This window comes from Haematobia irritans, chromosome 4 (genome assembly GCF_050003625.1).
Source record: "Haematobia irritans isolate KBUSLIRL chromosome 4, ASM5000362v1, whole genome shotgun sequence".
Lineage (NCBI taxonomy): Eukaryota > Metazoa > Arthropoda > Insecta > Diptera > Muscidae > Haematobia > Haematobia irritans.
In genome coordinates this window covers 76,554,718-76,806,396 of record NC_134400.1, presented here as the reverse complement: position 1 = coordinate 76,806,396, position 251,679 = coordinate 76,554,718, and the positions used below count along the sequence as shown (strand labels likewise).

The 251,679-nt window shown below is 36.4% G+C and overlaps 6 protein-coding genes and 7 long non-coding RNA genes across 18 annotated transcripts in view; 7 read left to right on the top strand and 6 right to left on the bottom strand.

The window, feature by feature from the left end:
- Nucleotides 1-13,517: 13,517 nt before the first annotated feature.
- On the bottom strand, nucleotides 13,518-14,412 carry LOC142233403 (uncharacterized). Its single transcript, XR_012721401.1, has 2 exons — nucleotides 13,784-14,412; nucleotides 13,518-13,716 (listed from the first exon to the last, which is right to left on the bottom strand). It is a non-coding gene; the product is annotated as an uncharacterized LOC142233403 (long non-coding RNA).
- Nucleotides 14,413-15,486: 1,074 nt separating this feature from the next.
- Nucleotides 15,487-17,701, bottom strand: LOC142233402 (dnaJ homolog subfamily C member 2). Its single transcript, XM_075304301.1, has 3 exons — nucleotides 17,384-17,701; nucleotides 17,182-17,327; nucleotides 15,487-17,002 (listed from the first exon to the last, which is right to left on the bottom strand). The coding sequence occupies exons 1-3, from the start codon at nucleotides 17,617-17,619 to the stop codon at nucleotides 15,546-15,548; spliced, it is 1,839 nt and encodes a 612-aa protein (XP_075160416.1). The 5' UTR covers nucleotides 17,620-17,701; the 3' UTR covers nucleotides 15,487-15,545.
- Nucleotides 17,702-20,550: 2,849 nt separating this feature from the next.
- On the top strand, nucleotides 20,551-21,925 carry LOC142234532 (uncharacterized). Its single transcript, XR_012721639.1, has 3 exons — nucleotides 20,551-20,702; nucleotides 20,762-20,855; nucleotides 20,923-21,925. It is a non-coding gene; the product is annotated as an uncharacterized LOC142234532 (long non-coding RNA).
- Nucleotides 21,926-33,269: 11,344 nt separating this feature from the next.
- LOC142236978 (uncharacterized) lies at nucleotides 33,270-33,763 on the top strand. The gene is made up of 2 exons (XR_012722288.1): nucleotides 33,270-33,492; nucleotides 33,550-33,763. It is a non-coding gene; the product is annotated as an uncharacterized LOC142236978 (long non-coding RNA).
- A 6,528-nt stretch (nucleotides 33,764-40,291) lies between these two features.
- ICA69 (islet cell autoantigen 1-like protein) lies at nucleotides 40,292-134,209 on the top strand. The gene is made up of 4 exons (XM_075304189.1): nucleotides 40,292-40,930; nucleotides 68,490-68,729; nucleotides 133,169-133,591; nucleotides 133,665-134,209. Exons 1-3 carry the CDS (start codon nucleotides 40,367-40,369, stop codon nucleotides 133,586-133,588), a joined length of 1,224 nt encoding a protein of 407 aa, XP_075160304.1. The 5' UTR covers nucleotides 40,292-40,366; the 3' UTR covers nucleotides 133,589-133,591; nucleotides 133,665-134,209.
- On the bottom strand, nucleotides 95,920-97,585 carry LOC142233309 (uncharacterized). Its single transcript, XR_012721385.1, has 3 exons — nucleotides 97,478-97,585; nucleotides 96,299-96,406; nucleotides 95,920-96,244 (listed from the first exon to the last, which is right to left on the bottom strand). It is a non-coding gene; the product is annotated as an uncharacterized LOC142233309 (long non-coding RNA).
- On the top strand, nucleotides 110,774-115,773 carry LOC142233307 (uncharacterized). The gene is made up of 2 exons (XM_075304188.1): nucleotides 110,774-111,208; nucleotides 111,274-115,773. Exon 2 carries the CDS (start codon nucleotides 114,234-114,236, stop codon nucleotides 115,767-115,769), a length of 1,536 nt encoding a protein of 511 aa, XP_075160303.1. The 5' UTR covers nucleotides 110,774-111,208; nucleotides 111,274-114,233; the 3' UTR covers nucleotides 115,770-115,773.
- A 9,337-nt stretch (nucleotides 134,210-143,546) lies between the features above and the next one.
- LOC142236665 (uncharacterized) lies at nucleotides 143,547-144,085 on the bottom strand. The gene is made up of 2 exons (XR_012722144.1): nucleotides 144,022-144,085; nucleotides 143,547-143,921 (listed from the first exon to the last, which is right to left on the bottom strand). It is a non-coding gene; the product is annotated as an uncharacterized LOC142236665 (long non-coding RNA).
- Nucleotides 144,086-145,679: 1,594 nt separating this feature from the next.
- Nucleotides 145,680-146,250, bottom strand: LOC142236614 (uncharacterized). The gene is made up of 2 exons (XR_012722115.1): nucleotides 146,155-146,250; nucleotides 145,680-146,054 (listed from the first exon to the last, which is right to left on the bottom strand). It is a non-coding gene; the product is annotated as an uncharacterized LOC142236614 (long non-coding RNA).
- Nucleotides 146,251-200,350: 54,100 nt separating this feature from the next.
- On the top strand, nucleotides 200,351-200,869 carry LOC142236175 (uncharacterized). Its single transcript, XR_012721925.1, has 2 exons — nucleotides 200,351-200,598; nucleotides 200,656-200,869. It is a non-coding gene; the product is annotated as an uncharacterized LOC142236175 (long non-coding RNA).
- A 3,663-nt stretch (nucleotides 200,870-204,532) lies between these two features.
- LOC142235613 (uncharacterized) lies at nucleotides 204,533-207,032 on the top strand. The gene is made up of 3 exons (XM_075306875.1): nucleotides 204,533-204,646; nucleotides 205,007-206,545; nucleotides 206,616-207,032. Exons 1-3 carry the CDS (start codon nucleotides 204,533-204,535, stop codon nucleotides 207,030-207,032), a joined length of 2,070 nt encoding a protein of 689 aa, XP_075162990.1.
- Nucleotides 207,033-215,783: 8,751 nt separating this feature from the next.
- The window catches only part of E(bx) (nucleosome-remodeling factor subunit NURF301 E(bx)), a 154,798-nt gene continuing 118,902 nt past the window's right edge, over nucleotides 215,784-251,679 (top strand). For 3 of the 6 annotated variants that reach the window (XM_075304065.1, XM_075304063.1, XM_075304064.1), the window contains exons 1-9: nucleotides 215,784-216,053; nucleotides 216,112-216,474; nucleotides 219,388-223,290; nucleotides 223,349-223,717; nucleotides 223,775-224,194; nucleotides 225,615-225,739; nucleotides 225,792-226,754; nucleotides 226,817-227,057; nucleotides 243,881-244,002. In XM_075304065.1, the coding sequence (XP_075160180.1) occupies nucleotides 216,216-216,474; nucleotides 219,388-223,290; nucleotides 223,349-223,717; nucleotides 223,775-224,194; nucleotides 225,615-225,739; nucleotides 225,792-226,754; nucleotides 226,817-227,057; nucleotides 243,881-244,002 (6,402 nt within the window). In that variant the 5' untranslated portion in view covers nucleotides 215,784-216,053; nucleotides 216,112-216,215. Of the gene's footprint in view, nucleotides 216,054-216,111; nucleotides 216,475-219,387; nucleotides 223,291-223,348; nucleotides 223,718-223,774; nucleotides 224,195-225,614; nucleotides 225,740-225,791; nucleotides 226,755-226,816; nucleotides 227,058-243,880; nucleotides 244,003-245,183; nucleotides 245,228-251,679 lie in introns of all 6 variants that reach the window. The other 3 variants (XM_075304068.1, XM_075304067.1, XM_075304066.1) reach the window with 2 other exon arrangements.
- On the bottom strand, nucleotides 233,667-239,871 carry LOC142233219 (uncharacterized). The gene is made up of 2 exons (XM_075304069.1): nucleotides 239,393-239,871; nucleotides 233,667-234,536 (listed from the first exon to the last, which is right to left on the bottom strand). Exon 2 carries the CDS (start codon nucleotides 234,516-234,518, stop codon nucleotides 234,204-234,206), a length of 315 nt encoding a protein of 104 aa, XP_075160184.1. The 5' UTR covers nucleotides 234,519-234,536; nucleotides 239,393-239,871; the 3' UTR covers nucleotides 233,667-234,203.

Genomic DNA, 251,679 nt, shown 5'->3' with positions numbered 1-251,679 from the left:
AACACCATCGCGGGAAAATTTGGTGATGTATACCACAAAGAAAACCCCAAAGCTGCCCTATCCTCTCCATCTTGTAGCTATTTACTTTTCCACCTAATCTGTACCTATAGTATATAGACCTAATTATTAGTGATTGCCCCAGAAAAATTATGACTAAGTTTTAATGTCTGTCAACCTCCTTAGAAAAAATTTAATTTTTTCCCCAACCCCAATAACGAGCTCGTCATTAGGCACAACAATGCCTAATGTATATATATATATATATAATATATATATATATATATATATATATATATATATATATATATATATATATATATATATATATATATATATATATATATATATATATATATATATATATATATATATATATATATATATATATATATATATATATATATATATATATATATTATATATATATATATATATATATATATATATATTATATATATATATATATATATATATATATATATATATATATATATATATATATATATATATATATATATATAATATATATATATATATATATATATATATATATATATATATATACATTAGGCATTGTTGTGCCTAATGACGAGCTCGTTATTGGGGTTGGGGAAAAAATTAAATTTTTTCTAAGGAGGTTGACAGACATTAAAACTTAGTCATAATTTTTCTGGGCCAATCACTAATAATTAGGTCTATATACTATAGGTACAGATTAGGTGGAAAAGTAAATAGCTACAAGATGGAGAGGATAGGGCAGCTTTGGGGTTTTCTTTGTGGTATACATCACCAAATTTTCCCGCGATGGTGTTGTCTCTGCTTCTTCTTTGTAGGGGAATTGCGAAATGGGTATTCTTGTTGAATAACTCTGAGCTAATCACTTATTGCAGTGGGGTTTAAGCTAGTGGGCATATGTTGTCAGGGATGCCGTTGGAACACATGATCTACCGAAACGTTGACGTTCTGCCACCACGATCACGAATTGCCACTTTAATAATAAGCTGTTACCAGGGGTGCCGCTGGAACTCGAGTTTGACGTTCTGCCACAACGATCAGGAATTGCAAATTTGATAATAAACTGTTACCAGGGTGCCTCTGGAACTCGCGGTGCATCAAACAAAATTGAAGTTCTGCAACCACGCTTCTGAACTTGGCTCAAGTGCACAGTTTCAAGCACACATCAAAATGATTTGCCGGTTTTTTTTGAAGCTTTTAGGGTTACTTGAAAGTTCAATTAAATTTTTTTCAGGTGGAATTAACACGATCTTTCTTTTAACTAGTCTTGTACACATTTGTCAAGCACCATGTTCTATTGGGATAACACTGTCTTAGTTTGTTGCAATAAATTGTATATATATTCAGAATCACATCATTTGTATAAGTATTCAGAATCACTTCAATATGCTTAGTTCAATTTCTCAAAAGAATTGTGTGCATGTCACAGGTTTTTTATTTTTAATATTGCTTTAATACTTCTGGATTAGAGGTGTGCACGTGACACGAAATTGTCGTGACTCACGCGTGAGTCGTGAATCACGCTAGCGGCAACGGAGTGAGTGTGCGTGAGCGTGACCAACCAAATGTCGTGCGTGAGCGTGAGTCACGAAAATAATATCTTCGTGAGTGTGCGTGAGTAACGAATTTCGGAAAAACACGCTCACGAAAATAATCCCGCTGACGAACATAAAATGCTTACGATTTGAATTCATTTATAATTTTAGTGACATCCTAGGTGTAAGATTTTTATAACGCAAACGATTTTAACCATACTATGTTTTCAGTCAGGTTCTAAAGGTAAATCACTCATAAAATTTTTCGTGAGTCACGAGGTTTTTCGTGAGTTTTTCCACACGTGAATGTGCGTTTCTTAAATTTTTCTCGTTTTTACTGTCCTCGAGACAGAGTATCGTTTTTCCAGCAAGAAGAAAAAATCTCGAACATTCTTTCTAGGGTTCTCTGCTGTTACCAATGCAATTGCCATATTAATTTTTTCTGCCGTTTTCTTTTTCAAAATGTGTGTGACAACAATGTATGTGTGTGTTGGTTGACATTTTCAGATGCGTTGCCATGTCGTTTCGACTGATCGGATAATCACGACGCATAACTAAATGCGCCCAGTTCGACTAATGCGGTGTCACTGACCATTGTGTAACTCCGTTACAATTGCGAAATCAATTTGTTTACGGGCTTGCTGACCAAAAAGTGCAAAGCAGACTTCTGGACAAGTAAGTACATATGAAATAGCGGAGAAAGGTTATGCGGAGATGAATAAAGATCATGAACGATACGTTAATAAAATGCAGGAGAGAAAGAAAGACAATTATAGGAAAAGTACAATAACAACGAAAGTCACGGAAACCAATGTCTAATGTTTTCGTTGTGGCAGCACAGACCATTTAGCATCTAGTTGCAAACATTGTGAAACCATTTGTCATTATTGCAGAAGAAAAGGTCACATTCGACGAATGTGTTTGAAAGCAAAAAAACATTGGGGATGATAACGCAGTGTGACGCTAGTGTTAGTGGAGGATCGTGTGAAGATTTGTTACAATTAGAAAATTGTACAACTAATTCTAACAAAAGAGATAAAATTATATGTAAACTAGAAGTAAATGGCAAAAACATTACTTTCGAAGTCGATACTGGTGCGCAAGTGACCATTATGAACATTGGGGAAGCACGAAGATACTTCGGAAAGGGGATGAAATTGTGTAAAACCGACCTTAAATTGTATAGCTACACCCAGAAAAAAGTGCCTTCGAAACTAAAGGAAAAAATTTTCATCAATATAGTTTATCCATTTTATTTCCATTAAGGTAAATTTTTGTGAAAAATAATAAAATTTACTCGTTTCAGTAAAAAAATCCTAAACTGTAAGCAGTTAGGAATAGTTCATTAACTAGAATAAGGCATGGAATTTTACTCATACTATTTTCTTCGCTGGGTATAAGAATTTACTACTGAAAAAGAAAATTTTATTCACCGATAACAAAGCATTCGTAAAAATAAATAAAAACCGAACTAAAACCAAGTTTCCTTCAAATTAGTAAAATTTCTTATAAAATGATAATTGCGACTTCCTTTATAATAGAAAGTTTTTCATACATACGAACAACACTTGGCATAGAAAAATATTTTAGTTCATTCGTACTAAGAAGTATGCAATCCTTTCAAAACTTAAGGAAACACACTTGTTAGAATATAGGAAATTTTCCTAAATTTCTATTGTCTACCTGTAATCGATACCTGTCATCGTAATCGATGTGTTTGCGCGTGGGTGTAATCGATATATTTGCGCGTCGGTTGTTTTTTTAGTTGGAATCGCGTTGTTTTGGTATACGGAGAGATTGTTAAAAAATAATATGGTAAAATAATATAATAAATAACAAATAAAATATATAAAATATTTGTTATTTTAAATTAGTGAGAAAAATTTTCGTTTTTTTAAATAAATCTATCAATGTTCGTGATAGTGTATAAAGAAAACACCAGCAGAATAACAACCCTTTCATTTGTCTTCATTTTGGAATCTGCAATTATCAGGTAATATTCAGTGATGCTAACCTTTTGCAACAAAAATGTTTTATGATTTTTTATATTTGTAGGTATTGAAATTGTAAAAGGAGGACAAAATCGTTAGGCAGCAACTTATTAAAAGTGAAAAGTACAAGAAGAAGAAAAAGTGCGTTTTACAGTTGATAATATCACACGGAAATTGGAAATAGTGGAATAATAAACTAATATTTCAAAGAGATTCGATGCTGTTGATTCTTAATAAATATATTCAATATATTAATAAAACATGTCTTTTATTGAAGATAAAATTGTTTATAGAAATAAATAAAATTGTATTTAAAAACGAAGGTAAGCAGTTCTAATTATGAAGTAAAAGTTTTACCACAAATGTGTAAGATTTGTCGAAATGAATGAAAAAATTTCAATAAAATCATTCCATATATGAATTCAAATTAGTTAAATTTTTTCATTCTGTAGTATAGTGGTATATAAATATAGGAAAATGTTAACTAATATATGGAATGCATTATTCCTAATTTCTACGAAAATCACATCGTTCAAACAAATAAAAATGTCTCTGGCGCTATACGAAGTTCAACTTTCTTCACAATGAGTTCATTTTAACTTAAAGAAGGGGTCACTTTTTTCTGGGTGTACTGCAAAACATGTATAGATTGTCTGGGCTGCTGGGGTTGAACTCAAAACTACTAATAAGGTAAGAGCAAAAATCTACGTTGTTAATTCTGACCGCAAACCACTTCTGGGCCGAGAATGGTTACGTTCGATACAACTGGATTGGGCAAAAATTCTACGGGAGAAGTTTAAATCGGAGGCAAGAGTACTCCAGATACGACAGTCGATGGAACTAGATGACAAACTAGAATACGTTTTAAGCAAGTATCCAACATTATTTTCCGAAACATCAGGAAAAATTAAAGGGTTTCAGGCGCGAAATTAAATCCAGTGCTTTATATATATATATATATATATATATATATATATATATATAGAATGCGTTTTAAGTAAGTACTTGAAAAAGAAATTTAATTTGATTTTTTAAATAAATGATTTCACCGATTTACACGCGTTTACTCTTTACCAAATTTTGACCGTATCACCCTTTAGTTCCCTTGGAATATGTAAGGTAGTTCCTAGCCTTGCTAGCTCATCTACTTCGCAGTTCCCTGGTATGTTCCTATGGCCAGGCACCCATATTAGGTGAATATTGTGCTGCTCAGCCATCTCATTGAGAGATTTGCGGCAGTCGATGGCCGTTTTCGAGTTGAGGAACACAGAGTCCAAGGATTTTATTGCAGGTTGACTGTCTGAGTATATATTAATGCCAATATGCTTGGAGCATTACTTCTCAGCCAATTCACCACTTCTCTTATTGCTAATATTTCAGCCTGAAAAACACTACAGTGATCAGGTAATCTTTTCGCTATTCGAAGTTCCAGATCTTTTCCCAAGGACAAGAAACCTGGATATCCCTCATTTTGAAGGTGTGTGTGTGTAGAATGTTGCTCCTATTTTGATTTTGGAATTCACTCTTCAGTTGTCAAAATGCCGTCCAAGCAAGAAGAGCAGCGTATCAAAATTTTGCTCGCGCATCGCGAAAATCCGAGCTACTCATACGCAAAGCTGGCAAAATCGCTAAAAGTTGCCAAATCAACCGTTACAAATGTAATTAAAGTGTTTGGGGAACGTTTGTCGACAGCCAGGAAGTCTGGATCGGGGGAAAATCGAAAACCGGAAGCCGCTGAGACGACAAAGAGAGTTGCCGGTAGTTTCAAGCGAAACCCTAACCTCTCTCTCTCCGTGGTGCCGCAAATAAGCTGGGTGTATCGTCTACAACCGTGCATCGAACCAAAAAACGAGCCGGACTATCGACATACAAGAAGGTAGTGACTCCAAATCGCGATGATAAACAAAATACGACGGCCAAAGCGCGATCCCGGAGGCTGTACACGACGATGCTGACGAAGTTTGACTGCGTGGTAATGGACGACGAAACCTACGTCAAAGCCGACTACAAGCAGCTTCCGGGACAGGAAGGGGAAAGGTAGCAGATATTTTCAAGCACATAAAACTGTCAAAGTTCGCAAAGAAATATCTGGTTTGGCAAGCCATCTGTACCTGTGGCTTGAAAAGCAGCATTTTCATAGCTTCCGGGACTGTCAACCAAGAAAGAGTGTTTGAATAAACGTCTGCTGCCTTTCCTGAAGAAACACGGTTGTTCCGTACTGTTTTGGCCGGATTTGGTATCTTGCCATTACGGTAAAAAGGCCATGGAGTGGTACGTCGCCAACAACGTGCAGGTGGTTCCCAAGGACAAGAACCCTCCCAACACGCCAGAGCTCCGCCCAATTGCGAAATACTGGGCTATTGTCAAGCGGAACCTAAAGAAGACCAAAAAACTGCTAAGGACGAGCAGCAATTCAAGGCAAACTGGCTTTCTGCGGCGAAGAAGGTGGACAAGGTGGCTGTACAAAATCTGATGGCAGGTGTCAAGCGTGAGGCCCGGCAATTTGGATTTGGAAAAGCGAAAGCCTAACTGAATATTTTTCCTGAATTTTATACTAATTGAACTTGAAAAAGAAATTTAATTTGATTTTTTAAATAAATGACTTCACCGATTTACACGCGTTTGCTCTTGACCAAATTTTGACCGTATCACCCTTTAGTTCCCTTGGAATATGTAAGGTAGTTCCTAGCCTTGCTAGCTCATCTGCTTCGCAGTTCCCTGGTATGTTCCTATGGACAGGCACCCATATTAGGTGAATGTTGTGCTGCTCAGCCATCTCATTGAGAGATTTGCGGCAGTCGATGGCCGTTTTCGAGTTGAGGAACACAGAGTCCAAGGATTTTATTGTAGGCTGACTGTCTGAGTATATATTAATGCCAATATGCTTGGAGCATTACTTCTCAGCCAGTTCACCACTTCTCTTATTGCTAATATTTCAGCCTGAAAAACACTACAGTGATCAGGTAATCTTTTCGCTATTCGAAGTTCCAGATCTTTAGAATATACTCCGAAACCCACTTGGCCATCCAATTTGGAGCCATCAGTGTAGAAATCTATATATCTTTTATTCCCCGGGGACCGTGTACACCACGCCACTCTGTTGGGAATTAGAGTCTCAAACTTTTTGTCGAAAAGTGGACTCGCCAAAGTATAATCCACTACGTTAGGCACATCTGGCATTATTTTGAGGACCGAACTGTGACCGTAACTTTTTTCCGACCACAGCGATAGCTCGCGCAACCGCACAGCCGTTGTTGCAGCTGACTGTTTGGCCAAAATGTCTAAAGTCAATAGATGCAGTATGACATTAAGGGACTTTGTTCCTGTCTTGCTGAATGCACCTGAGATACACAAGCACGCCATACGCTGAACTTTTGGCTAAACTTGTCGGCTGGTGAAGTGCCGGTCACCAGACTACAACACCATATAGCATTATAGGTCTAACGACTGCCGTGTATAGCCAATGTACAATTTTTGGTTTTAGTCCCCACTTTTTCCTTATTGCCTTTTTGCACGAGTATAAAGCTACCGTTACTTTCCACGCCCTTTCTTCAATATTAAGCTTAAAGTTCAGCTTCCTGTCCAAAATAACGCCAAGGTATTTTGCACACTCCCTAAAGGGAATTTCAATACCCCCTAAGGAAATGGGTCTAACCGTGGGAGTTTTGCGATCTTTGCAGTACATGACTAGTTCTGTCTTTGCAGGATTTACCGCAAGACCATTATCTTTCGCCCATTTCTCAGTCATCCGGGCTCTCTGTATAATATCTCTAACTGTTGATGGGAATTTTCCCCTGACTGCTAGCGCCACATCATCTGCATATGCCACCACTTGTATCCTTTCTTTTTCTAGGCAAACCAGAAGGTCGTTTATAGCAACATTCCAAAGAAGAGGTGGTAGAACTCCCCCTTGAGGAGTGCCTCTGTTCACATACCTTTGTATGTTTGCTTGTCCTAGTGTGGCTGAAATGCGTGTATTCCTTAGAAGTTCCTCTAACACTCTAAGTATACCTGCATCAACATTCAGAGTTGCCAGTCCATTTAATATCGAGCTCGGATGGACGTTATTGAACGCCCCTTCGATGTCTAGAAACGCCACGATTGTGTATTCTTTGACAGATAGTGAGCTTTCAATAAAGCTGACTAGTTCATGTAATGCGGTCTCAGTAGACCTGCCCTTCGAGTATGCATGTTGTCGTTTCGAGAGCAAACTTGAATCGACGCTAGTTCTAAGATAAATATCTATCATCCTCTCCAGAGTCTTAAGTAGGAATGATGATAAGCTGATTGGTCGGAAATCCTTCGCATTCGAGTGAGAGGCTTTTCCCGCTTTAGGTATGAAAACGACTTTTGATTCCCTCCACTTTCGTGGAATATATGCTAAGTTGATACATCCTATATATATCGCCGACAACCAGGGATAATTCTGTCAGCCACCGCTTTTAACTCCGCCGGAGTAATTCCGGGGGATTTGAATGATCCAAAGCTATTTAACGCCCATTTTATTCTAGATTCTGATACAATTTCCTCGATAGGAAACGACCGCTGACCCACTGTGGCACCGCCAGTGTATGGTTCAACCGTCTGATTTCCGGGAAAATGTGTGTTCAATAGTACCTCCAACGTCTCCTCACTGGACGTTGTCCAATTGCCCACCGATGTTTTAATGAAACCTGGAGCGGAGCTCGTGGATGCTAGCACCTTCCGTAGTCTGGAAGCCTCGGACCAGCGTTACCGTTGGGAATTTTCAAAAAGTGGCACAAGAAGTGGCAAACGTCGAAAAAAGGGGCACAATTATTTTTGAAAAGTGGCACGAAAAGTGGCACATTCTTTTTATTAACTTATACAAAAAAAACTTAAGAAATAAATACTGCTAAGAGGTCAAGTTAAAATATATTTTGCGAATTCATACAAATTGGTGAACAAATCCTATTTAAAATTATTTTTTAAGCGTCTATAAAATAATCAGGCCTTTCAATTATATCTTTAAATTTATTTACGATATCAAAATAATTTATATCATCATTGGTTTTTAAGTAATGCGGAACCCCCTTTTCTTCAGTTTTTTGTCATTTATGTCAATTCATGGTAAAATTTGTCCACAACTTTCGGATTGTGATGTCGTTTTGTGACCTATCTATATTGTTTTAATGTTTTTAATATACAAAGAATTTTTATAGTCGATATCTGCTAAATCACGTTTTTACAAAATTTCTTACAAAATTTATGTATATTTGTAATAGAATATTTTTGTTAAATATAATTAATAAACAATTTAAGGTAAGCACTATGTTCGATTTTCGAGTTGAAATTTTCGCGGTTACTTTACTAAAACAGTTCAATATAAAGCAGATAAATTAACTCAATAACTCAATCATTTATAATTTTGATTATTTCAGGAAAAGTAATTTTCAACTCGAAAACCGAACATAGTACTCACGTTTAGGAGGATTCGCTTTGGAATGTTTTTTAAGATAAATCTTTGGTATTTGAAAGTGCATTTTGGATCTTTAACATATAGTTTCTCTAATTTCTTAGGACACTTTTCTTCCAATTTTTCTCTAATGAGGTAATGCTTCAATACTGTCCACTGTTCCAGCATTCATTTTGAGGAATATAGTAGAATTGGAACAATCTGTCTCAAAGGGCGATTGCAATTTTTTCTAACTGGGTCCTTATGGGATCCATCATCAATTATTTCCTGCGGTCGTAATACAAACCTTAAACATTTTCATATTTATCCTGATATTTCATGCCACAATAAATTTGGCATATTCAAAGTACGGTTTACCAAATAAGTTGAATCGTAACTGTTCACGTAATAAGAATTAATGAGCGAAGGCTGTTGGTGCACAATATTAAATTTTCTTAATAACACATCTATGGTGATAACTACCCATAATATTTAAACTTTTGAAAAAGTGGCACGAATTATTGGAAAAGTGGCACAAAATCGTAAAAAGTATCACATTTAGTGGCACAAACAAAAAGTGGCGCAAAAGTGGCACCGCCCAAGAAAAGTGGCAAATTTGCCACTAAAGTGGCGCAACGGTAACGCTGCCTCGGACGTATTCTCAATGCTGCTGCAGTAATCATTCCAAGAGTTATGCTGAGCCTTTCTCAGTTCTCGCTTGTATCCTCTCAGATTCTTCTTGTAAGCGTCCCAAATCCACTGGTGGACTTTGCTTTGCTAAAGAGCTTCCTGCACGATTTCCTCATATTACCTAACTCCGTAGACCACCATGGTGTTGAAGGCCTTAGTAATCCTCTCCACTGCGTGATCGATAATTTGCACAGTGCTCATATTTGTCTCTGGTATTTCCAGTATCATCATATTAACCGATTCCCTATACCTATTCCAGTCTGCTTTCCTAACATTTGGCGGAAATATGGTCTTGGTGGTATGAACATCAAATTTGAAACTGATGTAACGATGATCTGAGAAGCTGTGTTCACTTAAAACCTGCCACTCAGATATCATTTCATTCAGTTCTTGCGAGGCCAAGGTGATGTCCAAAACCTCTTGCGTGTTTTTAGTGACAAAGGTTGGGACATCTCCCTTGTTGCAAACTACCAGATTAGTACGCAAAATAAACTCTATTAGCGACTCTCCCCTTGCATTAGTATCACTACTTCCCCATATACTATGGTGCGCATTCGCATCGCATCCCATAATGAGTTTCGTCTTTGTTTTCAGTGACTCCTCAACTAAGGTCTTAACGGCACATGGAGGCATCTCCCTGTCATGTCCCATATAGACCGAAGATACCCAATATTTGCATTTGGCTATTTCTAAATTGGCAACGACAGTGTCTGCATTGCACATTGAAGGAAGCAGAAACAAGTTAAGCTCGTTTTTAGCAATTATACAGGCTCGAATTACATCATTACCAGTATACTGCAGTAGTTTGAACCCCGGAGTACTTAATTCACATATTTTGTTTCTATAAACATATGGTTCTTGAATAAGAACTATGTCTATGTGCCTTACAATGATGAAGATTTATCTGGAGGATCCGTAGGACCATCGAGATTTCCAACAACCGTCACATCAGCCGCTTCAATCGAGTTATCAAGAATATCCTCTTCAGAGATCTCGGTGACTCTCGCAATAACCATAGGTTCAACTTTGGTGAGTTCTGAGGCAGTAGAAGCCTCCTCACGCATACGGTATCTATCCATGTCTTCAACTTTGGTATCTCCCTCGACTTCGCAAGAGGATCCGCTTTCTTCTGATTCAGACAGAGGCTTGTCCATTTCTGAATCTTTTAGCTGATCGCTTTTATACATCTTCATTTGGATATAATGAAAGCCATAACATACACGGCCCTGAGACTTTGCTAGATGTGGCAAAGACTGAGTGTTCAATATAAACACTGCATGACGTCTTGGTCCATCCACTTCATCCAAACGGCCAACCTTCCAATCAGCTGTTGGAAGATCTGGATTGCATTATTTCAGTCTATTTAAAATAGATTCAGGGTCAGGAGGGTTTGCAGGTATCCACGCATGTGCTCTAGGTCTAGCCGGTATGTCTTTCTTCTCGACTAACTCTAGAGAGCTCCTCCCCAAACTTCACCAATTAGTATCAGAGCAGCTTTAAAACATTCTATAGACCTCTGGTCCTCAAATGCGACTAGCTTAAATCGTCGTTAATACCAACCAGCCTCTTGGTATCGAGGATCTGGGCCGGGAAACTTTTCCAGCACCTGTGAGTAGACGCCAGACAAAGCATTCTCAATTTCCCCCCATTTTTGCTTTGGAACCATACCGTCCAATGCTCCTTTATTTATGATAGCCATCACAAGGCTGTCTTTAGCAACTGAGGCAAACGAGGAGGATGGCAGCTCATCCGGTGATCGTTCCCTTTTTCCAGCCTCAAGAATTCCTTGAGCCCATTTTAAGGAATCGGTTTGTTTAGCCGACAACGTGCTTGGGTCGACTGATCCTAATTTCTTTAGGACCAGTGATGCCATGTGTAGGGAAAAATCCTTTTTTGTAGGGATTTTTTCCTAAAATTACATCTGTAGGGAAAAAAGGACAGATTTTTATTTTTTTCTACAAATGTAGGGAATTTTTCCAATTTCCAGAGTTTACTACATTTTGCAACAAGAAGAGTACTTTTCCTTAATATTCCAGATATTTGAATATCCAAAATATATGGTAGTCAAAGCTTCAACGAATGGAATACGCAATTCACCGTTAACGAAGTTATTGTAATGATTTTATTTAGAAAAGTTCAGCGGTAACGTTAAAAGATGTATTTAATTACAAATGCGTAAATAGATTTCATTTGCAGGAATGAACGCTTCCATTAAGGTTCATAAACAGGTGATGGCTTCCTCAACTTGGTGCCTCTCAATATTTTCTAATACAAAGATCACTTGCAGTGCATACGCGGATTCGTGTTCATAAATGTAGGATTAAATATTATTACAATACTTATTCGAGCCTATTGGACAAGAAGATTAAGGGAATTAGTACTATTACTGAAAAGAACTTGTCCAATAAGCTCGAATAAGTATTGTAATAATATGTAGTTTGAATGACTTGGACATTATACCGGCCTGCATTTGTATGAGGCTAACATAAAAAAAGTAAATGTAGGATTTTTATTCCGGAATATCTTCAAAAACTGTTTTACAACTGTTACATTCACAACAGATTTTAATGTCTTAGAAAAATGTCGTCTATTGAAGAAAATAAAACCATTCCAACAAAATTTAGAAAATAGCCTTTTTGACCAAATTGGCTCATTGTGGAATTAAAGCGTTGGCTAGAGGCGGTCGAAAATTACGATTTTAAATACCAATGCGTTGCTTGTGGAAAGTTCGTAAATTGATCTGAAATGGAGAAACACTGCCGCAAATCTCTCAATGAGATGGCTGAACAGTACAATATTCACCTAATATGGGTGCCTGGCCATAGGAACATACCAGGGAACTGCGAAGCGGATGAGTTGGCAAGGCTAGGGACTACCTTACATATTCCAGGGGAACTAGAATCTGTTGGTATGCCCCTGGCTACCTGCAAGCTCATGCTGCGTGAGAAGGCTGTTATGATGGCAAATATTCGATGGGATAATTGCAAGGGCTGTAACGACACCAAGCAAATATGGCCCCATTTAAACTTAAACCGCACACTAGATATGCTAGTGTTCTCGAGACGTCCGATATCAATCCTGATATCTGCTATAACGGGTCGCTGCCTGATAGCCGATAGCCATTAAAGTCCACAAGAAAAACGTCGTCCGAATAAAAATGGCAATATTCATATTATTGAACATTTGGTCATTTATTGAAGGATATAATCCCTGACTATTAATTTTAAAGAAATTGAATTCAATATAAAATATTTGTCATTTTCTTGCCAAATTTGTTTGAATTTAGTATCGTAGGGAAAAAAATTTTAGGCGTAGGGAAAAAAAGGGATTTTTTAGGAGCCGCGTAGGGAATTTTCAAAAAACTTGCTGGCATCACTGTTTAGGACTAATTGGGCCTAACTCTTGATCATTGCCCAAATTTATAACTCCAGTCGATACCCGTCCACTGGGCCCTGAAGTTAGCAACCCAGTGGATGTCTTTGAATTTCTCTGCATGGTGGCCTAATATCCCACCACACTTGAAATTCGTAGTAGGTACTTATTACGATGATTTTATCCGCTATTAAAAAACACGTCCGTTCCGTTCGACGGTTGAATAGAGAGTCTACCCTACCAACATTTTTTGAATTTGGGGGCGCTTCTGAGAATCCCCACTACGTCGAAAACAATCATATACGACATCAAAAACTCGTCGGAAAAGCGCCGTTACTATTGAGAAGTTGTACCACGCCAAGTTACTACGAAAAAGTTTCTCATCAGTGCAATTATTAGGTGCCTATTTAGATCAATTTCGAAGGACGCCAATAAGAACCCCTGCAAACTATCAGAAAAAGTGCATTTTAAGGTAATTGTAGAAGAATCATTGTGGTCAAGTAAAACACGATTGTGTAGATGTTTATTGATTTGATTAAACATTTATAATTTCTTATAAATATAACATTTTTCGGTTTATCTAATCACATTTAACATAATTTTTTGCATTAATAAAAGAATGATGTTGAGTTTTAAGTAGCAAGTTACATATTGCAGCGTCTATCAGCCAGTTTGTTTATTTTCGATGGAGACAGCGTGCCTGGAAAAATATTTGAAAAACGATCACTTTATTCTATTTGGAAAGTCGAAAATTGTTCACCATATACCTTTCACAATTTTAAGCGTAATATCTATGTTTTCAGAACTTTATTTTCGTTTTTATTTAAATAAAATATAACAAGCTGGTTGCGCTTGGCGTTTCACAAAAAATAAAATGGCTCTTCTAACAGTAGTGATGGCAAAATACGTTCATGTACATTTTGTACTTTTTGATATGCTTCCCCCATCACAGTTCGCGATGGTTGTGGTGACATTTACGAGTCTGTGGTAGCGATGAGGATGAAATGGAACTTTGAAATGCTGGCAGGGTATATATGATACATGGTGTTGTAGTCTGGTGGCAGGCACTTCACCAGCCAACAAGTTTAGACAAAGTTCAGCGTATGGCGTGTTTGTGTATCTCAGGCGCATTCAGCAAGACAGGAACAAATTCCCTTAATGTCATGCTGCATCTATTGCCTTTAGACATTTTGGCCAAACTGTCAGCTGCAACAACGGCTGTGCGGTTGCGCGATCTATCGCTGTGGTCGGAAAAAAGTTACGATCACAGTTTGGTCCTAAAAATAATGCCAGATGTGCCTAACGTAGTGGATTACACTTTGGCGAGTCCACTTTTCGACAAAAAGTTTGAGACTCTAATCTCCAACAGTGAGGCGTGGTGCACACAGACCCCGGGGAATAAAGAATATATAGATTTCTACACTGATGGTTCCAAATTGGATGGACAATTGGGTTTCGGAGTATATTATAATGATCTGGAACTTCGAATAGCGAAAAGATTACCTAATCACTGTAGTGTTTTTCAGGCTGAAATATTAGCAATAAGAGAGGTGGCGAATTGGATGAGAAGTAATGTTCCAAAAAATATGGGCATTAATATATACTCAGACAGTCAACCTGCAATAAAATCCTTGGACTCTGTGTTCCTCAACTCGAAAACGGCCATCGACTCCCGCAAATCTCTCAATGAGATGGCTGAACAGTACAATATTCACCTAATATGGGTGCCTGGCCATAGGAACATACCAGGGAACTGCGAAGCGGATGAGTTGGCAAGGCTAGGGACTACCTTACATATTCCAGGGGAACTAGAATCTGTTGGTATGCCCCTGGCTACCTGCAAGCTCATGCTGCGTGAGAAGGCTGTTATGATGGCAAATGTTCGATGGGATAATTGCAAGGGCTGTAACGACACTAAGCAAATATGGCCCCATTTAAACTTAAACCGCACACTAGATATGCTAGTGTTCTCGAGACGTCCGATATCAATCCTGATATCTGCTATAACGGGTCGCTGCCTGATAGCCGATTTTGCTATAGGCGCGATGTATAATGACTATTGTATGAGCTGTCATGATGCGGAGGAAAAGGAATCAATTAAACACCTCTTGTGTGAGTACCCTGCATTTTGTGTAAAGCGCAAGCAACTTTTAGGAGCATATAGCTTCAGATTACTGGCGGATCCGGAAAACGATAACTTAAGCAGTTTGCTAATGTTTTTGGAACAATCCGGTTGGTTCAACAAAGAAAAATAATCAAGAAGGTTCAGCGGTTAAAACTAGAAGTGCCAGAAGTAATAGGTACTTTTAGTTAATGTGGCATCACAATGGACTGAATAGTCTAAGTGAGCCTGAATCTTAATCGGGCTGCAAATTTAACCTAACCTACCTTACCACCAGATGACAGCTGGTCAAGTGGTGAAATGAATATGTTTGTTTCAATACAGATTCCCAAAGTGTCAACGAACAAATTCAATTGCATTAATCGTTTATTTAAGTAAATTTAAAATAATGTTTCAACAAATTCAAATCATTTCAAACTTTGCTTGGCTTCTTTCTTTGAATTTACTAATTCAACCAACTCTTTTACTCTGCGCAAACAATCTTTCTTAGACCTATTAGGAATACATTCAGCAATGCGGTCCCAACGATCTGGAGTTGATATAGGATACGTTTTAATAGCCTGTTCCAACAATGCTTGTTCCTCTTTAGACCAGGATTTTGTAACTGGAGCGGAGGCCTTTGATTGTTTTACATTAGTACCATTTGTCTGATTCTCTTTGGATTCACCATTCAAACTTATTTCGTGAGATGTTTCCGTGTTCAGAGTAATATCTGAAGATGTTAGTACTTCTTTTTTTGATTTTTCAAAGCTCTCAAATGCAGCATCGTTTGCTTGAGTTTTAAGCGTGTTTTTTGAAAAATCACTGTTCTGCAGAGCTTTCGCTTTATTAAGAACGTCGCGAGCTGTAATAGTCGTATTTCCTGATGAATGCTGATTTATAAACGATGCGATAACATCCCAACGTTGGGATGTTCCTGCAGGGAATAAATTTACAGCTTTTATAAGAAGTTGTACATTTTCATTGGACCAAATTTCCGTCCTTTTCACCTCCCTAATGGCGCCATCGGTTTTGGTATTTGTCCTATTCTTCATCTGGGTTTGACTTATACCTTCCAATTCAGCTTTAATTTTTGAATCGGCTAACTTAAGAGCAGCGAAAAAATTGTCTTTGGGAGACTTTTCCATTTTTTTATTTAGCTCTTGGAGTTCACTAAGAGAAAATGTCTCACAAATTTTCTCAACACCTTCCATATTTTTCAAATTTTCTTTGTCATTGCTTCCAAAGTATTTATGGTCTTTACATTTATCACGCAGCAGTTTTCTTTCCTTTTTTATGGCCTTTTTTACTTGTTCCCTTTCAATCCTTATTTGTTCTATTCTCTTCTGCTCCGCCTTTTCCGCTCGTTCCTTCGCCATTTGAGCCTCCCGCAGCGCCCTTTCTTGTTCTGCTTTTTGTGCCTGCGCTGCATCCATTTTGGCCCGTTTTGCAGCAAGCTTTTTCTCCTTTTCTTCATTTTTAAACTTTTGTATACGCTTGTCGTTGTTGTATGCCAGATCAACTAGGCCTCGAATGCGCATCATTTCTTCTTTCTTTCTCTTTATCCTTGCAGCTTTATTTTCCTTTTCAATCCAACGGCGCTCATCTCTGTCCTGACCCTTCTCTTTGTCCTCCTCATCCAAATAGCTAAACTCGCGCCAAGATTTAAAATCGTACCAAAAGCTGTAAAATCTCTCTACCTCTTCCCTAGGAGAATTCATATCGCCAAAGGATGGAACTCCTTTCCGTTCGCTCCATCTGGCGTTTAACTCAAAATATTTTTGGAACGACTCGTAATATTTATTATCAATATCAGTTTGTGTAGGAAAGGAATCATCAAACTCGGGATCAACTGAATCATAGGATCGTCTTGTTTTAGGAGTACCTATTAGACACAGACATATGAATCAATGTTTTCATAAGCGTTGCATACCGTACATTCCGAAACAATAAAATTTGCTAATATTTTTTTCTATAACTTTTTACTAATTTATCATAAATCGTGCAAATCATACCAAATCGGAATGTTAAGGAAGGAATAACTTCGTTTACTGATTATCTTACCCAAAGTTTCATACGCTTTCGTAATGCATGTGAAATAATCGTCATCAGTTTTCACTTCTTCGCCTTTCGCTTTACGTTTGTCAGGATGGTGTTGTAGTACCATCTTCCTGTACGCTCTTCGTATATCCTCATCAGTGGCATTAAACCTATGAATTAAAGAATTTTTGTGGTGTTCTCTACATAATAAAAATGTCAAGCTCACCGTAAATTTGCAAGGCCCAAAACTGCATAGTGGTCCTGGTCTTTCCATTCTTTTGGGTCTAGGGACTTTAAGTAATTAACATCCACTTCGAAACCATCGACCAATTTTTCCACAGATTCACTGCGAACAACATTTTCGGTTTGTCTTCTTTTTGAGTTTAAATAAGCCGGACCAATTCTTTCAACCTTTCTACGAAAAGTAGCAAATGAACACACTACTTCCTCAAAATCCGACATTTCTTATCCGATTAATTAATTTACAGCAAAATACATAACACAAAATGTGCACAGACAGAGTAGCCAACGTTTTGTAATGCTATTTTACCATTATTACCATTACTGGGAAATCACATTGTAATGGGTTGTTCATATATCAATACATCTATAATGTGGCCAATATATGGGATATGTTGGACACGACCACTGTCGTCCGGATAAACTTATACTCTGCACGGCGCATAACAAGCAGCAGTATCGATTATTGCGCTTTATGAGCTTTACAGACTATAAGTTATTCTGGACGACAGTGCTCGTGTCGAACATATCCCATATATTATGCATATTGTAAGTTAAGTCCGAAGGCATAATCGATACTGCTGCATGTTTATGGGATCGATAACACATTTACCGATTATTTAGTCAACGCCCACAAGTCGTATCGATCCGACACACTGTAAGATTCTTTACAAATCTCCGGAATAACTGATAGTCTGTAAAGCGCATATAAGCCTGTTTCTATATGTCAATCGAGGTAAACCGATCGAACGAAATGGGGAAAACAGCTGAATTTATAACCAAAACTCAGCTGTTTCTATGAAATTCAGCCGATCGATAAAGCTCGTTCGACATACAGAAACAGGCTGTATGTCTTCGAGCATAACTTATTGTGTGACCACTATATGGGATTGGTTATGCGCCTTGCAGACTATAAGTTTATCCGAACGACAGTGCTCGTGTCGAACATATCCCATATATTGGCCACACTATATGTTAAGTCTGAAGGCATAATCGTTACTGCTGCATGTTTATAGGATCGATAACACATTTACCGATTATTTAGTCATTGCCGAGAATTCGTATCGATTTGGCACACTGGATAGCTCATACAATTGTTGCATCCAGTACTAAAAGAAAACAGCCCTATTATCGAAGGGATAAACTTAAAATATGAACGGTGTATTAAAGAATGTCACCTTATTACCTCACAATACATGCCAAATTTTATGGTAGACATGTCAACGATGTTCATTTTAGACATCTTCATACACATCTTTGGCAAAGACGTTCATTTTCTTTGGCAAAGACATTCATTTTAAAGATGATGCAAATTCATTTTTCCAGTAGGGATATTTTTGCCCACACAGAACAAAATATGTAGGAAATATGTCCGTGCAACCTGGTTGTATAGCATTGTTGAAACGTAACGCATATTTTTTCAAGTTGTATTGACTTCTTCGTAACGTATATCACAATGATACATAAATAAATTTAAATGATTGTGAATAAAAAACTAAATTTGTATATAATTAAAAAATACTTTTAAATGTGTATTTATTTCAAATAAATTCTACAGGTGTACGACTTTGAATAGGAAACTATATTTTTATGTAGAGTGGTTGGTATGTTCACTTGTCACATAATGTATGCTTGTTTAACTAAATTACTTGCTGTTTCATATATAGTGAAAAAAGGGAAATCAATCACACAAAGAAATTTGTTAGTAGGGACAGCAGAAAAGTCTGCTAAAACAGCAGAAAGTCTGCTAAAAAAGGGGCAGCAGTCACTGTTTGCTGGAATAACAAACATTTCCTGCTATTTTTTAAGCTCGATTACACTAAAACATGTTTTATTTTGGCTGAAACGAATAAAAATGTGAACGTAGGAGCTACCCTAATATAATTAAAACAGTATTTTAAGAATATCTATAGTATTTGACCAAAAATCTTAATATAGGCATAACAGCAAACAAAATGTTTGCTGATCGTACTTATGAGCTCGTAAGTATATTAAAGTGAAAACTATACCAAAAACTACTTTTGTTTCTTAAATATGCCTTGGGGAAAATTTATAACCTAAAAAAGTTTATAATTTGTTTATTAGGCCATGAAGTACAAAAATATAACAGCAGACATCGACTGCTGGGTTTAGCAAACATTTTTCTATGAGTGATTGCTACACTATACCATAAACGTTGTGGATATTGGCTTCAAAATGATTTTTTCACCGATGGAGCAAGTAATCTTGCATTGGTTAGTTGATTCTACGTTGACTGTTATGCCTGCAATATTTTTTTGATTGCTGATAAGTGTATGGACACTTTTAGTTTTTGTTCCACTTTGGTTAACCGTTATATCGAAATTCGAAATAAAGGTACATTGAAAGGGAATGAAAAGACGCTAAAAGTTCACCAGTATAAAGTTTAACAATATAAAGTTTAACGATGTTTTCTAAAAAGTGTTATTTTAAATGCAACAATTTTGTACATTTATATAAATTTCCAACGATGGGAACGTGCTCAAGAACTGGTGTGAAAAGTTGAAGTGTAAGGTTGATGACATATCCGATAAAGACAGGATATTGTAGAGGCGCTTGTAGATGTGTTGGTATTTTTTTCCGTATCCGTTTTTCAATGGCATATTAATATGAGTATTTGTATATTATATTGTTTTTCTCATTGCTGTATTTGACCGTAAGACAACAAAACTAATTATGAAGTGTGAGAGAGATATTATGAGGTGTAAGAGAGGGATATTCACATTTGCCTATATCTGCTTGTGGAAGTCATTGGTCGACAGCACAATGGTATGACATCCGGCTGCGAATCCGAATGTCCAGGTTCGAAACCCGTCACAAACCAATTTCATTTTTTTTATTTATTTAATTTTTTCTTGTGTTCATTATTGCAGTAACAGTGATTTTATTTTTTTTTTCCGTGGATTTGAACTTTAGTACAGGGCGAAGAAGTGCATAAAGCGTCAGGGTAATAAATACATTTTCATTTTGCTGTGAGATTATACTCAATTTTGGCAGCCATGTTTGGATTGGAATTTTGTAGTGTTGGTGTAATTCTGGAAAGTTTAGGGGGTTTAAAAGCGTAGAGGAATGCTGCGACATGTTTTTTTCTACCCTGAGTTTCCTCCAAGTAACACCGTGTTATATAGTGAAGCCTGAATTTGACCGTTTTTTTATTTTATTATTTTGTTTTTTGGAATTTTGTGGTAAAATTATTATTTAGGTTCGCATAAAATTACGTGAACAAATTTATAAGTCCGTAAATATTTCCTATTATTTTGCTATTACATCAATCTATAATATTTGGAGTAAGTTTAAATGCGCATTCACAAGTGTTCGCTTTATTCTTACAATATTCAGTTTATAGGCGGTAAATCATTTTTTCACGCACGGGGTGGAGAGAATCTTCCAAACTTATTGCATTCTACAAAATTATCTACCAATCTCATAGAGAATTCATGGTAAGATTGATCCACGACTCTCTTATAAATTTTGGGTTGTGACATTGTTTTTCTTATTTGTCCTCAGCTTTGGAGACTGCCCAACCAGATTTGACTCTCGCCAACGTAGCCTTCTATGTTTCAATTTAGTCATTCCGTAAAGTTCACTCGCCGGTGGAGTTTGGTCGGCGGAGATATCGTGCCTGAGAATTGGAAAAGGGGAGATTTCGGAGGTGTATTTTGCCAGGGCCTGTGTTTTCTAAGTGATCTCCTCTAACACTTAAACAATTTTTCTCCGGAGGAATAAGTTGATCTGTACTCCGTTGAATTTGTCCAGTGTTGGCTCGAGTAGAGATCACCAGATGCATTTGATTGTTCCCGCAAATTAATTGGTGGAAATTCCGAGAATTGTATATATTTGAATTTCGTCATGGTTCGCTATAACTAGTGTTGTACTAAATAGAAAATAATTTTCCTTAACATTATCGAACATAAAGGCATAAAAGTGAAGTGTTTTTTTTTATTTCAAAAAAAAAAAAAAAAAAAAAAAGCGATTTTTGCTCTGAGTGGAATATAATTAGATAATTTAATGCAATTTGATATAAACATTACTGACAAAGAACATTGGTTTCGTTGTGGCAATGCATATGAAAGATAATTAAGTGAATTTGAATATACACACACACGTAAATATCATACAAATCAACATCATGACATGTGCATACATAAATATGTTAAACCCTCACTAGCAACATCAAAATCCATTCGTCTTGAAAGGCCTTTCATCGATGGACCTGAGCTAACAAGTAAGTGGTTTATTTTAATTTCTCACTATTGCATATGAGACATGCTCTCACTGAATATAACAGAGAACCGTTATAGTTCGGAGAGACGTTTGTCCAAAATATAATTAAATTCATTTTAATTTAATTTCTGAAATTGAAATGCATATTTCCTGTCTGTAATTTAAATTTAATATCAATCTTATATATTGATTTCCGTTTTAATGACAGGATTGCTTTCAATCTCAGAAAAACGAGATAGATGGCTCTTTGGTTAGAGTGCATACGAAATAGTTGTAGTTAGCCTAGTTTGGAAATGATGGCATGAGTGGTCAAATCCCCAATTTTGTTTATACAGTTTTAAAGCCATTGTTGAAATGTGCATTTGTGCTAACAGTACCCATGCCAACATATAGAGTCTACAACTGTGTCGTATGTCACCATAGAACTTTGAAACACCATTGGAAAACATTGTCGCGATTTTGAAGATTACTTTTGGTATTGCAAACAACATATCTGTTCACATGTATAAAGATTAAATTTGAAAATTCATGTCACTTGAACTCAATTAACTTCTCCAATTCAATTGCGGGAGACTGTTGCCCAAATATCATTTATGCGTTTAATGAGATCAATGATCTACAGTGAATCAGCTGATGTTTTTTTTTTGTCCACATGTATGAGACATTCCATTTTCGTTTAACCAAAAGCCAATTGTAAATTTCTAACTTAAACTCTTCATTGAACGTAATTCGATTTCTCTTTTATGCCTAATGTCGATTAATTATATGATCAATTACAACTGAATTCTATTACTAGGGCAATTGCTAGTAACTCATTTAATTATTTACATGAACTATCACTTTATCTAATCAAGTATTGAAGGCGAAATTAATAGCCGACTAATTTATTTTTTTTTCTACTTTATTCATTGCTGTTTTCGGATATTAGTATATATAAGATTTTTAGACAGTAAATTCTGAATTTTATTTCTATGTTAATTTAGAATAAGACGTTGAACTGTATTTGCGCTGAAAATGAAAATAATTATGAATCATTGAATCTAAGCCATCGTAATGAAAATTCATTGTGGGTTTTTGTTTAATAAAAGTGGATTCATTGTCACAATGCACTAGATCCAGAACTTAGTTTGATTTCTTCCAGCCGGAATGTAGAAGAGGGGTGGTATCGTGGGTCTATCAATTGAATTTCGTTTGGATACTAGGTAGACAGGATGGGTGGGCAATTGGTGGCTAAATATCATCTCAGCCGCATAGCAATCTGTTCCTGAGTATCTGTTTCAATTATACTTTCTTTCTTCTGTTACTGTTTTTTTTTGGAAAACAATCGTTTTCGTCTTTATGAGCACGCAGCAATTATTCATTAAAATTTTATGGTAGCGATTCAGGCGAGTGAAATGGCAAGATCCCACACCACCGACGAGCAAGTAGGCCGGATAGACATGCGTGCTACGCTATTATCACTTTCCACAGAAATGTAGGATCCTTTTCCTATTTATTTTGAACCGTTGTATGCTACAATTATAAAAGTTTTGGCGCCCAGAACGTGGGGCCCGAGTGTTATGAACAAATTCAATTATATTTTTTTTTCATGGGAAAACACTTCTTGATATTGTTATATCGTAGTAAATACACTCAGCTCCTACTAATTTTCAGGTTTTTCACTTTATATTCTGTTAGTTTTTTCCCTGTTGGTGAAATTTTTTATCATTGGAATTTATGATCTGTTAGAAGCAGTGGTGCTTGCAGACATAACCGGATATAGATTTTATCAAATCATCTATTTTTTTTTCTATTCTGTCGTGTTAAGTATTTATTTTGTCGATATTTTAATAGAATTCAGCCTTTGGAATGTATTTCCGATTCTGACTTTGAAAATCGATTCTATAAATGGTTTACACTTTTTTTTTTTCACTCTTGGAATATGATTATGTTAACGATGACATGATTAGCCAAAGTGAAAACTCAAATGTAATTCTTTTCTATATTTCTATGTATATTCAGGTGTGGATAAATTGTATTTTAATCTAGTTTTACACCCCAATCTTATTCCGGCAGTGGTTTAGAAATCAAACTAATTTTTTTTTATGAAGATTAGCTTGGGATATTTTTTTTATTGATATTTTGCATTATTTTTGTTTTTGGGAACGGTCTTGAGGGCGATTTGTTTTAGGCATTTTTTTTGGGTTGCTTATTTTGATTTTGTATTTCGGTTGCGGGTTATTCTTTTTTCGTAAGGATGCCTGTGCACAAAAGTCCTGAGGCTGCTAGTGCAGGTGCTATGAATGTGTCTGATGATAGTGTTTGCACAATTTGCGCTCAGGTCTTTTCTGATAAGACCACTATTGCTGAAACTGTTTGTAGACATCGATTTCATAGAGTATGTGTTTCTAATTATGTTCGTACTAACCAGAATTGTCCGAATTGTGGTGTTAAGATTACTAAGGATGATGGGGCTTCTAGTTCTAGAAATCATGGAGTTCATACGAGGTCTGCGGCAAAGGCGAAGAATTTTGATTCAATTAGGGAAACAGGTAGTCCTTTGTCGGATCGGATTCAATCTGAGAATGTGCCTGTAAATACTGTTGTGGGCGATCCTAACATTTCGAACACCGCTTTGAAGGAAATTATTTCTTCGATGGTCTCGGAACAGCATACTCAATTATTATCAGCTTTGACCTCGCAAATTTCTACTTTGGTTGAGAGAAGTGTTGAAGCTAGTATATCGCGTTTGAATTCTGTCAATCCTGTAAATATTTCTCATTCATCTTCACCTAATTTGAGGGAAAATCCTCCGATGCGCACATTGCCTGATGTAGAGCAACGTACATTGGAGCAACTTTTGGGAATACAGCCTCAGGATTCGAATCGAGTTAACAATGTTAACGTCGTCCCGGTTGTGGGTGAAAATCATTCTAGCCACAATGACACTGTGACTGATTTGTTGTTTCGGCCCGACCGGGTGAGTCAAATTCTGCATAATTGGAGACTTAAATTCAATGGTGGTTCGAATTGTTTGCCAGTAGATAATTTCATTTATAGGGCTGAGGCTTTGACCAGACAAACATTAAATGGGAATTTTGACATTTTGTGTGGGAATGCTAGTATGTTATTCGAAGGGAAGGCAAGTGATTGGTTCTGGCGTTTTCATAAGTCAGCTGGCAGTTTCCGTTGGTCTGATTTGTGTAAGGCTTTACGTGAGCAATATCGTGATTCTCGTACTGATATGGATTTTCGGGTGATGATTCGTGATCGTAAACAGAGACCTAATGAGCCTTTTGATGTGTTTTATGAGTCGGTGATTGATTTAGTAGATCGCCTTAATCAACCTTTATCTGATCGGACTCTTGTCGAAATTTTGAGAAGGAATTTACTTCCGGAGATACAGCATGAAATACTGAATATGTCTATTGATTCTGTGGGTCAGTTGCGAGAGATATGCCGTCGTCGTGAATTTTTCATTCAGGATATAAAAGCCAGACATGGTGTATTAAACACTAGGTCCAATAATTTTTCGAAACGGATTTCTGAAATTGAAAGTGACGGTATTGATTCTCCACAATTGCTGGAACTGGAGGAAATCTCTGAGGTGAACTTAATTTGTTGGAATTGCCGCCAGTCAGGTCACCGGTATCAGGATTGTGTGGCTGAAAGGACAATTTTTTGTTATGGTTGTGGTATGCCTGATATGTATAAACCAAATTGTCAGAAATGTGCTTCCAATTCAAAAAAACTTCCGTGCGAACCCACCGAAGGGTGCACTCAAATCAAACCTGAAGGAATCAAACTAAAATTGTTAACTAATTCTTGTGACGAGATACCCAAATGTGACACTGCGATACTGGATACTTTTAGGGAAAATAAATATATGACTTTCAATCGAACCACAAGGGTTCAGCCATTGGCTAATTCTAATAGTGGTCCTAGACCTTTAAAACCTCTACACGAGCGTTTAAGACTGTATTATGAGGCTAGAGCTAGAATTTTTGGTGATGATAAGGGACCTACACGTTCTGCGATTCGAATGGGGAAATTCTGGAAGAGGGCTAAAACAGTTAGGAAACTTTTTGCTATTTCAGTTATCGATAGTCCTGGTGATGTCCGTCCGTATGCCGAAGTTTGTCTATTGAACAAAAACCTGCTTGGGTTGTTGGATACCGGGGCATCTGTTTCCTGTCTGGGTGCTGAGGCTGCAAGGGATGTTCTTAATTCAAACGAAAGATTTCGTAAACTTGCTACCTCAGTTACCACAGCTGATGGTAGGCGGCAGGATGTGAAGGGTGTTTTGGAAACGAAAATAGTTTTTAGAGGAAGAGAGTCGCCCATAACTTTATTTATTGTCCCGAGCTTGTCTCAAAATTTGATTTTGGGGATGGATTTTTGGAAATCTTTTGATTTGTTGCCAGCATCGTTGCTGCCAGGTGTAGTTCGTGATACCCCGTCTGTTAGTGATGTTTTAGATAGGCGTTTTTTGACTGATGACCAGGAAGTGGAACTTCGGTGTGTGATTGAGAAGTTTCCGTCATTTTCGAAGGAGGGTCTTGGCAGGACAAACGTGTTGTGCCATATTATTGACACTGGTGATGCCAAGCCTATAAAACAAAGGCATTTTCCCGTTTCTCCCGCTATTGAGAAACTTATTTATGAAGAGCTCGATCGTATGATTGCGATGGGTGTAATAGAAGAGTCGAATAGCGCTTGGTCATCTCCAGTTGTTCTTCACAGAAAACCTGGCAAGAACCGATTGTGCCTGGACAGTAGAAAAATTAATTCTGTGACCATCGGCGATGCTTACCCGCTTCCTCACATAGACGGCATATTGAGTCGTTTGCCAAAGGCAGAATTTATTAGTAGCATTGACCTTAAGGACGCGTTTTGGCAAATACCCCTGGAGCAATCATCGAAAGAAAAAACAGCTTTCACTGTACCTGGGAGACCGTTGTATCACTTTAAAGTTATGCCTTTCGGATTGTGCAATGCACCTCAGACAATGTCTAGGCTAATGGATAAAGTGATACCAGCGACTCTCAGGACAGAGGTTTTTGTTTATCTGGATGATCTCTTGGTGGTATCTGCTACATTTGGGCGTCATTTGCAAGTTTTAGAGGAAGTGGCTAAGTCTTTACGTGCCTCCGGACTGACAATTAATGTTGAGAAAAGCAAATTTTGTATGACAGAAGTCCGCTATTTAGGTCATGTGGTTGGGGACGGGGTGATTCGTACAGACCCAGAAAAGATTTCCGCTATAACCGATTTTCCGACACCTAGGTCTGTGAAGCAGGTCAGACGATTTTTAGGGATGTCAGGTTGGTATAGGAAATTTATTCGGAATTATGCTGCTATATCAGCTCCTTTAACTGATTTGTTAAAGGCTAATCGAAAATTTGTTTGGAATGACGAAGCTCAACGGTCTTTTGAAGAATTGAAATCCATCTTGAGCTCAGCCCCTGTTTTGCATAGCCCCGATTTCTCACAGCCATTCTACATACACTGTGACGCTAGCAAAACAGGTATAGGAAGCGTACTGGTGCAAAAAAATGCGGAGGGTGATGAGATTCCTATTGCCTTTATGTCTAAGAAACTCAACAAAGCCCAACGTAATTACAGTGTCACCGAACAGGAATGCTTAGCAGCTCTGGTAAGCATTAAGAAGTTTAGAGCTTATGTCGAGGGGCATGAGTTCACGGTGATCACGGATCACGCCTCCTTAAAATGGCTCATGTCCCAAACCGACTTAAGTACAAGGCTAGCTCGATGGGCTTTAAAGCTTCAGGGATATCGTTTTAAAATTGAACACCGCAAAGGCTCTCAGAACATAGTTCCGGATACACTTTCTCGTGCCAACACTGATGATCTGTCCGAAGTCCGTTGTCTGTCTGAATTAGGGATCGACAAAGGGGTTTTCGTGGATCTAAATTCCACTCACTTTTCCTCAAATGAATATAAGGACTTAGTAAAGAAAATTGATGAAAATAATAACTCTACTCCAGACTTAAAAGTAATTGATGGATACTTGTACCGTAGGACTGAGCATTCGGTGGGTGAACAGACGACTGATGACTTGACTTGGAAACTGTGGATACCAAAAGGATTAATTCCTGATATTTTACGCCGTCACCATGATGATCCCATGTCAGCCCATTGTGGCATAAATAAAACTTTGGAGCGGATTCGTCGTTACTATTATTGGCCCAATCTGGTGAATGACGTGAAGAATTATATAAATGCATGTGAGATATGTAAGACCACGAAACATCCTAATTATGTCATGCGTCCACCCATGGGTAGGACAAGTGACACGAATAGATTCTTCCAGAAACTCTTTGTTGATTTTTTAGGTCCATATCCAAGATCTAAATCTGGTAGCATAGGGATATTTTTCGTCCTAGATCATTTTTCGAAATTTCCTTTCATTCACCCTGTTAAGAAATTCACTGCAGATGTGGTGGTGAAATTTTTGGAGGAAGACCTGTTTCATGTTTTTGGAGTGCCAGAAACAATTGTTTCTGATAATGGTACCCAATTCAAAGCACATAAATTTAATAATCTTCTTCAAAGCTATGGCATTGCTCATGTTTATACTGCCGTTCACTCCCCTCAGGCCAATGCTTCTGAGAGGGTGAATCGGTCTGTAATTTCAGCTATAAGATCGTATATAAAAACTGACCAACAGGGTTGGGATGAGGAATTGAGTAGAATTTCTTGCGCTTTGCGATCCACCATTCATTCCTCGGTAGGTACATCTCCATATTTCATGGCTTTCGGTCAACATATGGTTACCAATGGATCTACTTACAAACTGCTTAGAACTTTAGGGATGCTCGATGATAGGTCGCTGTATTTTGACCGATCAGATTCCTTTGATATTGTGCGGTCTAAGGCAACGGAATGTATGCGGAGGCAATTTGAGCGCAATGAGAGGGCTTACAACACGAGATCGCGTGAGGTGTCATACGATGATGGCCAGGAGGTTTTCCGTAGGAATTTTCGACAGAGTAATTTCGAACAGGGATTCAATTCTAAATTGGCACCTACTTTTGTTAAGGCCAGGATAAGGAAACGACTTGGGAACGCATATTATGAGTTGGAGGATTTGCAGGGCAGGTTTATTGGTAAATATCATGCGAAGGACATTCGTCAGTAGTATTATCTACAAGCGTGATCATCTTTCGGTTCATGTGATTCCCCGAAATCTGATTTTTGTGGGGGGTAAATGTAGAGGCGCTTGTAGATGTGTTGGTATTTTTTTCCGTATCCGTTTTTCAATGGCATATTAATATGAGTATTTGTATATTATATTGTTTTTCTCATTGCTGTATTTGACCGTAAGACAACAAAACTAATTATGAAGTGTGAGAGAGATATTATGAGGTGTAAGAGAGGGATATTCACATTTGCCTATATCTGCTTGTGGAAGTCATTGGTCGACAGCACAATGGTATGACATCCGGCTGCGAATCCGAATGTCCAGGTTCGAAACCCGTCACAAACCAATTTCATTTTTTTTATTTATTTAATTTTTTCTTGTGTTCATTATTGCAGTAACAGTGATTTTATTTTTTTTTTCCGTGGATTTGAACTTTAGTACAGGGCGAAGAAGTGCATAAAGCGTCAGGGTAATAAATACATTTTCATTTTGCTGTGAGATTATACTCAATTTTGGCAGCCATGTTTGGATTGGAATTTTGTAGTGTTGGTGTAATTCTGGAAAGTTTAGGGGGTTTAAAAGCGTAGAGGAATGCTGCGACATGTTTTTTTCTACCCTGAGTTTCCTCCAAGTAACACCGTGTTATATAGTGAAGCCTGAATTTGACCGTTTTTTTATTTTATTATTTTGTTTTTTGGAATTTTGTGGTAAAATTATTATTTAGGTTCGCATAAAATTACGTGAACAAATTTATAAGTCCGTAAATATTTCCTATTATTTTGCTATTACATCAATCTATAATATTTGGAGTAAGTTTAAATGCGCATTCACAAGTGTTCGCTTTATTCTTACAATATTCAGTTTATAGGCGGTAAATCATTTTTTCACGCACGGGGTGGAGAGAATCTTCCAAACTTATTGCATTCTACAAAATTATCTACCAATCTCATAGAGAATTCATGGTAAGATTGATCCACGACTCTCTTATAAATTTTGGGTTGTGACATTGTTTTTCTTATTTGTCCTCAGCTTTGGAGACTGCCCAACCAGATTTGACTCTCGCCAACGTAGCCTTCTATGTTTCAATTTAGTCATTCCGTAAAGTTCACTCGCCGGTGGAGTTTGGTCGGCGGAGATATCGTGCCTGAGAATTGGAAAAGGGGAGATTTCGGAGGTGTATTTTGCCAGGGCCTGTGTTTTCTAAGTGATCTCCTCTAACACTTAAACAATTTTTCTCCGGAGGAATAAGTTGATCTGTACTCCGTTGAATTTGTCCAGTGTTGGCTCGAGTAGAGATCACCAGATGCATTTGATTGTTCCCGCAAATTAATTGGTGGAAATTCCGAGAATTGTATATATTTGAATTTCGTCATGGTTCGCTATAACTAGTGTTGTACTAAATAGAAAATAATTTTCCTTAACATTATCGAACATAAAGGCATAAAAGTGAAGTGTTTTTTTTTTATTTCAAAAAAAAAAAAAAAAAAAAAAAAAGCGATTTTTGCTCTGAGTGGAATATAATTAGATAATTTAATGCAATTTGATATAAACATTACTGACAAAGAACATTGGTTTCGTTGTGGCAATGCATATGAAAGATAATTAAGTGAATTTGAATATACACACACACGTAAATATCATACAAATCAACATCATGACATGTGCATACATAAATATGTTAAACCCTCACTAGCAACATCAAAATCCATTCGTCTTGAAAGGCCTTTCATCGATGGACCTGAGCTAACAAGTAAGTGGTTTATTTTAATTTCTCACTATTGCATATGAGACATGCTCTCACTGAATATAACAGAGAACCGTTATAGTTCGGAGAGACGTTTGTCCAAAATATAATTAAATTCATTTTAATTTAATTTCTGAAATTGAAATGCATATTTCCTGTCTGTAATTTAAATTTAATATCAATCTTATATATTGATTTCCGTTTTAATGACAGGATTGCTTTCAATCTCAGAAAAACGAGATAGATGGCTCTTTGGTTAGAGTGCATACGAAATAGTTGTAGTTAGCCTAGTTTGGAAATGATGGCATGAGTGGTCAAATCCCCAATTTTGTTTATACAGTTTTAAAGCCATTGTTGAAATGTGCATTTGTGCTAACAGTACCCATGCCAACATATAGAGTCTACAACTGTGTCGTATGTCACCATAGAACTTTGAAACACCATTGGAAAACATTGTCGCGATTTTGAAGATTACTTTTGGTATTGCAAACAACATATCTGTTCACATGTATAAAGATTAAATTTGAAAATTCATGTCACTTGAACTCAATTAACTTCTCCAATTCAATTGCGGGAGACTGTTGCCCAAATATCATTTATGCGTTTAATGAGATCAATGATCTACAGTGAATCAGCTGATGTTTTTTTTTTGTCCACATGTATGAGACATTCCATTTTCGTTTAACCAAAAGCCAATTGTAAATTTCTAACTTAAACTCTTCATTGAACGTAATTCGATTTCTCTTTTATGCCTAATGTCGATTAATTATATGATCAATTACAACTGAATTCTATTACTAGGGCAATTGCTAGTAACTCATTTAATTATTTACATGAACTATCACTTTATCTAATCAAGTATTGAAGGCGAAATTAATAGCCGACTAATTTATTTTTTTTTCTACTTTATTCATTGCTGTTTTCGGATATTAGTATATATAAGATTTTTAGACAGTAAATTCTGAATTTTATTTCTATGTTAATTTAGAATAAGACGTTGAACTGTATTTGCGCTGAAAATGAAAATAATTATGAATCATTGAATCTAAGCCATCGTAATGAAAATTCATTGTGGGTTTTTGTTTAATAAAAGTGGATTCATTGTCACAATGCACTAGATCCAGAACTTAGTTTGATTTCTTCCAGCCGGAATGTAGAAGAGGGGTGGTATCGTGGGTCTATCAATTGAATTTCGTTTGGATACTAGGTAGACAGGATGGGTGGGCAATTGGTGGCTAAATATCATCTCAGCCGCATAGCAATCTGTTCCTGAGTATCTGTTTCAATTATACTTTCTTTCTTCTGTTACTGTTTTTTTTTGGAAAACAATCGTTTTCGTCTTTATGAGCACGCAGCAATTATTCATTAAAATTTTATGGTAGCGATTCAGGCGAGTGAAATGGCAAGATCCCACACCACCGACGAGCAAGTAGGCCGGATAGACATGCGTGCTACGCTATTATCACTTTCCACAGAAATGTAGGATCCTTTTCCTATTTATTTTGAACCGTTGTATGCTACAATATGTAATTTGCACTTTCTGCCTGAACATATAGGAAAAATTATTATTGGCAGCTATACCAAGTTAGTATTTGTTTTAGATATCGTTCAACGAAGACCAGATTTGAAATTCTATGCAAATAGGATTAAATATTTATATTCTTACGTAGTTATATATGATTTCATTAAAACAGTACTAACAAACTAACTAAAAATATATTTTAACGAATTCTCAAAGTGATTAATTATCAAAAACTCATGCACCAGATATGTTCTATTTAAATATTTTTCTAATTAAGTTCCTTGTCCATAAGAATAGTGTCTCAAAATATTGTATTGCAGTTCATGGTAGTTTTGATTGCCCACAGATGAAAATGATGCGATTTCGTAACATTGAAATCCTATATATTCCAACGGAATAGGATAGCAGATGTAATTGCTACTTTGACATATGGAATTCGTATATAGTGTATATATTAATATTTTGTATGTGATAGTATCCCATTATATGAAAAACCGGAGGAAGAGACCTCCCACCGCAGATCAGGGTAGTTTTGGCCCAACTAATTGATTGATAGCAGCGTAGCTGACGTGTGTCCTATCTGTAATCAAGGGCCCCATGACACTCGTCACTTTTTTGCTTGCCCAGCTAAGTCTAACCGTCTCACCACTAGATCACTCTGGAACACCCCATCCTTGCCGCAGAGTTCCTTGATCTGGACACTAGTTGAACTACACAAGCATAGAACAAAATAGATGAAACTATATTAAAAACTATTACAACAACAACATCATCATACAACTTTTTCCGGAAGGTTGAAGTGCGGTTCACGCTGGGTTTAACCTTTTGAGGAAGGTTCAAATGTGGTTCACTTTGAGTTTAGTAAACTTCCCGAATTTAGTCTGATAATTGGTTGATAGTTTTGCTGCAAGTAGGTGATGCTGATGAGGAACGTAGTAATTCCGAAACAACAGTACATCCAACCATCTTCCAGTCTATAGGGCTTTGCCCAAATAAATTTGACAAACATTATTTTCCTCTGTTGGTTAAGCTACTCTTGTAGTTTAGTCAACACAATGGAAGCCGAAATCAAAACAACATTATATTATACCCCATTCACATCAGGCTCGAAATCTACGGCAGGTCTACCATATATTGCGAGGCTAATAATCATAACTGCAGAATTTGATATACACACATTGATGCAATAAAATAAAGGAAATCATCCCTGCCAGCATTTCAAAGTTCCATTTCAACCTCATCGTTATCACAGACTCGTAAATGTCACTTCAACCATCATGAAAAGGTACATCAAAAAGTACATGCAAGTAATTTGCCATCCCTACTGTTAAAAAAGCCATTTTTTTGTGAAACGCCAAGCGCAACCAGCTTGTTATATTTTAAGTAAATAAAAACGAAAATAAAGTTCTGAAAACATAGATTATACGCTTAAAATTGTTAAAGGTATATTGGTGAACAATTTGGTGATTTTCCAAATGGAATAAAGTGATTGATTTTCAGATATTTTACAGACACGCTGCCTCCATGGAATAAAAACACTGGTTGATAGACGCAGCAACATGTAACTCGCTACTTGTAACTCAACATCATCATTAATGCCAAAAATTATGTTAAATGTAATGTGATAGTGGTATAAATGTTATATTTTTAAGAATTTGTAAATGTTTAATCAAATTAATAAATATCTAAACAAACGTGTTTTACTCGACCACAATGATTCTTTTACAACTATCTTAAAATGCACTTTTTCTGATTGTTTGGAGGGTCCCTTATTGGCGTCGTTCTAAATTGATCTATAAAGGCACCTAATAATTGCACTCATGCGAAACATTTTTTTAGTAACTTGGCGTGGTACAACTTCTCAATAGTGACGGCGCTTTTCCGACGAGTTTTTGATGTCGTATATGATTGTTTTCGACGTAGTGGGGATTCTCAAAAGAGTCCCCAAATTCAAAAAATGTTGGCAGGGATATTACAAATATAAAAGTATATATCTTTTTTATGTTTCCTAAACTCATATAATTTAAGTTGTTAATATTTGCGTTGATCGTTTCCATCTTAATTATTGTATTCTATTGGGGCTGATTGCTTCTAGCATATTAAATTCTATAAAAATTAAATAAAATTAAGGTCTGTATTCTCATTATCGTTTTCTTTAATGGTTCCATTAAAAAAGAAATTGAAAAAGTATCAATATTTGTTTGAAATATTCAATTTATAATAAAATTTTTCAAATAAATTATAATTCTGCTTTTACAAATTTAGTTTTGGTTTTAGCGGCTACTATAAGTGATAAATATTTCGCGTTTTAGTTCATGTAACTAAAGTATAGGAATTGTTGAAGTGCATGTAAATATTTATTTAATTTGTATCTTCACTTGTGTGCCTTTTGGCAAGGTCACTGCTGTTATATTTGGTTGCTATAATGTTTTATTCTCTGCTGCTGTTAAGGCAAAGTTGTTGTTGTAGGCTTAACAGTGCCCTATAAGTTTGGTAGCCTAGTGGTGACTGCATTTGCCCAGCGCGTCGGAAGACTGGGTTCGACTCCCAATGAAGGAAGTTTCATGAAATTATTTTTTTTATTTTGTTATTACTTATTTTTTATTGGTATTATTATTATTATTTTGTTCGGCTGAGGTTATAATGTTTTGGACGTGTTTGGACATTGAAATGTTGAAATTGTCTAGATATAGTCTTTCACTAATCTTTCTCTGTGACGCTGGGTGGTGAATTTTCTTTCATTCTATTTGTCCGTTTCTCTATGAGAAGTATGGTACATTGGAGTTTTGATTGAATATTTATTGGGGGGCGAAAATAGGAGACATTTTGATTATTGGAATTTTTTCCTTTTGTTTTTGCGAGACGTTGGGAAGTCGCCGAGGGTACAAAAGGAGGAACGGTGAGGCCATTTTGATCATTTGAACCTGTGTTTTGTGAGAGAGCGAATCCCGTGTTGCTAGATATGACTTTGAGGAATATAGCATTTGGAAAAGAAAACGAACTTATTGTGAGTAATTCTTAGGATACGGACACTTTTAGGTTTATTTGCTGTGAATTGAGAATTTTCATGATTTTTTTGGGATATTGTTGGTTTTCCCCTAGTGGACTTTGTTATTGATGCATCATGTGTTGGACGTATCCTTACACACTTGTCACCCTTCACTGGAATTTTGACTTAAACTGCAATAATTTTATCGTGGTTTAGAAGAGGTGTCGAATATACTTTTGTCAGGACAGAATTGAACCAAAGGTAATGTGTTAATATTCGGGAACAAAGAAAAGAAAAATCTCATTTGCGCCATTTCATAACGGAATTCCTATTCCTCGTCAGGTCTGTTGTTGGAAACCGCCCCTGTTGTCCAGAAGCTTGCTTTGCTCACTTTAAATTTATACTAACTGGCTGCTATCAGTGTGTTTTGTGCGCGAGTCAAAGCGGTTCTTCTTTGAATTGGCGGACGACGGAAAAATTTAAAGGAACATTGGGCTTTAGTCCTTGATACGACTAGTTTTCCCAGGGATGCATTTACGGAGGTGCTAGACAATTGGAATTTTTCTGCCCAGGTGTTGAGAAATCCAAGTGATCGTCATATGATAAACATTTTTAATCGTTTTCGGTTACACAAACAGCTTGTAGTTTTGTTAAAAAAAGAGACTCCAAATGTTAAGAAAATTGAAACGAAGGGAGTGCTAAACGGAGTTATTAATTTTTTTCCTAAGATTTCTTAAATTTCAACGGGCGGAAAATATTAAAATAATTAAACAGGAGTGTTTATAAACATTTCAACCTCCTATGGACGTAAAAATTTATTATCACGTAAAAGAGAAAAAGAAAAGAAAGAACTAAATACAATATAGAAAACCCCCTCTCAACCCTCTCGGAAGGTCTTTCGTCATGGGATTACAGATATACCAAGTAAGTGCATTCTCACTTAAAAAGAGAAAAAATATAAATAGAGTGACCATTTGTTCCGTTAACCCTTTAACGGTGAAGAATTAAACGCTCGATAAAATAAATATTTCTTGCGAATTTATATTCTAAATACACCAATTTACAAAGTAAAGTGTCATCAAATTATTAAAAAAAAAAAAAAAATAGGTGGGTTCCTTTACGTACTACTAGTTACTACTTTTGTGTGTAAATATAACCATAGCGATAGGCGGTAGGCGAACACTTATTTACGTGTATTTCTTATGGGAAGCCCAAAATCCGCGACGGAATACCGTGACGGCTAGCGGCGTGTCGCTAAATTAAAACTTATTCTAACTCCTTGGCGAAAACTGGTATAGTGTTGCCATCGCTTATCAAGTTTTTCAACTCACCACTAGGAATTGCTGTTGCCTGGACACGTGTAGATTATTTTTTCTTGAAATAACTCAACAAATAACAAGCCATTATATGTTTTTATTCAACTTCATTGTTTAATATTGTCAAAGCATGCTGTATTGACAACAAAAACGCTAGGAAACGTGAAAAAGGGAACTATTCGCCGTCAAGCTTATTGTATTTGCCGTTGCGGCAAAAATGTTTCGCCTACCGCCTATCGCTATGGTTATATTTACACACTTTACTAGATTTTACTAGAAACCGTTCCCTCAACCCCAAACAATTGTAAAAGTAGTAAACAATTTTAAGAGAACAATGTCAAAATGCATGTCTCTTTCAATTTTTTTTTTACTACAAGTTACTCAACAATTTTTTTTTTTTTTTGAGTAAAAGTAGTAGATATGTCATGGCAAAAATAATTATTCCTTTTTAAATTTTGCAAACCAAAGTAGTTCCAAATAAAGAGAATAATCGCACAATCAGTGTAAGTGTGTAAATATAACCATAGCGATAGGCGGTAGGCGAAACATTTTTGCCGCAACGGCAAATACAATAAGCTTGACGGCGAATAATTCCCTTTTTCACGTTTCCTAGCGTTTTTGTTGTCAATACAGCACGCTTTGACAATATTAAACAATGAAGTTGAATAAAAACATACAATGGCTTGTTATTTGTTGAGTTATTTCAAGAAAAAATAATCTACACGTGTCCAGGCAACAGCAATTCCTAGTGGTGAGTTAAAAAAAATTGATAAGCGATGGCAACACTATACCAGTTTTCGCCAAGGAGTTAGAATAAGTTTTAATTTAGCGACACGCCGCTAGCCGTCACGGTATTCCGTCGCGGATTTTGGGCTTCCCATAAGAAATACACGTAAATAAGTGTTTGCCTACCGCCTATCGCTATGGTTATATATACTCACTAAGCGTCAGTTTGATTGGCTAAGGAAACAAGCGAAAAACTAAGAATTATGTGTGCGAAAAGGAGATGGTTGATATTTTTTCAAATTCTAATATAAAGTGAAAAAGAGACACATAGAGTAATGCTGGATTCGAACATGCTCAAAAGAAATGAACTTTTGAATGAACAGTGTTGTCGTAGTACAATTTATAAATACGTAAATATAAAAAATCACACATCAGAAAAATAAGGTAAAGGTTTTGTCTAATTTTTTATTTATAATCAAGGCCAATTGAAAATCAAATACATCAAAAGATTTTCGGATATAATTCAATGAAACTAATTATATTTTAGTTATTCAAATCTGGAGATAGTTTTATTCACATTATATGACTTTTTCTTCACAAGTCGTTGATTGTTCACTAATATACTGTTACGTTTTTATATTTAGGCGTTTTTAATTACCCGACAATTAAAACACAGTTCTTTTAAATAACGACAATCTACAATTTATTTACTATGACTTCACACTTTAAGGCCGGTACTATGTTCATTCTTGCGAAAAATTTTTATGGAAACCATTATTTCGCACATAGAAAGCGGCGTTTTTTTAGGTAGCTTGGAGCGCTATTTTACAGGGAGCGATATTGAATTAAGTTGGTGGTTGTTGCTTGTTTTTACAAAATAACATTTTATTTTTCCTTGGGCAATTGATCTGCTATTCCTTTGATCCTTTGTATAGTTTCGGAACAAAAATATGGTCCGTGTTTGATTTATAAACACGCACAAATAGTTTTTAATAAATAAATTATTTCTTAATTCACATTGCAAATGGCGCCGTGCTATAAACGTCAGTTTTTCAACACGAAAAAACAAAGTATCATAAATGGAAAAGATTTCGCAAATTTTTCGCATTTTTTGGTTTTGTATGGAGTTTCAACGCGAAAACCGAACAGAGTACCGGCCTTTACAATTCGTTCACACTGAAGTTATTCGTTTGACGCTTTAATTAAGACTGACTCGTTAGCAGCATGCGAGCGCTTTTATATATGACGGTGTGGCAATACGAGAACATTCTGGTAGCACTACAATATTCTGGCAACGCCAGAACATTCTTAGACAATGCTAGAAGGATCTACGACCATTAAGTTATTCGTCTGGTGGCTGCCAACCACACACACACTCATATAGATATATGCTCGCATTACTACAACAACAATGACAATGAGATGAAATGAGAATGCAGAATAAAAAAGCAAAGGGGTTGCTATTCTATGAGAGAGTAAGAACTAACATTTCGGTAAGCAAACAAAAGAACATAAAAGAAATTCAGGAAAATACTAGAAAATGAATAGATGATTCCAACAAGTGATAGCGAAATTTTATCGTTACAATTTGAAATTTTAAATTAACGGAAACTAATTTAAATAAACTTATATCTATAATTATCAAATTCGTAACAATACGTAAGAAGTACATGATAATAATAATGACAGATAAAAGAATGCAGAATTATAAATGATTTCCTACATAGCCAGCCTTTGCCTTTCAAAGCAAATTTTATCTTACAAAATCATTATCATACCGCAGTTTATTAAAACTCCAATATGTAAGAGGAAGTTATACTTTGTAGTAAATTTTGCATTCCTTGACAATTTTTAATATTCTTTTAGCTTATTGGTTAGCAGTTTGTGCTAATAATTTTGTTTTGTCATTTGCAGAAATCAATTTTACAAAATTTCATAAAATTGCTATCTCGCTTTACAAATATGTTTGCCCAATTTTGTAAAGAAATTCTTAAAACGGCAACACTGCCATTGAGTGCAAGATTAGAAATGAACTTTTCCAATGAGTGAAAGATTGGACCAATATGCAACGACGACATCTATTGGATATTGCCAAATATGTAAGTGCGACATCTTGTTATATACGTCTTCCCTGCCAACATTTTTTGAATTTGGGGGCGCTTCAGAGAATCCCCACTACGTCGAAAACAGTCGTATACGATATCCAAAACTACTCGGAAAAGCGCCGTCACTATTGAGAAGTTGTACCACGCCAAGTTACTACAAAAAAGTATCGCATGAGTGCAATTATTAGGAGCCCTTCTGGATACATTTAGAAGGACGCCAATAAGAGCCCCTTCAAACAATCAGACAAAGTGCATTTTAAGATAGTTGTAAAAGAATCATTGTGGTCAAGTAAAACACGATTGTTTAGATGTTTATTAATTTTATGAAACATTTATAAATTCTCATAAATATAACATTTATACGGCTATCACATCACATTTAACACATTTTTATGCATTAATAAGAGATTGATGTTGAGTTACAAGTAGTAAGTTAAATGTTGTAGCGTCTATCAGCCAATACTTTTATTCCCAATGGAGGCAGCGTGTGTGGAAAAATATTTGAAAAACTATCACTTTATTCCATTTGGAAAGTCAAAAACTGTTCACCAATTTACTTTTCACAATTTTAAGCGTAATAACTATGTTTTCAGCACTTTATTTTCGTTTTCATTGAAATAAATTATAATTAGCCAGTTGCGCTTGGTGTTTCACAAAATATAAAATGGCTCTTGTAACAATAGTGAAATACTTTCATACGAAAAGTGATGGCAAAATACTATCACAGTTGGCGATTGTTGCAGTGTCACTTACGAGTCTGTGGTAGCGATGAGGATGAAATGGAACATTGAAATGCTGGCAGGGTTTGTATACGTTACGAAAAAGTCAATACAACTTGAAAAAATATGCGTTACGTTTCAACAATGCTATACAACCAGGTTGCACGGACATATTTCCTACATATTTTGTTCAACTAGTTGTCGAAAATCAAGAATACAACCATTCATTAATATTTCACTCAATTGTATATATTGGAACGAAATAAACCTGGTTCATCCAATTGTGAGCGACATCTGTGTGGCCAAAAATATCCCTACTGGAAAAATGAATTTGCATCATCTTTAAAATGAACGTCTTTGACTGACATAGGTAACACTGGTACTTAGTGTTGAAATACATTTTATAATTGAAGCATATTGTTAGGCAGTGCAGTATAGAGATATTTGCTGAAGAAAATAAATATGCAGCATTTTTGGATAACTAAAAAAACTATGCAGAGAAAACTTGGAACAAAAGAAGACGAATACATTATATCTTCCGATGCAGAGCTAGATTCAAAAATTGAAATATTTAAGTCTATAACTGATACTAACGCAGAACTCAGTAGAATTATAGAACAGTACCAAGACCGTCTGTGCATATTGTCTCAGGAAGAATGTGGGTTTGGAAGATTTTTGAAAGAAGCTGGAAAAAGAAGCAAGACTACAGGACAAAGCATTTCGAATACAGGAAAAACCGTAACTTATTGTGGACAGCAACGAATGTGTGTACGAGTTCCTTTGTTGAGGCTGCAACATGAAGTTGATATATTCCGGAATCGTGCAATTGTTGACACTCAAAATACTTTGTCAGCAATGGAGAAGGAGCGAACGGAATACAGAGCAGCTCTTGAATGGATGAAATCGTCGAGTTCAGAATTGGATCCTGATACAGGCCGCGGAGTTGATAAGTTCAGGACATCACAAAGTAAAGTACGAGCTTCCAAGCAAATTTTCGATACATTGTCAATGGATTCTATACAAAAGGTTTGTGAATAATATATACAATAAGCATTTGCAATCAATTTAATATCATTCACATTACACTTCAAAATCCACTTTAACTAGATTTCAACAGTCATATGCCTTATAAATAAGGGATTTCAATTCCACTTTTTATATATTTCGAGCCTAATGTGAATGAGGTATAAATAATAAGTAAAGTCTAAAGTCGGGCGGGGCAGACTATATTATACCCTTCACCACTATGTAAACCATCATTTGTGTTACCATCTCAGCTACTTTAAATTTGCTGGGAGCTATATAAAGGTTTGCATTTTCAGATACAAATACTTATAATGGAGACAATTTTTTGTACTTCTACAAATCTCCAGAATTAAAATTTAAATTGGCTAACGCTATCCAGTTAATTGGAGGAAATGAAACAGTCTACCATATTTCCCCAACTCTGGTGTAAGTATATATGGGAGCTATATATAATCTGAACCGATTTTGACTAAATTTGACATGCATAGTTAGAACAATAATTCTGCTATCTCTGCAAAATTTCACGTAAATGGGAGTATAACCCGTGGTCATATGAGTCTAAATCGGGCGAAAGATATATATGGGAGCTATATCTAAATCTGAACCGATTTCAACCAAATTTGGCAAACTTACCGATACTATTAAACGTACTCCTTGTGTAAAATTTGAAGCAATTCAGGGCAAAACTCGGGCTTTTGAGGCCATATAAATTCAAATCGGACGAAAGATATATATAGGAGCTATATGTAAATATGAACCGATTTTAACTAAATTTAGCACACATAACAGTATCATTAAACGTACCCTTTGTGCAAAATTTGAAGCAAATCACGGCAAAACTCTGGCTTTTGAGGCCATATAAGTCTAAATCGGGCGAAAGATATATATGGGAACTATATCTAAATCTCAACCGATTTCAATTTTGGTACGCTTACCGATACTATTAAACGTACTCCTTGTGCAAAATTTGAAGCAAATCACTGCAAAACTATGGCTTCTGAGGCCATATAAGTTCAAATCGGACGAAAGGTATATATTGGAGCTATATCTAAATCTGAACCGATTTCAATCACATTTACCAAGCATTGGTATAATGTCAATTCTACTCTCTGTGCAAAATTTCACGCAAATCGGTAGTAAACTTTGCCCTCTGTGGTCATATAAGTCTAAATCGGACGAAAGATATATATGGGAGCTATATCTAAATCTGAACCGATTTGGCTGATATTTTACAAGTTTTGCGAGACTAATAAAATATTTGGATGTAGGGAATTTGAAGAACATAGGTTGATAAACACGCCAATTGTGATCAGATCGGTGATAAATATTGGTTGGCAACACTATGTTCAGATAGACCATCGTAATAATTTCCTCTGAGTTGAGATAGAATTAAACTAAATAAGTGAGAGTAATATTGTAAAATAACTGTTAAAACGTGTTGAATACAGAGTTAGTGACATCTGTCATATGAAGTTTTGTTCAAACTCGATCCATTTAATTAATTTGATATAAATAAACTGGACTGTATCATCATCTGCGAGATTGCCATATTTCATTCTACCTTGTTGTTGCTTAGCTGTTGTTTCTGCTGTTGTGGATTGCTGGTGTATTGGTGATTTCTCTGCATTTTTAACAATAACAGCTGTGTTGTCTTTTTCTGTGGTTATATATTTTGAATAATCATTACTGTGACCAAACAAAATGTTCTATCCTTGTGGAATATGTAATGAGGAAACCGAGGGTGCCACTACTTTGTAGATTGTGCAACATGTGGTTCCATGCGGATTGCGAAAATGTTTCGGAAACCCTTTTTACAACACTAGATCAAAATCGCAATTTAGCATATACTTGCGTACGCTGTATGGAGAAACCACCAGACAATTCCATTGATTCGTTTAAAATTGAAATGCGGAAAGAGTTTGCATCAATGAAAGCATCTTTTATTGAACTTTCGGATAGAATGAAAAGAGAAAATTGCGAAATGAAATCTGCTTTTGAATCTATGATGGAAGATATTAGAATGAAATTGACTAATGGTTTAAAAGAAATCCAAACAGACTTGAACAACGTTAAAGAAACTATGGCTTCCGAGCCCTTGGGGAATAAATGTGAAATTCTTGAGCCAAAGTTGGAGAATCATGCGCTTCAGCATCAGTTGAAGAGGAATGATGTTGTTATTACCGGCCTATCGGACAATTTGGAAAACGTGAAAGATGTTATTGTTTCGCTGTGCAACCTTTTGAAAGTGGAAATATCTCCTGCTGATATCACTAATACAATGTATATTAGGCAACATCGCGCAATACTAACCCAATTTGCTAGTGTTAAGAAACGAGATAATCTAATGGCAGCTTATTATAAAATTAAGAATGTTAAAGTATCTGATGTATTAGAAGGCAATGATGAAAGTCGTGTATTTTTAAATGATAATTATTCTAAACTAGCCAGTAAATTACAAAGATCATACCAAAATTCTAAAATTCGCCCCAATGACGTCATCCCGGCTACCAAGATACGCAGCATTTTTAACAGGTTATAACTACGAAATAGTGCAAAAGAACCGTGATGAAAATACTAATGTTGACTGTTTATCGAAAGCTCCTCTCCGTTCCCCGGCAGCGCTTCTATAAATCATATTAGTTCAAGGACTTTAAATTTTAAAATATTCAAAAAGAAAGTAGAACATATGGGAATTTGACAATATTGTTATCGAGCCTACTAAACAATAACGTTTTGGATTCGGATTATACTACTGACGAAAACATTGTGTTGTTTTCAATTTCAATTTATTGAGACAATACAATAGCCAAACGAGGAAAATAATAGTGTACTGCCATTTTAGAAAATCCTAATTCTATACATCACTAGAAAAATACTAAATTTATTGGCCGTCAATAGATAAAGACATTGAGGATAAGATATATCATCCATGGAGGAGCCCGAAAGTAATTGGCAGCGAGTACACATATATTTTGCTGGCCCCTACGAGGGTTACTTTTTTTAGTTGTAATGGACGCAAAATCAAAATGGGCCGAATTAAGCATATGTACCTCAGCTCCTTCCTCAGAATCAATCATCTAAATGTTGAATTACATATCTTCCAGAAACGTATATCCTGACGTAATTTACGTTAACTTTTATGAATATGGGGGTTAAAAGACACACAATTCCAGTGGCTGAAAAAAGTGTCATATCACCATCTCAGCCCCCGATAGGCAAAGATTTACAGCCTGCAACTGATGCTGCGAAAGACACAACGGTAGAAGAGCGACCTCATTCCTCAATATGAACCTCCTTTAACAAGAGAACCTATTCCTCCACGTGAAGACTCATCTAGACCACATCCCAGTGGCGCAACCCAAGCCGATGCTAGGTACATCCCCTCCTCGATTTTCCAGACGCATACGCAAGCCGACGCTATATTTAGATAATAATATATTAGAATAAAATGTATCGATGTTCTCATTCCAGTGTACGCTAAGTCGACTTAGCATTTTTTGACTGAGTTCGTTGTTTTTTATTCGGATTGATGTGAATTACATCCTGTCAAAAGTTCTAATTTATTGGACATTTCTATCAAAATTTATGGTTAATATTGTACGTAGCCTGTGACTAAAGTTTTAAAAATTTCCAATCAAAAAGGGCAAAAAGCTTTGTTCGAACTAAAGTGGTCTAATTTATTTTTAGCCATGTTCTATTATCACTATTTTGAATCCGTATATACTTAAAAATCTACATAAACATGTTTTTAAGACCGAAAAAAGTGAATTTATATCTTATAAGGTTTTTGAGATATTCCAAAACAAAAAACATTGAACTTGTTTCCTGTAAAATTCACTTTTTAGACTTAGCGTACTTTGGAATGGAGACATCGATATGATAGTACATTTTCCTAAAGTGTGGGAGGATTATTACAACCATGAATTACATATGTAATTATCGATCTTAACACTTATTTATCGAATGTACAATGTACTTATATTGTATTTGTTAGCAGAGTTAAATTAAAAGGAACGATTTGTTTCAGTAGAACAATACGGAGTAATGAAAAATTTTATTTTTTATTTCATGTATACCAACGGAAAGTCAAGGCATGCTACGTTTCAAAAATATTTAAAACAACAAGTAGAATATTGAAGAGTGAATAATGGTTAATAAACTGATTCTCAACGCTTCCACTTTTATTACCCATATTATTTATTCTTTTAAAATTATTTAATATTTCTTTAAATGAATAAATTGATGCTTCAAAATTGGCTTCCTTAAAATATCAGCTAGTTGCTCAGACGATGGATCATAGTTAAGCTTGAATTCTTTTTCCTCATGATTTTCACGAACAAAGTGATATTTTACTTCAATATGTTTAATTCTTTTGTGAAATGGGGGATTTTTGATAAGCTTTATAGCACTCTGATTATCCAAAGTTAAAATTGGAACTTCTTGACATTCTGGATATAGCTCGTGGAATAACCGTTTAACCCACATGGGTTCCTTCACACCTTCACTTGAGAGTTATTGTAAACGGTCTTTTATAAGACCAAGATGTTGGATCACCGGATACCATAATTACATATCCACTTGTAGAATGTCTGCTTTCAACATCCCCAGCATAATCTGAATCTGTATAGCAGTCTAATTGGATTTTGGTTTTGATGTATTCTATTCCTTTTTCTTCCGCTCCTCGTAAATATTTAAATATTCTTTTGACAGCGTTTATATTTTCGTTATTAAAGCAGTCGACAAATCGACTGGAATGAGACACTGCAAAGCTAACGTCAAATTCAGTTTTCAAGTACCCAGTAATTGAATCAGACACCATTTTCTACTCTGCAGCTATTATATCACCATCAATGTAAATTGCCAACACAACACATTTTCCATTAACTTGTGCAATGAAAACGCACGGATCTGCAGTACTAACTTTCATATTAAACTCGCTCAACATATCAGTAAACCTTTTATTCCAGCACCTGAATGCTTGTTTAAGTCCGTAGAAGCTCTTGTTTAACTGTTTGTGCCATCACTTTATCTAGTTGTTTGCTGCATAAACATTTCTTCACCTCGATGTCCATGTAGGAATGTTGTTTTTATGTCGAATTGAGCAAGGAAATCCAGACGATACACTCAAAGTCAACAACATTCTTATTGATGTGAATTTGGCCACCGGACTATAAGATTCTTCATAGTCAATCCCATACGTTTGTGTGAACCCTCTGGCAACTAATCTTGCCTTATAACGTTCAATTTGGCCTTCTTGGTTCCGTTTAATTTTAAAGACCCATTTGTTAGAAATCGCCATTTTACCTTGCTGAAAGCTCCATGTTTGATTTTCTAACAGTGAAGATATCTCGTCGTCCATCGCATTCTTCCACTTTTCCTTATTCCAGATTTAATAGCATCTTCATAACTTTTTGGGTCACCCGAATCAGCTATATAGACAAAACAATTAACAGGCTCAATCTGATATCTTGAACGCAGCATGTATCTATTTCCACGATTTTGAATATCAGTAGTATTGTTATTAGTATTTGGCTCTGAAATAGATTCCACCGAACTTGTACCGTTCTGGATATTATCAACATTATTTATGTTTTCAGCATCTTCAAATTTATCATTAGATTCGGAACCCTGATGTGAAAGTTCTCCGCTGGACTTATTTTGCACACCTATGTTTTCCCGAATAACAATATCATGCATATATTCATTTATTTGAACATTCCGGCTGATTTAAATTTTTCTTTTTTGTGGTATGCAGACAGATAGTCTTTTGTGTTTGCTTGATACCCAACAAAAATTCCTTTCTTTGATTTAGAATCCCACTTTCTACGTTTTTCGTCTGGAATGTGCCCACAAGCATCAGAGCCAAACACTCGTAGATTAGATATGTCTGGTATTTTTCCAAATGGACTCTTTCCTTTTTGAGGACTTTTTCCAGTTCTATTCAAAGTGTACACGACATTGTTCACGGCTTCTCCCCAGTAGTTTGGACTCAATTCGGCCGTGTATGGGGTAGACTTTTGATGGATTATCTTATGTTTTCTTAAAATAGCACATAACTCTTTATTGTAATACTCCAAACCATTATCAGATTTTAAAGTCTTAACCTTTTTACCAGTTTCAGCTTTTACTTGATCAATATACTGGTTAATGATATCTGGTACATCTGATTTTGCTTTGCACATAAAACATGTCGATAATTGGAATAATCGTCTGTGAATAAAACCATAAAGCGCGAACCCTCAAAAGATGCGTCTTGTATTGAACCACACAAATCAGTATGGACAAGCCTTCCAATACCTTCCGCTCTCTCTCTCTCTTTCTGAACTTTCTGTAAATGGAATTTTGTGTTGTTTACCCATCGTGCAGTCCTAAGAAGAAATCGTGTTTTGAATACGTTTTAACGGCCACATTTACTTCTCCTAATGTGTGTTTCGGTAACTTTCAGAAGTAATTTGAAAAGCTGGGAACACCTCTAACACCTTTGAGAAAAATCTCACAATTTCTCTTAAACACACATGCGTCTGCTTCGGTCCCCATGGCAAAACCTTTGTCCAAACACGCATTGAGAATAAATTAAGTTTAATATCAGGCACGAACAAAATATTTGATAAGTATTTAGATCTCCTAATCTTTCCATCAAATGCTTGTACAGGAATATCGCCTTTACCAATAGCTGGAATAATGGCACCATCACCAACCATTCTATTCCTCGGTTTCTCAAATTGAACATAATTCCAGAACCAATCTTTCCTATTGCTCATGTGGTCATTTGCTCCTGAATCCACGTTCCATCTATCATCGCAATATGTAGAACAATTCACAAATAATTGTCCAATGAAGGCATCCCCTTCCTTTTTTATATATTGACCACAATTCTTTGGACAATCCCGCTTCCAATGTCCATGCTCACCACATTTGTAGCATTCGCTTTTATGAAATTGTTTACACTAGGATTTTCTATGCTTACTATTTAAGAAACATGAAGAGATCAACAAATGTCGGGTTGATCCCTTCATATTTCTTAAATAGAAAATAATTATTCAAGCTTGAGATCGTTTTTTTGTATGTATTAGTTCCTTTTATTCTTCAATATTTCACAATTATGTTACGTTGATTTGCTTCATCAGGTGTAGATCTACAATAAAATTGATTGATATGTTTAATCACGACATATAAATTATTTATCAAAAAATTGTTTATCAAATTATAAATAATTCTAGTGGATTATGCTAATTAAGACTATTGATTTTATTTTACAAAAATTTTCCAAATAAAGATTTTAACAAATGTATATCAACAAGTATCAGGAGAACAGGATATACAAAAGGATGTTCATTATACACTTACGTATAAATAACATTCAAGTGGAAAAACAATAACAACAAAAAGCTTAAACTAGAGTAGTATCACTACGTTCGTCAGTTACTTTTATTTTTCAGCCAATTTTTGGGCTGCTTGGTTGTCGATATAAATTATAACCGTTATATCATTCAGGAGATGCAGTTCCGTCAAAAGTCGTTTCAATTAAACAGCTTCCTTTGCAGCCTCAGAAACCGCCATATACTCGGCTTCTGTGCTACTCAAAGCGACCGATTTCTGCTTCCTACAGTCCCACGTTATGGGAGTATTGCCATGGAAAAATACAACGCCCGTGTAAGACTTCCTGTCAACGGAGTTTCCACCCCAGTCAGCGTCTACGAAACCACTCAATGTTCTTCCATCATCGTCAAAAATTAACTTGAAATCTATGGTTCCTGATAACTATCTCAAGATGTGCAAAAGCCTTATTCTGTGTTCCAGCCGAGGATCAAAGTTCCTTTGAGCCAATTTTGATACCGAGTGTAGAATATCGGGTCGTGTGGAAATCGCAAGGTACATCAGAATACCTACGAGGGACTGGTATTCCTTCGGATCCACTTTCTCACTGCTCTCATCAAACCCTACCTGTTATCCTACTTCCAGTGGAACCTTTAATGGTTTACATGAGCTCATGTCATATGCCTTTAATGTGTCTCGAATCTATTGACTTTGACTCAACTTTATTTTACCAGTCTCGCCTTCCACCTCCATTCCGAGAAAGTATTTGAGTTGACCCTTATTTGTCACTTCAAAAACTCCAGCTATATCATCTATTATGCTCAGAACAACAGGGTTTTCTTTACAACCGATTATGATGTCGTCGACATATATTGCTATAATTACAAATTTGTCGTCCTTGGTTCCTTTATAGAGGCACGGTTCATTTTCGCATGGATTATATTTCATTAAACGTAGTGTCTCATCATGTTTCATTCGCGGCCACTTTGTTTTAAACCATAAATGGCTTTATGGAGTCTCAGTACTTTTTCAGGGAATTCTTTATTCTCGAAACTAGGTGGCTGCTGCATATAAATTTCATAAGAATGATTACTATTCAAGTAGGCAGTACTCACATCAATCTGGTGCAGGTACATTTTTTCTTTAACCGCTATAGATAGAAGGAAACGAACTGTGGAATATCGCACAACCGGCGAAAATGTCTCATTAAAATCTACGCCCATGCGTTGGTTACATTCTTTGGCCACTAGTTTTGCTTTATACCCTTCAATGTTGCCATTTGCATCTCGCTTCAAAGTGTAAACCCACTTGCATGATATTGTCTTTTTACCAGCTGGCAAGTCCACCAGTGTCCAAGTATTATTTTTGCAAACAGCCCTGTATTCCATGTTCATTGCTTTTAGCCAATGCTTCTTGCTGCTACTGGAGAGTATTTCATCAATCGTCTGTGGGATATCTTCCCCAATCATATGATAATTGCCTCATTGTGACCACTTCTTGTTCGTCTAGGTCTTTCCTGTCTATTTGTGTTTGGTGGTTCCTTCTATGCTGCCCTCATTATTTTCTTCTCCCATGGCATCTTCGAATTCCTCCAAGTCAATCACTTCATCGTCATAACTAATCTCTGATTGTTCGGTGGAGTTTCTTTTGCCTGTGGAACCAGCATTCAATCCATTTTCTTCAAAATCTTTAAAGAATAAAGTTAGAACATCGTTAGACGGGTTTCGGGCCTCTGCTTCATGGTCATTTCCCATTCCAGTAGAAGATTCGTCAAAAATCACATCTCGATGTTCAACGATTCTTTTATTGATCACATCATAGAGTCTATATGCCTTCGCCGTTGTACAATATCCAACCATTATAAACTGATTACCCTTGGGATCAAATTTCGATTTTCTTTTCGATTTCTCTAGAGCAACAGCAACTGAGTCGAATGTCTTAAAATGTTGCACGCTAGGCTTTCTACCATGCCAAGCTTCATATGGAGTTTTATCAACAAGTTGTTTAGTCGGGCACCTATTTCGCATGTAAACCGCATCCGCCCACAAATTTGGTATAGAATTAGCAAAGACCATCATGCACTTGGCCATCTCGACGAGAGTGCGATTGGCTCGTTCCGCAACACCGTTTTGTTGAGGAGTGTCTGGAAATACCTTCCTTTTTTAATATGAGTTAAAAGTGGAATTCACATATTCGGTACCGTTATCTGTACGAATCACCTTTATCTTGCGACCAGTTTGCCGTTCTACATTTGCCTTGAATGTTTTGAATTTCTCAAATACTTCCGTTTTTGACTTTATAAAATAGACGAAAATCCGCCTCGATTTATCATCTATAAAAGGTACAAAGTATTTTGATCTCCCAACGGAACAAACTCTGAACGGACCGCACACGTCGGAATGGATAAGATCCAATAATTCAGTTGATCTCGTATGCGACTCCTGTGGAAAGGGTAATCTATGCACTTTAACTTAACATACAAGTCCTGCAATTTTTCTCAGTGTCAGGATTTAATTTCATTTCACTCACCATATCTTTGTTGCAAATTTCGTTTAAAGTCTTGAAGTTAAGGTGGTCATATCTATTATGCAAAACGGCGTCATTGCTGACTAACGAAAATAATTCTTCTTTTGCCTTATCTTCAAGTAAAAACATATTGCTCTTTCTTACAGCATGCAGAACAACATCACCATCAGGTAATTATTGAATATTACAGACAGACCCTTTCAACAGATTTTCCCACAGAAATAAAATTCGTTCGCAATTCTGGCGAGTATAATGTGTTCTCAAGTGTAATTTGAAATTCACCATCAAAAATTCGAACATCACTTTTTCCTACAGCGTTTATGCATTTGTCTCCAGCAAGAGAAATTGTGTTTTATTTCCATCTTTTCTTTCACACTTGTTCGCATAATGCCCCGTTATGCCGCATTAAAAACATTTACCTTTGAAATTTTTCTTCTAGTTGTTGTTGTTGTTGGATGTTTTCTTATCTCCTTTTGGGCTTGTAGTTTTTGCTGTAAATGCCTGTTGTACCAATGCTTCTTCATCTTTTTCATTTTGCCTTTTACCTTCCTCCAGAAGCTTCTGATTTAATATTGACGGTGTAGGCAATTGATCACGGGTTTCCATGGCAATTACACACAAAAAAATTTTTTTCTGATTCAATCACGAAATTAATTGATCCAATTAATTTTTTAATTGAAATGTCTTCAATCACAGAAATGATAGTATCAATTAAAAAATTAATTGACAGTCAATTAAAAATTAATTGATTCAATTAAAAAATTAATTGATACTATTAATTTGTGTGATTGATTTTTATTTCAATTACACAAATTGTTGAACCAATTAAATTTTTAATTGAACATTTTTCAAAACTCAATTAAGATTTTAATTGGAACAATTTTCGTGAAATTTTTTTCTGTGTACACAGCTATCGTATTCTTTGGACAAACTAGACATCAGTCTCCCTTAATTTTTCACACACCTCACAGAATTCAATTAAGTGCTGAACAATAGTTCCACCTTCAGGCATTTTCAAATTAATTAACCTCTTGTAGAGAGAAACTTTTTGTAGAGGTCCTCTTGGCATATAAACTTCTACCAGTTTTACCCATGCCTCATGCGACGTCTTACAGTTCCGTATGTAGCCCAACTGTGTCGGCTTAACGCTTAAAAAGATAGATGCAAGTGCTTCGCTATCGCGGCAGCGTCACCTTCTTTCCTAGATGAACCATTTGCGATCTTCCAGAATCCACTATGAATTAGAACTCTCCTCATTTGATTCCACCAGCTATCGTAATTACTGTCGTCCAATTTCTCAATTCGAACTACCGGGGCACTCACCCTTAAGTATATATTTGTATCATTTTATTAAAAAAAATATACTTCAATTCACCGTGTGGGTTCTGGGTCCATAACCTGATAAAAACTATTCTCTCAACTGTGGTAATTTGTAAAGTTTTTATTCAAAGAAGTGAGAACAAGTGACATCGTACGAGATACTTAATGCGTCGCGTATGTGTGTTATCTAATTTGAGAAGAGTACCGCATGTTCAAGTAACTAGTTATTGACTATCAAATTCACCTATCACCAATAAGTACCACTAGTTACTCCCAAACCTACTCGACATGTATTTAACTGGTGAATTTAACATGGGGATGTCATTGGAGGGAGCCAATTGGATATCGTTAGCATTACGTTTAGCACAAGAAATAAGTAGTAACTGTGGGATACATATATAAATAGCTCAATTTCCGTATTGTAATAATTAGACCACAAATCGATTAAACTATAATTTAATTATTTTAATTTATTTATTAACATGAATTATATTAAATTAAAATTAATATATTTCACAAACATATTTAAAGGTAAAATTAAAAAATACAAAACAAAAAACATAATTTAAATACATAATAGAAAGGTGTCTTTACGGGAACGTATCGCAAAGCATATACATCTGAATGATATAGTGGTACCAGCAAATAAAGAATATAATTAACAAAATAAATTTTCCCCTGACTGCTAGCGCCACATCATCTGCGTATGCCACCACTTGTATCCTTTCTTTTTCTAGGGAGACCAGAAGGTCGTTTATAGCAACATTCCAAAGAAGAGGTGATAGAACTCCTCCTTGAGGAGTGCCTCTGTTCACATACCTTTGTATGTTTGCTTGTCCTAGTGTGGCTGAAATGCGTCTCTTCCTTAGAAGTTCGTCTAACAGCCTAAGTATACCTGGATCAACATTCAGAGTTGTCAGTCCATTTAATATCGAGCTCGGATGGACGTTATTGAACGCCCCTTCGATGTCTAGAAACGCCACGATTGTGTATTCTTTGACAGATAGTGAGCTTTCAATAAAGCTGACTAGTTCATGTAATGCGGTCTCAGTAGACCTGCCCTTCGAGTATGCATGTTGTCGTTTCGAGAGCAAACTTGATCCGACGCTAGTTCTAAGATAAATATCTATCATCCTCTCCAGAGTCTTAAGTAGGAATGATGATAAGCTGATTGGTCGGAAATCCTTCGCATTCGAGTGAGAGGCTTTTCCCGCTTAGGTATGAAAACGACTTTTGATTCCCTCCACTTTCGTGGAATATATGCTAAGTTGATACATCCTATATATATCGCCGACAACCAGTGGATAATTCTGTCAACCACCGCTTGTAACTCCGCCGGAGTAATTCCATCAGGTCCGGGGGATTTGAATGATCCAAAGCTATTTAACGCCCATTTTATTCTAGATTCTGATACAATTTCCTCGATAGGAAACGACCGCTGAGCCACTGTGGCACCGCCAGTGCATGGTTCAACCGTCTGATTTCCGGGAAAATGTGTGTCCAATAGTACCTCCAGCGTCTCCTCACTGGACGTTGTCCAATTGCCCTCCGATGTTTTAATGAAACCTGGAGCGGAGCTCGTGGATGCTAGCACCTTCCGTAGTCTGGAAGCCTCGGACGTATTCTCAATGCTGCTGCAGTAATCATTCCAAGAGTTATGCTGAGCCTTTCTCAGTTCTCGCTTGTATCCTCTCAGATTCTTCTTGTAAGCGTCCCAATCCACAGGAGCTCTGGTGGACTTTGCTTTGTTAAAGAGCTTCCTTCACGATTGCCTCATATTACCTAACTCCGTAGACCACCATGGTGGTGGATTTTCCCCCCTTGGCTTCCCTTTAGGGCATGCAGCTTTCAGTGAAATGTTGAAGGCCTAGTAATCCTCTCCACTGCGTGTTCGATAACTTGCACAGTGCTCATATTTGTCTCTGGTATTTCCGGTATCATCATATTGAACGATTCCCTATACCTATTCCAGCCAGCTTTCCTAACATTTGGCGGAAATATGGTCTTGGTGGTATGAATATCAAATTTGAAACCGATTTTTTTTTTTTTAAGCAAATTTTACAATACATGCTATGCTTATATAATACTACAACTAGTCTCTTAATTAAGTAGTGACTAACTAGTAGTTAGTCACTACTAGTAGTTTAGGCAGATAATCTTATGATACTATATTAGTAATAAATTATTAGGAAAAAGAAAAACAATGTCTATGGACGTTAATTCGTAGTAAAACGAGTAATAAGGTCATGAGGCTTTACTCTGCGCAGTCTTCTTCTCATGTTTCTATTTTGTGAAAGCTCCGCTGCTTCAAAATTAATATGATTTTGCAGTCTTTCGTTGTGCTTCTTTGCGCGATTTGTGATCTCTTCTTTCACGGTTGTTACTTGAAGATCTCGATGTAAGTCGCTGTTTCTGATATGAAATTTGAAACTGATGTAGCGATGATCTGAGAAGCTGTGTTCACTTAAAACCTGCCACTCAGATATCATTTCATTCAGTTCTTGCGAGGCCAAGGTTATATCCAAAACCTCTTGCCTGTTTTTAGTGACAAAAGTTGGGGCATCTCCCTTGTTGCAAACTACCAGATTAGTACGCAAAATATACTCTATTAGCGACTTTCCCCTTGCATTAGTATCACTACTTCCCCATATAATATGATGCGCATTCGCATCGCATCCCATAATGAGTTTCGTCTTTGTTTTCAGTGACTCCTCAACTAAGTTCTTAACGGCATATGGAGGCATCTCCCTATCATGTCCCATATAGACCGAAGATACCCAATATTTGCATTTGGCTATTTCTAAATTGGCAACGACAGTGTCTGCATTGCACATTGAAGGAAGCAGAAACAAGTTAAGCTCGTTTTTAGCAATTATACAGGCTCGAATTACATCATTACCTGTATACTGCAATAGTTTGAATCCCGGAGTACTTAATTCACATATTTTGTTTCTATAAACATATGGTTCTTGAATAAGAAGAATGTCTATGTCCCCTTTCATCAGGAGAACTTTTAAGGCAGCACATGCAGCCTTACAATGATGAAGATTTATCTGGAGGATCCGTAGGACCATCGAGATTTTCAACAACCGTCACATCAGCCGCTTCAATCGAGTCATCAAGAATGTCCTCTTCAGAGATCTCGGTGACTCTCGCAATAACCATAGGTTCAACTTTGCTGAGTTCTGAGGCAGTAGAAGCCTCCTCACGCGTACGGTATCTATCCATGTCTTCAACTTTGGTATCTCCCTCGACTTCACAAGAGGATCCGCTTACTTCTGATTCAGACAGAGGCTTGTCCATTTCTGAATCCTTTAGCCGATCGTTTTTATTCACCTTCATTTGGATATAATGAAAGCCATAACATATACGGCCCTGAGACTTTGCTAGATGTGGCAAAGACTGAGTATTCAATATAAACACTGCATGCCGTCTTGGTCCATCCACTTCATCCAAACGGCCAACCTTCCAATCAGCTGTTGGAAGATCTGGATTGCATTGTTTCAGTCTATTTAAAATAGATTCAGGGTCAGGAGGGTTTGCAGGTATCCACGCATGTGCTCTAGGTGTAGCCGGTATGTCTTTCTTCTCGACTAACTCTAGAGCAGCTCCTTCCCAAACTTCACCAATTAGTATCAGAGCAGCTTTAAAACATTCTATAGACCTCTGGTCCTCAAATGCGACTAACTTAAATCGTCCTTGATACCAACCAGCCTCTTGGTGTCGAGGATCTGGGCCGGGAAACTTTTCCAGCACCTGTGAGTAGACGCCAGACAAAGCATTCTCAATTTTCCCCCATTTTTGCTTTGGAACCATACCGTCCAATGCTCCTTTATTAATAATAGCCATCACAAGGAGAGTCTATATACCAATACCATGTACCAAATTTCAGCCGGATCGAATGAAATTTGCTTCTCTTAGAGGCTCCGCAAGCCAAATCGGGGGATCGGTTTATATGGGGGCTATATATAATTATGCACCGATGTGGACCAATTTTCGCATGGTTGTTAGATATCATATGCGGACACCATGTATCCAATTTCAACCGGATCGGATGAAATTTGCTTCTTTTAGAGTCTCCGAAAGCCAAATCTGGGGATCGGTTTATATGGAGGCTATATATACTTATGGACCGATGTGGACCAATTTTTGCATGGTTGTTAGAGACCATATACTAACACCATGTACCAAATTTCAGCCGGATCGGATGAAATTTGCTTCTCTTAGAGGCCTCGCAAGCCAAATTTGGGGGTCCGTTTATATGGGGGCTATACGTAAAAGTGGACCGATATGGCCCATTTGCAATACCATCCGACCTACATCAATTACAACTACTTGTGCCAAGTTTCAAGTCGATAGCTTGTTTCGTTCGGAAGTTAGCGTGATTTCAACAGACGGACGGACGCACATGCTCAGAACGACTCAGAATTTCACCACGGCCCAGAATATATATATACTTTATGGGGTATTAGAGCAATATTTCGATGTGTTACAAACGGAATGACAAAGTTAATATACCCCCATCCTATGGTGGAGGGTATGAAAATATATATCAAAATCCAAAAATATTGATAATTACTTTTAGAAGTAAAGAACAATGAACTTATTCGCAAACGAGTAAATTTACAATTAAGTCTAATTTGATTTTCTATATTTTTGTACAATATTTCTATAAATATGTGCACAATGGTCTGTATCAGTCTTACAATTCATCCGTCTTTCTGTAGGTACATTTATAATACACTGAAAAAACAGTGAACCCTTTTCCATTGCAAAATGAACTAAACTGTAGTAATATTGACCATGATTTAGCCCTTAAGATTTTTTTCAACTTGTCTAGTTTATAATTCTCTTAAATTTTAGTTCATCTATAACATTGTATTTTAGTTCATTTTTACAACACCATAAGATTTATATACCCCTACCAAGTTAAAAAGTCAGTATTATTTTGGTTTACTTGCTTATATTTTGTGAAACCCGACAATAAAAATTGGTTAACAGTATCTTTAAAATGTCGACGACTAAACTATTTTTTAATCAATCATTCCACAGTACAGAGAAATTAAATAATTAAAGGAACAACAAACCGTTTTACTATTAGAAAATATTCATACATTGAAATTAAACTTTCTTTAAGCAAAAGTACTTTATTATAAAAACTTATGATGAAAATTCTTAATACAATGTTTTTGTGAATAAAAATTATGACCACGTTGAACAAGAAAGTAGTTTATTTTAACTCGCTTTTTGGACATTTTGACTTTTCCTTAGTATAAGTATATTTTTCACATATCTTGCTGAAAAAATGGAAGGAATAATGAAAATAGTTAAAAATTAAAATGTAATAAAATATAATTTTTTAGCTCTTTATGTTAAATTAGCTTGTAACTTACCATATTTGGGGGAATTTTATTAAATGGTGTAAGGAATTCATCTTCTCTTAAATAAACGTACCTCATAAAGTTTGTTCCTTTTTATTAGAGAAATAATGAATTAAGTAATATATTAACTCATAAAACTGTTGTTATCGATGTGAAGGACATAATACAATAAATATTCTTGTTAAAAGAAAGCCAAAGTTTTAATATAAAACTTACCAATTCTCTATTAAATTGTACGCTGAGGTTAAAAGTTATCGAAATTCATTTGGGGTTACTCTGAAATTAAATATTTATTTTTTACATTAACCCCCATTTTCATAAAGCTCCGTTAGTGTTCCGTTAACTAACCAACTTTTAAACCGTATTATAGACTAAGCTGTCATCTTGTCTTTATATTCAATAGGCCAGTTAGGAACTTAACTGACGAAAATTTTTCAGTTAAAGTTAACCGGAGAGAAAATATTTGCAATTTACTTTCTGTTAACTGGCAGTTAAAGCCTAACGGAGCTACATGAAACCGGCCGTAAATAAAAAACATTAAATTGGTTTCCAAAAACTCGAATTAAAGAAATAATATACATAAAAAAAAAAACTAAATATTCTGGTTAAAAGAATGTTAAAGAAAGCTTACCAATTCATAAAAATGTTTCCAAATTGTTATTCTGAAATTAAATAGTTGTTTTTTCATTAAAAATATTATATTGGTTTCCAAAAATATTTGATTAAAGTAATACTAACATAAGGTATTAAAAACCTGTAATTTTGATAATAAAAAAGTCATAAAAATGAAAATATTCTAGTGAAAAGAAAGCCAATATTTGTTTACAACGAAGAAAAATATGAAACTGGTTAAAAAAAAAAATAAAAATTAGCAAATAATAATATACATAAAGAATATTATTTTTTAAAAGAATACCACATTGAAAAAAGGACACTTACCTATTTATAATTAAACTATACGCTGAGGTGTAACAAACAATTTTCCAAATTCATCTCGAGTTACTCTGAAATTGAATATTTATTTTTTACATTCAATAATAAAAATTAAACTAGATAAAACAATTTCAATTTACTTTCCATTTCAGCATTTTTTCCTAAATATTGAACATTCTTAATAATTTTTTTCTAAGCTACCGATCATCACTTCGCCATCGTACTCATCTCATCGCTAAAATATTAATAACTTTCATTTAAAAGATTTAATAAACAAACACCAATATATGTCTCAAAAATCCAAAATATTCCATGCCTTTATATTTCCTTGTTGCATAACTGCTTAAAAGATGCAACAGCCCACGCCAACGCCAACTATACAACTGAAGCATGCCAAACAAAACCAAGCAAAACCAAAACATTCCTACAACAACAAAAACACATTTGACTTCTTTTGAAAACAACACCTCATCCAGACAAATAGACCATTCGCGAATAATAAAAACACACACAAACCACTGAAAGAACACAAATAAAAACAACCCCACGCTCAGATATACACAACATCCCCATCACTCGCTACCATTTCTCATTATTGCATTACATGCTCTCACTCTCAAAAAAATTTCAATTAACATCATCTTTACATTAAACATATTCCACTTTGACGAGAAAGATAACTGTACTATGCATTAGTTCATCGCATCTGTCCACAATTTACTCTAAAAACAATACTCTTAAATGCATATCAGTATAAGAACGATGAAACGTTTAACTTAGAATTAGCAAAAACTTCATGAAATTATATCTACCCATTTTTGACGAAAATGTATATAAATTTTATTACATGTGAGCTAAAAATATTTCATTGAGAAATGTTGTACCAACTATTATTAACTATAGGAATTGCCAGTAAGAAATTGCTATCCGCTTTCAAGTTCAATTTTCGTAAAAAAATATTTTCTCATACAATAACTCTTTATAGTAAATTACACTTATTATTTAGAAAGTATTTTACATTTCATAGGTAGTTTTATAGTATGACGAAAGAATTTTTAGCTACCAGTTAAGAAAATTTTTAAGGAAATTTCCATCCTATTTTGTAGGCTATGAACTAAACGATTACTACTTAAAATTTGTAAAATTTCCTTTCGAGTAGTTAATTTTCGTTAAAGATACGAAAAATGAACTAAAATTCTGGAAAATTCTTGTAATAAATTATTGTAAAAATCTGCTTAAATTTACCAGACACTTTTTTCTGTGTATGTAACATCTCTCTATTCAACCGTCGAACGGAACGGACGTGTTTTTTAATAGCGGATAAAATCATCGTAATAAGTACCTACTACGAATTTCAAGTGTGGTGGGATATTAGGCCACCATGCAGAGAAATTCAAAGACATCCACTGGGTTGCTAACTTCAGGGCCCAGTGGACGGGTATCGACTGGAGTTATAAATTTGGGCAATGACCAAGAGATAGGCCCAATTAGTCGACCTGTAGACGGGTCGACAGGTGGCGACAATTTGACAAGTCGAACCTTTTCCAAGGTAACGGCATCAAAAGGAGGTAATCCCTCACGAAAGAGATTCAAGGAACGCAGAAATGCTTTGTTTATCCTAAAGAAATAAGGATCAGTCGACCCAAACACGTTGTCGGCTAAACAAAGCGATTCCTTAAAATTAAAAGGGAACGATCACCGGATGAGCTGCCATCCTCCAAAAGGGATCAACGATCGTTTGCCTCAGTTGCTAAAGACAGCCTTGTGATGGCTATCATAAATAAAGGAGCATTGGACGGTATGGTACCAAAGCAAAAATGGGGGGAAATTGAGAATGCTTTGTCTGGCGTCTACTCACAGGTGCTGGAAAAGTTTCCCAGCCCAGATCCTCGACAGCAAGAGGCTGGTTGGTATCAAGGACGATTTAAGCTAGTCGCATTTGAGGACCAGAGGTCTATAGAATGTTTTAAAGCTGCTCTGATACTAATTGGTGAAGTTTGGGAAGGAGCTGCTCTAGAGTTAGTCGAGAAGAAAGACATACCGGCTAGACCAAGAGCACATGCGTGGATACCTGCAAACCCTCCTGACCCTGAATCTATTTTAAATAGACTGAAACAATGCAATCCAGATCTTCCAACAGCTGATTGGAAGGTTGGGCGTTTGGATGAAGTGGATGGGCCAAGACGGCATGCAGTGTTTATATTGAACACTCAGTCTTTGCCACATCTAGCAAAGTCTCAGGGCCGTGTATGATATGGCTTTCATTATATCCAAATGAAGGTGTATAAAAACGATCAGCTAAAGGATTCAGAAATGGACAAGCCTCTATCTGAATCAGAAATAAGCGGATCCTCTTGCGAAGTCGAGGGAGATACCAAAGATGCAGACTTGGATAGTCACCATACGCAAGAGGAGGTTTCTACTGCCTCAAAACTCACCAAACTTGAACCTATGGATATTGCGAGAGGCACCGAGATCTCTGAAGAGGATATTCTTGATAACTCGATTGAAACGGCTGATGTGACGGTTGTTGAAAATCTCGATGGTCCTACGGATCCTCCAGATAAATCTTCACCATTGTAAGGCTGCATGTGCTGCCTTAAAAGTTCTCCTGATGAAAGGGGACATAGATATAGTTCTTATTCAAGAACCATATGTTTATAGAAACAAAATATGCGAATTAAGTACTCCGGGGTTCAAACTATTGCAGTATACTGGTAATGATGTAAATCGAGCCTGTATAATTGCTAAAAACGAGCTCAACTTGTTTCTGCTTCCTTCAATGTGCAATACAGACACTGTCGTTGCCAGTTTAGAAATAGCCAAATGCAAATATTGGGTATCTTCGGTCTATATGGGACATGATGGGGAGATGCCTCCATGTGCTGGTAACACCTTAGTTGAATAGTCATTGAAAACAAAGACAAACCTCATTAAGTGATGCGATGCAAATGCACATCATAGTATATGGGGAAGTGGAGACATTAATACAAGAGGAGAGTCACTCCTGGAGTTTATTTTGCGTACTAATTTGGTAGTTTGCAACAAGGGAGATGCCCCAACCTTTGTCACTAAAAACAGGCAAGAGGTTTTGGTTATAACCTTGGCCTCGCAAGAACTGAATGAAATGATATCTGATTGGCAGGTTTTAAGTGAACATAGCTTCTCAGATCATCGCTACATCAGTTTCAAATTTGATGTTCATACCACAAAGACTATATTTCCGCCAAATGTAGGAAAGCTGACTGGAATAGGTATATGGAATCGTTCAATATGATGATACCGGAAATACCAGAGACAAATATGAGCACTGTGCAAGTTATCGAACACGCAGTGGAGAGGATTACTAAGGCCTTCAACATTTCACTGAAAGCTGCATGCCCTAGAGGGAAGCCAAGGGGGAAAATCGACAACCATGGTGGTCTACGGAGTTACGTAATATGAGGAAATCGTGCAGGAAGCTCTTTAACAAAGCAAAGTCCACCAGAGCTCATGTGGATTGGGACGCTTACAAGAAGAATCTGAGAGGATACAAGCGAGAACTGAGAAAGGCTCAGCATAACTCTTGGAATGATTACTGCAGCAGCAGTAATTATTCAACCGTCGAACTGAACGGACGTGTTTTCTAATAGCGGAGGATTTCATCGTAATAAGTACTTATTACGAATTTCACGTGTGGTGGAAATAATAAACCACCATGCAGCGAAATTCAAAGTGGACGGGTAACGACTGAAGTTATAAATTTGGGCAGCGACCAAGAGTCAGGCCCAATTAGTCGACCTGTAGACGGGTCGACTGGCGTTGACACTTTGGCAAGTCGAACCTTTTCTAAGGTGACGACATCAAAAGGAGGCAATCCCTCTCGAAAGAGATTCAAGGAACGAAGAAATGCTTTGTTTATCCTAAAGAAATTAGGATCAGTCGACCCAAGCACGTTGTCGGCTAAGCAAAGCGATTCCTTAAAATGGGCTCAAGGAATTCTTGAAGCTGGAAAAAGGGAACGATCACCGGATGAGCTACCATCCTCTAAACGGGATCAAAGCTCGTTTGCCTCAGTTGCAAAAGACAGCCTTGTGATGGCTATTATTAATAAAGGAGCATTGGACGGTATGATTCCAAGGCAAAAATGGGGGGAAATTGAGAACGTGATGTCTGGTGTCTACTCAGAGGTGCGAAAAAAGTTTCCCGGACCAAGTCCTCGACGGCAAGATGCTGGATGGTATCAAGGACGATATAAGTTAATAGCTTTTGCGGACCAGAGGTCTATGGATTGCTTTAAAGCTGCATTGATGCTAATTGGTGAAGTTTGGGAAGGAGCCGCTTTGGAGTTAGTCGATAAAAAAGGCATACCGGCTAAACCTAGAGCACATGCATGGATACCGGCAAACCCTCCTGATCCTGAGTCAATACTAGAGAGACTAAAAGAATGTAACCCAGATCTTCCAACCGCCGATTGGAAGGTTGGTCGTTTGGATGAGGTGGACGGACCAAGACGACATGCGGTGTTTATATTAAACATAGAGTCGCTGCCACATCTAGCCCAGACCCAAGGACGCGTAAGTTATGGCTTTCATGATATCCATATGAAGGTATACAAAAGCGATCAGCCAAAGGATACCGAAACGGACAAGCCTCCGGTAGAGTCAGCAGTGAAAAAATCTCCTAGCGAAGCCGAAGAAGACATAAAACCTGCAGACTATGGCGAAAATCATATGCGGGAAGTTTCTACAGGCTCAAGCCTCACCAAAGCTGAACCGCGGATTGTTGCGAGAGTCACCGAGATCTGTGAAGAGGAAGCCCTTGATGACTCAATTGAAGCGGCTGATGTGACGGTGGTTGAAAATTTGGATGGTTCTACGGTTCCTCCAGATAAATCTTCACCATTGTAAGGCCGCTTGTGCTGCCTTAAAAGTTCTCCTGATGAAAGGAGACATAGATATAGTTCTTATTCAAGAACCATACATATATAAGAACAAGATCTGTGAATTAAGCACTCCGGGTTTCAAACTTTTGCATAATACCGGTAACGATATAAATCGAGCATGTATAATTGCTAAAAACGAACTAAACTTGTTTCTGCTTCCTTCATTGAGCAATGCAGACACTGTCGTAGCCAGTCTAGAGATATCCACATGCAAATATTGGGTATTTTCGGTCTACATGGGACATGATAGGGATATGCCACCCTGTGCCGTTAAGACCTTAGTTGAGGAGTCACTAAAACAAAGACAAAACTCATTATGGGATGCGATGCAAATGCACATCATAGTATTTGGGGAAGTAGTGATACTAATGCAAGGGGAGAGTCGCTAATAGAGTTCATTTTGCGTACTAACCTGGTAGTTTGCAATAAGGGAGATGCACCAACCTTCGTCACCAGGAACAGACAAGAGGTTTTGGATGTAACGTTGACCTCTCCGGAACTGAATGATAACATATCTGAGTGGCAAGTTTTGAGGGAACATAGCTTCTCAGATCATCGCTACATCAGTTTCAGATTGGCTGTTCGTACTTCAAAGACCATATTTCCGCCAAATGTTAGGAAAGCTGATTGGAATAGGTATAGGGAATCGTTCAATTTGATGATACCGGAAGTGCCGGAGACAAATATGAGCACTGTGCAAGATATCGAACACGCAGTGGAGCGGATTACTAAGGCCTTCAACATTTCACTGAAAGCTGCATGCCCTAGAGGAAAGTCAAGGGGAAAAAATCGGCCGCCATGGTGGACTACGGAGTTAAGTAATATGAGGAAATCCTGCAGGAAGCTCTTTAACAAAGCAAAGTCCACAAGAGCGCCGGAGGATTGGGACACTTACAAGATGAATCTGAGAGAATATAAACGAGAACTGAGAAGGTCTCAACAAAACTCTTGGGATGATTACTGTAGCAGTATTGAGAATACGTCAGAGGCTTCCAGACTACGGAAGGTACTAGCATCCACTAACACCGCTCCAGGTTTCATTAAAACATCGGAGGGAAATTGGACAACGTCCAGTGAGGAGACGTTGGAGGTACTTTTGGACACACACTTCCCTGGAAATCAGACGGTTGAACCATGTTCCGGCGGTGTAACAGAGGCTCAGCGATCATTTCCTATCGAGGAAATTGTGTCGGAATCTAGAATAAAATGGGCTTTAAATAGCTTTGGACCATTCAAATCCCCCGGACCTGATGGAATTACAGGCAGTGGCTGAAAGAATTATCCCCTGGTTGACGGTGATATATAAACAATGTGTAAACTTAGCATATATTCCAGAAAAGTGGAGGGAAATCAGACGGTGGGCTTTAAATAGCTTTGGACCATTCAAATCCCTCGGACCTGATGGAATTACAGGCAGTGGCTGAAAGAATTATCCCCTGGTTGACGGTGATATATAAACAATGTGTAAACTTAGCATATATTCCAGAAAAGTGGAGGGAAATCAGACGGTTGAACCATGTTCCGGCGGTGTAACAGAGGCTCAGCGATCATTTCCTATCGAGGAAATTGTGTCGGAATCTAGAATAAAATGGGCTTTAAATAGCTTTGGACCATTCAAATCCCCCGGACCTGATGGAATTACAGGCAGTGGCTGAAAGAATTATCCCCTGGTTGACGGTGATATATAAACAATGTGTAAACTTAGCATATATTCCAGAAAAGTGGAGGGAAACAAAAGTCGTCTAGAATAAAATGGGCTTTAAATAGCTTTGGACCATTCAAATCCCCCGGACCTGATGGAATTACAGGCAGTGGCTGAAAGAATTATCCCCTGGTTGACGGTGATATATAAACAATGTGTAAACTTAGCATATATTCCAGAAAAGTGGAGGGAAACAAAAGTCGTCTTCATACCTATAGCAGGAAAAGCCTCTCACTCGAGTGCGAAGGATTTCCGACCAATCAGCTTATCCTCATTCCTACTTAAGACCCTGGAGAGGATGATAGACATGTATCTTAGAACTAGCGTGAATTCAGGTTTGCTCTCGAAACGACAGCATGCATACTCGAAGGGCAGGTCTACTGAGACCGCATTGCATGAACTGGTCAGCTTTATTGAAAGCTCACTATCTGTCAAAGAATACACAATCGTGGCGTTTCTAGACATCGAAGGGGCGTTCAATAATGTCCATCCGAGCTCGATATTAAATGGACTAACAACTCTGAATGTTGATCCAGGTATACTTAGGCTGTTAGACGAACTTCTAACAAAGAGACGCATTTCAGCCACACTAGGACAAGCAAACATACAAAGGTATGTGAACAGAGGCACTTTTCAAGGAGGAGTTCTATCACCCCTTCTTTGGAATGTTGCTATAAACGACCTTCTGGTTTCCCTAGAAAAAGAAAGGATACAAGTGGTGGCATACGCAGATGATGTGGTGCTAGCAGTCAGGGGAAAATTCCCATCAACAGTTAGAGATATTATACAGAGAGCCCTCCGGATGACTGAGAAATGGGCGAAAGATAATGGTCTTGGGGTAAATCCTGCAAAGACAGAACTAGTCATGTACTGCAAAGATCGCAAAACTCCCACGGTTAGGCCCATTTCCTTAGGGGGTATTGAAATTCCCTTTAGTGAGTGTGCAAAATACCTTGGCGTTATTTTGGACAGGAAGCTGAACTTTAAGCTTAATATTGAAGAAAGGGCGAGGAAAGCAACGGTAGCTTTATACTCGTGCAAAAAGGCAATAGGGGAAAAGTGGGGACTAAAACCAAAAATTGTGCATTGGCTATACACGGTAGTGGTTAGACCTATAATGCTATATGGTGTTGTAGTCTGGTGGCCGGCACTTCACCAGCCAACAAGTTTAGACAAAGTTCAGCGTATGGCGTGCTTGTGTATATCAGGTGCATTCAGCAAGACAGTAACAAACTCCCTTAATGTCATACTGCATCTATTGCCTTTAGACATTTTGGCCAAACAGTCAGCTGCAACAACGGCTGTGCGGTTGCGCGAGCTATCGCTGTGGTCGGAAAAAAGTTACGGTCACAGTTCGGTCCTCAAAATAATGCCAGATGTGCCTAACGTAGTGGATTACACTTTGGCGAGACCACTTTTCGACAAAAAGTTTGAGACTCTAATTCCCAACAGTGAGGCGTGGTGTACACGTACCCCGGGGTATAAAAGATATATAGATTTCTACACCGATGGCCCCAAATTGGATGGCCAAGTGGGTTTCGGAGTATATTCTAAAGATCTCGAACTTCGAATAGCGAAAATATTACCTAATCACTGTAGTGTTTTTCAGGCTGAAATATTGGCAATAAGAGAAGTGGTGAATTGGCTGAGAAGTAATGCTCCAAGCAATATTGGCATTAATATATACTCAGACAGTCAACCTGCAATAAAATCCTTGGACTCTGTGTTCCTCAACTCGAAAACGGCCATCGACTGCCGCAAATCTCTCAATGAGATGGCTGAGCAGCACAATATTCACCTAATATGGGTGCCTGGTCATAGGAACATACCGGGGTACTGCGAAGCAGATGAGCTAGCAAGGCTAGGAACTACCTTACATATTCCAGGGGAACTAGAATCTGTTGGTATGCCTCTGGCTACCTGCAAGCTCTTACTGCGTGAGAAGGCTGTCATGATGGCAAACGTTCGATGGGAGAATTGTAAGGGTTGTAACGACACCAAGCAAATATGGCCCCATTTAAACTTAAACCGCACACTAGATATGCTAGTGTTCTCGAGACGCCAGATATCACTCCTGATATCTGCTATAACGGGTCGCTGCCTGATAGGCGATTTTGCAAAAACTATTGGTGCGAAGTATAATGACTATTGTATGAGCTGTCATGATGCGGAGGAAAAGGAATCAATAAAACACCTCTTGTGTGAGTGTCCTGCATTTTGTGTAAGGCGTAAGCAAATTTTAGGGGCATATAGCTTCAGATTACTGGCGGACCTGGAAAACGTTAACTTAAGCAGTCTGCTAATGTTTTTGGAACAATCTGGTTGGTTCAACAGAAGAAAATAATCGAGAAGGTTCAACGGTTAAAACTAGAAGTGCCAATATGTAATAGGTACTTTTAGTTAATGTGGTATCACAATGGACTGAATAGTCTAAGTGAGCCTGAATCTTAATCGGGCTGCCACTTTAACCTAACATCTCCAGTGTAAATCTCCTCTTATAGTTGGTTTCTTGCGTCAAAATATCTACGTCCTTAAGATTTGGCTTATGTCCTGTTTTTATTCATATGACCTCAAACCGAACTAAACAAATATAATTTAAGTTTATAACTTAAAAATTTTTTTTCCAGCAAAATCTCTATGAATTCAAGAAAAAAATCAATAACAAAGAGTTGCCACTTTGACGGCCTGAAACCGCCAAACGGGTTGTCATATTGTTTTACCACTTTGGATTTGTTTTTGGTAATGTGTTGTTAACTTTTTCGTACCACCAAATATTTAATTTTCACAAGTTCAAAAATTGATTTTATGCGTGAGATTTAGGTCATTTGGCCCAACGTGCACTGGAGAAAATGTTCGTTATCGAATCCATATATTTGAGGGTATTCAGGAATATGGTTAAGTTTAACATAGCTGTGCACCATATAAAATATATTGAAATGTTTGCAATTCAATAATTTCTTTTATTTAGTTTTATTTTTTAGCAAAACTGATATTCATCGTACCTTGCATTTTCCACTTTTGTGTGTGCGCACCTTGATTTGATGCATGACACATGCATGGCTTTGAAGTTCTTGGTGACCTACTTACAGTATCTGTGAGTACGATTACTTTATATGTTGGCGTTCGATTCCTGCATTCTAAAATATTGTCGAATCGCCAATCATTTGGATATTACTCATTATTAGGGACATGTGAGTCTATTTTACATGAATTCATAAAAGTACCAAGGATTAAGGATTCTTTTAGGAATATCATAACACTCAAATAGCCGACCAACGCAGAAAAATTGTGACGAATGGATTTTTACTTGTTTGCTTACAGTAGCACAATGTTAAAAAGAATGTAGTAAAGTAATAAATAAAACACACTTCATTAGGTGATACAATAAGAATGAACTAATATGACAATAGTTGGATCACTGCTCTTAAAATATATTAATAAATGCTTTTATTTTAGATTGATCTCCTTGCCGCAGCACGGTGTAACATGTTTTCCCATGTGCTACTTTCGTATATGACAGAATTAAAGCAATTTGCACAAAAAACTAGTTCTACCTTCAATACTATTTCAAAGGCACTTGATCAAAAGCCCAAATACGACTTCTGTGTACTTAAGGAATTAACACAGCATGAAGGCGCTCAAGAAGATATTACTAACAATACCTCTTTTGACAACGACCAAGCGTTGTTTTTCGCAGTGAGTACATACTACACCTACACATATTAACCCTAGACAGCTTATCTACTTCTGAGCGGCATATACAATTTTTAGTTTTTCGTTCTTCCTCACTGAAAATTTGATTTTTTTTGTTACACAATAAATAAAAGTTTATCCAAAAATGTGTTTAAATGATAAGGATTTGTATAAAGAATCTTTGTAAGTATAAAACATGATGATAAACTATGATACGTCCCACAGACGTATTTTATCTTACACGTAACTTTCAGTAGGTTAAGCTATCTAGGGTTAATTATACAAACAATTTTTTTACCAGACGTGCTAGATAAAAAACAACTAATTACTCTTCCCTGCTGTATAAAATATATATAAATGTCAATTAAAATTTCTATAGCCGGTTTAACTTTATTCTACTCGATCAGAGATAGGTGATTTTAGTTAATTTTTACCAAATGCGAAGCATTTTTATTATTTTATTTATTTTTTGCATGACATTAACTAAATTTGAAAAACAAGTTGTTTTATAGATGTTTATGAGAAACTATAGTAATATCAACATTTATAAAACAACTTATATCGACGCTATCTACAATCGGACGGCATCGGTTGACGTTGGTGAAGTGTTGTATACACTTGTATTAATGTAATTTGTGTATTGCATAGTAGTTAGCTTAAAATTGCTCTATACAAACGATCTTAAAGTTAGTGTTTTTTGTCGGCAGGTCGCATACATGAAAACAATTATAAATAGCAAAGAAAGGGAATAAATATGGCAGAATAAAAAATTGCTGAATAAAGATAACACCAAACACCATTCGCAATATCTCCGCCCCGTAAATAGACTCCATATGATTCACTTCACCACTCTTGAACATCCAAGACCGCAAACTCCAATCAGGAGGTTATAATCAAACATTCTGCTGATTTTGCGACATCATCCTTGCCCATAAATAGCTTTACCACTCGTCCTCTATTCCATTTCGACCTTGGTCCGTTTTACATATTAATACTAAAGAACCCTCTGACAACGGGTTTGAAGGGAGACACAATAGCTCTGTTCGAGAACCCGATAATTTTTGATAATTACATATCACAAATTTTTACTGGAAGTCGTTCACACCAAAAAGCCAACAAAAGAAAGCCGGAGAGAGCCTACATTTGACAGTTACACTGTGACGCAAAATTCAACTTTTTGACTCCAAACAGTAAATCACTTATTCCAGCCTAAAGTATCGCCGATTTTTTCCGTTTTTCGACTACAGCTCTTGAACTATTGAAAGTTTTACCAAATAGTCGACGGAATTTTAATTTGAATTTTTTTTAATTTTTCATTTTTTTTTATACGGAACAAATTTTTTATGTACTTCTTTATTAATGCGATCTATCTTACATTGATATTTGATATTATTTGCACTCTTAGAAAAATATGTTTTTCATATGTTCCGATATAAAAAAATGTGTTTCGGGCACAATTTTAAAACACAATATATTTAAGTGCAAACATGTAATGTTCCTAAACTAACACTAAATGTTTGGGACATCTATGTTAATATGTTAGAATATATTATGTTTGGGGTATGAATGTTTCATAAAAATCATATGTGTGAATGCAAACATATATAAATTTACAAATTTCGACTAAACATACATATGTTGTGATATTTTATTCAAAGCGACAGAGAGAGTATAGGGAAAGAAATAGAGATGGAAACCGGGAGAGTTGACGAAAGATATCAACATAACACAGCAAAAGAATCAAAAGAGAACAATTTCTGTGAAACCGCTTGTATGTTGTTTCGAAAAACTGTTTTATGATAAGGTCAAAAATTTGATATGCTTAAGTCTAAATATTATTTAATTTGAATAAAGAGTATGGACATTCGGAACCAAGAGAGTAGACATTTGAAAAACAAACAGCATATGTTATGTATGTGTGGACATGTGTTTTATTTATCATTTTGGCATTATGGTCACAATTTTTTTCTTGGTTCGTTAAAAGAAATCAGGGGTCTTCATAAAAATGACGAAAGGGCACTATACTATTTTTAGAGTTGGGACAGTAAAATGAAATAAGGAGGAAATAGTGAAAAATTACACAGTAAAATGTATAAAAACAAAGTTTAGTTCCTCTTTATTAATAAGTAGTCCACGAGGAGTTGACGGACACCTTCAAATATAAAAGCGGGCATTAATTTCGAGTTTTGCAGTTAAAACAATTTAAAAAGTTTATTTTCTTTAAAATGAATTATTAAAGAAAAATAAAAGGAATTTTAGAGCGATGGTGTTAAATCCTAGTAAAAAACTGTTGACGCCTAAATAAATTTATGTTTATATTATAAAATTATTTATGTATGTTTTTACTCGACTCCACGTTCTTCTTTTGTTAGAGTTTTTGAATTCCTTCCAAATTTTAAAGTTTTGTACCAAAAACAGTTTTTTGTTACAACATTGTTATTTTTGCAATAAAAAATAATATTTTCCAAAAATCAGTCAATTTCGTTTATATTAAGCACTGTACTGACTATAAATCTTTAATAACCCACATTTTGAAATTTCATTATAAAAATTTAATATAGTATAAATATAAATGTGCAAACTAAAAACAAAAAAGTGTTCGGTCGGAGCAGGGATTGAACCCACGACCCTTTGCACGCAAGGCAGACATGCTAACCACTGCTCCACGTGGCAAACAAATGTATGTTTCTGTTAACTAATGTGATGTTTGCATGGGCTCGTGGGCGCTGCAAACTATGCTATATAAATGTAACTTATAACGATAATTATCTACTGGTGACTATAACAGCTACGTAGCCCAGTGGATAGTGTGTTGGCTTACAAACTCGGTCCTCAGTTCGATTCTCCGTGCAGGCGAAAGGTAAAATTTAAAAAATTTATAAAAGTGAATAATTTCTTCAACATTATTTGTATTACAGAAAAAGGTGCCAAGAACTAAAATATTTCGTGGAAGTGAAAATTACGAGTATGTTAGGGAATGACCACAATCGTCTTTGGGAAAAATTCTTCCAAGCATATAATATTTTTGGGCTCAAAATGCTTCCAAACATATAATATGTTCACATAAAACAAACATATTAATGTTTCGGCAGTATCCAATAATATATGTGCTTCCTGCAAAATGCGTTTGGAACGTATGTTAAAGAAGCGATTTTTTGGAGGGTTTAGGATAAAAGTTGCGATACAATTTCTTCTTTTACTGTCTTTATATTCAATTCTTCATGGAGGCGTTGATTGGTTATGTACACGCTCACAAAAAATCGATTCTGTAACATATACTCCCAAACATATTTTGCTTCAAGCATATACATTTTTGGGTATTGCCCAAACATTTATATGTTTGATCTCTTCCAATATATAATATGTTTGAAAGCATATTGGTCTAAACAATATATGTTTGGGTAGTCTAAGTTCCAAACATTTTGTATTTTTGCATCCAAATTCAATAATGTTGTCTTCCAAAAAACAATATGTTATTATGTGAACATAAAATATGTTTGGAAGCATTTTGCACCCAAAAATATTATATGCTTAAAAAAAATTCTCCCAAACAATATTGTGCTCAAAATTTTATTTATTTATTTATATATTTACAATCATAATGAATTATGAAAATAAACAGGTAATATAGGTGCTAACAACATAGGTTTTCGACCTGAATGCTCAAAATTTTGTTTCTGCCCAATTGTATATTCCCCCACATCTTTCTCACTTCCACGAGATTTTTTAGTTCTTAGCACCTTTTTCTGTAATACAAACATTGTAGAAGAAATTATTCAATTGTATGATTTTTTTATTTTAATTTTACCTTTTGCCGGACGGGGATTCGAACAGCGGACCACACAGTTTGTAAGGATCAAAGAAGTTGCTGATCAATTGCCCAAGGAAAAATAAAATGTTAATTTTGTAATAACAAGCAACAACCACCAACTTAATTCAATATCGCTGCCTGTTAAATAGCGCTCCAAGCTACTAAACACATATATGTTTATAGGCTATTTCTAAATTAATATATGTTTGCATCCAAGCATATTATATTTACAAACATTTTATGTCCCAAACATAATATGTTCTAACATATTAACATATATGTCCCAAACATGTTATGCTAGTTTATGAACATTATATGCTTGCACTCAAAAATATTGTGTTTAAAAATTTGTGTTCCAAACATATAATGTTTATAGCCAAACATATGAAAAACAGTCTTTTTCATCCGTGTACACCCTCAAAAAAAATTGCTTCTTTAACATATGTTCCAAACATATTTTGCAGGAAGCACATATATTATGGGATACTGCCGAAACATTAATATGTTTGTTTTATGTGAACATATTATATGTTTGGAAGCATTTTAAGCCCAAAAAATAACATTTGTATTTATACTTAAATTTTTATAATGAAACTTCGAAATGTGGGTTATTAAAGATTTATAGTCAATAACAGTGCTTGATATAAACGAAATTGACTGATTTTTGGATAAAATATTATTTTTTTTTCTTTTTGCAAAAATAATAATTTTGTAACAAAAAACTGGCGTGAACAGTTTTTTACTAGCATTTAACACCATCGCTCTAAAATGCCTTTTATTTTCCTTTAATAATTAATTTTAAAGAAAATAAACTTTTTAAATTGTTTTAGCTGCAAAACTCGAACTTAATGCCCGCTTTTATATTTGATGGTGTCCGTCAACTCCTCGTGGACTACTTATTAATAAAGAGGAACTAAACTTTGTTTTTATACATTTTACTGTGTAATTTTTCACTATTTCCTCCTTATTTCATTTTACTGTCCCAACTCTAAAAAGAGTATAGTGCCCTTACGTTATTTTTATGAAGACCCCTGATTTATTTTAACGAACCAAGAAAAAAATTGTGTCTATAATGCCAAAATGATAAACAAAACACATGTCCACACATACATAAAATGCTGCTCTCAAGGCGAAAACATATGCTGTTTGTTTTTCAAATGTCTATTCTCTTGGTTCCGAATGTCTATTCTCTTTATTCAAATTAAATAATATTTAGACTTAAGCATATCAAATTTTTGGCCTTATCATAAAACAGTTTTCCAAAACAACATACAAGCGGTTTCACAGAAATTGTTCTCTTTTTATTCTTTCACTGTGTTATGTTGATATCTTTCGTCAACTCTCCCGGTTTCCATATCTATTTCTTTCTCTATACTCTCTCTGTCGCTTTGAATAAAATATCACAACATATGTATGTTTAATTGAAATTTGTAAATTTATATATGTTTGCATTCACACATATGATTTTTATGAAACATTCATGCCCCAAACATAATATATTCTAACATATTAATATAGATGTCCCAAACATTTATTGTTAGTTTAGGAACATTATATGTTTGCACTTAAATATATTGTGTTTTAAAATTGTGCGCGAAACACATTTTGTTTATATCGGAACATATGAAAAACATATTTTTCTAACAGTGTAGGTGGGAGCATTTGTTATTGTTCTTTATACTTCGAAACTGTTGCAGCACTTTTATATTTGTATTTGAAGCATTTCCCCATAATTGAATGCCGTAAGTCCACACAGGTTTTATTATGCATTTGTAGATAAGAATCTTATTTTTCAATGAAAACTTAGATCGGTAACCAATTAGGTATTTCATTTTATTGAATTGGATATCAATAGCTTTTCTTTTAGTCTCTATATGTTTTTTTCAGTTTTGGAGTACTTGGAGTATATTCATTTCGTTGAGGTATCTGTATTTGGTTTAGGTATACAGGTGGGCATATTTTTTGTTTTAAAGTAAATGTTACCTGAGTTGATTTAGATTCATTTGGTTTTATACGCCATTTGCTGAGCCATATGGATAATGTATTCAAATAGTCCTGGAGAGTATTGCCTGCATTTTTGTCCACAGCCAGTATCGCTGTATTATCAGCAAATGTTCTAATAATAGCTTTCGAGGATTTCGGAAGGTCCAATGTGAATAAAAGATAGAGTAGGGGACCGAGTACACTGCCTTGAGGTACGCCGGCTCGAATATCTTTAATGGGGCTCATTTCACCAGCTTGTTGATATCGGATGATCTAAATATATATGTAGTAATATATTGGTAGCATTTTCTTGATCTTTTAAAGAAGACCTTCGTGTCAGACTTTATCAAATGCTTAGGATATATCGAGCTATACAAAACATTTTAGACTCGAATGCATTGTTAATTGTCTCAACTAGTCTGTGAATTTGCTCAATTGTACCATGTTTCTTTCTAAATCCGAACTGATGGTTTGGAATTAGATTTAGTTGGGAGACGATTGGCATTGGTCGCTGTAGAAAGAGTATTTCGAGCACTTTGAAAAAAATTGGCAAAAGACTAATAGGATGGTACGATATCACTTGGTCAGCGGGTTTACCAGGCTTCTGAATCATAGTTATCTGTGCAACTTTCCATTTCAATGTGTCGGTTATATTTGGGGTAACAACCTCACTCAAATAGTTTACAAATGTGACTGCTTTTTCAAAATTGTTTCTTGTCCAAGAGTTATTTGGTTTCCTAATAGGGTGGTTTAGGGTATCTTTGTAACGATTTTGTTATTTTCCAAAGAGAATAGTCAGTACACACAAAAAAGTATTTCTTTCCTCCCAAACGAAATTTTAGACAAACAAAGTTCGTTTCTCATTTGCTTTTCGCTGTAAGGAAGTTTATTTGGAAGAAAAGTATATTCTTTTTTGTGATAAACGTTTATTCTTTTCCAGGATGTAAAAACAATTTTATAAAGACTAACTCAAAAAAAAAACAATCTTTTGTGACTAATTGCATTTTGTTTAGTTCTTAGAACCTTTTGTGTAATACAAACAATGTAGAAGAAATTATTCGATATTATAATTTTTTAAATTTTACCTTTCGCCTGGACGGAGAATTGAACCGCGGACCAAGCAATTGGTAAGCCAACACACTATCCACTGAGCTATGTTGTTTTTTTTGTCATCAATAGACAATTATCCATATAAGTTATATTTATATAGCATAGCTTGCGGCGTCCACGAGCCGATTAAACAAACTTTATTTAACAGAAACCTACATTTAGTTGGGCACCGTGGATCAGTGGTAGCTACGTCCGCCTTGCATACCAAGGATCGTGGGTTCGATCTCTGCTTCCACCAAAAAGTTTTTTTGTTTTTTTACATATATTTATAGATATGTTCGGAAGATTCCGAAAATATGTTCAACATTACATACTACTATATTAAATTTTTACTACACCCAGAAAAAAGTGACCCTTTCTTTAAGTTAAAATGAACTCATTGTGAAGAAAGTTGAACTTCGTATAGCGCCAAAGACATTTTTATTTGTTTGAACGATGTGATTTTCGTAGAAATTAGGTAGAATGTATTTCATATATTAGTTAACATTTTCCTATATTTATGTACCACTATACTACAGAATGAAAAAATTTAACTGAATTGAATTCATATATGGAATGATTTTATTGAACTTTTTTCATTCATTTTGACAAATCTTACATATTTGTGGTAAACCTTTTACTTCAAATTTAGAATTGCTTACCTTCGTTTTTAAATACAATTTTATGTATTTATATACGCAATTTTTTCTTCAATAAAAGACTTGTTTTATTAATATATTAAATATATTTATTTAGAATCAACAGCATCGACTGGCCTTGAAATATTAAAACACATTTTTTTCTTCTTCTAGTACCTTTCACTTTGAAAAAGTTGCTGCCTAGCAATTTGGTCCACCTTTTACAATTTCAATACCTACAAATATAAACAAAAAAATCCTAAACCAATTTTTTCACAAAAGGTTAGCGTCACTGAATATTACCTGATAATTGAAGATTCCAAAATGAAGTCGAACGAAGGGGTTGTTATACTGCTGGTATTTTCTTTTTTTATAAACCAATTTTTAAAAAACGAAAATTTTTCTCACTAATTTAACCCTAGCTTATTTTTAACTTCATAACCGTTTTTTTTTATGTTTGTTTTGCATTTTGATATTCGCTACAGAAAAAATATTGTTGTTTTTGAACATTATCTGTTCGACATTATTGAAATCGGTTCAGAGTTAGATATAGCTCCCACATATATATCTTTCAGATTTAGATATAGCTCCCACATATATATCTTTCGCCCCATTTATACAGATATGGCCAGAGAAGCTTAAATTTTACTCCGATTTACGTGAAATTTTGCACAAGGTGTAGACTTAACATTCTTACTATGCATATCAAATTTGGTTTAAATCGGTTCAGATGTAGATATATCTCCTATGTATATCTTTAGTCCGACTTGTACACATATGACCACAGAAGCCAAATTTTACCCCGATTTACATGAGAATGAAGTGGGGAATATCATATGAAAAACGACGGTGCACTATCTGAATTAGACAGGTAGCAATTTTTAGTAAAAACGGATTTAAATTGGATAAAAATCCTTAATGGAGCGAAAACATGAAATTTTTCGAAATTTTTTTTTGTTTTAACGGCTCTAAACCAATTACAAAAAAAAAACAAATTGAGCATTGTAGACACATTATCGGTGAACCTATACAATCGTTGGCTATTTCTTTTATGCCTGATGAAGGTGATAGAGGATATTCAAAAGTAAAAACCACTTGCTATATATATATACCATGGGGGAAAAAAGGGAAGCGTCCTACAAGGCAAAATTGTGGGCAATGAAAAAAACCAGTCTGTGTGGAGCACAGCTGCACGGATGAAAAATACTGTTTTTTATATGTTTGGCTATAAACATTATATGTTTGGAACACAAATTTTTAAACACAATATTTTTGAGTGCAAGCATATAATGTTCATAAACTAGCATAACATGTTTGGGACATATATGTTAATATGTTAGAACATATTATGTTTGGGACATAAAATGTTTGTAAATATAATATGCTTGGATGCAAACATATATTAATTTAGAAATAGCCTATAAACATATATGTGTTTAGTAGCTTGGAGCGCTATTTAACAGGCAGCGATATTGAATTAAGTTGGTGGTTGTTGCTTGTTATTACAAAATTAACATTTTATTTTTCCTTGGGCAATTGATCAGCAACTTCTTTGATCCTTACAAACTGTGTGGTCCGCTGTTCGAATCCCCGTCCGGCAAAAGGTAAAATTAAAATAAAAAAAATCATACAATTGAATAATTTCTTCTACAATGTTTGTATTACAGAAAAAGGTGCTAAGAACTAAAAAATCTCGTGGAAGTGAGAAAGATGTGGGGGAATATACAATTGGGCAGAAACAAAATTTTGAGCATTCAGGTCGAAAACCTATGTTGTTAGCACCTATATTACCTGTTTATTTTCATAATTCATTATGATTGTAAATATATAAATAAATAAATAAAATTTTGAGCACAATATTGTTTGGGAGAATTTTTTTTAAGCATATAATATTTTTGGGTGCAAAATGCTTCCAAACATATTATATGTTCACATAATAACATATTGTTTTTTGGAAGACAACATTATTGAATTTGGATGCAAAAATACAAAATGTTTGGAACTTAGACTACCCAAACATATATTGTTTAGACCAATATGCTTTCAAACATATTATATATTGGAAGAGATCAAACATATAAATGTTTGGGAGTATATGTTACAGAAGCGATTTTTTGTGAGCGTGTGGGTGCAAACCAAATGCTACAGTTGCTCAAAATATATATATATATATATATATATATATATATATATATATATATATATATATATATATATATATATATATATATATATATATATATATATATATATATATATATATATATATATATATATATATATATATATATATATATATATATATATATATATATATATATATATATATATATATATATATATATATATATATATATATATATATATATATATATATATATATATATATATATATATATATATATATATATATATATATATATATATATATATATATATATATATATATATATATATATATATATATATATATATATATATATATATATATATATATATATATATATATATATATATATATATATATATATAGTCAGAATTATCATTTTATAAGAAATCTTACTAAATTTGAGGAAACTTGGTTTTAGTTCGGTTTTTGTTTATTTTTACGAATGCTTTGTTATCAGTGAATAAAATTTTCTTTTTCAGTAGTAAATTCTTATACCCAGCGAAGAAAACAGTATTAGTAAAATGCCATGCCTTATTCTAGTTAATGAACTATTCCTAACTGCTTTCAGTTTAGGATTTTTTTACTGAAACAAGTAAATTTTATTATTTTACACAAAAATTTAACTGAATGGAAATAAAATGGCTAAACTAAATTGATGAACATTTTTTCCTTTAGTTTCGAAGGCACTTTTTTCTGGGTGTATGAACTGTAAAATGTGCCTTATTAAAGACTTAAAGTCAGAAAAGAACAGTGCTTGATATAAACGTAATGGACTGTGTTGTTGGTTCAAAAAAAATACAAAAAAATACAAACTTTACAACAAACGATTTTTTGGTGATAAAAGTATTTGGCCCTAAGTTTTGCATATCTCTTTCAAAATTTCCATTTTGAATATTTTGTAAGAGGTTTCGAAGCTCCCTTGTTGCTTTAGTTAGCCTTTTCTTATCTTCAGGAGATTTCGTTCTTTGTCATTCTTTTTTACTTCTCGTTTCTCTGCAAGCTTGATTTGAACTTTCCTAGGGGTGTTTGTATACATTTTGCAAATTATTTGAGGAGTTGCATTACATGATGCCCCTTGTATAAGCTTGACCAGATATTCTACTGTTTCCGATATTTCATTGTCTGTTTTCAATGAAATATTAGTGTTGACGTGTGAAAATCGCAATCGATCGATCGACAAAGCAGGCAGACACATATGACTATCGGCTTTGTTACTCCAAAAGATTCCCAGCGCAGGTTGTTCCCAGTGAACAATTAGGAAAAAATATAAAAGAAAAGAAACACCAGGGTTAAGATTGCTTTGGAAGATTTGGATTTATTTTCGCTGATAGTTCTTACCAGTGTAAAATCGAAAGTTGAATGAGACAGAAGGTCTCAGCTAGTTGCGGAAATAGCCAATTTGATGGTACTCATATCACATAATTCAGTATATATAAGAAATTCAATTTTAAATAAGATATTAAACTTATGGATAAGTAAGTTTGCATTTGAAATTTGTCCAAGTTTGCTTTTACACGGTTGAAAAAGACTGTTTTTCATATGTTTGGCTATAAACATTATATGTTTGGAACACAAATTTTTAAACACAATATTTTTGAGTGCAAGCATATAATGTTCATAAACTAGCATAACATGTTTGGGACATATATGTTAATATGTTAGAACATATTATGTTTGGGATATAAAATGTTTGTAAATATAATATGCTTGAATGCAAACATTTATTAATTTAGAAATAGCCTATAAACATATATGTGTTTAGTAGCTTGGAGCGCTATTTAACAGGGAGCGATATTGAATTAAGTTGGTGGTTGTTGCTTGTTATTACAAAATTAACATTTTATTTTTCCTTGGGCAATTGATCAGCTACTTCTTTGATCCTTACAAACTGTGTGGTCCGCTGTTCGAATCCCCGTCCGGCAAAAGGTAAAATTAAAATAAAAAAAATCATAAAATTGAATAATTTCTTCTACAATGTTTGTATTACAGAAAAAGGTGCTAAGAACTAAAAAATCTCGTGGAAGTGAGAAAGATGTCGGGGAATATACAATTGGGCAGAAACAAAATTTTGAGCATGCAGGTAGAAAACCTTTGTTGTTAGCACCTATATTACCTGTTTATTTTCATAATTCATTATGATTGTAAATATATAAATAAATAAATAAAATTTTGAGCACAACAAAAAATCGCTTCTGTAACATATACTCCCAAACATATTTTGCTTCAAGCATTTACATTTTTGGGTATTGCCCAAACATTTATATGTTTGATCTCTTCCAATATATAATATGTTTGAAAGCATATTAGTCTAAACAATATATGTCTGGGTACTCTAAGTTCCAAACATTTTGTATTTTTGCATCCAAATTCAATAATGTTGTCTTCCAAAAAACAATATGTTATTATGTGAACATATAATATGTTTGGAAGCATTTTGCACCCAAAAATATTATATGCTTAAAAAAATTCTCCCAAACAATATTGTGCTCAAAATTTTATTTATTTATTTATATATTTACAATCATAATGAATTATGAAAATAAACAGGTAATATAGGTGCTAACAACATAGGTTTTCGACCTGAATGCTCAAAATTTTGTTTCTGCCCAATTGTATATTCCCCCACATCTTTCTCACTTCCACGAGATTTTTTAGTTCTTAGCACCTTTTTCTGTAATACAAACATTGTAGAAGAAATTATTCAATTGTATGATTTTTTTATTTTAATTTTACCTTTTGCCGGATGGGGATTCGAACAGCGGACCACACAGTTTGTAAGGATCAAAGAAGTAGCTGATCAATTGACCAAGGAAAAATAAAATGTTAATTTTGTAATAACAAGCAACAACCACCAACTTAATTCAATATCGCTCCCTGTTAAATAGCGCTCCAAGCTACTAAACACATATATGTTTATAGGCTATTTCTAAATTAATATATGTTTGCATCCAAGCATATTATATTTACAAACATTTTATGTCCCAAACATAATATGTTCTAACATATTAACATATATGTCCCAAACATGTTATGCTAGTTTATGAACATTATATGCTTGCACTCAAAAATATTGTGTTTAAAAATTTGTGTTCCAAACATATAATGTTTATAGCCAAACATATGAAAAACAGTATTTTTCATCCGTGTATGCACCCAGAGGTCGTGAAGCAAGTTCCTTGTGAGTGAGAATGTGCAAGGCAATTCTTGCAATAACCATATTTGTTCACCAATTGAAGACGTTTCGTTGCGCTCAATTTAAGGAATCGTTTGCATTTACGGAGAGGGTGTTGGATTCTACACAACCTGCAAGCATACGTCTTGGTTTGATTGTAGGTTTTGGATGTTGACGTTTTAACGGAACCCATTTTGCTAGGAAAGAACGGAGTTTCATGTAGAACTTTGGACATGGTATCGGGTAATCGAGTTATTCGGAGGATGTACTAGAAGGAGGAGTCACGTGGAAGTAAAACCAATTTAGTGATGGGTCTCGTTGTCGTTCCCTTTTCGGTGATAATTTCAACAACACGCACTAGGCCATATGAACCCGGGAGTACTTTAGAAACTCTACCTAATCGCCAGCAGTTTGGAGGTAAGTTTTCTTCCCGAATTACAACCAAGGCATTCTCTTTAATATTCTCGGTGAGATTCTTCCACTTATGTCGCTTATGAAGTTCCTTCAGGTATTCGTCTTTCCAACGAATACAAAACTGCTGGTGGACTACGTTCAGTCGTTGCCAACGATTGACAAGAGCGATTGAAGTTTCTTTCATATTTGGATCGAGCGGACTTCGAAGGGGCGCTCCAACCAGAAAATGTCCCGGAGTCAATGCCGCTAAATCAGATGGTTCTTGGGATAGAGGACACAGTGGTAGGGAGTTTAAACAAGCTTCAATCTTTGCCAGTAGGGTTTGGAATTCTTCGAATGTATGTTTTAGATTTCCCGCCGCCTTACGAAAATGCGACTTAAAACTTTTTACCCCAGCCTCCCAAAGCCCACCCATATGTGGAGCGCCTGGTGGGATAAAATGCCAGGATATGTTTTGAAGGGCATAATTGGATTCGATAGCTTGGTGTGAAGTCTCAATAAAAGTTTTGGCTAGGGTTTTGGACGCACCAACGAATTTTGTGCCGTTGTCGAAATGGAGATTCGTGAAACGAATCGGTTAAAAGCAGCTAGGAATGTGCTTGTCGATAAGTCGGAGGTGGCCTCCAAATGGATAGCTTTGGTAGCGAAACGTATAAATAGGCAGACATAGCCTTTGGTAATGCGACAGCATCTACCGGAATAACTTTTTATATCGAAAGGCCCAGTGAAGTCCAGACCTGTATGGGTAAAGGGTCTGGATAATTCGCACCTTTCTGGTGGTAAAGCGGACATAATTTGTGTTCGACAGTGCTTCTTGTAAAGGACACATAATTTACAATTGTTTATTGTTGTTTTAATTAAATTCTTTGCCTTGATTATCCAAAATCGCGACCGTAGCAACCTAAGAAAATTGGCAATTATACGGAAGTATAACCGGATGTCTTTCATTATAGGAGAGAGCAGATGGCGACGTCAGCCTCCCGCAAATCCTCATGATGCCTTCTGCATCTAGAAATGGATTAAGGCTGAGTATAGGGCTTGTAGAAGAAATGAGTTTCTTAGTGGAAAGAGCTAAGTACTCCTCCGGGAAATGTGCCTTTTGGGTCATAGAGATTAAACGATCCTGGACCATTACTATCTCGGACGAAGATACACTAGTCGAGTCCCTCTGAAAACACGACCGAAACTTCGGATGGGTGGCGTAAAGGAATCTATAGACATATGCCCGCGGAAAGTCAGAGAACCTTTCAAGTACATCCTCAAATTTTCTAAAATAAGAGAAGTTTACCTTTACGGGTTTTCTTTCCAATTCTAACGTCTCCAGACTCGTGCTTGTACTTTCCTGGCAAGGATAAGAAGAATCAACAAGCCATTGTGGACCACACCACCATAATTGGTCGTCCTTGAGATCATTAGGGTAAACACCGCGGCTGGCTAGGTGAGCAGGGTTGAATTCTGACCTGACATGATACCACCGACAAGGACTCACAACTTCAATAATTTGAGATACCCTGTTAGCAACAAACGTAGACCAAAAACTAGGAGGCTTAGCTAACCAGGAGAGAACGATGGTGGAATCTGTCCAGCAGAAAATGGTGTAATTGGGAATTTGTAATTGTGGAATTAAATGGTCTATCATGTCACCCAGTAAAGTCGCACCACAAAGCTCCAATCTAGGAATAGAAAGGGTTTTCAGGGGTGCCACTTTCGTCTTAGAGCTAAGTAAGTGGACAGATATCGATTCCATATTCTTTATGCGAACATACAGGACTGCTGCATATGCCTTCTTTGAGGCATCACAAAACCCGTGAAATGAACCTCACAGTTTGGAGTATATCCAAACCATCTCGGAATGGAATGCTTTCCAACTGGACAAAGAATGATACGAAATTTCCTCATCCCATTCGGTGCCTTCTGTCCAAATGGTTTGCATTATCAGCTTGGCTATTACAATACCGGGAGCTAACCATCCTGCGGGAAAAGTCTCGATATCTCAGAAAGGATTGCCCTTTTCGTATAGATCCCCTCATTGGACAGTGGAGCAACGGAAAAATAAAACGAATCGGGTGATGCGTTCCAGCGAATGCCAAGGGTCTTAGCGGTGCTGCGGTCATCGAATTCCAAGAAATCTGCTGAAAGCAAGTGATGGCTTGGAAGATCGGAAAGTATTTGCTTGGAATTCGATGTCCATTTTCTCATCGAAAATCCTGCTGAATCAAGGGCAAGAATCAATTGATTCCTAGACTCGATGACATTGGAAATAGTGTGGGCACCAGCTAGCGCATCATCAAATGGCCAGAAAGGGGGCGCAATTAACACCAAAGGTGACGGTGTCCAATTGGTAGTCCCGGATTGGCTCATTTGGATGACCACGATATAGTAATCTTTGAAAACGTCGGTGTTCAGGGGTCATTAAAATTTGACGATACATCTTCGTGATGTCCCCATTTAGGACATATCTATAAAATCGCCACATTAGGATCAGCACAATGAGGTCCTTTTGAAGCGCCGGGCCCGTATGCAAAACTTCGTTTAGACTTATTCCACTTGATGAATACTACCCTAACTTTAGTCGTGGTGCTTTCGGGTATGACCACTGCGTGGTGCGGAAGATAATAGTCGTTCGGATGATCTGACACCTCCGGTGGACGTACCTCCGACATATGATTCAATCTTATGTATTCTCCTATTACTTCATCATACTCAAGTTTGAATTCTGGAGTTCGAAGGATGAGGGCCTCATTTTTGATAAATTGGGCCATAGCATTATTTCTGGAATTACCAATGGACATGTCCGTATGGAATTCTTTCTTGAAGGGAAGGTGTACAATATATCTTCCATCCTTGCTTCTGGTCGTCGTTGTAACATAAAGCCGTTCGCAAAATTGATCAGAGGGAGATAAAAACGTCTTCCTTGGAAGACTTTCTACTTCCCGAAATTTCGCAATGGTCCTGTCCACCGAAATTCCACAAAAGTAAGAAACAACCTTTGGCATTGTTGCATTTGGCTTGGGATCTGTTAAACCCGATTCATGTATAGGCCCCGTCAGAACCCAACCGAACACGGTTTTCTGAGCCAATAATGACCCACAAATACGTTGTCTCACACCAGATAACATTATGGATGGAAGAATATCGGCTCCAATGAGAATGTCAATTTTTGAGCTTTGGAAGAATCGAGGGTCCGCCAAAGGAATGTCTGGAATATCGTTAAGTAAACCCGTATTTACTGTTCTCGATGGAAGGTTACCAGACAGATGAGGGGCCACAAGAGAGGAGGTAGAAATCTCAAAGTCATTACAAACGATTGACCCAAGGACTATGGAACACTTTTTGTGAACGGATGCAGAAATAGTTTCATTTAAACCAGAAATGTCCGCACTTATGCGCCTATATGGCAGCTTAAGTTTATTGAATAACCGTTCTGAAATAAAAGTGCCCTCAGAGCTGGAATCGATTAAGGCCCTCGCCATGTACGCCAAACCATTGTGACGTACCTCTACAACTGCTGTACCCAAGAGAACATTATCGGAATGACGTGTAAAGAATGTTCTCAGGGAGCTGCTTCCAGCGTTAGTGGACTGTACACCGAGAAAAGTGGAAGCAACAGCAGGTACAGTGGAGCTTGAAATTGAAGCAACATTGCCCGTTGATTGGTTTTGGGTAGCGGACTCTTGCTCCCTGTGAAGCAAAGTATTATGGCGCCTGTTGCACCTGCGACATGAAAATTTGCTTTTGCAATTTTTAACTGAATGTACCTTAGAAAAGCAATTGAGGCACATCCAAATTTCTTAACCACACTCAACTTTTGGTTTATGGACATTTCCATAAATTTTGGACATTCCCGAATGGCATGACCCTCATTGGAGCATAGACGATCAGATATTTTATTCTGAAATGCCTTTAAGCCCCTCTGACTTGACTTAGAATCTGATTCCTTGTTCGAAGTGTGTCTAATAGCAGTCCCTGTCTGACTTGGAGCCTTTCGTCGTATTTCCGATACAGACTCAAGTGTTCGGTGACGGTTCGTCAAGAATGAATCCAAGGATGACCACTTTGGAATTATGGACTTGTCATCCAAGGTCTGTTCCCACAACGTAGGAGTGACATCGGGAAGTCGACTGCTACAAACATAAACGAATAGGGGATCCCAACTGTCAACATCAATGCCATAGACCCTGAGCATGGATATAAAAGCATTAATGTCCCTTTGAAGAGATTTGAGGGAATTCCCCGATTCAATTTGAATCGTAGGGATGCAGAACAAGGCCTTCAATTGGGTATTAATGAGAACCCTTTTGTTCTCATACCGGGTACAAAGGCTTTCCCATGCTAAGAGAAAGTTCTCATGAGTCAGAGGAAACCTTTTGACAATTTCATTAGGCTCACCCTTTGTCTTCGGATTCAAATGGAACAATTTCTCGACAGCGCTGAGTCTGGGATTATTCGAACAGACTGCCATAAACATGTCCCGAAATGTGGGCCAGGAGGCATAATGCCCACTAAAAACTGTGATATCACAAGGAGGCAGTTTAATACCTTGGGGTTGACTCGAGATCGGTTGAGGACATAAGGGAGAAACACACATCAGTAGAACCCCAAGCCGATCAATACATCGGCAATATGTCGCAAATGCTCTTTTGTATTTAGACTTCACGACCTCAATACCGGAAGGCTTTCCATCGCCCTTGGACTCGCCTTTACCATCCTTGTTACCATGACCGCTCTCATCGACCTCTTCCTCAATATCACAAAGGCATTGTTCATATACAGGCCGTAGTCTCTCCCACAGATTTCGAACCTCCTCTTTGTACGTCTCAATGATATAGGAAGAGGATAGGACAGTTCTTTTGTCGTTGAGGTTGGCCTCAAACTCGACGATAGTATCAGATAAACGGATAAACCTTTCGAGCGACATTTCTGAAAAGACGATGGCTTCTATAATCACCCAGCAAAAAAAAGAGCTTCCAAAAAAGTAGTTTGGATCCCCAATCTGTGATCCGGAAGTAGTGCAAACTTGGATCATCTCAAATGAATTTTACATGGGCTTGTCATAGGACGGAAGTACTCCCTTTTTGGATCCTTTGCATTGCTTTAGAAGTTGTGCCCTGGAAGTTAATTTGAATGAAGAAACTTAAAAAGCGAAAAAAATTTTTTTTTTCAACCAATTTTATTATCAATTATTTTCCTATTATCTAATTTTTACAAATTGAAAAACTTTTTCGATCCGACCAGGGGTTGAACCTGGGTTTGCTGGCACCATAACAGAACGCCTTAGCACACTCACCCACAAACGCCATTGAACATAAAGCGTCGAAAGGTCAATTCAAATGTTTGTGATATGATCGTAATACGACACCAAGGAATAACATTATAACTGCTTCTCGAGATGTTCTTTATTAGTATGATCGTAATACGACACCAAGGAATAACAATCTAATCGCTTCTCGAGATGTTCTTTATTAGTATGAACGAAAAAATAAGAAACGCAGGTTCAAATCTCACCAGCAGCAATTTTTTGATCAAATATTTTTCTAAAATCGTTTTTATTTTTTATTTTCGGCATATATTTTCGTATAAATATATTTTTTACATTAAAAATCAACAAAAAAAAATTAAAAATTCTCGTAATTTGCAAAACCTTCTCAAAAGAACTTCCATGGAAGCAAACAAGTCAAACGGCACAGGTTCAAATCCCAGCGGGGATAGAATTTATTTTTTTATTATTATTTTTTTACTTTTTATTAATTTTCTATTTTTTTTATTAGTTTTCTACTATTTTGTAAACTTTAATTGTCCAAAATTTGCACTTAAAATAGCCTGATTGCTTTCTTTCAAATACTTGTCCAAAAGGACAGCATCGGAAGTAGAAAAAAATCATTGGGGGATCCCAAGATGCGCTTTAGAAGAAATGTTTGTGTACTTGTCCAAAAGGACTACATCGGAAGTGGAAAAAAATCATTGGGGGATCCCACGATGCTCTTTAGAAGAAATGTTTGTGGACTTGTCCAAAAGAACTGCATCGGAAGTTGGAAAAACTCGATGGGGGATTCTGGGATGGGCTTTGAAAGAAATGATTGTGGAACAACTTCCAATTTTTTTGCTGGGTTTATGAAGGATAGTAGAACAAAAAAATAAAGTTTTATCATGAAATATCAAGGTTTATAGTGTGCTCTTAATTGTACCCCAATGATACAATTATACCGAAAGTTCCATCACTGGTCACCAGAATAATGAAACAGTATCACAAGTGGGGAGAGAACTATTGAGAGCATGTGAAACTTATGTTCAAGAAAGGCAGTTAACATTAAAGGGGAGCAGGAGGAATCGTGTCAACAATAATGAGGGTGTGGATTTCTATTAATGGAACTAAGAGAGTTAATTGAGTAGTATCATTCTTGAGTAGATATGTAGAGATTCAACCTACGTATTCAACCATCGAACTGAACGGACGTGTTTTCTAATAGCGAAGTATTTCATCGTAATAAGTACTTATTACGAATTTCACGTGCGGTGGAAATAATAAACCACCATGCAGCGAAATTCAAAGTCATCCACTGGGTTGCTAACTTCAGGGCCCAGTGGACGGGTAACGACTGAAGTTATAAATTTGGGCAGCGACCAAGAGTCAGGCCAATTAGTCGACCTGTAGACGGGTCGACTGGCGGTGACACTTTGGCAAGTCGAACCTTTTCTAAGGTGACGACATCAAAAGGAGGCAATCCCTCTTGAAAGAGATTCAAGGAACGAAGAAATGCTTTGTTTATCCTAAAGAAATTAGGATCAGTCGACACAAGCATGTTGTCGGCTAAGCAAAGCGATTCCTTAAAATGGGCTCAAGGAATTCTTGAAGCTGGAAAAAGGGAACGATCACCGGATGAGTTGCCATCCTCTAAGCGGGATCAAAGATCGTTTGCCTCAGTTGCAAACGACAGCCTTGTGATGGCTATTATTAATAAAGGAGCATTGGACGGTATGATTCCAAGGCAAAAATGGGGGGAAATTGATAACGCGATGTCTGGTGTCTACTCAGAGGTGCGAAAAAAGTTTCCCGGACCAAGTCCTCGACGGCAAGATGCTGGATGGTATCAAGGACGATATAAGTTAATAGCTTTTGCGGACCAGAGGTCTATGGATTGCTTTAAAGCTGCATTGATGCTAATTGGTGAAGTTTGGGAAGGAGCCGCTTTGGAGTTAGTCGATAAAAAAGATATACCGGCTAAACCTAGAGCACATGCATGGATACCGGCAAACCCTCCTGATCCTGAGTCAATACTAGAGAGACTAAAAGAACGAAACCCAGATCTTCCAACCGCCAATTGGAAGGTTGGTCGTTTGGATGAGGTGGATGGACCAAGACGACATGCGGTGTTTATATTAAACATAGAGTCGCTGCCACATCTAGCCCAGACCCAAGGACGCGTAAGTTATGGCTTTCATGATATCCATATGAAGGTATACAAAAGCGATCAGCCAAAGGATTCCGAAACGGACAAGCCTCCGGTAGAGTCAGCAGTGAAAAAATCTCCTAGCGAAGCCGAAGGAGACATAAAACCTGCAGACTATGGCGAAAATCATATGCGGGAAGTTTCTACAGGCTCAAGCCTCACCAAAGCTGAACCGCGGATTGTTGCGAGAGTCACCGAGATCTGTGAAGAGGAAGCCCTTGATGACTCAATTGAAGCGGCTGATGTGACGGTGGCTGAAAATTTGGATGGTTCTACGGTTCCTCCAGATAAATCTTCACCATTGTAAGACCGCTTGTGCTGCCTTAAAAGTTCTCCTGATGAAAGGAGACATAGATATAGTTCTTATTCAAGAACCATACATATATAAGAACAAGATCTGTGAATTAAGCACTCCGGGTTTCAAACTTTTGCATAATACCGGTAACGATATAAATCGAGCATGTATAATTGCTAAAAACGAACTAAACTTGTTTCTGCTTCCTTCATTGAGCAATGCAGACACTGTCGTAGCCAGTCTAGAGATATCCACATGCAAATATTGGGTATCTTCGGTCTACATGGGACATGAGAGGGAGATGCCACCCTGTGCCGTTAAAACCTTAGTTGAGGAGTCACTAAAAACAAAGACAAAACTCATTATGGGATGCGATGCAAATGCACATCATAGTATTTGGGGAAGTAGTGATACTAATGCAAGGGGAGAGTCGCTAATAGAGTTTATTTTGCATACTAACCTGGTAGTTTGCAATAAGGGAGATACACCAACCTTCGTCACCAGGAACAGACAAGAGGTTTTGGACGTCACGTTGACCTCTCCGGAACTGAATGATAAGATATCTGAGTGGCAAGTTTTGAGGGAACATAGCTTCTGAGATCATCGCTACATCAGTTTCAGATTGGCTGTTCGTACTTCAAAGACCATATTTCCGCCAAATGTTAGGAAAGCTGATTGGAATAGGTATAGGGAATCGTTCAATTTGATGATACCGGAAATGCCGGAGACAAATATGAGCACTGTGCAAGATATCGAACACGCAGTGGAGCGGATTACTAAGGCCTTCAACATTTCACTAAAAGCTGCTTGCCCTAGAGGAAAGCCAAGGGGAAAAAATCGGCCGCCATGGTGGACTACGGAGTTAAGTAATATGAGGAAATCCTGCAGGAAGCTGTTTAACAAAGCAAAGTCCACAAGAGCTCCGCAGGATTGGGACACTTACAAGATGAATCTGAGAGCATATAAACGAGAACTGAGAAGGTCGCAACAAAACTCTTGGGATGATTACTGTAGCAGTATTGATAATACGCCAGAGGCTTCCAGACTACGGAAGGTACTAGCATCCACTAACACCGCTCCAGGTTTCATTAAAACATGGGAGGGAAATTGGACAACGTCCAATGAGGAGACGTTGGAGGTACTTTTGGACACACACTTCCCTGGAAATCAGACGGTTGAACCATGTTCTGGCGGTATAACAGAGGCTCAGCGGTCATTTCCTATCGAGGAAATTGTGTCGGAATCTAGAATAAAATGGGCTTTAAATAGCTTTGGACCATTCAAATCCCCCGGACCTGATGGAATTACTCCGGCGGAATTACAAGCAGTGACTGAAAGAATTATCCCATGGTTGACGGTGATATATAAACGATGTGTAAACTTAGCATATATTCCAGAAAAGTGGAGAGAAACAAAAGTCGTCTTCATACCTAAAGCGGGAAAAGCTTCTCAAGCTTATCCTCATTCCTACTTAAGACCCTGGAGAGGATGATAGATATGTATCTTAGAACTAGCGTGGATTCAAGTTTGCTCTCGAAACGACAGCATGCATACTCGAAGGGCAGGTCTACTGAGACCGCATTGCATGAACTAGTCAGCTTTATTGAAAGCCCACTATCTGTCAAAGAATACACAATCGTGGCGTTTCTAGACATCGAAGGGGCGTTCAATAATGTCCATCCGAGCTCGATATTAAATGGACTGACAACTCTGAATGTTGAACCAGGTATACTTAGGCTGTTAGACGAACTTCTGAAATTCCCTTTGGTGAGTGTGCAAAATACCTTGGCGTTATTTTGGACAGGAAGCTGAATTTTAGACTTAATATTGAAGAGAGGGCGAGAAAACCCACGGTAGCTTTGTACTCGTGCAAAAAGGCAATAGGGAAAAAGTGGGGACTGAGACCAAAAATTGTGCATTGGCTATACACGGCAGTAGTTAGACCTATAATGCTATATGGTGTTGTAGTCTGGTGGCCGGCACTTAAGAAACCGACTGTTTAGATAAAGTTCAGCGTATGGCGAGCTTATGTATCTCAGGCGCATTTAGTAAGACAGGAACAGACTCCCTTAATGCCATGCTACATCTATTGCCTTTAGACATTTTGGCTAAACAGTCAGCTGCAACAACGGCTGTGCGGTTGCGCGAGCTATCGCTGTGGTCGGAAAAAAGTTACGGTCATAGTTCGGTCCTCAAAGTAATGCCAGATGTGCCTAACGTAGTGGATTACACCCTGGCAAAACCACTTTTCGACAAAACGTTTGAAACTCTAATTCCCAACAGTGAGGCGTGGTGTACACAGACCCCGGGGAATAAAAGATATATAGATTTCTATACTGATGGCTCTAAATTGAATGGACAAGTGGGGTTCGGAGTATATTCTAAAGATCTGGAAATTCGAATAGCGAAAAGATTACCTAATCACTGTAGTGTTTTTCAGGCTTAAATATTGGCAATAAGAGAGGTGGTGAATTGGCTGAGAAGTAATGTTCCAACAAATATTGGCATTAATATATACTCAGACAGTCAACCTGCAATAAAATCCTTGGACTCTGTGTTCCTTAACTCGAAAACGGCCATAGACTGCCGCAAATCTCTCAACGAGATGGCTGAGCAGTACAATATTCACCTAATATGGGTGCCTGGCCATAGGAACATACCGGGGAACTGCGAAGCAGATGTGTTAGCAAAGCTAGGAACTACCTTACATATTCCAGGGGAACTAGAATCTGTTGGTATGCCTCTGGTCACCTGCAAGCTCTTACTGCGTGAGAAGGCTGTTATGATGGCCAATATTCGATGGGAAAATTGCAAGGGTTGTAACGACACCAAGCAAATATGGCCCCATTTAAACATAAACCGCACACTAGATATGCTAGTGTTCTCAAGGCGTCAGATAGCACTCCTGATATCTGCTATAACGGGTCGCTGCCTGATAGGCGAATTTGCAAAAACTATAGGTGCGAAGTATAATGACTATTGTATAAGCTGTCATGATGTGGTGGAAAAGGGATCAATTAAACACCTCTTGTGTGAGTGTCCTGCTTTTTGTGTAAGGCGTAAGCGAATTTTAGGAGCATATATCTGTAGATTACTGGCTGACCTGGAAAACGTTAACTTAAGCAGTTTGTTAATGTTTTTGGAGCAATCTGGTTGGTTCCACAAAAGTAAATAATAGAGTAGGTTCAGTGGTTAAGACTAGATGTGCCCATATGTAATAGGTACTTTTAGTTAAATGTGGTATCACAATGGACTGAATAGTCTAAGTGAGCCTGAAATTTAATCGGGCTGCCACTTTAACCTAACCTAACCTAACCTAGAGACAGAAGAAATGGTGGGGGAAATGAACTGTAACTGAAAACCATTCATACATACATGCTGTAAAAAAAATGGTCTCAGAGCAATGTATCAGAACTTAAATCATTGGCATATATGGGCAGCCGAATGCAAGAAGATATGTGATGATTGTCAATTTCAAGATATCCCTGTAAACGTTTACTAATCTTGCATTCACGTATCTAGCCAAGTATCAAACCATAGATTTCTTTCTTTCTGACTCACCGATGATATGGCCTATATTGTAAAGATTTTGCACAAAGTTCTTTCCTCCAATAATCTCCACACTTTTATCTTACTTTCGAGTTTTCAACACGTCCAAGGCAATATTGATTATATATCCAACATGTGCATATTTTTGGTATATTTTTTAGGTATAACACTCAAAATAAACTAAAATTTCGTAGAGTGTTTTTCTATCCGACGGCAAAAATAATCCGGTCTCACTCTTTAGCACATTCCTCACGAATAACTATGGACACAAAGACAAAATGCAAACTCACCTCTTGTTCTCCGAGCAATGGTCTGGAACTTATGGAATTGAAATTCTGAAAATAATTCTTTGAACAGTACTCTGGAATCTGGTTCGAACTGAGCCAAATGTTGACGTGTGGAAATCGCAATCGATCTAGAAGAGAGCACAGCAGGTGAATATGGAACAAAGCAGGCAGACACATATGACTATCGGCTTTGTTACTCCAAAAGATTCCCAGTGCAGGTTGTTCCCAGTGAACAATTAGAAAAAAATATAAAAGAAAAGAAACACCAGGGTTAAGATTGCTTTGGAAGATTTGGATTTATTTTCGCTGATAGTTCTTACCAGTGTAAAATCGAAAGTTGAATGAGACAGAAGGTCTCAGCTAGTTGCGGAAATAGCCAATTTGATGATCTCGTATAAAGTGACAATCTATTTAAACGTCAATTAAAATTAATTTCAATTTTCGACGATTATCGAATTTGGCGATAAAAGCTTAAAAGCTCATAAAAACCAAAGGCAACCAATGTAGCAAAATCCAGAAATTACTTTTCTCCTTTCATCGAGTAGTTTCGGCTGGGATATTAAGTGATTTTTTGTGTTGCACTGTGTTAGTAAATTTCAATTTTTTAATTGAATGACATTAATTGTGTTTTTTTTTTAATTTTTCATTAAAAAGGTAACTATTTTCAATTACTTTCTTAACTGACTTACGGCCATTTTTATGTAGCTCCGTTAGGCTTTAACTGCCAGTTAACAGAAAATAAATTGCAAATATCTTTTCTCCAGTTAACTTTAACTGAAACAATTTCAGCAGTTAAGTTCTTAACTGACATAGGGAATATATAGGCAAGGTGACAGATATGTAGATAGATCGGTTTAAAAGTTCGTTAGCTAACGTAGCAGTAAGGAACTGCATGGAAATGGGGGTTAGTGTTTTTAGTTTGAATAAAAATTGATTGTTGAAATAATTTTTTAGTTAAAAATTAAAAAAACATACTACAAAATTGAATTTCGTTTGACTAAAATTTCGTTACGGAGGAAAATATTTTTTTGGTGGAAGACACAGTTTTCAGTTTTACAAAAAATTCGAAATCGCAGATAAGGTATTATTTTGTGCAACATAGTGAAAACGTGTTGTAAGTACATAGTTATTTTTCATCTTCAGTACTTCTTTACAAAATGTTCAATTTTCGGAAGAAACATATAAGAAGTAGATAGAAATTTTATTTAAATTAAGAAAACCCGGTTTTTGTGATTAACAGAAAGGGCAATTTTTTTCATTATCCGGTTTCGGTTTGTGTAATTGAATTCGATTAACCGGGTAACCACAGGGTCGTCTTTAACCTTTTAGACGCCCTGGGCATATTAGTATAATGGGGCCCCTATGACTTTGACAGAACAATATTTTGTTATAATAAACAAGAAAAAATATACACAGAAAAAAGTGAATATTTGAATCAAATACAAAAATTGTGAATTCAATTATTTTTCTATTTGATTTTCAGCTTATGACGAAAATTGTAAATCCAATTACCCAAATAGTAATTTCGTTGTAAAATTATTTTCAAATGATGGGGTATTTGTATTGAGTAGAAACGTAATTGGAATTTGGCATGACATTCAAATGATATAGTAATCAATCTAAATACATTTGTACTTGAATCATATGCTGCTTTTCAATTACGGTCGTAATTGAACTGAGTTAAATGTTTATTAAATTTTGTGCGGTAAATCAATTAATATCGTAATTAAGTTTAATAAGATGGTAATCAATTTAGTACTGTAAGCCAATTACTTCTGTATTGAGTTCAAGTGACAAAGTAATTGGTGTTCCCATTTCATTCAAATACTATGATATTTGATTTAAGTATATAGAATAAAAATATAAATAAAATATAAATATATATAAATAAAAATTTTTTATAAATATATATACACTGAGATTTTTTTTTGTTTTTATTAAGATTAAGTTTTATTTAACAAACATATATAAGTGAAATGGATAATATAAAATAATACAAATTTATGTAAAATATGGACGAGTTTGAGAAAAAAGCAATATGAATAATTGTGTTAAATCTATAACACTAAAAATATAAAAAAAAACTTATAAATGATAATTCAGAATAAAACAATAAACATAGTTTTTTGTAACAATTTTTGTATAGATATGAAATACGTATAATTCATATACACATGTTTAGTGGCAGTTAAATATTGAAATGGTTTCAGATAATGTGTTGGTAAACGAAACAATTTAAGTTAAACAATTATAAGTCAAATGTTAAAATTTCATTTTTTATAACGGAAACTTTTTCGTATTTTTTCTTTTTAGGCATGTCATAAAAAAAGTCTTGAATGAAGTTATTAGAAATATCTGATTCTTCGGGATATTGTAAAATATTTTAAATAAAATATCTACAGCATCAAGAATTGTTAAAAACGGATATTCAATACCATCGAAATATAGAACAATGGACTTGATATTAGTTCGCCGACAGCTAGTAACTTTGGTTGTATACACCGTTTAATTTTGCTGATGTTTCTTCCTTCGTACTTCCTATAAATGCAAAAGATTCTTGCGGATCTAAAATACTAAATTTTTTCTTTATTTTGGACCCATTTTCATCAGAGTTTACCCTTTGTGTGGGAGGAAGTCCAGAATATTGCAAATTGTTTCGATTCTGAAATCATAAGATTGCTTATTTACATAAGTATCGACTATAAAAAATACAAACCTTGATTTGAAGATGTATACCCGTCATCGAATTGCTTAAGTAAAGTAGAGTTCGGCAATTTGGTTTTTAAAAATTTATTTTCCAAAAATGTCCATCCAATTTTAATATCTTTTGCCAAAGTAAATTTTAAAGCAAAATCAATATAAACCAGAAAATAAAAAGGAAACTATTAAATGCACTCCTTGTGCAACATTTGAAGCGAATCAGGTCAAAACTCTGGCTTTTGAGGTCATATAAGTGCAAATCGGACGAAAGATATATATGGGAACTATATTTAAATCTGAACCGATTTAATATTTTGCATATTTTACGAGAGTCCCAAAACACGTGGCTGTCCGAAATTTTTAGAAAATAAGTTGATAAATACGTCAATTATGACCACATCGGTGATACGTCAATTATGACAACATCGGATGTTTTCCAAAATCAATAGCGATTGTCTTTGAGCCAAAGTACAACTCTGTGCCAAATTTGAGGATGATCGAAATTAAACTGCGTGCTGTACTTTGCACACAAAATGACATATACAGGCAGACAGACGGACATCGCTAAATCGACTCAGAATTTAATTCTAAGACTATCGGTATACTAAACGATGGGTCTCAGACTTTTCCTTCTTGGCGTTACATACACAGACAGACTTATTATACCCTGTACCACAGTAGTGATGAAGGGTATAAATAGAAAGAATGTAATTATATGTATATTCCAAAGCTTTCTCGTAAGTTTTAGAATGGTCCAACTCAGGATGTGTGTAAGTTTATACAACGAAAGAATTCATTTACATATTTTATTAAAGTTTACTGCGAATTTTGCAAATTTTACGAACGATTTTTTACGAATATATGAAATATATACTAAATATATTATATTAACTTGCCATCGTAAAAAGTTAGTGCTGTGAAATATTCGTGATTCGTCGTGATCCCGACTAATAATCGAAGTCACGAGAATTCTCGTGAGTCTAAAAATTGTTGTGAATCGTTAACCGTCTTCAAAAGTTCTGTTTGCGTGAACGTACATCAGTATTTCGTAAATATGCTTGAGAGAGAAAGAGTTCCTCCAACACGTCAGACTCACAATGAAAATGTTCATTTTTACTAAGAGAATTCTTTGAGTGTAGTTTCCACAAAAAATGCGTTTGACCAAAAACACTAGTATTTAGATAAAGGTACTTACCTGCGAGAAAAATACAATACGATGCGCCAAAAATGTTGTTAATGTAATCATTTCAACTCGCGGTACCGATACCACGGTTTATTTGCGGGTAATTTCGACTATGTACTTACGAAGTTTCTTAATACTAAACATAAATGACATATTATTGTTTCTATGTATTTATTTTTCGTTACGTAGCAACGTCATAAACAGTTTTATCAGGTAATTATACGTTATACTCAAATCAATAACATTTACACTTGGTCCAATTGAACATAGTATTTGATGTGTTTTGAATTCAATTACCAGGGAATTTTGATATTTTTGCCAGTTTTTCATTCAATCAATTATTTTCATATTTGACTTAATAAAAATCGTATTTGATATAATTTTTTCAGTCAATTATGCCAATAATTGATTTTTATTTTGCTTCAGTTTTTTCTGTGTATAAACAAGGGTTTTATTGATACTCGTACTCGCATTAAGCGAATAGATAAATGTAATATTTGCCATAAACGTAACTCCCTTAGCATTCACAGGTTTGTGATTAAAAATCTATGTAAGGATTCAATTTTATTAGAATTCAAGCTTATTCAGTTTATTAATTCTTTTGTAAGAAATACGAAAAATTAGGAGCAAAGGTAGAATTAAAATTTTTAAATAATAATCGATCGATGGTTGATGGTACTTTAAACGATAAAACAAAATCGATTAGAATACGCGACAGAGCAGAGCAACTTTAAACGACTTACCTCTTTTACAACTTTTTACGACTCAATCATCTTTACTCTTGGACATTAGAGGTTGGCGTTAGGGAGACTGGCGTCAGGGTTGCCGCCTAATTTATGTCGTTTGAAGAGGAACACTTCTAGATTTGAGACAGGCAAAATCGTTAGGTTAGGTTAAAGTGGCAACCCGATTAAGTTTCAGATTCACTTAGACTATTCACTCCATTGTGATAAGGCAAAATCGTTAATTTCTTCTTCAAATTCTATGCTTTTTAGCACATCACATCCCAGCACAACTTTAAAACCCCTTCCAAAAAATGTCGTCATAAGATGTCTTTATTTTAACTACACAGGAAGTTCTTTTAATTAAATTTTTTATAACTCGCTTTTTTCATATTTTCAAAGGTTCATTTTAACTTTTTTGTTTCAAATATGTTAAAAATAGAGTAAGGATTAATAAAATTGTACAAATTATTTAAATTTTGTAAAAAAAAATGCTAAATCCAAATAAATGTGAATTTTTGGAAATATTTGAAGTCAAAAGTTTCGAATGCATTAAAAATCATAAAAAATTATAACATCATGATATAGATTGTTTTCCAGTTCTTACGGAGGAAATGTAAACAGTGGGAATGTAAGATATAGTATCTGTTTTGGGGATCTTAACAGTATGGAAAAACGGGCTCACAAGATCAAAGCAGGGAAGGGTTGAGAGGGCTTAGGTCCAATAACATCGGTAGATCTATTTTTTGTTTGTTTTGTTTTACTGGCACTTGTAACTAATACTTTTAAACATTTTATTCTTACCTGACAATTAGGGGCATCTTTTTTTTTTGGATTGCGGGATCAAGGCCACTAAAGTAGTTTCTGTACTTTCATTTTTTTTCTTTTTCTTTTTTTTTGGTCAATGTATTTTTACTCGGGAGTCTTAAGTAATTTTAATTATGTTTTGGGTTGTGCCAATCGTGATCAAGGGGACCCGAACTTCCCACCCGACTGCAGCTGGAACTTAAAAGGCTCCCACTGTCTTCTTTGGTCACATTAGGAAAAAATATATTTGCTTTACCATCTTGGTTACATCCGAGCTATACGAAGGCTACAGTCCTGTTTGTTTTAAGTGGCTGTTGCTTCGATATGAACAAATGTTAGCTAACGTACATTACATATTTTTGCCTTGGAATCATACCGTCCAATGCTCCTTTATTAATGATAGCCATCACAAGGCTGTCTTTTGCAACTGAGGCAAACGATCTTTGATCCCGTTTAGAGGATGGCAGCTCATCCGGTGATCGTTCCCTTTTTCCAGCTTCAAAAATTCCTTGAGCCCATTTTAAGGAATCGCTTTGCTTAGCCGACAACGTGCTTGGGTCGACTGATCCTAATTTCTTTAGGATAAACAAAGCATTTCTTCGTTCCTTGAATCTCTTTCGAGAGGGATTGCCTCCTTTTGATGTCGTTACTTTAGAAAAGGTTCGACTTGCCAAAGTGTCACCGCCAGTCGACCCGTCTACAGGTCGACTAATTGGACCTGACTCTTGTTCGCTGCCCAAATTTATAACTTCAGTCGTTACCCGTCCACTGGGCCCTGAAGTTAGCAACCCAGTGGATGACTTTGAATTTCGCTGCATAGTGGCTTATTATTTCCACCACACGTGAAATTCGTAATAAGTACTTATTACGATGAAATACTCCGCTGTTAGAAAACACGTCCGTTCAGTTCGACGGTTGAATAATTATATAAGGTAAAAGGTTTACCACAAATATAAAAGTTCAATAAAATCAATCCATATATGAATTCAATTCAGTTAATTTTTTATACCCTCCACCATAGGATGGGGGGTATATTAACTTTGTCATTCCGTTTGTAACACATCGAAATATTGCTCTAAGACCCCATAAAGTATATATATTCTGGGTCGTGGTGAAATTCTGAGTCGATCTGAGTAGAGGTGTGCGCGTGAGGGAGTTTTCACGCACGCTCACAAATTCAAAATGTCATTCACGCACGATCACGCACGCCTGTTTTAGAATTGCTCACACTCACGCACGCTCACGAATGAATTCATAACATTCACGCACGATCACGCACGCCCGTTTTTGAATTGCTCACACTCACGCACGCTCACGAATGAATTCGTAACATTCACGCACGATCACGCACGCCCGTTTTGGAATTGCTCACACTCACGCACGCTCACGAATGAATTCGTAACATTCACGCACGAAGGTTTTTATTGATTCACGCTCACTTACGTTCACGAACCAAAATCCTGCAAAGATAAACACTCACGATTGCAGAATAGTGACTACCGCACGCTCACGACGGGATATATCAACTCACGCACGTTCACGAACAACAAACTTATTCACGCACACTCACTATTCGAAAAAAAACTACTCACGCGCGTTCACGAACAATGAAACGTACTTCCACACACTCACGATTCATAAAAAAACTATTCACGCACGCTCACGATGTAAAATGCAACTCACGCACGTTCACGACTATTATACTTACAAAACAAACGAAAAAATGTAATTCATGAATGAGTACGAACTTAAAAACTTACTCACTCTCGCTCGTGATACAAATGAGCTACCCACACAAATTCGCCAAAATATTTCTAATTAAAAATCTGAAGTTGAAAACGTACTCAATTAAAAAATTAACAGATACAATTAACATTTTAATCAAATCAAAATATAAATTCAATTAAAATTTGAATTGATTTTGACCGAAAAACTTAATTAATTTTTAATTGAGGCAATCAATGATTTATAGTGTTATTGTTTACTTATTTTATTTTTTATTATATTATAATTACATATAATTATGTATATTATACTATATAGAATAATTATACTATATAGAATATAATTATACTATATAGAATTATTTTTTTTACATCTAAGCCAAAATTTAATGAACCAATGAAGAAACCAATTATTTCCGAAAATTATTAATTTTTTATTTGGAAGTATGTTTTCAATTTAAAAATGTAAAAATGTTCAATCATTATTATACCCTTCACCACTACTGTGGTACAGGGTATAATAAGTTTGTGCATTTGTATGTAACGCCAAGAAGGAAAAGTCTGAGACCCATCGTTTAGTATACCGATCGTCTTAGAATTAAATTCTGAGTCGATTTAGCGATGTCCGTCTGTCTGTCTGTTGGTGTATTTTTGTGTGCAAAGTACAGCTCGCAGTTTTAGTCCGATTGTCCTAAAATTTGGTATAGGGTCCTGTTTCGGCTCAAAGACGATCCCTACTGATTTTGGAAAAAATCGGTTCAGATTTAGATATAGCTGCCATATGTATTTTTCACCGATCTGGTCATAATTGGCGTGTATATCAACCGATCTTCCTCAAATTCCGTACATCCGAATATTTTATGAGTCTCGAAAAACTTGCCAAATATCAGCCAAATCGGTTCAGATTTAGATATAGCTCCCATATATAGCTTTCGCCCGATTTACACTTATTTTCCCACAGAGGCCAATTTTTTGCTCCGATTTAGTTGAAATTTTGCATAGGGAGTAGAATTGGTTCAGATTTAGATATAGCTCCCATATATAGCTTTCGCCCGATATGAACTTATATGGCCCCAGAAGCCAGAGTTTTACCCCACTTTGCTTAACATTTTGCACAAGAAGAACGTGAATTTCATCGTGAGCGTGAATTTTTCGTGAATGTGAGTTTCTTCGTGAGCGTGAATTTTCTCGTGAGCGTGAATTTTTCGTGAACGTGAATGTCATCGTGAGTGTGAAGTTTTCGTGAATGTGAATTTCTTCGTGAACGTGAATTTCTTCGTGAGCGTGAATTTTGTCGTGAGCGTGATTTTGAAAAAAATTTACTCACGCACATTCACGAACAGAATTTGATGTTCACGCACGATCACGCACGACACATTTTTGTTCAGTCCCATTCACGCACATTCACGTGATTTGGTCAAAATTTCATTCACGAATCACGTGACTCACGCGTGAATCACGCGTGTCACGAAAATTTCGTGTCACGCGCACACCTCTAGATCTGAGCATGTCCGTCCGTCCGTCCGTCCGTCCGTCCGTCCGTCTGTTGAAATCACGCTAACTTCCGAACGAAACAAGCTATCGACTTGAAACTTGGCACAAGTAGTTATTGATGTAGGTCGGATGGTATTGCAAATGGGCCATATCGGTCCACTTTTACGTATAGCCCCCATATAAACGGACCCCCAAATTTGGCTTGCGAGGCCTCTAAGAGAAGCAAATTTCATCCGATCCGGCTGAAATTTGGTACATGGTGTTAGTATATGGTCTCTAACAACCATGCAAAAATTGGTCCACATCGGTCCATAATTATATATAGCCCCCATATAAACGGGCCCCCAAATTTGGCTTGCGAGGCCTCTAAGAGAAGCAAATTTCATCCGATCCGGCTGAAATTTGGTACATGGTGTTAGTATATGGTCTCTAACAACCATGCAAAAATTGGCCCACATCGGTCCATAATCATATATAGCCCCCATATAAACCGATCCCCCGATTTGGCTTGCGAGGCCTCTAAGAGAAGCAAATTTCATCCGATCCGGTTGAAATTTGGTACATGGTGTTAGTATATGGTCTCTAATAACCATGCAAAAATTGGTCCACATCGGTCCATAATTATATATAGCCCCCATATAAACCGATCCCCCGATTTGGCGTGCGAGGCCTCTAATAGAAGCAAATTTCATCCGATTCGGCTGAAATTTGGTACATGGTGGTAGTATATAGCCTCAAACTCCCATGCAAAAATTGGTCGAAATCGGTCCATAATTATATATAGCCCCATATAAACCGATCCCCCGATTTGACCTCCGGAGCCCCTTGGAAGAGCAAAATTCATCCGATTCGGTTGAAATTTGGTACGTGATGTTAGTATATGGTATCCAACAACCATGCAGGAATTGGTTCATGTCAGTCCATAATTATATATAGCACCCATATAAACCGATCCCCAGATTTGACCTCCGGTGCCTTTTGGAGAAGCAAAATTCATCCGATCTGGTTGAAATTTTGTACGTGGTGGTAGTATATGATATTTAACAACCATGCCAAAAGTGGTCCATATCAGTCCACAATTATATATAGCCCCCATATAAACCGATCCCGAGATTTGGTTTTGGAGCCTCTTGGAGAAGCAAATTTCTTCCGAGTCAGTTGAAATTGTGCTAGTATATGGCCGTTGACAACCATGCCTAACTAGGTCCATATCGGTCTATAGTTATATATAGCCCTCAGATAAATCGATCCCCAATCACACAAAAATTGGTCCATATCAATAATTGTATATAGCCCCAATATAAGCGACCCCCATATTTCAATTCTGGCTCCCTACGTACCGTGCAAAAGTCCATATCGATTCGTAATTATTTGTAGACTTACTTACACATATTTTTTTTGTCTAATGTATGGACTAACTCACAATTTAGAAAACGATTTAAGATACCACAACCCAAGTAATTCGATTGTGGATGACAGTCTTTCGTAGAAGTTTCTACGCAATCCATGGTGGAGGGTACATAAGATTCGGCCTGGCCGAACTTACGGCCGTTTATACTTGTTTCATACTGTAGTATAGTGGTACATAAATATAGTAAAATGTTAACTAATATATGGAACGCATTCTACCTAATTTTTACGAAAATCACATCGTTCAAACAAATAAAAATGTCTTTGGCGCTATACGAAGTTCAACTTTCTTCACAATGAGTTCATATTAACTTAAAGAAGGCGTCACTTTTTTCTGGGTGTACGTGCATAGAAAATCAAGTTGAATTCTTAGTTCCAGGTTCCACAGTTCTAATCTTCTTTTGCCGTTGTTGTCTTTTAGCATAAAAAGGCGTATGGAGGTAAATCTTCCAACGCTCTTGCTTTTTAGAAAATTAGGCGTGAAAATGCTACAATTTTAAAACATTAATACGGTACTCACCTTTTGATTGCACAAATATTCTGTATACTACATGATTTTTGATTAAAATGGTGGAGGTAATTGGTTGACCAATTTGACGAAATAAAAATGCTCACTAAAAGAAATTAGTTTTATATTTTCATAAAAAATATATATTATTTTTGTCCGTTAGTATAATTGCTTACCTTCAATAAATTTAGATTGTGTTCCATTTTAACAATACCGCAAAACACAAACTCAGGTAATTCCAAATGCATTCTGTCATATATTTTTTCAGTCCTTGTTATTGTATTCAAAATATCTATGCACACATTTCGAACGCAGCAGACAGAATGTCGCAACTCATGTTTTTCAATTTACGCGAAAAACAAAAACCCAACCGTTCGTTACAAGTTACTTCCACAGACTGATCTCTCAATCACGTGTTGTTGAATATATACACATTCTCTTGTTCTCTTTTCGCTCTTTCTCTCCATTGCTCAAAACTATTCAATTTCAATCACAAAGGTGATTGAATCAATCACATGTATAATTGGGGACGGAAATTTTTTCAATCATGTGTGTAATTGAAGATTATTTCCGAAATGACTAACAAATTAATTGAATATTTTAATTGGAAGCGTAACAAATATCAATCATTTTTTTAATTGGTTTGTGTTCGAATTTGATTAAATAATTAATTGAATCAATTCGATGACAATTTTTTGTATGTAGGATTGGTTTATGGTCCATCTGGATCATAAGGAAGCGAGGACAAATTACCGCGGTGGAATATTAAGTTGGAGTGGACAGGTCATTTCCTGATTACTTCTTCAGCTTTAACCCATTATCGCCCTCTGGCCCAATAAAGGGACACCTGTTTAAAGTCAAATAAGTATGACCTACTTGGCACTTGGTCGCATTTGATAAGCAAGTGTCATATTCAGTGCGTTAAATTCTTGTTATTATTCGGATAATTTTCGTAAAGTACTTTCAATAGTTTTATTTGGTGCACATAAAACTATTGAAAGTACTTTACGAAAATGATCTAAAATCTATACTTCTTCGCATATAATATCTCGATTGCGTGTAGATAAAACTGTTAAGCTTATTGCAATAAATAGTTTAAAATTGTACTACCAGGTAATGGAGATTTTTGAAGAATTTCATACTTAATCGGCCCAATAATGTCCCCTCATGGGGACACCCTTTTTCTAAATAAATAGTATTTCCTTTTGTCGGCGGAACTAACAGGTGCAAATGTGAAGGAATAACGGCATTGGTTTAGTAAAAGAACAATTTATGTCGGCATCGCAAAATTACTACATATATTGTGTTATATAATTTACAGGACGATTAAAATTTTTACTTATTATCGTTTTCTTTTCAGGATTTTGTTGATATTTTCCAATGAAATTAAATTTTGAATTTTATTATTTTCGCAATTGATTAAAAAGAGACATATCCATCATAAAAAGAAAATCAAAACTAATTATGTGAGGCTATGGAAGCCTATCATAGAAAAATGTCGAAATGTACCATAAAGAAGTATGAAAAGTCGATAGTTGGGCGGGCCGACTGTATTATACCCTTCACCATTGTGTTGACCCACATTTTTGGTACCATCTCAAATCCATCAAATTTTTTGGGTCCATATAAAGGGTTATATTGTCATATACACCCAGAAAAAAGTGACCCCTTCATTAAGTTAAAATGAATGAACTTGGTACACTCAAAAAAAGTGAACTCTCTATTTCACTAAAGCCAATTTAACTTTATCATAGTTCATGGAATTATTATGTTTGGAGAAAGTTGCCTTTACTTTAATAATTTTTTGTTTACGTTAGTTAAATTAACTAAAATCGAGGAAAAAATATACTCAAATGAAGCATAAAGATTAACTAAATTCGTGTATTCCACAAAATAGTTCAGAATTTCTTTAAATTTGTAAATTTTACCAAAAAGGCGTCCATCATGAACTTCGTATGTCACTAAAGACATTCTTGCAATTTTGAACTCCAAGTTTTTCCTTCAAACTACAAAATTTTCTTTAACAAGTGAAAAAACTTAGTTATGTCTAATAAATTTTCTTGAATTTGTCGAAAAATATTTACTTATTTTTATGACATCGGCGTGATGCCAACGTTTGTAATACTGTTTAGTTAAAATTTTCTACAAATATTCAAAATTTTCTAAAATTAACCGAAAGTTATCTTCCTGGTGGGTTCACTGTTTTTTCAGTGTATAGCGCCAAATACATTTCTATTTGATTTTCGTAGAAATTACGAAGAATTTCAATTAAGAAAATGATTGAATCAGGAATTTTCGTGATTGAAATAAAAAAAAAAATTGTGTGTAAGTAAATATTGGATAATGTTAACTAATATAAGAATATTAGTTAACATTTTCCAATATTTACGTACACACAAAAAAAATTTTGATTTCAATCACGAAAATTCCTGATTCAATCATTTTCTTAATTGAAATGTCTTCAATCACGAAAATTATAGTATCAATCACCCAGTTTGTTTGAAAACACAGGGGAACAAAATTGAAAATTTTTTGTGTTGATTTGAAATTTATAGCAAATTCTTAGTAATTCAAGGTCGCTGAATCCAAATCTGCACTTGGTTTTTTTTCTATCAGCTCGACTTTTCGAGATATACCGTTATGTTCAAAATTAAGGCACTATCGCTACATATATTGGAATAACTTGAAAATGGTTCACCATATTAAATTTAAAAACAAGCCGAAACTAGAAAACAATATTCTCTTTAAGCCGTACTTACATTGCTTTTCATTTTTTCAAGTAGTTTTGGATATATCGTCATTTGGATCATACCTTAAAAACGATATTTAGTTCTTAATCAAAAGAACCACTGTTCCCCTGTTAAACCAACACGATTTTCAATTAAAAATGTAATTGAATATTGTCACGAATCAATTAATTGTGTGATTGAATCAATTAAAATAGTGATTGGGTTTTGACATAAAATTGAATCACAGTTTTAATTGAATCAATTAAAATTTTAATTAATTTCGCGACAAAAGTCAATCAACTATTTGATTGATTCAATTAAATTATTAATTGATATTGGCAATAATGTTCAATAAAAAATGTATATATTGCGCCACAAAAATATTATTTAGTTTTATTTGAAATAAAAGAAAATATGAGTTTCTTATAAACATATTTTATTTTTCTGAATTATGCTACAGACTAAAGAATTTGGTTTGTGTTATTTGTGTGTTTTGTTCTAACATAACTTTTGTACAGCAATTATGATCAATAACAACTAAAGGTGTTAAACTGTGTTTAACAAATTTTTAAATAAAATGAATTTAATATCCATTTATTAAATGAATTCCTAATTATTCAAGCCTAGCTTAAGTCCATAATCCTTTCCATCATTACTAGGTGGCAACTAATTATTCATCCATATATTGGAATAACTTGAAAACGGTTCACCATATTAAATTAAAAAAAATCCGAAACTGAAAAACAATGTTCTCTTTAAGCCGTACTTACATTGTTTTTCAATTTTTCAAGTAGTTTTGGAGATATCGTCATTTGGATCATACCTTAAAAACGATATTCAGTTCTTAATCAACAGAACCACTGTTCCCCTGTTAAACCAACACGATTTTCAATTAAAAATTTAATTGAATATTGTCACGAATCAATTAATTATGTGATTGAATCAATTAAAAAAGTGATTGGTTTTTGACATAAAATTGAATCACAGTTTTAATTGAATCAATTAAAATTTTAATTAATTTCGCGACAAAAATCAATCAACTATTTGATCGATTCTATTAAATTATTAATTGATATTGGCAATAATTTTCAATCAAAAAATGTATATATTGTGCCACCAAAATTTTATTTAGTTTTATTTGAAAAGAAAATATGCGTTTCTTATAAAAAAAAACAAGTATAAACGGCCGTAAGTTCGGCCAGGCCGAATCTTATGTACCCTCCACCATGGATTGCGTAGAAACTTCTACGAAAGACTGTCATCCACAATCGAATTACTTGGGTTGTGGTATCTTAAATCGTTTTCTAAATTGTGAGTTAGTCCATACATTAGACAAAAAAAAATATGTGTAAGTAAGTCTACAAATAATTACGAATCGATATGGACTTTTGCACGGTACGTAGGGAGCCAGAATTGAAATATACAATTATTGATATGGACCAATTTTTGTGTGATTGGGGATCGATTTATCTGAGGGCTATATATAACTATAGACCGATATGGACCTAGTTAGGCATGGTTGTTAACGGCCATATACTAGACAATTTCAACTGACTCGGAAGAAATTTGCTCCTCCAAGAGGCTCCAAAACCAAATCTCGGGATCGGTTTATATGGGGGCTATATATAATTGTGGACTGATATGGACCACTTTTGGCATGGTTGTTAAATATCATATACTACCACCACGTACAAAATTTCAACCAGATCGGATGAATTTTGCTTCTCCAAAAGGCACCGGAGGTCAAATCTGGGGATCGGTTTATATGGGTGCTATATATAATTATGGACTGACATGAACCAATTCCTGCATGGTTGTTGGATACCATATACTAACATCACGTACCAAATTTCAACCGAATCGGATGAATTTTGCTCTTCCAAGGGGCTCCGGAGGTCAAATCGGGGGATCGGTTTATATGGGGCTATATATAATTATGGACCGATTTCGACCAATTTTTGCATGGGAGTTTGAGGCTATATACTACCACCATGTACCAAATTTCAGCCGAATCGGATGAAATTTGCTTCTATTAGAGGCCTCGCACGCCAAATCGGGGGATCGGTTTATATGGGGGCTATATATAATTATGGACCGATGTGGACCAATTTTTGCATGGTTATTAGAGACCATATACTAACACCATGTACCAAATTTCAACCGGATCGGATGAAATTTGCTTCTCTTAGAGGCCTCGCAAGCCAAATCGGGGGATCGGTTTATATGGGGGCTATATATGATTATGGACCGATGTGGGCCAATTTTTGCATGCTTGTTAGAGACCATATACTAACACCATGTACCAAATTTCAGCCGGATCGGATGAAATTTGCTTCTCTTAGAGGCCTCGCAAGCCAAATCGGGGGATCGGTTTATATGGGGGCTATATATAATTATGGACCGATGTGGACCAATTTTTGCATGGTTGTTAGAGACCATATACTAACACCATGTACCAAATGTCAGCTGGATCGGATGAAATTTGCTTCTCTTAGAGGCCTCGCAAACCAAATTTGGGGGTCCGTTTATATGGGGGCTATATATAATTATGGACCGATGTGGACCAATTTTTGCATGGTTGTTAGAGACCATATACTAACACCATGTACCAAATTTCAGCCGGATCGGATGAAATTTGCTTCTCTTAGAGGCCTCGCAAGCCAAATTTGGGGGTCCGTTTATATGGGGGCTATACGTAAAAGTGGACCGATATGGCCCATTTGCAATACCATCCGACCTACATCAATAACAACTACTTGTGCCAAGTTTCAAGTCGATAGCTTGTTTCGTTCGGAAGTTAGCGTGATTTCAACAGACGGACGGACGGACGGACATGCTCAGATCGACTCAGAATTTCACCACGACCCAGAATATATATACTTTATGGGGTCTTAGAGCAATATTTCGATGTGTTACAAACGGAATGACAAAGTTAATATACCCCCCATCCTATGGTGGAGGGTATAAAAATATTTTTCTGAATTATGCTATAAGGCCGGTATGCACCTCTAGCGAAATTTTCGGTAGCAAAAATTTATTTAAGTCTACAACAAAAAAACAGGGCTGTGTACACAAATTTTAACCCGCTTTTAAAAATTGTTAATATATGTTCCAAATATTCCTCAAATAAATTGTTTATTATTTACAGACCTTTTAAAACTTTTACGCACACAATGATTGTAATAAATTAAATGTTTGCTGCCAAAATATGCTTTTGACAACCCTGTTATTTTTATTATAGGTGAGTATCAACTTACGAAATTGAACGCTACCGAAAATTTCGTTAGCATAAATAGCAATGCATTTCTTATGGGAATGAAATTTTTCGCTAGAGGTGCATACCGGCCAATAGACTAAAGAATTTGGTTTGTGTTATTTGTGTGTTTTGTTCTAACATATCTTTTGTACAACAATTATGATCAATAACAACTAAAGGTGTTAAACTGTGTTTAACAAATTTCTAAATAAAATGTATTTAATATTATTAGGCGGCAACTATTTATTCATCCAGCAAGAACAAGAGCTCTCATCCAATGGATAAATAGTTTCCATTGAGAATTAATATTATTGTTGCAACCTTTTATTGCTGAATTTAAAATATGATGGCTTCCTTCACTTTTTTCTCCTTAACATTACTTACTTAGCAACCTGAAGTCGAAGCGGTAAGGGTGAAAGAAGTTTATTCACAACAAAATCCTAAAACGAAACATTTATTGTTTTCTTTTCTTTCCATGTTGGGAACTTTATGCTTTTCTTTCACAATCTGCGAAATTAATACAGACCATTTCTAGCACTCTGTCATAAGATTGTACATGGTCCTTACGAACCTTTACGAGGAATCAAACGAACCTTTACGAGGAATTTTATAAATAAAAGGCGTTGTAACGGATCGCTTTCATTGTGTTTCATAAAAACGTAAAGATCCCACGCATCGTATCGCGCAGACATATTAATTCGCAAACGCATTTGATAACTTCTTAGATATGGCAACTTGCTCATGTCTACACATACAAGGACACACGATACCGAAAGCAATCTAGAAAATTCCGAGAAAGCTTGGCGCAAAATTGATTTTTTTACCTTTGGGTTTCTTTCGACGTCAATCGCCATACAATCGTCCTCAGTGAGGTGTAGATAGGCATTTGCCTCGTGCTTAATTTACATTACAACTCACGGGTATTGCTTTAAAAATATTAGTAATCTTTTTTTTTTTTTTTGACAAACCTGCTTATAAGTGAATTATTTTAAGAAAGTGCCGATATTTAGCAATATAATCTGTTCGACATCACAGCCTGAGTTGAGCTTATTTTGTTTTAAAATCTACTTTCCCCTTCGGGGACGTCACGTAGGTAAGCAAGTGTTTTCAGAAATTTATTGCAGGCGTGCATTACAATTATTTCCAAATTTCGCTTAGGAAACTGCAAACACGTTGCACCAATAGACGGAGGAACAGAGTCTACACCGGCAAAGTAACCGTAGATCGTTGTCGCTCAAGCGAGGACTCCCACGCTGACTCCACAAAATTGGTGATATTTGAGGTTAACTACGCATGTCACAGGTCAATTCTTCGACATTGTATAGGCATTTCAAAATCTTAAGTGGCCCTGGAAGAGGTGAACATTTCTGCTTGCGATTCCGGTTGAATGCAGATCACCACCATAGTGTAGATTCACGCAAGGAAAAGTCATCAAAGTCATCGTATCAACCAATCCAGCCCTAAGTCGCCATTGGCGCAAATTGTGTTTTTTATTTTTAAATCGTGTGGATAGTTGCGGCTACCACACGTCCCAGCGTCCGGAGTCCCAACCTCCGTTGCAAATTGGAAATAACTATATCAACTCGGGTGATGTATAAATGAAGTACCAAAGCATGAAACAGTGAAAAGTCATAAAATTAGTTAAGAAATTATGCACACGCATATATACGTACATGTATGTAGGTGCATTTAGATATAACATATTTCGTCTGTTTTTGTTTACACATAAGTAAAACTAACTACTCATGTGTATTATGATCTAGCTTTGCTTAACATTCATATATTTAATTTTGATTACACAAGTAAGGCATAACTTATGTATTTTAGAATCTAGCGCTCTCGTACATGCACATACATACGTACACATTGAAGTAAATTTAACCAACAAAAAAAGAGAACTTAACGAAAAAATGAATAACATACGTATGTGAGTGCATATATGAGACAGCATACTCTACACAATTTTATTGTCGATAAAGAGAAAAGTACATTCTGATTTGTCCGCGAGACAGCATTAATATTGCTAAACGTTGTTCTTTTCTCAAATTTTCTTTAACTCAACTAAACAGAAATGTGTATGTGTCCCTATGGAGTAATAGTAGAGAGAATTTGGTCCCAGCAACAACGAGCTCGTTAGGCAGGTTTGACATAATCTTAAACCCAACATTAGGGTAACCATATGACTTTATTTCTCTGTTTTGATGGGTTAAGTGCAGACAGTAATTTTTCTTACACTTTTATACCATGAATTATATACGTTTCGACTACTCATATTACTGCTTAAGCATTTTCACAATATTCTAAGGTTATTTCAGAAATTTTCAATTATACTATTTGGAATTACCTAACTATTATACTATTTGAATTATTTAAATAAGTATATAGTTATGTACTGAGTATATTAAACCAAAAATAGTATTATAATTAAATTCATGCTCTCTTCAGAACTTTTGTATAATTATTTAAAATTGTTTAAAGGCGTATTAAAGCATTTAGAGGTTTTATTTGATTCAAAATCGATCTCAAACATTTACGACATAGATTTATTCCATATTCATAATTATCCTATCTATACGTAAGAATTTAACCATGTACTTATTATTTTCCGAAATATATCAAAACGAATTTTTGTAAGTCTACAATGAAATTCTAAAACCTTTTTTCTTTTGAGGGATGCTGAGTGTAATAGTCATGTGAGTTTGTAGTGTGGTCATAATAGGGACAGCTTTTAAAATTAGGTACTTGGCTGTCATAGGCGTTAAGGGAGGGTTAGATGTACCTCAATATGGCACACCACCTAGCCATATCACACAATGTAATAAGTGGGATAATTATTGTACAACCAAACAACATGATCGGATTTTTTTTTTTGGAAATATATATATTTAGACGGCATGGATATTTCTTTATATGCTACGCACTTAGAGCTCCGGGTCAAGAACCATCTATACCACCTGAGCTGGTCGGGAGATTTTTTCAGCTTGCCATGCCAAATTGACTCACAGGATGTAGTTCTAGAAAAATTTTGTTTTTAATGCGATTTTTGGCTGAGCCAATGTATCCAGTGCGTAACATATATGGCGCCCAACGAAAAGCCAAGGTTTGTCCTTAAACCTTGCCCTTATTCCGATTCTAACGACCACCACAACTCAACTTATTGTACTGTACCTCTATATAATCGAATGTTCACATATGCGAAGGTAAAACCATGGGATCTAATTTTTTGAGTTTCTTTAGTTTTATAACTGAAATTTATTGCAATGGCTATTGCTTTCGCATCATGTAAATATTTTAAAAGCTGCAAATTCATTTTAACATCTTCAACTTGTACTCTTTTTGCGTTGAAAATTTTTTAGTCCAACCTGATCGCCACCAGCAGATCAACGTTGTTGCAACAAATGTTCAATTCAAAGGATTGCTTGGGATATTCAGTCATATTGGCACAAGTCAATGCTCGTATTGTTTTAAATCGTGCATTAGGGGTGTAAATTTGTTTTGGATATAGGTAGAATGTTTTATAACATTAATAAAATGCAGCTTTGCTCATATTAATTTCATTTTCATATTATTTGCTTGAGACAGGGCATGGAATCTCTCAATTAGCAGAGACTGCACTTGCCAAGTGAAAAAGGGAGAAGTCAGTGTATGTTGATACCTTGCACTCCGTTATTTTGACCATGCCCAGATTCATTTTGACTATAATGCTTAGCATCCCTCTAGGAACACATGATTTTATTGTTTTTTTTTTCTTTTTTTTATTTTTATTATTTTTGTTTTTTTTTTTCTGCGAATTTACACAGGAAAAATAGATTTGCTAAAGATTTTAAAAGTATTTGAATTACAACATCCAGAATTGGAAATCTAATTGATTCGATATTTTGTTTTAATGTATGGGTCAATCACGAATACGAAAGAATCAATACAATCCTTTTATTGACATTGGTGTTTAATGCTGTTATTTCGGAGATCGAAATTAAGAAAAAAATAATACCGCTTCTCCTGTGTACTCTTATTGGTTTTAATTGCTGTGCGTTTATTTTGAACTCTTATACATTTTGCTTATGGACTTTGGAACATATGGCATAATTGTGAAAGATCTATTTTGGTTATTTTGAGGAATGGAAACCCGTTCCAAAACACGATCTATTTCATACCCACCAGTTGCAAAACAAGACCAACGTAATTCTACTACTGCAGATCTAATTAAGAAAGGAGATACAGAGAGTTTATCTTCTGCAGTTTCTTCGAGCAGTATTATCGGTAGAGGTAAACCTATCAAAGTGACAGAACGTTCGGTTACATCATCTGACTTGAATATTTCGATTACGCGAGGAAGAGGTAGAGGTGTTACTCCTCGTGGCAACAAATTAGATTTTTCATCATCCATAGAGGCACTGAAAGGGTCTCTACTTAATTTTTCTTTGAACAGTTCCGGAGATTCCGCCAAAACTATTATTGACGTACCCGTTGTTGACAACGATTCATTTTCTGATACGTCACATTTGGGTGTTTCTGACAGCGTTGAAGAACCTTATTCGGTTGACCAAGCTATTGTATTTAGAATCGACAGTCAAATGGAGGGGCAGAGTGATTTGAACGATCCTCCCCCATTAACTTCCAGACCACCTGGTGATAACCCAGATATGAATTCATTGCATTCTTTAGTCCTATGCTTACAGCAATCATTATCGAATACTCAGGCAGAGATCAGGTCTATCAGGGATACTATCAGTCAACAGCGTGATAATCAATTTTCATCCTCAAGTATAGATAATGGTCGATCTCCTTCCAATCAAATGAGCACTTCAAGTAGCGTGCCTCATCAGGCAATAAAACTTAAGGATTGGAATGTTTCTTTTAGCGGGGAAGGTAGTGTTTCCGATTTTATTTTCAAGATTGACACTTTATCAAAAAGGTCTCATTGTTCCGTAGATTATTTGATGGACAATTTTCAAATCTTCTTGACTAATAAGGCAGAGACGTGGTATTGGCGATATATCAGACAGCATCCCAGATCCACTTTTGACCAACTCAAGAATGCATTGAACAAGGAATTTGGCAGTCTGGAGAGTGATAATGAAGTAAAGCTTCGCATTTCGACTCGTCGCCAGCATAATAAGGAATCGTATGATGATTATCATACAGCTATTATGCAAATGAATCAGAGATTGAGGTGTCCATTATCCGATAGTACACTGATAGAAATTATGAGGGAGAATGTTAACAGTGAACTTAGGCTTATGCTTTTTGGGCTGGATTTTGGAGATGTTGACGAACTTCGTGAAATTGCAAGGAGAGCCGAGAGGATCATTAAAGAGAATAAATCTCCATCCAATCAAATCACAACTCGACAACGCCACATTAATGAACTTCGTTTCGAAGATCCAACTGACGAATCAGAGGGCGAAAACGATCCACAAATTGAGGTATTGAAAATTAATAAGCCCAATAACAAGAATGATTATTCTAGAATAAAATGTTGGAATTGCCTCAACATGGGACATAGTTTTATATATTGTCCTGAGACTGTTAGACACGTTTTTTGTTATAAGTGCGGTGAGAGAAATGTTACTACACTTCAGTGTAGCAATGCTCACAAGGGAAACCTTCGCAGGAGCGAGATGGCCACCGGGGACTCTCGTTCCTCAAATTAAACCCCGAGTCGCACTCGAGGACAGAGGAAGGTCTTCCACAGGAAGGTTTTCCTCCAATTCCGACACAATTGACCAGAGATGAATTTAATGACCAGTTTGCGGAGAAATACAGACCTTCATCGCGGATATTGAAATGTAGGGCTCGTTATAAGAAAAGGCTATATTTTAGGAAAGCTATCGAATCGACACATTTGTCCAATGCGGATGATGGTAGGCCATATGCCAAAATTAAAATATACGATCATGAGTTTATGTGTCTTTTAGATTCGGGTGCCAATGTCTCGGTCTTGGGGAAAGGTAGCCTGGATTTTGTCAACGAAAATAATGTCGAACTTAAGAATTTCAAGAGCAAGGTGTCAACTGCAGATGGTTCGGAAAATGTGATAGTAGGATATTGTTCTTTGCCTGTAGCATTCAGGGGTGTAACGAGAGTTGTGACATTTTATATAGTGCCAACTTTGACGCAACAGGGGTATTTAGGTGTAGATTTTTGGAGGCTGTATGGTATAGCTCCTCAAGTTATACCTCAGGTTGCAAGTATAGAGAAGACGTCGTCTTCTGATACACCTTTCCACAACCTAAGCCCAGAAGAGAAACTCCGTTTGGATATGACTGTTTCGAAATTTCCTTCATACGAAAAGTTGGGCCTCGGATGCACCCAACTAATTGAACACCGAATCGATACTGGAGTCTCTACTCCAGTGAAATCACGACACTACCCACTGTCTCCACCCAGACAGGCAGAGGTATACGAGGAATTGGATCGTTTGCTGGCTCTAGGAGTCATAGAGGAATCCAACTCCCCGTGGTGCAGCCCAATAGTCACCATTCGCAAACCCGGAAAGATTAGGCTGTGCCTGGACTGCCGTAAGATTAATGCCTTGACCAAGAAAGATTCTTATCCGTTGCCCCACATCAACGGACTCTTAAGCCGACTGAAAGACACCCATTTCATCACGGGCATTGATCTGAAGGATGCCTTTTTCCAGATAAAACTGTCAGATGACTCAAAAGAAAAGACGGCTTTTGCCGTACCAGGCAGACCCCTATACCAATACAGAGTCATGCCTTTCGGGGTCTGCAATGGTCCCCAGACCATGAGTCGTTTGATGGATAAGGCCATTCCTTCACGACTAAGAGACTCTGTTTTCATTTATCTGGACGATTTACTCGTTTGCAGCCATGATTTCGATAGCCACATAAAACTTCTCGAGGAGGTTGCCCAATGCCTCAAGTCCGCCGGACTCACCATTAATGTCGGCAAAAGCCGCTTTTGCCAGAAGGAAATACCCTATTTGGGATACATTATAGGGGGGGGTACACTACGGGTTAATCCTGAGAAAGTTGCCGCCATTGTACAATTTCCCACACCGAAGACCCCTAGGCAAGTTAGGCGTTTTGTTGGCATGGCCAACTGGTACAGGACTTTTATACCTAACTTTTCCAATTTATCTGGCCCTCTTACCGATTGTCTCAGCAAGTCGAACAAACCTTTTAAGTTGTCTAATGAAGCCGTAGAATCCTTTTCTGCTTTAAAAGATGCACTGTCGCGTGCACCGGTTCTTGCGGAACCAGATTTTGAACGGCCATTCGTGATTCAGTGTGACGCATCGCGCGTTGGGGTAGGTGGCGTTCTGTATCAGTTAGACGACTCGGGAAGGGAACGCCCAATAGCTTACGTTTCACAGAAGCTCAACAAGGCCCAGCGCAATTATACGGTAACTGAGCTAGAGTGCCTTGCAGCGATTGTAAGTGTAGAGCGTTTTCGGCAATACGTGGACGGGGTTCCCTTCACGATAGTCACGGACCACTCCAGCCTACGCTGGCTAATGAGCCTTAAGGGTCTTTCCGGAAGACTGGCTCGATGGAGTCTAAAACTCCAAGCCTATGACTTCGTCATGGAGCACAGAAAGGGTTCATTGAACGTAGTACCGGATGCTCTTTCTAGATTCGATGTTGACGAGTTGCAAGTGACCCCTGCCTTACCTGAAGTTGATCTTTCCTCAAACGCTTTTAGTGAACCTGAATACATTGATTTGATAAATAGGGTCAAACGGAATAATGAGGCTTTACCTGATTTGAGTGTTGTTAATGATATTGTTTATAAAAGAGTCAAATTTCGTAATGGTATCGATAATGAAGACGAGCTATGGAAAATATGGTTACCTAGATCTCTTGTGGATGAGGTGATTGCAAAGTATCATGCAATTGGTTGCCATGGCGGTTGCCATAAGACATTGTGTCGAATAAGACAAAAATATTTTTGGCCCATGATGGCGAACGATGTTAGGAATTACATTAAGAGCTGCGATGATTGTAAAACCATTAAGCCTCAGAATCAAATGTCACGCCCACCCATGGGTAATCAGTTTCGCACAGTAAGACCATTTCAAAGATTATACTGCGACTTTTTGGGCCCATACCCATTAAGTAAGTCAAAGAATACGCAATTACTTATCGTTGTCGACCATATGACCAAATTTGTTTTTCTGAAACCGCTTCGGGCAGCTACTTCTGTAAGCGTAATTGATTTCTTGCGGAATGAAATTTTCTCCACTTTTGGGGTTCCCCAGTTTGTCCATACGGACAACGCCAAACAATTTGTTTCGAAGGAGATTGAGGAGTTTTTCCTCGTTTATGGGATCTCCCATATCACCACGGGATTTTATTCTCCCCAAGCCAACTGCTCCGAAAGGGTGAACCGTGAAATTGTCTCAAAGATAAGATATTATTTGAAGGATGACGCAGATCATACCAACTGGGATAGAGATTTGACAAATATACTTACGATATTGCGAAGCGATTTTCACTCCGCAATTCATTGTTCTCCCTACTACGCCGCCTTCGGGCAGAACATGATTTTGCATGCCACAACTTATGACATACTCGACAAACTTAACATCTTGACAGACGATACTGTTGTAGAGCATACTGACAGGCTTCAGAATATTCGCGAGAAGATATCTCGTAATTTGGAAATGGCACACCGAAAGTCAGAAAAAACCTACAATACCAGATCAAGACCCGTGTCATTTATAGTGGGACAAGAGGTATTTAGGAAAAATCGCTCACAGAGCGATTTTAAAAAAGCGATCAACGCAAAATTCAACCCAAAATTTATCAAGTGCAGAATTCGGAACAAAAAAGGCAATAATCTCTATGATATAGAGGATATGCGTGGAAATTATGTCGGAAAGTATCACGCGTCGGATCTTCGCCCATAATGTTGATCGGCATTCGTTAATTGGCCCGGCTTCGTGGGTCGAGCCACACGCTAAGATGTTTAGGCAAATCACACCTTTTGCCCGGCTTCGAGGGTCGAGCCCCACCTGAGCTATCCTGCCTGTCCGTTCTTCAGTCGAGGACCTCGATACGGAGCAGGTTTGTAACGGATCGCTTTCATTGTGTTTCATAAAAACGTAAAGATCCCACGCATCGTATCGCGCAGACATATTAATTCGCAAACGCATTTGATAACTTCTTAGATATGGCAACTTGCTCATGTCTACACATACAAGGACACACGATACCGAAAGCAATCTAGAAAATTCCGAGAAAGCTTGGCGCAAAATTGATTTTTTTACCTTTGGGTTTCTTTCGACGTCAATCGCCATACAATCGTCCTCAGTGAGGTGTAGATAGGCATTTGCCTCGTGCTTAATTTACATTACAACTCACGGGTATTGCTTTAAAAATATTAGTAATCTTTTTTTTTTTTTGACAAACCTGCTTATAAGTGAATTATTTTAAGAAAGTGCCGATATTTAGCAATATAATCTGTTCGACATCACAGCCTGAGTTGAGCTTATTTTGTTTTAAAATCTACTTTCCCCTTCGGGGACGTCACGTAGGTAAGCAAGTGTTTTCAGAAATTTATTGCAGGCGTGCATTACAATTATTTCCAAATTTCGCTTAGGAAACTGCAAACACGTTGCACCAATAGACGGAGGAACAGAGTCTACACCGGCAAAGTAACCGTAGATCGTTGTCGCTCAAGCGAGGACTCCCACGCTGACTCCACAAAATTTGTGATATTTGAGGTTAACTACGCATGTCACAGGTCAATTCTTCGACATTGTATAGGCATTTCAAAATCTTAAGTGGCCCTGGAAGAGGTGAACATTTCTGCTTGCGATTCCGGTTGAATGCAGATCACCACCATAGTGTAGATTCACGCAAGGAAAAGTCATCAAAGTCATCGTATCAACCAATCCAGCCCTAAGTCGCCATTGGCGCAAATTGTGTTTTTTATTTTTAAATCGTGTGGATAGTTGCGGCTACCACACGTCCCAGCGTCCGGAGTCCCAACCTCCGTTGCAAATTGGAAATAACTATATCAACTCGGGTGATGTATAAATGAAGTACCAAAGCATGAAACAGTGAAAAGTCATAAAATTAGTTAAGAAATTATGCACACGCATATATACGTACATGTATGTAGGTGCATTTAGATATAACATATTTCGTCTGTTTTTGTTTACACATAAGTAAAACTAACTACTCATGTGTATTATGATCTAGCTTTGCTTAACATTCATATATTTAATTTTGATTACACAAGTAAGGCATAACTTATGTATTTTAGAATCTAGCGCTCTCGTACATGCACATACATACGTACACATTGAAGTAAATTTAACCAACAAAAAAAGAGAACTTAACGAAAAAATGAATAACATACGTATGTGAGTGCATATATGAGACAGCATACTCTACACAATTTTATTGTCGATAAAGAGAAAAGTACATTCTGATTTGTCCGCGAGACAGCATTAATATTGCTAAACGTTGTTCTTTTCTCAAATTTTCTTTAACTCAACTAAACAGAAATGTGTATGTGTCCCTATGGAGTAATAGTAGAGAGAATTTGGTCCCAGCAACAACGAGCTCGTTAGGCAGGTTTGACATAATCTTAAACCCAACATTAGGGTAACCATATGACTTTATTTCTCTGTTTTGATGGGTTAAGTGCAGACAGTAATTTTTCTTACACTTTTATACCATGAATTATATACGTTTCGACTACTCATATTACTGCTTAAGCATTTTCACAATATTCTAAGGTTATTTCAGAAATTTTCAATTATACTATTTGGAATTACCTAACTATTATACTATTTGAATTATTTAAATAAGTATATAGTTATGTACTGAGTATATTAAACCAAAAATAGTATTATAATTAAATTCATGCTCTCTTCAGAACTTTTGTATAATTATTTAAAATTGTTTAAAGGCGTATTAAAGCATTTAGAGGTTTTATTTGATTCAAAATCGATCTCAAACATTTACGACATAGATTTATTCCATATTCATAATTATCCTATCTATACGTAAGAATTTAACCATGTACTTATTATTTTCCGAAATATATCAAAACGAATTTTTGTAAGTCTACAATGAAATTCTAAAACCTTTTTTCTTTTGAGGGATGCTGAGTGTAATAGTCATGTGAGTTTGTAGTGTGGTCATAATAGGGACAGCTTTTAAAATTAGGTACTTGGCTGTCATAGGCGTTAAGGGAGGGTTAGATGTACCTCAATATGGCACACCACCTAGCCATATCACACAATGTAATAAGTGGGATAATTATTGTACAACCAAACAACATGATCGGATTTTTTTTTTGGAAATATATATATTTAGACGGCATGGATATTTCTTTATATGCTACGCACTTAGAGCTCCGGGTCAAGAACCATCTATACCACCTGAGCTGGTCGGGAGATTTTTTCAGCTTGCCATGCCAAATTGACTCACAGGATGTAGTTCTAGAAAAATTTTGTTTTTAATGCGATTTTTGGCTGAGCCAATGTATCCAGTGCGTAACAGCGTATTAAATCTTTACGAGATTTGCTTGCATATAAACTTTGAATTCAAGTACAATGAGTAACCAAGAAAGGTAGGTTAATTTAGGTTAGGTTAAAGTGGCAGCCCGATTAAATTTTCAGGCTCACTTAGAATATTCAGTCCATTGTGCTACCACATTGAACTAAAAGTCTTAACCACTGAACCTTCTCTATTATTTGCTTTTGTTGAACCAACCAGATTGCTCCAAAAACATTAAAACTGCTTAAGTTAACGTTTTCCAGGTCCGCCAGTAATCTAAAGCTATATTCTCCTAAAATTCGCTTACGCCTTACACAAAAAGCAGGACACTCACACAAGAGGTGTTTAATTGATTCCTTTTCCTCCACATCATGACAGCTTATACAATAGGCATTTTACTTCGCACCTATAGTTTTTGCAAATTCGCCTATCAGACAGCGACCCGTTATAGCAGATATCAGGAGTGCTATCTGACGCCTTGAGAACACTAGCATATCTAGTGTGCGGTTTAAGTTTAAATGGGGCCATATGTGCTTGGTGTCGTTACAACCCTTGCAATTCTCCCATCGAATATTGACCATCATAACAGCCTTCTCACGCAGTAAGAGCTTGCAGGTGGCCAGAGGCATATCAACAGATTCTAGTTCCCCTGGAATATTTAAGGTAGTTCCTAGCCTTGCTAACACATCTGCTTCGCAGTTCCCCGGTATGTTCCTATGGCCAGGCACCCATATTAGGTGAGTATTGTACTGCTCAGCCTTCTCGTTGAGAGATTTGCGGCAGTCTATGGCCGTTTTCGAGTTATGAAACACAGGGTCCAGGTTGCAGGTTGACTGTCTGAGTATATATTAATGTCAATATTTGTTGGAACATTACTTCTCAGCCAATTCACCACCTCTCTTATTGCCAATATTCCAGCCTGAAAAACACCACAGTGATTAGGTAATCTTTTCGCTATTCGAATTTCCAGATCTTTAGAATATACTCCGAACCCCACTTGTCCATTCAATTTGGAGCCATCAGTATAGAAATCTATATATCTTTTATTCCCCGGGGTCTGTGTACACCACGCCTCACTGTTGGGGATTAGAGTTTCAAACTTTTTGTCGAAAAGTGGTTTTGCCAGGGTGTAATCCACTACGTTAGGCACATCTGGCATTACTTTGAGAACCGAACTGTGAACGTACATTTGTTCCGACCACAGCGATATCTCGCGCAACCGCACAGTCGTTGTTGCAGCTGACTGTTTGGCCAAAATGTCTAAAGGCAATAGATGCAGCATGACATTAAGGGAGTCTGTTTCTGTCTTACTAAATGCGCCTGAGATACATAAGCACGCCCTACGCTGAACTTTATCTAAACCAGTCGGTTTCTGAAGTGCCGGCCACCAGACTACAACACCATATAGCATTGTAGGTCTAACCAGGGATCCGGAGCGGTCCAGTTTTTTCGCTCCGCTCCGCTCCCGCTCCGGAGAAAAAAAAACGCTCCGCTCCACGCTCCGCTCCGAGACAAAAAATTCGCTCCGCTCTTCTTCGAGAAAATTATAGTACAAACATTGTATTATTTGTTCAATTGAGTTTTATTTTATTTAGAAAAATCGGGCGGTACATATATGGGAGCTATAGCTAAATCTGAACCGATTTCGATGATTTTTCGCACATATAGTTAGTGCTATAGAAGATTACATTTCGCCAACTTTGAGTAAGATCGGTTGATAAATAAGGGTTTTATGACCTAATTTGGCAAAATCGGGCGATACATATATATGGGACCTATATCTAAATCTGAACCGATTTCGATGAAATTTTCAGACTTAAAGGGTGATACAGAAGATTATTTTGTGCTAAATTTGACGACGATCGGTTAGTAAAAAAGTGCAACGTGACCCCATTTGTCAAAATCGGGCAACACATATATATGGGAGCTATATCTAAATTTGATCCGATTTCTTCCAAATTCAATAACGTTCGTCCTTGTGCCCAAAAAACTCCCTGTACCAAATTTCATCAAAATCGGTTAATAATTGCGACCGAAATCCTGTGAACAACAAATACATGGATAGACGGACGGATGGACGGACGGACACCAAGCGCTAGATCGACTCAGGAGGTGATTCTGAGTCGATCGGTATATATTTTATGGGGTCTAAAATCAATATTTCTTGTAGGCACATTTTTTGGCAGATCAAACTCATTATACCCTAACCACTATGAGGTTTAGGGTATAATGACTTTAAAACAATGTGTTAAAACATTTTATTAATTTTGAAGATTTTTTCAGAAATATTAAATCCATTTTGACTTCATTAAAACGAAATTTGCATTCATGTTAGGATACACATTTTTATGTCGAATCACTTAGCTATAAGGATAAACAGACTTCATTGAAAAGTTTAGAGACTTTTAGACAAGGAAAAACTTTTTTCAGAGAAATACGTCTTCTAAGCAAAATTCGTATTTTAAGCAGGTGAAATATTTGGCCTCCCGACAATATTCTTTGCGGCGCACCATCTACTATTTAATATGTGATAGAAACCAAATTTATGAAAATGGACCAAATTCTGTTTGGTCTGACCATCGGACCAAATTTAAAAATTAGAAATCTTTTGGACCAATTTTGGTCCGATCGGACCAAAACGGCAACGCTGATTGGAATTGAAAGTCTATACACAGAGTAGAAGTAACTACTCTCCGAAAGTTTTTTTTTGTTTTGCAACAGACGTAGAGAAGAGGTTTTGTTATATTTGTAATGTGTGTGTGTGTGTATGTTTATGTTTGCAACAACCTCCATCGACATCAGTCCGTGGTATACCTACGAATATTCTTACTCAGATCTAGTGTTACCTAATTTCGCTTTTTCCCCTTTATTGTATAATAAATGTATATGCGCACATTTTTCAACCAAAATTGAAACTATCCATAATTTTAATTAAATTTTCGAGAACTAATATCAGAAATAAGAGAATGCTAGGATATAGTACAATAGTAAAGCAAATATGAATGTCCTTACACTGAAATAAAGCATGCCCGGTTCCAAAGATTTTGTCTTTATTTTAACAGTTTGGGTATTAATTCCGAGCCAAAGAAGCGGAGAATACAAGTAAGGATACTTTAAAGACGTAATTCTCTTTTAAATTTTGGGGTTATGTACTTGCTTCTAGGAAGCAAATGTTAATTTTTTTAGATTTTTTTTCGTCAGTTGTTATCAAAATCCTTTAAAAATGAGTTAACGAGTTATTTTTTTTTTCATATTAAGACTCGACTTCCAGTAGAAATTATGCTATGTTTCAAGTAAAATGCGTCTTTAAAATAAAGTGTTGAAAAACATGTCTTATTTTTTAACGATTTTTTTCTTTGTAGGCAAGATGCAAAAAGGAAACAAATTTAAAGACAATTTTATTAATTTTAAAGAATTTTTCTTAATTATTAAAGTCACGTTGACCTTACCTCAAAAATTGTATCTTTCATGTTATGATACACATTTTTAAGTAAAATCACTTAATTATAAGGACATTACAACTTCATTCAAAAGTTTATTGCCTTTTGGACAAGAAAAAAACTTTATTTTAGAGAAATGCGTCTTCCATGTTAAGCAAAATTTGCATTCTTATTCTAAGGACATGGAATCTTTGACTTCACGACAATATTTTTTTCAGTGTAGAAAACTAAAAAATTAAATATAAATAAGATCGTTTAATTGCATTTATTTGACGTTCATTACAAACATCTTTGTAGTAATACGGGATGAAATTGATCGAAAGTACTGCTGTTACTTTTACAACACATACTAGAGATATATTTTGACATTTGCCGTTTTTGAAAACAATTACTAAAAAAACACGTTGTGTTTTCCCCAATGTACGTACGTACAAAAATACATATCGTACATTTTAAACGTTTGCTCACACTACGCTAAGTTCTAGCTAAATTTGAAATTACCTACACAGTGTAATTTCAAAGTTACACATTTCATTCAAGTAATATTTTATTCGGAGCGGAGCGGTTTTTCATTTGGAAACCGCTCCGCTCCCGCTCCGGCTAAAAAAGGGCTTGCTCCGCTCCGCTCCACGCTCCGGATCCCTGGGTCTAACCACTGCCGTTTATAGCCAATGCACAATTTTTGGTTTTAGTCCCCACTTTTTCCCTATTGCCTTTTTGCACGAGTGCAAAGCTACCGTGGCTTTTCTCGCCCTTTCTTCAATATTAAGGCTAAAATTCAGCTTCCTGTCCAAAAGAACACCAAAGTATTTTGCACACTCACCAAAGGGAATTTCAATACCCCCTAAGGAAATGGGCCTAACCGTGGGAGTTTTGCGATCTTTGCAGTACATGACTAGTTCAGTCTTTGCTGGATTTACCCTAAAACCATTATCTTTCGCCCATTTCTCAGTCACCCGGAGAGCTCTCTGTATAATATATCTGACTATGGATGAGAATTTTCCCCTGACTGCTAGCGCCACATCATCTGCGTATGCCACCACTTTTATCCTTTCTTTTTCTAGGGAAACCAGAAGGTTGTTTATAGCAACATTTCAAAGAAGAGGTGATAGAACTCTTCCTTGGGGGGTGCCTCTGTTCACATACCTTTGTATGTTTGCTTGTCGTAGCTGAAATACGTCTCTTTATTAGAAGTTCGTCTAACAGCCTAAGTATACCTGGATCAACATTCAAGAGTTGTCAGTCCATATAATATCGAGCTCGGATGGACATTATTGAACGCCCCTTCGATGTCTAGAAACACCACGATTGTGTATTCTTTGGCATATAGTGAGCTTTCGATAAAGCTGACTAGTTCATGCTATGCGGTCTAGGTAGACCTGCCCTTCGAGTATGCATGCTGTCATTTCGAGAGCAAACTTGAATCCACGCTAGTTCTAAGATACATGTCTATCATCCTCTCCAGGGTCTTAAGTAGGAATGAGGATAAGCTTGAGAAGCTTTTCCCGCTTTAGGTATGAATACGACTTTTGTTTCCCTCCACTTTTCTGGAATATATGCTAAGTTTACACATCGTTTATATATCACCGTCAACCATGGGATAATTCTTTCAGTCACTGCTTGTAATTCCGCCGGAGTAATTCCATCAGGTCCGGGGGATTTGAATGGTCCAAAGCTATTTAAAGCCCATTTTATTCTAGATTCCGACACAATTTCCTCGATAGGAAATGACCGCTGAGCCTCTGTTATACCGCCAGAACATGGTTCAACCGTCTGATTTCCAGGGAAGTGTGTGTCCAAAAGTACCTCCAACGTCTCCTCATTGGACGTTGTCCAATTTCCCTCCCATGTTTTAATGAAACCTGGAGCGGTGTTAGTGGATGCTAGTACCTTCCGTAGTCTGGAAGCCTCTGGCGTATTCTCAATACTGCTACAGTAATCATCCCAAGAGTTTTGTTGCGACCTTCTCAGTTCTCGTTTATATGCTCTCAGATTCATCTTGTAAGTGTCCCAATCCTGCGGAGCTCTTGTGGACTTTGCTTTGTTAAACAGCTTCCTGCAGGATTTCCTCATATTACTTAACTCCGTAGTCCACCATGGCGGCCGATTTTTTCCCCTTGGCTTTCCTCTAGGGCAAGCAGCTTTTAGTGAAATGTTGAAGGCCTTAGTAATCCGCTCCACTGCGTGTTCGATATCTTGCACAGTGCTCATATTTGTCTCCGGCATTTCCGGTATCATCAAATTGAACGATTCCCTATACCTATTCCAATCAGCTTTCCTAACATTTGGCGGAGATATGGTCTTTGAAGTACGAACAGCCAATCTGAAACTGATGTAGCGATGATCTCAGAAGCTATGTTCCCTCAAAACTTGCCACTCAGATATCTTATCATTCAGTTCCGGAGAGGTCAACGTGACGTCCAAAACCTCTTGCCTGTTTCTGGTGACGAAGGTTGGTGCATCTCCCTTATTGCAAACTACCAGGTTAGTACGCAAAATAAACTCTATTAGCGACCCTTGCATTGGTATCACTACTTCCCCAAATACTATGATGTGCATTTGCATCGCATCCCATAATGAGTTTTGTCTTTGTTTTTGGTGACTCCTCAACTAAGGTCTTAACTGCACATGGTGGCATCTCTCTATCATGTCCCATATAGACCAAAGTTACCCAATATTTGATTTGGATATCTCTAGACTGGCTACGACAGTGTCTGCATTGCTCAATGAAGGAAGCAGAAACAAGTTTAGTTCGTTTTTAGCAATTATACATGCTCGATTTATATCGTTACCGGTATTATGCAAAAGTTTGAAACCCGGAGTGCTTAATTTACAGATCTTGTTCTTATATATGTATGGTTCTTGAATAAGAACTATATCTATGTCTCCTTTCATCAGGAGAACTTTTAAGGCAGCTCAAGCGGCCTTACAATGGTGAAGATTTATTTGGAGGAACCGTAGAACCATCCAAATTTTCAACCACCGTCCCATCAGCCGCTTCAATTGAGTCATCAAGGGCTTCCTCTTCACAGATCTCGGTGACTCTCGCAACAATCCGTGGTTCAGCTTTGGTGAGGTTTGAGCCTGTAGAAACTTCCCGCATATGATTTTCGCCAATGTCTGCAGTTTTTATGTCTCCTTCGGCTTCGCTAGGAGATTTTTTCACTGCTGACTCTACCGGAGGCTTGTCCGCTTCGGAATCCTTTGGCTGATCGCTTTTGTATACCTTCATATGGATATCATGAAAGCCATAACTTACACGTCCTTGGGTCTGGGCTAGATGTGACAGCGACTCTATGTTTAATATAACATAAACACCGCATGTCGTCTTGGTCCATCCACCTCATCCAAACGACCAACCTTCCAATCTTCCAATCCTTGATACCATCCAGCATCTTGCCGTCGAGGACTTGGTCCGGGAAACTTTTTTCGCACCTCTGAGTAGAGACCAGACATCGCGTTCTCAATTTCCCCCATTTTTGCGTTGGAATCATACCGTCCAATGCTCCTTTATTAATGATAGTCATCACAAGGCTGTCTTTTGAAACTGAGGCAAACGATCTTTGATCCCGTTTAGAGGATGGCAGCTCATCCGGTGATCGTTCCCTTTTTCCAGCTTCAAGAATTCCTTGAGCCCATTTTAAGGATTCGCTTTGCTTAGCCGACAACGTGCTTGGGTCGACTGATCCTAATTTCTTAGGATTTTCTAAAGAAAATATTTTGGGCGGAAAGCACAGAACATTGCATAATAAGTTTAATGGAAAATCACCCGAGGAAATATGGTATGGCCATGAAATTAATTTATCACATCTACGAGTTTTTGGATGCATTACAACGGTGATGATACCCAATCAACACAGGAAGAAATAGGATGCAAGATCCAGAAAGTGTGTTATGCTGGGATATTGTGAAACCTCTAAAGCTTATAGAAAATATGAATCCGAATTGGATAAGATGTATATAAGCAGGAATGTTACATTCATAGAGGACAAACTGTAGTTTTTTGAAAACAATCACCGACGAAGTGGTGACATTTTACCTGCAAATCTTGAGAATAAGAGTGATGAGAATTTAGTGAGGATTTTTCTAGATGCAAATTCACATCAATCTGATGAAAGTAATCGAAATCAACAAGAGGAGTCTAATGCTGAAAATAATGAAGAGACAAATGAGCAAAATGATGAGATAAATATACAAGTCGATGAACAGGAAGAACTTGAAGGTGAAGATGAAGATGAATCCGCAGATAGTGAGGAGATTTGTGATGACGATGAGGAGTACACAGCTGGCGTGAGAATTAATCAGAATCAAATAGTCCGAAAGTCCACAAGAATATCGCGTCCACCTGATATGAGCGACTATGTGACATTTGCTGTTTCTGGAATAACACATGAGCCAGGTAATTATTTAGAAGCTATTAATTGCAAAGAATACATTTTGTGGAAGAAAGCTATTGAAGCGGAATTTAATACTTTAAGGCCGGTACTCTGTTCGGTTTTCGCGTTGAAACTCCATACAAAACCAAAAAATGCGAAAAACTAGCGAAATTTTTTCCATTTGTGATACTTTTTTCGAGTTGAAAAACTGACGTAAATAGATCAGTCAGTATTTCCATAACATGGTGCTATTTGCAATGTGTATTAAGAAATAATTTATTTATTAAACTGGTTTTTGTGAATTTATAATGCAAAAGTGGATCGGATTATTATTTAAGAATGTAATCTGATCGATTGATAAAGCAAAGTATAACCTGGAGTTGTATTTCCGTAATAAACTAGAGACCAACATCTAGCCGCTCGCTACTATTTTGTAGAACATAAATAATGTATAAAACACGAAATTTAAACACAAATGTTAACAAAATAAAAGCTTTATTTGGTGAATTATAAACAAAATGTTAACAAAAGGAGCACAACAATTCTTTATTATTCATAATAATATTCTTTATTCATAATAAATTCATATACAATTCAAGAATTAAATGTCCCCGCGAAGTTTATAAACTTGTATGCAAGGGAAAAGAAAACTAAATATTATTACATATACAAATAATTACAAATGATTATTCTGAATAATATTGGATTCCAATCAAAATGTAATAATTATTAAATAGTAGAATATCACAAAAAAAAACTTTTGATTATGGTATATATAATAAGCCATCTTTAATAATATGCCTTCATTGTGAGAGTAATAACTGCCGCTTTACTAATTTTTTTCGCTTATGCCTGTTTCCAGTGTTTAGGGCTTCTAGTGGCATCGAGTTGAATATCATAGGAAGCTGTACGTTTAACGACCTTTTTCCGTATTTGTTGTTGTGTTGCGGTACATAAAATCGTCCTTCAACACGTCTTCTTGTGTTATGTATGTGACTAATTGGTTTTAAGATCGAATCTCCATGGAATTCATTTAGTATTGTGTTTTTGTATAAGTTCGAGACGCTTAAAATACTGTGTTGCTGTGCAAAGATTGTTACATTTTGTCGAGGATTTCTAATTTGCTGTGATATATAATCGTTGTTATTGGTTATTAGATTATGATCATTGATTCTATTTTTCATCAACATCTTTAAAAGCCTGTTCTGTGTTAATTGTAGTATTTTGAAATGTGATGATGATCCGAATGATGTTATTCCATGCCGCAGTTGTGATTCCACAAGTGCAAAGTAAGCCTGTTTAGTTACTGCCATAGGTGCAGAGTTGTTGAGGTGATAAAGTATATACAATACTTTACGCAGTTTCTTGTTCAGTTCCTGTATATGGGACTTCCAGTTAAAATATTTGTCAACTACCACACCAAGATATTTTATTTCATCCACTACTTCAATAGATGTTTCGCAAGAATCATTAACAGCCGAATTTGAGTTAAGACATTGAGTACTATGAAATTTTATCTTAATGCTCGTATTACTTAAACTCGGCAGTCTTATGTGTAGCAGTTTGGTCTTATCGGCATTTATAATGCCGATAAGTTGCAAAACAAGCATTAGCACTTCAACCAACATGTATAGTACCGGGGTAGCAATGAATGGAATCACAAGAATTAATTGCTATGTTCCAAAAAATAAAATGCAGCATTGTGAAATTAGATTTTTAAATCCAAAGTTATTTGTAAAATAACTTCTGCTTCTGCTATGTATATGTAATCATTTCGTGACATTTTGCGATGTTGTCAATACATTTCTATGAAATAAACGCGAAAAAGTTCCAAAATGGCTGTTTTTTTTCCTTCAAAATATATTGTCAACACTATAATTTTTCAACGCGAAACAATGATTGAAGGGAACTTTTTTCGCACCAACAAACAGAGTACCGGCCTTTAATGGAAAATGATACGTGAAAATTGTTGAAATGCCAAAAGGAGTAAAATTACTCACCACAAAATGGATTTTTATGAAAATGGCAATATAGCTCGTCACAAAGCGCGCCTCGCAGCAAGAAGATATGTTCAAAGAAATGATCTTGATTATAACGAGACTCTCCTGTTATGCGGTATGGATCACTAAGGTATTTATTTTCAGTAGCAGTTGAGTTAGATCTTCAGATGAACCACATAGATGTGTGCACAGCTTCTTTACAAGGCGATTTAAAAGAAGATATCTACATAGCAACACCGGATAGTCTAGAAATTACACAGGGAAAAGTTTTAAAATTACAAAGGCCGATATATGGACTAAAGCATTCGTCCAGAATGTGGAATCAAAAATTAAGCAAAACATTGAAAGATTTAGGTTTGAGTCAAATGAAAAGCGATCAATGCATTTATAAAAGAATGATTGATGGAAAAATCCTGATACTTGCAGTCTACGTGGATGATATGATCATATTTTGGAATAATGAGACCCAGAAAGATTAGTTATTGAAAAAATTGAAAGAGAAGTTGATCTTGGGAAGTTGAAATGGTTTTTAGTTATACGGGTGACTCATAATGCAGATAAAAATTTAACTCTGGATCAAACAAATTATTTACAACAGGTATTGGAACATTTTTCGATGTCTTCATGCAACCCAGTTACAACTCCAATGGAAGGCAAAACTGAGCAAGTGGGAAAACCCAAAAACTGAAAAGGAGAAGGAGGATATGAAAAAATATCCATACCAAGAATTAATTTGCAGCCTTTTATTTGCAGCTCAAGTTACTAGGCCGGATATTTGCTATGCAGTACATTTTCTTAGTCGGTTTAATGGTAACTACGGCATGCAACATTGGCAGGCAGTGAAACGAATTTTGAGTTACCTTAAGGGCACAATCAAATTGAAGTCAACAATTAAGAGAAATTCGAAGAATATGATTTATGGATATTCCGATTCTGACTATGCGAGCGAAGCCCTTCACACAGAAAATTTCATTAAAATTCAGCCAACGAAAAATTTTCATTGATATAAGGAAACAATTTCATTAATAGAATGAAATATTCGTTAATAGTACGTTACGTTGATTTACAGAAAATTTGTTATAATAACGAAAAATTTCGTTGTATTAACGAATTTGTTTCATTGGCTGACTTTTAACGACACATTTCGTTAATATAACGAAACTTTTTCTATTAGTGTTGAACAGAGTCAAATTCCAAGGTTTTGTAAAAAAAACATGGGACTCACATAATTTTATTTTAAATATTATTTTTTAGCGAGGATGCTGAAGATAAGAAAAAATAAATGTATCACTGTAGCAACTCTGTAAATATATAAGTATATGGTAACTCTGTATTACATTCATTTTCTATCAATTAATTAAAGCGTCCAGAAGTAAATTACCCGTGTTTTATTTGGTTCTGGGAATACAGGCAATGTTGGTAATTTCCCCGCTTATCATCATCAATATATCATAATATGACGGAAGAGTAAAACTCTTTTTTTCAAATAGAAGATCTCTTTTTATTGTTGAATTATTTATGTTTTTATTGCTAAAATAAAAATGTACCGGTTTTTTGCAAATGTACTGGTTTTTTTTTCTTGAATGTACTGGTTTTGCCAATTTGAAATTTGGCAAGCCTAGTTGTATGGTACATTTTTCTAAAGTATGTTCGAGTCGAACATGTTTTTTCTATGCGTGTATATATGCTTTTTGCATTTTCAACTATTACTAATATATATTATAACGTTTTATATTAACGTTTTATTTAACTAGACTGATTATGCTGATAATACTGAAGAAAATACGCCCCAAAATTTGGAACACACAAATAAAGAATGCAAACATGTCACATCAACTCAATGGTCTGATAATGTCAACAATTCCTGTATACCCAAAGTCGAAAATGGCGATATAGAGCAGAAACATGATTTTATCGATATTTGGCAAAATACTCATTTATTGAGTGCTAGTATAATGGATACAAATGTATCAGCAGAGCGGAATTTACCGAAAATTTCAAAGGAACTTAAAAATTGGAAGGTAAATTCTTCTCGTGGGAAGACTTCCTGTTCCACAAAAAATTTCAGTGCTAATCCATGGATAGAGTTGTTCTCGGAGCTCGACCCTCTTGCGAACTTGGAAGCATTTGATTTAAAGCTAAATGGCAATGGCACTAGTTCAGAACAAACGTAAAATGTATGTATTTCCGCCTCCTGTTTAAACATTTATCACTAAAAAAATAAATAATCTTTTTTTATTTCTATTAAAGGATTCACAATTCATCATTTGAATTTTAACAGTAAAAAATACAAATGCGGACCGCAAATGAACAAAATTATACTTTCAATACCTTTGTAATTTTGATGCTATATATAATATTATATATTTGACTACAAAAACAACAAAATGGTTCTACTTAAAATCATTTCAAAACTAGATGTAAAATTTAATCTCATACACCCAGAAAACAAATTCGTTGCCCCAACCGAATTATTTGCCAACCAAAAGCTGGTGGTTCCATCAACTATCAATGATATCTGTCAGCACAACTAACATTTCGCAATTGTAACTGCATGGTAGTATGTTCGACCAACTTTGCATTGGTTGTCGTAATCTCATATTAATTGTTTGTACACCAATGGTAGATGGTTATTATGTGACCAAACTACAAAACCTAATTCAATATATACTTACCAGAGATTTCCTCCCTAAGCCTCTAGATATAAATGCAGATCGACTTAGAACCGCCTTTGACTCGTTCTATAATTTTATGTGCTTGATTCAATAAAAAAAACTCGCTTGCCGTAAAAAGTATTTGAGTTTGTTACTGTATAAAGCCTGCAAAATTTATGGAAAGTTTTATAATATTCTGTTTTTACTAAATCGGTACGATACTCACCTTAAGCCAAATTCTAATCTACACTTATTAATGCGAATTTTTTTTTTTCAATTTGTGTTTGCCTCAGCGCCAAGGCATTTTTGAGGCTATCTAATAACGTATTTAAAGAAAAACATACATCTGACAGAAAGACTTCGCCTGTTTTGATTTGCAAATCTAAATTACATTCCATTTTTTTAAATTTCTTATTGGTATAGTTGTTAATTACTCCGAGAAACTAGTAGAAACCGTATTAGTTGAAACTAGAAAAGATATGATTAATGCTGTGCACTGGGTTCTTTCAAGGCTGGTGGAAGAAATATGAATAAATATGTGATGGATATATGGAAAAAAAATCAAATATATATAAGTATTGAAATTGTTTTTTATAAATATCAATGCAGTTATTTTTAATTATATACTGACGAAGAAATGCGTGTTTTTTTAACAACAAGATCAAGCTTGGAACAAAGAATACATTGAGCTAGGAACAAAGAATACATTGAGTAAAACAACTTCGATATCTTTAAGCAAATAATTACTCAGCTTCAGTTCGAGAGTGGAGTGTAAAATACCGCCAAATATTACTGAATCATTGCCCAAACGTCTGTAATGTCTACTGTTTTGATATTTTCAACCTAATAGCATATGCCAAAGCATTACCAAATTGACCCCATACAGCAAACGGTCATATAGACAAGATTGAAAAATTACGTCATATGCATCAAAATACAATATTTGCAGTGCATCATAAAATGAAAGTAGTCGCCAAGATGTGGACAGATGCACTCTCTGTAGCAAAGACTTGGGGAGAATTTAAACGAATCCTCCCATGCCGAGTGAATATCGCTGACATTCATCGTGAATTGATGACACGAGTACGGAGTCCAGGTGAATCACTGGTTGAATATTACTATTCGATGCTGGTTTGACAAGAATATTGGCCAAAAGTATTCAAAAATTCCATTAAATAGCTTAGATCACTCGAAAATGGTCATGAAGCATTGCACTGTAGTGTGGAGTTCTGAAGCCGCAACAACGACAAGGTTTGATATTGGCGAGGACAACAGTAACGAGGAAATGAAATTTTTGAATGATCGGCTTTTGAAGCATAGCGAGTGTTTTGCAGAAAGTTTGGAAAAATTGGGACGTGGTATAATCTGTATCCGACAGTTGGTAAGAGGTATCAACTTCCATTTAGTCAACGAAAAACGCTGTCAGACATCTTAGAACGGCTTCTACGGTGCGGAATTATTCGTCAAAATAACCCCCCATATGTTGCTTCAAGAAATCAAATGGTGAAAGTCGTTAGTCGTGGGCAAAATGGTTGATCGTAGTGATTCCTTTCCCTATGTAGAGAGAAAGTAGTTTCTTTAAATCGTTCCATCTCGTTCTAATAATTCGTACCGTTTTAATATTTTCCATCACCGTCGTCTACACCATCATAGGAACTAGAGTCTTTATATCGTTACTTTGAATAAATTCAATCATTTAACTGTACACTCTCTTTGACCAGATAACAGCACTTATTAATAAGCGACGAGTGGAAAAAGAAGAAGCTCGTTTGTATGAAGAAATATAAAAGATCGGATTAATATCCAGTATTCGAGGTATTTTTAAACCGAATTAGTTTTTTTTTAATAAATACAGCTTAAATGACCCGTTTTGTTAACATCTATTAAATACAATCTTAACATTTGTTTTCTCTCTAACCATCTCTCAGAGAGTGTATTTGCACATGTTGGCTGGCCAAACTGGAAAAAGATATTGTCTAACATTAATCGTTTGAAAATGAGAAGACGAGGTTTTATTTTCACAGGCTTATCTTGGGAATTACGAAGGGTTTTCCAATGGTAAGTATTTAGGATCAATTATATTTACAGGTAAGTGTAGGCAAAAAATAGGTAAGTGTTTAATGTCGAACGACATTAAACCAAAAATAAATCATTGTTATTTTGGCTTTTTTATTTCATATTGTAATTTTTCAGTTCATTAATTATTTTAATTTGTTGCCTAGTGTAAATTCTATTTTTTCATACATTTACATTCTCAACATTTCATATTATTCATTTCATATCAATTTAGGGTTGACCTTTGTTTTTATTTTCATTCCTTATTAGAATAACTGTTATAAACAACAACAATAACAACACTCAACTTCACCTACAGCCAGTGTAGAGAGTGAGTGTTGCAATTATTCTTGTTGCAAAAGATCATTTCTTCTTTGATTTGCCCTTGCCCAACATAAAGGGAAGCAAGAAGCCAATAGTCTTCAACTCTTCATATTGGTCGCGTCACTGTAATCGAAAATAAATCAAAGGTCAAACATAAACAAAATGAAAATACATAGACATTAGCTTACAACAAAATATAATATTGTTACGAATTTGATATTTCTAGATTTTAGAATATTCAAATTAGTTTCCGTAAATTTAAAATTTCAAATTGTAACGGTCAAATTACGTCATCATATTCATTTCTTTATTTTCTAGTACATTCGTCAAATCACGGTATATAAGCCCCTGGCGGAGGGAGCTGTAAAGTCAGTCGTATGCTAAAAGTCATACCATAGACCAAGAAAATATAGAGACATACTGTGATAATTCACCATGGTTTTGTTCATTTGCAGTGCGCAGTCATTCCACTCAATAGCGCAGTCAAGTGACTCAAAAATCAGTCAATTTGCATTACAAAAAGGTGTGGATGTATAGAATTTTATATGCTTTTACAATATTTCATCAAGAAAACAAAGGAAAGAAAACAAATTAAAGCCAAATTAAAAAATCACTCAATTGCAGACGAAAAAGAGCCATCTACGGTGGGCAGACAAACTACAGCGCTGTGAATTCACTTTCGTTGTCTATACCTTCCTTGGTCTATGGTCACACAGTACAGAGCAAATAAGTGAAACCGTTAAGCAAATATATTGTAGATTGTCGTTATTTGAAAAGAACTGTGTTTTAATTATTGGCATCGGAAGTGAAATAACGAAAAAAAAATCTACAATGAAGTTTAATGAGCTTCGAGTAGAAGACTTGAAGAAGAAATTGAGCAAACTGGAGCAGCCGATTACAGGAAACAAGGTTCAATTGCAAAAGCGACTACTAGAAGAGTTCGAATGGCGAAAAATGAATATCGAGACGCATGAGATTGATTATAAGGAAGACATTGATGAATCAATTCTTGTCAATACCAGCAGTGTAGAAACTCCATCTGTGGCTTCGAGTGTTGTAGATTACACATCAATGCTCAATGTTTTGAGCAAAATGATGGAAGAGAATTCTAGAAAACTAGAAGAAATTTCTCTAAAAATTGAAGCTAATTCTAGAAAAAATGCTTTAAAAATAGAAATGAATTCTAGAAAATTGGAAGAAAAATTCGACGAAAATTCAAAAAAGATGGACGAAAATTCTAGAATTCTCAATGAAAAACTTCAAGAAATTTCTGAAAGCATGGAGAAACGTGTGGACCATATAGAAGGTCAAATTATAGAATTGGATAAGAAAGTTCTTTCCGTGGATGAGAAAATTGTGGTTCACGATGAGAAACTTCTACACCTGGAGAAAAAATGGCTGACCTGTTTTTGATGGCTCATATTCATTTGATGTTTTCAAATTCCAATTTGAGACAGTGGCATCCAGAAACATGTGGAATGACAACGACAGAGCCATTGAATTTCTATTGACATTGACTAACTTCTTCCAGAAATAACTATTACGAAATAATAGCTGCACTACAACGCAAGTACGGTGGAGAGCATAAGCAAGACATCTTTAGAATGAAATTAAGAGGTAGAGTCCAGAAATCAAACGAGACTCTACAAGACTTTGCAACAGAAGTTGATCGGTTGGTGCTATTGCCATACCCAGGAGAGAGTCACCCACTTGTGGATCGCATCAAAATTGAGACTTTTGTGAATGGCATTCGAGACCTAGACATAAAATGTGCAACATATGCGTCACAAAAGGCTACGATCGCAGAAACAGTAACATTTGCACTTGTGCAAGAAATTGCGAGATTGCTGGCACGGCCTCAAATTCACAAAGTACGCGGAGTATAGACCGAGTGTGAAGAATCGAAATCTGTCATTGAATCGATGTAAGAGGCAATGAAGCAGGTAATGCATGAATTGAAACAGGATGCAACTAAATCCCGAATCAAATGCTATAACTGTGATAAGCCGGGACGATCAAGATCCACATCTCCATCAAACAATAGCTATAAAAAGGTGACACCACAGTCAAGTGAGTCACCTTTAAACTAAATCGAGCTAGTTCAGCGGGGCAAGAGCTGGCTCCCACAGATGATAGCCGCACAATCTCCATAGCAATAGTACAACAGCAACATAATAATTTAACTGTCGCGGGGTTTATTAACGGCGGCAAAAGTACATTGACGTTGGATACGGGTGCGTCGAAGTCTATCATTAGATCAGACATAGTAAAAGAAAAAGTTACACCATTGATTGGAGTCAAACTACGCACGGCCACAGGGGAAGCCGCAACAGTATATGGGAAGGTCGCCATTAAGCTGACTATTGCCAACATATCCGTTAAGTATGAGTTTATTGTGGCCGATATAGTATATGAAGTTATAATAGGTGCGGATTTCATGATTGCCTTTGGTCCGATACCGAAATACCGGTTAATGTGGGATACGACAAGAATACCCCTATCAGACGGTTGACTACGAGCAAGCCAGAGTTAATACCACCGCATTCTGAAGCGATATTATGGGTGCCAATGAATGGAGATTGTGAAGTCGGCAAATTGTGGGTTGTTGAACCAGCAGATAACAAAAACAACAATATCTTGATAGCAAATGCTCTGGTAACAGCGAATAAAGAGAGACTAATACCAATTCGTGTTTTGAACTTGTCCGACAATCAAGCGCATATTGGAAAATGTTCTAACATTGGCAAATGTACACCAGCCGAGGCAATAGTCAATTTAAAAAGCAACTCATCTAAGGCACATGGCACAGCGAAGAAACATCTTGAAGGTTATGTCGAAGCACCCGATTTTGAGTGGACTACAGAAAGTTAAATGATGTCACCAAGAAAGACAGTTATCCACTTCCACGCATTGATGACACGTTGGACACACTAGCCGGAACAACAGATCGCCGAGAAAGACAAAGAAAAGACAGCTTTTGGCGTTAATGGCGGTCTTTGGCAGTTCAATGTAATGCTCTGCAATGCTCCGGCTACGTTCGAGCGATTGATGGAGCGGGTGCTAAAGGGGTTGCATTGGAAGTCCTGCTTGATATACCTAGACGATATCATAGTTATGAGCAAGACATTTGACGAGCACCTTAAGAACTTGAAGGATGTTATCCAACAACTGTCAGCCGCTGATCTACGACTTAACGCTAAGAATTGCTCGCTTTTCCAGCGAGAAGTTAAGTACCTGGGTCATCATGTTACAGCAGAGGGCATATCCACCTTGTAATGCCGAAAGCTGAACATAAGGAAGAAACCTGTTGCACGTCGAATCTGGAGTGGACTGGCCAGCAGAACAGCGTAATGATCCCATTTTGAGCAAAATTATTTCGGCGAAGGAAGAAGATAAGAAACCCAGCAAAAAAGACATCGCAGCCGAAAGTCCCCTAATGAAATCATACTGGGCTCAATGGGACAGTCTATGTCTGGTCAATGGAACCCTTCAACGTAAATGGGAAAGCGAAGATGGTAAGAGCAGCCGAAATTTATTCATCGTACCGGATTCTAAAATAAGAGATGTTTTGACGGAATTCCACAATGGACCTAGTGGAGGTCACTTGGGAATAACCAAAACAGCCGAGAAAGTGAAGCAACGATTCTACTGGGTTGGATGCCAGAAATCAATTGCTGAATGGGTGACAAATTGCGAAAAGTGCATAAAGGCGGAAGGGCCAAGACGAAAAAGTAGAGGTCTTATGCAAGGAGCGCCATTTGAAAGAATAGCAATGGACGTTGCAGGGCCTTTCCCAGTAAGTGATTCTGGAAACCGATATGTCATTGTGGTCATGGATTACTTCAGCAAGTGGCCAGAAGTTCATGCCATTCCAAACCAAGAGGCGAAGACGATTGTAGACGTAGTCGACAAGAACTGGATATGTCGCTACACTCAGACCAAGGAAGAAATTTTGAATCGGCCATATTCCAAGAGATGTGTGACTCCCTTGGTATCAAAAAAACAATGACTACGCCATTGCATCCACAGTCTGATGGCATGGTAGAAAGGTTTAATCGCACTCTGGAAGAACATCTTCGAAAGGCGGTGGATAACGGCCAACGAGACTGGGACGATCATATACCAAGGTTTTTGCTGTATTTTTGAATCAGCCATACATGATTCTACGTCACGAACACCGGCCAAGGCCTATTCGGAACGGAATTGAAGTTGCCCGGAAATTTGATATTCGGTGCTACACCCAATGAGCTCGCCATGGAAGACACCAGTAACGACATACCAAACACATTTGGTAAAGTTCACGAATCAGTGCGAAACAAAATAAAAATGGTCAACAGGATGAAGGCGAGATATGATCGTGCAGCGACCATTGAGAGCTTTAAAGAAAGACAACTGCTTCTGCTATTCAACCCGCAACGAAAGAAAGGATTATGTCCTAAACTACAAACACAGTGGGAAGGTCCATACAAAGTCATCAAGAAGATCAATGATGTTGTATACCACATTTTTTCACCTGGAATGTTTAGCTCCATACGGAACGGGTTCTGTGTCTGTTCGGGACGGACAGGCTTAAGCGGGAGGCAGTGCCATATATTTCTAGATTTAAGTTTATTCAAATTAGTTTCCATTAATTTAAAAATTCAAATTGTAATGGTCAAATTAATTTCTTTATTTTCTAGTACTTTCCTAAACATCTTTTGTGTTCTTAGTTTCACAATAATTGTAGTAACCCCTTTTGTTATTGTTGTAGTAATATGAATATAACCCTCTGTCAGCTAAATTACGAAATAGGCAGAAACGACAAAGTGATTATTCTAGATAATTGTAGGCAAGACTATGAACAGAAACGACAAAATGATTAGATAATTGTAGGCAAGTCTCTGAACATAATAAGCTATTCATGTGCGACATCTGCCGGACACTAGTAGTACATTCCAGATGGCTGTAGGCAATGAAGATAACCAGTTGAATATGTGCTGTTACATAAATTGTATCTAGATAGTTCCAGATGGTTGTAGGCCAGACTATCCAGAATTTTCAAATCACGGTATATATGATCATAATAAGCTATCCATGTGCGACATCTGCCGGACACTAGTAGTACATTCCAGATGGCTGTAGGCAATGAAGATAACCAGTTGAATATGTGTGGTTAGATAAATTGTATCTAGATAGTTCCAGATGGTTGTAGGCCAGACTATCCAGAATTTTCAAATCACGGTATATAAGCCCCTTGCGGAGGGAGCTGTAAAGTCAGTCGTAAGCTAGAAGTCATACAGTACATATCGTAGAGCAAATAAGTGAAACCTATCGTTAAGCAAATAAATTGTAGATTGTCGTTATTTGAAAAGAACTGTGTTTTTATTATCGGGTTATTAAAAACGCCTCAATTTAAAAACGTAACAATATTGTGAACAAAATATTGTAAAGTGAACTAAACTAAAATCAAACACAATATCTACATTGTACATATATAGTGGAATTATAAATAAAATGTTTTAAATCCAAAACATACATAAAAGTGTTATAAACTTGATAAGGCAAAGAGTGGCAAAAATCGGACGGACATAATGACATTTCTAGAGGTCAAAGTCGACCTCAAATCTACAGTGAAAAATTATAATTCACCACTAATTCGATCTAAGAATTCACCCCCATCAAACCCCCATTATAAATTTTGTGGGAATTCACTCCCCCACTAAACATTTGGTTAGCTTCGAACCGAATAAGTGTGTTTTTAATATAAAATAAATTTTATTAAAAATGTTCAATGACCTTTTTGACATCAAAAATAAAGAAGAAAGAAAAAAACAAACAGTGACCTATCTAAAGATTAAAAAATTAAATTTTTCTCGTTCATCTCGATTAAAAACTATAATTTGTTATGTGCGTGTTTGATCCACTGTTCAACATGGTCGTCCGACTAGCTACGCGGTCTCCTTGGGCGAAGTCCTCAACCCGCCAATATTGAACACACAGCACATACATCGAATGAATTTGATATAGAGATCTTGATGTCCTGACCCCTCGCTCGCCCGCCCAACCTGGGCCCAAAAATGTCCTCATTAGCTTTATTGGAGCCCCGCATACCACACACCGAACTCACACACTTACCTCATTCCTCCGCCCCCCCCCCCCCTTTACTACACCAATTACCAACACATATTAATTCGATTCACAAATTACAACATACTTGATTTAAAGATAATTATATACTTTGTTTAAAGATAATTATACTAAACAACGCTAATTTTCTTTTCGTTTCTTATCCTATTCTCAAAATTTATAATCTTGTAACACCAATGAATTAAAAACAAAAAAAACGAGTGAAGAACAATTCCCTTTTAAAAAATTAAATTTCCAGCTCAATATTTAGGACCCACAAAATGATTCCTAAGACCCTTGCTCACAGCGCTAATCCACGCGCAAATACTTTACTCTATCCACTGTTGCGGGTCAAGTCCAAGGGGAACCAAATGCCGGTCCACGGAGCAGTTGTATTGGTCCAGGTGGCAGGCAGGGACCATGTAGAAGTGGGGCCACAAATTTGAGTGCCGCAGAAGACTTCACCTCTGCCACCAACAGCAGAGTATATTGTCGCGTTTAGTTTTTATTTGTAAATGATTTAATTTATCATTAAAACATTTTATTTATAATTTTGATGTATTCCTCTGAGAGGGTTGGAGGTATGCGTTGGGCCGAACAGGAAATGAAATGTGGCCGTGGACATATGTTCGGCCGTCAAAGGTTTGTGGAAAGTGGTGCCAATTCACAGAGTTGTATACCTGTGACATGGATACAACCCTGTAATGGCAAATGAATCTGGTTGGAAGAAAAGATGGAGGTAAACACGAAAATTGTTGGTAGCTATTAATACATAGAATAGTAAATAAAAATAAACATGACGCGAACGAAAATGGGGGAAATGGCTGGAGCGTCATGTTGGGCCATATAAAAGGGCTGGACGCCATATAGACGATCATTCTCGCCAGTAAACTTAGTCAGTATCGGTGACAATTTTTGGAGAAGTATCAACTCTGGTTCATTGGTGCCAGAGTTGAACATATACCAAAAAAAGTTAAATTATAAAAACTCAAGATTTTGAAGTGCTTGTTTTGTTTATTTATTTTTACGTGTGGCGTAATTAATAGAAGTGAGTGTGGAAAAAGGGTTATAGTATGCTAACTAGATTACATGTTAATGTTCTTGTGTGTTTTTCGCATTTCTATTTTATTGTGTGTAGTACGCCAAGTCAAAGGAAGCATTCATAAACCGCTGGCCTCCACTGAAGTAAATATAACCTGTGGGTCAGCGACGTTTTTGGTTGATTGGTGTTGTTTGGCGTTATTATCTGCATCGAACTCGTCCAGAAAATTGTTTGAAGCGAGGCTTCTCCGTCGGCATCAGGCCATGATCTATGGTCTAGCAGATCGGACTCCGCCATGGCCGCAGATATTATCTCTCATCAATGGATCTTTGAGTAACCAGCAAAGATAACCAGACATTTGGGAGAAATTTTCTAATATTAAAAAACACTGGAAAAATCAGGTAAAAGAAACATTTTTATTACTTACCGAAAAGCGAGATTTTGCCAAGTGCCAAGCCGGCGCGATTTATGCCACAAATGGCAGCAGTTTGATACTGGAAAATAAGAAAGTTAACAATTAATTACTGGCGTAAAAACTTATATGAAATTTTAAATAACAAAAAAAAATGATTTTACTACCTTAAACAGAAAAGAAAACATATAATCTACAAAATTTAACATTTTTGCTGAAGTGTATATATATATATATTAACACGACTGATCAACCAGGTTCAAGCGGAGCGGTTAATCAGCCCGATGAAGTAGATAGTATGATTCAAGGTTTGGTAAATGAAAGCATACATGACACTCAGCTTCAATTGAGATCTCTAGTTGAAGCCAATGTAAGTAAGGAGATGGAAAAGGTTTATTCGGCGATTGGGAAGTTGACAGAGACAGTGACCGCTTTGGCAAACAATAGAGGAAATATTGATTCTGGGCAAACAGAATCGAACCAAATGTTGCCAAATCCTCGTCGTCCGTCGACATCTCCATCGGGCACAACTACGGGTAATTCATATAATCAAGTTGTGCCGAATATATACCAAAATGGATCAAATAAGGGAATAAAAGTCGAACGTTTTGGAATCAATTTTAATAAAAGTGATCCTATATGGCCCATTTGATTTCATATACCGCCTTGAATATTTCCATAAACATTACAAATTACAATGGGAAGAGATAATGGACGAAATACATATTTTATTGTCAGGGTCTGCTCTGGAGTGGTTTTGGTTGCAACAGCGCAACGGAACAGTAACCGATTGGCCGTCGATGAAATATGCTCTCTCAGAAAGATATAAAACTCGGCGATCATGTTTCGAAGAGATGAGGGATTTGTTGGAGAGGAGGCAAATGCCTGGGGAAAGTATTAACGCCTATTTTCACGATCTGAACATAATGAGGTCCAAACTCGAACGGCCAGTCTCAGAGTATGAGATGATTGGTTTAACAAAGAGGAACTTGAGAAAATCGTTGTCAAGTATCGTCTACTCTATGAACGTCTCATCTTTGGAGCAACTTAGGATAGAGTGTTTGGAAGTCGAAAAGTAATTTTTTCAAAAGGGAACAGCCGTCAATTCCGGCTAATTCACACCGACCAATGAGGGTTAATGCTTTAGTGGAACAAAGTGAGTCCTATGAAGTTTTAGATGAGGATATCGTAAAAAATGTAGAGGCAATAGGAGGTATGGTGGCTTGTTGGAATTGTCAAGTTCCAGGCCACTTCTTTAGGGACTGCCCTTCGACCCAACGTAACCTGTTTTGTTTCAAATGTCGTAAACCAAATACGACTACGCCGAAATGTCCCAATTGCAAAGCGGGAAACTCGAGGAAGAACATGGTAGTAGCGGGGAACCATCGTTCGGAGCCACCCGCATCGAAACCAACACAGTAGAAACAACAGAAAACGAATATAGACCCAAATACACTGCGATACGGCATTATCTGCCACTACGAACGAAAATGGGGGAAATGGCTGGAGCGTCATGTTGGGCCATATAAAAGGGCTCGACGCCATATAGACGATCATTCTCGCCAGTAAACTTAGTCAGTATCGGTGACAATTTTTGGAGAAGTATCAACTCTGGTTCATTGGTGCCAGAGTTGAACATATACCAAAAAAAGTTAAATTATAAAAACTCAAGATTTTGAAGTGCTTGTTTTGTTTATTTATTTTTACGTGTGGCGTAATTAATAGAAGTGAGTGTGGAAAAAGGGTTATAGTATGCTAACTAGATTACATGTTAATGTTCTTGTGTGTTTTTCGCATTTCTATTTTATTGTGTGTAGTACGCCAAGTCAAAGGAAGCATTCATAAACCGCTGGCCTCCACTGAAGTAAATATAACCTGTGGGTCAGCGACGTTTTTGGTTGATTGGTGTTGTTTGGCGTTATTATCTGCATCGAACTCGTCCAGAAAATTGTTTGAAGCGAGGCTTCTCCGTCGGCATCAGGCCATGATCTATGGTCTAGCAGATCGGACTCCGCCATGGCCGCAGATATTATCTCTCATCAATGGATCTTTGAGTAACCAGCAAAGATAACCAGACATTTGGGAGAAATTTTCTAATATTAAAAAACACTGGAAAAATCAGGTAAAAGAAACATTTTTATTACTTACCGAAAAGCGAGATTTTGCCAAGTGCCAAGCCGGCGCGATTTATGCCACAAATGGCAGCAGTTTGATACTGGAAAATAAGAAAGTTAACAATTAATTACTGGCGTAAAAACTTATATGAAATTTTAAATAACAAAAAAAAAATGATTTTACTACCTTAAACAGAAAAGAAAACATATAATCTACAAAATTTAACATTTTTGCTGAAGTGTATATATATATATTAACACGACTGATCAACCAGGTTCAAGCGGAGCGGTTAATCAGCCCGATGAAGTAGATAGTATGATTCAAGGTTTGGTAAATGAAAGCATACATGACACTCAGCTTCAATTGAGATCTCTAGTTGAAGCCAATGTAAGTAAGGAGATGGAAAAGGTTTATTCGGCGATTGGGAAGTTGACAGAGACAGTGACCGCTTTGGCAAACAATAGAGGAAATATTGATTCTGGGCAAACAGAATCGAACCAAATGTTGCCAAATCCTCGTCGTCCGTCGACATCTCCATCGGGCACAACTACGGGTAATTCATATAATCAAGTTGTGCCGAATATATACCAAAATGGATCAAATAAGGGAATAAAAGTCGAACGTTTTGGAATCAATTTTAATAAAAGTGATCCCATATGGCCCATTTGATTTCATATACCGCCTTGAATATTTCCATAAACATTACAAATTACAATGGGAAGAGATAATGGACGAAATACATATTTTATTGTCAGGGTCTGCTCTGGAGTGGTTTTGGTTGCAACAGCGCAACGGAACAGTAACCGATTGGCCGTCGATGAAATATGCTCTCTCAGAAAGATATAAAACTCGGCGATCATGTTTCGAAGAGATGAGGGATTTGTTGGAGAGGAGGCAAATGCCTGGGGAAAGTATTAACGCCTATTTTCACGATCTGAACATAATGAGGTCCAAACTCGAACGGCCAGTCTCAGAGTATGAGATGATTGGTTTAACAAAGAGGAACTTGAGAAAATCGTTGTCAAGTATCGTCTACTCTATGAACGTCTCATCTTTGGAGCAACTTAGGATAGAGTGTTTGGAAGTCGAAAAGTAATTTTTTCAAAAGGGAACAGCCGTCAATTCCGGCTAATTCACACCGACCAATGAGGGTTAATGCTTTAGTGGAACAAAGTGAGTCCTATGAAGTTTTAGATGAGGATATCGTAAAAAATGTAGAGGCAATAGGAGGTATGGTGGCTTGTTGGAATTGTCAAGTTCCAGGCCACTTCTTTAGGGACTGCCCTTCGACCCAACGTAACCTGTTTTGTTTCAAATGTGGTAAACCAAATACGACTACGCCGAAATGTCCCAATTGCAAAGCGGGAAACTCGAGGAAGAACATGGTAGTAGCGGGGAACCATCGTTCGGAGCCACCCGCATCGAAACCAACACAGTAGAAACAACAGAAAACGAATATAGACCCAAATACACTGCGATACGGCATTATCTGCCACTACAGACCAGAAAGGCAATTTATGAAAAGACCAGGAACAAAATTTTAGAAATGACAGGAGAGAAGGTACAGCAGGAACCCATTGAAATATATATATATATATATATATATATATATATATATATATATATATATATATATATATATATATATATATATATATATATATATATATATTAGGCTAAGATGTGTTTAGTTTCATATATATATATATTTTTTGTGTTAGTTATTAGGAAATTCTAAATTAATGTCATATTCGTTGTAAGGATAATTAATACCAAGTAGGGAAACTTGTGAGCGTAGGATTTGTCCCCAAAGCGTCTAGACAGTAGTGTCAAATTTATTTTATTCCGTCATTTTTGGGATCATTAAATGATTAGATCCCCACAAACTTAATTAAGAAAGCTCTTTTAGTTAGGAATTCGTGATACAAATCATTTTTGCGAGCCGTTAAATGGCTACAAAAACAAATACGTCTGGAGGTTTAAGATAGGCAAATCTGAGCCAATGGCTCACTTTAATAATTAAAAATTGGTGTTAGTTGTTCAATATTTTGTTTTTTTTTTTGCTAGTGTCAATATTTTGTTTAAGAAAACGAGAATTTTTTAAGTTGTTGTTTTATGTCAATAGTGATAAGTTTTTGAATTTTTTTGATAATGATGTGGTAGTCTTGTTATTATGAGGAGGTGAACTGAGTGGTATAGGCATGTGAGGTGAGTGTGTGGGATACGGGGTTCTTGCAAAAGGAGGAAATTAGGACAACAAGAACCATAGCAGGGAGGCCAAAGTGCGGGAGCAAAAGATCAAGCTCCCACCGTCAAATAGTGTGTTACGTGTTGATAATCGTTTTGTTTTGTTCTGTTTGATATGTCAATGTTTTCAATTAGTGTTCGTCCCTCTGGGCTAAGGTTGGCGGGTTGGAACCGTCTGAGATTTGCGCAGCGAGCTGTCGGAAGCCACCTTAGCGCCATTATAGGGGGCACGCAACAGTATGGCGCCCAATGATATGTCTGAAACCCAAGCAAAAAAAATGGCGACAGGATTTGGCTTGGGTAAGAATGTATATAGTTCAGTGCAATAACATCTACGTACTAAGCAATAGAATGTAGGGAAAAATAGTTTAAAAGGGAAAAATCGCATTTTCAAAAATCTTTCTACTATTGCTGCCACAATTTTGAAGGAATTGGGATTTGCGCAATATTAGTTATAGTTTTATTTGAAAATTAGGATTTTTCTCTACATGTATATGAGGTCTGTGCAATAGCTTGTTTCGTTTATTGTATAACAAAGATTGTATTGTCAATGACCTGTTATTTTGTTTGTTTCAATAGTGTAAAGTAACGTCCATAGTGTTAGAGTTTTGGAAAGGGGAAGTGCAATAACTGACGGAATGCCCGAAAGTGGAATGCGTCTGGATTGCCGGAGTACCCGGAGTCAGGAGATCTTTTTCTTGAAATATATACATTCGAGAAAATGCCTTGGCGACGTTAACTCTTGTCTAATGTTTGTTCAATTTTTGTTAATGTCCAGTCTTTCGACACACTATTTGCGGTCCCAAATGGGTCACTTATTTTTTTAATAAACATAGAAATATTAGAAAAATTCCACACTCGTCACATCACATAGCCTTGAAAGTTAACACTCAGTAAACCTCCTCTAAGTAAATGTCTGTTTGTCAAGTTTAAAATCGCAGTCAATTTATTCATTTTTCAAAACAATTTTTCTTTATGTTATAGTTTTCGTTTATTATTCTTTTTTTGTCATTTTTGTTTTATTTTATTTTACATTTTATTTTGTGGTGAAGGTTTCTTTTTGTTTGTTTTTATTTATTTTGATTTTTTGTTTATTGTTTTAGTCATAAGTTTTATTTATTTATATTTTTTTACATTTATTTTATTTTTTGTCTTCTTATTGAGTTTTTTTTTGTCAATTTTTTTTATTTTGATTACTCTTTTTGCTCATTTTTTTATTATTTTTTTATATTATTTTATAATTTCATTATTTGGTGTCATTGAGCCAGATTTTTGAGTTTCTGTACGCACTAAGTTTCTGGCATTTTTTTGTGATTTTAAATGAGTTTTGTTTCTGACGGGAAGAGACGTAGCAAGCGAAATCGATTATCTGCCTTTGACGTTAGTCGCATTTCTGCTCAAAAGGAACCTAAATACGGGAAGGACATTAGCGGTTTGAGGATGAATAATTTTCCTAACATGACAGATCCGGCTATAATCGACATGTCGCGAACTATCAACAACCAACAATTTCCGGGTGCAAGACCCAATATTAACACGACTGATCAACCAGGTCCAAGCGGAGCGGTTAATCAGCCCGATGAAGTAGATAGTATGATTCAAGGTTTGGTAAATGAAAGCATACATGACACTCAGCTTCAATTGAGATCTCTAGTTGAAGCCAATGTAAGTAAGGAGATGGAAAAGGTTTATTCGGCGATTGGGAAGTTGACAGAGACAGTGACCGCTTTGGCAAACAATAGAGGAAATATTGATTCTGGGCAAACAGAATCGAACCAAATGTTGCCAAATCCTCGTCGTCCGTCGACATCTCCATCGGGCACAACTACGGGTAATTCATATAATCAAGTTGTGCCGAATATATACCAAAATGGATCAATTAAGGGAATAAAAGTCGAACGTTTTGGAATCAATTTTAATATAGTCTGAGATGATTTCATATACCGCCTTGAATATTTCCATAAACATTACAAATTACAATGGGAAGAGATAATGGACGAAATACATATTTTATTGTCAGGGTCTGCTCTGGAGTGGTTTTGGTTGCAACAGCGCAACGGAACAGTAACCGATTGGCCGTCGTTGAAATATGCTCTCTCAGAAAGATATAAAACTCGGCGATCATGTTTCGAAGAGATGAGGGATTTGTTGGAGAGGAGGCAAATGCCTGGGGAAAGTATTAACGCCTATTTTCACGATCTGAACATAATGAGGTCCAAACTCGAACGGCCAGTCTCAGAGTATGAGATGATTGGTTTAACAAAGAGGAACTTGAGAAAATCGTTGTCAAGTATCGTCTACTCTATGAACGTCTCATCTTTGGAGCAACTTAGGATAGAGTGTTTGGAAGTCGAAAAGTCACTTTTTCAAAAGGGAACAGCCGTCAATTCCGGCTAATTCACACCGACCAATGAGGGTTAATGCTTTAGTGCACAGAAAAAAAAGTGTCTCGTAAAATTAAGAAGATTTTTACAATAATTTATTACAAGAATTTTCCAGAATTTTAGTTCATTTTTCGTATCTTGAACGAAAATTAACTACTCGAAAGGAAATTTTACAAATTCTAAGTAGCAATCGTTTAGTTCATGGCCTACAAAATACGATGGAAATTTCCTTAAAAAATTTCTTAACTGGTAGTTAAAAATTCGTTTGTCATGCTATAAAACTACTTGTGAAATGTAAAGTATTTTGTAAATAATAAGTGCAATTTACTATAAGATTTTTTTGTATGAGAAAATATTTTTTTACGAAAAATGAACTTGAAAGTGTATAGCAATTTCTTACTGACTATTCCTATAGTTAATAATTGTTGGTAAAAAATTACACAATGAAATATTTTTAGTTCACATGTAATTAAATTTATAGACATTTTCGTCAAAAATTGTAGATAACATTTCATGAAAATTTTGCAAATTTTAAGTTAAACGTTTCATCGCTCATAAACTGGTGTGCCTTTACGAATATTATTCTTAGAGTAAATTGTCAGCAGATGCGATGAACTAATGCATAGTACAGAGATCTTTATCGGAATAGTGGAATGTGATTAATGTAAAGATGATGTTACTTGAGTTTTGTTGTGTATACATGAGCGTGGGGTTGTTTTTATTTTTGTTCATTTAGTGGTTTGTGTGTGTGTGTGTTTGTTATTCGTTGATGGTTTTTGGCTTGATGAGGTGTTGTTTTCAATAAAGGCACATGTGTTTTTGTTGTTGTAGGAATGTTTTGGCTTTGCTTGGTTTTGTTTGGCATGCTTCAGTTGTATAGTTGGCGTTGGCGTGGGCTGTTGCATCTTTTAAGTAGGTATGCTACAAGGGAATATAAAGGCATGGAATATTTTGGATTTTTGAGTCATATATTGCTGTTAGTTTATTAAACCTTTTAAATGAAAGTTATTAATATTTTATCGGTAGTTTAGAAAAAAAGTTATTAAGAATATTTATGAAAATATGTTGAAATTGAAAGTGTATTGAAATTTGTATTATTCTATGTAAAAAATTAATATTCAATTCCAGATGAATTTGGAAAATTTTTGTTATATCTCAGCGTATAGTTTATTCATAAATTGGTAAGTATTTTTTTTTTAATATGACTTTCTTTTAAAAAGAATATTTTTTATGTATATTATTATTTGTTAATTAATTTTTTTTGGAAACCAGTTTAATGTTTTTCTTTGATGTAAAAGCAATATTTAATTTCAGAGCAACTCCAGATGGATTCGAACAAATTTAAAAAAATAGAGAATTGGTAAGTTTTCTTTTAAAAATTGGCTTTCTTTCAACTAGAATATTAACGTTTTTATTACCTTTTTATAATCAAAATTACAGGTTTTTAATACCTTATTTTAGTATTTTTTGGAAACTAATGTAATATTTTTAATGTAAAAATAAATATTTAATTTCAGAATAACCCCTTAAAATTTGGACAAATTTTTAGTACTCCTTTGCCTGTAATTTAATAGTGAATTGGTAAGGATTCTTTAACTTTCTTTTAACCCTGGACAGCCATCCTTATTTTTTGTACATTAACGTCATCCTTCGTCATTTTGACTACGGCTGATTTCAAGACGATATAATTTTCATCGTGAGCGAAAAAGTGAACCAAACTTGAATTTATTTTCTTATTCAATTTGCTTTTAAGTAGTATAAAACAAAAATTCATAAAACGGTCGGATTAGTATAACTTAAATTTACCATTTCCCAATAGACTAAAATGCATTTTAAATCGAAAATGAAATTACGTGTCGTCATTTTGATGACTGTCTAGGAATATCAAGAATATTTGGTTTTTTATGCATATTATTATTTTTTTTACTAGATTTTTTGAAAACTTATTTAATAATTTTATTTAATATTTAATTTCAGAGTAACCCAAATAAATTTGGACAACTTTTTATATTTCCCCTCAGCGTACAATTTAATAGAGAATTGGTAAGTTTTATATTAAAACTTTGGCTTTCTTTCAACTAGAATATTTATTTTATTATATCTTTCACATCGATAACAACACAGTTTTATGAGTTTATTTAGAATACTTCATTATTTCTCTAATTGTTTCAGGTACAAATTTTATGAGATACGTTTTCCAAAGAAAAGTTGAATTCCTTACACCATTTGATAAAATGCCCCAAATATGGTAAGTTACAAGCTAAAATGAAGAATTAAAAATTATATTTCATTACATGGTGTTAATTTTTAACAATGTTCATTAATGTTTCCATTTTTTCCAGCAAGATATGTGAAAAAATTACCTACGATGAATAAAACAAGGATAAGTCAAAATGTCCAAACAGCGAGTTCAAATGAACTACTCTCTGTTCCACGTGGTCATAATTTTTATTCACAAAAAACATTGTATTAAGAACTTTCATCATAAGTTTTTATAATAAAGATAGTTTAATTTTAATGTATGAAAATTCTCATAATAGTAAAACGGTTTGTTGTTCCTTTAATTATTTAATTTCTCTATACTGTGGAATGATTGATTTAAAAATAGTCTAGTCGTCGACATTTTAAAGAGACTGTTAACCAATTTTTATTATCGGGTTTCCCACAAAATAAGCAAGTAAACCAAAATAATACTGACTTTTTAACTTGGTAGGGGTATATAAATCTTATGGTGTTGTAAAAATGAACTAAACAAAATGTTATAGATGAACTAAAATTTAAGAAAATTATAAACTAGACAAGTTGAAAAAAATCTTAAGGGCTAAATCATGGTCAATATTACTACAGTTTAGTTCATTTTGCAATGGAAAAGGGTTCACTGTTTTTTCAGTGTGGAACAAAGTGAGTGCTATGAAGATTTAGATGAGGATATCGTAGAAAATGTAGAGGCAATAGGAGGTATGGTGGCTTGTTGGAATTGTCAAGTTCCAGGCCACTTCTTTAGGGACTGCCCTTCGACCCAACGTAACCTGTTTTGTTTCAAATGTGGTAAACCAAATACGACTACGCCGAAATGTCCTAATTGCAAAGCGGGAAACTCGAGGAAGAACATGGTAGTAGCGGGGAACCATCGTTCGGAGCCACCCGCATCGAAACCAACACAGTAGAAACAACAGAAAACGAATATAGACCCAAATACACTGCGATACGACATTATCTGCCACTACAGACCAGAAAGGAAATTTATGAAAAGACCAGGAACAAAATTTTAGAAATGACAGGAGAGAAGGTACAGCAGGAACCCATTGAAATATTAAAGATACACAATCCTGAAAAGGCAAGGAAGATATCCGAAAGGATTTTGAAGCTCAGAGAGAGGCAAAAAGAAAACAAAATTTTGAAAAGAAACATTTGTGAGGCAATTGGAAAATTTAACGACAAAAGAGATACAAGGCCTTATGCGAATGTTAGAATTGGAGACATGGAAATTTGTGGGCTTCTAGACTCTGGGGCTTCAGTAAGTTTGCTAGGCAAGGATTGTAGGGAGTTAGTGGAGAAGTTAGGGGTGGAAGTAAAAACTTTTTATTCAAACGTTACAATCGCATCAGGTCAACCACACCGTATTCTGGGGAAAATAAGTGTTTCCATTCATTACAAGGATCAGCAAAATGAAATATGTCTGTATTTATGCCCTGATTTGGAGCAGAAATTGTATCTAGGTGTAGATTTTTGGAGAGCTTTCGATTTAGCTCCAGACATATTCTCAACACAGGAAATTAATTTGGATCTTCAGAAAGAGATACATGGTCATTCGGCACAAAGAGATATGAAAATGCACATTCTATCCCCAGAACAGGAAGCTGAATTGAAGGAAGTGGTTAGGATGTTTCCAACGTTTGAGGAAAAAGGTTTAGGGCACAGAAAAAAAAGTGTCTCGTAAATTTAAGAAGATTTTTACAATAATTTATTACAAGAATTTTCCAGAATTTTAGTTCATTTTTCGTATCTTCAACGAAAATTAACTACTCGGAAGGAAATTTTACAAATTCTAAGTAGCAATCGTTTAGTTCATGGCCTACAAAATACGATGGAAATTTCCTTAAAAAATTTCTTAACTGGTAGTTAAAAATTCGTTTGTCATGCTATAAAACTACTTGTGAAATGTAAAGTATTTTGTAAATAATAAGTGCAATTTACTATAAGATTTTTTTGTATGAGAAAATATTTTTTTACGAAATATGAACTTGAAAGTGGATAGCATTTTCTTACTGACAATTCCTATAGTTAATATTTGTTGGTAAAAAATTACACAATGAAATATTTTTAGTTCACATGTAATTAAATTTATAGACATTTTCGTCAAAAATGGTAGATAACATTTCTTGAAAATTTTGCAAATTTTAAGTTAAACGTTTCATTGTTCATAAACTGGTGTGCCTTTACGAATATTATTCTTAGAGTAAATTGTCAGCTGATGCGATGAACTAATGCATAGTACAGAGATCTTTATCGGCATAGTGGAATGTGATTAATGTAAAGATGATGTTACTTGAGTTTTGTTGTGTATACATGAGCGTGGGGTTGTTTTTATTTTTGTTCATTTAGTGGTTTGTGTGTGTGTTATTCGCGGATGGTTTATTTGGCTGGATGAGGTGTTGTTTTCAATAAAGGCACATGTGTTTTTGTTGTTGTAGGAATGTTTTGGCTTTGCTTGGTTTTGTTTGGCATGCTTCAGTTGTATAGTTGGCGTTGGCGTGGGCTGTTGCATCTTTTAAGTAGGTATGCAACAAGGGAGTATAAAGGCATGGAATATTTTGGATTTTTGAGACATATATTGGTGTTTGTTTATTAAACCTTTTAAATGAAAGTTATTAATATTTTATCGGTAGTTTAGAAAAAAGTTATTACAAATATTTAGGAAAATATGTTGAAATTGAAAGTGTATTGAAATTTGTATTATTCTATGTAAAAAATTAATATTCAATTCCAGATGAAATTGGAAAATTTTTGTTATATCTCAGCATATAGTTTATTCATAAATTGGTAAGTATTTTTTTAATATGACTTTCTTTTAAAAAGAATATTTTTCATGTATATTATTATTTGTTAATTAATTTTTTTGGAAACCAGTTTAATGCTTTTCTTTGTTGTAAAAACAATATTTAATTTCAGAGCAGATGGGTTCGAACAAATAAAAAATAGAGAATTGGTAAGTTTTCTTTTAAAAATTGGCTTTATTTCAACTAGAATATTTACGTTTTTGTGACCTTTTTATCATCAAAATTACAGGTTTTTAATACCTTATTTTAGTATTTCTTTAATCAAATTTTTTGGAAACCATTGTAATATTTTTAATGTAAAAACAAAGATTTAATTTCAGAATAACCCCTTACAAATTTGGACAAATTTTTAGTACTCCTTTGCCTGTAATTTAATAGTGAATTGGTAAGGATTCTTTAACTTTCTTTTAGCCCTGGACAGTCATCCTTATTTTTTGTACATTAACGTCAGCCTTCGTCATTTTGACTACGGCTCATGTCAAGACGCTGAAATTTTCATCGTGAGCGAAAAAGTGAACCAAACTTGAGTTTATTTTCTTATTCAATTTGGTTTTAAGTAGTATAAAACAAAAATTCATAAAACGGTCGAATTAGTATAACTTAAATTCACCATTTCCCAATAGACTAAAATGCATTTTAAATCGAAAATGAAATTACGTGTCGTCATTTTGACGAATGATGACTGTCTAGGGTTATCAAGAATATTTGGTTTTTTATGCATATTATTATTTTTTTCATTAGATTTTTTGAAACCCTATTTAATAATTTTATTTAATATTTAATTTCAGAGTAACCGAAATAAATTTGGACAACTTTTTATATTTCCCCTCAGCGTACAATTTAATAGAGAATTGGTAAGTTTTATATTAAAACTTTGGCTTTCATTCAACTAGAATATTTATTTTATTATATCCTTCACATCGATAACAACACAGTTTTATGAGTTTATTTAGAATACTTCATTATTTCTCTAATTGTTTCAGGTACAAATTTTATGAGATACGTTTTCCAAAGAAAAGTTGAATTCCTTACACCATTTGATAAAATGCCCCAAATATGGTAAGTTACAAGCTAAAATGAAGAATTAAAAATTATATTTCATTACATGGTGTTAATTTTTAACAATTTTCATTATTGTTTCCATTTTTTCCAGCAAGATATGTGAAAAAAACTACCTACGATGAATAAAAAAGGATAAGTAAAAATGTCCAAACAGCAGGTTCAAATGAACTACTCTCTGTTCCACGTGGTCATAATTTTTATTGGCAAAAACATTGTATTAAGAACTTTCATCATAAGTGTTTATAATAAAGTACTTTTGCTTAAAGAAAGTTTAATTTTAATGTATGAAAATTTTCATAATAGTAAAACGGTTTGTTGTTCCTTTAATTATTTAATTTCTCTGTACTGTGGAATGATTGATTTAAAAGCAGTTTAGTCGTCGACATTTTAAAGAGACTGATAACCACTTTTTATTATCAGGTTTCCCTAAAAATAAGCAAGTAAACCAAAATAATACTGACTTCTTAACTTGGTAGGGGTATATAAATCTTATGGTGTTGTAAAAAATGAACTAAAATACAATGTTATAGATGAACTACAATTTAAGAGAATTATAAACTGGACAAGTTGAAAAAAATCTTAAGGGCTAAATCATGGTCAATATTACTACAGTTTAGTTCATTTTGCAATGGAAAAGGGTTCACTGTTTTTTCAGTGGGTGTACTTCAATAAAAAACATGAAATAAAGCTCATAGATGGGGCAACCCCTGTGAAGGATAAACATTATCCTCTCTCTCCTGCGGTTCAGGACATAGTGTATAAGGAAATAGACAACATGCTGGCGCTAAACGTAATTGAGGAAAGCAATGGGCCGTGGAGTAACCGAACAACCGTGGTACGAAAACCAGGCAAAAATAGATTCTGTCTTGACGCCAGAAAATTGAATGCGTTGACGGTGAAAGACGCGTACCCATTGCAAAATATTGATGGAATTCTTAGTCGTATAGATCAGACTTATTATATAAGCAGTGTCGACCTGAAGTATGCGTTTTGGCAAATCGAGTTAGAAGAAGAGGCCAAACCTTATATTGCCTTTACTGTACCAGGTCGACCACTGTACCAATTTAGGGTAATGCCGTTCGGGCTGTGTAACGCAGCCCAACGGCTTTGCAGACTAATGGACAAGGTAATCCCGGCAAGACTTAAATCAAACGTTTTTGTTTATTTGGATGACTTACTCATCGGCGATTTTAAAACGCATTTGAAAATTCTAAGGGAAGTAGCTGAATGTTTGAATAAGGCAAACCTAACGATTGGATTGAAAAAGTCGCTGTTTTGTTTTCGTGAATTGAAGTATCTAGGGTTTATCATAGGAAGCGGAATGCTCAAAACGGATCCGGAAAAGGTGCAAGCGATACAAAAAATAAAGTTGCCAAGATCTCCCCGGGAAGTTAGAAGTTTCTTGGGCACAGCAGGCTGGTATAGAAGATTTATCAAAGATTTTTCTTCTATATCAGCCCCCCTAACAGACACTTCGAAAAAGGGTTAAAAGTTTGCGATAACACCTGAAGCGGAAGATTCGTTTAGAATGCTTAAACATGCGCTGACTTCAGCACCAGTACTTAGACATCCTGATTTCCGGAAGGAATTTTTTATTCAGTGCGATGCCTCTGATTATGGAATCGGAGCTGTACTGTTTCAAACAAATGAAGATGGTACAGTGAACCCTATTGCTCAAAAACTCAATTCGTGTCAGAAAAACTATTCAGTCATCGAAAAGAATGTTTCGCGGCCGTATTAGCCATAAAAAGATTCCGTCCCTATGTGGAGATGATGAAGTTCACTGTCATTACAGACCACGCAAGCTTGAAATGGCTAATGTCACTGAAAGACCTTAGTGGACGCTTGGCTAGATGGTCATTACAACTTCAGGCTTACGATTTCTCGATAGAACATAGGAAAGGATCAGAAAATGTTGTAGGAATCGAAGGAAATTGCTCGACTTTGAAACGACCGGTTTTGAAAACGAGGAATACCAAGACATACGTGAAAGCATAGAGAAAAATCAAGACCAATTGCCCGATCTTAAAGTTGATGGCGATAAAGTTTTCATTCGGAGAAAGGCTACCGATGAGTCAGTAGAGGATAATGAATGGAAATTATGGATTCCGCAAGAAATCACCCATACACTCATAGAAAAAGCTCATGACAATATGATAGTAGGCCATGGTGGTATCGCAAAAACATTAGAAAGGCTCAAAAGGTTTTATTACTGGCCTAAAATGGCGACTCAAGTACGACAATATATTCGTAATTGCCAAGTATGCAAAGAAGTGAAGCCTGCAAATCATACACTACACCCTACGATTGGAGAAGAGGTGGTAACAGAAAGGCCATTCCAGAAATTGTACATAGATTTCCTAGGAAAATATCCGAGGTCAAAGAATGGAAATGCCTACATTTTCATAGTGGTAGACCACTTCACAAAATTTACCTTCTTACATGCCATGAGAGAAGCAACTACTCAGAATGTCGTTAAATTCCTAGTTCATGAAATTTTCCACAAATTCGGGGTGCCTGAGACAATTCATAGCGACAATGGAAAACAATTTGTGGCCAAAGCATTTGAAGAAATGATTGAGGCATATCAAATAAACCACATAAAGACTGCATTTTATGCACCTCAATCGAATGCTTCCGAAAGAGTCAATCAATCGGTTCTGGCAGCAATACGGACCTATGTGGAAAATGATCAACGGGATTGGGATCTGTACTTGTCAGAAATAGAATGTGCTCTAAGGACTGCTGTCCATTCTGCCACTGATGTAAATCCATTTTTTGCCTTGTTTGGATATAATATGTACACCAGTGGCGCAGACTATAGATTAGCGAGGAAATTACATTCATTGACGGACCATCAAGTGCAAAATCTAAGCAGAGGTGACAAAATGGAACTTCTTAGACAGACCATCAGAAGTAAGATGCACAAGGCATACGAAACAAGTGCGAGAAGGTATGATGAAAGAGCCAGAAAAATCAAATTCATTCCAGGACAAGAGGTCTATCGTCGGAATCATGCCTTATCCGTAGGCTGTCCGTTACACCTCTTTTAAAGAGAACATGTTCTCTTTTTGTGTTCGTGTCTTTTTGTCACTCTCTTTTTTTGGTGCCGTATTTTTATGTCCAACAGCGCTCTTTATGTACTCTATTTCAAAAAAAAATCCTAGATTGATGGAATTTTATTTATTTATTAGGAATTCGCCACTAATTGCTTACTGGGTTAAATCTGTTGACAAATTAAAGGCCGGAACACATTTGCGACGTTTCGACGTACGGCGTAAAAATTAGAAATAGATGTAATTGAACGTACGAAATACGCCAATACGTTGTCGTCGTCAATTTATTTTGTTTATTTTTTAAGAAAATGTGATTCTTTTTGTTTTTTATTGTTTTATTATATATTTATTTCGTTTCATAAGAAACTATTATTATTTTAATTTGAACGTCAATAAAATTATTAATTATTTAATAACGAATTTTTTTTATTGTAAACTCTTTTTTAGTTAAAATGTTCTCTTTTTTTAAAGCGAAAGTTCTCTTTTAAAAATTGTCCATATGAAAACCCTACTTATCCGATTTTAAAAAGAATCTAAACGCCAAGTTTTGCAAGAAATTTTTAAAGTGTAGGATTGTTAGACCAGTGGGCAATAATATGTATGAACTGGAGACACTTCAGGGCAAACCATTAGGTCGGTATCATGCCAAGGATATTAAGGCTTGAAAATCGGCGTAATGACAGTGTAATACGGAATGGAGATATGTGCGGGGAAATTATGTCTCAAGCGTCCAAATGCATGGTGATCGCCTGTCAGTATACTAAGTAATTTTCCACATTTTAGGCTTATTTGATAGGTGCTACACATGGTTCAGGACAGGGAACCGTCATTAGGGCACTCCCTTTTGGAATGAAGCGAATGTTACTATGAATCGCGAAAGGGTGTGTTAGTCCCCTAGGCTGTGTCATGATATAGACATTTCAGCGAAGTGTGACAAAGTTAGCTTAATATATGACAGGACGAAACTATGTGGAATGAAGTCCGGCTAGAGGTATCTCAGGGTGTGGGAGTTCCCCACGTTGGATGAAATGTGTCGATACGTGAAGCGACGGAATGAGAACGTCTATTGAAATTATACGGCGACTATTGATTGGGCAGAGGTTCACAATCTGCGGGTTTTGTAATTTAATTCAGTTATACAGATAAATTTTAATTTGACTTTTCAATCAACTACGGACAATAATTTTTGTTTACCTTTGGTTCTATTTTAATCTCTATTGTTACACGCAAAGAAGAAAAACAGCAAAGAAAAGGAAAAATAAAAAATTACCAGCATTTTTTTAAGTAGAGTATATATATATATATATATATATATATATATATATATATATATATATATATATATATATATATATATATATATATATATATATATATATATATATATATATATATATATATATATATATATATATATAAAGGAATTCCTGAATCAATCCGTTCTGCATTGCATGTTTCCTACTCTCAGTCCCGACTCTACTTAAAAAAATGCTGGTAAAAAAAAAAAAAAAAAAAAAAATATATATATATATATATATATATATATATATATATATATATATATATATATATATATATATATATATATATATATATATATATATATATATATATATATATATATATATATATATATATATATATATATATATATATATATATATATATATATATATATATATATATATATATATAAAGGAATTCCTGAATCAATCCGTTCTGCATTGCATGTTTCCTACTCTCAGTCCCGACTCTACTTAAAAAAATGCTGGTAAAAAAATATCCAATTTATGGCTTTTGAATCAATCAAAACCCCATTCACATATACTTCCGCCAATTTGACTAGATTTCGAATTCATTTGTTTAACCTTCATTCACACTAAACTTACAAGGTCTACTTCACCCAGATTTGGAATATCCTTTACCTTATAATAATGGTTTAAGGTCTACTCATAGAAGATTTTGAGCCTTATCTGTATGAGCTATTATAAAAAAAATGAATTTCTGACCAGGGTTAGCAGTTTTCAAGGCTGAGTACTACGCTCAGATTTCAAGCCGAATATCAGCTTGTTTTCAAGGTTATTTTTTTTTTAAATAATTAAATGGAAATTATAAAATTGTTCACAATAGGGTCATTGGATCTTTTCCGTTCATTAATTCGCAAGACGTTATAAAAATAAAATCGTCTTCATATAGAGTTTTGTACGTTAAATTTAGTGTTTTGGTGAAGAACACGAACATCGTTTTCACCTTAAGGCCGGTACTCTGTTCGGTTTTCGCGTTGAAACTCCATACAAAACCAAAAAATGCGAAAAATTTGCGAAATTTTTCCATTTGTGATACTTTGTTTTTTCGTGTTGAAAAACTGACGTTTATAGCACGGCGCCATTTGCAATGTGAATTAAGAAATAATTTATTTATTAAAAACTATTTGTGCGGGTTTATAAATCAAACACGGACCATATTTTTGTTCCGAAACTATACAAAGGATCAAAGGAATAGCAGATCAATTGCCCAAGGAAAAATACAATGTTATTTTGTAAAAACAAGCAACAACCACCAACTTAACCCAATATCGCTCCCTGTAAAATAGCGCTCCAAGCTACCTAAAAAAACGCCGCTTTCTATGTGCGAAATAATGGTTTCCATAAAAATTTTTCGCAAGAATGAACATAGTACCGGCCTTTAGTGTGAATGGGATATGAGACGAGACACGACATTTACCTGCGTGAAGATAGCGACGTCGCTAACTTTCGATAACAGGGTTATCGAAAAAATAACAGGGTGACACAGAGACAAAAAAAAACTGAATTAATATGAGACGGACAGACAGAATATATAATGAAATTTATGTATTTTCGTGCTTAAAAACAACGATTTTTACACAGAATATGGTAGAGAACATCTTTACCTACAATTAAATGTGCCACATGTGCCTGTTCAATGTTATTTAGCTTGGTTATTACTGGGTACTGGTGGTCAGGACACTATTTCCCATGTGGAGTCCAGGAATGGACTTCGTACACAAAAATGACAACGGAACTTGGTAGAGGGCATCAATACCTATAATTTGGTATACCACGTGTATCTGGGAAACGCCGAGTGTAGAACAAAATTTTCCAGAAACTGTTGGACGCACTGGTGGTCAGGACAGTATTTCCAGCGCTGAGGCCAGGAATGGACTTCGTACACAAAAATGACAACGGAACTTGATAGAGGACATCAATACCTACAATTTGGTATACCACATGTATCTGGGAAACGCCGAGTGTCGAACAAAAATTTCCAGAAATTGTTGGACGCACTGGTGGTCAGGACAGTATTTCCAGCGCTGAGGCCAGGAATGGACTTCGTACACAAACGGATATTGATAGAGGGCATCAATACCTACAATTTGGTATACCACATGTATCTGGGAAACGCCGAGTGTAGAACAAAATTTTCCAGAAACTGTTGGACGCACTGGTGGTCAGGACACTATTTCCGGCGCTGAGGCCAGGAATGGACTTCGTACACAAAGGTTAGGTTAGGTTAGGTTAAAGTGGCAGCCCGATTAAGATTCAGGCTCACTTAGACTATTCAGTCCATTGTGATACCACATTAACTAAAAGTACCTATTACATATGAGCACTTCTAGTTTTAACCGCTGAACCTTCTTGATTATTTTTCTTTGTTGAACCAACCAGATTGTTCCAAAAACATTAGCAGACTGCTTAAGTTAACGTTTTCCAGATCCGCCAGTAATCTGAAGCTATATGATCCTAAAAGTTGCTTGCGCTTTACACAAAATGCAGGACACTCACACAAGAGGTGTTTAATTGATTCTCTTTCCTCCGCATCATGGCAGCTCATACAATAGTCATTATACTTCGCGCCAATAGTTTTTGCAAAATCGCATATCAGGCAGCGACCCGTTATAGCAGATATCAGGAGTGATATCTGACGTCTCGAGAACATTAGCATATCTAGTGTGCGGTTCAAGTTGAAATGGGGCCATATTTGCTTGGTGTCGTTACAACCCTTGCAATTCTCCCATCGAACATTTGCCATCATAACATCCTTCTCACGCAGCATGAGCTTGCAGGTAGCTAGGGACATATCAACAAATTCTAGTTCCCCTGGAATATGTAAGGTAGTCCCTAGCGTTGCCAACTCATCCGCTTCGCAGTTCCCCGGTATGTTCCTATGGCCAGGCACCCATATTAGGTGAATATTGTACTGCTCAGCCATCTCATTGAGAGATTTGCGGCAGTCGATGGCCGTTTTCGAGTTGAGGAACACACAGTCCAAGTATTTTATTGCAGGTTGACTTCTCAGCCAATTCGCCACCTCTCTTATTGCTAATATTTCAGCCTGAAAAACACTACAGTGATTAGGTAATCTTTTCGCTATTCGAAGTTCCAGATCATTAGAATATACTCCGAACCCCACTTGTCCATCCAATTTGGAGCCATCAGTGTAGAAATCTATATATTCTTTATTCCCCGGGGTCTGTGTACACCACGCCTCACTGTTGGGGATTAGAGTCTCAAACTTTTTGTCGAAAAGTGGACTCGCCAAAGTGTAATCCACTACGTTAGGCACATCTGGCATTATTTTGAGGACAGAACTGTGACCGTAACCTTTTTCCGACCACAGCGATAGTTCCCGCAACCGCACAGCCGATGTTGCAGCTGACTGTTTGGCCAAAATGTCTAAAGGCAATAGATGCAGCATGACATTAAGGGAATTTGTTCCTGTCTTACTGAATGCGCCTGAAATACACAAACACGCCATACGCTGAAATTTATCTAAACCAGTCGGTTTCTGAAGTGCCGGCCACCAGACTACAACACCATATAGCATTATAGGTCTAACCACTGCCGTGTATAGCCAATGCACAAGTTTTGGTTTTAGTCCCCACTGTTTTCCTATTGCCTTTTTGCACGAGAACAAGCTACAGTTGCCTTTCTCGACCTTTCTTCAATATTAAGCTTAAAGTTCAGCTTCCTGTCCAAAATAACGCCAATGTATTTTGCACAATCACCAAAGGGAATTTCAATACCCCCTAAGGAAATAGGCCTAACCGTGGGAGTTTTGCGATCTTTGCAGTACATGACTAATTCTGTCTTTGCAGGATTTACCCCAAGACCATTGTCTTTCGCCCATTTCTCAGTCATCCGGAGGGCCCTCTGAATAATATCTCTGATTGTGGATGGGAATTTTCCCCTGACTGCCAGAGCCACATCATCTGCGTATGCCCCCACTTTTATTCTTTCTTTTTCTAGAGTAACCAGAAGGCTATTTATAGCAACATTCCAAAGAAGAGGTGATAGAACTCCTCATTGGGGAGTGCCTCTGTTCACATACCTTTGTATGTTTGCTTGTCCTAGTGTGGCTGAAATACGTCTCTTCATTAGCAGTTCGTCTAACAGCCTGAGTATACATGGATCAACATTCAGAGTTGTCAGTCCATTTAATATCGAGCTCGGATGGACATTATTGAACGCCCCTTCGATGTCTAGAAACGCCACGATTGTGTATTCTTTGACAGATAGTGGGCTTTCAATAAAGCTGACTAGTTCATGCAATGCGGTCTCAGTAGACCTGCCCTTCGAGTATGCATGCTGTCGTTTCGAGAGCAAACTTGAATCCACGCTAGTTCTAAGATACATGTCTATCATCCTCTCCAGGGTCTTAAGTAGGAATGAGGATAAGCTGATTGGTCGGAAATCCTTCGAACTCGAGTGAGAGGCTTTTCCTGCTTTACGTATGAAAACGACTTTTGTTTCCCTCCACTTTCCTGGGATATATGATAAGTTGATACATCCTTTATATATCACCGACAACCAGGGGATAATTTTGTCAGCTACAGCTTGTAACTCCGCCGGAGTAATTCCATCAGGTCCGGGGGATTTGAATGGTCCAAAGCTATTTAGCGCCCATCTTATTCTAGTTTCCGATACAATTTCCTCGACAGGAAACGACCGCTGAGCAACTGTGGCACCGCCAGTACATGGTGCAACCGTCTGATTTCCAGGAAAATGTGTGTCCACTAGTACCTCCAGCGTCTCCTCACTGGATGTTGTCCAATTGCCCTCCGATGTTTTAATGAAACCTGGAGCGGAATTGGTGGATGCTAGAACCTTCCGTAGTCTGGAAGCCTCGGACGTATTCTCAATACTGCTGCAGTAATCATTCCAAGAGTTATGCTGAGCCTTTCTCAGTTCTCGCTTGTATTCTCTCAGATTCTTCTTGTAAGCGTCCCAGTCCTCAGGGGCTCTGGTGGATTTCCTCATATTACTTAATTCCGTAGACCACCCCATGGTGGTCGATGTTTCCCCCTTGGCTTTCCTTTTTTAGGGCATGCAGCTTTCAGTGAGATGTTGAAGGCCTTAGTAATCCGCTCCACTGCGTGTTCGATATCTTGCACATTTCTCATATTTGTCTCTGTTATTTCCGGTATCATCATATTGAACGATTCCCTATACCTATTCCAGTCAGCTTTCCTAACATTTGGCGGAAATATGGTCTTGGTGATATGAACATGAAATTTGAAACTGATGTAGCGATGATCTGAGAAGCTGTGTTCACTTAAAACCTGCCACTCAGATATCATTTCATTCAGTTCTTGCGAGGCCAAGGTGATGTCCAAAACCTCTTGCCTGTTTTTAGTGACAAAGGTTGGGGCATCTCCCTTGTTGCAAACTACCAGATTAGTACGCAAAATAAACTCTATTAGCGACTCTCCCCTTGCATTAGTATCACTACTTCCCCATATACTATGATGTGCATTCGCATCGCATCCCATAATGAGTTTCGTCTTTGTTTTCAGTGACTCCTCCACTAAGGTCTTAACGTCATATGGAGGCATCTCCCTGTCATGTCCCATGTAGACGGAAGATATCCAATATTTGCATTTGGCTATTTCTAAACTGGCAACGACAGTGTCTGTATTGCACATTGAAGGAAGCAGAAACAAGTTGAGCTCGTTTTTAGCAATTATACAGGCTCGATTTACATCATTACCAGTATACTGCAATAGTTTGAACCCCGGAGTACTTAATTCACATATTTTGTTTCTATAAACATATGGTTCTTGAATAAGAACTATATCTATGTCCCCTTTCATCAGGAGAACTTTTAAGGCAGCATATGCAGCCTTACAATGATGAAGATTTATCTGGAGGATCCGTAGCACCATCGAGATTTTCAACAACCGTCACATCAGCCGCTTCAATGGAGTCATCAAGAATGTTCTCTTCAGAGATCTCGGTGACTCTCGCAATAACCATAGGTTCAACTTTTGTGAGTTCTGAGGCAATAGAAAGCTCCTCTCGCATACGGTGTCTATCCATGTCTTCAACTTTGGTATCTCCCTCGACTTCGCAAGAGGATCCGCTTTCTTCTGATTCAGACAAAGGCTTGTCCATTTCTGAATCCTTTAGCTGATCGTTTTTATATACCTTCATTTGGATATAATGAAAGCCATAACATACACGGCCCTGGGACTTTGCTAGATGTGGCAAAGACTGAGTGTTCAATATAAACACTGCATGCCGTCCTGGTCCATCCACTTCATCGAAACGGCCAACCTTCCAATCAGCTGTTGGAAGATCTGGATTGCATTGTTTCAGTCTATTTAAAATAGATTCAGGGTCAGGAGGGTTTGCAGGTATCCACACAAGTCTAGCCGGTATGTCTTTCTTCTCGACTAACTCTAGAGCAGCTCCTTCCCAAACTTCACCAATTAGTATCAGATCAGCTTTAAAACATTCTATAGACTTCTGGTCCTCAAATGCGACTAGCTTAAATCGTCCTTGATACCAACCAGCCTCTCGGTGTCGAGGATCTGGGCCGGGAAACTTTTCCAGCACCTGTCAAATCCGTTATCACAAAAGTGATAACGGATATTGATAGAGGGCATCAATACCTACAATTTGGTATACCACATGTATCTGGGAAACGCCGAGTGTAGAACAAAATTTTCCAGAAACTGTTGGACGCACTGGTGGTCAGGACACTATTTCCAGCGCTGAGGCCAGGAATGGACTTCGTACACAAAAGTGACAACGGAACTTGATAGAGGACATTATTCCCCACAATTTGGTGTACCACATGTATCTGGGAAACGCCGAGTGTAGAACAATATTTTCCAGAAACTGTTGGATGCACTGGTGGTCAGGACAGTATTTCCAGCGCTGAGGCTAGGAATGGACTTCGTACACAAAAGTGACAACGGAACTTGATAGAGGACATTATTCCCCACAATTTAGTGTACCACATGTATCTGGGAAACGCCGAGTGTAGAACAAAATTTTCCAGACACTGTTGGACGCACTGGTGGTCAGAAAAGTATTTCCATCGCTGAGGCCAGGAATGGACTTCGTACACAAAAGTGACAACGGAACTTGATAGAGGACATTATTCCCCACAATTTGGTGTACCACATGTATCTGGGAAACGCCGAGTGTAGAACAATATTTTCCAGAAACTGGTGGACGCAGTGGTGATCAGGACAGTATTTCCAGCGCTGAGGCCAGGAATGGACTTCGTACACAAAAGTGACAACGGAACTTGATAGAGGACATTATTCCCCACAATTTGGTGTACCACATGTATCTGGGAAACGCCGAGTGTAGAACAATATTTTCCAGAAACTGTTGGACGCACTGGTGATCAGGACAGTATTTCCAGCGCTGAGGCCAGGAATGGACTTCGTACACAAAAGTGACAACGGAACTTCGTAGAGGACATCAATACCTACAATTTGGTATACCACATGTATCTGGGAAACGCCGAGTGTAGAACAAAACTTTCCAGAAACTGTTGGACGCACTGGTGGTCAGGACAGTATTTCCAGCGCTGAGGCCAGGAATGGACTTCGTACACAAAAGTGACAACGGAACTTGATAGAGGACATTATTCCCCATAATTTGGTGTACAACATGTATCTGGGAAACGCCGAGTGTAGAACAAAATTTTCCAGAAACTGTTGGACGCACTGGTGGTCAGGACAGTATTTCCAGCGCTGAGGCCAGGGATGGACTTCGTACACAAAAGTGACAACGGATATTGATCGAGGACATCAATACCTACAATCTGATATACCACATGTATCTGGGAAACGCCAAGTGTAGAACAAAATTTTCCAGAAACTGTTGGACGCAGTGGTGATCAGGACAGTATTTCCAGCGCTGAGGCCAGGAATGGACTTCGTACACAAAAGTGACAACGGAACTTGATAGAGGGCATCAATACCTACAATTTGGTATACCACATGTATCTGGGAAACGCCGAGTGTAGAACAAAATTTGCCAGAAACTGTTGGACGCGCTGGTGGTCAGGACAGTATTTCCAGCTCTGAGGCCAGGAATGGACTTCGTACACAAAAGTGATAACGGAACTTGATAGAGGACATTATTCCCCACAATTTGGTGTAACACATGTATCTGGGAAACGCCGAGTGTAGAACAATATTTTGCAGAAATTAATGGACGCACTGGTGGTCAAGACAGTATTTCCAGCGCTGAGGCCAGGAATGGACTTCATACACAAACGGATACTGATAGAGGGCATCAATACCTACAATTTGGTATACCACATGTATCTGGGAAACGCCGAGTGTAGAACAAAATTTTCCAGAAACTGTTGGACGCACTGGTGGTCAGGACACTATTTCCAGCGCTGAGGCCAGGAATGGACTTCGTACACAAAAGCGACAACGGATATCGATCGAGGGCATGAATACCTACAATTTGATATACCACATGTAACTGGGAAACGCCGAGTGTAGAACAAAATTTTCCAGAAACTGTTGGATGCACTGGTGGTCAGAACAATATTGCCAGCGCTGAGGCCAGGAATGGACTTCGTACACAAAAGTGACAACGGATATTGATAGAGGGCATTAATACCTACAATTTGGTATACCAAATGTATCTGGTAAACGCCGAGTGTAGAACAAAATTTTCCAGAAACTGTTGGACGCACTGGTGGTCAGAACAGTATTTCCAGCGCTGAGGCCAGGAATGGACTTCGTACACAAAAGTGACAACGGAACTTGATAGAGGACATCAATACCTACAATTTGGTATACCACATGTATCTGGGAAACGCCGAGTGTAGAACAAAATTTTCCAGAAACTGTTGGACGCACTGGTGGTCAGAACAGTATTTCCAGCGCTGAGGCCAGGAATGGACTTCGTACACAAAAGTGACAACGGAACTTCGTAGAGGACATCAATACCTACAATTTGGTATACCACATGTATCTGGGAAACGCCGAGTGTAGAACAAAACTTTCCAGAAACTGTTGGACGCACTGGTGGTCAGGACAGTATTTCCAGCGCTGAGGCCAGGAATGGACTTCGTACACAAAAGTGACAACGGAACTTGATAGAGGACATTATTCCCCATAATTTGGTGTACAACATGTATCTGGGAAACGCCGAGTGTAGAACAAAATTTTCCAGAAACTGTTGGACGCACTGATGGTCAGGACAGTATTTCCAGCGCTGAGGCCAGGGATGGACTTCGTACACAAAAGTGACAACGGATATTGATAGAGGACATCAATACCTACAATCTGATATACCACATGTATCTGGGAAACGCCAAGTGTAGAACAAAATTTTCCAGAAACTGTTGGACGCAGTGGTGGTCAGGACAGTATTTCCAGCGCTGAGGCCAGGAATGGACTTCGTACACAAAAGTGACAACGGAACTTGATAGAGGACATTATTCCCCATAATTTGGTGTACAACATGTATCTGGGAAACGCCGAGTGAAGAACAAAATTTTCCAGAAACTGTTGGACGCACTGGTGGTCAGGACAGTATTTCCAGCGCTGAGGCCAGGAATGGACTTCGTACACAAAAGTGACAACGGAACTTGATAGAGGACATTATTCCCCATAAATTGGTGTACAACATGTATCTGGGAAACGCCGAGTGTAGAACAAAATTTTCCAGAAACTGTTGGACGCACTGGTGGTCAGGACAGTATTTCCAGCGCTGAGGCCAGGAATGGACTTCGTACACAAAAGTGACAACGGATATTGATAGAGGGCATTAATACCTACAATTTGGTGTACCACATGTGTCTGGTAAACGCCGAATGTAGAACAACATTTTCCAGAAACTGTTGGACGCACTGGTGGTCAGGACAGTATTTCCAGCGCTGAGGCCAGGAATGGACTTCGTACACAAAAGTGACAACGGATATTAATAGAGGACATTATTCCCCACAATTTGGTATACCACTTGTATCTGAGAAACGCCGAGTGTTGAACAAAATTTTCCAGAAACTGGTAGACGCACTGGTGGTCAGGACAGTATTTCAAACGTTAAAGCCAAAAATAAACATTAAACACGAAAAGGAAAAGGAAAACATAACTTAAAATGGGATTTAATAACTTAAATTCTTTCGTATGTACAAAGATCATTTATTACATTTTTACAATTAATATTGTTACGAATTTGATAATTATAGATATAATTTTATTTAAATTAGTTTCTGTTAATTTAAAAAGTTCAAATTGCAACGATAAAATTTCGCTATCACTTGTTGGAATCATCTATTCATTTTCTAGTATTTTCCTAAATTTCTTTTATGTTCTTTTGTTTGCTTATTTTCATATCGAAATGTTAGTTCTTACGCTCTCATAGAATAACAACCCCTTTGCTTTGTTATTTTGCTTTCTCATTTCATCTCATTGTCTATTGTCATTGTTGTTGTAGTAATGCGAGCATATATCTATGTGAGTGTGTATGTGTTTGGCAGCCACCAGACGAATAACTTAATGGCCGTAGATCCTTCTAGCCAGTGCTGCCGCTACTACTTCAATCGAAGTATTTTGCTTCATTTTCACAAAATTTACTTCGTCACTCCTTCTTCCAAAAATCTGCTTCACTTTTTGTTCTGCTTCAAATTTTTAAATTTTCCCCCATATTACATAAATGTTTTTCCTTTAATTACGATGAACATAGCGGTTTTAATCATTGAATTATTAACCGATGTGGACCAATTTTTGTTGTTAGAGACCATATACTTACGTCATGTTTCAAATTTCAGCCGGATCGGATGAAATTTGGTTCTCTTAGAGGCTCCGCAAGCCAAATCGGGGGATCAGTTTATAAGGGGGCTATATATAATTATGGACCGATGTGGACCAATTTTTGCATGGTTGTTAGAGATCATATGCTGAAATTTGCTTCTCTTAGAGTCCCCGCCAAGCCAAATTTGGGGGGTCCGTTCATATGGGGGCTATACGTAAAAGTGCACCGATATGGCCCATAGCTTCTTTCGTTCGGAAGTTAGCGAAGTTAGAATTTCACCACGACCCACAATATATATACTTTATGGGGTCTTAGAACAATATTTCGATGTGTTACAAACGGAATGACAAAGTTAATATACCCCCATCCTATGGTGGAGGGTATAATAAAATGAATTCTATTGTTTTGTTTTCAAAAATGTATGCTACTTCAATTTTATTCAATCTACTCCACTTTTTTTCCAAAATCTACTTCACTCAATTTTTCACTAGCGGCAGCACTGCTTCTAGCATTGTCTAAGAATGTTCTGGCGTTGCCAGAATATTGTAGTGCTACCAGAATGTTCTCGTATTGCCACACCGTCATATATAAAAGCGCTCGCATGCTGCTAACGAGTCAGTCTTAATTAAAGCGTCAAACGAATAACTTCAGTGTGAACGAATTATAAAGTGTGAAGTCATAGTAAATAAATTGTAGATTGTCGTTATTTAAAAGAACTGTGTTTTAATTGTCGGGTAATTAAAAACGCCTAAATATAAAAACGTAACAATTGGTGTCAGAAGTGGGATAACGAAAAAAAAAATCTACAATGAAGTTTAATGAGCTTCGAGTGGAAGACTTAAAAAAGGAATTGAGCAAACTGGAGCTGCCGACAACAGGCAATAAGGCCCAGCTTCAAAAGCGTCTACTGAAAGAGTTTGATCGGCGTAATATGGACATTGCGACGCATGAGTTTGATTATAAGGAAGACATTGATGAATCAATACTCGTCAATACCAGCAGTGTAGAAACTCCGTCTGTGGCTTCGAGTGTTGTGGATTACACATCAATGCTCAGTGTTTTGAGCAAAATGATGGAGGAAAACTGTAGAAAAATCATGGATGAGAATTCTAGAAAACTGGAAGCAAATTCTCTAAAAATGGAAGAAAATTCAAGAAAACTGCTCGAAATAAACGCTCTAAAAATTGAAGCAAATTCTAGAAAATTGGAAGAAAAATTCGATGAAAATTCAAAAAAGATGGACGAAAATTCTAGAATTCTCAATGAAAAACTTCAAGAAATTTCTGAAAGCATGGAGAAACGTGTGGACCATATAGAAGGTCAAATTATAGAATTGGATAAGAAAGTTCTTTCCGTGGATGAGAAAATTATGGTTCATGATGAGAAGTTTCTGCACATCGAGAAAAAAATGTCAGAGCTGGAAATTAAAGGTGGTCCAGTGCGCGTCATCGAGGGCTCAAAAATCAAAACTCCTGTTTTCGATGGCTCAACGTCATTTGATGTCTTCAAATTCCAATTCGAAATGGTTGCTTGTAGAAATTTGTGGAATGACGATGATAAAGCAATTGAACTTCTATTGGTATTAAAGGGCAATGCTGCTGATGTGATACAAAGCATTCCCGCTGCTTCTAGAAATAACTATAATGAAGTAATAGCGGCACTTCAATGCAAGTATGGTGGAGAGCACAAGCAGGGCATCTTCAGAATGGAATTGAGAGGAAGAATCCAGAAATCGAATGAAACCCTACAAGATTTCGCAACAGAAGTTGAGCGGCTAGTGCTTTTGACATACCCAGGTGAGAGTCATCCTCTTGTGGACCGCATCAAGATTGAGACCTTCGTCAATGGAATTCGAGATCCAGATATAAAATGTGCAACATATGCGTCACAAAAGGCTACATTCGCTGAAACAGTAACATTCGCACTTGCACAGGAGACTGCAAGATTGCTAGCGCGGCCTCAAATTCACAAGGTACGTAAAGTAGAGACAGAGTGTGACGAATCAAAGTCCGTTATTGAGTCGATGAAAGAGGCCATGAAGCAGGCAATACAAGAAATGAAGCAAGAGGCAAATAAATCCCGGATCAAATGCTATAACTGTGATAAGCCGGGACATCTAGCTCGAGAATGCAAAGCACGACGCAAACGGTCAAGATCCACATCACCATCTCCATTAAACAATAACCATAAGAAGGTAACCCCACAGTCAACTGAGTCACCTTTAAACTAAATCGAGCTAGTTCAGCGGGGCAAGAGCTGGCTCCCACAGACGATGGCCCCACCATCTCCATAGCAATAGTTCAACAGAAAAATAACAATTTAACTATTGTGGGTGTTATTAATGGCGACAAGCGTACTTTGACGTTGGATACTGGTGCATCAAAGTCTATCATTAGTTCTGATTTAGTAAAAGGAAAAGTTACACCACTGATTGGAGTCAAGCTACGCACGGCTACAGGGGAACCCGCAACCGTATATGGAAAGGTCACCGTAAAATTAACTATTGCTAACAAATCCGTTACTTATGATTTCATTGTGGCCGATATAGTAGACGAAGTTATAATGAGCGGATTTCATGATTGCTTTTGGTCTCAATTTGGATATGAAGCGTCGTGTAATGACATGGTGCGATGCCGAAATAACGGTAAACGTGGGATACGACGCTAATACACCTGTCAGACGTTTGACAACGAGCCAGTCAGAGTCTATACCACCGAATGCCGAAGCAATTATATGGGTTTCTATGAATGGAGATTGTGAAGTCGGCCAATTGTGGGTTGTTGAACCAGCAGAAAACAAAAGCAACAACATCTTGATAGCAAATGCCCTGGTAACAACGAACGAAGAGAGACTAATACCAGTTCGTGTCTTGAACTTGTCTGACAATCATGAGCAAATTGTAAAATTTTCTGATATTGGAAAATGTACACCAGCCGAAGCAATAGTCAATTTGGAAGGCAACTCATCAAAGACACATGGAGCAGTGAGAAAACATCTAGAAGGGTATTTCGAGGCTTGGACACGTCATCTATCGCCGTCAGAGAGAAATAAAGCCAAGCAATTGTTGTGGAAAAACGCCTCTGATTTTGCTTCTGAAAAGGGAAATCAAGGAAGAACATCTGTAGTGAAACATGAAATTAAAACCGCAGAAGAAAGGCCCATAAAACAGGCACCACGGAGTGTTCCCCTGGCAAAAAGAGACGAAGTTCAAAAGCTCATAAAGGAAATGGCGGAGAGTGGAGTGATCGAGCCATCATCAAGTCCTTGGTGTTCCCCAGTTGTGCTGGTCAAAAAGAAAGATGGAAGTACACGATTCTGCGTGGACTACAGAAAACTGAATGATGTCACCAAAAAGGACAGTTATCCGCTTCCACGCATTGATGACACGTTGGACACACTAGCCGGAACAACATGGTTTTCTACGCTTGATTTGCAGAGTGGATATTGGCAAGTAGAGATCGCCGAGAAAGACAAGGAAAAGACGGCTTTTGGCGTTAATGGCGGTCTCTGGCAATTCAATGTAATGCCGTTCGGGCTCTGCAACGCTCCGGCTACCTTCGAAAGATTGATGGAGCGGGTACTGAAGGGGTTGCACTGGAAGTCGTGCTTGATATACTTGGACGACATCATAGTGATGGGCAAAACATTTGACGAGCACCTTAAGAACTTGAAAGACGTTACCCAGCAATTGTCAGCCGCTGGTCTACGCCTTAACGCAAAGAAATGCTCCCTTTTCCAGCGGGAAGTTAAATACCTGGGTCATCATGTGACTGCAGAGGGCATATCCACCGATGAAGACAAAATCCAAGCTGTCAGAGATTGGCCGCGACCCGGAAATCTCCACGAATTAAGAAGTTTCCTTGGGTTATGTACATATTACCGACGTTTCGTCCCAAACTTCGCCAGCATCGCCGCTAGTCTCCATAAATTGACGCAAAAAGGTCAGAAGTTCCAGTGGAGCGACGAACAGGAGGATTCATTCCAACATTTAAAAGAACTTTTATGTTCAGCTCCTGTTCTAGCGTATCCTATTCCGGGCGAAAAATTTGTTTTGGATACAGATGCTAGCGCGCATGGTATTGGAGGTGTGCTATCCCAACAGATAGACGGCAAGGAGAAGGTCATCGGATATTTCAGCCGAACGTTGTCCAAGCCCGAAAAGAACTACTGTGTAACGCGACGAGAGCTGCTAGCCGTCATAGAGAGTGTAAAACATTATCATAAATATTTGTATGGACAACACTTCTTGCTCAGGACTGATCACTCAGCTCTACGATGGTTGCTCCAATTCAAGAATCCGGAAGCTCAACTGGCACGTTGGATCGAGAGGCTCCAAAGCTATGATTTCAGTATCGAGCATAGAAAAGGTGGAAAACACGGTAACGCTGACGCTTTGTCACGTCGACCTTGCAGTATAGAATGCAAGCACTGCTCGAAAGCTGAACATAAGGAGGAGATTGTTGATATTCGGATGTTACACATCGAATCTGGAGTGGACTGGCCAACAGAACAGCGTAAAGATCCCATTTTGAACAAAATTATTTCGGCAAAGGAAGAGAACAAGAATCCCAGTAAGAAAGACATCGCAGCCGAAAGTCCACTTATGAAATCATACTGGACTCAATGGGATAGTTTAGTTCTAGTCAATGGATCCCTGCAACGTAAATGGGAAAGCGAAGATGGCAAGAGCAGCCGAAATTTGATCATCGTTCCAGATTCCAAAATAAGAGACGTTTTGGCGGAGTTCCATAATGGTCCCAGTGGAGGTCATCTGGGAATAACCAAAACCGCCGATAAAGTGAAGCAACGATTCTACTGGGTTGGATGCCAGAAATCAATTGCTGAATGGGTAGCCAATTGCGAGAAGTGCATGAAGGCGAAAGGTCCAACAAGGAAAAGTCGAGGTCCTATGCAAGAATATAGACCAGGAGCCCCGTTTGAAAGAATAGCAATTGACGTGGCAGGCCCTTTCCCAGTAAGTGATTCTGGAAACCGTTATGTCCTTGTGGTCATGGATTACTTCAGCAAATGGCCGGAGGTGTATGCAATTCCAAACCAAGAGGCAAAAACGATTGTGGATGTTGTCAACAAAAACTGGATATGTCGCTACGGTGTGCCGTCCGAGATTCACTCAGACCAGGGAAGAAATTTTGAATCGGCCATATTCAAAGAGATGTGTGAATCCCTTGGTATCAAGAAAACGAGGACTACACCATTACATCCACAATCCGATGGCATGGTAGAAAGGTTTAATCGCACTCTGGAGGAACATCTTCGAAAAGTAGTGGACAACGGCCAGAGGGACTGGGACGAGCATATACCAAATTTTTTGCTGTCGTATAGATCTGCCATTCATGATTCCACCTCTCGAACACCGGCCAATGTTCTATTCGGAACTGAGTTGAAGTTGCCTGGAGATCTGATATTCGGCGCTAAACCTAATGAGCTCGCCATGGAAGAAAACAGAAACGACATCCCAAACACTTTCGGTGAAGTTCACGAATCAGTGCGCAACAAAATAAAAATGGTCAGCAACAGAATGAAGGCGAGATACGATCGTGCTGTAAATACTGAGGGCTTCCAAGAAGAAGAATTGGTTCTGCTATTTAACCCGCAACGAAAGAAAGGATTGTGTCCTAAACTGCAAACACAGTGGGAAGGCCCATACAAAGTCATCAAGAAGATCAATGATGTTGTATACCGGATTCAGAAGGACGACAGCCCTAGATAAAAGATGAAAGTTGTACATCTGGAACGATTGGCTCCTTACGGAACAGGTTCTGTGCCTGTTCGGGACGAACAGGCTTAAGCGGGAGGCAGTGTTACGAATTTGATAATTATAGATATAAGTTTATTTAAATTAGTTTCCGTTAATTTAAAAATTCAAATTGCAACGATAAAATTTCGCTATCACTTGTTGGAATCATCTATTCATTTTCTAGTATTTTCCTAAATTTCTTTTATGTTCTTTTGTTTGCTTATTTTCATATCGAAATGTTAGTTCTTACGCTCTCATAGAATAACAACCCCTTTGCTTTGTTATTTTGCTTTCTCATTTCATCTCATTGTCTATTGTCATTGTTGTTGTAGTAATGCGAGCATATATCTATGTGAGTGTGTATGTGTTTGGCAGCCACCAGACGAATAACTTAATGGCCGTAGATCCTTCTAGCATTGTCTAAGAATGTTCTGGCGTTGCCAGAATATTGTAGTGCTACCAGAATGTTCTCGTATTGCCACACCGTCATATATAAAAGCGCTCGCATGCTGCTAACGAGTCAGTCTTAATTAAAGCGTCAAACGAATAACTTCAGTGTGAACGAATTATAAAGTGTGAAGTCATAGTAAATAAATTGTAGATTGTCGTTATTTAAAAGAACTGTGTTTTAATTGTCGGGTAATTAAAAACGCCTAAATATAAAAACGTAACAATATCATCTTTTTTCCTTTCAATAATTATTGTGATGACATGTCGATCGTGCAAAGGGTGCATATTTAAAGCACGTGTTTCGTATGTTATCTTGGTAACTCTGCTAAAAGTGTTATAACACATAACAAAATGGCGGACTGGTGTATAACAGATTCCATGGCATATGTGTGTAAGGTAGTTGCATTTAAAGAGCTCGTTACACATATTTTTGTTTTCATAAAAAATGTAGATTATTAATTGCACATAAAAAAATAAATTGATTTATAGGAAGAACAAACTACTTCGTGCGAAAATTTAACTAAATTGTACTCCATAAAGCGTTGTTAAAGCTAGGAAAATTTTAATGCCTTGGTGTGGGAGCCACCGTGGTGCAATGGTTAGCATGCCCGCCTTGCATACACAAGGTCGTGGGTTCGATTCCTGCTTCGACCGAACACCAAAAAGTTTTTCAACGGATGATTATCCCACCTCAGTAATGCTGCTGACATTTCTGAGGGTTTCAAAGCTTCTCTAAGTGGTTTCAGTGCAATTTGAAACGCCGTTCGAACTCGGCTATAAAAAAGGAGGTCCCTTGTCATTGAGCTTAACATGGAATCTGGCAGCACTCAGTGATAAGAGAGAAGTTCACCAATGTGGTATCACAATGGACTGAATAGTCTAAGTGAGCTTGTTTCATAAAATGTTTCATACATACTTAAAACAAGGAAAAAATCATTGGGCTGTGGAAAATTTCCAAAACATAATAAAATTTAACTACAAACAAATAATTTGTTTGCACTACAAATAAGTTAAAAATATTTTGTTTTGCTCCGACAGCTTAAATTTACAAATAAAAAACTATTAACAAAGTGAACGTAGTATGATTCTACGTTCATATTGTGCTTGAAATCTTTCGTTTTCGAGAATTTTGCCTTTCAATACAAAGGTGAGATATCAAATAATATACACATTCATATCATAGTGTGAACATAGTATAGTGGTACGTCCTCACTGCAATCTTACTTTTTCGAGATTTGCAAATAGCATTTTCATATTAATACTATGTTCACATTATACCCGATGTCTACTTACAATGGATTTCATTTGAAATATCTAAGGATTTCAGTAGTTTTGCAATTGGATTTAAACAAAATCCTCTGCACTGTCATGTACAATTGGTGATCATATCATGGAGTTTTTATTTTTGGCAAAATACGAACAAAACGCAATTGCTTGCTCCAATTTTATGCTAAGTACTAAGTTCGTTTATGCGAAAAACGGATATCTGCATCTATCTTCGTAAATAGGGTCTCAAACCCAGGGATGTTAACTTATTTATGCGAAATAATATACCTGCCTAGTTAGGTTAGGTTAGAATAAATACAATTCATAAATAAAATAATTACAATTCAGTTCTCCTTTTAATGAGTGTTTCATTCGAAATGTATGTGTTTGTTCGTGTTAGACTTTCCCTTAAACGGTCTCTATGGCGGTTATAAAGAAAAAATAGATCGATATAAACCACTTTTATCACATATTTACACTAAAACCTTCAATCAATTTATCAATTACTATGGTTTTCCTTATTAATAAATGCGTTTTTCCACAACACGAAAGGTATTTACCAAGTGAGTGGTTTTGACATTTCAGCTCGACAAAATGCGAACGAATCGAGTTAGAGAAACCCAATTTTAGATATCCCTTAGAGAAACCAAAATCAGCTGTTTTTTTCGTTTTGTATGCGAACGAAGACTAGAATTCGGATAGCAGAAATAGGCTGTAAATTTTATTATGTTTTGGAAATTTTCCACAGCCCAATGATTTTTTCCTTGTTTTAAGTATGTATGTAAATTTGGGCAGCGACCAAGAGTCAGGCCCAATTAATCGACCTGTAGACGGGTCGACTGGCGGTGACACTTTGGCAAGTCGAACCTTTTCTAAGGTGACGACATCAAAAGGAGGCAATCCCTCTCGAAAGAGATTCAAGGAACGAAGAAATGCTTTGTTTATCCTAAAGAAATTAGGATCAGTCGACCCAAGTACGTTGTCGGCTAAGCAAAGCGATTCCTTAAAATGGGCTCAAGGAATTCTTGAAGCTGGAAAAAGGGAACGATCACCGGATGAGCTACCATCCTCCAAACGGGATCAAAGATCGTTTGCCTCAGTTGCAAAAGACAGCCTTGTGATGGCTATTATTAATAAAGGAGCATTGGACGGTATGATTCCAAGGCAAAAATGGGGGGAAATTGAGAACGCGATGTCTGGTGTCTACTCAGAGGTGCGAAAAAAGTTTCCCGGACCAAGTCCTCGACGGCAAGATGCTGGATGGTATCAAGGACGATATAAGTTAATAGCTTTTGCAGACCAGAGGTCTATGGATTTCTTTAAAGCTGCATTGATGCTAATTGGTGAAGTTTGGGAAGGAGCCGCTTTGGAGTTAGTCGATAAAAAAGACATACCGGCTAAACCTAGAGCACATGCATGGATACCGGCAAACCCTCCTGATTCTGAGTCAATACTAGAGAGACTAAAAGAATGTAACCCAGATCTTCCAACCGCCGATTGTAGGGTTGGTCGTTTGGATGAGGTGGATGGACCAAGACGACATGCGGTGTTTATATTAAACATAGAGTCGCTGCCACATCTAGCCCAGACCCAAGGACGCGTAAGTTATGGCTTTCATGATATCCATATGAAGGTATACAAAAGCGATCAGCCAAAGGATACCGAAACGGACAAGCCTCCGGTAGAGTCAGCAGTGAAAAAATCTCCTAGCGAAGCCGAAGGAGACATAAAACCTACAGACTATGGCGAAAATCATATGCGGGAAGTTTCTACAGGCTCAAGCCTCACCAAAGCTGAACCGCGGATTGTTGCGAGAGTCACCGAGATCTGTGAAGAGGAAGCCCTTGATGACTCAATTGAAGCGGCTGATGTGACGGTGGTTGAAAATTTGGATGGTTCTACGGTTCCTCCAGATAAATCTTCACCATTGTAAGGCCGCTTGTGCTGCCTTAAAAGTTCTCCTGATGAAAGGAGACATAGATATAGTTCTTATTCAAGAACCATACATATATAAGAACAAGATCTGTGAATTAAGCACTCCGGGTTTCAAACTTTTGCATAATAACGGTAACGATATAAATCGAGCATGTATAATTGCTAAAAACGAACTAAACTTGTTTCTGCTTCCTTCATTGAGCAATGCAGACACTGTCGTAGCCAGTCTAGAGATATCCACATGCAAATATTGGGTATCTTCGGTCTACATGGTACATGATAGGGATATGCCACCCTGTGCCGTTAAGACCTTAGTTGAGGAGTCACTAAAAACAAAGACAAAACTCATTATGGGATGCGATGCAAATGCACATCATAGTATTTGGGGAAGTAGTGATACTAATGCAAGGGGAGAGTCGCTAATAGAGTTCATTTTGCGTACTAACCTGGTAGTTTGCAATAAGGGAGATGCACCAACCTTCGTCACCAGGAACAGACAAGAGGTTTTGGATGTAACGTTGACCTCTCCGGAACTGAATGATAACATATCTGAGTGGCAAGTTTTGAGGGAACATAGCTTCTCAGATCATCGCTACATCAGTTTCAGATTGGCTGTTCGTACTTCAAAGACCATATTTCCGCCAAATGTTAGGAAAGCTGATTGGAATAGGTATAGGGAATCGTTCAATTTGATGATACCGGAAGTGCCGGAGACAAATATGGGCACTGTGCAAGATATCGAACACGCAGTGGAGCGGATTACTAAGGCCTTCAACATTTCACTGAAAGCTGCATGCCCTAGAGGAAAGCCAAGGGGAAAAAATCGGCCGCCATGGTGGACTACGGAGTTAAGTAATATGAGGAAATCCTGCAGGAAGCTCTTTAACAAAGCAAAGTCCACAAGAGCTCCGGAGGATTGGGACACTTACAAGATGTATCTGAGAGAATATAAACGAGAACTGAGAAGGTCTCAACAAAACTCTTGGGATGATTACTGTAGCAGTATTGAGAATATGTCAGAGGCTTCCAGACTACGGAAGGTACTAGCATCCACTAACACCGCTCAAGGTTTCATTAAAACATCGGAGGGAAATTGGACAACGTCCAGTGAGGAGACGTTGGAGGTACTTTTGGACACACACTTCCCTGGAAATCAGACGGTTGAACCATGTTCCGGCGGTGTAACAGAGGCTCAGCGATCATTTCCTATCGAGGAAATTGTGTCGGAATCTAGAATAAAATGGGCTTTAAATAGCTTTGGACCATTCAAATCCCCCGGACCTGATGGAATTACTCCGGCGGAGTTACAGGCAGTGGCTGAAAGAATTATCCCCTGGTTGACGGTGATATATAAACAATGTGTAAACTTAGCATATATTCCAGAAAAGTGGAGGGAAACAAAAGTCGTCTTCATACCTAAAGCAGGAAAAGCCTCTCACTCGAGTGCGAAGGATTTCCGACCAATCAGCTTATCCTCATTCCTACTTAAGACCCTGGAGAGGATGATAGACATGTATCTTAGAACTACCGTGGATTCAGGTTTGCTCTCGAAACGACAGCATGCATACTCGAAGGGCAGGTCTACTGAGACCGCATTGCATGAACTGGTCAGCTTTATTGAAAGCTCACTATCTGTCAAAGAATACACAATCGTGGCGTTTCTAGACATCGTAGGGGCGTTCATAATATCTATCCGAGCTCGATATTAAATGGACTGACAACTCTGAATGTTGATCCAGGTATTCTTAGGCTGTTAGACGAACTTCTAATGAAGAGACGTATTTCAGCCACACTAGGGCAAGCAAACATACAAAGGTATGTGAACAGAGGCACTCCCCAAGGAGGAGTTCTATCACCTCTTCTTTGGAATGTTGCTATAAACAACCTTCTGGTTTCTCTAGAAAAAGAAAGGATAAAAGTGGTGGCATACGCAGATGATGTGGCGCTAGCAGTCAGGGGAAAATTCCCATCCACAATCAGAGATATTATACAGAGAGCTCTCCGGATGACTGAGAAATGGGCGAAAGATAATGGTCTTGGTGTAAATCCAGCAAAGACAGAAATAGTCATGTACTGCAAAGATCGCAAAACTCCCACGGTTAGGCCCATTTCCTTAGGGGGTACTGAAATTCCCTTTGGTGAGTGTGCAAAATACCTTGGCGTTATTTTGGACAGGAAGCTGAATTTTAGGCTTAATATTGAAGAGAGGGCGAGAAAAGCCACGGTAGCTTTGTACTCGTGCAAAAAGGCAATAGGGAAAAAGTGGGGACTAAGACCAAAAATTGTGCATTGGCTATACACGGCAGTGGTTAGACCTATAATGCTATATGGTGTTGTAGTCTGGTGGCCGGCACTTCAGAAACCGACTTGTTTAGATAAAGTTCAGCGTATGGCGAGCTTATGTATCTCAGGCGCATTTAGTAAGACAGGAACAGACTCCCTTAATGTCATGCTACATCTATTGCCTTTAGACATTTTGGCCAAACAGTCAGCTGCAACAACGGCTGTGCGGTTGCGCGAGCTATCGCTGTGGTCGGAAAAAATGTACGGTCATAGTTCGGTCCTCAAAGTAATGCCAGATGTGCCTAACGTAGTGGATTACACCCTGGCAAAACCACTTTTCGACAAAAAGTTTGAAACTCTAATTCCCAACAGTGAGGCGTGGTGTACACAGACCCCGGGGAATAAAAGATATATAGATTTCTATACTGATGGCTCCAAATTGAATGGACAAGTGGGGTTCGGAGTATATTCTAAAGATCTGGAAATTCGAATAGCGAAAAGATTACCTAATCACTGTAGTGTTTTTCAGGCTGAAATATTGGCAATAAGAGAGGTGGTGAATTGGCTGAGAAGTAATGTTCCAACAAATATTGGCATTAATATATACTCAGACAGTCAACCTGCAATAAAATCCTTGGACTCTGTGTTCCTTAACTCAAAAACGGCCATAGACTGCCGCAAATCTCTCAACGAGATGGCTGAGCAGTACAATATTCACCTAATATGGGTGCCTGGTCATAGGAACATACCGGGGAACTGTGAAGCAGATGTGTTAGCAAGGCTAGGAACTACCTTACATATTCCAGGGGAACTAGAATCTGTTGGTATGCCTCTGGCCACATGCAAGCTCTTACTGCGTGAGAAGGCTGTTATGATGGCCAATATTCGATGGGAAAATTGCAAGGGTTGTAACGACACCAAGCAAATATGGCCCCATTTAAACTTAAACCGCACACTAGATATGCTAGTGTTCTCAAGGCGTCAGATAGCACTCCTAATATCTGCTACAACGGGTCGCTGCCTGATAGGCCAATTTGCAAAAACTATAGGTGCGAAGTATAATGACTATTGTATATGCTGTCATGACGTGGAGGAAAAGGAATCAATTAAACACCTCTTGTGTGAGTGTCCTGCTTTTTGTGTAAGGCGTAAGCGAATTTTAGGAGCATATAGCTTTAGATTACTGGCTGACCTGGAAAACGTTAACTTAAGCAGTTTGTTAATGTTTTTGGAGCAATCTGGTTGGTTCCACAAAAGTTAATAATAGAGAAGGTTCAGTGGTTAAGACTAGAAGTGCCCATATGTAATAGGTACTTTTAGTTAAATGTGGTATCACAATGGACTGAATAGTCTAAGTGAGCCTGAAATTTAATCGGGCTGCCACTTTAACCTAACCTAACCTAAGTATGTACCAAAGATTTTATGAACCAAACGGGGGTATAAAGTTCAATGACCGTACATATAAGTTCAATATGAACTAAAGCAAAAGAATTTTTTAGTACGGTTCCCAAAAGTTGTCAGAAAGAACTACTGTATGGTAAAAGTGGTAATGATTTGGCGCCAATAGTTTTTTCTTTACATTTGGTTCAGTTTTTCTTCTATGAGAGAGTGAAATTTCTCGAGTTGTAGTTATAAAGCACACCAAGGCATTAAATTTTCCTAGTTTTAACAACGCTTTGTGGAAATCTCAGATGTGGAGTGCAATTTAGTTGAATTTTCGCACGAGGTAGTTTATTCTTCCTATAAATCAATTTAATTTTTTTATGTGCAATTAATAATTTACATTTATAATGAATGTAGTTTATTCTACCCATAAATCAATTTATTTTTTATGTGCAATTAATAATCTACATTTTTAATGAAAACAAAAATATGTGTAATGAGCTCTTTAAGTGAAATTACCTTACACACATATGTCATGGAATCTGTTATACACCAGCCCGCCATTTTCTACGTGTTATAACACTTTTAGCAGAGTTACCAAGATAACATTCGAAACACGAGCTTTAAATATGCACCCTTTCCACGATCGACATCACAATAATTATTGAAAAGAAAAAACATGATATTAATTGTAAAAATGTAATAAATGATCTTTGTACATACGAAAGAATTTAAGTTATTAATTCCCCATTTTATGTTCTGTTGTCCCTTTCGTGTTTAATGTTTATTTTTGGCTTTTAAGTTTGAAATACTGCCCTGCGTCTACCAGTTTCTGAAAAATTTTGTTCTACACTCGGCGTTTTCCAGATACATGTGGTATACCAAATTGTAGGTATTGATGCCCTCTACCAAGTTCCGTTGTCACTTTTGTGTACGAAATCCATTCCTGGCCTCAGCGCTGGAAATAATGTCCTGACCACCAGACGTCAAACAGTTTCTGGAAAATTTTGTTCTACACTCGGCGTTTTCCAGATACATGTGGTATACCAAATTGTAGGTATTGATGTCCTCTACCAAGTTCCGTTGTTACTTTTGTGTACGAAGTCCATTCCTGGCCTCAGGAATGGAAAATTTTGTTCTACACTCGGCGTTTTCCAGATACATGTGGTATACCAGATTGTAGGTATTGATGCCCTCTATCAATATCCGTTGTCACTTTTGTGTACGAAGTCCATTCCTGGCCTCAACACTGGAAATACTGTCCTGACCACCAGTGCGTCCACGGTTTCTGGAAAATTTTGTTCTACACTTGGCGTTTCCCAGATACATGTGGTAAACTAAATTGTAGAAACAGTGTCCTAGGTAAAGGTGTCCTCTACCATATTCTGTTCTCTACCATATAAATCGTTGTTTTTAAGCACGGAAATACAAAATTTCATTAAATATTCTGTCTGTCCGTCTTATATTAATTCAGGTTTGTCGTCTCTGTGTCACCCTGTTAGCGACGTCGCTATCTTCACGCAGGTTACAAAAGTTGTAAGCAGTGCAAAAAGAAAACATCCCTACTGTAAGATCCTTTCAAACACAGATATTCCGTCCGGATAAACTTATAACCTGGACGTTGCATTCCCTGCCAGCATTTCAAAGTTCCATTTCACCCTCATAGCTACCACAGACTCGTAAATGACACTACAACAATCGCCAACTGTGTTGGGGAAGAGTATCAAAAAGTACGAAATGTGCATGAAAGTATTTTGCCATCACTATTGTTACAATAGCCATTTTTTCGTATTTAGTGTTGTTCCGGAGAAGTGACAACATCTCGGAAAACTAGTTTGGCCGGTAATAAAACCAATACGCCATAAAAGGGAAATGTTTCGTGGTTCACAGTTTAAATCCAATGTTTTTTAAGAAGTCCCCGAGAATGGGTAGTTTGTCGATTCAATTTCTAGATGTGAATTCATGTACTGAGCTAAAACCAGCGAGATCATCAATATTTCTCTGTTGAGTATAATTAGCACAATGAAAGAGGATATGCAAGGCATATTAAAGAGGTAAAGTCATGCAATCAGGTGACTAATATCGACATTCATCTTGTCAAAGGCTTTGTTTACGTTTAGTAGGTTTGTTTACATTCTTTGTGTACATAAATATTACAATACAACAACACTACACATACACAAAATGTCAACTTAAGTGAGCTGCCATTTTAGTTTGACTTTCTAAATATCATGGGGTGTACACACGTATGCTCGTGACTTTACCTTTAATTAATATGCCTTGGAGGATATGATTGGGCGTTTCCTCCACTCCGCAGGTGTCACATAGTGGTGATTCGACTACTTTCATCTTTTCGAGTGTGCTGTTACAAAAACAATTGTCGCTTAAAATTCTATTCAGTTGACGGCATTTAACAGGATTCATTTTCTTATCACGAAAGAATGCTTTTCTGCTGACTGTGGGAAAGATGTCAAAGTAATGAGAGCCTCCGTTAGCCACTCGATCCAAGTACTTAGACGACCAGTCGGTCCACAGTCTATTCAAAATCTCACGGGTAGCATCTTGTATTGTCCATGGTATTTCCCATCTGGTACCAATCTCCGTGGCTCTTTTGGCTGCCTGATCCACTGTCTCATTGAGTTTGATGCCTGAGTGGCCAGGGATGAGATGAAGCGCAATCTCGCCACCAAAAACGGCAGATATCGAGTTAATATGATCAATCAGGTGACTTCCTCGTGAACTATTTTTAATTGCCTGTAATCCACTTAAACTATCTGTAAGAATGGCGATCTTTATGAAATTGTTATTGATGGCGAATTCGATAGCTTTTATTATCGCTACCAGCTCATACAAGATACAGCCTTGTTGTCATGATAAGCAAAAACGTTGTCATGATAACCAGACGCGAGATGAATAAAAGCTGCCCCTGTTACATTTGTTAATACTGAACCGTCAGTGAAAAAGACCTCAAAATTATCTTTCAGAATCTTATATATGTTGTGTGTTTTGGTGGGCATAATCCGAGAAGGTCCAACGTGATCTATTACATCTTTATATTTGGTCTATATTTTGTATAAACCGGTGTTGATTGAATTTGATACCCCATGAAATGTAGATTTGATAGGCAGATCATGTGCAAAGCATTTTATTAGTTCTTTAGCCGCAGCTAGTTGAAATCTGTAATCTGGGGGGAGCTCCCCGGACATGTGATAAAGAATTTCCGTCGGTGTAGAACGTATAAGACCTAAATCTTTTCTTAGATAGCTGTTGATACAAGTCTTAGTTCTTGAAAGAGAGCCCTTGTCAGCGTTAGCAAGCGCGGCTGCTCCATATTCTATTTTTGATCTTACGAATGATTTGTATAATAAAAGGGATTTGTTTGGGTCTATACCGAAGCTGCAGCCACCAAGAATGTCCAGGAATTGTTATTTCCGTGCAACAGTAGCAAAGGTGTTGTCAATATGGTCTCTGGTCGAATTATTTGATGCTATAAACAATCCAAGATATTTAATCTTATTTACCTGATTTATGGCTACTTCGTTGCACACTAAATCCGGGCTTCTTCGATTAAAATGGATTGAGTTCATCTTTGCAGGGTTGAAATGGAGGCACAAGTCCTTGCACCTGTCCATAAATTCTGAAATTTTAGTCTCGAGAATAGTTCTTGCCGTTGAAAAGTCCTTGTGGTGAATAACAATGAAAAAATCATGTGCGAACTGATACAGTGTGCAATGCTCGGTATTTATGTCATGTAAACTCGAAGTGTAGAGGTTGAATAGGAGCGGGCTGGGACCGCTACCCTGAGCTAGACCACCGTTGACAGTCACCCTATGAGTTCCAAACCAGATATTTCTTTTTTGAAGGAAATTAGTTATCCCAGTAATTGTAGGGTTGTCTATGTTGAAATATTGCAATACGCCAGATAATTTACTTATGTTCACACAATCGTAGGCTTTCTCTATGTCAATACAGAAACCAAGGACATAGCAATTCATCGATTTTGATTTGTAAATATGATTGATCAAGTCATTTATGCACATTGATGTTGAATGACCAGGTCTAAATGCGTAACATCTGGGTGGAAGAAGATTGTTGTTTTCAATATATTCTTGTATTTTGGTTTTAAGCATTGCCTCAAGACATTTAAGTGGAACGCTCAATAAGGAGATCGGTCTATAATTCTTGATATTGGTGGGGCCTTTGTCTCTCTTTGGAACAGGCGCAATCCTTATGTCCCTCCAACACTCGGTGATTCTACCTGAGTTCCATATTTGAAGAATCATTGTGAAAAATTGATGTTTTTTCTTCCGACAATTTCATAATAAATTCATATGATATTTTATCCATACCTGGAGCCGAGATGGGATTCCTTGTGGAAAGAAAATCAAGGAAATGTTCACCCAGGAAACAAATTCGTTGCCTCAACCGAATTATTTGCCAACCGAAAGCAGGTGGTTCCATCTACTATCAATGATATCTGTCAGCACAACTAACATTTGGCAATTGTAACTACATGGTAGTATGTTGGATCAACTTTGCATTGGTTGTCGCAATTTCATATTAATTGTTTTGTTTGTTGGTGCAACCGCCCTCGGTTTTCTTTACTATTACCCTAACCAAATTCCAATATCAAATGAAAGGGCAGATTGTATTGAGATTTTATTAATTTATTACAAGATTTACAATCATAATAAACTACGAAAATAAATGCAAAAGGTGCTAACAACAAAGTCTTTTGATCTACATATATGTGAGATCAATTTACATTACAATTTTTTATAGGTAATGTTTGTATACCAATGACAGATGGTTATTAGGTTGCAATTACAGAACCTAATTCAATATATACTTGCAAGAAATTTCTTCCCTAAGCCTCTAGATATAAATACAAATCGACTTAGACTCGTCCTGTATTCTTAATACAATAAAAAAAGCTCGCTTACTGTAAAAAGTATTTGTGTTTGATGGTGTATGAAGCCTGCAATTTTTATGGAAACTTTTGTAATATTCCTGTTTTATAAATCGGTGCGATACTTACCTGAAGGCAAACTTTATTCAATGTATTGCGGACTATTATCAAGTAAATGCTGTTCCCCGTTTTGCAAATTTAGTAGCGTCATACCATTTACCATGTCGATGTTGATATAAATATTTATTTGTTGCAACAACTACCTTACGCCCGTCCTATAATTGAACTAAGATTCTATTAGTATACTCAACTTTTGGTTGTACCAGCCATTTGTTGATTCCCATGATGTAGGTCTCACTATGCTGGTGGTTAGCTCAACAATTTTATGCAGCACAAAACCAAATTTATCGGCATTGGTTATTGTAACCAATTGAATGGTTATGGAAATTCCGTTTTGATCCTGTGAACTTTTTTATGGTCGTGTTGGATGTATAATGGGGAAAATAATCAAAACATTGTTCTTGTAACAAAAAATAAGTTACTGACATCATTTCCTCATTGTAATTATCGAATTGCAACCAACCATTTCTCTGGGTGTTCATAACTTAGTTGGGGCACAGGGCCTCCTGATCTGGTAACCAGGACCGGCATTGTTGCAACGTGTCTTGAAGCTTCCGCGATGGTGTCAAGAAATTGACGCTTTTGGTCCTCATCCCATGAATGACCGATGTTTTTCGTCTGTCTGTATTTTCTTAAATTTTTTGTGAAGTCCCAGAATTGCTTAGATGAGGAGGTTAAGCTCAGATCGCTTAACAGGGAAGTAAAATTTTCTCTTTTCCGCATTCTTACACCATCTTTTAACGCATCTTCAGCTTCTTGAAATGCAAAAAAATGCAGATCTCGTTTTGTAATATTTTGCTCTGGCCGCCATGCGAAGTCGAAAGAGACGAGAAATGTTATCGTCCCACCAGGCCTTGGACTTATACTTGTTGTCGGTATTAATTTGGATTGTGTTTCTTTTCAAAATCGAGTTGATATCACGGTTAAAATTGTTAATAGAACCATCTAGTTGTAATCTAGATATCTCACTCAAAATAGCGCTACGACGGATTCTGTATGCGTTCCCAGCTACATTGTCCGCCTCGTTCAAATCAATAATAACAGGTAGCTGATTGCTATTAGTTAATTTAGTGTTGCTTACCTTCCATTCAGGTGCAGTAGTGAGGTCTCGTGCAAACGCGATGTCCAAAACAGAGCTGTAATGATTATCCAGCCTAAAAGTCGGGTCACCCCTGTTTAGGCATGTGAAATGGGATTGTGTGACAGCATCAATAATTATGCGACCATGAGTATCAGTATTATTATCTCCCCACAGGGTGGCCTTGGCGTTAAAATCGCTTGCGACAATTGTTGGACCATTCAGTTGTTGAGTCATCGAGGAAATGCCTTCGATTATTTTCCGGTAGGTCGAAATTGGACTGTTTGGTGGTACGTAGGCTAAGATGATGTTATAATTTCGTTTCAGGTTTAGTGTTAGAATGCCCAAAACATCTGCATCAGTGTTAAAATCGATTAACGAAAACGAAATATTCCTTTTGATATACATTCCGACTCCACCAAAACCGTCAGGGCGAGCTTTATAGGCCAAGTTGTAATTACAAATATTTGATGTCGAGTTATCTCTCAACCATGTCTCACATAACAGTGCAATGTCGATTGCATTCCTCTCCAGATATAGTTCAAGTAAATCTTTGTTGTTGTCGTTGTTAATACTTTAAATATTAAATTGCAGCAGCTTCATAAAAATGTAAAAAAACGAGATTATTCATTCGCCCCTGTCGGGCCAATTCCCATACTGATCTTATCAATATCCATTTCTATGAGGCTTTTGTTTATATCTTGCCGAATATCTTCTAGTGTTTTTGTCTAATGTTAATAAAAATGTTAACCTTTTTGACTATCTCACTTACGGCCATTTTCATGTAGCTCCGTTAGGCTTTAACTGCCAGTTAACAGAAAGTAAATTGCAAATATCTTCTCTTCAGTTAACTTTAACTGAAAAATTTCCAGCAGTTAAGCTCCTAACAGGCATATGGAATACATAGACAAGATGACAGATATGTCTCTAGTTCGGTTTAAAAGTTCGTTAGCTAACGTAGCACTAACGGAGCTTCATGAAAATGGGGTTAGTGTTTTTTCATATTCGGAAACTTTGTTTCCGGCGGCAAAAGATAGAGCAGTTCCAGGCGCAGAGACATAAGTCTCACCCGCTTTGAGGACTTCCTGATGTTGCTTGCGGAGTGCAATTGCGTTCTCCTCATCATGTTGTCTGTTTCGGTTAACTCTTACCACTTTTGCGAAAGATTGCTGTGTGTGTATAAATTTTGCGGAAGCTGATGTGCTGTCAATAGACGAATTGTTGGGGCCACGAGCAGATCTTGAACCAGATGGTAGTACTGGGAAATTGTCATCAACATTGCTATCTAACAAATAAAAACGATTTGAGAATATCGTTGGGAATTTGATCTTTGTTTCGCTGATCAACAAATTCTCGATGGTCATTGTCCTTCTGATGTTATATGCCTTTTTTCTCGCCGGGCATTCAAAGTTGTGACGAACCCCCTTACGGTTTCTACCTCTTTGAACTTGGCTATCTTCTTGTTCTCGGCCATGCTCAGTCTTGGGAGAGTTCTTGTTCAAGAGGAAGAGATTCGGATCGGTCATCATAAAAGAAAATTTGAAGATAGCTCTTTTATAAAAAAAAATAAATCGAATATAGATAGTTCTATTTTTTTGCTTATAGATCGAATTGGCATTAGATGGAATTTAGCCAATAAGTCTCTTTATCGTTGCCTAATTATGCCATTGTTACCTTTCGTAAATTAAAATTTCCGGATTTATAGGAAACACATAATGGTAAATTATATTAAAATCATGAAATGTTTAACAGAATTGATCAATTAATTAATGTTTAAATAAAAAAAACAAAAAATCTATGTATTAATGCTGTGTTAATGGGAATTAAAGCGATAATATGAATAATTAAAATAGTTATATATATATAAAAAATAGTAATATATATATATATATATATATATATATATATATATATATATATATATATATATATATATATATATATATATATATATATATATATATATATATATATATATATATATATATATATATATATATATATATATATATATATATATATATATATATATATATATATATATATATATATATATATATATATATATATATATATATATATATATATATATATATATATGTATATATGGGGGAATGTTTGTATATGACTAGGTGTGGATTTAATATACAATAGATGACTCACCAATTTCCTCGTAATCTTCGGGCCCGCTGATGTTGAGGTCGGGATCGCAAATATTATTAAAACTATATGACATTGAAAATAAATGTATGTTTTGGAAATATTCAATTCCTAGTGTTCAATCGTGTAATTCAAGATTAGATAAAAAAGTTCTTATAATCCTTTAGTTGTAGCATCTTTATCAGTAGGTAATATTTAGTAAATAATTTTGTATTTCTTCTTAATATAATTTATCCGCTAATTTCCTTCCATCCTTTAAGTTCATATTGCGTTTTCTTTTATGATTAATTGATTCAATTTATAATGTTTGATGTACCAAATGTTCTACAAAACGATTTACTTCCACAGGTACAGCTGATGTGGCCTGTGGGATCCCCTTGGGTCCCAGACCTATAACAAGATTAGTAATAAGTCGCGGTTTTGTGCTAATATCCTATAACTTACCACACCAAATTGTAAATAAATTTATGATTATTATAGTGTTTTCCTTTTTCCCTCTTTTGTTAATCGGAATTTTCGCTAAAATTTGTTGATATTCTTGATTTTCTTTAGCGATGCTGATAATACCAAGGATCGAATTCCCGGCGATGTAAAAGTATTTTAATTCTTGTTTTGCTTCCCCAAATTTATAAGGAAATTATCTTCAACTCAAATTTCTTACTTATATTTCAATGAAATATTTTTTCTTTTTGTCAGATTTTTTTATGAAAGCTTTTGAAATAATATACTTGGGGTTCCTTTTTTATTTAGATATTTGTACAAATATTTTTTCCAGTCACTTACAACATATCTTCTACAAAAAAAAAAAATCTTTCATATGATAAACTCCGGTCCTTCCACCATCACAATCCTTTACTTCGAAATAACAGTTACCCACCTTCTTGGTTATGACACATTTAACTCCTATTGGTGCAAGTTTTGCACAAAATTTCTTAGATGACGAACTTTGTGCAAAATTCCTTCTAATAACTTCTTGACCTATATGTAGTTGTCTTCGTCTTGTTCTTAAATTATATGTTCTTTCATTTTTTTCATATGCTTTCTGAATTTTCGTTTGAATCGCCTCTCTTATTAAGATGAAATTATCATTTCTGCTAATGTTTTCGTCCCTATCTTCCAAAATTTTCAGTCTTCGTCTAAGTTCATAATCGTCACCATGTGTTAACATGGATTGTCCAAAAATTATGTGATATGGCGAATCTCCAATGGTCTGGTGAATACTATTTCTTAAAGCACAATTGATACTTCCTAAATATATATCCCAATGTTTCTGTTCGTCTTTAACATATGATCTTAGTGCTGCGTTAATCGATCGATTCACGCGTTCACTAGCGTTAGATTGTGGACTATACGCCGCTGTATATTGGTGTTTAATCCCATATTTCTTCATCAATGCCTCGAACTCTTTACTTTTGAATTGGGATCCATTGTCCGTAACTATAATCTCTGGCACCCCAAAACAATTAAACATTTCATCTTGTAAGTATGTCACTACAAGTTTCGATTCCAGCTTCTTCAATGCTTTTAGAAAGGTAAACTTAGAGTAATGATCTAAAGCTATAAAGATTCCAATGTTTCCTTTCTTCGTTCTAGGGAATGGACCTATAAAATCTAAATATAGTCCTTGAAAGGGTCGTTCTGATATAATCATTTGGCCCATTGGAGGTTTGAGAGTCACTGTTGGCAGTTTTGAGGTTTTACAGATATCACAATTATTAATGTACTCCTTGACATCCTTTACTAATTTCGGCCAATGAAAGTTTCTACGAATCCTTTCAATAGTTTTCGCAATCCCACCGTGACCGGCGTTCGGGATATTGTGTGCCGCATACAGCACCTTGTTTCTTAGTTCCGTCGGGACTAATAGTTTCCACGCCTGACTATTTTCCCCAATCTCACTATCGAAACCTGTTCGTATATATATGCTATCTCCCTCTATTTTGTATTCTGGAAACTGTAATTTCTTAATCTCCTCCTTCCATTGAATATATTCTGGGCCTCGAAAGGCGTCTGACTTGAGGTCAATAGCTGGTAAAATTTCCGCTTCTATCCCGTATATTTCAAACGATCGTGACAATGCGTCCGGAACCACGTTTTCCCTTCCTTTACGATGTTCTATAGTAAATGCAAATCCTTGCAACTTTAAGGCCCATCGCGCTAATCTTCCACTAAGCTCACTCTGTTTCATGAGCCACTTTAGACTCGCATGATCTGTAATTATTTTAAATTCTTGTCCTTCGATATAATGTCGAAACTTAGCAACCGCCAATACTACTGCTAGACATTCCAGTTCGGTAACTGTATAATTTCTCTGGGCCTTATTCAATTTTTGCGACATGAATGCTATCGGTCGTTCATTTCCCTCTTCATCTTCTTGAGCTAATACTGCTCCGACCCCCACTGTACTGGCATCGCATTGTATTATAAACTTCTTTGTGAAATCTGGATTTATCAAAACTGGTGCATCACACAACTTTTGCTTTAGCAACTCAAAAGACTTCTGCGCTTCATTATTCCACTTAAATTTGTTTTTATTGGATAATAATTCGGTTAATGGACATGTCAGTGTGGAAAATCGTGTAGAAATCTTCTGTACCATCCCACCATTCCTAGGAATTGTCTTAATTTCTTAATTGAACTGGGGTTGGGAAAATCTAAAATTGCTTTGACCTTTTCCTTGTCTACACTTAACGATCCCTGTCCTACAATATATCCCCAAGTACTGTACTTGTTTTATTCCAAACGAGCTCTTTTTGACATTTATAGTCAGGCCGGCTTTTCGAAACTGTAATGCAACTTCCTGTAAATGTTTCATGTGCTCCTCTAAATTCTGGGACACGATAAGCAAATCGTCCATATAAACAAAAACATGCGATTTCATATTATATGGGATCACAATGTCCATTAGACGGCACATTGTTTGAGGAGCATTACATAATCCAAATGGCATGCGTGTAAACTGATAAAGTGGACGATTGGGTACTGTGAACGCAGTTTTCGGCTTTGAAGACTCATCTAATCTAATTTGCCAAAAGGCGTCTTTAAGGTCTACTTTTGAAATGCACCGAACCGCAGGAAGTCTAGACAAAATACCATCAATGTTAGGTATTGGATATGAATCCTTTATGGTCACGGAATTAAGCTTTCGGCTGTCTACACAAAATCTGACCTTTTCAGGTTTTACTATTAGAACTCCTGGAGACGACCAAGGCGATTGTGGACATTCTTCGATCACTCCTAACGATAACATTCTGTCTATTTCAGAGCATAATATTTTCTCCCGAGCTGGTGAAATTGGATAGTATTTTTGTTTTATTGGCCTTGCGTCTCCTGTATCAATATGATGCTGTATTAATGTGGTACATCCTAGACCTTCTCTTTCTGAATCTGGAAAGAGTTCCACGATAGCCTGTAGTTTCTTCTGTTGTTCGTTTGAAAGGGGTATTTTCGAATCGGATATCTTAGATTCCACTACTCCAATTTCGTCTATGAGCGATACGTTTATCCCAAACTTTCTCCAAAAGTCCATGCCACAGGTGATATCTTGTTTTATTGTAGGTATTAAGAGAAATTCAAATTCGCATTCGCTATTCTGGTATTCAAAGTGTAATTTTGAAACTCCCGCTATATTTTGTTTGTATCCATCGGCGGTTTGTACACTACCATAACATTTAATAACTTTTGACAAACTACTAATTTGATGTACTAATTGTCCTCCAATTACACTTTTATTGGCCCCGCTATCCAACAACGCAAAATATAAATTCCCTCCAATTTTCAACGGAATATACGGCCTATTATCGAATTCCTTTACGATTATGGATGAAACAATACAATTTTTAAATGATTTAATCCTTTTCCAATACGACCTCATTCTACTTGCACTTCGTGATGATTTAGAATTTTGTTTATGGATTACATTAAAACGTTTATTTAGTCCTATTGAGTTGATTTTATCTATAATATCGGAATAGTTATTATTTAATTTTGAATCCATTATTTCTTCCACATTTTGGATGGATGTCTCTCTTGGAATCGAGAGACATCCCTCTTGTAGTTTCCCTGCTTGCTTTATTTAGGACAATTTGGTCGGAATACTTCCTTTATTCCACAACCGTAGCAGAATATGTTCCTATTTTTCGTACAATCTTTATATAAATGACCTATTTCCCTACAATTCCAACATTCCAAGACTCGCGTAACCTCACATAATCCTTCGTTTCTCTCATCCCTCTCCTCAGTGTCTTCTTCATGCTCTATTGCTGCTAGGTGACTTGTTTCCTTGCCATGTCGATTTTTATATGCTTGAGTGTCTCGGACAAACTTATCATGCCTTTTTACCGCCTTTCGTAATTCCGCTACCCCAGAAATGTCTACATGCAGTAGCTCATGTCTTATCTCAGGTCTTAGATTCCTTAACATTTCCTGACAAATTTCTTCATCCGATAATGGCGTTTGTAGTCTATCTGCTAAGCTGAGTATAGCTTCTGAAAAGTCCTCGAAACTCTCATTGTATCGCTGGTATCTCCGGCGAATGTCATCTCTAATATCCGAGTCTGTATACCCGGTCTTGTATTGTCTGGTTAGTGATCTTGATAATGTATACCATTCAAAAGAATCGTTCTGTCGATGAAAACGCCAGAACCAACTTAACGCCTTTCCTTCAAAAAGCAGATGTGCATACTTACACAAAGCATTAAAATTTCCCGATAGGGTATTTTCTGTCATAATTTTTACTCTATAAACAAATTCTTCAACATCTATACCACGCGTGTCACCAGAAAATTTCAGTCCCCAATTACGTATAATATTTAGAACTCTTTCAGAATTATCTTGTGGGAATGAGTTTTGATTTCTATGTTCATTCATAGGGTCGGATGTATGTCCCTCGGAACGTCTCGTATTGAAATCTCTATTTCTATTTTCACCAATGCTTAGTCCACGTAACATATCCCCTAATTCGTTAGATATGGATGACATTAACTCAGACCTTAAGCTAGACAATGAGTCGGAAACTATACGACGTATGCTATTTTCATCCATCCTATCTGCAATATTTTGTGAATCTGTAGTTCTTGCTGTCGCTGATACTCCGGCCATACCCGACCGCGTCGTTCGAGTTGGGCGTTTTTGACCGACACTATGAGTACCTATATCTACAACGAATGAAGTATTGTTAGGGTCATCTTGACCATTACTTGTCAAGTCTTCTGTGCTTCTGGAACAAACATTATAAATTAAGAGTTTGAAATATGAACAGACTATAAATATTAATATTTCCCTATATTTAATATATACGCGAATTCAAAATAATTAATTAATTTTAGTATTGCTACTCGGAAACGAATGACATAATAAAGATACGGGTACTTAGTATCTATTAGCTAATTATTTATTTATATACATATTTTTTTTTCGATTTATTTTGTGATGTTTTGAATTTATAACTAATTTCGGTTGGTAAAATTTGACACCAATGTTCATAATCTTAGATCCCTAAACTGAGACTAGTCTTAGACAAGTTATGATTGAGTCTTATTTTGTAATTAACCAAAATAAGTAATCTACAATTATGTGTCATCACAAGAAAAAACAAAAAATAAAAAAGGTCCGCTGGTAACTACATCTTTAATAATAGATATAATAATATCCAATGGATACAAGTGAGTTTGAATCTGATTTAGTCGGTTTTTTTTTTCAGAAGTATATTGAAATATAAAAAATCCAAGATCAAATTAAATATGAGATCACACCAGCGTTGTCTCTGCTCTTGTCGAAACGAAATTTCATTCTTTAACTGCCTGCTGATGTGGCCCCACGTTGGGCGCCATTTAATTTATGTGACGAACCCCCTTACGGTTTCTACCTCTTTGAACTTGGCTATCTTCTTGTTCTCGGCCATGCTCAGTCTTGGGAGAGTTCTTGTTTTTATGCTTATAGATCGAATTGGCATTAAATGGAATTTAGCCAATAAGTCCCTTTATCGTTGCCTCATTATGCCATTGTTACCTTTCGTAAATTAAAATTTCCGGATTTATAGGAAAAACATAATGGTAAATTATATTAAAATCATGAAATGTTTAACAGAATTGATCAATTAATTAATGTTTAAATAAAAAAAACAAAAAATCTATGTATTAATGCTGTGTTAATGTGAATTAAAGCGATAATATGAATAATTAAAATAGTAATATATATATATATATATGGGGGAATGTTTGTATATGACTAGGTGTGGATTTAATATACAATAGATGACTCACCAATTTCCTCGTAATCTTCGGGCCCGCTGATGTTGAGGTCTGGATCGCAAATATTATTAAAACTATATGACATTGAAAATAAATGTATGTTTTGGAAATATTCAATTCCTAGTGTTCAATCGTGTAATTCAAGATTAGATAAAAAAGTTCTTATAATCCTTTAGTTGTAGCATCTTTATCAGTAGGTAATATTTAGTAAATAATTTTGTATTTCTTCTTAATATAATTTATCCGCTAATTTCCTTCCATCCTTTAAGTTCATATTGCGTTTTCTTTTATGATTAATTGATTCAATTTATAATGTTTGATGTACCAAATGTTCTACAAAACGATTTACTTCCACAGGCACAGCTGATGTGGCCTGTGGGATCCCCTTGGGTCCCAGACCTATAACAAGATTAGTAATAAGTCGCGGTTTTGTGCTAATATCCTATAACTTACCACACCAAATTGTAAATAAATGTATGATTATTATAGTGTTTTCCTTTTTCCCTCTTTTGTTAATCGGAATTTTCGCTAAAATTTGTTGATATTCTTGATTTTCTTTAGCGATGCTGATAATACCAAGGATCGAATTCCCGGCGATGTAAAAGTATTTTAATTCTTTTTTTGCTTCCCCAAATTTATAAGGAAATTATCTTCAACTCAAATTTCTTACTTATATTTCAATGAAATATTTTTTCTTTTTGTCAGATTTTTTTATGAAAGCTTTTGAAATAAAATACTTGGGGTTCCTTTTTTATTTAGATATTTGTACAAATATTTTTTCCAGTCAAATTGTGCATACACCCTGCCAGCATTTCAAAGTTCCATTTCAACCTCATCGTTACCACAGACTCGTAAATGTCACTTCAACCATCATGAAAAGGTACATCAAAAAGTACATGCAAGTAATTTGCCATCCCTACTGTTAAAAAAGCCATTTTTTGTGAAACGCCAAGCGCAACCAGCTTGTTATATTTTAATTAAATAAAAACGAAAATAAAGTTCTGAAAACATAGATTATACGCTTAAAATTGTGAAAGGTATATTGGTGAACAATTTGGTGATTTTCCAAATGGAATAAAGTGATTGTTTTTCAGATATTTTACAGACACGCTGCCTCCATGGAATAAAAACACTGGTTGATAGACGCAGCAACATGTAACTCGCTACTTGTAACTCAACATCATCATTAATGCCAAAAATTATGTTAAATGTAATGTGATAGTGGTATAAATGTTATATTTTTAAGAATTTGTAAATGTTTAATCAAATTAATAAATATCTAAACAAACGTGTTTTACTCGACCACAATGATTCTTTTACAACTATCTTAAAATGCACTTTTTCTGATTGTTTGGAGGGTCCCTTATTGGCGTCGTTCTAAATTGATCTATAAAGGCACCTAATAATTGCACTCATGCGAAACATTTTTGTAGTAACTTGGCGTGGTACAACTTCTCAATAGTGACGGCGCTTTTCCGACGAGTTTTTGATGTCGTATATGATTGTTTTCGACGTAGTGGGGATTCTCAAAAGAGTCCCCAAATTCAAAAAATGTTGGCAGGGACAATGCCTGTTTTCGCACACTGGTCATCAGCGCCGTGTTGTGTGAAGCACGATCGACAGATTTGTGATGCTTGTTTGCAATGTTTTGCAAAGTGGTTAAAATGATAGCATTTAAAACACTGTGAAAATGGGATGTGAGGTTCAACCCACATGTCGGCATTGTCATAAACTCTTACAAATTCCGGCAATTTACGCCCTCTGAACAATACCTTTACCCGTCTTGTGGGTATAAGAACGTCTTTGACTTGAATTGGCTCAATATTTCATCATCAGAAATGTTTGTGTCCACCGGGAACACCACACCCATCACAGAAACAAAATGGGCAAATATTTTGGGTTGGAAACCCGCTGTTTTGACGCGAATGTCCATTGAGAAATTGTTCGCAGCGGCTGCACTTTTGAAGAGGACCTTACCTCTACCGTATCCTATCTTTGTCACCGTCTCGACATCCTTAATGTCAAGCATTTTGATAGCGCGGTCCAAAGCCACAAGACTAATTGGTTTCCTTATTTCACTGTTGGAAACTGTGTCGACATAGACCATGAAAGGGCCGCAATCTTTCTCATCATAAAAATACTTGATATCTTGATTGGAACTAGTTTGCTGAACCGGGACGCCTGCGTCACTGTCGGATTTGTTGTTCACGTTCCTTGTGATATCTCTATCGGCAGAACCCAGCCGCCGTTCCTTTGATTTTTCGCCACTCCTTTCCATACTTAGGGACCTCTTCCCCATACTTCTGGTGCCCGGCCTACCGCCTATCCTGGTCATCAGCTCCACAGGTGGATCCCCAGGATCCGCCGACATCATTCACCACTCGTACGTATGACACAAAAAATTGGATGATGCAATTTCAGATGAAAAAACAAAACCAAACGAAGAGTCAAATATATTTTATTTTATAGCCTCAAAATTGAGGGCAGAAATATAAAGATCTTTATTTGGTAAAAAAAATTTCCTGGGAAAAGCCTGAAAAACGCGCCAAAAACTGCGTGACAAGAGCCATTTTATATTTTGTGAAACACTAAGCGCAACCCTGCCAACATTTTTTGAATTTGGGGGCGCTTCTGAGAATCCCCACCACGTCGAAAACAGTCGTATATGATATCCAAAACTCCTCGGAAAAGCGCCGTCACTATTGAGAATTTGTACCACGCCAAGTTACTACAAAAAAGTTTCTCATCAGTGCAACTATTAGGTGCCCTTTTAGATCAATTTAGGACGACGCCAATAAGAGACCCTTCAAACTATCAGAAAAAGTGCATTGATTAAACATTTATAAATTTTTATAAATATAACATTTATACGACTATCACATTTAATGCTATGTTCCCACCGACTCGTTTTCCTCATTTGTTTTTCCAAAACATTTCACCGTTCACACCGGGTTGAGATGTTTTAGTTTGACAGTTACCATGGAAACTAGAAATTCACATTTACTCGAAATTCACATATATGCACCTATGTCCAAATAATTACCGCGAGCGCAAAGGGAAAACATTTTTATGTTATTTTCACATGTCCATGTTCTTAAAAGCCTTTGTTTATTCTTTTTTTCTATGAAACTTATTTCAATATTTTGACATATATATTTGAATAGGGGTATATTATATTCGGGGTATATTCCAAATTAAGTGGGTTTACATTCTAAAATTGACGTGTTTTGGAAGAAAACTTGCGTTTTGAACTTGTTTTTTAGTATGGCGAAAACGACTCGTTTGTTGGCATGCATACTCGAAGGGCAGGTCTACTGAGACCGCATTACATGAACTAGTCAGCTTTATTGAAAGCTCACTATCTGCCAAAGAATACACAATCGTGGCGTTTCTAGACATCGAAGGGGCGTTCAATAACGTCCATCCGAGCTCTATATTAAATGGACTGACAACTCTGAATGTTGATCCAGGTATACTTAGGCTGTTAGACGAACTTCTAAGGAAGGGACGCATTTCAGCCACACTAGGACAAGCAAATATACAAAGGTATGTGAACAGAGGCACTCCTCAAGGAGGAGTTCTATCACCTCTTCCTTGGAATGTTGCTATAAACGACCTTCTGGTTTCCCTAGAAAAATAAAGGATACAAGTGGTGGCATACGCAGATGATGTGGCGCTAGCAGTCAGGGGAAAATTCCCTTCAACAGTTAGAGATATTATACAGAGAGCCCTCCGGGTGACTGAGAAATGGGCGAAAGATAATGGTCTTGGGGTAAATCCTGCAAAGACAGAACTAGTCATGTACTGCAAAGATCGCAAAACTCCCACGGTTAGGCCCATTTCCTTAGGGGGTATTGAAATTCCCTTTAGTGAGTGTGCAAAATACCTTGGCGTAATTTGGAAGCTGAACTTTAAGCTTAATATTGAAGAAAGGGCGAGAAAAGCAACGGTAGCTTTGTACTCGTGCAAAAAGGCAATAGGGAAAAAGTGGGGACTAAAACCAAAAATTGTGCATTGGCTATACACGGCAGTGGTTAGACCTATAATGCTATATGGTGTTATAGTCTGGTGGCCGGCACTTCACCAGCCTACAAGGTTAGACAAATTTCAGCGTATGGCGTGCTTGTGTATCTCAGGTGCATTCAGCAAAACAGGAAAAAATTCCCTTAATGTCATACTGCATCTATTGCCTGTAGAAATTTTGGCCAAACAGTCAGCTGCAACAACGGCTGTGCGGTTGCGCGAGCTATTGCTGTGGTCGGAAAAAAGTTACGGTCACAGTTCGGTCCTCAAAATAATGCCAGATGTGCCTAACGTAGTGGATTACACTTTGGCGAGACCACTTTTCGACAAAAAGTTTGAGACTCTAATTCCCAACAGTGAGGCGTGGTGTACACGGACCCCGGGGAATAAAAGATATATAGATTTCTACACTGATGGCTCCAAATTGGATGGCCAAGTGTGTTTCGGAGTATATTCTAAAGATCTGGAACTTCGAATAGCGAAAAGATTACCTGATCACTGTAGTGTTTTTCAGGCTGAAATATTAGCAATAAGAGAAGTGGTGAATTGGCTGAGAAGTAATGCTCCAAGCAATATTGGCATTAATATATTCTCAGACAGTCAACCTGCAATAAAATCCTTGGACTCTGTGTTCCTCAACTCAAAAACGGCCTATCGGCGATGACTAAATAATCGGTAAATGTGTTAAGGGCACCTTATACGGTCGGATAAACCCTGCGACACAACACGTTGCGGCAACAAATCCGCTAGTATAAAGTCATGTTCGCGTGTTGCATGGACGTGTGGGCATAAAATCAAAACAACTTTGACTTTTTCCGGTTGGGAGCCACAAATCTTCACGTGTAAGGGGATGTTCGGCAAACATTAGCAAAAATTGGTCATAGAAAAAATTCCAACAATAAAGAAACCTCGGAGGGCCAGCCGATATATAAAAAGGAAACAATAAAAATGGATTACAGTCAACAAACTAACAACAACAATAATACAAACAACTTCTTTGAACACATAAATTGTAAGTACGATGCAAAAACGACCTTTGGACTTAAAAACTATTGCAAAGCAGTAACAAAACTTGCGAAGTTGACAGAGAGATCGAATCTACTTTTAACATGCAGAAAGTCAGGTATAACACCAACACACATTCACAATATAACGAAGAATATTACCACTCTCTTTACACTAACAAAAACAAAAGATGAGGCAAACAAAACACTGAGCCTCTTTCAACAAAAACTACTCAACATAGAAATAAGTGAGACTCATATGCAGATTAAAAACATAAAGAATGAGATTAACATACTTGACGGAGAAATAAATAATACACTGAACGAAACGGAAATTTCCTTGTTCAAGAAATGACAATGGGAAAGATATAGGAACATAAAATCAAAAACGAAACAAACACATTCTTCGAAATTACAGAAATTAAATACGGAAAAGTTTTCAGAATTCAACCTTGAATTAAATGAGGAATGGTTTATAAACAAAACAGATGTACCATTCCCAAAGGAATGTAAATGGATCTTGTCGCTGGGAAGCAAATTTGCTTTACCAGTTAATCAAAACAATTTTGCTCCAGTCCCTCTAATAGCAGACATAGAGCAATGGGTACAAAGCATAGATGACACTAAAGAAAAGGAAACATTAAGGGGAAAGATAGCAAATAGGATAACAAATTATAAAAGAAACGCAAGAAATAATGGAAGAGAGAAATTTATACTGGGTATTTACGAAGAAACTAAGTCCGTTATTGAGAGAAATAAGGATATTATGGTTACCACCGCAGACAAAGGAAATAAAACAGTAGTTTTATACAAAAATGAATATCGCGAAAAAATGAGGCAACTACTCAACGATAAAAATACTTATAAGGTTATGGATACTGATCCCACAGAAAAACTGGAGAAGATAAATAATAGAATTGTTACGGAGCTTTATAATAATAAACTCTTAACAAAGTGGGAAAAATTAAAACTAACAAGTGTTTCAGCCAAATCTCCTGAACTATATGGATTACCAAAAATTCATAAAGAAGGCACTCCACTCCGTCCGATATCCTCATCAATGAATGTCCCCTGTTACCAATTATCAAAATACATTGGATCAATTCTAAAAAATATAATATCGATAGAATACAACACAGTGAACTCCTTGAACCTGAAGCAAAAACTGAAATCTGTAATATTAGAAGATGACGACATCATTGTTTCATTTGACGTGGTATCATTATTCACAAATATACCGACACACCTAGCTATTAAGAATATTATGGACAAATGGGAAATACTGAAGAAAAACACAACGATTCCGAAACTAACATTTCTGAAGATTCTCAATTTTTGTTTAAAGGACAATAACTATTTTATGTACTCTGGAAAAGTATACCAACAAACTTATGGAATGCCAATGGGCAACCCATTATCACCTACGATCGCAGATATCGTACTTGACACACTTCTGGACGACGTATTAAACGAACTAAAAGACATGAATGTAAAAGTAAAATTTATAACAAAATACGTAGATGATTTGTTTGCGGTTATCAAGAGGGAAGATGAAGACACCATAATGAAATTACTAAATGCATATCACAACAAAATAAAATTTACTATCGAAAAAGAAAAAAACGGCGAATTACCATTTTTGGATATGACGATAATAAGGAAGGAAAACTCTTTGATGACAAATTGGTATGCAAAACCAACGTCATCTGGTAGGATGATAAACTTTTATTCAACGCAGCCATACAATATGAAAATAAATACCGCAAAGAACTTCATCCATAAAGTTCTACAATTAAGTGAAGAAATATTTAAATCGGAAAATCTAATGAAAATTAAAAATATCTTAAAGGCAAACAATTATCCAATGACTATAATTAACAACTTAGTACAACAAATTATCAATGGACCAAAGGAGAAAAAATGCGAAGATACTATAAAAACAAAAAAGTTTTTCAGTGTACCGTACATCCCAAAACTCACAGACAGCAAATCATTAGGGAGCATTAAAAATTATGAAAACTCAGTAGCAGCATATAGATCGAATGAAACTCTCAGTAGAATATTCACAAAAAAGCACAGCAAAGAACAAAACAGACAAATTGAAACTAAACAACGTTGTATATGAAATTACATGTGATGGAAACAAACAGGAACGATGCAACAAAAAGTATGTGGGGACAACAAAACGAGCACTCGGCACTAGGCTAGCAGAACATGAAGCCGGCATTAGAAAAGAGAAAGAAACAACAGCACTGGCACAACATATTAAAGAGAGTGGACACAAAGCTAACTTCAAAACAGTAAGAATACTTGACAGAGAGAAAATAGAGAATAAACGCTACACTCTTGAGAACTTAAGAATCCAACAGAGGCTGCAGATATCAATAAATACAAAAGAAGACAAAGACAACACTAAACTGCAATATTCCATCGCTATAACTTGACAAGGAACATATAGTATTAAGTTTAGACTTGACTCCCTCACATTGTGCAATTATTTATATTATTATATTATTAGTGTCGTGTTGTCCAGTTTTATAGTAATATAAGTAATTTTTATAATGTAACAGAAACGTAAGTCTGAACTAAATACTTGAAATCAAAAAAATAATTAATGTATACAAAATTGTTGACAGAAAATCCAAAATAAATACACTCTCCTGATGAAGCTGAAAACCCATACCAGCGAAACGTCGAGAAAAAATAAAATGAAAACACATCGTTTTATTTACTAAAAAATTAAAAACTACTGACGAAAAAGCCTATTAGAAAAAAATCCAAAACTAAAAACTAATTTATTTTCATAATTAAAACAAGCATTTCTGCAATGAAATTAATGAGGGATCGCTAATTCAGCTTAAGTTAGGTTAGGTTAAAGTGGCAGCCCGATTAAGATTCAGGCTCACTTAGACTATTCAGTCCATTGTGATACCACATTAACTAAAAGTACCTATTACATATGGGCACTTCTAGTTTTAACCGTTGAACCTTCTCGATTATTTTCTTCTGTTGAACCAACCAGATTGTTCCAAAAACATTAGCAGACTGCTTAAGTTAACGGTTTCCAGGTCCGCTAGTAATCTGAAGCTATATGCCCCTAAAATTTGCTTACGCCTTACACAAAATGAGGGCACTCACACAAGAGGTGTTTTATTGATTCCTTTTCCTCCGCATCATGACAGCTCATAGTTTTTGCAAAATCGCCTATCAGGCAGCGACCCGTTATAGCAGATATCAGGACTGATATCTGGCGTCTCGAGAACACTAGCATATCTAGTGTGCGGTTTAAGTTTAAATGGGGCCATATTTGCTTGGTGTCGTTACAACCCTTACAATTCTCCCATCGAACATTTGCCTTCATGACAGCCTTCTCACGCAGTAAGAGCTTGCAGGTAGCCAGAGGTACACCAACAGATTCTAGTTCCCCTGGAATATGTAAGGTAGTTCCTAGCCTTGCTAGCTCATCTGCTTCGCAGTTCCCCGGTATGTTCCTGTGGCCAGGCACCCATATTAGGTGAATATTGTGCTGCTCAGCCATCTCATTGAGAGATTTGCGGCAGTCGATGGCCGTTTTTGAGTTGAGGAACACAGAGTCCAAGGATTTTATTGCAGGTTGACTGTCTGAGTATATATAAATGTCAATATTGCTTGGAGCATTACTTCTCCGCCAATTCACCACTTCTCTTATTGCTAATATTTCAGCCTGAAAAACACTACAGTGATCAGGTAATCTTTTCGCTATTCGAAGTTCCAGATCTTTAGAATATACTCCGAAACCCACTTGGCCATCCAATTTGGAGCCATCAGTGTAGAAATCTATATATCTGTTATTCCCCGGGGTCCGTGTACACCACGCCTCACTGTTGGGAATTAGAGTCTCAAACTTTTTGTCGAAAAGTTGACTCGCCAAAGTGTAATCCACTACGTTAGGCACATCTGGCATTATTTTGAGGACCGAACTGTGACCGTAACTTTTTTCCGACCACAGCGATAGCTCGCGCAACCGCACAGCCGTTGCTGCAGCTGACTGTTTGGCCAAAATGTCTAAAGGCAATAGATGCAGTATGACATTAAGGGAGTTTGTTCCTGTCTTGCTGAATGCACCTGAGATACACAAGCACGCCATACGCTGAACTTTGTCTAAACTTGTCGGCTGGTGAAGTGCCGGCCACCAGACTACAACACCATATAGCATTATAGGTCTAACCACTGCCGTGTATAGCCAACGTACAATTTTTGGTTTTAGTCCCCACTTTTTCCCTATTGCCTTTTTGCACGAGTATAAAGCTACCGTTGCTTTCCTTGCCCTTTTTTCAATATTAAGCTTAAAATAACGCCAAGGTATTTTGCACACTCCCTAAAGGGAATTTCAATACCCCCTAAGGAAATAGGCCTAACCGTGGGAGTTTTGCGATCTTTGCAGTACATGACTATTTCTGTCTTTGCAGGATTTACCCCAAGACCATTATCTTTCGCCCATTTCTCAGTCATCCGGAGGGCTCTGTGTATAATATCTCTAACTGTTGATTGGAATTTTCCCCTGACTGCTAGCGCCACATCATCTGCGTATGCCACCACTTGTATCCTTTCTTTTTCTAGGGAAACCAGAAGGTCGTTTATAGCAACATTCCAAAGAAGAGGTGATAGAACTCCTCCTTGAGGAGTGCCTCTGTTCACATACCTTTGTATGTTTGCTTGTCCTAGTGTGGCTGAAATGCGTCTCTTCCTTAGAAGTTCGTCTAACAGCCTAAGTATACCTGGATCAACATTCAGAGTTGTCAGTCCATTTAATATCGAGCTCGGATGGACGTTATTGAACGCCCCTTCGATGTCTAGAAATGCCACGATTGTGTATTCTTTGACAGATAGTGAGCTTTCAATAAAGCTGACTAGTTCATGTAATGCGGTCTCAGTAGACCTGCCTTTCGAGTATGCATGTTGTCGTTTCGAGAGCAAACTTGAATCGACGCTAGTTCTAAGATAAATATCTATCATCCTCTCCAGAGTCTTAAGTAGGAATGATGATAAGCTGATTGGTCGGAAATCCTTCGCATTCGAGTGAGAGGCTTTTCCCGCTTTAGGTATGAAAACGACTTTTGATTCTCTCCACTTTCGTGGAATATATGCTAAGTTGATACATCCTATATATATCGCCGACAACCAGGGGATAATTCTGTCAGCCATCGCTTGTAACTCCGCCGGAGTAATTCCATCAGGTCCGGGGGATTTGAATGATCCAAAGCTATTTAACGCCCATTTTATTCTAGATTCTGATACAATTTCCTCGATAGGAAACGACCGCTGAGCCACTGTGGCACCGCCAGTGCAGGGTACAACCGTCTGATTTCCGGGAAAATGTGTGTACAATAGTACCTCCAGCGTCTCCTCACTGGACGTTGTCCAATTGCCCTCCGATGTTTTAATGAAACCTGGAACGGAGCTCGTGGATGCTAGCACCTTCCGTAGTCTGGAAGCCTCGGACGTATTCTCAATGCTGCTGCAGTAATCATTCCAAGAGTTATGCTGAGCCTTTCTCAGTTCTCGCTTGTATCCTCTCAGATTCTTCTTGTAAGTGTCCCAATCCACAGGAGCTCTGGTGGACTTTGCTTTGTTAAAGAGCTTCCTGCACGATTTCCTCATATTACCTAACTCCGTAGACCACCATGGTGGTCGATTTTTCCCCCTTGGCATCCCTTTAGGGCATGCAGCTTTCAGTGAAATGTTGAAGGCCTTAGTAATCCTCTCCACTGTGTGTTCGATAACTTGCACAGTGCTCATATTTGTCTCTGGTATTTCCGGTATCATCATATTGAACGATTCCCTATACCTATTCCAGTCAGCTTTCCTAACATTTGGCGGAAATATGGTCTTGGTGGTATGAACATCAAATTTGAAACTGATGTAGCGATGATCTGAGAAGCTGTGTTCACTTAAAACATGCCACTCAGATATCATTTCATTCAAGGCCGTAGCCAGGATTTTAATTCGGGGGGGAGGGGGTTCAACTTAAAAAAAAAATATTCATATAATCTCATGTGTAGAAAATTTTATTTATGCATAGGTATGTATACAATATTTATACCCTGCGCCACACTGTGGAACAGGGTATTATAAGTTAGTGAGACGAGATAGACACATGGTGTCTTTGGCAATAATGCTCAGGGTGGGTCCCTGAGTCGATATAACCATGTCCGTCTGTCCGTCCGTCCGTCTGTCTGTGAACACATTTTTGTGATCGAAGTCTAGGTCGCAATTTAAGTTCAATCGCCTTCAAATTTGGCACATGTTCCTAGTTTGGGTCAGAATAGATCCCTATTGATTTTGGAAGAAATCGGTTCAGATTTAGATATAGCTCCCATATATATCTTTCGCCCGATATGCACTAATATGGACCCAGCAGCCAGAGTTTTATACCGATTTTCGTGAAATTTTGTACAAACATAACACTTAGACGTATAGTCAAGTGTGCAAAATTTGATTGAAATCGGTTCAGATGTAGATATAGCTCCCATATATATATTTCGTCCGATATGGACTTATATCGCCCCAGAAGCCAGATTTTTGGCCGAATTTTGTTGAAATTTTGCACAGGGAGTAGATTTAGCATTGTAGCTATGCGTGCCAAATTTGGTTGAAATCGATTCAGATTTAGATATAGCTCCCATATATATCTTTCGTCCGATATGGACTAATATGGTCCTAGAAGCCAGAGTTTTGGTCCAATCTGTTTGAAATTTTGCACTAGGAGTAAAATTAGTAGTGCAGTTAAGTGTGAAAAATTGAATTGAAATCGGTTCAGATTTAGATATAGCTCCCATATATATCTTTCGCCCGATATGGACTAATATGGTTCTAATAGCTAGAGTTTTGGCCCAATTTGGTTGAAATTTTGCACAGGGAGTAGAATTAGCATTGAAGGTATGCGTGCTCAATTTGGTTGAAATCGGTTCAGATTTAGATATAGCTCCCATATATATGTTTTTCTGATTTCGACAAAAAAGGTCAAAATACCAATATTTTCCTTGTAAAATCGCCACTGCTTAGTTGAAAAGTTGTAAAAATGACTGTAATTTTCCTAAAATTTTAATACATATATATCGAGCGATAAATCATAAATAAACTTTTGCGAAGTTTCCTTAAAATTGCTTCAGATTTAAATGCTTCCCATATTTATACCCTGCGCCACACTGTGGAACAGGGTATTATAAGTTAGTGCATATGTTTGTAACACCCAGAAGGAGACGAGATAGACACATTGTGTCTTTGGCAATAATGATCAGGGTGGGTCCCTGAGTCGATATAACCATGTCCGCCTGTCCGTCTGTTCGTCTGTCCGTCCGTTACCTTTTGTGTAGACATTTTTGAGTCGATATCAGATTTACGGTACAATAGCTTTGACAAAATATTTTAATATTTTGAGAAAGTCTTTATCAACCTTATTTGCTAATAGTCTTTTACAAATATGGCAAAACAGACATGTTCATGTGGGAAGAAAATCTCGATTTTGTAAAAGACACAGTCAAAAACAGGATTTTATTGAACTTCAAGAATGTTTTAGTTGAAAAAAGAATGCGATTCTATATTATCGATTTTTTATTTCGGTAGAAAATGTTGTCAAAATTTTATTTCTATATAGAATTTTTGCAAAATTTTATTTTTATAGAAAATTTTGTGAAAATTTTATTTCAATTGAAAATTTTATAAAAATTTTATTTCTATAGGAAATTTTTGCAAAATTTTATTTCTATAGAAAAAATTTTGCAATTTTTTTTTCTATAGAATTTTTTGCAAAATTTTATTTATATAGAAAAGTTTGTCAAAATGTTATTTTCTTTAAAATTCAGTCTCTTGACAATAATCTTCCAGTGAAATTTTTGTTGAAATTTAGTAAAAAGTACCTCTCCGCTCAAAAAATACCTTTTTGTACTTTCTTAAAAATTGTATTTTCCATCCCTGAGTAACTGGCAAAGTTACCAAAATTTTTAAAAGAATATGCACGTTTGGATATATCTCTTTATTGCACTCTCCAAGTGCTTCCATCGCTGAATTAGGCAGATTCTTTTCGCAGGTTTTGCGCCATTTCATTTACATATGTGTGTTTGGCTGTTTCGTTGTTGTTGCTATGGCCAAACAAAGCGAGCCATGTTCACAAAAAGAACAACAAACACACATAAAAAGCAGAAATACATTTTCCAAAAATGAAATTTGTGGTGCGAGAACAAAAACAATTTTTTTTTTTTCGAACGTCTTTTCAACTAGTATTCTATGATTTGTGCATGTTTTATAGGTAAGCGTTTTTCAAAATAAAACCTCCAGCTTTTCTTCAACATCTTCGATAAGATTTTTTTATGCAGCTAAAAATATATATATATATATTTTTTTATATAAAAATATTCATGCATTTCAGGGGGGGGTTTGATCCCCCTCACCCCCCCCCCCTGAATACGGCCTTGATTTCATTCAGTTCTTGCGAGGCCAAGGTGATGTCCAAAAACCTCTTGCCTGTTTTTAGTGACAAAGGTTGGGGCATCTCCCTTGTTGCAAACTACCAGATTAGTACGCAAAATAAACTCTATTAGCGACTCTCCCCTTGCATTAGTATCACTACTTCCCCATATACTATGATGCGCATTCGCATCGCATCCCATAATGAGTTTCGTCTTTGTTTTCAGTGACTCCTCAACTAAGGTCTTAACGGCACATGAAGGCATCTCCCTGTCATGTCCCATATAGACTGAAGATACCCAATATTTGCATTTGGCTATTTCTAAATTGGCAACGACAGTGTCTGCATTGCACATTGAAGGAAGCAGAAACAAGTTAAGCTCGTTTTTAGCAATTATAAAGGCTCGAATTACATCATTACCAGTATACTGCAATAGTTTGAACCCCGGAGTACTTAATTCACATATTTTGTTTCTATAAACATATGGTTCTTGAATAAGAACTATGTCTATGTCCCCTTTCATCAGGAGAACTTTTAAGGCAGCACATGCAGCCTTACAATGATGAAGATTTATCTGGAGGATCCGTAGGACCATCGAGATTTTCAACAACCGTCACATCAGCCGCTTCAATCGAGTCATCAAGAATGTCCTCTTCAGAGATATCGGTGACTCTCGCAATAACCATAGGTTCAACTTTGGTGAGTTCTGAGGCAGTAGAAGCCTCCTCACGCATACGGTATCTATCCATGTCTTCAACTTTGGTATCTCGACTTCGCAAGAGGATCCGCTTACTTCTGATTCAGACAGAGGCTTGTCCATTTCTGAATCCTTTAGCTGATCGTTTTTATACACCTTCATTTGGATATAATGAAAGCCATATCATACACGGCCCTGAGACTTTGCTAGATGTGGCAAAGACTGAGTGTTCAATATAAACACTGCATGCCGTCTTGGCCCATCCACTTCATCCAAACGGCCAACCTTCCAATCAGCTGTTGGAAGATCTGGATTGCATTGTTTCAGTCTATTTAAAATAGATTCAGGGCCAGGAGGGTTTGCAGGTATCCACGCATGTGCTCTTGGTCTAGCCGGTATGTCTTTCTTCTCGACTAACTCTAGAGCAGCTCCTTCCCAAACTTCACCAATTAGTATCAGAGCAGCTTTAAAACATTCTATAGACCTCTGGTCCTCAAATGCGACTAGCTTAAATCGTCCTTGATACCAACCAGCCTCTTGGTGTCGAGGATCTGGGCTGGGAAACTTTTCCAGCACCTGTGAGTAGACGCCAGACAAAGCATTCTCAATTTCCCCCCATTTTTGCTTTGGTACCATACCGTCCAATGCTCCTTTATTTATGATAGCCATCACAAGGCTGTCTTTAGCAACTGAGGCAAACGATCGTTGATCCCTTTTGGAGGATGGCAGCTCATCCGGTGATCGTTCCCTTTTAATTTTAAGGAATCGCTTTGTTTAGCCGACAACGTGCTTGGGTCGACTGATCCTTATTTCTTTAGGATAAACAAAGCATTTCTGCGTTCCTTGAATCTCTTTCGTGAGGGATTACCTCCTTTTGATGCCGTTACCTTGGAAAAGGTTCGACTTGTCAAATTGTCGCCACCTGTCGACCCGTCTACAGGTCGACTAATTGGGCCTAACTCTTGGTCATTGCCCAAATTTATAACTCCAGTCGATACCCGTCCACTGGGCCCTGAAGTTAGCAACCCAGTGGATGTCTTTGAATTTCTCTGCATGGTGGCCTAATATCCCACCACACTTGAAATTCGTAGTAGGTACTTATTACGATGATTTTATCCGCTATTAAAAAACACGTCCGTTCCGTGCGACGGTTGAAATGAAATTTCAGCTTGGAATTTTTATTGTTTCTTGCATTTTTTACTAAAAAATGGCTTTACACCTTAATTTTCGTCCATCTTCATTGTTTGTGTTTATGTTTCTTCTTATTTCTTCATGTTGTTATCATAATTGTTCGTGCAGTGTGAGGGTAAAACTTGAACGAACACACAACAAATAGGCGAACCTCTGTCTTAGTGTTTATCCGACCGTCTAAGGTCCGCTTTATCGATCCCATAAACATGCAGCAGTATCGATTATGGCTTTGGACTTAACTTATAATGTGCACAATATATGGGATATGTTCGACACGAGCACTGTCGTCCGGAATAACTGATAATATAAAGCGCATAAAACTAGAAGTGTCCATATGTAACAGGCACTTTTAGTTAAAGTGGTATCACAAGGGACTGAATAGTCTAATGCGCTTTACAGATTATCAGTTATTCCGGACGACGGTGCTCGTGTCGAATATATCCCATATATTGTGCACATTATAAGTTAAGTCCGAAGGCATAATCGATACTGCTGCATGTTTATGGGATTGATAACACATTTACCGATTATTTAGTCATCGCCGACAAGTCGTATCGATCCAACACACTGTAAGATTCTTTACAAACACCGACATTCCGTCCGGAATAACTGATAGTCTGTAAAGCGCATAATGTGCTTAATGCGCTTTACAGATTATCAGTTATTCCGGACGGAATAACTGATATTTTGTAAAGCGCATTAACGAAAAACTGAAGTTTCCTCTATAGTGTGAACGTGTATCCGACCCTATATTTTTACGCTTGCGATGTTATTTAGACATCGATGCATATATTTGTATGTTCATCTCTTTCGTTTTTGTAAGTCACGCCAAGGTTTGCACTGCAGCCAACATTTGAAATACAGCTTTCGCTGAATTCTACTGGAGTAGTCAATCTAAAACTTTTTCTTGTGAAAAATAAATTGCTAAAATAACTAATTGTATTTAAAAGATACGTTTTAAGCTGATACTAGCTACCACTGTTTATTTCTAATATATACTGAAATTGAGGATTAATTCAGTGAAAAGAATACATTCCACTTATACATTGCGAACATGGATAACGCTTTGAACTCTGAGGAGCTATTACAAATGTTATTTAAACCATAAACATTCATAGCGGCACACTGATGGTAAATATCGTAAGCAATATTATAGGAAATTCAAAAATTCATAAATTTTGTTTCGCAGACTTAAGGCCAATACTAACGCTGATCACAATCGAGACAATTATAAAGGTAATTTCCCGCTTGCTTGGAGTTTTGTCAAACGATTGCTTTCTTCCACAAAATAAAATGAGCGGCCGTGGCAGTCGTAAGAGGGGCAGACCGCCAAAGACACCTAATGAAAGGGCTGGAAGTAAATTCAATTATCAATTGTTGAAGAAACCGAAATATTTAAGCAAAAACAGTGACTCCCAAAGTACGCCGTCTGCATCGAGGGCTTCCTCCCCACAAGAAAGTGATGGTAGTCGCAATAACAGAAAGACGCCGAACAGAAATCGTGGACGTGGACGTAAATCTAATGCTAGCTCTTCGTATTCAAACAGAAAAAGTAAGTTGAATATTACAAACTTTTATCATGCATGAATATTTAAAATATGGAGTACCTAAAAAACTAAAGTAATGTGTTTTAAAAAATTGTGTTTTCTAAAAGTCGGTAAAATTTGTTTGACCAATATAAGTAGAAATAGACAATGGACTTAATTAGCATATTATCCAACGCATGTACTTATATAACATATGATATGTACTTAAAGCTTCATTTGTATTTTACTATTTTCAAAATACGAGAAGTAATCATTCAAACTTAAAACACTGCGTGTAAATATATTATAGTCCTATCATCAGGTATATTAAGTATGTATGGTGACTTCGACATTTGAAAATTATAAAATATATGAAAAATTACTACCCAATATAATAGCGTACTAAATTAATCGAGGAAACTGTGATTTGCGTTGAATCGTTGGATACAAATATATTCTGTACATGCAAATATATTCTGTACATGCAAAATACTATGCAAAGCTAATGTATGTGGTGCGAAAGTGGTAACATTTTTGAGTTGCAGTTAAATTGGATAATTTTTATATTCACCGTATATTATCTGTTGATACTCTCAGAATTGCCATAGAAATATTTGCATATTTTCATTTTGATTCGATTTACATTTTTTTCGTTAAAAGTCGAGCAGTTGAATTGAATAGATCGAAAGTCGAAAAGTAAAATTTTAAATTTTTTGTATCTAACATTTTGCAATATCGGTGCTGTAAAAGCAACTCGTAAATGGCTAATTAAAATTTTTATCCAAAATTTGTTTGAGATTCCCAAACGGTTTGCGTCGTTTGATTCTAATAAAGTTGCATTTCCTACAAAAATGAAGAGAGAAGCACAACTAACAACATTAAAATGCTGTGTTACAACAACGATGGTTTTTCGAAAAAATATTGCAAATAATTTCAATTGAATATATATATGATGTAGACTCGTTATGCTGGTACTACTTAAAAAGTCGAAACTCTTGAAGTCACAAATCGCAAAAGTCAAAAGTGGACTATTTCAAACTTTTAATTATTCGGGAGGAGAAACATCGACTTCTCAAATTGGAAAATTTTTGGAAATATGAGGAGAATGAAAACTCACAAACGGTACGTGATTTAAATCAATCAATACAACCTACGTTAGTTGCGTTCCGTAAATATTTAAGTCTATAGTCGTAAAGAAGTCGTACTTAAGAAAAATTATAATTAATTATACGGACGCTGTTATGCTACTTCTCCATTCCCTATTATGTCAGTTCTGAGAAAACTGCGACTCAAAATTGAGATTATGTTTTTTTCAAAAAGTGGCTAATAATCTTAATGTATTTTATTCTTTCTCCGAATTCACGCCGCAATGCCATTTATGTATCCCAATAATACAAAAACATTACAACTGATCTTACATTATAAAATAAGGCACAAAAGCAAAAAATTAAATAGTATTTATAACTTATTAGCCAAAAATTAGATAAAATCAACAAATTATAATAAAAGCAAATTAAATAATCAAAAAATAATATTAAATAAAACCATTTAACGGTAAGCCAACTGAAAAAAATGAATGTATACATAAATATAAATAATGTAATATTCAAAGTTTCGAAATTATGCTTTGAATTCTGAAATAATAAACAATAAAAAAGATTTGGTTCAGATTCATATTCAAAATTTGAATGCTGCTTCTAATATTTAAACGGCGCCCTATTGATACCGAGTATTGGGAAAAATAACGGAAAAAATATATCTATAATGAACAATATAAAAGAATAATAAAATTGGTTGTATGACAGTAATTTATATCAGTTGAACCAAATCAGATATGTTTGCTTATAACTTAAAAATCGAATAAAACCACAGAGGTTTTTGGGGACGGCACTAAGTTCGTACGTTCACGGTTATTTTTCTTTAATAATAATTGTTAATGTAAAGTGGTTACCCGAGTAAAAACTGAGAGATCTAATTTGATGCAATTAGATATGAGTAGATCGGAAAAATGGTAAGATCTAATCATATCTAATTACTATGGAATTAGATCTGGTCAGATCTCAATATTGGCCTAGATCGATGTATTAGATATGGTTATATCTATCCCTGTATATAGTTGGATCTAAAGTTAGATCTCGTCATATGTGAAATTATATATAATTATATGTAATTCTGTCTCATCATATCAAGGTGAATCTGCTTAGATCTAAAGTGGCCAATTTTGAGATCTAATCATATCTAATTAGATCCCCCAATTTTCACACGGGTAGACAATTCTATTCAAACTACAAAAAACTCCAACCGTTCGTTTTCGTGTCCGTTTTTAAATCTAAAAGAGTAAAAGCTTAAAATAAGAAAAGATAAACATTTTTCTTGTCTTTGCAAAACTGAATATAACTTTGAATGATAAATTCAATAAGTTTCTTCAATTAAAAAATTTAAAGTAATCCGTGGAACAAACAATATGATTAATATTAAAAAGAATATAAAAACAAATAAATTGTGCTTAAAAAAATTGGAAATAAACAGCACATTCAATATGAATATGAAACTACCTAGGAGTAATTCAACATTACCAACTTAGGCATGAGACTCATAATATATTATCATAGCATAATATATAAAAATAAACGTAGACATAACGCCACATTAGGGATGAGACAATACATGCAGTATAACATAAAATTAACATTTGACATATAACCTCACCGAAATTATTACCATTTGGCATAAATAATATAAAAAATTATATATTTATAATTTAGAATATTACTAGTTTAATAAAATATCGAGTGTAGTTAAACATAAATAGCACAAATTTCAGTTTTTGTGAGTATCTTCCTAATGTACATTTCGTTTGCCATAAATAAAGGGTTATGTTTTCTAACGTCAATAAAAATCCAACATTAAATTAATTCAAAATCATATTTTGATTATAGGCTATGAATCCGAATACCATTACGGTTCTGATTTTGGAGATTCTACTGATAAAAGCGATGACGAAGACATTCTTGTGTCAAACTCCGAAGAAGATAGTATTGATGGCGGAAATGAGAGTGAATCCGAATTTTCAGTTTGCAGTTTCACACAGACTGGTATAGGAAGACCTCCGCGTCCCCCTAGCCCTGATCCAGTTTGGCTTCAAGATAGAGACTACGAAGAGTTATTGCTACCAGAATCATCTAATGATTTACTAATAGATAGTGTCCAAATAATGAAGGCTTTAAGTGTGTACGAAGTCCTTAGAAGATTTCGGCACTTAGTTCGTTTGTCTCCTTTCCGTTTCGAAGACTTCTGCGCAGCATTAGTGTGTGAAGAACAAAGTGCTTTACTCACCGACATTCACATAATGCTCTTGAAGGCTATTTTGCGCGAAGAGGATGTACAAGGCACTCACTTTAGCCCCCTGGATCAAAAAGATACGGTGAATATAAGTTTGTATTTAATTGATCCCATAACATGGCCGGAAGTTTTGAGAAGTTATGTGGAGAGCGACGATTTATTTGACCGTGAAGTTTTTAATATATTGTCCAAAGGAGAATACCCATATACAGGAGTTCAGGATCGTATTCTAGTGCTACAATTTCTTTCCGATCAATTTTTAGCAACGAATGCTATTCGAGACGTTATGCTCCAAGAAGGACCAATCCACTACGACGATCACTGTCGTGTTTGCCATCGTCTAGGAGATTTACTTTGCTGCGAAACATGTCCTGCTGTTTATCATTTAGAGTGTGTTGAACCTCCAATGTTAGATGTCCCCACGGAAGACTGGCAGTGTGGAATTTGTAAAGCTCATAAAGTGAGCGGCGTTATGGATTGTATATTATCGCAAGAAAAACAGGGCGTACTAATAAGACACGATACTCTAGGGTTAGATAGACACGGAAGAAAATATTGGTTCATAGCACGGAGAATATTTATCGAAGATCAATCGTGCGAAAAAGTATGGTACTACAGCACCGCTTCGAAATTTGAGTTGCTTTTAAATGCGCTGGATGGTGATGATTTGGAAAATCGACTTTATTCTCAATTAATTGAGTTAAAAGATGATATTATACGGCAATTAAAAATAACAGAGACACTTACTAATGAACAAAAACAAAATAAAAAGTCTTATCTTGATATTGAGATAGAAAACATAAACACTAATAAAGAAGTGCAAAGCAGCAACGTTGACAGTGGTGATGATATAGTGGAGTCCACCACCACATTATTAGACGGCAAGGTTCTTACCAGACAAAAATCTCAACAAGCTAATAGTATACAATATTTCAAACTGGGAATGGAAAATACATTCAAAACATATGTCAACCAGTACACATCAAACCCGATAGCATTAAATAAACCACAACGAAATGAAGAAAGGGACAAACGGAGGCACTTATCTCACAAATTTTCTCTTACTACTGCATCTGAATTTAAATGGATGGGAGTGACAATGGGAAGCGTGGACAACATTATTGTTACCTTACGTCAGACATTGTTATCCTTTGAGCAAAATATATCATCTCCCTTCCTTAATCCTAACTGGATTAATTTGAAAAAGCTGTGGAATTCGGCAGTGCTGTCTTGTCGGTCGGCTGCCGATTTTTCTATTGTTATGCTGCTATTTCAAGCATCTGTGAAGAATGTGGTGTTTGCAAACGTATGGCACGAACAATTGGGGCACACATCTTTGCGCCGTATAACAGCAGCAGAACGCGAAGAACGAAAAAAAATTGAAAAACGAGAAAAAAGAGAACGTGACGATGAAGAAGAAAGGTACCGTTTAGCATTTAATTACATTAAATATACACTTGGCTTGAAGCACCAGGTTTGGAAACAGAAAGGAGAAGAATATAGAGTACATGGTCAATGGGGATGGATGTGGTTGTCATCAAGTCGTCGATGTGGCCGCATGCGCCGTTCCACATTACGTGGGCAGGCTATGCTTCCTTATAAAATGAATGTCCATTATTCAACGGGTTCCGGTGTGAGCGAAATTGTGACGGTTGATCCGCGCACCTATAAATTTATTTTGCAATGCGAGAAAAACTCTATTCAAGGAAACAATTACAACTATTTGCAGAACTATAGACATGTTAAAGTACATACCGTCGATAATAAACGAATAGGAATAATAAACGTTTCGAAATCACTCTCTGCGCCTGGTAGATTGTTATATCCAAAGATAGCAAAAAAAAGTTGTCTGGATGATCTTTTGTCGCGCCGTATTCAATTAAAAGAAGCCGAAGAACAGCTATCTTTGAAAACTGAAGAACCTGAACTTACGCCATCAAAAGAAATATCATCTTCAAACAAGTCCATTGTTAGTACAAGACCTTCTTTGCTAGAGAAAAGGTTGCTTCGACTAGTCGATTCGCAAAAAACTGGTGTGTCCCAAAATAATAGTGTGAACTTGGATCTAGTTAACTCATTGGCTAAAAAGATTCAAAGTGTACGATTGCAATTCAGCCAATTAAATAGATTTGCTAAACAATATCGCTGTTATACGAAAGAATGTAATACCAACTCAAATGCGGTATCTCAAATAACTCAAAATACATGTTATTCCCCACTTTGTCTACAAAAGGCGCGGGCTAAGAAAGAACTTTTATTATTACTTCGGAAGGCACATACAGCTGGAAATGGTTCTAAAGAGACAGTTGCTGCCATTCTTGGTGCAGTGAAAAAACCATCTATTCTTGAACAAAAGTTAACGGAAGGTAAAAAGGACAACTTATGTTCAATAGACGATGATGATTATAAATGGTTTGACGATACACCAATGGATTTAACAATGGATTGGGAACAAGCATGTAGTGTATCTATTCCATTTGATGAAAACTTGTTAGAAAATTGCTTTGCCACCACTGAGATAGAAGATTCGTTAGCGCAAAGTATAAAATCAGAAATAGATGCAACGGAAAAAAGTTCTAGTGCTTTTGGGGTTGAAGACAAAATTGACTTCATCGACAACATGGACGTGTGTAGCAATGTTGAAATTGAAAGTTCGGAGACTACAAATGATGAATCGTTGACAGCTGCTGTTAATCCATGTGCAGTCGACGATGGCATAGACTATCAACAAGCGAAGAAAAATAAAAAAAATGTTAAATCAAGATCTAAGACCTACATAGGTACTAAAGATGTTCTGGATCAAACTCTGATCATGGATGTGAATCAAAAGAAGCAAAATCGTAGATTCCCAATACATCAACGAATCCAAAAGCGAGAGGACACAACAAAGATTGAAAAAGAATTTTACTGTAATGGAAAGGAGCGTGTTTACTCTACATGCTCAACACGTGGTCGTATATATCTCTACCATGACATAGCACAATATTTTGCAATCCATCAATTAAAATGTGAGGACATAACTTTAGTGAAGCCTAAGAAAAACATCGCGTACTCAAAATTTCCACTCATATCCAGTTTTTTAACTCACAAGCTCAAAAAGAGCTTACTCATTTTGCCCCGGTATGAATTACTACGCATAGCAAGAGTTGGAGGAAAAATTCCTGCTAGTGGTTTCCACCAGTTAGCAAAAAATAACCAACTAGCTTGGCCATACCCTTGTTCCAGACCACTTTTTAAAACTTGTTGGTCTTATAGGACATCTAATGTTACAACTCTGTCAGCCATAGCTCTCCAACTGCGTATACTTTGGTGTTGTCTGCGGTGGGATGACATGATTACAAAAGCTCCTTCGGCAGATGGTAAACAACAATTGAATACGGAAACTGAGATTGTTACTCTTGAACTTTTGAAATTGAAGAATTTTGGAAGATATGGGGAAAAAACACAATACCTTAGACGAAAAGTTGTAATACCATTAGAAATGCCAAAAACTATCAGAGGTAATTTATAGCAAACTAGTATTTTAAGAATTATTGACTGATATATTTTTTATAACAGAAGTAACTTCTATAAGATCGGGACTACGTAAAAGAAAGCGCGCTGAATCACCACAACCTACAGAGCCTCAAGTTTCTGAAGAATGGGTAGATGAAGACAAATTGGAATTATGGGAAATCAAATTTATTGGGGAGAAGATGGAGAAAAACAAGATAATGACAACTACTAGGTCTATAACACAACAAAGGCAAGGTGATGTATCTTCAACGGCAAATGGATCTACATCCGGTAATGGTGGGTTTAATAGAAGTTCTGCACTTTGTAAAGCGACTGAAGAATCAAAAGATAAAAGTGAAACAATAAAAATCCAAAGAGTTTTGGCAAATCCGCAAAAAAAATCCTGCACTGAGTTGACAAGAACTTCTCAAAGTAAGTTTTTCTTCACAAAAGTAATGAAGCATTTAATGTGTTATTACATTTTTCTAGATAAGGGACAAATCATAGGCAGTCGCCGTGTAATTGTGAAGAATCCAGACGGTACGACAAGAATCATACAACAAACTGTCGCATCGTCTCCAACAACAAGAGCGAATGTTTTCGTTGCGGCGACTTCGTCAACAACGAACACATCTATGACCTCCTCTCCCTCGACAAATTACATTCAAAGCTCCATCCAACATAACCAACTTAACTCGAATCCGCAATCAAGCAGTACCATAAATTCACATACACCTCAACAGCATAAGGTTCAAATAATAAGAGGCCCAGATGGTAAGGTTAGTGTAAGAGGACTCAGTCCAGGCCAGCAGTTAATTCAAATGCCCGATGGTAAATTACACGTTCTTACAACGACAAGTTCATCGTCGTCCGGCGCTCAAGCAGCAGCAACATCACCTGGAGGTCAAAGTAAGTTTTAATTCTTAAATTAAAAATATATTTTTTTTAAATAATGCCGATTATATTTCTACGAGGACACGTTAATGTATCGCTTCTGGTTGAGGTGTAGACTTTTTTGATCTGATCATATTCATGCTTGTTCTTGATATCTTTGACTTTTACAACTTATGAAACGTTGGGCGAAGAAGATTTCCGATTCTTCCGCATTTACCCTCCTTGTTAGACCCATTCTGTAGGGCTTTGTAATGAGAGATCCTTGTACAAAAAAAGCTCTTGATTTCAATTATGAAAATCGAAAACTAAACATCACACATATTCTTATTGGAGCCAGCGAAATAACACTACACTCGTCAGGTCGCTTTATTGCAATAAATCTATCACTCACGATTACCAGTTGTAAATATAAATGCATTTTTCTCCAAATGCACATCGATTGAAAGAAGAAGAAAAAGGAGCTTAGTGTAAGATATTTTATTAAAAAATAAAATTGTGTTGGTTTTTCAATTAGGTCTTTACTTCCACAGACTGACTTCTCCATACTACGATCTTTCCCTCAAGCGCTCAAACTATTCAATTTCATTTCAATTAAATGTTTAATTGGGAACGAACAATTTCCAATCACGTTTACAATTCTATATTGTTTCCGAATTGATTAAGAAATAACAGAATCAGTTAATTTTAAATAATTAATTATTTAATTAATTGAATCAGTTTCCAAACTCAATTAGTTGTTTAATTGCATTATGAATTTCTATCATAATTTTTTGTGTGAAGGATGAAAAGAAGGAAAAATGAACATCTAAATATTAAATTAAAAATTTAATTGATTCAACAATTAATTTTTTAATTGGATCAATTAATTTTTTAATTGACTTTCAATTAATTTTTTTATTGATACTATCATTTCTGTGATTGAAGACATTTCAATTAAAAAATTAATTGGATCAATTAATTTCATGATTGAATCAGAAAAAATGTGTTTCAGGCAGGCAATTCAAAATCATTCAAAATTTTGTAAATCATTCATGATTCCAACATCACCGGTCAGCCTTTGTGGTGCAATGGTTAGCAAACACCAAAAAGTTTTCCAGCGGTGGATTATACCCTCTCAGTAGTGCTGGTGAGTGTAGCTTCTCTAGGTGGTTTCACCGCAATGGAACGTCGTTCGAACTCGGCTATAAAAAGGAGGCCCCTTTTCATTGAACTAAAACATAGAATCAGTGTTTAAATTTTGTTCAAATATGAGCTGAAAAAAAAACAAAAACGATTATTTTATCAAGATTCAATATACCGAGGCTTCTATGCTATATGATCAAAAAATGTAAAATGTACATACAATGGACAATCGTGATTCTTATCATATCAATATCAATATATTACGACTTACACCATGATAATTAACAAATAAAAATATTTATACTTCTTCCAGCTTCTTTAAACAAAAAGTTGCCTGTCAAGACGATTTCGCAACCGACAAATGTACCTTTGGTGAAACATGTGACTGTTAAGCAAATACCCAAGAATTCTTCCACTAATGTGCCTGCTGTGCAAAAGGTATGTAATAAAATAGGATTTATCCAAATTACAATCTATTCCCATATTTCAGATTGTGTCGACTGCAGTTAGGACAGGAACTAAAATTACTAATACAATTTTAAGTCAAAACACAACCTCACCGGCTATTCAAAAAGTTGTTTCCAATGTGCTGTCTACATCTCCTGCTACTAATACTAAGATTATTGGCAATAACCAAGGATTGCAACAATTGATAGTGCAACCTGGACAAAAGTTATTGGTGGGTCAGAATGTTCAAGGTCAGAAAGTAATTATACAACCAACTCAGCAAGCAACGACACATCTGGGAGGTATTTCACAATCGACGACACAATCCGGCAGCAATCAGCAACAAATTGTAACGAACCAAGCATCCGCTAGCTCTCAATCGACCAATTCGGAACCACAGCCCGCTCAAAAAGTAATACAGCAGATTGTTAACACTAGCAATGTCCAGCAACAAATAGTGGTGGGAGGACAGCGTATAATTCTCAGTCCCGGTCAAACAATTGTCACACAGCGATCTATGCCATCCCAAAGTGCTACAGTCATACAAACACCAAGCAATCAAAAATCGACTGCATCTTCAACAAATCTGGTACAAACTGGGCACACAACAAAAGTTATTAAACAGGTTGTTGTTCAACAGCAACAGCCTCAAATTACTCAAAATACACATGATATACAAGGTGGTATAATTCCTTTGAAGGCACCTGCCCATAGCAGTTCTGCGTCGTCAGTCGCTGCAACATCTAACGTTGCAAGTAATCAGCAGCAAATTATAGTGCAAAATTCAACTTTAGCTCAACAATTGGCACAAGGAAAGTTGCAAGTAGCTACAATAAACGGACAACAAGTTATAATAAAACCCTTAGGAAACAATCAAGCGCAAATTGTGGCACATATAAAGACGCAAAGTGATGGCAATGCACATATTGTTACAAATTCCCCGATAGAAAGCCATGCCTCTCCAACCAAAATATTGCCGGTTTCGCAGACCCATCAAAACCCACACGTAATTGTTCGAAACTAAATTTTTATATATTTTTTTTATCTGTTTACTTTTGGTATACTTAGGAAACCCAGTCTCAGACACAAGTCATTTCAAATCAACAATTTCCGTCAAATCAAACAATGTCTATAGAAGAAAGTCTTTTGCAAGGACAGCCTCCTGGAACTGTCATCAAATGTGTAACAGCTCAAGTAATACAAACCGAACAGGGGCCGCGTATTGTTTTGCAAGGTCTTGTTGGAAACGATTTCACCCAGCAACAGCTAGCATTGGTACAACAACAGGTGAAACAGCAATTATTAAAAGGTAAGCACTGACAAACAGTACCTTAAAATTTAGCAACATGCAAATTACCAACCAGTCAAATTGTATTGACTGGTTGATAATTTAGTCTCCCATAGAACACCACTCAATTCTGATACACATGAACTAAATTTATCTCTAAGTGTTTCCAGTTCTTACCATTTAGTTAGGTTGTATCAGTGCCCTTCAACAAATCCATGTCGATTTCACTTGGATTTCAATGCAGCCAATTGCCAGTGCATATGTTGTTTATTAGTTAAAAGTAAACGGTCAATTAAAACATTACTTTTCTGTGTATTTTTTTTCGAGTTCTTAAATTTAAATAATTAAGGGCACTGAGGACCACATTCCACACAAATTTTTAGTTAATGTTGTATCATAATGGGGTGAATAGTCTGAGCCTGAAACCAAAGCGGGTTGTTTTTTTAAGTGTCCCAATTCACGTAACTGCGAGCTTTATTGGTCTCAGCGTGGGTTTAAAATCCATATATGCACTACATCTCATATTAAGAATGTAAAGAATTAGCATGCGAGCATATTGTCCATATTATAGCAGATAAGTATTATTGTACTTGCTATTCCTTATTTATTATTACTTTTAAAACAATGATGAACAATGAAAAGAAATTGAAAATAATTGTTGAGTTTAATGCTTTATTAGAACTAAGTAAAATCAAGAAGATACAGAGTTGATGTAAATGTAACGAATATACGGTTTAAAAAACAGTAGTGATCTAGAGTGAAAGTAGTAATTAGGCAAAAAGTAATAGCTAATATACGTTATAATTTTCACATTCAATTCACAACAATAATAATCTAACATTAATACATGGACAATATTACCAAAACAAAAAAAAAATAAACAGATTTTTAGTATGTGCACATAAGAAAGATGGAAAAGAAGTAGTATTTTTTATATTGCATTTGGCAATCGATTTACTAGAGATTTAATGCCATAGAATGACATTTATTGGTTTTATGCACCCTTCTTTCATTTCATTTTTTTTTTTGTATTTTTTTGAGTCTTTCATTCAGTTTCTTTTGTCTATGTTGTGTGGCTTGACAAGTGGAAAAAGGCAGTTGTCGACTTTGCGAACATTTTAAGGTACAAAATTGATTCCATTTCTGTTTAACGAACTGTCCATAGGAGTTCGGTATAACCGCGTTGGACTGTTTAGAACTTTTCAAAAGCCAAGACCAAAATAAAAAAATCTCATTACCCCTACCGTATCTACCGTATCGCATTGACAGTGTCCAAAGAGGAAAGTACATCATTCTAGGCATACATTCGGCCTGAAGTAAGTAGCGTAATAGAAGCAAATTATCGCCTAATATGTAATCGGCAGAGAATGAAACCTACCCATTTTTGTCGGCGGCTGCTGACACTAAATTTTTATCTCCGGCGGCGTCTTGACGGCAAAGTCGATATAAAATTAGTATACAGTTTTACGAATGAGATTAGTTGTACAACCACAATCAAATTTGCATTTCATTAACATTTTCTGTGCTAAATTTTTTGCAGAATTAATATAGCAGCTTCATATTCATTAATTGTGGGCGAAAGGCGAACACATTTTGCATATTCAGCGGCGGAGTCGACTGGCAATAAATGCTTGGCGACGGTTGAAATCGGCGGTATGACTCGGCGGCTTCATTCTCTGGTAATCAGTTATTCGTAGTTGTACCAATTTTTGAAGATTAACCACTTATTTTGAAGAATAACCACTCGAGGTATCCAAATCTCGAAAATAAATACTTCTGTCACCGATTCTGACGGACCAATGCTGTAAGATGAAAACTTCTTGAATATGAAGTTATAAAATAGTATAGTAATGGACTGAATAGTCTAAGTAAGCCTGGGGGCTAATCACGGCATTCGATATCGAGAACTTTTGATCGAAATCTAAATTTTTCGCATCACGGGAGTCGATATCGAGTTTTTTTGATCGACAATTTTTTCGATTGGTAAATTGCAATCGTAAACATTTTCACTTGTTTTTTACATTGTTTTCGCCATATAGGAATAGTAAATATATTAGTTTTAGTTCGAATTGTTGCTAATTTTTAGTAAATTTACATATAATGAACATATTTTGAATATTTAGGACTAATGCAATTCCAATAAAAGTTAAACAAAAATTGGTCCCAGACGAGTTCGAGAGCGAGCATCCTAGCTTGGCAAAGAACCAGATATAAAGTGCACATGCTAGATCGATATCCAAGCGATTGTGATTAACCAATTACCGTACCATTCCGTGACAACATAACGCTTCTGGACCACCTTGTAAGAATAGTGAATGATGAAGGCTTCCACTGGCAAAAAGTTTTAAGACGGCAGACAATTGCAAAGCGATAGAATTGACGTTGACATGCCACAAAAATTATTTTCCATTTGAACGACTCCTTCGTCAGCCGAAATCGTACATTGAACCTCCAAAGGTGACTTTCTAACAGTGCACACCATTTCAAACCCATGTACTTACACCAATAACAATGTGCACTTTTATTCCTTATTTGTCGCCGAATTATTTTATATTCATCTTATCCTCCAATTAGGAAGGAATTCGGAGGAATGTAAAAAGAGATATGGGCCCATAAGATATAATGCAATACAATTTACTTTTTACTTTGAAATCTTCAAAAACATTTGTTTTTCTACATTCTATTTTATGCCGCTAACTTAATTTTGTTCCGATTCGTTTTTTGCTGTTGGCAATGCTAGAGAAATTGCATCAAATTTCGATCGAACGACGTGATCCAAACTTTTAATCGTATCGACAATTTTTTCGATGCGGTTATGAATTCGATATCGAATGCCGTGATTAGCCCCTGAAATAAAGGGCTGTCACTATACATAACTTACCGAACTGAGGAAACGGAGAATTGAAGTAAGGAGACATTTAAGACACAATTCTCTTTTAAGTTCTGAATACTTGATACTAGGACACAAATTTGAATTGAAAAATTTTCAGTTTTTTTCTGTCAGGGTCATTTAAACATTTTTAAACGACACCTTAACTTTCCAAAGATATCCATTTTTAAAACAAATCACTTAACTGTAAGTGCAAAACGACTTCATTTAAAATTTTATCCACTTTAGACAAGGAAAAAACTTTAAATCAGAGAAATACGTTTTTATTTGAACTTTAACAAGTACAATTTACGCAATTAATAAAAGTAAAACGCATTATATTAAATTTACTATAGAAATATTAAAAAAATCATTGTTGTAGTCACAGAATCCGGAATTCCATCGGATAATCATCTTGACTAATGATTTCATCAACCTTCGGTGCCTGCGTCAATAAGCAAAATTGTCCTATCTGAAGCTCAGAAAACCAAGGAGGTATTGTTGAGAAGCACCTACATCCTCAAAGTACGACTGTTTGGTTATCTAGACAACGTTTGCTTTTAACAATTACGTGCCACACAAGCAACCAAACCGTTGCTATTTTGCAGGAAACGTTTCCGGAAACCAAGATATTGCGATAAAAAAATAAAAGTTATTTTCCATCTGCAACTTTGTGTATATATTACGAATAGTTTTTTATATAAAGTGGTGTATTTCAAGTAGTTTTAACGTGCTATACATGGTCCTATCCAAGCATATATTATTACATATGGGAGATATAATTAGATATTACACTATATATGATGAGATCTGCGATTATATCTAACCAGATCTAGCGCCATATATAGCATATCTGTGCAGATCTAATTATGTCTGAACCAATATCTGAATAGATCCAATTAGATAAAATTTTATATTATTAGATAGGATTAGATCCTCCAATTTTTACACGGGAATAATAAAAGATTCAATGCATAGTGCCGTTCATTACGATATTGGACATAATGTCCGTGTCGTTTCATTTTGTATATGATGGATGTTTTTGTTTTCTTTATGTAGGTATCCAAGCCTTTTCCGTCATCAAATTTAATATTTTTTTTTTAATTTTGCAATCAAAATTCGCCAATTTAACATGTTGTTCGAAAATTGTTAATTGGCCATTTATGCGAAACTTAACCTCATTCTAAAGAAATTGCGCAGTCTTAATATTATAATACCGACGGAGATAAAGTAACGTTAGCCCATTCTGTACTTATGTCATATAGTATTTATATGGTGCTGGGGCTTATGTGGGAACTAAAAGTTCTTTCAAAATTTATTCTCTTGTTTTATTCTCTTGTTTGTTTCTTCCGCTTTCTTCGAGGCAGACGATGTAGAAAAAAACTATGATCAATTTTCGTCGTTGTTCTTAAGGAGTTCTCTTAAATAATTATCAGCTAGTTGTCTCTGTTTCTTTTTTTAACATGAAAGCGCCAGGTACCTTATCTTTTATAAAGCTTTTACTGCTCAAATCCTTATTAATCATTAAATCCGAAATGTACACAGAAAAAAATTTCACGAAAAATTTTCCAATTAAAATTTTAATTTAGTATTAAAAAATATTCAATTAAAAATTTAATTGATTCAACAAATTTTTTAATTGAAACAAAAATCAATAACAAAAATTAATAGTATCAATTATTTTTTAATTGGATCAATTAATTTTTAATTGGCCTTCAATTAATTTTTTAATTGATAGTATCATTTCTGTGATTGAAGACATTTCAATTAAAAAATTAATTGGATCAATTAATTTCGTGATTGAACCATAAAATTTTTTTTTTGTGTGTATATGAAAATTAATTTGTTGCAAGATAATGGAAATAAAGAACTTATGTCCTAAGACAAATTGCTATTCAATTAGAGAGAGCGATTTTAGCTTTAATAAAGAGTGGACGTGTTTTTGTTTTGCTCCGTGTTGTCATCCAATTTGATCGATTTTTTGTGCAATTTTGCTGTCCCGGCGTTGCTGTGCGGTTGATCAACTAGATTCCATCCAGTTTGTGTTTTTTTTTGTTCTATTGGCGTCTGTCTATCAACAAATCAACAAATAATTTAACTTGTTATAACATTGGCATAATAAGCTATACACACATACAATCAAACATAGAAACAAAAAAGAAATAATGGAAAAACAAATTGAGAGTGAGTACCACTAACACCAACTTCTCTCTGAAATACAGAAGTCTAGTAACGATTTACACGAAGAGCTTATGGAAAAGCTAACAGCATCTGCCAAAAGGGAGAGAGAAGAATCACTCATCGTGGACAACAACAAAAAAGCACGACGATTGACAAATTTCATGTCTTAAGAGATCTGGCTGGATCAAATACGATCAATGATAAAAGAGAGCCAACGGAGTCTGGTTGATTACCTTAATAAGAGATCGGATGAAACTGAATCGAAAGTTCTAAATAAATATGATACACATATACAACAACTCGGTGAGTGTATGTAAAAGTTGGAAGAGAGGATCTCAGTGCTGGAGAAAGAGAATGCGGAATTAAAATGCATACGTGATCAGCATAATGATGTGAAAATACACATAGAGAAGCAAAACAATTTATCTGTTGCTTGCGACTTACGCATCAATGGGATACCGTATGTACGAACAGAAAACCTTTGCAAAACATTCGAAAGTACCTTAACGTTTTAAATATTCCCACACCAATGTACAAAGCGATCTATCGGATTTCTAACAAACGTAACGGAAATCGTAGGGATACAAAGATAATAATAAAACTGCTCACACCCTACGATAAAAACTCCGTACTGCGTATGCATCACATTGGTTTTGACACCAACCAACCAATATATATCAATGAGAACCTCACATCTTTAAACTTTAAAATCCTCCAGTCAGCAATCAAGATAAAAAAACAGAAAATTATTACCTCCACATTTTCTAACCGCGGACTTGTATACATAAAAACATCTTCTGATACAGATCCAATCCTAATAGAAAATTTAGATGATCTCAACAATTTTTTTCGCCCTGTCCATGCGGCATGTTAAGTTTTACGGATATAAACACCAATCAAAACTGGGTTCAACTTTTTCTTTGCCTTTTCTTTATCTGTCGGTACGTTATATCCTATTTTGATTATAATTTACTTTGTCCAGTGTATGTGGACCTTATTGATACTCTGGAACATCTGGTTACTAATTATAACGATGTGATAATCACTGGCGACATGAACTCAAACCTACTTTTAGAGTCAACCCTCTCTGATTCCTTCCACTCAATAGGACTATATACTGTAAACACTTTGACTCCAACGCACTTCACTTCGACTAATAATAGCCTACTTGACATATTCATGGTGGATGATGTAAACAAAATCTTGTTATATGACCAGTTATCTGCACCATGTTTCTCAAAACATGACCTAATCTCTTTGACGTTTGATGTTCCTCAGCCTGCAGAAAAAAAAAACCAACAAAATTTTATAACTTTTCAAAATTGAATTATGATATACTTCAACGTGAGTTTCACAGTATAAATTGGGACCAAATATACAATTTACAAACTGCGAATGATCAGCTTATATACTTGAACAATAATTTGAAATATTTAAAAAAATATCTCAGTGCCACAACACACTTTTCGCCAATTCGACCCACAGAAAGGCTGGTTTAACTCGTCTATAAAAACGTTAATTGCAACGATTTAAATCTGAATGCGTGGCATAAAAGTAGAAAAGAAATAAAAAGGCACTGGTTTAGAAGTTGAACCAAAATATTTGGGCTTTATTTAATCAATTATTGTTCGTCAAACAATATTTACCTTCGTAGAAGCGAGAGAGTCTCAAAAGTGAATGACAAAAAGCTTGGATGCCGAAAGGCGGGGGTTGATGACATTTGACGTTAGAAAATGTCCTTATTTTCGTACCGAAAGGCAGAAAAAGGCATAGACAAATCCTAACGGAGGGATTACACTTGAAAATGATTATATGACTGAACAAAGCTAAAAAAACGGCATTTGAACTTAAACATTGCCGCCCGCCTTGCAACATCCAGCCATGTTGCAAAATTTAAAAATAAGTTAAATAATATTTACATGTTACATAATGAAAGTATACAGGATGTACATTTCAGTTTACAAAAAAGAGCATTTTATTTTAGTTCAATTCTTTTTTTTTTCTCTTGTTATGGTGTCCAATTCATTCATTTTTTTTTTCCAAAACACAAATTCATATTTACAAATGTGCTCGTCAAGCACGCGATCGTAAATGGACTCGTTAAGCCCGATCGATTTTTAAATTTCAATAAATTTGACTCGTAAGAGCCGGGTGTCGAGGACTCGTAAAGTCAGAAGGCAGTTGAAGACTACCTTACACCCAAGTGTGATATGGGGTGGCGAAGCCACAAACAATTCTCCTGGAGGAACCCCAGAAGCCGTCGTCAACGGTTTTTTATTGGTTGCTGTTGCAACATTGTCGGCCAGAATGGCAGAATCAGTAGTCGTACTGATGGTATGTTCATCGGCAAGGGGTGCGATGCTAGAATTAATCTCCCGTTCCTCATCCAACATGGGGACGTCGTCCTCAGACTCTGGAAGGGTAGCAGCCATCTTTGCTATGTTTTCTATCTATGAAAATATAGAAAGATTTCGGAACGGAAAACCAAATTAACATAATGGTCAGGGTGACCAGAAACCGTAGGTCGCCTTACAACTTGTAGTCCGATCTATTGCGATTCGAACGCGGCCATCAACCCAAAGATTTTTCACGTAACAAAAACTAGGGAGGACGCGAGCATAACGCGACAGATAGACCTATGTTAACTCCCTAAAAGACAAGGATGTAATCCATTTGAACAAACGACGACCGTTAGTACCCGGATGAACATCGCGAATACGACATAATTTCCACGTAGTGGGGAGTAATAGTTCTCGTCGAGAATGTCGTGGACAAATCAAAAGTAGCATGTAAAGTTACCGCTTTCGTAGAAAAGCAGACAGTTTTGTAAATATAACCGTGGGTTATCATCAAGGCGTGACCTGTAAAGCATTCCACATAATCCCATTGTCAAAACCAGTAGTGGTAAAATAGCGTCGCGCTCTATGTGAGAAGACAGCTCAGAATTATGGTGTATATTGCCCCTTGAACCAGACGCATTATTCAAATTATGGTACCCCGTCAATACGTCGTCAACGTACATGCTCTTCCGTAGGACTTGTACATAAAGAGGAAACCCATTCTCCGTGTCGTCAGCCAAATGCAAAAGTTGTCCAAGTCACTGTCTGTAACTAAAAGTTCCGGATAATATTTTGCAGAGAATATCTTAACTGTATTCAATGCAGAAATGTCTAGGACGGGTCAACATATATATGTCTGTATACATCTGTGTGATATCGCAATTGTATACGAATTTATACAACCTCCACCTCAAAACGAGGAGAAACAAGTCTGATTGTTGAGTCGGACCGACGTGTAAAAATGTCATTCAAGGCAGTGAAAACCAATCGAAGTCAAATTGTCTTTCTATCGGTGGATGACCGGCGATAAGGCAGATAACAAATTTTCATTTGTAGGCGTAACCTAAACTGGCCTCATATGGTATAACTGTATATACCCCCGGACAAAGTCGTGGTGAATCGTCTAAATTCATGGTTTTCACAAGAGGGATGCCTAATTTCGAAGAAATTGTGTCAGCCAGGCCGTCCTTGCTTTCCGATTTGTCCGAAGAAATAATTTTCAAGAGGAAGAGTATCTTCACTCAGAATACCGTCGGGATGTCGTTTTATAATTTTCCTCGCAAAACTTATCTAAATCAGATAAGAGAGGACGTCGGGGAAGCTCTTCTAGTTCCCAAAGTGCGGAGAAGTGTCTCGTGAAGACCATTTTCCTTGGAGAGGTCCACAGTAGTCGTGTAGACAGAAATATTCGAGGAAGGGATAGGACCCGTGACAACCCAGCCGAAGACTGTGTTTTGTGCTAGTAATGATCCCAAAATATTCGTTCGCGTACCCTCCAACACAATTTTCGGATAAAGATCCGCGCCCAAAAGCAGATCAACAGGACGACAAACAAATAAATTGGGGTCAGCCAAACGTAGATTTGGCATACTAGACACAATGTCACGATCTAGAGAAAAAGATGGCAGGTTGCCGGAAATGTTCGGAAGAACATACGCTGTAGTCTCCAGTAGGAGCGACTCATCTAGTGGGGTACCAATGCAAAGTGAACAAAGTTCTCTCGACGTGATCGAAACACTTTGATTCACACCAGAAATTGTAGCCGAAGTCGAAGACGTACTCAGTCCAAGTCGGTTCCGCAATCCTTCCGTAATAAAGGATGATTCCGAAGCGGGATCTATTAAGGCCCTAGCAGGATACGTGATACCCTGGTGAACGATATTCACCATTGCAGTTCCTAATAATACATTTCCAGTACGCGAAGTATGGAATACCTGTCTACTCGACGTCCCTGACACAATGCCAGTCGATGTAGAAGGCTGATCGGTATCCACTGATGCTACCCCGGTATCTCGTATAAGCGGTGCGGAAACGACCGGACCAGTTATGGGATCATTTGATATATCCCTGTGCAGAAGAGTGTGGTGTCTTCTACCACATTTACCGCAATCATATGCGCTGGGGCAATTAGCTGCAACATGTCTGCGGGACAGACAATTCATGCAGCACTGATGGCTCCTAATAATATTCATCCTCTCACGAACTGAAAGATTATGAAACCTAGAACACGTTCTGAGGTGATGTTGTCGTCGACAGAGGACGCATAATCTGTCAGGAGAGGATTGGGAGGAAGGAGGCGTACTTGATGGGGAACGAGTCGTTTTCGCATTCGTGAAATGCGAGCGAATTCTTTTGTTGGCCGGAGGCCTGACGTCAATGCCGCGGATATCGCGAAGACATGTCAATGTCTGGATTCTTTCCGTGAGAAAGAAGTCCAAATCTGACCAAGAAGACAAAGCAGACTTGTCCTTAATACTCTGTTCCCAAAGTGTAACAGTACATTTCGGCAACCTCTGAAGGCATAAAAAGACGAGGATAGGATCCCAATCGTCAGTGGCCACATCGTAGATGGACATTGTCGAAATGCATGTCGAGATACCACGTTGTAGTTTCTTCAGTCCTGAACTGGTCTCAGACTCCATGACTGGTAAATCGAATAATAATTTGAGTTGGTGATTCACCAATAGGCGGGTATTATCATAAGTACCCCTTAGTGCCTTCCACGCAAGAGCGAAGCTTCTATGCGTGAGCGGAAATTTCGAAACAACCTCGCGAGCTTCACCACTGGTCTTCTTGAGCAAATGACACAATTTCTCAATATCGCTAAGTCGGCTATTGTTAATGTATACTGCTGTGAAGAAATCTCTAAATGTCGGCCAATTGAGAAAATCGCCGTCAAAAACATCTATATCACAAGGCGGCAGATTGAGACTGTGGGAGGAACTATTGTCTCCCCTAGAGCTGATAGAAGAGCCGCGTGACTCATCGGACCTATGGGAAACATTCAAAAGTGATGTTTGGTCCTCCAACCGAGGCGATTTAGCAGAATGCTTAGATGGTGCACGTAGTGCCTCCAATTTACGTTGAATTGACTCCATGACATTCAGATAACAATTATAAGCCACGTCATATTTGCTGTCAGCAGCGGCGACTGCCTCGGTTGCGTTGCTCTGTGTGGAAACAAAGTCAAGACATTCGTCGAATAAGCCCTTAACTTTTTCCCACAACGACTTAGCCTCGGAACCATGACATTCTAGTCTATAGGCGGTTAAATCATCGTCTCGCAAACTGTGAAACTTCGTTTCAAATCGGACTACTGCGTCAGTTGCTCTTGTGAAAGCAGTCAGTGGTGTAGTAGTCATTATGATCAAGTACTGTCAAACTTAAAGGGCGAAAAAATTGACACGTGATGTCCAAAACTCTCGAAAAGAGTATAAATCGATCCAAACGCTACTTCGATTCGTCGTCGAACAAATGAAAACGCAGTTATTCCTCTCAGTGTATGCGAAAGTTGTATCGTCAACACACAATATTTTTCGCAGTGTACCGAAAGTACTAAAAATGTGAGTAAGGTAACGTGATTACCACAAAAACACAAAAAATGAGATCCGAAACTTTCTCACAGTGTACGGAGTACAACCAATTTTTTACAGTGTATCGTCGATACACCAATTTCCTCACAGTGTATTGGAAATACCAGCTAAAATTAGCTCTGCAAGGTAAATTATAAGTATTTCAACTTTTTGTAAAAATTGGCGAAAAATTTCTCCAAGTGTATGAAAACACGTAAAGTTTCTTCCGGTGTATCGTAAATACAAGAAACCCTTTTTTGCGTGGCGAAATATATGCAAAATCTTTATTTGGAAAATATTACAATATTTTTCCAGTGTACCCTGTGTTCCAAAAGATTTTTGCAAGTGTATCGTGAATACAAAAAATATTTTCAGTGTATCGTAGAATACAAAGAATAATTTTTGCGTGGCGAATTATCGAAAAAATTGAAAACTTCATATATTACGAGAGAGTTTCTCTCAGTGTATATATTATCCAAAATTTCTCCCAGTGTACGTAGATACACAAAATTTGTGCAAGTGTATCGTGAATATCACTTGCTAAATGGAAAAATTACAAAACAATAAAAAGTCGTGAACTTTAGATTGTAAAATATCAACTTGACCGATTGTAGGGTGCACGGACTGTAAGATGCACACTACGAAACAGTAAGGTCCAACAACAACAGTAATATAAAAAATAAAAAAGTTTCGTGGAAACTCAAATATGTCAGTATTACGATAATATAATATATAATAAATACTGTTATTTTATTGTTTATATCGACCGACCGTAGGGTACACTACCACGTAACACGAACGATAATAGTAAACGACCGATATCCGTAGGAATCAACAATAAATACTTTTCTCAATTGAACTTGCAAAAAATTATTTTTATAATTTCGCGCCGTAAGCGACCCACGCTAATAAACCAACGTGTATGCAGTTCGAACGTATGTTGGTTGTAACACCTGTGTGCGTACGTGTGTATAGCAAGTTGAACGGCAACTGTATAACACTTTACTATTGATGCCTATTGGCAAACCAATGCTTACAACCAATGCAATTGTTTTTGTTTTTTCTATGCCGATCGAAGATCAAAAAACCAAAAGAAAAACACAACAATGTATACGCAAACAAATGACAAAATACAGCGAAAATTAAATGCAACTTTGACGTTGAATATTTGGACGAAAACAAAGTGGAATTAAACGCACTTTTCAACACTTTAATGACAATGTAACCGGGTATTAAAGACCGACGGATAATTTAATTTTTTCTCGTAGAGATTTAATGTACAACCGATATAAAATACGAGTTGTAAAGCGACCGTAGGCGAGTGTTTATTTCTGTTTTATTTATATTCACACCGAAGGATATGCTCACTTTTTAATTATCACTGAAAGTACATACCTTGGTTGTTGATAATATAATTATATTTATGTGCAATAAATTGAAAATGCCTCGTAGAGGATGGTGATCGTCAATCGTTTGTTGTTGTTGGTGGCGTAGCCTTTGCCTTCGAGGAAGAAATAAAAAACACCGAATTAATACTTTCCAACAATTATTCGGCTCGAATGGACCAATGAATGCGTGGCATAAAAGTAGAAAAGAAATAAAAAGGCACTGGTTTAGAAGTTGAACCAAAATATTTGGGCTTTATTTAATCAATTATTGTTCGTCAAACAATATTTACCTTCGTAGAAGCGAGAGAGTCTCAAAAGTGAATGACAAAAAGCTTGGATGCCGAAAGGCGGGGGTTGATGACATTTGACGTTAGAAAATGTCCTTATTTTCGTACCGAAAGGCAGAAAAAGGCATAGACAAATCCTAACGGAGGGATTACACTTGAAAATGATTATATGACTGAACAAAGCTAAAAAAACGGCATTTGAACTTAAACAAAATCATTTCAACTTAAAGAAGAGTTTCGAGCGTTGAGAGTTGAAGTGAATAAAGTCATCAAAAGAAGTAAAAAACTATACTACAAACAACGCTTTGGTTCTGCTCTAGACTCACGCAAGAAATGGAAAACTATTCGAGAGATAGGAATCGGTACAACTAAACAATCACGAATTGATGCAGATCCTAGGTTAGGTTATGTGGCAGCCCGATGTATCAGGCTCACTTAGACTATTCAGTCCATTGTGATACCACAGTGGTGAACTTCTCTCTTATCACTGAGTGCTGCCCGATTCCATGTAAAGCTCAATGACAAGGGACCTACTTTTTATAGCCGAGTCCGAACGGCGTTCCACATTCCAGTGAAATCACTTAGAGAAGCTTTGAAACCCTCAGAAATGTCACCAGCATTACTGAGGTGGGATAATCCACCGCTGAAAAACTTTTTGGTGTTCGGTCGTAGCAGGAATCGAACCCACGACCTTGTGTATGCAAGGCGGGCATGCTAACCATTGCACCACGGTGGCTCTCAATCCAGATCCTAATGAACTGAATGAAAAATTTCTATACTTTCCAATAACCAACAACGCAGCAAATTACATCCCCACCTCTGTGAATAGACGTGTTTTCCCACCTTTCTCGAATTTTGAGTATGCTTGTATTCGACCATCTGACGTATTCGCTATTTGTAAATCAGTAAAATCAGAAACCGTTGGTATAAATTGTTCTCATCAGAAATTAATTAAAATATGTTTACCGCTTCTATTAAACCATATAACTCACATATTCAACACCGTAATAACAACTAGCGAGTTTCCGAACTGCTGGAAACACGCTAAGATTCTACCTATACCCAAGAATGTACATGTACAGAATATCGTTATATTTCTATTCTTCCTTATCTTTCTAAGGCATTTGAAAGAATTATTCACAACCAAACATCTGAGTATATTGAAACCCATAATCTACTGCACGACAAACAATCGGGCCTCAGGCCAAAACACAGTTGTATCACAGCGTTGGTTGACGTTGCGGATGATATTTGTTCATCAATAGACGACGACCTCATCACCTGCCTCACGTTATTGGATCACTCTAAAGCGTTCGACTGTGTGCGTCATGAAATCCTCTGCACGAAATTGAAGTATTTCTTTAACTTATCAACATCTGCGATCTCTCTTATATCATCCTACTTGGGACAACGAACACAAGCTGTGGAAATTGGTGGTTCAACTTCTAGACCATTAACTGTCACTAAGGGTGAACCTCAAGAATCGATATTGGGTCCCCTCCTATTTTGCCTTTACATAAATGATCTGCCAAGTTGTCTGAAGTCTTCGGAAATTCATATTTATGCTATCGACGTGCAAATCTACCTGAGTTGTAAAAAATCTCAGTTGACAGATGGAATTAATAAATTAAATTTGGATCTTATTAATTAACATACATGCATGGGCCACAAAAAACCGTCTACATATCAATCCAAATCAATCTAAATTAATAATAGTCAGCAATCGTACCCAAGTTGTTTCGAATAATCTACCTATGCAAATTGGTAACGATACCATAGAGAGAGTCAATAAATCAAAGAACTTGGGAATCGTTTTTAATTCATCAATAACCTGGAAGGACCATGTTTGTACAACTGCTGGAAAAATCTTTGGAATGCTACGCACCCTTTATCAACCCCAATTTTTCACACCACTGCACATCCGCATACTGCTGGCAAAAACGTATTTAATTCCTATAATCCTTTATGGCTGTGAATTGTTTTTTCTTTTGTTAAAGTGAATTTCCCTGAAGACGGACAACGACGGTGTTCGAAATATTGGAAAGAAAACAAAAATAAAACACTGTAAAAAAACTAAGATTTTATTTTGTTTTATTAGTACATGACCTCAAGCCTCACAAACTCTACAAATAATTTTAGTTAATTTTAAATAATATTGATTTTTAGAAAGTATACCTTAGGATTACTATTTCAATTAAAATTTTTATAAATATAAATTAATATAATACGAAGTATAATCAAAAAACAAAAGTTAATAAGCTTAAAGTAACAGCTTCTTTTTTCCATTTGTTAGGCAATATTGGCAATGGTAATTTTCAATTGTTTAGAAGAGCTTCAAGAACAACATGTAAAAAAAGTATATGGAAACTAGCTGAAATTTGGTACATGGTGTCAGCATATGACCTAACAACCATGCAAAAATTGGTCCACATCGGTCCATAATTATATATAGTTCCATATAAAACGATCCTCAGATTTGGCTTGCGGAGCCTCTAAGAGAAGCAAATTTCATCCGATCCGGCTGAAATTTGGTACATGGTGTTAGTGTATGGTCTCTAATAACCATGCAAAAATTGGTCGAAATCGGTCCATAATTATATATAGCCCCCATATAAACCGGTTACCAGATTTGACCTCCGGAGCCTCTTGGAAGACCAAAATTCATCCGATTCGGTTGAAATTTGGTACGTGATGTTAGTATATGTTATCCAACAACCATGCAGGAATTGGTACATATCAGTCCATAATTAGATATAGTCCCCATATAAACCGATCCCCAGATTTGACCTCCGGTGCCTTTTGGAGAAACAAAATTCATCCGATCTGGTTGAAATTTGGTACGTGGTGGTAGTATATGATATTTAACAGCCATGCCAAAAGTGGTCCATATCAGTCCATAATCATATATAGCCTCGATCCCGAGATTGGGTTTTGGAGCCTCATGGAGGAGCAAATTGCATCCGAGAAATTTGGTACATTGTGCTAGTATATGGCCGTTAACAACCATGCCTAACTAGGTCCATATCGGTCTATAGTTATATATAGCCCTCAGATAAATCGATCCCCAATCACAAAAAATTGGTCCATATCAAGTTCATAATTGTATATAGCCCCCATATAAGCGACCCCCATATTTCAATTCTGGCTCTCTACTACGTATGGACTAATTCACAATTTAGAAAACGATGTTAAGAAGTTTTACGATACCACAACCCAAGTAATTCGATTGTGGATGCCAGTCTTTCGTAGAAGTTTCTACGCAATCCATCGTGGAGGGTACATAAGATTCAGTTGGCCGAACTTACGGCCGTATATACTTGTTTATTTCTACAATATTCGTTTCTATTCAAGTAATGTTCATATTACAGCATTACTCGCCATATTTTGATTCATTGTAATCGGCTAGAGAAGTCAATATTTTCGAGATTTGGTTGCCTGAGACAATAAGTGGTTATTTTGCAAACTTTGGTATATCTACGAATAAGTGATTACATATTAGGTGATTATATGCTTTAAAAGCACTAATTATTTCATGGTCAAAGGTATGCCTGGGGAGAAGTACTTTCCTCCTAGGACATGCGTATGTAAATGTAATCCGTAGCGATGACAATTAATAAGTGGTTATTAATTTTTAAACAGGCTTACATACAAGATTACCGGGTAATGAGAGTTTTTGCTGGGCTAGTGTTATTAATTAAAGAAATTTAAAATAAGATAAGATGAGTAAGTCAACAGTACTAACATAAAAGGCTAGTAATGAGACTCAATAAAATAAATAATATATAACACAACAATAAAAAACATAAAACAAATGAATTAAGAACTTAAAAACTTCTCATAAAAAATATTTATGGTTTATCAGAAGCAAATTATGTCATCAAATGTTTTTGAAAAATGTCAAAGTTTTTGAAAATGTTATCTTAAAACCTGTAATAGTATATAATAGCTCATACACATTAGGCTCAAAATCTACTAAAAATAGATTTGAAATCACTTTATAAGGCAAATGACAGTTGAAATCTAGTTAAAGTGGATTTTGGAAGTGTAATGTGTATGAGGCATAATAAAATTGTTGTCATATTCTACAAATAATACTTAAAGTAACTGGAACCCCAATTTAGTTTTGTCCTTATATGGTTCCAAAAAATACATAGTGCATACAGTGTTTGTCATTTTATATAACCGTTTTTTTTCGTTCTCATACACAGCGCAAGAATCTAGTGGAAAGCAAGGAGTTCTTGGGCCGACAAAAATCTATTTAGCAGTGCAACCTTCCAATATAAGCGGTCAGCCGCCACCACTTACTCCAGTCCATCAAACACAACAACAAGTGAGTAGTTGTTAGATATTGGTTTATCCTCATATTTTATATACAATTAATTATTCAGTATTTATATTTTATTCTGAAACTTATCAATTTTTTCATTTACTGATTTATAAAATATACATAAACTATGCATACTTATTATTGTACGTGGCATGTATATATTTGTTAAATAATTTTATTTTTATTTATTAAAGTTAAGAGCAATAATTATAAGGAAGATTTTTATGGGTTTTTAACGCTCATGTATATGAATATACATACACGCACACAAACACCCACACCCACATGAAATATAATTTATTTATTTCATTTTTTGGTCTACTCTACGCCAATATCTGCTTAGAACATCCAAAAAAACTGCACAAATTAAATGTCAGTGTGGTTATATATGGTCTTCATTTTGTTTTTGTGTAATAAGTTCAAGAAATTTATAAACAAGATGCACCGTTTAGTTCATATGTTAGTTTATACCAAACTTTATTTTTATTGTCTTACTTTTAATTTTTTTAATTTAAGGAATCAAAACAAACTAAATTGTAATGTAAAGCGCTTTTTGCAAATAAACAACTTGATTTAACAATATAAATTGTTTTTACTATAATTACGCATGTTATAATTTTTTACGTCCAAAAATTTTGATTTTGAACAATGTCCAAAAATTTAAGAAAATTATGTAAACAAAGGAGACACTTTTGCATTTGAATTAAATATTAAACATTTCTTGTCTATCAACTTGTATTAATATATCTATATTAGTTGGATGATTATTTGCAATTGGCCTTTGTGTTGACAAAAAGCGCTCGCTATAAATTAAATTTTGAAAATTGTTTGGATATGCAGATTTTAAGCACAAAATTAATAAATGTAACTTTTAATAGACAATGTGCGATCTATGTTAGAACAGTTTAACATGAAAACAGCAGCTAAAATGGCCATTCACGAAATCTAAAAAAAAAATATTTTGAAGAGATTAACTATGATAATTGGATCACATCAAATTTTCAAAAGTTTAATAATTATTTTGATAACACAAAGGCATTTGTAATCATCTCATCTAATCAAAGAAAAGTAAAAAAATTAAAACGTAATGCAAATCTTAAAAGTGGTTGCAATTCTAAAAATCAATTTATGACCCGATTTTTTCCTAATTAATTGTTAATCTCTTCGAAAATTTTTTTTTAAAGGTTTCCTGGAATAAGTACTACAACTGATCGCATTTTATCATAAGGTATGTAGGATTTAACTTCATACATACACTTTCATGGATACTAACATATCGTCAAATGATATCTAAAATATTTATACTGCTTTTTAAAAAAATTTATAATAGATACTGATGAAAAGTAGTTTTTAACCGTGCCATATAATATACAACCATGTGTGCCAAGGTAATTTCTGCTTTGAATTCTCCAGCACTTTGTGGTAATATTTATGGAGATTCTTAATAATGGGCTACATGAGAGTGAATGTGTCGAAATTAGGTGCGAGGAAGTTACAGTAGTACAACATTGATTATTGTTTTTTTTTCTGATTCAATCACGATATTAATTAATGCCTTGCTCCTGTATATCGAATGAATTCCCATTCGAAAGAAAGGCAGTCACTCGAATTCGAATGAATTTGGGTTTCTCTATTTTTGATATGTTACTTTCAGTATATTAGTCAATGTTTTGGCCTGAGAATTCATACAAATGTTAGCACTGTTTTTAATTTTTGACACATATTGTATATTCTCGTTTATTACTTGACAACAAAATATCAAGTGACTTGATTTTCGACATAGAGAAACCAACATCAATTTTCTTTCGTTTGGAATACGAAAGAAAGCTTTCGTTCGATATACAGGAACAGGGCATAAATTAAAATTCGATCTCCTTTTATTACCAGCATTTCTTTACAAATGTCGAGTGTTCATACCAGGTCTGTGGAGTCGAGCCAATTTTGCTCGACTCCGACTGCAGCATTTTTCATCAGCCTCCACAAAAAATGGACCGATGTAAATTATCTTATTTCTAGCTCTAAATTTCACATTTGATGCCAGTTGCATACCGACAAACGTTAGAATTTTAGAAGTCTAAAAGAAGTTTAGACCAATTGGCTACTATTGTCAATAAATTAAATTATGACATAAACTTATATAGAGGCCCCTTCATAGCATGAACAGATACCAAAAATCTTCTGCATATATATTTATAAAAACACATTTTATACCCTGAACCACTTTGTAGATCCAGGTGTTCGATACCATATCAATCCTTTAAATTTGTTGGTTGCTATATACAAAGCCTTATGTCCCCGTATAGATATATTTAAATATGAATCGATTTAAACAAAATCTCTAGAGTTAAAATTTAAATAGGCTAATGCCCTGAGGCGGAGGACACTGCTAGTAACAAATATTGGAAATATTTAAATCTAAAGCATTTTAATATTATATATGGGCCTTTGTCTAAATCTGAGCCAATTTGGCACACATTTCTCAAATGTTAATTATTCTCTCTGTGCAAATTTTCAAGTAAATCGGTGTTCATTATAATCGTTAATTTTTGTTAACCCGTGTGCGTTATAAACGTGTTGGACGTTATTGCAAAAGGCCTGTTTTTCTTCTTTTAGTACTCGATGCAACATGTTTCCTGTGATTGTTTTTAAACAGCTGATGCCAGTGTTGCACATTTTTCGACATGGATAGACAGTACTCTGTTTTCTTTTAATCACGGCTAAAAGAAAACAAGCATAATATTGTAATAAGAATAGAGGATTTATAAATAAATTAATACTCGTATATTAAAAGTTCATATTGGAACAAAAATTGTGACCAACACCGCGAAAATACGAAATTTAATTTTGAGCAGCATTGCTCTTCACGAACAACACAAAAGCAAATGCACGAAAATTAATGTTTGGGACTGGCTCTTTACGAAAAAATCAAAACGAAATGTCAGAAAATTAATTTTTGGAACTGACACATTTTTTCCCGGAGACAGGTGGATCATCTATATATACTATAATCTATGCGTAAAATAATAATCACTCAAATCGTTTACCTCATATCTCAGCAGTTTGGTATTCTCTTCTTTGGTACTCTCTCAATTCTCTTAAGCTAATGCCAACTGCTGGTAGTTGTTGAGTGCAATCACACTCAAGTGTATGTGTACTACCAAACTTAACGAGCATTGCTACGATGCCGATTGGTTTAATACCGCAAAACGCTGCAAACGAACATGAGTATATACTGGTGGTGTTTTTTTCTTAAGATATCACACGGTAATTGGTGTCTTACTTACTGCCACTGACATTTTGTGGGTATTATTATTATTTATTTATTTATTTATTGTATCACATACAACAAGATTTACAATCTTATAATTACAGTATGTGATTAGAAGTTTCTATAGCATTTGTTCACAAATTGGTAGTAAAACAGACAAGTGTATAACAAGCATTAAGTACATTAAATAAAAATCTCAAATAGATTAACAATAAATTTAAAATTAAACGTAGAAATACAAAATACTTAAAAAAACAAGTAAGGAAAGTCTAAAGTCGGGCGGGGCCGACTATATTATACCCTGCACCACTTTGTAGATCTAAATTTTTGATACCATATCACATCCGTCAAATGTATTGGGTGCTATATATAAAGGTTTGTCCCAAATACATACATTTAAATATCACTCGATTTGGACAGAATTTGATAGACTTTTGCAAAATCTATAGACTCAAAATTTAAGCTGAGAAATGCACTAGCGTGGAACACAATTTTAGTAAAAAATATGGGAAACATTTAAATCTGAAGCAAGTTTAAGGAAACTTCGCAAAAGTTTATTTATGATTTATCGCTCGATATATATGTATAAGTTTAGGAAAATTAGAGTAATTTTTACAACTTTTCGACTAAGCAGTGGCGATTTAACAAGGAAAATGTTGGTATTTTGACCATTTTTGTCGAAATCAGAAAAACATATATATGGGAGCTATATCTAAATCTGAACCGATTTCAATCAAATTTGGCACACATGACTATATTATTAATTGTACTCCTAGTGCAAAATTTCAACCAAATTGGGTCAAAACTCTGGCTTCTGGGGCCATATAAGTCCATATCGGGCGAAAAATATATATGGAAGCTATATCTAAATCTGAACCGATTTCAATCAAATTTGACACACATGACTATACTACCAATTGTACTCCTTGTGCAAAATTTAAAGCTAATCGGGATAAAACTCTGGCTTCTGGGTCCATATAAGTTCATATCGGGCGAAAGATATATATGGGAGCTATATCTAAATCTGAATCGATTTCAACCAAATTTGGCACGCATAGCTACAATACTAAATCTACTCCCTGTGCAAAATTTCAACCAAATTGAGCCAAAACTCTGGCTTTTAGGACCATATAAGTCCATATCGGGCGAAAGATATATATGGGAGCTATATCTAAATCTGAATCGATTTCAATCAAATTTTGTACACTTGACTATACGACTAAGTGTTATGTTTGTACAAAATTTCAAGCAAATCGGTATAAAACTCTGGCTGCTGGGTCCATATTAGTGCATATCGGGCGAAAGATATATATGGGAGCTATATCTAAATCTGAACCGATTTCTTCCAAAATCAATAGGGTTGTATTCTGACCCAAATTAGGAACATGTGCCAAATTTGAAGGCGATTGGACTTAAATTGCGACCTAGACTTTGATCACAAAAATGTGTTCACAGACAGACGGACGGACGGACAGACGGACATGGTTATATCGACTCAGGGACCCACCCTGACTATTATTGCCAAAGCCACCATGTGTCTATCTCGTCTCCTTCTGGGTGTTACAAACATATGCACTAACTTATAATACCCTGTTCCACAGTGTGGCGCAGGGTATAATTAGAATTTAGAACAAAAGTAAATCAGCAATAATTAACTAATTTTGAAAATGATTGAAAATAGCTTTTTTGAAGTTATATGCGTTGCCAATACGTTGAATATCTGGTGGAAGGGAGTTCCAAAGACGGATTGTATTTGTGAAAAATTGCCACTCAGAGAGATGAGAAGTTGGTGGCGGGTAGGTATAACGAGTATACGTCTGCTAGATCTGCCAATATTTAATTTATTGTGGAGGTACGGTGGATTTTTTTGTGTAAATAATTTTGTGCATCAATGTAAGTGCTTTAATTTTCATGTAATCCATAAATTCCACCCCGTATAAGCCTCTACTAAACAGCTATCACATCGTTTTAAACCATAAACATATCACAGAATAGATTTATGAGCTGCCTCTAGACGATTTTTACTTCTTATATCCGTTTTTGTAAAAAGTTCTCTGCCATATAGCAATATGGGGATAAGATATGTCTTTGCCAGGAGTATACGAATATGAAGAGGCGTGTAGTGTTGGGTTTGGTATAATGTTCGTAGCATACCGAACGTTTTTCCAGTGGCAGAAACTATTTGATCATTCCAGCTTAAAGACTTATTGAAGATTATTCCTAGATTTTTCACTTTCTCCTTCTGTTCAATGTTCACTTCACCAATCTTTACCATGTATTCACATTCTATGCGTTGTGTTCGCCCATTTACTAGTACGATTTTTTTTGGATTTATTTGAAGACTATTTGCAGCCCATGAATATATAGTCGTTTATGTACATGCTGAATAACAGCGGACCGAGAATTGATCCTTGTGGAACTCCAGCGACTAGGTTCTTAGCTAGCTGAATGACATGTTTTTTACATAAACAGATTGGATGCGATGTTTTAAATAATTTGAAATTAATCGTACAGCCGTGTTTGAGAAATTGAAATATCGCTCTAGCTTGAGACAAAGGATATCATGATTGACGCAATCAAAGGCCTTTGAGTGGTCTAATAAAACTAAAAGGGTTAGTAGACCGTCATCGATACTCTTTTTTTAATGTTTTCAGTTACTTCCAAGAGTGCAGTAATACAGCTGTGTTTGGGTCTGAATCCAGATTGATATGCAGATAATAAAAAATTCTGCCTTAAGTATTCAGATATTTGGTTGTGAAAAATACGTTCGAATGCTTTAGATAAGAACGGTAACACCGAGATTGGTCGATATTCGTTTGTTGCATTTGGTTTTGGTATCGGTATCACTTTGGCGTGCTTCCATCCCATTGGTTATTGGCCTGTGGTTATAATTGTGTTGAAAAAATGTGTTACATAAGCGGCAGTCTTTGGTAAAATAGTTTTTAAGAATCTTGGGTATACATTGTCCACTCCGACAGCATTAGATTTAACCGAGAAGCAGCTTTCTATCACCTCATTTTGGTCGAAATACAGGCTCTGAATGCTGAAGTTGAAGTTGCAAGTTGTACATGTGTATTTGAAACATTATTAATTGGAATGCTTAGAAATGCTTCATTTATCTCATCTGCATTTCCTCTTACAATTCCATATTTTTGTTTACCAATTCCAATTTCCTTTATGGTTTTCCATTCCATTTTAGAATCTAGTGCTCTGCTGAATTTGTTTTGATAAAATGCAATTTTTGCTAGTTTTTTAGCCTTATTAACTTCAACTCGAAGCGAGCGGAATTCGTTATGCAGTTGTGGTGTCTTGAAGCGTTTCCAACGTTTATACGCTACATCTCTACGTTTTATTAGTTCCTTTATATTAGAGTGTAACCAGCTTTTATTGTGACGGTTGTTTCGTGACATTTGCAATGGAACACAGGAATTAAGTAAATGTTCAAGGTTGTGGTTCACAAAAGCAATTTGGTCGTTAGTCGACTGGATGTAGAAAATTGTATTCCAATCGATATTATTAATTTCCTGCGAAAGTTTGAAATGGTTAATTTTGGAAAAATTGTAAAATTTCTGTGCACTTAAGTGATCATAGAGTAAAACCTTAGTGGAAGAAAAATGTGTTGGTATGGTCTTGTTAACTGTGTGGAGGCCAATTGATTCAAATGTTTCAGTTAAGACAAGACATTGCTGTTCAAGTCCTCGGCAATGATAATAAAGGGTGATTTGTTAAGAGCTTGATAACTTTAAAAAAAAAAAAAAAAAACGCATAAAATTTGCAAAATCTCATCGGTTCTTTATTTGAAACGTTAGATTGGTCCATGACATTTACTTTTTGAAGATAATTTCATTTAAATGTTGACCGCGGCTGCGTCTTAGGTGGTCCATTCGGAAAGTCCAATTTTGGGCAACTTTTTCGAGCATTTCGGCCGGAATAGCCCGAATTTCTTCGGAAATGTTGTCTTCCAAAGCTGGAATAGTTGCTGGCTTATTTCTGTAGACTTTAGACTTGACGTAGCCCCACAAAAAATAGTCTAAAGGCGTCAAATCGCATGATCTTGGTGGCCAACTTACCGGTCCATTTCTTGAGATGAATTGTTCTCCGAAGTTTTCCCTCAAAATGGCCATAGAATCGCGAGCTGTGTGGCATGTAGCGCCATCTTGTTGAAACCACATGTCAACCAAGTTCAGTTCTTCCATTTTTGGCAACAAAAAGTTTGTTAGCATCGAACGATAGCGATCGCCATTCACCGTAACGTTGCGTCCAACAGCATCTTTGAAAAAATACGGTCCAATGATTCCACCAGCGTACAAACCACACCAAACAGTGCATTTTTCGGGATGCATGGGCAGTTCTTGAACGGCTTCTGGTTGCTCTTCACTCCAAATGCGGCAATTTTGCTTATTTACGTAGCC

Coding starts and splice junctions, on each gene's coding strand:
- LOC142233402 (XM_075304301.1), bottom strand. CDS start 17,619: ATGTCGGATTTTGAGGAAGTAGTGTGTTCATTTGCTACTTTTCGTAGA. Junction 17,328..17,383: donor TTGGGCCTTGCAAATTTACG/GTGAGCTTGACA, acceptor TTTAATTCATAG/GTTTAATGCCACTGATGAGG. Junction 17,003..17,181: donor GAAAGCGTATGAAACTTTGG/GTAAGATAATCA, acceptor TGTGTCTAATAG/GTACTCCTAAAACAAGACGA.
- ICA69 (XM_075304189.1), top strand. CDS start 40,367: ATGCAGCATTTTTGGATAACTAAAAAAACTATGCAGAGAAAACTTGGA. Junction 40,931..68,489: donor CAATGGATTCTATACAAAAG/GTTTGTGAATAA, acceptor CTTTTATTTTAG/ATTGATCTCCTTGCCGCAGC. Junction 68,730..133,168: donor ACCAAGCGTTGTTTTTCGCA/GTGAGTACATAC, acceptor TTATTTAACTAG/ACTGATTATGCTGATAATAC.
- LOC142233307 (XM_075304188.1), top strand. CDS start 114,234: ATGGAAACCCGTTCCAAAACACGATCTATTTCATACCCACCAGTTGCA.
- LOC142235613 (XM_075306875.1), top strand. CDS start 204,533: ATGGATTACAGTCAACAAACTAACAACAACAATAATACAAACAACTTC. Junction 204,647..205,006: donor TTAAAAACTATTGCAAAGCA/GTAACAAAACTT, acceptor TCGAAATTACAG/AAATTAAATACGGAAAAGTT. Junction 206,546..206,615: donor AAACAAAAAAGTTTTTCAGT/GTACCGTACATC, acceptor AAAACTCAGTAG/CAGCATATAGATCGAATGAA.
- LOC142233219 (XM_075304069.1), bottom strand. CDS start 234,518: ATGGCTGCTACCCTTCCAGAGTCTGAGGACGACGTCCCCATGTTGGAT.